This window comes from Grus americana, chromosome 2 (assembly GCF_028858705.1).
Source record: "Grus americana isolate bGruAme1 chromosome 2, bGruAme1.mat, whole genome shotgun sequence".
NCBI classification, from domain to species: domain Eukaryota; kingdom Metazoa; phylum Chordata; class Aves; order Gruiformes; family Gruidae; genus Grus; species Grus americana.
In genome coordinates, this window is record NC_072853.1 from 96,792,214 (window position 1) to 97,067,458 (window position 275,245).

The window sequence follows — 275,245 nt, forward strand, 5'->3', positions numbered from 1 at the left end:
TTGCACTGACTTCAGTGGCAGAAGCTCTCATTTGCATCAATGTACATGACCACAGTCCATGTTTCTCTCCTCATGTCTGCAGATGGGGTCATTCAATAAGCATGAATCCAGATGCCACTGCTCTTTTAATTAACTGCGTAGTCACTGCGGAATAAAATGACCTGGTTCAGTGTACCATGCCTGCAAGGAAAGGTGATGATGTCAGCTAAGTGGGCTTAGGGTTTTGAAACCAGACAGTATTTTGTGTGCTTCATGATGCAACCAGGAGCAAAACAGAGAAGAATCCAGGCTGTCTGTATTAATGAATGAAAAATAAGGAATAACCAAATAGCAAATGTAGTTAGTTAAAGGAAGGGACCTAAAGTTCACAGCAGAATGGGAGGGACGGACAGACTGCCACGTTAAAAGGATGATTGTTCCCAGCTTCACTTATTTTGCTTCCTTATCCTTTGCTCCCTCTCCATTGGGATGTAAATTTCCAAGCTCAAAAGCTAACCTTATTTTGGTACACTTAAGGGGGAAAGAAGTTTTGCTTTGTATGGGACTGGGAAACAGAAAAATATACTCTTACCATATAAAAGGCTGCAAGTTTTGTGATCTGCTAGCTAGCTTGGTGTTAAGAGCTGCAGTGTGCTGATGCTGTGCTAGACAAAAGGCTGTGCTGAGAATCCCAGTGATTGGAGCAAACTACTGTCTGCTGAAAATGTCTAGTTCAATCCCCCGAGCTGTAGCTAGGATGCAGCACGTGACTGCAGCACATGCAGAGGATGCTTTGAACTGTCTTTTTTCTTTTTTTTTTTTAAATTGAGCTGTAAAGCATGCAGTTCAGGGAGGGCAAGTATCATGTGTGAATATTGCTGACTGCACAGCAAAGGTCTGTGCAGAATGAAGCTGGGTCTCTGTGAGTCTTTGCAGATATTTAGTAACAAGCTCGAGCAGAGCATCTTTGCTTTCCACAACAGTTCTTCTAGTTCAGCAAACACGTATTTCTCTCAAAGAGCAATCTCTATACCCTGGCAGCTATTTTCAAGTAAAGCTGTATTTCACTTATTAAAGCATAAACGTTAGGCTGCGTACATTCAAGCCAGAATAGCTACTCTAAAGACGGCGCCATGGGGTAATGACTTCCAGACTGTCCAAAGCTGCATTCCTTCAAGCTTCTCCACCAGTGCAATAATAAAGACTCTGCGAGCCACCTGGGCTGCATCTGTACTGTGTGGGAGGTGGAAAGTGTGTGCGCCCCACAGCCCTGCTCCCCTAGCTATCCAGATGAGGCTTGCTGTTGAGCTTCCCTCCTGCCGCACGCCCGAGTCTCCTTCCAGCGGAGCCGGGAAATGTAGCGTGATGGTGTTTGTGCACACGCATGCAAAACCCACAGAAAACCCGTGGAGGTAGCAAGTGCTGGATCATGCAGGCGATGGTTTCCATGAGCACAGCAAAAGTCAATTAGGAGAGGTCCTGCAAAGGACCAGAAGGGCTCCTGCCCAGGACAGCTTGCAGGTTTAGGACCCAAAACTGGCAGCGGGATTTACTAGCTCAGCCTTGCGTTGCTTTGCTGGAAGCCTGTTGCAGAGGAGATCTTCTTGAGCAGAGTGAAATTAATGTGTAAAATATTGAGCAGATCTGACTTGCACCAAAGATGACTTGCACCTTCATGAGACAGGAGCTTGTTTCTCAACAACAGAAAAGCCAGGGCACGTGAGGGCTTTGCTATAGATTATTGAAAACATTATCTGTAGGGAGTAATCAGTTAATTTAAAACAACAAAAAACCCCACACCAAGCTGCATGGCATTACAATCTCAAATCTGTGTGGGTTTTTTTTCCACAAAACTAGTTTTTGTGGCTCCCAGGTGACTCCACAGAATTCATGGCTATGCTAGACTTGCAGAATACTGACTCCAGCTTACAGGAGAGAGAAGATAACAGATTTTATCAGCAAGCCTCTCAGAGTGGGGAGAAGTAGTCAAGCTCTGAGAACAAAAGCCCTTCTTTAGATCTGCAACAGGAGCCTTGCACTTCAATGTACAGGGACTTTGAATACATACAGTCAACAGTAAATGGGATATCTTGTTTACTCTTTGGTCTTTTGTTCTAGATATACAGTGAAAATATGAAATAATGCCAGAAACACCATGTGGAAACATGTAAGAGAATATAGATTTAAGTGAGCGCTTTGAACTGACTCAGTAGTGCAGTGGTCTGGGCATCTTTAAATGATGGGTTTGAGGATTGCCGTTGCAAATCTGAAACTGGCTACATAATTCTGTGGGACACGTATGGACTCTTAAAAATTTATTTGAAGTGTATTTCTGCACTAGAGAAAAAAGCCCTCTGTTCTGTGCAATTGGTCTCACTGAGTGCACCTTCTCTTTCAACGAGCCTTAATGTTTAGCTTTGCATTTAGGCCATGGAGAGAACTTTGGCAGGCAAAAAAGATGAAGTCAAGGAATGAAAAATATCCTGACAATTACAGGAAGAAAGTAGGAAGGCAAGGGAGAAAACAGTATAAAGGAATGGAAAGAGGAAACAGCAAACAGTCTCCAGGAAGCTAGAGTATAATTTTTTCAAACTGTTTTGCTTTCCCAATGTAGATGATCACCAGTGCAAGTGGGTAGCTATGTTGGGAGCAGCAGTTCGGAGTGGCCTTATTACCTTTTGGGTATTGTTTCCTTAAAGAAGGATGTACTGCTAAGGCTGATTCAGAATCAAAAAATGGTTTGGTGAAGCAGGGAGGGGGATTCTGTCTTCTGGATTCCCTGTATTATATAGATATATGTGTGTGCATGCATATATTTATAAAATGAATGTGACAACATGCTGAACCCTTACATGGGTTGCTTCATTTCTATCGGAACAGCGCTATGATGGAAGGAGGAGCCTCTCTGGATTGGACTTCTGTATGAGACCGTGGTGTTAACACTCTTCAGTCAGAAGTCACATTTAACTTGTAGATTTTTTTATTCTGTGATTAAACCTCTACCTAAAGCAGGGTGAATTGAAAGCTTGAGCAAGTCCAGTATATTTCCAGTGTGCTGCTCAGTATCTGTAGCTGTAACTGGTAACTCTGAGACGTGAACGAGAATAACAAAGCGTACCCCTATTGGCCTCATCCCCAAACCCAAGGCCCTAGGTGACATCAGCAACTGGTTTAAACTAAGGTGGAGGCATGCAGAACGAGCAGAGAAGCAATGCACAAGAACTGGGGTTGCAGTTGCCCATGTTGAGTTTCTGCTGCTCCTGGCACATTCATACAGAAGAAGCTGAAAGTCCCTGCAGAGGCTGTAGACCTCTTGTAGTTGGGGACATGCATTAAATGAACATGTTCTTGTTTGCACAAAGTTCCATCCTTCTCCGAGGGGGATACGCTAGCCTCATGGAAAATCAGTCTTCATCACCCAGCCCTCCCCCCCTCTAGTCCTTTTCTTCCCCTCGCAGCCTGCCGTGGGCTCCGCGCCCAGCCAAGCACGGTCATTTCTGCCCATTTTATCCCTTTCCCTGGGGCTGCACCTCAGCTGTGGCCTGGAGAGGGCCATCGCCAGAAGGTGCCAGGCTGTGGCTGGGCTTGGGCTGAGATCTCCAGTTCGCCTCTAGCACCCTATGGCCCGTTGCTGCCACCTGGTAGAGGAAACTCCTGGGGTTGCCCGGGGGTGGAACAGGCCTGCACAGCCCCGCTGGGTTGGCATTGAGATCACTCAGCAGCCTCAGAGCTACTTAAAAAGGAGATTTCTTGTGTTTTGGTTTTTGTTCCCCACCCCTTAGCCCTTAAATACCTCTTTCTTTACCCACTTCCAATGTTTCAGCGGCCAGAGTTCATATAACCATGTGCACATGTGGTCAGCAAACACAGTTTTATCTGAAGGGGATAACTGTTGGGTTTGACAGCTTTTAACAATTACAGATGCGTTACGCTTGTTCAATGGAAGCAGTGCGGCGTTTTGCCCTTTCTCTGGTAGTTCAGCTTTTTGGCATTACGCAATTCTTGCAGAAATGGCATGCTTCAAGGAAACTAGTGGACGAGACTGATTTCACACAGACCTTCTCCGCTGGCGCACAACGCGTCCTCTGCAGTTGGCTGTCTGACCACTACCGGTGCGGGCCGTGTTGTCAAAAAGTCACTGGGGATCATTAGCAGACCTTCTCCCTCTTCTCATCTTGTTCATTCTCCACACAGTTAGTTTTTTGGGTTAGGAGGAGGAGGAAGTTTCCAATGCTGGTTGTCTCCTGTAAAGGAATAGATGTATAGGCCAGCAACCTGAATTTAAAGTGAAACTCTAGAAGGAAAGGCTCTGGGTTGTGTAGGGATGCCATACGGTATAAAGGTCTGCCATGCAAACCACTAAATTGCCCTGTTACCTCCTGACCTGCCCCCCAAAATCAGGCAATCCTAGTAGCTGCCTGTGTTGACTCTTGCTCTCCGTTAAGGTGTTTATTCCTCCTCTGTTGCTGATGGTGGTTTTGCCCCAGGGTCCTCATGGGAAGCTAGCTCTCCTGGTGCTACTCCCTGGGACCTGCTAAGGTCTGTGTGCCCTTAACAGCAAAACTGACTCATTTCCCTTCTTGTCACTCAGCTGAGGAGGTGAAATAGCAGCTAATGGTAATCAAACTCTTCTTTTCTCTTAATAGAAATAACTTTTTTTTTTCTTCCCCTGAGGAAGGAAGCTTTGTTCTCTCCATGTTATCCTATCTCTCTTCCACTTCTGGTGGAATCTTCCACTGGGGACAAACCAGTTTTATTTCTGTAATGCGGAGCGGGGGAGCAGAAAGTAGGCATGCTTTTTCACATTTGCTTTGTTTCTGTTTTGGTAAGCCTTGTTTGAAAGTCACTTGAAGCTCACTGGCCCAATGTGTTTATTTTGGAAAGAATATGTTCCCTGTTAAGCTGCAGTGGTAATTGTATGTGACATTTATTTTCTGAAGTGGGTAAGTTATCCACAAGTCCCAGATGATGATATGTCTTGCAAAGAAGATGCTGGAGTGGACCAAGATTGCCTTACAAAGTGAGAAAGTGTCATCAGAAAGCGAACAAAATGGAAATGTTTGCTCAGGGGAAAGAAGCAACCATCTGACCTTGCATTCATGTACCTCCTCTTCCTGTAGCTTTAAGCCTTTCTTGAGTGCTTATTACAGGCTTCCTTCTGAGACCTGAATGGATTTATTTGCTCTGTTTGTGGTGGGGAGAGCGAGGGAAGGGTGAAGTGATGTAACCTGCGTGCAGCAGAGCTGGTGCCTCACCTGCAACCTCCGTCCGCCCATGTCCCAACTGCGCAGAGGTGCCGCCCCACCTCTTGGGCTCTTCTGGAATGATTGAGTTTGGGATGCTCAAGTGATGGTGTCAGACTGAAACGCGTGGGGAGAGGAGATGTGCTTGGATATGTTGCTGGCGTAAGGTGCTAAGTGCTTGCTGCACGGGGCTGTGCAGCTCCTGAAGGCAATGACTGCTGCTGCCATGTTGGGAAAGTGGTCTTTAAAATGGAGATGGCTAGGCAGGGCTTTTCCTAGTTTTGCGTTTGGTGGGTTTTTGTTGTTTTTCTTTAAAATAAAGAATTATGAATTTTTGAAAGTCTGCATCTGCCTGGAGTCTCTTCAAGCCATCATTTCTTGGGAGTTACCATTTTTATTCTGGGAATGATTGCTGCTGTTTTAATCCTGTTTCTCATCCCTTCCCAACCTCCTTGGTTTTTTGGGCTCTGTTGCATCCATCCGCACCGTCTCTTTACCCCTTTCAGACAAACTGCAGTACAGCTCGCCTCAGTTCAGAAAAATCTGGCTAGACAGGATTGGGCAAGGCTCCTGACTTGTTGCATCAAGGGTGGTGAGGAGGAAACGTGGCTACAGCTGAGTCTATTTTGGAAACAGCCTGCTGGTGCCCTGCCCTTTGCCCAGGCCCTGCCACAGGCTCCAGCTGTGCTGGGGAGAAGGGCAGTGTCAAGGGGCTGGTCCTCACGGAGGAAGGAAGAGCCTGGAAATCCCCAATGAGAAAGAGCAAACGCATTATTTTATTTCAACCTGGGAAATGCAAGCTCTGTGCTTTTTTTTTTTTTTCTTCCCCCTTTTCCTTCTCTATTTTTTATTTAGAGCAGAAGAAAATCTCCAGACCCAATTAAAAAAAAAAAACAACAACCAAACATTTGCATTCCTTTCATTTTCACACATATGTCATGATTTGGATATTCCTGCCATTCTAAAAGAGTGGTCTTGAATGTGCACAAGCTGAGGAAAGCCACTAACAACTGAGACGGTTCAGTGGGAGGACCGGGTTTCCCAGAGCTGTGCCCTCCTCCAGGCTTTGCTTTTTCCCTTGCCCTTCCCTCGGCGCTGCGAAGGGGCCGAAGCCTCCGAAGGTCGATGGTCTTGCGCGACAGCTGCAAATCATCTCGTATATCCATCCTTGGGGCAGTGAACTCTGGGACGGAGCGGAGGGGAGCGCGTGGCTTGGGTTTGGTTTTTTGTTTTGTTTTGTTTTCCCCAAGCGTTGCACAGGCTGCGGTCTGCTGGCCGAGGCGCAGAGCCCCAGCAGATTGTGACTCAGGGCGAGGGTGATGCTTGAGGGCTGGAGGAGGGCTGGGGAACCACGCTCCTACGTAGGCGCCGGGCTGGGGATGTTCCTCCCACCACAGAGGAGCCGGGAAGCTCCCTGTCACCACTGACAGCGGTTAAGCACAAGGCATACGTATTTACAAGGTCTTTGGGAATACAGCTGAAAAACAAACTGCCTTCCCTTTTTCTCTTTTTTTTTTTTTTCTTCTCCTGCAACACTTAAAAGTCCCCTGGTGCTTCACCCTCCTTCATAACACTCCCACGGCTCTTCTGCCAGCATCTCCCTTAAAACCACAGCCGAGCAATTACTGCCGCTGCTCCCAGAGGACGGTCCCGGCGAGGGGTCCCGGGGAGACCTCCCCGCTTGCCTGCCAGTTTGGTTTAGCGAGGATGCTACGCCGGGGAAGCCCCACGTGGCTCCTCTACAGGGGTAAAGCAGCCAGGCGCTCTGTCAGCCTTTGACTGAAAGGCGCTATATGCTGTGTGTGTGTATATATATATGTCTCTGCATGTATAGAAAAGATATTATTTAGTGGCGTAAGCCCTCATTAATGGCAACAGGATTTGCGTGGCTTACAGCCCCCAGGAAGCTATTTGATAGCTTACTCCTAATTTGCAAATCTTTGAAGCCAATTGCTGTACCTGGTGATTAAGGTTTTTTTAGCAATAATCTGGTGCGGTGAAAACAGAGGCCTCTCGATGGCTTGCATGAAAAGGCTTCTGAGTGAGTCCTGTGATTCACGGGCCAAAAATAACGTGCTGCGTTTAAACAACGTTAGCTCTGTGATACAAACTGACAAAAGCCAGTGAAATTTAAAGGGATCCTGTCAAAGTGGGTCTAAAAATAACTCCAGCCAGCTGTGTTTTGGTGAGTGGGCGCATGTGCTCACGTGGTGCGCTCCCTTTGGTCTGCCAGTTTTGTCTTGGGTTGTTTTTTTTTCTTTTTTTCCCCCCCCCCCCCCCCCCCCCCCCAAACAGGCTAGCACAACATTTGAGCTTTGCCATCTGGTTGCTTAGTGTATGAAGTAGCCCTGTCCTGGGAGAGAGGGTCTGGCTTTGGCGTGGGAAAGAGCCCCTCATCCCCATCCCTGGCTACAGCATAGCTCCCTCCCTTGTCTCCAACGGAGGTGAAAAGTCACCAGTTTGGGATTTAGCATCCTAAACTGCGTTGCAGCAGCGCTGCTGAGCACTGTCCTTTAATGCAGCGCGACGGTGGCCGTGCTGGGTCCCATCCGTGCCCGCTCATGCTGGATGGGTTCTCCTCGTGTTTCTAAGTAAGGGAGGTCTCCGATGGCCGGGGAGTGTTGGGGTGTTTCTGTGGGGCTGGGAGAAGGCAGGAATTGGGGCGGCTCGGTGCACCATACCGTGTCACCAGAGACTCCCAAGTGGCTGTCGTCTGTGGTGGACCACAGCCCGTGTGCCTGCAGGCATGCCGCGTGAGTGCAGCATTTGTTAGGAAGCCTAAAGATGGAGCTGACCACCCCCCTCTTCTCCTCCCACCACCCTGGGTTTTCGAAGTATTTCTCTTTCCCAGGGAGCGGTGTGATTTCCCCCTTCCCTACAAGCGCCAGTGAGATAAGGTTCCTCGTCATAAGACAGCTCCCGTTTATAGGACAAGGCTCACTTTGAAACTGGGATTCCCCCTTGGAGCTGCCAAAAATACCCTGCAGCGTAAACAGGCACAGCTCTGCCAGCTTGCACCTTGTCTGACCTTGCCTTGCTCTTCTCTGGGAAACAAATCCAGGCTTTATGTCTCTGTAAATGGAATCGCTCCCTTCGCCCTCTCCACCTCCTGGACATGTTAAAAGATGCATATAAAGCATGTGTGTGCGTGAGATGCAGCTGCTTTATAGAGCAGAAGCAGGCTTTGCTTAGCTTCCTCATCTGAAGCAGAAATGGGAGATGGAGAGTTGGGTATTTCTTAGTGCCATTTACCCATGTACTGAATTTCCCCAAGTCCTGTTTTTTTCAGTCGGAAATGGTAATAAATAGCTGCTGGGGAATTCCCTCCTGCAGAAACCTCAGTAAAACACCTTTGCCCTATCCCCAGAAGCAGCTGCCCTGTTTGCCCTTCCCTCTCCCACACGGCCGCCAACTTTCCTGCTACCATTTCTGCCCTCTTGAGGTTTCCATCGCGGAAGTCCCTGCCCCGAGGTTGCTCCGTCACTGGCAGTAGGAGGTTGGGCATTTCCCTTCCCCCTTGGGCAGAAGCTGCAAACCCCAAAAGATCCTTAGACCTTCCCTGCCAGGAAAAGGAAAGAGCTTGGACATGTGCAGCATCTAAAAAACTGTCCCCCTTGCTGCCATGCCAGGAGCTGGGGGCAGGATAGAAGTGCTCTTTCACCATCGCTTCTGAATTTTTTTCCAGGTGTGAGTTCATGCTGATTCAAAATAACATCCCTGATTTGCACTATTCTTGACCAAAATAATTGCAATAATAAAAATGACCCCAAATCCTCCTCCCAGCATGCTTCAGCGTAACTGAAGCGTTTCCATCCCGCTCTTTTTCTTGAGAGTATAGGTAGGGATTGTACCTGACTGATTGACTGAAAACTTGAAGCAAAGGTGGTTTTGAAACTAAAAGTTAAACATCTTCATTTTAGTACACTGAAACTGTAAATACTACTATATCAGATGCCTTTTTAGTTATTGACAACATTTACTTTTTTATGTCATTTCCAAAAGAAAATGTCAGTGACACTCGAAGTCTTGGCATGACTTTGTGCTTCTCTGATTTTGCTAGAATGCTGTTTTCTGAGGGAACTCGTGCTCTTCCCATGAGGGTTTTCTTTTACTGGATACTTAACGCTTCAGTTGTCTCTCACGTGTAGGTGATTTGTGTATTTTGCTGCAACTATATAATAGAGTTGATTACAAACCCCGTTAGTAATAGGGTTTTTATACTGATGTTTGCATTCTAGTAGTTGGGTTATTTTGTTCTAGAGCATTCTTTCTTGGCTCTGGGCTTATAAGTGTAGTAAAGGGCAGCAGAGTCCAAGGATGAAGAGAACATATGCCACGAGAGGCTATATCAGATAGCCTCTGATATTTTTCCAGGTGTACACTGAGGGGGTGAAATAAGAAACCATTTTCATCTCATTACTGGCGCTGAAGTGACAATGGAGTTCAAAAGGACTTTTCATCTTAAGAAGGAGAAAGAAAACTTTCAAGATGTTCCTCTGAAAATAGTTAAATGGAAGACCCCCAGTCTATGGTCCTTCACATCTATTGATCTGATCCCAGGCAAGAAAGACAGAGCAGGAGGAAGAAAATAATTCTAAAGCACTCTGACTTTGTGTCAGTAATTGTCCACTGTTCATCAGCATGAATTCATTATTTGCCTGAAAAATCAATGGTCGGAGCAAGTGTTGCAGAAAACTTTTGTAAAAGTAAATTCCAAATTTCTACCAGAACTCCTGGAATACATCCACCTTTTCTATTTACTTTCTGCAGATGGGTTTACTGGTGAGAGTGCTGTGGAATTAAAAAAGAAAAAGGGGGGGGGGGGGCAAAAAACCCAAGCAAATTTCAGACTAGTCGCAAAAAAGCAGATTTGAGTTAATCATAAACGTGTTTTTTTCCCCCCACAAAAAATGGAGTTAATCATTCAAATACAGCAAGACACTGGCTGATTTGTGTGTTCAATCAAGACTAATCACCACGGCTTGAATTTTGAATATTAAATGCTTGTGGAGCCTGCTTACAAATTATCTGCATAATTTTTGTCATGTAGATTAAGTTATTTGATGAATTATGTCAGACAACACATACGTCTAAAAGTTGGGATACTCTGGTGGACAATCTGCAATCAGAGGAAGAGACGGGTGTGAAGGAATGCAGGATGTAATTTCCTATGAATAGTTGATTCGTTTCTGAGTTTGATTCCAAGATCTACAGGTTTCAGTTTTTCAGCAGTATCCGTTGATGTACGACTGAGGTTTTTACTGGGTAACATTTACGGGGGAGCCATCTCCCTTCAAAGTTAAGGCGTCAGAAGCTGGTATCTGCTGCTACGTTGCAGAGCTCCTTCCTAGGAGCTGCGTACCTCCGGCCTATTTGGTCTGCTCGTGCCTTGCGTCTCCTTCTCGTGCTGCTGCCAACTGCAGCCCGGCGAGGTAGGCAGAGCAAGTAAAAATGTCATTGGCATCTTGAACCTACAAGAATGAAACAAACAGCCTTAACTATATAACGCTGATGGGTTAATCAAGTGGAACTAGGAATTAGAAGCCGGCTCGCTGAATCAGAGAGAAGCAATGGCCTGATTAAAGAAATCAAAGTGAGTTGGTAGATGAGAGCCAGTAAAATTCAGGACTTCATCAGCATGTGAAACCAAATCAATTAAGTAGCAAATGAATATGGAAAGCACTGTGTAAGTCCTTGGGGGGGGGGGGGGGGGGGGGGGGGGGGAAGGATGCAAACAGCATGGTGTTGCACCCAGGGCATGGGTGGGTTGGGTTGAGGCACTTTTTTTTTTTTTAAAGCATGGCTGAGATGCTCTGGCTGCGTTGTGCAGAGCGAGCTGTGCTCTAACAGAGCCTGGCTGGCTGCTGCCCTTCCCTGGGGTGTCCTGGCCTCTCCTTGGAGCAAAGCATTTTAGCACCCCTGAGATATGCTTGTAGATAACGGTGCTTGTTGTTCCCAGCAGAGGCAGGCAAATTCCCTGCCCGTCTCCTATTGCGACTCCCTTCTTGTTTAGGGCGCGTGGCTGTCACCTTGCTTGCTCGCGCCCCTTGGCTGGGTGGCATCGCGCAGGAGGGATGTCTTGTAGATGATACCAATGTATCCCAGCCCAAGCCCACCTAGGGCGTGAGCTAATCTGAAACATGTGAATTCAGACTTTCTAATGCGTTTTATAGGGTTAAGGACAAGAGTAATGCTGTGTTTTGGACTTGGATTGCTTACACAATAGACTGCACAGTTAATTGAGAATTTCATATTTTGGCACAGTTTGTGTTTGCGGAAAAAGCCTGAAAACAACCTGACAGAGCAATCAAATGTATATGGTAGGAATGATAACATACACAGTATCTTTGCCAAAATATTAATTTGAAGTAGTTTTTTCAAATTAAATTTCACCCTAGATTTCTGTTAAGGACAAATCCTAAAAGCACTAGAAATCTCTTTGCAGGGGGACCCCACTGCCATTGACTTCCCGTGACCTCCAGAACAATGAGGGTCTTCTAACACTGTCATCATCTGCATCCGTAGGAATGTGTTTGTGATTTGCCACAAATTAGGCAATGATAGGCGAAGAAATGCAGAAAATGTCTCATTTTTTAAAAAAAATATTCCTGTGTCAACAGCTGGTTTTCATACAGGCCTCTGTCCCCTCCCTGTTTCAGCCTTTGCAATTGAATCCACCAGTGAAACTTAACTGTAAATAAAATGAAATTAACTGGATTATCCAATCTGAGATAAAAAAAAGTACAAGCTGACACAAGCCAAATGGATCATGCTTTTTTTTTCTTTTAATAGGATTTTCAATTATCAACCCGAGCAAGTACATTTATTATTAGCCCATTTATTTGGGCTGTTAAAGTCACACCATCCTTCTAATGAAGAATTAAGTATGGTAACAACTGGGATAAACAAACCTGTAATACAAGACAAGATTGTTTAAAAAGGGGAGGCACTGCAGTGCCACAGTACTAGATCTCCCTGCTACTCGAGGTAAGAGCAGGAGGCTTCCATCCTGCAAGAGAAACTTGCAATTTCAGCCTCCTGCTGCCCCAGTCACCTTCTCGAATAAGACTTGCTCGCACCGCAGGGCAGCTCATTGTGGTACGCTTTTACAAAAGCCTCACACAGTAAATTGGAGGCTTCGTTCTCAGCCTGTTGAAGCCCAGGGAGATGGCTTCTAATTATTTCAACTGGTGCTGGAGCAGGGATATTACTGCACCCAACGAGAACGTTCTGGGGAATCTGTGCTAGCTTCCAAAAAGTACATTGTTGTGCATATGGTGAAGAAGGTTTGCTACATGAGGGACAATTGCAAAGCTTGTTAGCACCATGAGTCAGCAAAGTCCCAAAGTTAGTAGGCTTTGATATAAAAAAAAAACACCCACAAAACCCGCCAAACAAACGAATAAACAAAAAACCCCTCAACCAAACACCAAAACCCCCATCACCCCCAAAAAACCAGCCACAGGGTAGTTACCTGGATAACAAGAATATGCATAACTGCACTAGTGTGTGTTAGCAAAATTCAGACATGCATGCATCGGTGGCTGAAGGAATCTCCAAATATTGGAGACTGGCGAGAGATCTGGTCAGATAACCCCATATTTAACCTCTTCTTAATTCATACGTGAGAATTTTATTTCCCCAGGGAAAGAACGGTCAAGCTAGTTGAACTGAAACTTGCTTACTTGCTCCTTTGTCCACAGAACTACCCATCTGGGCTGTGTAAGAGGTTTCCAGGTTTGTCATCCCTACTGCCCCTCGTGATGGGATAAGGTGATCAGAGAGTTGGCTATGCAGTTCTTGGGTGTCTCAGAAAAAGGATCTTTCCATCTCAGTAATCCCCTTTGAAGGCCTAGTGCCACAGGCAAAGTGTGTGGGGGTGAAGTGGCAAAAAGAAAAAGGGCCAGAGGAAGGAGAAAGTGGAATTATCAGTTTCTCACATAAGCAGTAAAAGGATTGGTTGGTTTCATGGGAGAAATTAATGCCCACCTTGACCATGCAGTACCTGCAGGCTTGCTTGATGTTCCCTTACACTGGGACCAATCCATCATCTATGGTATTTATTTCTCGTGGAAGGATGGTTTGGGTAAAATAAGGCACTTAATGCATTTACACGAGGAAAACAAATGCTTTTAAGGGCATAATCTCTGTCTTTAGTGATACTCAAAAGTCTTCTGGACACGGTCCTGGGCAACCACCTCTAAGTGACCCTGCTTGAGCAGAGGGGGTTGACCAGATGATCCCCACAGGTCCCTTCCCACCTCAACCACGCTGACGTGGTCCACCTCCAGTGTTTTCACTGAGAGCTTGCAAAGAGTCCACGTCTTCGTTAGGAAACAGTGGGTGCCGGTTTCCAATGCGGGAGAGAGAATAATAATGAAGCAAAGAATGGCAGAGCCTTTTCAACGCCTCAGGGCAACGAAAAGTGAAGTCCCTTTGTTTCAGACCATGCTGTAGTAATTGTGCATGGGCTTTCCCTATTGATAAATGTCTCCCTAACTCTGGCCGCAACTTCTCATAACAGGAATATCAGGGAAAAAGATTAAATACATGTCTAGCAACACAGCTAAACTAACAAATAAAACCCACCCTCGATGCAGCCTTTTCCAACCCAAAGCTTGGAAAACAAAAGGGGAAAATGTGCCAGAATCCACTTCATTCCTCTAAAAGCTGTCCTTTTTCTACAATTTCACCCGCTCCGGATCAACTACAGGAAAAACAGGATTTTGACTTTTTAAAGCTCTTTTTCAATGTCAGGTACCGTCTGCCTAGGCTTTCTCTGACCCTTGCAACGCACACTGTGCTCATTAAGTTAGAGAAAGATGTGGTCGGCCCCCTTACATCTGACAAGAGCGATGGCTGAGGTGGGTAATTAACGGGTACCTGTTGGTAGCAGCTTCTTCTGTCTTTGCTGCTGAAGGCCCAGGAGATGTTAGAATGGGCTTTGCCAAAGACAATGTGGGGTAGTCATTTCATTTTGGAGAGAAGTGGTACAGTAAGCCAAGGACTAGTTGGGGGAAATATTTGAAGCCAGGCTGAAAAAATTGAAACCCCACTAAAAGCAAAGCGTTCTTGGTTCTCACAGTTTTGGAAAGTGTTTTTGCACAAGTCTAGAACTGCAACATCCCAAACTCTTCTGTAACCCTATACATGGCCCGTTTCCTCCTCCTTCGCGGGGGGGGGAAGAAAAAAATTTTTAATCTATCACTTAAGGGTAGTGGGGAGTTTGGTGGCATCTTTGCTTTTTTGCTGGGGAAGTATGAGATGTGGCAACAGGGAACAATGTTGTGGAGTGACTAATGGAAAGGGAGGTACTGTAATCTGGCATCTTCTGTGGCACATGAGCAGTCGTTTTAGAGATGTTTTTTCCATAGGGATGAATGTCAGCGTTGCTAGCAGTGTTTTCTTCTCTGGTTGTAATCAGCACTGCGAACAAGACCCAAAACTGTATTCACGAGTGACTATACGTATAAGCAAGCATACAATAGATGTGCAGCTTGAAAATGAAATTCAAAGAACAAATCGTCTTTGTGATTGTTCTTGTTATAAAACAATCTTATGATGATTCCAGTATTTTACTGAAAGGATGATGTGTTGTTTCCCAAGCTGAAAAAAACCCAACAAACTCCTCTGTCGCTGTTTTCATTTCCCCTGGAAATGAAATGTAGAGTTTTCCACCTGGCAGATCAATAGCTTTTCAACATCTTCCTTTTTCTTGCGTTTCCCAAATGAATGCCTGTTATTTGGAAGCATAACAGAAATAAGACAGAAAATGACTGCAGGAAAATTTGAAGCAAAGGCTTTCATTTAAGCAACTGTAATACAGGAAGAAGCGATGAAATCTGATTTTTTTTTTTCTTTGCAGTGAACAATGCTGTATTACTGCACAACACTGCACTGATTTGTGGATGTTTGGCTGAGCAGGCCCTTTTCTAATGGCAGGCAAATAGCCGGAGTCAGTGTCTGTGAGGAGCATGCTCCACAGTGGCATTTCCAGCACATTTAACAGAGATGTCCCCAGCTTTTGCTAGGTGCCTGGCACTGAATGCTTCGGGTAGGTTTTGGTAGTGTTTTTATATGGACACTCGAGTGCATGCAAAGAGATCCCAGTAATGCTTAAGCATTGCCAAAAAAATAGGATTTACCCATGGCTGCAGAGAAGTCTCCAGGAAACTCTGAGTTTTGCTCAGAGGGAGGAAAAGAATCTGGCCAAGTTGCTCAAGCAATAATGCAAGAGCATTTGTTATTTTAAAACTGCAAAACCTGTCGGCGAACTTCATCCTTTTGGAGGGAGCAGAGCTATCTGCATGTTTTTTCTTTTTCTTCTTCATACTTACTTACCATGCTGCACCTCTAACCTGATACATTCGTCTCCCGCAGCCTCCATGCTCACACGCAACCCTGCTTTGCCAGAGCTGCTCAGAAACGCACTGCTGCTACCCGAACAGCCTTGCACAAAAGCGGCGTGGTGTTCTCGGTGAGTTAACAAAGCAACGTGGATGTGCGGTTTGAACGGCAGCTGTTAGGGATCACCTAACGGGGCTACAGAGAGCTAGAAACAAATTTAGAGGTGTGGCCAAGCCCAATACTCCTGCCCTACCAGGTCTTAGAGTGGCTTTACCAGGGTGGTTGCTTTGCTGAGCAGATGGGTGGGCGAGAGGGAGGCTGTTGGATGCTCCGAAAGTAGGTTTCTGGAGGGAGGGGGTGACTGCCCAGCCTCACCTGATGGCTAAGGAGGAGACGCCAGCAGAGCACTCACGGTCCCGGTGGTTGCATGCACATCAGGTCACCCTGCCCCACCACCCACTGTGCGTTCGGTAGAGGAGTGTTTGCAAGGAAGAGCGATCTGGTCATCAAAGTGTACGTGGTGCAAGGGTGGCACCTCAGCACTGCTTGTTTCCTGGGGCAAGGACTTTGTTTCTGTGTGCAAGCGGGAACTCACGTCTAAGACAGGGCTGCAGAAAGCTGCCAGCTGCCTGGAAACCCCTGAGATCGTCAGGAAAGCTGGGTCTGTCCCTGATGCCATGGGGCAGAGAATGGCCATCGTATTTTTTGCTCTCAGCCCCTCTCTTTGGGAGAAGGGAGCTGCTACTGCATAGCATCACGGGCTGCCTTAATGTTCATGGTGCGAGTTAAGAGAGAGGACCTGAGGAGAAGACCTGGATAAGTGACCAAGGGCCAGCTGTGGCAGGCAACTGCAGCCCCCCCCGGCCAAATCCGGCAGAGCCACTGCAGAAAGGTGCTGGTCCTGGAGGATGTCCCTGGTGCAGGAGCAAAAGGAGCCATTCCCCAGGAAGCACAGCTCTGCAGCCGGTTGCCTGGATGCAGTTTGCTTAGGGAAGCACGTGCCGCCAGGAATGCCAGGGGTATTTTTACATGGCCTTTCCCCAGCACCTGCTCTCTGCTGGCTCCACTGTCCGGGGGCGGGGGGGAAGGAAAACAAAAGAATCAGGGGCTGGAATGGGGAATGCGCGAGGATGGTGTAGAAATCTGGAAAGGATGAGGAGCTTGGGTGAGCACCGCGAGCACAGATGGGCTGTGGCAGCATCCTCCGGTGGGTAGGGACCTCTCGCAGGGCCAGGTGAGACTGGTCGGGGGGGTGAGCAGGACTGCTCCACACAGACCCCACTGACCCCTCAGGCTCATTCCGTAAGCTCTTCCCCTTAACCTTTCCTCAAGGAATGGTGGTATCTGCTCGACCCTGGGGCAGAGGAGGGCTCAGATCATGCCTCAGTGCACTTATCGTCAGCTTATGGCCACAGTCAGCTACTATATATTTGGTATTTGCACCCCTCTCTGATTTTATCTTATTTATTTTTAAAAACCTCTGAGGAACAACAAGTTTTGCCTGTCTCTGGTGGGTATGCTCCCAAAGGCGGGTGAGGAGACTGTTTGGGGGGGGGCAAAGCAATGAGTCTAGGTTTGAAAAACATCTGGTGGGTGGTTTTGAGGACCCATAGGGAGGTGATTTAAGGAGCAATGGTTTTCAGCAGACTCTAGGCCACTTTGACTATATAAGGCTCATCAGGCAAGACTTGAAGCACTCCAAATCACAAAAGTTTGTATTTCCAGTCTTGGCTATGTTTTATACTAGCCATCACCCTGGATGAATGTCACCTTTTATTCAGGACAAGTTGTCTTTTCAGCAGTGTTTAAATGTATTCTTAATGTGAATTATCATGTTTTATGGTACAGCCTCTGAAAAAGAAAGAAAGGCTTTAAGAAAGCTTTTTGCTGGCAGTAAATTAGATCCAAGTTTCTGTGATAAGCTGTAAAAGCTCTTCAGAGCAGATGTGTTTTATCAATTTAAGAACACAGACTGAGAAAACATGTACTGCGTTCAGGCTTTTAAAAATGTATTTTCATGTATCTATGTACACAGTCAACAATAAATCTATAGAAGCTATTATTGTCTTTCAGTTAAACATGATGCAGCTTGCACTGTGTCTGTTATTTACGTATAGGATGACAGAGGCACTTTTCAAGCCACATGTTGCTTTTTACAGCAAAGCCGGGTACTGGTGGAAAACAACGGGCTATTGGCCCAGGTTTGGTCAAGGGAAAAGGCACCCTCCAAGGCAGATAACCCACCCGCATGCTGTTTTATAGACCCACAGTACATGGGAGAAACCTCTCACGGTTATCTGCAGCCCAGTTTCCTGGCAGGGCAGCCTTCTCAGCTGCTGCGGTTGCTGCTGCACATGGCGTGGGACATGTCACTGACACTGCCTTCCTCCTTCTCCTCCTCCTCCCAAATGTCTGTGCTCCCAGCCCCCAGGGAGGGAGGCGGCATTAGCTGCCAGCTTGGGCTGTGCTGGACCCGCAGCCATGTCCCTCACGCCATCGGTGTACGTATGTGCATCTTGTCTCGCTCAGGGATGGCTCTGAGCGGCGATAAGGCTGTATGTAGGGGGTATGGGAAATGCCAGCTAGGTTGTCCAGCCCTGTAACGCCAGTTCCCTGAAAAGTCAGTGTAGTCCCGGTCTCCCAGGTTCTTCTGTGGCAGCACATGTTTGTCTGAGGTTCTTTGGAAGAAGCATGTTCCCCCTCTTCTCAGTGTTATATGGTATGTATGGAACACGACCCTCTCCCTTGCCTTGTTGTCTTCCTCTCTTTCACAAGTGTCAGTCTGTAAGTGAGGTTTTTGCTCACCCCAGCTATATAGGTTGATGAACACTGCCAACCAATATTTTTCTTGATTTTTTTATTTTTTTTTTCTTGAGAAGAGAGTATTTTGAAGAGAGGGTGCTCAGTTTTGCACAAATTTGTATCTTTTTTTCAACCGGTCTGTGAAAATAGTCAACAGAATATTCATTACTTATTCTCATCAAAAGAAGCAGACAAATGGGGAAAGGTTTTGCTAACAGGAGGATTGATTTCTGCACCCCTGTAGAACAAAGGGCACCTGTAAATTGAGACAGATGTCTTGAATCCTTAGGACCTTGCTAGTACAGCTTGAGTGACTTTTGTGAATGAAATGTTTTCCAGTCCTCTTGGCAACCTAGTTTGTGAGAATTAGAGAATTAAGAGAACAGAAAAGCAGCTACTTCAATGTTATTGTTTTCTAGCATGGTTTTCCTAAGGAAGCAAATCTTATGCAATCGTGTTGGCTGCCTTGCTCGGACCTCTCAATGTTTGAATCCTTTGGTCATTTTTAAGTACATTTTTTTCAGAAGGGAAAAGGTCTAAAACATTACTAAATTCCATCAGTCGTGTGAAAATTAGATCCCCCATAAAATAAAAAGACAAGATGTGTGCCCCCAGTTCAGGCGGCATCTGCAACATGCTCACATATGGTGTTAACTGCTCGAGCACCCACATGAGAGAGAGACTTTATGAATGCCCCAACCACAGGAAAAGCTTCCCTGGGATTTTGAAATCAATCACAAGACACAGATCTGCAAGGAGCCAGATTATGTTAGGTTGGGATGCATGAGGGAGTAGTTTTCAAATGTCTACGTTTCTCCATGCCAGCCCTATATCACTTGCTTTGCTCTGCAGCCCTGAGAAATTTGGCCCGATCTTGAACATCTGAGAGTTTTCCCCAAGTGAGGTAATGGATGCCAATAGATGTGCACATTCAGAGCACGCAAGGAATTTTTCAGAAACTCTGCTGAGCTGAGGTCAAGTGGAGCGAGTAGACAGTTTCTCTTTCTTTGTTGCCTCATTCAGTCTTCTCCCATCCACAGGCTGGCAGACTTGGCTCATGAGGCTTCCAGGCCAGCTCCACTGATGTAAAATTACACTGGCCATGTCGTTTCCTACCTTAATCACATTTGTTTCCGTTTCACTCTGCGGTTGGACGGAGACGGGTTGCCCAGGGTTTGGGCTTTCCCCTTCAGTTCCTTCTTTCAGTGTGGAGGAAATTTGCAACTTCTCCTTATGGCCTGATGTGATATGGATCGCAACTATCTTCACGAAAACACTTTTCTACTCCTACTCCACCTTAAGCTTCATGAGAGCAACCAAACCAGATCTGTTCACACTTAATTATTTGCACAGAGTGGAACAGCTCCAACTGGAAATACCGACTCAAGGCAGAATAGCCAGCAGCCCTGTGGTTCAGGCATCGCTGGGGAAAGCCCACGTTAAAATCCCCCATCTGCCTGATTTGGAGAGGGAGCTTGAAACGTGTCTGTCTGCTGGGGTGCCCTTTGCTGCCAGGGTGAGGGCTGCTGTCCTCTGTGTTGAGGATGGGAAGCTTTAGAGCAGGCTTGGGTCAAGACCAGAGAAGCTGGTACATGCCCATATAATGTGTAGGAGGAGAGGCCATGCCAAAGAAAGCCACAGAAAATATAGCTTCACTCTACCTTGCCCCTGCTCCATCCATGTCTGATCTGGCCACTCTTTGGGTGGTGGGCTGAGTCATCCTGGGCACGTTTCCTCACCAAACTGGGCTTATCATTTTTTTTTTTCTCTCCATTTAGGCTCTGATGCTCCTCAGTCCAAGTGAGGACTCTTATGGGTTTCTTAGGGCCTGCCACCACAAGCACTGCTGTGAGACCTCTTAACTTTATTCTAAAATGCAGAATAACAGCCGTCACGGAGTCTGTTAGTTGCCTGTAGAGGCTCAGCGGGTGTCTCAATAGGCTTGGGAGGAGATATTGTAGGAGTTGCAGAAAAATCTGCTTGCTTCTTCCTGGGCCTTCTGGGTGGCCGGGAGCTTTGTTGGCAGGAAAATGTGACATTTGCCTTTTTTTCTTTACTGGATTTGGCCCCAAGAGGCAAGAGCCAGATGCTGTGGTTTCTGCAGTTGGTGATTAGTTTCTGAAATCACTGTCCCTGGCAGACAGGTGTATCTACATATTTAGTCTGAAATGTGGTGATGGGGTTCTGCTCCGTCAAGGTGCTCTCATGGAATAAAGATTCACAAAATTCAATTTTTCATTTGACTCTAAGTTTAGAGCAGGAATTTAATTTTCCTTTAGATGCAATCCCCATTTAAAACAAAATTTCCATGTACAAAACAAAATCCTGACTTTGGTTTCCGGGGGGGCGGGGGGGGGGGAAGGTATAGTCACATAGTCATAGTAGTACAACACCATTAACTCTATTTTCTGCAACAGCTGAAACTTTCCAAGAGACAGCAGTTGCAGAGCTCAGCCAGATAAAGCTTCTTGTTCTCAAGCGTTAGATATCTTCTACACATGCTAGAAAGAAAATAGAGTTCAGAGGCATAACTCTGTGATTCGAGAGGAAAAGAATTAGAACAGCTAAACGTCATACATCACTACGCATCCCCTCTGCCAGAGAAGGATGTTTGCTTATTAAATACCTTCACCATCGAGGGTGTTACTGTTGCTACTAAACGGTTGAGACTTGCGTCAGAGTTTGCATATAAACCTTGACTAGAGCAAGTGAAATGGTAGATTCAAAATGGCCAAACAAAATTCTTGGCAAAGCCACAGGATATTATTTTGTTTGGGAAAATTCAAGGACACGCGTCCTCAGGGTGAGGGAAGCCAGAATCCTTCTTAGAGAAACGGGCAGACCTCTAAAAGCTCCTGTCACAAACATGGACAGCAGATGACTGAGCATCAAACAGAGCAGACATAGTTTTCTGAACATCTTTCTATTCACAAGCTTTCCCATGATTTATTTATATTTTTTCAACTGAAAATCCCCTGAAAAAACTGGATTACTTTCCAGTGCTCAGCCGAAAACTGCTCTCCACCTCTACATACGACACGTTTGACTTTGCGAAATCGCAGCTTTGCGCAGGCGAGCTCTCTGTCCCACCAGCGCTCTGCACGCAGCCGATGGAGGAGCCCTGGCCGCTGCTGAGTCACCACCGTTGCACAAACAGGTTCTCTGTTCTCACGGGTGGGAAAATACTCGTCCTGGTGGTGTTTGAGCTTTCTGTAGCTCCAAGGACGCTCGCGGCGTTATAAATAGCAGCGGTGGGGCTACTAAAGAGCCTAAGGCTGTGACTAATGCTCTGTTTGAATAGCGCGCTCTCTGCGGCAGATTTATGGTTTTTCTTTCCAGCGTACGTCCAGCATTTATAATCTTCCCTTCCCAGAGTTCACGATGAATTTGCGATGAAGATTTGCTTTCTCGTTTCGTGAACTGGAACGATGCTGGTATGTCGGGCCTGTATGGGTCTCTGCCCGAACGCATGCCACGGTGTACTTCATCCTTCTCCTTTTTTTCTTGGTTGCTTTAAAACGTGCATTCCACCAGGCTAGCCTGAGTGCTAATTCTCTGCTGACTGTCTCTGATTCTCGCCCTCCTATGTGTCATCCCTGACAGCATATGGAGGAGTCTCCCCCTCTGGAGGGCTGGGAAAGAGGGAAGCTGAAGGGGAGAAAACTTCTGCCTGAGGCTGTGGGAACGGCTACGGTTAAAGCGGGAGGCTTCTGAGCGGCAACACGCGGCAGGTCGCGCTCGAGCACGGGAAGGTCTGAACTTGACGTAGGACGTGGTGAAGCTGCTTGGTGTCTCTACATCTGGCAGGGTGCAGGCACAGATAGCATTGCTCGCAACCGGGAGCCCTCCCTGTGGAGGCGTGCGGGGCCGCCGTGGGAGAGGCAGCGGAGGAGAAGGAAGTGAAATCCAGGATTTCCCCGGCACAGCCAGGCACGCCGGGGGAGGCTGCGGCCTGTCAGCGGGCAACATCAGCACCAGGCTGATACTGAAGAGGTGAAGCACCAGGGACATGCCAGCTCTCTCCCTCCGTGCGTGGCTAATGCCCAAGGTATCTCTTTTAACTGTGAGTTCGCTTGTCAAGCAAGATTGGAAAAAAACCCACCAAACCACAAAATCCAGTGCAGAGGAGCTGATGCAGATTAGACCTTAGCATTAGGTAAAATATTCAGCAAGATTACCTCCTGCTGGGTTAGCTGAAAAAAAAAAAACAAAACCACAACCAAAAAAACCCCCCAAAGAACAAAAATAAAGTGCGAAGGAAAAGTGCAGATTTCTAGAGACAGATGCATGGACTTGAAAGGCCTCTTTCTTAAAGTGAGGAGGACTCTAGGGTGACATGTAAGGACTAAAACGTAATGTGGAATATTACTCAAAAAGATATGTAGACGCTAAAGTATCTTTCAGGATTGGACTTCCAGTGTTTTTTGTAAATAAGTGGAGCTGAGAAGCCCTACTGGCACAGACCTCATCTGGCGAGAAACAGTCTAACAATTCCTCAAGATTTAGTGGCTTTTAATGAAGATCTCAAACCTCAGTAATAGGAGTGGAAATATCCATCGGAAAACATATTCTTAATTTTCTCAAACTAATGTAGAAATCCACAATTCTTAGCAGGATCAAAGCTTTGAGGAACAACTGGAAGCAAATAGGCATATTAGAAACATCTTTGGAAAAAGCCAACAACAGCATTTTTGCCCCAGCTTTTCCCATGCGTTTCAGGTAGGGACTGTTTTATTAATGCATATGAATGTTAACAATTGCACCCTAAGAAAGCATGTCCAGTCAAGCAGAAATCTAGTTTACATACCTTGCCTTCACCTCTCTGTGATTATTTTGCTCTCTATTAAATGGTTGGTTGGATTACTAATTAAAAGGCAAAAAAAAAAAAAAAAAAAAGGCTTTCCATTTACAATCATTTCAGAGCCTTAATTTCCTTGGAGGTCTAACAGTGTGTACTGTTGACACAGCTCAAACATTCACATCTCGGTTATCCTGAAAAAACACTGCAAACACGGTAATGAACTTAACACGTGTATCGACGTGAGAAGTCAGAGAGGCCGACTCCAACCTGTCGTGCTCCTCCAGCAGCAAACGGTGGAGGAACATGCCCAGTGCGGGAACATCTGTGCAAAACAAACATCGCCACAGCTATGGAGACATCCTGCCCCGCTCTGTCACAAGGGGCTGTCACCAGGTCGCATCGTGGCCCGTAGCCTTGCAGGATGCTGAGCTCTGGGGACGCGTTGTAAGGTGGCAGCTGTCTTTCCATGGACGTGGCGGGGTTGGGGAGGAAGGGAAAGCTCTGCAGTTACCCTAGTGAAACCAGCAGAAGATACTGGCAGGTGTGAGACCATCTGGTGAACATGGCACAGAGGCTTCCCATTGCATTCATCTTATTTTAAAGCACGATGGCAGATCTGCGTGTGCATGTGAGCTCACACCTGCTCGGCTCTCAGCAACCAGGCTTTGCCCAAAACACACCGTCGCTGCTGTGGGACATTTCATTTCCTTCTGCAGAGATCGTGATCCAGTGGCTGTGCCCACTCTTCAGACAAATACGAGTCAAGGGCTTGTGAAGCCTGAAAGAACTGGGCTTGCTATGGAGGTAAGAAGTGAAATGAAGTTGCAGGGGCAGGAAAGTGGAGTGCCCCAAAGGAAGTTGCTCTCTGGTAAAAAAAATCAGCGTCCTTAACTGTGCCTGTACTGTAGCTCAGTCCTGTGAGTCCTCTGCCGTCATGCAGGAGGCTCCAGGCAAGGTACGCCTGAGCTGGCCGCCCCTGAGCCAGAGGGACACCCCACCGGGGGAGGCTTGGTGGAGAGGAACAGCTGCAATTTAAAGCACTCAGCTTCTCTGCCAGGCTGCAGGTGCAGGTTGCGGGGAAGCAGGGTAGTGACCGGTAACTTTGGGGGCAGACCCTGGCACTGACCGGGATTTCTGACAGGCACCTGGTGGTCTCTGCACCCCTCATGTCTTTAAATGTTGTGAAGGGTCCTGAAGGGGATGAGGAGTCTTTGCCACTTATTGATCGCAGTCCTCCTGCCTCTTCAGTGCGACCCATGTGCGTGACCCTGATGCTGAAGGGAATAGATGTTTGCTCTCATGACACAAGACAGGTGAGATCATTGCTCGGGGATTGCCAGACAGTGCTGTAATAGTTTCACATGTTCATCTTCTGAACGTGCTAGTTTTGCTCAAGCTTCAGAAGACAACCTTGTTGTCACCTCCAAGGCGGTTTCTTTCTGGAGAAGCTGTTGCAAATGGCAATAAAATTTGCCTTTTGCTCTCTGCTTTCCAGATAAGTGATTCTCGGGTCAGGGCAGCACCCTCCGAGCAGCCAAGCGCTGCAGTGCTGGACTGTGATTTCTGGCTTGAGGGCTGCCTGCCACTGCCACCACGTCTGCCCGAGGAGGGCTGGGTAGCCCCTCAGTAACTCAGCTGCTTTCAGAAAACAACCCAAATCCAAGCTGCTCACATGCCTTCCACACTCTCCAGCTTGACAGAAGAAGTTGGAGGTGGATTATAAACAGAAAGGGAACATATTCTGCCTACCAAACTGCCAGAGCAGTGATCATGCTGCTGGCCTAGAGGTAACTGTGCAAGTGTATTCACTTTTCTTGGAGAAAAATGGGCTTGTAGTCAGTATTCCAGTTAATGTCCCAGTATCCAGGCTTCAGGGGGGAAGTGGTCACCCGGTCACTTCTAGGCTGGTGGCTGTGGCTTCTTGGTGATGCTCACTCAGGTCCCCAAGGACAGCGTGGGTGTTCAAATGCTCTAAGCCGCTGTGCAAACAGGGAGGAGCGGTGCTGCTCTGTGCAAGGCTTAAGGGATGGGAAGGAGCAGGAGAGAAGACGGGATCTGCTGAAACAGGATCTGCTGATGGAGAACAAGCCGTGAGGGACTGCAGTGCCGATGTGGCCAAGCTTAGCTCAGAGTCCAGCCCTTTGATTGGGCATCGGGAGTGAGAGATGCTCATTTGTGAGACCAGCCTCTACGGTGTGTGCTTTTATAAATGTATGTGCTGCTCCCAGGTCACGGTATTGTTTTCAACCAAGTTTCTGAGAAAGGAAAAGGTCCTAATCATGCCCGGTTTACCACACATTGCTCTAGTTCTGTTTCATAGTATTATTATAATGAGGTAAGTTCTTTCACTAGAGCACTTCTGCTTTTCCAAAAAATAAGTGTCCTGACCAGATCATACATTATTCAGCAAATATTCTCGGTTTTGTTACGTAATTTATTTAGCGCTTTTTTGTCCTACTGTTCAACTAGCTCCAAAATTTACGTCAAGGAAATTAATTTCAAGAGCTTTTTCCTCCCTACCTTTGAACTATTGAATGCCAATACAGCTGCAGATTTCTGTTTCATAAAAAGAGATTAAAGGTACCATGGAGTGTAATGTCCTTTGTGCCCAACTAGAAGGTAATGGAATTTCATTGTTTCACTCTCCTATGGTTATAAGAGCGCTGCCTTATATCGAAGTCTGCAAAAGCATAAATACGTCTGTGTATTTATACACATAGATCGTCACATAACTGTTTCAGAGGAAAGGATCTTCCAAGATTGCTCTGTCTGGGTACAGGAAAGAAATTAATGAGTAATGCTCTGTGTGATACAAAGTTAAAGAAGCAAAATAGCAATTCTAACTACACTGCTCTAAAATATTAAATGCATGCAGTGACGCAGGCAAGAAAATAGGGTTTAATCGGTATTCACTCCACTGTCTTGCAGTGGATAATGTTACAATATCTCAAAATATAATTGCTTTTGTCTCTGTAGGGATACATTTTATCATGGCACAAGTGCGAGAAAATAGTGCCGTACGAGTGATATCTTTCTTTGAATTGTCAGTAGCCAGCTTTACTGGGTACCTGTACGTATGTGACTTCTGCTGGTCCCTGGTCAGGCGAAGGGTAACCGTAAGGATAACACTGCAGTCCTTCTGTCTGAGCTGATTTACTGCACGAGTAAGTCTATCACTAATAACAGAGCGACTGAAGCCAAGGAGAACTGTAAGGCAAAACAGGGATTTACAGCAACCAGAAAGCCAGGATTGAAAGCAGCCAGGAAGAGAGATAATTGCAAGTTGCAGCATAATTAAACCTTAATGTTAGGTTCAAAGCATTAAGGAGCTAACCTAACGGCATGTGTCCACGCAGACTCGCACAAAACGCTTGCCTGTTTCTTAAGGGTTTTGTTGGCATCCACCTCAACGATCCCCAAATGCAATCTGAGCAGAGATCTATTCCAGCAAGACCCTGGACATCCCCAAGGACATACTTGGAGGTTGAGAGTTCTCAGCATCCTGCAGTGCCAATCTCCCATTTAGGATTGATTTGACTACTCAATCTTCTGCTAAAAAATGCTTTGTTAATAGATCCGTTTGGATAGATGAGGTTTATTTACTAGGCAGAGACTCCTCCTGTCATAGGCGCTTTCTTAGTTTATGCGCATAAGCCATACTGTCACGGGAGAAGACCACGCTTCGTGGAGGATTTTAAAACAGAACAGTTATTAGTAACTTGGGGGAAAAAAAAAAAAGCCATTCCAACAGCCATTTTTCTTTGAGGACTCCGCCATCGCTGCTCCCTGTTACTTAGCATCAGAAAAGGACTCTCTTTGTAACTTTTATTCTTTATTATGAGAGCTGAGTGCCGGTTTCTGATCTCTGGTATGGCACTGCTTGAGGCTGCTGTTTTTTCTGCTTTGGATGATCCACGCTTCAATTTGCTGCTGTGCTTGTAAAGAAATAGCCTTTAAACATGCCCCTTTTTCTCATCTACCTTTGGGTTTTCTCTGTTTATTAACTATACATGTATAAAAGCAATGGCTTTTAGCTTAGTTTTCTATTAAGAAACAAAAGTTGTTGAGGAGTTGTTGCTGTGCAGGAGCAATCCGACTATGACAGATTAAGGCAAATTTTAAAAATATCGATGGGCAGCCTGCCTCTGAGAAGCATTCAGACACAGAGTTTGAGAAAGATTCTGTGCTTTCAAGTCCATGCATTGTTATTCTGCTGGTTGTATTCCTTCTACCTCCTTAAAAACATTTGCTACTTTTAGCCCTAAAAAAGTTGTTAACCTGACCGCTGTGCCATGCCATATGCTGGCCTCGGAGGATGGTATGGAGGGTGATAGATGTCATGGGGAAAGATGGGACACAGGACGAGGGCTTTTGTCCCTGCTTGAATTCACTTTCTGAACTCGAGTGGGTCAGTCAAGCCTACATGTACAAACCTGCCGTGGAGTCAAGCCCCTGCAGCCCCACGAGAGAGGCTGATCTCCAGAGGTGCCGAGTCTTTGCAGCTCCGGTGGAAATCTGCTTTGTTCTGGTGCAAGGCAATCCTGTGTTTGCTCAGTGGAGCTGAAGTTACAGATTTATTTTTGTTGCTGCTTTATGTCAATTCCCTATAAACTATCTAGTAGGACAGAAAAATTTCCTTCTTGGAAAAAATACTCAGTTGCCCATTTAGATGCGTGACAGCCATAACCTAATCTCTGATCCAGCATAGTCCTGTTTTCCTAATACCAGGTCTAGTCATAAAAGCTGCTAAACTGAAACTCTTTCTTGCTTAGATGTATCAGGCCATGCATCAGCTGGTGATGCCCTAACCAAAACATATTTAAACGAGTCTCTCCATGTCTCGGAAATGATTAATTTTTTTAAATTAACCCCTCGGGCAGTACGTCATGTTAGTGTTTCTGGCCACACGGACTTTATCTAAATACATTGGCAAACTAGCACTTAAATCAATGCTTCTGTGCCAAATCGTCACCTGGGTTAAATAGACATGATTTTATCTATTCCAAAGCTATGCTATTTTACACGAGACAAAATAATGGCTCTTTCTTTCCAGCAAGCACTCCTGAAAGCTTTGTTAGATTGGACTTACCTGGGATGTACATCCCAGATGATTTTGCAAAGTCATCCATGCTATCTTAATCCAGAAGGAAGGAGTTTTACTGTTATTGTATTAAGTTCTTTTGTTTTTATCTTCTTAGAGCGATTACTTCACTTGATTATCACACAAGAATTTCATCTGACATTGAGTTTAGTTGTACCTGAATTCATTATACTGTCTAATTTGTATTTGATATAAAATGGCAATAGCTTGAAACTGTATTGACAGATCTTTATTGAAGATAATTACTCAACAGGAATCATTCTGAATGAATTAATCAGACTGAAAATTCGCTTCAATTTTACAGCACTCCAGCGATAAGAAACGTAACTATACACATTTTCTTTGCTAAATTGTAGCTATAATTTTGTTTAAAACTCTTTGAATTCTTTCAGGTAAATTTGAGCTCCCCAGAGAAGCCTGTAACACCTAAGCTCAACTTCTGAGATTTGATTAATTCACAATTCAAGATGATATTGCTACAGGCAGATGTCTCACTCATTTCCCTGGGATGGCAGGTTGTCACTTGTTTCAGGGAGATGGTTTAGTGGGAAGGGTGGGAGAAGCAACCACCTTCCCTGCCATTATCAGGAAGAGGGTTTGTTCCCCATTTGTGGAGCAGGTGGGAAAGTGGCCGCTGCCATGTGGTCCTGGTGGTGTCTCTTCCTCCCCCCAACCTCGGGGAGGAACTATAGGACCCAAGTTGCACCCCCAGCCTCTCTCCTCTGGTGATTTCAGTCACTGACCTCCATGGCACCAGCTGTAGGCTCATGTTTAAGCATCTGCATAACTTGCTTTGGGATTTCAGAGGCCTTATGCTCAAAGCGTTGCAGAATCAATCCACAGAAATAAGAAATATTGCTTGTAATTTCAGTGGCTACACACATTTTACCTCAATAGGTTGCAATAATTTATTCTCTCAATTTTGATCTCTTTCCACTAAAAAGAGTTGTCATAAGCGAAAACCTAAAATATGGCTTCTATTTTCTTAATCGATTAAAATTAATTTGGAAACACAGGTCATATGTGTGATATAATAGTCGTTCTCCATCTTGTATTCCTTGGCTGGAAACTGGTACGTATGGAACTGGCTTTCTGATAATTACCTTCTAGAGAAATTTTCTAGAAATGATGTTCAGCCAGGATATAAAACAGCAGAAAGGAGAAAAAAAAAATTAACAGTAAACCATGGCAGGGGGAGGGAAGAAAGATGAAAAATTGGCAGTGCATCTGAGGTACGGCTGTGGTGCGTTCACATAGAGAAGGCATTCAGCAGCCACAATAGCTTATATATGCTTGACCTAGTAAGTGGTGTAATTGCCACTCAGACATATTGAACTAGTATTTATTTCACATCATTTTTAAAAATGAGTTGAGTCACAAAAGTGAGAAATGAAGAATAGTGAAGACAGGAATACAGAGGTAGAAGACAGACGAAGAGGGAACGATCCTGCTGAAAAATCATATTGAGAGTGAGTGTGCTATGGATAAGTTAATTCTTTCATAGACTATTAATTAAAGGTTTATTTCCTTGTGTTGAAGCCTCATTGTCCTAATGCGTTTAGACAGAGAGGAAGGAAAGGAAAGGATGGGGTGGATGTAATTCACCATCAGGAGAGGAAAGCCACTGCATGTAATGCAGTCTCTCCTTTCACATGTTCTGTCTCTCTCTCTCTCTCTCGTCTCCCAGTAAAATGTTTTTAGATTCTCCTCAGCATCTTGGAAATCACTTATATTATTGTGCTTCAGCTGGTTTATTTGTATTCATTTTCCTCTTAGCCAAATGGGAGTGTTTATTGGGAAGCATTACAGCACGTCACTGTGAGTCTGAGTTATTTTAGTTTGGCTGTGCTTGCTTCCTGCAGGTCTCGAAGGTTGCCAGCTGCTTGTTCTAAGGGTCTGAGCCAGAAAATTACCAGTTCCCCCCTTAACGTTGACTGCTAGGACTTTATATGGCTCTTCACAGAAACGTGCACCAAAGGCTGCTGTAATATTTATATTGTTATTCATATCTACTGCACCAGCCCCGTAAGACTCTTCATGAGGGACTCTACATGCAAGGCACTATCTGTGTGCAGGAGAAAAGAAGGTGGTCATTGCCTTAGAGGCCACGCAAACACCCTTGTCCTGTTCTTCACCCCCAGGATGCTAATGGGACAGCTTCTCTGCTTCTCCTCCCTAGTTTTGGTCTGCTGGCTCAGGAGAGATTCTCCTGATTTGCTCCATTGTGAGAGACAAGAGGAACATTGGTCTTTTAAATACACACTGATACCAATCCTCCTCTTGCTAGCACCACTTGGACGGCTGTGTAATGCTATTCATTTCAGCTGAGTAAGTTGATTGATGCTGATTTAGGTGAGAAGAGAATCAATCTCATCAATCTCACTGCTGCAAAAGCTGCTAACAGATTTGCATTATCTTATGTTGCAGATTTATTTCCCTGTCCTTGTTCCCATTCCTTTCCTGATTTAACATGGCTTTGCATAATTTCCAGTAGACCCTGATAAACCGACTGAATATATTGTGCAAATTTGCTCAGTCTTTCTAGGAAAAGAAATAAAAATATTGTAAAGGATAACACAAACGAATTTTCCATACATTTAGGCTAAGCACAGGTGGAAAAGGTGGAGTCTGATGTGGGAAGCTGGCTCCCTGCTTTTGTTCACTTTCACAGCCCTAATTACAGACTGGTAAATTAGGTGCAGGGGAAGCTAGATTTCTCAATTGCGCTGATGAACTCTGCGTCACATTTTATTGCTAGTCAAGTATTTTCACACATGAGTTATTATATAAAACCACTAAACCACCTGAAGGAGAGAGCAGAAACCTCACTGGAGGAAGGCACGTGTATGCTGGCCAGCTGTTGTCCCACCAGGAACCAATTTGCTTCCAGTACCAATTCCCATTGTAAAAGCTAATTTGGAAGCTGCTGAACTTTTATCCGTGTAGATTTTGCAAATAGAAGGTGAGGGCAAATGGCGCACAGTTTAGCAGATGGACTTACTCTACTCTGTCGAAGACAGGAGCTGGTGGAGAAGTCTTAGATGTCTTAAAGAATAAAAATAGTAGTCATAGTCCATTCAAATATTTGGTATTGCACTGATACAGTGTAAGTCTGGCTTCAGCAGAACTGCTGGCCCATAAACTATTTGTATTCTAAATCTTTGGGCAAGGAAATGTATCCTGGCTTAGCCAGGTTTTTAGAATGATGATTTTTTTTTTTAAAAAAGGAGATAAAAAACAAAGAAATTTTAAAATTTTTTTAGATCCTACAGAGGGGACCGCCCCCTAAAAAACTCCCCACAAAAAAACAACCACCAAACCAACCATCCCACAACAAAACATGCAGAATAGAACCTTAGAAAGCAAGAATATCACTGAATGAAAAAGGGATCATGGACTCCGGGACATCTAGTAGGCCAGAGCCAGGAGGTTATTTCAACCAAACCATTGGAAAATGAAAATTTCACTGTATTAAGCCAATGAAAGAAATTAAACTGCATTGGGAGATACATAAGAAGGAAATAAGAAAAGCTTAAAATGGAAAAGGCAAATCGTACAGATATTTTTTGGCGGAGAAGCAAAAAAACCTGAAAAACAATAGCAAGAAATCCTCGAAGTGTATCAGGAGGACAGAACTTGGAAAAGAGTCGAATTACCAACAGTTAAAAGGATCACTTCAGAAACATGGATGTCACTGAGCCATTGAGAAGGCACCTACTTAAGAGTGATTTATTTTTCTTTTTCCTGATGATGGCTAGAGGTACTATTCAAAACTATGCAGAAGAAAAGGTGTTGAAACAAATGGAAAAACTGGAGAGTAGAAGATCTCTAGAACTCTTAAGCCTGGTGTAACATAAAAATGATGAAAGGGCTGGGTTAGTAGTAAGAGCATTCATCTGTTGTCCAAACAGGCATTATACTAGGATGCTAGAAGGTTTAAAATGTCCCTGATGTTTGAAAGGCTCTTTTGGGGAGTAAGATGACTGCGAACCACAGAGTCTTATTTTTGAACTTGGTAAGTTAAATCACAAAAGGTCAGAGAACAATTGGAAGATATGGTAATCAGATAATTTGACAAGCAAGTAATGAGATGGTATTGTAAGAGGTGTTCAACAGAAAAAAAATATAATTGGAAGTAAAATCTAGATAGGCAAAATGATGAAGAATGAGTGGAGAGAATGGATGGATTTGTTCTTCAAGAAGACCTTTGCAAAACAGTCCTCACTGTTAGGGTCTAGAAGCTAGGCTTTCCAAATTGTCTTTGTTTGTGTGTCTGCATTTAAACCTTTGCTGATCTGCCCTTGCCAACCTCGATTGGTCTGGGGCAGAGAAGGAACACGGAACTGCAGTGAAGGAATATTTGCAGAAAGGCTGCAGAAAGTCAGAACAGAGTTAAGCTGGCATTCATAGATGGTGAAATTGTGTTGGTGGCTTCCCTTGGGTTTGGCATTTGATGAAAAAAAGCTCAAGAGAACCTAGAGTACTTCAAAGGATGGAAGCAAGAGATTTGGGTTTCTTAAACAAATCTGTACTTGGAAGAGAAGATAGAGCCTGCAGTTTTCATTTTCCCTGTGTCTTGCATGTTTGTAATAAAGTGCGCTGTAGTAAGTGAACAATTTTAAAAACGAAAGTGATTTTAGAACAATGTGAGTGATGGATATGTCTTCACCTGGGACATAACATTGAATTTTAGCTATCCCTTGTCTAAAAAGATACAGCACATAAATTTCAGGGAAAGAAGAAGAAAACAGCTGAGTTTTGGCAAGAATATAGGTTTTTCTTCTCCAAGATGAGGGAACATTTGACTGCTGGAGCATTGGAAAGAAATTTCTGTAGCAAGAAGACATCCCTTAATAGTCCACCACAGAATTTCTTGTGTCCTGTGATACTACTCGTATCACGGCAATACAACTTCCAGCTAAGGAATTCTGATGGAAACTTTTAATGCTGCATGTTCCCACCGAACGATAGTTTATGCTGCAAAGCACCATGTGACAAAAAGTAGAGATTCAGATTGTACCCTTTACTTGTATTGCTCAGCCTCTTCTATAGCACTGCCCAAGTCAAATGTGCAAGATTAGGCTCCGAGTTACTCACGCTTTATGATAAATCTGAGACTAGCACCGAGGTTTAGGGCTTTCATCCTTTCACTAACATTCTTATCTTTCAAGGTCTGTGATAAATAGTTGGACTTACCCAGGGTCCCTTGCATCGCTATCTGTGTTTGAGGCAAGTCGTTCTTGGGAGTGTGGATATAGTTCTACTTGATTTCGGTATGAGTTTGCCTCTTGTTTTTATTGGAAGGAGCAATGGAATCAGCTTATGTTCTGAAACGTTTTATCTTGTAGTTGAAAAGTAGACTTTTGAATTGTATACATAGTTTTGCTTAAACTCATATCACACTGTACATGGACTCTGAACTGTTTTTGTGGGGATTCTGTAATTTACCGCTTAACTAAAAAGCTAAACCCATGAGATTCAAAATTATTTCAAGTGTTGTCTCACAGATGAGGAAGCTCATACTGATAGAATTAAAGGTAACTTGTGTGGTTTAATTCTAGAAAACTATAACTGGCAACTAAGTCACTGGCATTGATCTTATAATATGTGAGCACGCAGTATTTCTCCAGATTGGGGTGGAGGTACATTTTCTTACCTTGGCTTGTTTAGAGGTACTCCAGGAACTGGAGGGCTGAAAGTCAGATGCTGAGATCAGATAATATGAAGGACGTGTAACTACTGCACAATAATGGTCTTCATATAAAATAAAGACCTATTAAGAGAGTGAAGAAATGTGCTGGAAATGTCCTGTGATCTCATTTTGGTTCATGGTACAGCACAACTGGTTAACCTGCAGCTTTTTTCAAATGCAATTATGCCAAATTATCAAACTGAAGTATACCGTTCAGTAGCAGAAGTCAGACCATGTACTAAAGGTGTACCAGCACTAAGGAGTATAGTCCATTTGAGAAAAAAAACAACCCAAACTTCTCATGGACCATCCCCCACATTCCTTAAAGAGGTAAAATCCTTTATTTGCCCTAACTGGTGTAAGCGCAAACTGCCTAAGTAAGAAATATGGGGATGGGTCATGTATATGTTGTCAAACTCCCCCACCACCATCCTCCCTGAAATGATCCAGTATCTCAGCCCAGCTTGTCTGGTAGCAGAAACTTATGAGTCATTTTTGCAGTACTTGACCCCAACACCAGCAAATAAATCCCTTGGGCTGGAAGGGACAGTTAGAGTGAGAAGAATAAGAAAACATATGGTCAGATCAAGAGATGTGTCTGGTTTGTAATGTGAAGAAATACACCTTCAGATTTTCCCTCTTGCTCTGAGAATGCAACTCTTAATCTTCCCGCTGCCACGGAAAAGCTTGGTCACCCTTCTCAGATAAAGCAGTCTACTTATCTCATCAATTCCCACTCACCCATTATTTATTTCACAAGTTAGAAAGCTGTCAGCATTGTGTAAGAACCATCAGCATGAATATTTGATGACCACAGCTCCCATAAGCATAACAAATCTGATATACTGCTAGCAGCCATTAAATATTCTGTTTACTCCATAAATGTACGTTTTTAGAAATCTACAGAGACACACTGTCCAAGGAGATTTGAAGCTGGGTATTTATTATGAATCCTAGTTTTGAATATAAATTATGCACTTCCCTGAGAGTCTAGTCAACATTTACATCCTCAATGCATATTTCTACATTAAATGAATGCTTAGAATGCAACATCGTTTTTGCTTCTGACTACTGTGCGATGAAATGCAATGGCTTTTCAGTTTACACTCTACTGGGATGCATTTGAAAGCCACATGAGTGTTGCCTGTGTTTTAACAGGCACCAGTATTTTAAAAAGGTGGAATAATTTTAAGTTGTGTTTTATGCAATACTTGGTTGTAATTACATATTTTTGCAATTTTTAATCCTGTTAAAACTTTAGCAGCTTTGCCTTTGTGCATGAAAATCTCTTTGGATTTGTAAGCGGACTTCTTTGTGTTTCGTTATCTCTCTTTAATGCAGCAGAGATTTCATTTATCTGTGCTGAAATGTACAGCCCCGGTGACTCCAGTGAATAAGACTAGCTCTTTCTCTGAAGTTTGGAGTTACTTTTAGATGTTAAAAAAAAAAAAAAAAAAAAAAAAAAGCAACCTGATTCGGATTATATTTATTTTTATTACAGAACTCAAAAATTTGTTAATGGTTCTAACTAGAAAGCCAGTCAGGAGTGTTTTTTAGCTTGTGGGATATTTAAGTGAAGATGCCAAACTGGGGCAACAGAGAAAAGAAAGTTTGTCACTCAGTAGTTCCCTCATAGAGAAGCTGTTGAGTTTTTTGAAAACCCAACTATTTATTTTAGCACAGATGTGGGGTACTAAGTATTTGTGAAAATATTTTCATTCTGGCCCCAGAGTGAAAATAGTTTGCACAGGAGTCTGGGAAAGCAGGGGATAAAAATGGACAAGGTGCAGACGGGTGGCCAGAGCAGGCAGTGATGGTTTTCCAGGAATTACCAAAATAAGCACCACACACAAATTGGCGATTTAAAGTGATGTCCACGCATGGAAAGGGCAATAGTATTCCCTGATGCTTCTACATTTTTCCCCAAAGGCTACAAGACAGAAAGGAAAATCAATCTGGTGACACTTAGCTTGCAAGTTTTACCATAACAGATGAAAAGCTCCTTCAACCAGTGTTTTCATATTTACAGATTCCCAAAATTGCCAAATTTTCCAGAAACTTCTGTAAACTTTGTAACCACACTCAGTGTTTTGCATACTTTTACAGACTTTTGTGGCAGCATTTATGATAGACATTCTTCAGCCAATATCAGATTTTTTTGCACAGCTTTTATGTGAAGTCTGGTTTAACTAACTTGCAGTTAGATGTATATAGTTTAAAAGGCCAGAGCAATGAGCTCCTGCACCTTATTCTTAGCACTCAGCAGTAGAAATAAAAAATTCCCTGGTTCAACTATGTCTGGCAAAAAGCAGGGCAGTGGTGGCAATCTGGATCCGTTGCGCCATGTCGCCTCTGAGGAACACAAGCCTTTTCTTCTTTGCAGACAAAGACTGTGGATCTCATTTGAGCTGGATATTTCAAATCTGCATCTTAAAAAAAAAAAAAAATAAGTTGACACCAGTTTAGCAGACAGGGGAAAACAGTGCAAAACATTCAGAAATGAAAGTGAAGTATCGGTTGTACCTTTTAAAATGTTTTTTCTCCTCCTCGTCAGTGTTTCTAACATCGCTCTAGGAGTCTGAAATTAAACCATTTCCCTGTTGATTTGGGTTGGCTTTTTCCAGTTGGAAAGAAAGAAAAGAATATGCTTTCCTTTTTTCTTCTTTTCCTAGCATTGCAAAAGCCCCGCAAGGATTCCCTTCAAAGAAATCTGATCAGTGATTTAACACAGTGTAAAATGTTATGTAAAAGCACTAAGAAATATTCTCATAGAAGACATTTGGGAACAAAAAGAGACAAAAACAAATGTTTCAGCCAACATTTACAAAGGAAGATCTATCATTTTTATTATTATTATTTTTAGCTCATTTTTTTTCCTCATTCAAGCACATGAAGAATTGACTTTTTCATACGTGTCTTGTTCCAGAGCCCAAGCTGGGAACAAGGTGTCTGTCTGCTCTTCAGCATTTGATATGGTGGAGTTGAGGATCCTGATGGGAGGTAACAAGGCTAAAAGCAAGATTACAACCCTGGACTTCAGGAGAGCAGGCTTTGGCCTCTTCAGGGATCTGCTTGGAAGAATCCCACAGGAAATGTCCCTGGAGAGGAGAGGGGTCCAGGAGAGCTTGTTGATTTTTCAAGGATCACCTCCTGCCAGCTCCAGAATGGTCCATCCCAATGAGCAGAAAATCAAGCAAAGGTGACAGGAGGCCTGCATGGACTAACAAAGAGCTCTTGAGAAAACTAAAGTGTGAAAAGTGTGCAAGAGGTGGAAGTAGCGGCAGATGACCCAGGAGGAATATAGAGACACTGTCTGAGCATGCAGGGATGGGGTAAGAAAAGTCAAAGCTCAAATGAAGTTTAATCTGGTGAGAGATGTGAAGGGCAACAAGAAGATCTTCTCCATGTTTGTTAGCAGGTAAAGAAAGACTAGGGAAAATATGGGCTTGATGCTGAATGGGGCAGGAGACCTGGTGACAAAGGACATGGTAAAGGTCAAAGTTCTCAATGCGTTCTTCCCCTTGTTTTTTACTGTAAAAAACAAGGCCCCTGAGACGAGAGGGAGAGTCCAGAGCATGGAAGACTTGCCCTCTTTGGAGGAGAACTGGATTAGGAAGCACTTAAGAAAATTGAACACACTGAAGTCCATGGGTCCTGATAAGATGCACTCAGGAGCACTGAGGGGGCTGGCTGATACAATTGTGAAGCCACTTTTGATAATGTTTGAAAGGTCATGGCTTTTGGGAGAGGTTCCTTAGGACTGGAGGAAAACAAATGTCACCCCCTGTCTTCAAGAAGGAGGATCTGGGGAACTACAGGCCAGTCAGCCTCACTTTGACCCCTGGGAAGATGATGGAAAAAATCCTCCTGGAAATAATTTCCAAATGTACGAAGAACAAGAAGATGACTGGGAGTAGTCAACATGGAATTAAGAAAGGGAAACTGTGCTGGACCAACCCGGTAGCCTTCTAGAATGAAATGACTGGCTCACTGCCTTAGGTTATGTAATAAAGCTCATCTGCACACCCACAAAGGAGCTCGGGGAGACAATGGCAGCGGGGGAGCCTGAATAATATCCTGCTGGGCTACACCCAGAGCCATCAACCCACCAAAGGCCCATCTGCACAAGTCCAGAGGAGCACAGGGGCACAATGGCAGGTGGGAACCCAAACTGAGGACTCCTGAGGAACCATCATCTTGCCTGGGCCCCTCCCAGGGCTGTCCCAGAAGAGTCTCAGCCCCAGTGTCTGGGCATGAAACCCATCACCATGAGTCATCGGGAGCATCTCTCTGGGTCACCCTTCAGACTCAGGGGGTTGCTATCTAGGGGTGGGACATCTTACAAGATACAAGGGAAAAGCAGTTTCAGATCACACAGGACTTTTTATGGGATGTTTAGGGGAGGAACCAAAGGCAGGACAAGGGAGTCATTTGCATGATTTTGGGAGGAACAAGAGTGGGAAAATAGAGAGATAAAGGTGTAAAAAGGGCTGGTTGCGTGTAAACAGTTGACTGGTCAGTATGGTTGTCTGGCTGTTTGTCCTGAGAGAGCTGGGACTGTTTCATGTAGAGAAGAGAAGGTTTAAGGGGGCTCTTATTAACGTGTGTATATATATACATACATACATATATATATATATATATATGAAGGAAAGGTATGAAGAGCCAGGCCCTTTTCAGACAAGAGGCAACGGGCACAAATTTAAATACAGGAAATTCTGTTTAAGCCTATGTAAAAGCTTTTTCATTCTGAGGGTAGCTGACCACTGGGACAGGTGCCCAGGGAGGTTGTAGAGTCTCCATCCCTGGAGACATTAAAAACCCAACTGGACGTGGCTCTCAGAAACTGGCCGTAGTCGCCCCTACTTTGAGCAGGGAGGTTGGACTGGATGATCTCCACAACTCCCTACCCACCTCAACAGTTCTGCAATTCGGTGACATTGGTGTAGCTGGGGTGCAGCACAGCACAAGTTGGGAATGCAAAACGTCCTCTCCCGTACCGTCACCTACAGCTGCTCCAATTGCCAAAGGAATCTGTGAGCGCGTCGCTGGCCTCCGAAGGAAGGAGCAGAAGAGGTAAGAAGGAAGAGCTGCAGCCTGCCACCCTGCCCCAGCCCATAAGCAATGGTGGGGATGCTTCGGTTTCGCTCCCGGGGCTAGCGCTGCTCTGCGAGCGCCGGTGGGCACCTTCCTGCTGCTGCACACCTCTGCCCCTCACCCTGCCCCAGCCCTGAAGCACAGCTGCCTCTTGGCTCGCACGTGAGCGTGAACACTCTTGCTTTTGGATGGGTTAAGGCATCCAGGGGTGCTGCGATAGGAATAAGACCCGGGCGCTTTGCAGAAAGCGATGCAGCCAGGAGCGTTTCCCAGCCAGCTGCCCTTCCCTGGCCACGCTGCTTGCTCCGCAGGGGGAGGTCAGTCGTGAGGGTCCGGCTGCCCTTCCCACCCCCCTCCCACCCACAGCCTAGGCTCCTCTCTAGAGGCATCCCACTTTAGCACAGGGTAAATATTATTTAATCTAGTAAAATTCCTCTGGATAGCTCTAGACTGTTATTAAAAAAAAAAAAAACCAAACCTGCCAGCTAATTTTGGGCAGTCGTTACTGAGAGAGTTAAAACCATGGGGAATTTTATTGGCCTGCTGTGACACAAGTTAAATATAGGGGCACCAGGAATTTCCCTCCAGGCCAGATAAGTCCCACATAAAATATTTGAACTTTGCAGGCATGCACACCCCATAAGGCAATGCTGAGCATTTCATCCAAGTAATAACATAATGAGGGCCCGTTCTCCAGTGTGGCAGCAGCCCTGCGTGAGAGAGTGGCTGATTCCTTTTGTCTGTGTTTTATTCTTACACTGCTATGCATGAGGTCTGTACACCATCCTCCTTACTCCTGCCTGTGCACTCCTCTTCTTTGATCCTTCCCAGCACCTGGAACCTAATTCACACTTTCTCCTTTGTATGGAATTACTTCAATAATTTCACCTGGGTTACTCCAGCATTTTCACTGCACACCTGAGAGAGTTATCAGTTTGTTTACCTATTTTTTAAAGTTCCAGAGTTTGCTCTCTCATTCCTTACAGCTCCATGGGAGGTGCTTTTTTTGCTTGGCACTCAGTGTAAAGGTACGCTAAAATAAAATAATAAAAAATAAAAGACAAACTATAGGAGAGTAAAAGAGAAAAGAAAAAAGAATGGCTAGCTAAGTTTCCTGCTCCTAAATGAAGCAGCTAATTGGGCTGTCCTGGAGGTGCTCCTCTTTGGATAAATCACAGACCTTCATTCCCCGTGCAGACGCCTAGAAGTCCCCAGAGTAATGTTACTGCTCCAGTGTAAACCGCTACTCACATGTAAGTACTCATGGACAGCTTGCAGCCTGAAGAGGAAGGGAACAAAAGATGTCTGGTATGAAAGAGCAGGTCAATGGAATTATTCCTAGAAACTTTTCAGATGTTTTTAAAATGAGCTCACTGTGTTAATTACTGTGTGTGGGGTTTTTTGGTTTTTTGGGGTTTTTTTTTGTTTGTTTGTTTGGTTTGGGTTTTTTGGTTGTTTTTTTTTTTTTTTTTTTTAATGGCTGCGGGTGCTGGTAGGGTAGAGGAGTGTGCTACAGCCAGGCACTTGAGTTTCATGTGTCTTACAACCCTGGCCAAAGAGAAATCCTCTACTGATTTTTTTTGTAGGTTATTTTAGGGGTTTAACTGAGATCTCAGATTCCACTGAAAAGCTATGTATTGCTCCAAACAGTACCTGTCTCAGTAGCAAGATACTAAGTGGATTAAATATATAATGTTTCCTAAAGGAAAGAGTATGCATGTAACAAATATGACTCTTAAAGCCTGATATTTCTGGGGGATAAAGGAAGACAAACAGTTCCCATTAGCTTTCCTCCCTCCAACACATACATGTCACTGTGAATGAAAGTTCCCGAGTAATTAGATACCATAAGGACGAGGTGAAGTTCCCAGAGAATATTGACTTTTTTTTTTTTTTTAAGCAGTGAACATATTTTCTTGCTTACATTATTCAACAGAGATTTCCCCTTTTCTGACTGCAGAAAGCCTCACTGGAAGCATATTTTTGTTTGCCTTGGCCATATGGACGTGAGTGGGGTGACGCAGTAGAGAGGTCTATGCCTAATGCAAGTGCTCGGTTTAAGGATGGGCTGCAGGGCTGCGGCTCTCGCTGTAAAACTGCATCCGGAAAAGGAGCGTTTTGGGGGGATAGAAGGGGGGGGGTGCTGCACTACTATACACCTACAGATTAACTGATTTTAAGCAATCTGGAACATTTTGTCATTTGGTGTCTCAGGAAGAATCTTCAAAGAATCTCAGTCGTGGTGGGTTATTTCATTGAAACCTGTGGGAAATCTGTGCTGCCTGTGCTTGAGTAGCTCAGGGGAACGGATTGTGCCCCGGTTCCCTTCGATGGGGAATTTCTTCAAGGGGGACTCATTTCTGCTCTTCTTTTGGGGGAACATTGTCCACTTTGCTGTCATTGCTGGAGGCAAATGAACTAATAACTTGAACAGATAAGGAAAATTATAGCAAGCTAGCAACACCTACCACAAAACCGGTACCACATACATGTAGTTAAACTCTGGATTTCTTCCAGAAGTGAATATATGAAAAAAAACCATACAAGCCTGTTTCTTTGTTTTGGAAGCTGTTATTTTTTGAAACACATTATTTAAAGTTTATGCTTATTCTCTTTTAATCTTTCAGTAAAAAAAAAAAAAAATATTTTTAACATCTCCTTGTGCTTCCAGCTTTTGGTACTTAAAGGGAAGTGAGTTTAAAGTAATCATCTTGTACAACAAGGGAAAAGTTGTATTGTCTCAATCACGTCTGTAGGTTGTTGGGGTTTTTTTGTTTCAGAAATATTACTCTGCAGCATTCTCCTGTGCCTGCAGATATTAATAGCACTGTGTCGTTCAGATCAGACTATCAAATGAATTTATCAAACTAACTGCAAAGCAGAATTAATTGAACCTTCCTCACAGTCGAGTATCTTATCATCCATATGCAGTAGGTAAGTTGGGCAACTGCTGTTGAAACCGAAGCCACGTGCATGTGTTTAATGGTGATAAACAAGTAATTAGTGTGCGAAAACACTTGATGCAACACCCATTCATCTACAGAATTCCTCCATCCTCGGTTTATATTTCCTCTCCACCTTAAATCAGGTACTTTTACTGGTGAAAAGAAGCGAGCAAACTAGAAACGAGCCTGCTAGCCACCTTGCAGTCACCTTGCCTGCCTGCTTGCTGATTAGCGCAAGGGGACGTGTTGCAAACTTCCTGCAAGCAAAGTACGAAGCAATTGCTGCTGCTGAGCTCAGAGCAGTCACATGCTGACCAAAATTATTGTAGTACTACTGGCTGCAGTGTGAAAACCTCAGAGCCAAGAGAACCAGGTAACTGAGTGTGCGTGTTCAAGAGCAGGGGGAAAGAGACTCTCACCACGCTTTAGTTAGACCAGGTGCCCCAAAAAGGGAAGGTGCAGCATGGGAACGTGACCTCTCCAGTGACAGTGTCAGATCACCGGCAGCGCCCACCACATCGTATGATGTTTTGCTGATGCTGTGCCTGATATGTTTTCTTGCTGCCATCCTGCAAAACTGCAGACGTCAGTTGTGCGGTTAATTGCATTCTTGGAAGTGACGGACCAGGAAATTCTGATTGAAACACCCATTTAGGAGGCCCTTCTCAGTTACACACGGTCTGCATCAATCAGTAAAGCTGTGCCGTGAAAAGTCATTTCATTTCGCGGAGGATTTCGATATTGCAAAATCTGGTTTCATTCCAAAGTGGAATGAAACCTAAATTTCAACATTTTCTATGAAAGGGAAAACCCTTGGGGTCACTGCGTTTCTGGCAGGCTGCTGGAGACAGGAGGGTGCTGGAAACCCTGGGTCTCCCATCACGGGCTTTTCCACGTGACTGGCAGGACAGGGACCGGTGAGCCTGAAAACCACAGGGCCTCCCGCTTTCCCAGGGAGCTGCAAGGCTGCGAGCTGGTGATTCAGTTCTTTGTTCCCCAGCAGTCTGCACGGTGAGCGGTGGAGATCTTGGTGCTGTAGCCCTGGCTCTGCTCTCCCTCCTCTGTGTGTGAGTTGGTCCAGTCTGCTGTATCGGTTTGCTTCATAGCTTTGGATTTCTAGATGCATTCCCAAAGTGCAGACCCTCTCTCTGAGCATCCCCTTCTGAGAACTGAGACCTTAGTATCAAGCTCTGTAGGAGTTTTGGAGTGGAGGGCCAAGTTTATGTGCAAAAACATTGCAGCTGATTTGTCTTTGGTGCCAGCTCAAATCTTTGTCAGTGCTGAACTCAACCTCCACGTAAGGGTTTGCTGTCACTGATGCAGATCCTGAGACTGGTGTCAGGTCTCAGAGACTCCCTGATGGCTTAATCAAACCCTTTCCCAGAGCACCAGTTCTGCGGGTACTCTGGCAGATTGCCTCCGCAGGGACACATGATAGCTGAAGTGTATACTGCAGCTTCTGCATGAGGTTTCCAACCACATCCCAGTTCCCCCCCCTTACTGCCCCCTCGACACTATTTATTTTAGGCAGCGCAAGAGAGATACAGATCTAGGCAAAACAATAACATGTCTATGTGCCATATCATGCCTCGATTTTCTCATCATACTGGGACGTTCTTGAGTGCTTTCTGGGGCCGTGCTCTCGGGAACACAGAGCCTCTTCTCTCTGGACCTGACCCGACAGCATGGACCACAGCAGTCTTCCTTTTGTGAGCTCTAACCCCTTCTTTCTTCCAGCATTAACATCAGACAGTCAAAGTGGTGCCAAGTGGCACTATTTTTTTTAGCACGTCTATCACGCTGTCTAAACCTATTGAAAATGTCAGTGACCCATCTAGTCCCTTACCGAAGACAGACCTTCACCTCTCTTTCACATATATACGTGCACACTCCGTCCCTCCGTTGCCTAAGCACTAGCCCCGGGGAAGGTCTCTGAAAGCAAGAGGTCACATAGCAATCAACAACTGGACATTTTCTCTGATCAGAGTCTCTTCAGAGGCTTCAGTGTAGATGAGTCACCATTCTCCAATGGGCAGAAAATACTTTCTTCAGGCAGTTTCTGACCGCAGAGAACTATTAAGTGCTGTACTTGTGATTCGCTCTGAGAATGAGCATGCCAAGCTGAAGTGACTGGAAGAGGGAAAAAGGTTTCTAAGGAAGTGAAATGTTGCCACCATTCTCAATTTTAAATGAGCCTGAGGACATGAGGTGCCCCGTTAGAATATCGTGTGAATGTAGGCACACTCTATGCCTACCTCAAGAGCCAAATCATGCTTTTAAGGGCCTTGTCTGAGCATCTTCAGCTCCACCTGAAGTCAATGGGGGTTGATGGTGCTTAACATTTCTGAAAAATAGGCCTCACATGCACTGGGTTGTGTTGGTGTTTAGCCAGGAGCTTAGGAAGCATAGTCTTTCCCCTCCCTCTGCAGCTTTGGGCCAATCTTGTGTTTTCCTGCAACAACGCAGAACAGTAGTAAGAATTTATATGTTTTTTGAATGGTAGCAGACATTTGATGGAAACCTCCATATGTAGGTCTGGATACAGGTCTGCTTTTTTGGGGTTGGTTTGTTTGTTTGGTTTGTTTTGTTTGACCATCTAGAAACTTTCTATGGGAGGAGACCAGAAGAGTTTAGGTTGTTTACTTTGTCGAAATGCAGGCTGCAAGAGGTTATGGGAGTGGTGAATAAACACTGGGCAAACAGTGGAAAGATCATTGCCTCTAAAGGACAATGTTAGCTAAGAAAAGCTCAAGCTGGAAACAAGGTGTTTCTAAATGGACAGTATCTTTCTAGGGGAAATAATAGAAAGACATTTCTACCCCCTTCTTTTTAAAGTCAGAGCTTTATCATTTATTCAGATTCAGACACAGTATGTCTGCCAGCCACAGCAGGGAACAAAAATCAGACACCCAGAAAAATCTTCCCAGCTTTAAGGTCCTATAATTGTCCTTTCTGCAAAAGCCTGTGCTATTGAACTGATAGAAAGCTGCCAGAAAAGGAATGTTACTTGAGCCTAAGCCTGCTCATGGTGAATTCATTTGAAAATTCAAGCAGATGATTTCAGGGTAATTATTACTATGTTGCTTGCTTAGCTGCAGCTGTGATTTCCTTTTTGCATAGTGTAGACAGAGCTTTACAGAATGTTTCCCAGCACCTTCTGTGATAATTGACAGCTATATGTAAACCCTGCCTATTGTTTCAGATAGCACAACATGTTCTTAATTGCATGTTTCAGATTAGAAATGGATTGAAAAATGAAAAGACAAATAAAGCAATAAAATCTTCAGAATTTGTTTCACTCGTTCACTTTTTATACATATTCTTGGGTATATTCTCCTCCTGTCACATGCATGTGAACCCAACTGGTGTTTAATAGAAACTGTGAAAAAGCTGAGAAAAGACCATACTTCTCCAAAATTCAAGAGGCACTTTGATATTGGGTTGTACATGAGTATATGAGAGACTTTTTCTATCCAAAGGAATATTTTCTGTCTTATTTCCTTTGCCCTGTTATCTTTGGAGATTATTTATGTTTAAAAAGGCAATGGCATCAAAAAAATGCAGGGCTAGATTACGCTGCCTACGCAGAATGGTGTGTAGGAGTCTAATGACTCTTTTTCCTCAAAAAAAAGGTCCCTTGAGCATGCAACCTGCCCCCGGATGACCCTTGATGAAGGCTGAAGACACACGACCTCTGCAGAAGGTTTGCTGTAGGAATGATAAGGGCACGTAGTCGCTTGATACATTACACCATAGGAGATAATGAAATCATGGCCTCTAGTGAAAGAGAGAGAGACCTACATGACATAACAGCATGGGTCAAGGCTCCGCGTCCAACTCGGCTGCCTCAGCAGCAACTGCGTAAGCCTACCTCACTGCCATGGCTATTCATCACCCCAGTTAGCCACAATGAAGGCATTCCTAAGGCAGGCTTGAGGAGAACCATATAGATGCATGAAAGTAACACAGTGAAGAGACATGAGGAGCACGTGGAGATGACAGAAAGATAGATTTGGGTGCAGAGTCCCTTTCTCCATGAAGAGAATTCTTGCAAAACAGGCTTGAATGGAGGATTGAAGTACTTTTTTAAATTGGAAAACGAAACAAAATTTGAAACACCATCACTAACCCAGTAGACCAGCAATAATCAGAAAGCCAGAGAATAGTGTATGACACTGGAAAGGATTTTATGCAGATGATGTCATTCTTTCTTTGAATGAATGCTATTAATCTGCATCTGAAGCATAAAACCATGAGGTAATGGAACACATTAATTGCTGCAAGCTGCCAGTGTCTCTAGGCCAGTGGTTACCAACGTTTTTGGAGCCAGCCTCCTAGCGCTTTTCCTCCCAGCCCTTGTCCCCAGCGGATAACTTCCACCTTTGCCCACAGGTTCCCATTTCAGCTTTCCACCAGCCAGAGCCTTTGCTGCTACCTCCTCTCCTGTGTCCCAGCTCCCCACGCTCCTGCTGCCTTTTTCTTTCCACCAGCTCCAGCAAGACCCCAGACCCCAGCAGAGCTTATTCTCTTGGCCTCTGCGCTCTGCTGAGCCTCACCTTCAACGCGGACATAGCTGGCTGGTTGGGAAGTCCTAAGTTGCCTGAATTGTTCCCCTAGCAAAACTGCAGTGGTGAAAGGGAAGGTGAATGTAGAGTATCTGTGTGGCGTTTCTTCCATCACAAATTAAACAAGTGTGTGGGAGCTCTTTGGTTCAGGTGGGAGCTCATTATTGCATTGTTCCAGGTCCTCGGCTTTTGCTCAGGAGGGAACCTCAGGGAATTTTCAGAGCATTGTGTAAATGACCTTGCAGAGCAAGCTATTAGCACTCACTGAGTATGTCCAATACTAGTAACTTACGCTGAGGCAATAGCACTTCCATTCGTGTTTGTGTTGGTTTGTTGGGTTTGGTTTTTTGTTTTGGTTTGGTTTTTTTCCTAATTAGATTGTACATCCTTTGGAGCAGATTCTCCTATGTCTAATATAAGTACAGGCAGATAACTGATACTCAATACAGGTTTTATGGTAATGTATTAGAAGGATAAAGATAGTCCTGGCTATTTTTATAGTGGTGTAAGTGCCAGGTCTCTGACCCCAAGGTTTGGCCTGCAATTCCCTGGGGACCAGAGCTCAAACTCTGTATTTCAAGTTGTAAGCAAGCAAGAGAATTTTATTTGTGCAGCTGACATGCTAAGGTACTTCAGGTGTCCGAGATCAGGTTAAGATGTCTGTATGGACAGAGCCAATAACAGCTCCCACTCGGGCTGGGGGTGAAAGGGGCAAAACCGGACTGCTTCTGTAGCTCCTGCTGCAGGCTTTTTTTGACAGAGCTAATTACCAGAATCTTCAGAGCCCCCTTGTTTCCATCATTGGTAATCCATCCATGTGCTAGCAGCCAAACAGACTGGAGAGAGGAGAAGTTGTGGAAGAGGAGACTGGGAGCCAGGTTTTAAAGGATGACTGAGATAGATGAAGCTAAGAGGAGGATGACAAGCTTGATAAGGAGATGGAGCCTAGTGGAAAAGGAGGACGAGAATGGGAACTGGGAAAGGGAGGCGGGGGGTCAGAACTGGTTCACCAATGTGAGACTGATTGCAAAACCAGTCTGGCAGTGGAACAGGGGAAAGGAGTTAGGATGAAACAAGGCTGGAAGCTGAAGCTGGATGATGGGTCTACGGAGGGACTCTGGTGGGCTGAGACACTTTTTAGGAGGAGAGCTTTGGGGAAGAGCTGGGACTGTCTGGGCAAGGAGGGAGAAGGCAGAGAATCCATCTGGGGCAGGGAGACTGTACGATAAGGGAATGCTGGTGAAGAAGAAGGACTGAGGGGAGGAAGAGACTCAGTGAGGGGAAAGTGTAGTTGGGGAAGGAGCCTGGGATGGGGATTCGCAGCCCAAAGGAGGGAGGAAGGAAGGGATTCAACTGGCAAGGAGAAACGGATAGGGCTGAGGAGTGCACCGACAGAGAAGAATCAAAACAGGAACATCGTAGTGGGGTGGGACAGAGTCAATCAAGCTTGGGAAGGAAAAGGAGAAGAACACGTGCCTCTAGTAGCATGTATTTCTTTGGTTCATCCTTTCCAGCATCAGCAAATAGCACTGGAACCCAGTGGCAAAGTCTGTCTGTGTATGTGTGTCTCACATACACACACGTACACAAACAGGCACACAGATATCGATCCTGTCAGATATACAGTCAAACACTGGTGGAAGTTGTCCTTTAGCTCATGTGGCAGGTGTCTTCAAGACCATTATGTAGGTTCCTGTGTGCTGGGGTACTGACAGGCAACAGAAGCACATTTCTGGGCTTTCGATGTGCTTTTTATAAACCTAGGAAATAATGGTCATGTAATTTTGGTTTTTTTCTTTATTAACGTTTTAAAAAATTAAGTCCTTAGTCATTGGGCAATGCTAGAATTAAGGTTGCAAACTCCTCTCAGCCAAGAGGCTTATATCTTCAACTGCATCATCATACATACTTTTTCCCTCAGGACTGTTCTTTGCTGAAGGTGCAGGATGGATCTGCTGTGGGACGGATCCAGCGTTTGCAGGGTCCCCTGCTTTGTTTGATATAGAAGTTGGCAAATGTGTATTGCCTGAGAGAAATGACTGAGGAAGGAGACTAGAGATTGTCAGAGCTGTATCTTGCCCTGGGAAATAAAAATCCGTCCTTGGTTCTGCTCTGATTCCTATATGATGTTAGTTAAGCTTTGATAGTTTGACAGCTTACTTAAAAAAGCGTGTTTCTGATATTCTACATTCCATATTTCAGGTGCTGATGCTTATGTTTGCAACAAAAGTCAATGTAAGTTGTTCCCCGATCGAGTGAAGTGCTGTATAATGCTAAAGCTTCTGAAAAAAATCAAACTGGGCATTTAAAATTAATGAACAAATGGGTATTTGTGATACTATAGTGGTGGGTGTTCTAGATATTAGTAATTCTGTCTCCACCACAGGGTTTGAATGGCACCATTACTAAGGCTTTGGTACCATGCCTTGAGCAATATGGTGAAAAAGAAATATTGAACAGGAGCTCATTAACGGCGCAATCAGACACAATGTTCTGGCTGCAGCGGATCCTGTCTCAGGGGTTGCTGACCCCTCAGATCTGCTGGCAGAATAGCACATCTTGCTGTTCCTCAGTTTTGCAAAAATGATCTGGCTTAGCAGGGGCACTGTTATGCCTGCCCTTTAAAAGCATATACACCCTCCCTGCTCCCCCCTCCCTCGGAAAACAGATCATTTGACAGAATTTGAGTTAGGAAATGACTACAGATGGAGCTGTGCTGGCAGATCAGAAAGTGTGATTATATCCCTGGCAGAGAAGGGGTGATGAGTAGCTGGTGGTAGGGCCAGGGCAGTAGACTCTTACTTGGGATGAGCTGTGATCAAAACACGTCTGACCCTGCTCCTCTGGAGTCTCACCCTCAGCAGCACGCAGTGCATGGGGCGGCCTTCACCCAGAGCGAAGGAGCATGATGTTGGTCTCCAATACTCACTATACGGGACTAAAATAATGCTGCACGGGTAACCTTTTTTGTAACGTTTCTTAACTAGTGAGTGGTGAACTTTTCAGCGTTTCTGAACTACTGAGTGGTGAACTTTACAGCCTGAATAGTGTTTTCTGAGCACATTTTTGTGTATAAGTACACGCGGAAATGCGTGTTACATAAAATATATGTGTATCATGCCTATGCATGACTTTCCACAGAAAACTATATTTTGGTTACCTTTTATTTGCCGTGCACGAAGAAATACTCAAAGGGCAGATGAATCAGTCCTACGGCACAGCCAAAATCACGATGAGTCTATCAAGTGGACCTCACAGGGAACATTTAAATCCCATAGGTATTTTAGAGACACTTAGTAACTTCTGGTGCTCCTTAAATATTAACAGCTGCTCTGGACTGTTGGATGAATGATAGTTTGTAAAGCTTTCTGTGCAGATCCATGACATAACTGTGTCTCAGTTGAAGAGGAATGCTTCCTTTAATCAAATCATTGTGTAACATGTCTGATTCACCATGGAGTTGCTAAGTAGTGTGTCCTAAGTCTCTGCAGCAGATACAAGGCATAAACTGAGGTGGAAGTGGAAAAGGGAAATGTGGTTTTTTAAGCCATGCTAACACTCTGAATATTAGGCCAGAGGTGGAGAAAACCAGTTTCCTAACTTAAACTGGAGTCTGAAAGCGTCTTTGATTTGTCCCAACTGTTGGTGGCCCGAAGGACAGTTTGAAAGGAGAAGCAAGTAGGCTGAGCGCAGCAACCAAGCATCAAATGGCAGCTGGGATGTACTCATCTTAATCCTTATGCCATCCTCCGATAAGATATAAGAATGTATAAGGTACTCTGCTAACTTCATGATAGCAAGTTAGGCAAGTCCCCCAGAGTGAAGCTGGATGGCTTTCACAATGTTTTGGGCTGTCTCTGATATTCCAAAAGGCTGCAGTGCAGATATTTGGGCTGAGCTGAGACACCTGTCCCTCTGCTGTGGTGTTCCTTGAGTGATATTCGTATATAAAATGCTTCTGTTTTGATTGAGAAGGCTTTACCAATGGAAAGGAGGTTTAACATTGGCAGAACTATAATTTCCACCAACTGGTATGGCTTTCCTGCACTAAAAGAAGGATTGAGAACTAGTTGCAGCTCACAATCCATTTTATGGATGTTTAAAAGACAACAAAAGGTGCAACACTACAGTGACACAGGTGTTGTGTGCAGGTCTTGAGAGAGCTTACAAGACCAAGGGGGCCTGGGACACATTGCCAGCACCTAAACCTTCCCTGAGGGAAATAATTTTGCCTGTTGGGAGAAAAATAATCTATTCTCCTTTGAAAGAGAAAACTGTGTTTAAAAATGGAAATGGTCTCCTGATAAACAGTACCATAAAGCTGGAGAATGCTTCCTGTGGCATGCTGGATGTGATAACCTGGAATAAATGTCAGTTGGTTGAAGGGACTATCCACATGGTAACCATTCATGCTATGTACAAGTGGTGCAATTGATTTTTGTAGTCCCAGACAAAAGTAGACTCTTCTGAAGCGTTGTCAGCCTGTGAAAAGCTTCCAAAGACCAAAGCTGCTGCTGAAAATCCAACGGGGTGGCCAGCTTCCAGCTTGGCATCCACTGCTAATGTTCCATCTACCTAAAATTGCCATTATAACATAGTTAGAAAAGGCGTTTTTAATTTCCTGCTCTGCACTGATGTGTAGCGTTACTGTGTGCTGTTAGCAACTAAGTGCTGGTTTTCACTTCAGAAACAGATGCCTTTTATTGAAGGCTGGATCCTGGCAGCTCCTCCATAACTATGGAGATGGAAAAGGGTGCAAGAAGCTGCCTGGACACAAACATGCATGCATGGTGCTCTTTCCATCAACCCTGGTTTTCTTTTTCCACTCTCCTCAGCTTTAGTTTCTCAGATGTGAGGTCTCTGCCCTGATATGACCACGCTGACGTGGTGTGAAGACTAGCACTCGCTGCATCTCTCCAGCATGTGAGAGCGCTCCTGGATGCGCTTAGCTGCAGATCCTGCCCAGACCTTCTTCCTACGTGAAATTGTTGGTGTAAGAGCTATGGGCTGCTCTGTAGTATCTAAAATATTTCAGACCTCCTCTATTAAGACATGCGATGCAGCCGCCAGTCTCTACAGATCAGAGCATGATGGCCACTCACAGTGGGGGAGTTCAGTCTGAATACAGTTCATCTTCTCTGAAGCTGTTTCAGAAAATGAAACCGTCCTTGTCCTCTCCCTGGATAATCCCCTCCTGTCAGCGGTGACAAATCACCCTTGAATAACCACCATCCGTATAGATGGGCTTGAAGTTCTGTTGAGTCATCTGTGCCATCTGGGAGGGTTCGCTGTACACTAGCTCCACACCTGCGTTTTCCAGAACAACCCAGAGGAAACTGCCCTGTTCGATTGCTCGCGATATCCCGCAACACTCACATGCAGCACCGTGAGCTGTTCTTCTTTGTCACCTTCATTTCTCTTCTCAAAGCTTAACGCAGCTTCTGCAGCATTCTTGCTCTCCAGGTTTTAGTTGAGTTAGGTCATAAGCACCTGTTTACTTCGTGACTATCTCTGCCACCCCAAAATATCGGTTATTGTTCCTGTGCCAGAGGTCCCCGTTCCCACCCATCTGCCAGCAGCTGGAAATATGTTTACATAGACCATTTGCTTCTTCACAGTATTAACTCAGTTAATTGCTGAAGAAGGCAGTCTGAACTAGTCCACATGCAGCGGAGCAGCTTAGGGAGGGTCCATGCAACCCCTTCTGCTGGCAGAATGGGAGCTGTGAGCTCCGCGTGGGACACTGATGCACTCAATCACAGCTGAAAAAGTAGAGCTAGTAGAAGACATTTTTCCACAACATTAAAATCCAGCTGAATTCAACCTGGACCATTGGAGGTGATGCTAGGGCATAGATGGGATTTTAAGTATTTTAAAATTCCAGCATAAACTAAATTAAAATCTAGTTACACAAATTTGCAACAAAGAGGGAAGAATAAATGTAATATCTGAACTCTATTAAAGGATTTGCATTTGTATGGGAACATTTGCAAAATTAAATGTTTTAAAAATTGTTTCAGATGATTTGACCAGGAATAATTATGGCATAAAAACAGACTCTAAATACAGAGAAAAACAAATTAAGCTGGGACATGAGGTAAAGGAAGTTACTCATAAGAATAATTGTTTTATATTTAATATAGGTTTTTTTCCAGCAGCCCTGAAATGTCTTACTGCAGGATAATTAGAATATAACCTTGTCCCAGGAAACCCAACAGTTGCAAGCCTGATCCTCTGTGTGTGTGCGTGCATGTCTGCCTGTACATCGCCTGTAACAACCCAACCGATGGCAAGGGCAAGTCCTGGGAATGGAAATTTTTCTCAAAATTCAGGCTATTTCAGGATTTGGTGTGGGGTCCAACCTGGTGTCAGATACTCACTAGTGAGAGAGGAGAGAAGGCAAACAGCACATGAATTAATTTTTCAGTTGATTTTTAACTTAGGAAGGACTACAGGTGCCACCGAAGACCACAAATAATAGTCAGTGGTTTGGAAAGGTTACCTTTGTGGACTGGAAAATCAAAGGGAGAATCAATTTGGGGAAAATAGTCCAAAAAGTGAACATAACAGGTAGTAGCGGGAGTAGAAATTAGTAATGCTAATAAAAAGAAAGTATGTAGAAAGACTGTAGCAAAGAGGAATACTTTCTAGATTTATAATGATTTGTAACCACGCAAACTAAAAAGTCCTTGAAGAGATTTTAAAGTACCCTGGATGTAAATTTGAATGCAGGCCATGTTATTTGCAGCTTGGAGCTTTTGTTTAAAAGTACTTGCAATCCCTTTATTGCAGCTGTGGCTTGCTTTAACTTTTTAATCGTTTGCTTGCTGTGTGGCATCAGATACATTGTTAGAGTTAAGGACTATTCCAGGCCTTAGAGGATTCTAAAATCATAAGCCAGATGCTTGGAAATGAAGAGAGCAGACTTAAGAAACAGAATATCAACATGGTGACATGTATATGCCATACATACAGATACATGTATGTGTTTATATATACACAAGCGTGCTTCACAGTTTCTTTTGCTCATTCTCTCCCTCAGGTCCCTGAGAGCACTGACAGTCCTTAATGGCCCTGACCAGCCTTACCTGGGACCTTGACCCACCTTAAAAGTTCAGCTGGAGACCATCAGCTCTTGCCTGAGATGTTTAGAGGAATGCTGATCTCCAGCTCGGCCTATGGCTGGCCACAGAGTCTTTTTCTCTAGAGCTCAACAGGTGGACTGGTTTCCCAGCCTGAGACCTGGCTCTGGCTTGCCACCTAGGCCCTACCTAGACGTCACTGGACCTGACCTGTGAACTGGCTTCTTGGCTTGATCTTGGACCTGTCCTATCAACGTGCTTTTGCCTTGTGGTCTGGACCCTTGGTTGCACCTGGCTGCCATCTCTGGGCCTGTCCTGCTTGCGGCTGTAGGGCAGGCAATGGGATCACCTCAGCTCCTGGCTTGCAATCCCTTGGAGAAAAGACATGCTGTCTGATGCTCTCCTCAAGTATGTGACTGTGCAGATGTGACCTACTGTGGCCATCACTACCAAAATTACAGAGGATGGTGACTCATGTCCACACTGCACATGCATTCTAAATGAAGTCACCTTTTTGCCTGATGAAGAAGGACCTGTCTCTAATGAGCTCCTCTTCCCCTGGAGGCAGGAAAGTAGCAATGGAAGGCTGAGGTAAGGAGCAGAAGTCTGGCAGCATTGCTATAATATCTCCAACACAGGAGAAAATCTAGATAATGCTGTTATTTTCAGATGTGAAGATCTGTGGTTCAGATTTGGCTAGAGAACTTTGCCCACAAATAAAGATAATCCTCTGTTCGATGTTTCACTTCGCTGGCTTGAGCCCGCAAAGCATAGCGTGTCTGGGTAAGAAATGTGGGCTGATGTGGCTCATGTGAGTGTTTCCAGAGCTTGGTGTTTAGGTCGGACTCGCTGTTTCTTATCAGTCGGACCAATGCACTTGCATTTTATAAGTCAAGAAGACTGAGACTGTGTAGTTGACGGTATTTCTGCAGTAGGCTTCCAGAATCAGCTTTTGATCTCTTTATCACTGCATCCAGTCAACTCTGCAATATCAAGGAATGTTTCTGGTCTCAGTAGTAACAGGACTGGGCAGTGGGTCCCAAACTTTAAAGCAAGAAACAGTTGTTTGCAGCTCCATGTCTTCTCTGTGCTCCTGTTCGGAGTTGCTTAAGAGATATATGCCAAATGGTCACACGAGGGGGAGGATGATAACTCTCCTAACCTGCAACTTCTCAAAAGATGTATCCAGATTGAGGAAAATAAGGTGGAACTTACTTAATGTCTCCTCATGCAATCTGGGTAGGGAAAAGGTGCTTTGAAGCTGGGAAGGAAGAACTGGATAAAGAGGTAAAACACCCAACAGCAAGACGGGCCCTGGGAATGGGAGTAGGGAATGAAGGAGTAATTAAAAAGTGTGTGTAAGTGGAAAGGGTATTAGAAAAAAAGCTTATAGGCAGCTTGCAGGAAAAGGGGAGATGCAAAGGTGGGTACCATGAGTTTGGCTTCCATAAACCAGACTGAAATGATCATGCTTACTTCATTCTGCAGTCCGTAGCAGTGAAGTGTTTCTGTATCTCTTGGTTTGTGTGATTAAAATGTTCTTGGCATCAGCTTTCGTTTTAATGTGATTGGGTTTTAAACATAATTAGAAGGGTTTTTACAGCTTTGTGTATTTCTATTTAAGAGACAACAAAAGTAATGCACAGTTGTGTTTTTTACCAGAGAAGGATCTCTCAAGCATTACACCAGAATGGCACTACAGTCTTGATAATAAGATCATGCATGGTGGAGCATTGCAGAACTAGCTCCGAATTTTTGCAGACAATGCCTCTGACTCAACAAAAAGCACAACCTGTGGTTTGTTAGCCCTCTGATCTCGGTGCCTCGTTGTGCAAGCTGTTCACAGGATCAGATGCACAAAATGGAGCCTTAGATGGGGGGAGGAAGGGTGCAGTTATGTTTCAATTCTCTATGAACTTTTTAAATTCGGTAACGTGCACTTTCTTTTTCCATTTGAAGCTTACTGCGGAGGCTAAAGTAAGATCATCAGGGACTCTAGGCATGAGTGGTCCCACTAAGCCAAGGGGATAACTCACGTGCTCAAATGATGCCTGTAAAACTTGATACAAGAAGCCCTTAAGCATATGCTTTCTGAGAGCACGCTAGTGGGACTTAACAGACATGCAAATTCTTTCCTGAAGATAGGCACAGGAAAAATTACTCCACAAGGGAAATACCTCTCTAGAGAGGGATTCACAGCTGTGCTATGTACTCTTCCCCCTCTCTGCACGCTGGTGCCTGAAGCCTTTGGGGAGCTGAGCTGTTCTCTGCAAGCTCCTCTCCTATCTGTGCCCAGCATCTGCCTCGCGTGGCTGGGTCTCTCTATCTCAGCTGGCCTGGTTTTCTTCATGCTGGTTTTCTTCTGGTCAAGTATTGACCTGGGCTTTTGTCACCTCTGACAGACTTGGTATTTTTAAGAATGCACTCACGTGCATGCCATGTTTGGGGATTTACGGGCTGGCCAGCCACTCCTCCTGTAGGATTTCTATGGCAATAAGTATCTCAGAGGAACTATGCTAGTTTAAGCCAGTGGAGGATCTGATGTCTTAACTTTTGTTCTTTGTGTTGCCATGAGCTTATCTGCAAGCTTAATTGTGCATCGGTATCAGATTCTCCTCTCCACAAATGTACGCACATTTAATTCATCAGTATGGCTGTTCCGCAGTTTGATCAAAATAAGATATATGTCATATTTTTGTGACGCAGAAAAGACCTTAACGCTTGCTGTAAAGACAGGGCTGGGGAATGATCACCTCTGAAGGAAATAAAGTGTGCTGCTTCTGTTGTACCACTTCTTCAGCCAACAGACAAACAGCTTTGAGGCCTGCTGTTTCACCCTAGAACACGTTTTGATGTTGCCTTTCAAGACATGACAGTGTTTAAATAGAAGATTTAGCCAGTTGTGAAATATCTTATCCCTTCTTAGTGAAATGGGGCTTCAACTAGGATGTGGCGAGCCCGTGGCACAACTTCTTGGAAGGGGTGCAACGTGCAGCTGGACCTGCAGAAGAAGCCTGAGCAGAGGCTGCCAAGCCACCCTGGAGCAACAGCCCGGCCAGGTGGGAAACAGGGCTGGATGTTGGCTCTCCAGGCTGCCTACCAGCTTTTGGACAATCTGTGAAAAAACAAACCCAAAATATTTCTCTCCTTACTGCAGTGAGAAGCCAGCCTTGAAGCAGGTCTCTTACTCATGTCACTGTTGCTCTCCTCTGTCTAGTTTTCCTCTGTCTTGAACGCTATGCAGGTAATTGTTTATTGATGTGTGAAAATGGATATAGGATGCAGTCATGCTGCTGTGATAGGATTTTGGAAAATGAGATCCATGGCTTTTACAGTGTTGGCCTTGTGAAATTTTGGGACAGCTGCAAGACTGCAAGTGCTGTGTTTTCAACTTGCATTTGTTTGCTAAAGCATGTTTTGAAAATTTTCTACGTTCCTCAGCATTGGAGCCTGACACTTGTTAGCCTTAGTTTAAAAAGATAAATAGATTCAACAAAATCACTGGCCACAGCGAGAGGAAATTATTTTTTGGGAGACCCCACAAACGGGGAAGTTACATAGCAGTATTATTAATAGAAAGGCACCAAGATCACTCAGAGCAAAACCATACACTTATTGTTGTACCTATTTGGATTTAAGGAGGACTGAACATCTTTAAATGATAGAAATAGCACAGCTTACAAAAGGCGCTATATGTCTAGCTTGTGATGCACCACACAGCAAATACTCCATATATTATTTGCATGCCACTTCATAGTCAGGGGAACAAGGCTAAAGGAACTTAAAGCTTTGTTGTTGATCTGTGCCTAATGATCTGCAATATGCCTGGCAAAGTAAACATCTCAGTAATCAAAGAAATTTTATCTTGTTTGAGATTTTTCAGTAGAGTGGGGAATTCTTTCCTCTTTATGGATTTCTTGTATTCACATCTGTACCGGGAAGGAGGCAAGGGAAAACATTTTTGTGTTTCTGATGTTTTGCTTATTTCCTTTTAACTCGGCAACCTTTGAGCTGCTAAGCTAACTTAATGTGATACATACGTGTCTGTGGCAAACATCATACTAAAGTGCCATTGGATGGCAAAAACGCTTGGGGAAGGAGGCACGGGATTAAATGCTTTTTTAATAATTTAGATATGTTAAAATGTTTATGGTCAAATACAAAGAAAAAGTATACCACTGAAAGCATCTTGGCAATGTGCGCTTGTGTTAAGTGCATATGTGTCTTCTGTTTCTTTAACAGATTAAATAAAAGGCTTAGCAAAAAATGCTGGCAAACCACACCATATTTAAATGAACAGTTCAGAACCTAGAGCTACTGAGGGGGAAAAAAAAGATCAGAGTGAACTGGCAAGCTGAGGTGAAGGGGAGATGCAGTGGAAAATATGAGCAACTTCATGAAAAAGTTCAGAGATGCAAGAAACTCATCTAGCTCAGTTAAGAGTAAAAATACATGGGTGCAAGGGAGTGGAAGGGCTGTGAAAGTACAGAGCCTGCTGGCCTACAGAGAAACAGTTCTTTCTGAAAAGACAGAAGCAATTTTCAGTGGAAAGCCAAAAGCTCTGGAAGTTGCTTTTTCACGGCTACATCTATGCTAACTTCAGAGCACCGGCCCAAGCTCAAACTTGCCTCATGTTTGGACACAAGACTGTGCTCAGGGCCTTGGGTGAGCTCCATCTCGGAGAGGAGGAAGGGAGTCTGAGCTGGCTCAGCTCTTTTAATATAACCCCAATGGTATCATCCTGCACTACAGATGAGCCTTTGCCTTCTCCCAAATCCTCCGTCCCAGATCTCATAATTCTGTGTGGCAATTATCTCCCTCCCAGAAGGGCTTAATGTCACATCCCACAAAGCCCTGACAGATGTGTGGTGTGCTGAGTACAAGGCATTCATCACATGGCGGTGGTCCAGCCTGCTCCTCATCCTGCTCAACACAGGTCGGCAGCAGCGTGGGCACAGCATGTGCCTGCCACAGGGGCTGCCTTCTGGACAAAAAAGCAGCACTGGTTCAACCAATCTGGTTTTAATTTCTTTCTTTCTTTTTTTTTTCCCTGCTTAGCCATCATGGAGGGTTTGGCTGGGCAGGGAGTGTAGCTAGCCTGCAAAGTGCTGAGGATGAGTCTCTTGCTCTTGGCCTTATCATGTGTCTTGCAGGGAGGATGCCGCGCACGGTGTGGGCATGGCACTAGTCTTGCCAGAGCTTCCAATACCCAAGGAGACCTCAAAGGGACCCTGCTAGAAGGTGTTCTCCTCCTTCGCTCTGTGGCCCATCTCTTGTCCCATGACCAGGCGCGTGAGGTCTTGTGTGCTGGGAGGAAAGAAGGCCGATGTCAGGTGGTGGTTCAGGTGAGGTGAGGATAGCTTCCCCTGCCTGGAGGAGCTGTTGCTGGGAAAGCTCTCTTGTCATTACCCCTGGGGTAGCACCACAGCACTTGGGACTCTGCCAAGGAGGGTCAAGGACAAATAGCCACCAAAACGGTTTTTAGCATAACATCTTAAACACAGGTATTCTTGTCTGAGATGCTTTGATATCATTAAGATGAACATGGTATAAATAACTATATATGGCATCAGTGATCGTGAAGTTAATTGAAATGTCTGGTTAATAATACCTGGAGAAAAAGGTGAAGCTCTGTCAGTGAATTGCGCCCTATATTGCTTGACTAACCTGAAGCTGGACAGATTTGCACCTTTCCTTGACCACAGGGGGTCCACACCAGTGACCACCACACAGAGCTGCAGCGTACATATGTAAGTAAAAAGTAAGGCTTGGCCGAAATTCTTCAATGGAACATGTTTCCATTATATAATGCCAGTTTCTCCAAATCAGAAGGAACCAATTCAACTTATAGGACAACATAAAAGCAGCCCCCCCTTTAGGATATCCTGCAAGGGGAGGAGATAGAGGACAGGCAAAACGTCCCAACCTGGACCACCTCCTTGCTTGGAGCGGTGCTCAGCCAGGTCCCTGCTCTCGTTTTTTTGCCTGCCTCCAGGAACACGTCTGGCTGTTGCTGACAAGGGAGAGTTGTGAGTATCTGGGGTCACAGCTACTGCTGGAGAAAAGGGGGGAAAAAAATGACCTCCCCTCACAGCAGCGATTGCTGCCCTATCTCTCCGTCCCTGCTGCAGGAGCAACAAGCCCTGGAAATGCTCTGAGCACCCGCTTGTTCCAGGTAAGCCAAGATCCTCTGGCTTTCATCTGCGTAACGCCGAATGAGGAGCCTCAGAGCACAAGCTAATAGACAACAGTTCTTTTAGTGAAATCTTTATGTTAATTCAATACAGACTACTTACGGAATTTCCCTTCTCTGAGAAAATCTCAACTTCTATAGAGAAACAGCGCTCAGTCTTGCGTTTTCTTTTCAGAACTTCAGAAGGTCCCTCAAAAATTCCCTGAAGCCTTAATAATAAAGATTCTCAGTTGTGTGTCTGATGTAATGTACAATATCAAATTTTCACATTTGATACTCAGCATAGTTAAATTTACCACAGTGCTTCACATTCAATATATACCAAGAATTCTAGCAAAATCACATACTGTTCAACTAGAGATTTATCATGGGGTGCTTAACAATGAATTATTTAAAAGTACCTAGTGTATCATGGTTTCTTGAGAGCCTAATGTGTGTATGTGTATATATTTATACATAAAATACCTGTGAGCCATTACAGAATACCAGTTTCTGAGCGTAGGGGTTTCAAGCGTAAACCTAGAGGATGTTTAAAAATAGGTGTCCTCCTGAAAATGCAGTGGAGTTTTAGAAAGAGAAAAAGCTTTAATAATCTCCATTCAGATACACACACAGTCATTTAAAGGGAATCTGTATCCTGCAGGGCTCCTTTTAGGTGAAATTTTAAAAGCATCTAAATTCTGCCATGAAGGATTTTTTTTTTTTCAATGTGCATATTGATGTGGCATTTTAGAGATTGCTGCAAACTTTTAAAGAATTTCCCTCATTTGCGAGTTTGAGAAGATTACTACGTGCCTTCTACTAGCAATCATCCACAGTACTTTTCCCGAAGTACTTTACTGAGTGGGTACGTGCTTCCTTTTTACTGATGGAAAAAGAGAGACAGAAAAAGATGAAGTGGTCTGCCTGGGATAAACAGCCTGGTTTGCTGCTTTCTCAAAACCCTCGGGACTGTATTTTCTACCCGTCCAGGGGGGAACCTGCTGGAGTGACACTGAGCTGGGTTGGAGGCGGCTCTTCGGCCACAAGTTCTGCTCAGTTGAGGTGAGTGGGCCAAGGAGTGTCTCCAGCTCACAGCTGCCTCTTCGGCTGCTTTTCAGATGGCCCTGGGAATAACCTCATGGGGCCAGACTTTCAGTTCTGCATTTTGTCCTCTGACCTGAACTGACTTTGAGATGACTGGTTCAAGGGTGGATCAGCTGGCACCATCTAATGTGCCCCATGCCTCCCTTGGGGACCTGTCTCCTCTTGGACACCTTACTGAGTCATTGCAAAGACACTTGTGTGCGTTTGCAGAGGAAAGGCACCTATTATATTCACCTGTGTGGTGAGAGGGCTGGATTTTCATGCTGCTGGGTGAGATGCAGTTTGACTTCTTTTAGTAAAAGAACAGTCCCTTGCTGGCTCCAGGGGATTTGCTGTTGTCCTTCATTTCAACCTGCATGTTGGAGCACCTACTTTGAACTTATTCAGGTCCTCGCAAAGAGACAGGTGACCTAGGACTTCCTTCAGGAGCAGCTGTGGTGGGTCCTTTTTTTCTGAGGCATCTTGTGAGGAATGGCCAGCATCTGATGCTTCCCCCTGATGACTCTGGTGACAACCACCTGAAGCTTTCAGACAATGAGTAGAAGAGGAAGGAGCCAGATGCCATGTATCACAAAGGCCAGAGGGACAGCCGAACAGAACGTGCAGAGGTCCAGACCTGATTTCAGAGGTCACCTGATCTCAGGTTTGTGACTGGTCAGACTTGGTACACTAACTGAAGCTTACGGCACCTGCAGGATCATATTCATATTGATGGGTTCAGGCTAACGAGAATTAGCCTGAAGTCAGAGCCCTAAGTGTAAAATCCAGAGGGCGAAGACAAGTACTGTCTCTAACCAAAAAAAAAAAATCATCACTTCCTTGTCAAACTGGAGAAGTAGTAGAATGCAACGTTTCTCCTTGAAGATACTCTTTGAGGGTCTGATTTTTCCTGAATCTAATTCTGTGATGAATCCCGTCTCTCTTCCCTCAGTGCCAGGCGCTGTGAAGGCAGGTAGTCTGCTCGCTTTTCCCTTCTGTGCAGTGAATGCTTCTGTTGCTCCCAGGCAGGAGGCAGGGCAGCTTACCCACAGCAGAGAACCTGCCACCACTGTAAGCCATAACTGTTTTCAAGGTGTAATTTAAGTGAACTCAAGAGGAAAAATAGCCCGGAGACTGCCTGTGGCTGAGAGCTCAGACAGAAGTGGTCTCGTGTCTGTACACAGCTCTGCAATGAGCTACTCTGCATCCTCCTGCCTTGGTTTCTCCCCTGTGAAATGGGGATGAGAGCACTCATCTGTCTTACGAAAAGCATGATTAAGTGTGGTTTGAAAGAAGGCCTGATGAAAAACTGAAAGTCTCTGGAAACGGTGGTCATGTTCTCTTAACACAGGCCCTGGTCAGGGTCTGGTCTGGACGCTAGACTCACCAGGGAAGGATGTAGCACGGCCAAAGCGCTTACAGCTGAGCACGAAGGCTGCCAGGGGAGTGCAGGGACAACAGTGAGGTGATGCAAGAAGTATTTAATTGCGTTTATTTGCTATAGACATCACGCACTGGCTCCGAACGCAAAACCTGATGGAAAACCCAAGTGGTAATGAAAAGTTGCCAACACCCCTTTGTCAGGCAGCCGGGATAAAAATAAAACACAAAAGACCACTCCTCAGCGCCAGAAGCCCAGCCCAGGCCCCCTGCTCTCCACCTCGCCTTTTAGGGGGGAGGTACGGCGTTTCCCGGCGGCCGTGCCTCCCTGCCTCGGCTGCGGGGGGGGGGGAAGGAGAGAGCAGCCCTTACGCCGGGCGGGGTGACCCCGCACGGAGCGCACACGCAGGCTGCACACACACACACACGCACGGGCCGCACACGCACAGCTGATGCAGGAAACCCGTCGCCGCGGCACAGCCCCCACCGGCAAAACCAGCGGCCCGGGCCAAAAAAGGGGCGCCACGGCGGAGAGCACGACGCGCCTCCTCCTCGTATTTCCTCCCCCGCCCACTTCCAGCGGCGGAGGGGCTCGCTGCCGCCGGCTGCCGCCCGGGATGAAAAGTTAGCCGCGACAGGATGCGCGGCGCGGCGGTGAGTTTCCCCGGCGGCGCCGGGGCGCGGCGGGGCCGGGCGGGCGGCGGGGAAGCCCGGCAGGGCGGACGGGCGGCGGGGAGGAACCTCCGGGACCTCCGCGTCAGCCCCCGGCTCTCTGCGTCTGTGTGTGTGTGTGCGTGTGCGCGCGTGTCCGTCCGGCCGTGCCGGTGCCCCGGGGGCCGGGCCGCGGCAGGGGGGAGCGCGACGCGCACCGGCTCGGCGCCCCGAGCGGCGGGGGAGCAGCGGTAACTTTCGCCCTCGGGGGGGGAAGGCGCTGCTTCGTGCCGCTCCCGGGCGCGGTCGCCGCGCAGGACCCCCTGAGGAGACACCCCCCACCCTCCCCGGGCCGCGGCGAGGGCCCCCCCAACTCCTCCGGGGCGAGGGGCGGCCCGGGACGCCGGAGGCGGTTTCAGGCCCGGCGGCGGCTGCCGAGGGGCCGCGGGGTCCCGCCCGCGAGGCGGAGGCGGCGGGGAAGCCGGCCCGCGGCGCGTCTGTTGTGCCTCGCGCTGCGCCGCCGTCCCTCCCCCACCGGGCCGCGAGGAAACCCCCTCGGTGACCCCTCCCCCGACCCCTCCCCCACCCCCGCCTCCCCCGCCCGCCCCGGCCGGGGAAGGGGCGGGGCCGGGAGACCCGGTGACGTCACTGCTCCGGCCCCGCTTCCTGCAATAGAAAGTGAGAGAAGGTAAAACACCCCCCGCCCCCCCTCCCTCCCCCCCCCCGCGGCCCGCGCCGCCGCCTCGCGCCCCTCCCCCCGCCAGTGACCGGGGCGCCGGGGGGAGGGGCGGAGCGGGGGAGCGCGTCTCTCCCCGAGGGGAGCCCGGCGGATGCGCCGAGCCCGCCCGTGCCTGCCGGCCCTCCCCCGCCGGGCCCGCCCCGCCCTCCCGCCTGTCAGGGGAGGCTCCCTCCCCCCCCCCCCGTCCCCACGCATTGTGTGTCCCGTCCCCCCCCCATCGCCCCACAGCCGGGGTCAGGGGCCGCAGGGGGGTTCCGGGGTCGGTCGGCTCCCGTGTGGGACATGGGGGGGAAGAGGGAGGGCGCCCGGAGGAGGGGTCTGCCGCGGGGGGCGGGCGCGGCCGGGGGCCGGCCGGCACGGCGGCGGGGGGCTGCGGAGGGGGGCCGTGCCGGGGGGCGGCGCCTTGGCCGGCCCGGGGGGACGGTGCATGGAGGAGGGGTGGGTGTCGGTGCCGGGCTCTGTGTGTGTGTGCGCGGCCGGGCGCGGCGGCGGCGCTGGGTCATGTTTGTGTTTGAGGTTGTCAAGTGAAGGAGGCTCCCGGCACCCCCGCTCTTCCCCCCCTCCCCTCCTCCCACCGCCGCCGCCGCCGCGCAGGGGTCGCCGCGTTCCCCGCCGCCGCCATCAACCGCCGCCGCGCCGGCCCCTCCGCCAGGTTTGCAGCGGGCCCCGCGGGGGAACGGGAGGGGGGGCTCGGGAGGCGCCGTGGGGAAGGGGGGTGCGGGGCGGGACGGGCGCTCCCCGCCGCGGCCGGCGCCCCCCTCTGCGCGGAGCTGCGGCAGCCACAACACAATGTGTCCTCCGCCGGCGGCGGCGGGGGGGCGGGCGGGGACGGGGAGGACCGCAGGCCCCACTCCACCCTCCCCCCCTGCCGGGCCACCGCGGCCCCTCCGGGACGTGCGGGGACTCCGCACCCCGGCTGCGCCCGCCTGCGCCCTGCCCGGGGGTGCCGGCTGCACCCCCAGCCCAGGCGGGCAGCGCTCGGGAGGGCTTGTGTATGTACCCCCCCACCCTCCCCCCCGCGCTTTGCAGCCGGGGATTGGGGCGGGGGGGGTGCCGCGGAGCCCCGGCCCGGCTCCTCCTGCCCCCTGGCCCCGCCGCCGTCCCCGCTGGGTGCCGGGCTGCGGCCGCCCCCCCCGCACCCCCCCCCCGGCATGTGTGCAGCGCTTTGTTCGGTGCGGCGTTGCAGAGGGGTTTTCCCAGGCTCCTCCCTCTTTATTCATTCATGTTTTTTTTTCCTCTCTCCCTTCCCCTTCCCTTTGCAACCCTGCTCGCACATACCGACGGCTCTCCGGGCCCCGGGGCTGGCTGCCGCCCCGCTCCCTAATCTGCTTTTTTTTTTTTTTTGGGGGGGTGGGGGGGAAATGTGACCGCTGCGTTTGCAAAGGCCCGTTTCTCCTTTTTGTTCAAATTAAGGAGGGAATGACTTTTCGCGTGGGTCCTGCACGGTGTTTCAGCCGTGTCTTTCACACGGCCATCTCTTCCCCCGAAAGAATGAGTCCTGCTGGTGAGCGGGGGAAATTGGTGGGTTTAAAACGTAAATAAGATGTCATTTGTACTGCAGGGGAGCGTCGGGAGGTGCTTATGATTTACGGATACCCGGGGGATTTCAAACTCGTGCTCCAAATAACTTGCATAAAGAAGTGACGGTGTTTATAATAATCTTTTAAAAACCTCAGCCCAGCAGCACCCAGAGTACAGGGGGGGACTGGGGTTCAAGGGGTGCTTGTTGCTTCAAGCAATCCAACCGCTTCTTTGCATTTCCAGTTTGTGTCCGAGACCAAGAGAACGGACCTGTTAGCATAAGGTTGTGTTTCATTCTTATAGCTTTCTCTTATCCTTGTGGATAAAGTGTTATGAGTGAACAACTCGACAAGCTGTGTGCTCCTTTTTGGATTTTTCCTTGTTTTTCCTTTAATGTGCAGTAATACCCTAGTGAAGAACCATTAGTCAGAATAACATTTTCCAGCCTTCCTTTGTGTCAGTTGCAGTCAGTTTCTTCTCCTGTTTGGGTCCTTTTATGCAGCAACAGACAAAAGAAACATTAAAAATTAATGATTATATTTCTCAATAGTCTGTAGACTGAAGGGGTGGTTGCAAGTAGTCTGTTTTAAGTGGGTTTGAATTGTATTTTTACAAAAACATGGTTGTCTTATAAAAAACAAACCAAACTCCCTAAATTAATGCTTATAACAAATGCTAAAAATTCTACATACTTCCTCTGTCGAGTAGCTATCCTTAATCAACTTGTCTGTACTAGGGGCCATTCTGAAGTTTATCAAAAATTTTAAAATTTCTTCCTACTAAAAAAAAATATTAACATGAGGTAGTATCACTATTTAAAAAAAAAAAAAGGGAAAAGTGGTTGATTTTTTGTTTTGTTTAGCTGGAAGAGTGGAATTGCACCAGTCATTTTCTTTTTTAAGTTCTTGCGCGTAAGTAGTTTGCCATAGTTCTGTGGTAGATTTCACAGCCTGTAGGATTTCAGAAACTAAACGAAATGCTCCTTAAGCTGGAAGCAAATCATAAGAATATTTGAAAAGTCAGAAAGTTTTGTTAATATTGAAAAAGATGTAGGTTAGGGGATGCAGATTTGTGCCAATTTAGCAGCAAATCTGTTAGGCTATTAAAAGAATTCCCTGGTCTGTGGGGTTTTTCTGTACCGGGGCTTTGCTGGCTGCAGCATCCTGTAAATGCAGGGGCTGCTGCAGCCACGTAGGACCACACCAGGGCAGAAACTTGCTGTGCAACAGCTTGCAGGTGGGTCAAGAGCCAGTGTCATTCTCTGCTCTACACTGACATTTTGGCAGAAATATCCCATGGGGAGTTCTTCCGGACTTGCACGCTCCGTGTAAGGAACCCGGAGGTAGCTGGTGTTACAAATAGCATGGATTATTACTGATGCAGTGGGTGTTTGCCCTCCGCTCTGCTCTCCCTCCCACCCCGAGATGAAGATCTGTATCTTTAAGCCTCATGTCAGATTTTGTTTAGTTTTTCTGGATTTATTTGCATGGGACACGAGTTGTTGGAAGATGTTTTCTGGCTAGAAAACAGCTGACAAATGTGGAAAAGTGTCTTAGTTTTCTCATGCTTCCTGAGTAATCCCAAAAGGAGTTTCACCCTCATGTATTTTCTTAAGATACTGGAACATTTCACTCTGTAAAAGGATAGGTACAGAAATATTTCTTGCTCATCACTAATTTCCATAGCCGTTTGAGGATGAAAGGGAGCAGATAGGTATCTGTTCTCCTTATTAATGCGTATATCTCATAACTTTTCTTTCTCTTTTTTTTTAGCATATGGATTAACTGACCCCTTTGACAAGTTTATGGAGCTGCCATCTCTCTGCTTGCTGTGCTTTCCATTTCTGAGAAGAGAAAGTGGTGTATGAGATTAGAGGAAAATGCCTCGGACAAAGCAGATACATCCCAGAAATCTGAGAGGTATGTAGCTCTCCGCTGAGAAGGAAAAGCTCTTGGGAAACCTGGTTGCAGTTTCAATTACGAGGTTAAAGGAATATGTATTTAAGAAGTCTGTTTTGATCCAAAAATAGTTTGCAAGCAAGTTTTAGGAGTCATCTGCAAGACGGCTCTAATTCTGAGAGAAATAAGTGGAATCTGTTATTATCCCTGCAGTCTGTGTGCTTGACAGCGTTGTTGATATCCTCCAGCTTACAGCAATAACCAGCATGAACTTTGAAAATGCAAAGAAAGACGTAGTTTCCTTACCAGAGAATTTACAGTTGAAATATACAGGGAGGTGGGAAACGTGTAATGTAGAAGCAGCGTGATATCTGACAGCCAGTAGTTGTTTTTCTTAATAGTAGCAGTTTGGCTTGCTTTTGAGGGGATCAAGCTCTCCTCCTGTGCATGCCTCCTCACTACTTATCATCTGTCACCCACACTACCTCGGGCGTTGCTAGGTTTGACCTTGGTCTCCTTGCTCTCCTGCCTTCGCACAGCCAAATGGTAGCTCATTGGCTACAGAAAGAAGTGAGCAGGCAAGCGACCTGCTCCGCTAGCTGGCAAGCTTACATGTCCAGGCATTTCCTTGAACAAAATCCCAGTGCACTGAAGCGAGCCCAGGACTGGCAGATGAACGTGAGGAATCTGATCCTATGGTTATTTGTTACTGTCTTGGTAGAAGTGGCCCTGGAGCAATTAAACGAGGGGAAAAATACAGGTCAGTTGACGAGCAGATGTATATGTCGAGGGAAAACACGTTTCCATCCCCACCCTTGTATGCAGCTTTCAGGAGAACATGCTTCCACCTGCACCCTCACATGTAGCTGTCATCAGCTTTTTTTAATGTGAATTTTACAGTTGCAGTATGGAAGCATCCCTTCAGAGAATAAAAGCGATTACAAAACCACAAACATCAACATCAAGTTTTAGGGGCAGGAACAGCATTGGATTCTGGTTTTAACTTTTTATGCCAAAACCCAACAAACATCCGCATGTGTTTCAGTTAGTTTACAGTTGAGAGGCTCTCAAGTGCTCGTGCATACAGCTGTATCCGAGACCTCGTGCTCGCGGACTGTTATCACTGCTACCAGTAACAATCTCTGCTGGAGAAGACATTTTTGCAGTGTATTCAGGAAGTGCTGAGCGGCATTGTTTAGTGTGATGGATAAACCTCCATCACAGATCAGGAATTTCACATTTAGGTGATGCTGTTTCCCCTTCTTACTGCATGTGAAGCAATAAATTAGAGCCCAATTTTTAACATTGATGCTTACCGAGTTGCTGATGTAGCTGAGCTTATATTTTCTGACCAAATATGAGAGTGATCTAATTTTAGTACTCTGTCTGATATCTACTCTTGTATTGCTTGAAACTTAATAGGAGTTAAGCCTATTGTAAAGCTTTCTATTCACTTAAATAAATGCATTTAAAATAAATAATCTAATTAAACTCTTAATTGTGTAAGAAATTAATTGCTTTTTTTCCCTTGCGTAATTTCCCTAGTCGTTTAGCTTTTATCGCCCCCTGTAATAGCAGTTTTCATCAGTTCCTATTTTTCCACAACTAATGGAGTTCTTGAATGAATTAAGATGAGTTAAATGTTGAGAAGGGAAATAGAGGTATACAGTGAGCCAGTAATTTGAAATGATGTTGGAATGGTTAAGTGATTGTTGAAACTACACAGGTGCTGCAAACCTCAACACCTTGTGAGCATATATTGGTACTATCACGGGTTATTAGAGGTGAAGTGATTTGAAAAATTAGTTTACTTCTCATTAGTTATGCCCTATTTCCATTTTTAGTTTAGATAATGAGGAAAACTGGATTTGAGTTTCTCTAGTCATTTTATCAGTCTCTGAGAATATTGCAGAAAGTATTTGCTTAAACCCTCAGGGTTTTTTGCTGGAACTTGAGGCTGAAAGATTTCATGGTTCTGTTTTCTGACAGCTTATTTTTATGTATGCAAAGTTAGACCCATCTTAAGTTGACACTCTTAACCATTAAAACTTTAAAAACTGCCTTTCTTAACACTGTGGTTTAATCCATAGTAATTAGTACCGATGGTAACTAAATCTGCAGAAAGAGTAAATGTGGTCGAAGGTGAAACTCTGCAAACTTTAATAACTTTTGGAAGACAAAGATGTAAGATTAAGTAACCTGTGTTTTTGTGTTAAAAGGTACTTCTAAGTTGTCTAAACCTGATTGTCACTTTTGGTACTATGTATAAAGAACACCCCATGGCTTTACCTCGCTTTTCCCTCCCTTGTCCCAACTCCTCTCGTTGCCCCACAGCAATCAAATCACCAGCAGCTTTAACTGGACTTCTCCGGAGCCCATCAATGTTTAACTTTTTTGCGAGATCACTGTCGAACAACCCTTGACACTGTCTTATCCTCTTGTGCATCAGGTGAGTTACTTGGGTTGCACTTGCAGTCCAAGTCAGCCTGGAGAATAAACAACCAAGTCCAAGAACATCAAGTATTATCCCCTTAGAAAAAAACACCCCAACACAATCCCTCTCTCCTCCTCCTCCCCCCTGCCCCCCCCCAAAAAAACTCCACACAGAAAAACCCCCACCATAAACACCCCCCCCACCCACACACACACTCACTAGTTAATTTGAGGTTTGCTGCAGCACAGGAGTAAGTTTTGAAGGTTTTAATATTGCCTATGTTTACCGTAAGCAACCTTATTGTCTGGGGAAAATGAAGTAGTGTTGTTTAATAGAGGAGCTAAATTTAAGATTTTGGCAGGAAACCTTAAGGCTCTTCTTTTTGTGGCATGGCTTGATTTTACTCATTTTTGTATACTTCGGAGAGACCTGACAGCCTTTAGCAGATTAACAGTGGCCCTGAAGTATCAAAATCAGTGAAGATCAAATTTATTTTTTGTGGGTTTTTTTTGTGTGTCCTCTCCTCCCTCCCCCTTCTTGACTTTCACTGTCTGTTTATAGATGAGTCAATATAGTGCTATACTAACCTGATTTTACAGCAGGAAAAAAATCTATATCAAAAGGATAGGATATGGGAAGCATTATTTTGCAAATAATAAAAAAAAAAATTAGTTTGCCATTTATTTTCATGACTATATGTTAGTGACATAGTTTTAATGCTTGACTGTGGCAGAATGAGCATGTTTTATATGAAGGGTATCAATAAGGCATCTGCTGTGCTGCGCGTGTTCTATTATGTTGTTTTGTCACATCGCCTTCCCTGCTTCTCACTGCAAATATGTCCTTACGTGAAAAATGTTAACCATCACCAGTGCACTGTTTGGTAAGAGGAGTTGTGCGCGGTGTCAGGCTTAGTCTCCAGACTAACTTAACAGTCGTGGTCGTCCCCAGCAGTAGGGATGAGCAGCTAAAATTTGAGAGAAATTAGTTTTGCAGGTCTCAATGGGATGTGAATTGGATGCATGCAAGTTGTGGAAAATGCGTAGTAGTTTCGAAGGTGAAGGCCAAAGGCATGCGTAGGAAAAGCCTGGCATGGGTTATCTGTCAGCTCTGGGACTGGAACTAGGTTTATAAGCAGGTTCCTGATGTTCTCTTGAAGATGCCTATCATGTTGCTAATCCAAAGCATCATCACTCCCCTTCCCAAAAATGTGTGCTGCCACAGACGAAAATATCTGTCTTATTCAGACATCCAGAGGCTGTCTTTTCTTCATTTGCTTTATTTGTTGTGTGAGGTTTTAGCTCACTAAAACTAACAGAAAGACTGTGTTGCACGCGGTTACGCCCTATGTTTACGTGGCTAACTGATGCACAGGTGTAACAAAACATTTCGTAGAAGCAGTAATGTATTCCCAGAAGTACAGTTACATTAGAGAATCATGCTTTTAGCAGGGCTGAGTGGGCTTGGTTTGTTGTCAGATGGTTGTAAGACTATAGAAGGAAAAACAACTGTTTTTGTTTACTTAGAAGTACTTTGTTGCAGAGTTTAAAATCAAAATTTATTTATTATGTGTACAGTGTTTAACACAGCGTTCTGATTCACCGATACAAAACTGTAACAGAAATATTTCGAACTTTATCTCTTTCTAGATAACCTTTCTGTTATTTTTAAGAAGACAAGTTGGTTTTGTTTCTGTTTTTCCTTCTCAATCAAATATTTCCATTTGAAACAAATGATGGACAGGCCCATAAAGTTCAACAGCCGTCTCTGAATCTTTTAACACTTTGCATTTGATGAGGAAATGCAAGTATGATGTGAATAGCTTTGCTCAATAGCTTGATAGCTTTGCAGTAACCTGAAAAGCATGCTTAAGTTTGCTGGAAAGCTGGATGCATGCCGGGCCTTACGAGGTCTAGAAGAGCTAGGCATCTCCTACATCTTCAGTGTGATTTAGCAAAGGCTCTTTGAGTTGGTTTAGAATTGTTAGATGCTTTCAGTACTGAAATAGGCCTGTCTACGCTGAAAGCTGACAGGTTGGTATTTCTTATTAGTGTTTGGTCGTGTAGTCTATAAAGCTTGAGAATCGATTGGTGTGCTGTGCTTCAGTTCATGATTTGCATCAAATGACTTAAAAAAAAAAAACCACTGAGATTTCTCAAGGCTCACTTCTGTAACTTGTGCTTGCTTGGTTCAAAAGAAACGTGCAAGTGCAACGTTTGACTTTTGAGTCTTAGTATTGTTTCTGAGACAAAAATAATGCTCCACTTCAGGGTATTTCTGAGGGGCTGTTGATGCAGTATTGCAGTATGGGTACATCAGCAGCGCTAGTTGTCTGTGCTCTGTGGCATACCTGTGGACATTGGAAGGATGCTGCATATGTGTCTTGCTTAAATTTCTGGAGCATGTGCGAGACACAGGTGGAAGAAGAGTTTTGACTCAGTGACTTTTTTCTGGAAATCCTTTGATTTGGCAGCAGTTCTTGTTTCTGTATATCAGATGGTTTGGTATAATTTCTTCTACAAACCAAGTTTGAACCCAAAACCTCCCTCATGAAGGTAGAGAGAATGAATGCATGGCTCTGTTGGTGTACCTTCAGCTGGAGTACCAGCAGATCCACCTGTAACGCAATGAATAGACCAGCTCACTTGTAGACCACAGAAGTATTCTCTCTGTGCCTTGTATTTCTCATCTGGGATGTGGAATGATAGTGTTTCTCTTTCTTTGTTTTTGGTTTACTTGTTTAGAATGTAAACCATTTAGGCTGTTTCTTACAGTGTGTATGGTCCAACATCTTGCACATTAGACGTCATCTCAGCCGCAGCGCTTAAATTTTATTGTAATGTGAATAAGGTCTAAATTTACATATGAAAACCTGTCTAAACTACTCTGCAGTATAAGAAAGGCTGGATTTAAAGTGTAACTTGCCACCCTTTCCCATCACCTGTCCTCTTCCTGTCTCATTGTTCCGTGTCCCTAAATTTGATCATGTGTTTTCAACAGGGTCTAGTCCTATTCAGTGCACAAGGATGGTTGATGGCCACAGGTGATGGGCAAAAGCCTGTTGAGGGTGGATTGCGAGAGGGTAGAGAATAGTAGGGTGGATAACACTGTTCAGTGTTGCCTTGAGACAGCTGTGTTTAATTCCTGCCTCTACCACTGAGTTTCTTGCACGAGGCTGAGCGATTCTGCTACACCAAACCTTTGCAGCCAGCCACTAATGGCGTGTGCTGCATTTTGCCGGAGTTGAGATGCCCAGGTACAAATTCAGAAATACCGAGTTTTTGCAACTGCAGTTGGTCTACTATGGCTACAGTTTGGATGCAAAACACTGCGAAAGTGCGAAGTATCTTTAAAAAAAATAAATAATCAAGGTCTGCGTGACTTAAGTTGAAGATCCAAGATTAGCCAACGCTTTTGGCAAATCTTTTAATCTCTCTATGCTTCTGTTTTCTGCCTGTAAATTGGCAATACCAATACCACATTAGCTTCTAAGGGCTCAGAAGATAAAGTTGTTAGTGTTGTGAAGCAGACACTTGGTGGCTAAATAACGGAAAAGATGAGGAGGAAACTGGTAGTCAACAGAGCCGAGAAGTGAACGCAGCCCACTTTGTGCACTGGTTTAGTTTGCGTAGTTTTGCCATTCTCCGACTTCTTACTGCTTTGCTTCACAATCTTAACATTTAAAAAGTATTCTTAAAGGTTACTTCCTAGCTTTTAAAATAGCAAACTAAAAACCCAAGAAATTCCACCGTATTGAACTGCAACGCTTCTCGTATGAGTCATCGACATGTTGGGACCTCAAACCGCAACACGGGCTTTTGCTGACGTACGCCGTCTGGACCAGGCGCTGGAGAGCGGAGAAAGAAATCGCTCCTATCGGCGAGCGTTCATCATCGCGTTGCAGAGTTTCGAGCTGTTGCTGAGAAAGCCCCTGCAGCCAGGAGGGAATACTGACTGCAAGAAAAGTCTCTAGGGAGGAACGTCTTTAATGTCATCGTTTCCCAGTTGGTTTCGAGACTGGTTGAAGCCATTACCGCTGGAGGAAGCGAAGGGATCCTGCCTTCCCCCGCCTCGGATGCTTGTTCCCCGCGTTGTGTTGCCCTCCTTGCTCATGTGTTCGCTGGCCGCGCAGCAGAAGAAGTAGTGGCACATGGAGTGAGTTAACGTTAGCGTCGCGGGTGGGGGGCAATGCTTGTGCTGGGTCGGTTGGTTCCCAGATGCCACCGCCGGAGCGGGTGGTGGTGGCCGGGGAGGGACGGCGCAGAGCCAGGGTTGTCTCAAGCCTCTAGCTTGAACTCATTGGGAAACTATGTTGGAAATCTCTATTTGCCATGTGCAAGCAGCAGGCTTTTTGAGCTTCTTTAATTGTCCAAAGGCAGGTATAGATTTTCATAAGGATAACAAAAGGTGTGTTCCTTATTTCTGGTTTCTTTGCTTTTCCCTCCAGACTCCCCCTCCTTCTACTGACAAATTTAAAAACTGGGAAGCAATGGAGGTTCTTAATGGATGACTTTAAGAATTTTAGTGTACTGGTAAACCAGCAGGAAACTGAATTGGTCTCACTTGACACCTTAATTAAAAATAAAGTAAAACACTCCCTCTAAAATTTGGTGTAGAACTTTCATTCAGAATGAATGAAATTTGGCCAAGACGTAAGCAATTAAAAAGAGGTCCAGAAAGCCGAACTTGTTTCTAGCTGGCACTGTCATCCTTGAATATGTATTTATAGATTTCTGCGCATGCATGCTAAATGTTAGGACAAGAAAATGGGCATAATGCGAGGAGAGTCTACTGGATACAGATAGTGGCAAAAATAGGTGCTTTTAGAGGGAGTTACCACGCAGAATGTCGATGAAAGAAAAAGAATGGAGGAAGGAGCTTAGGTCTGTTCTCTTGATAGTAGAAAACAACAAATCGTATTTTTTATGGAATATAAAATAATTGTGGTTATAATCAGGCTCGAGCTGGAAGAAATTGGTGAAGGGTAAGGTTAAAAAAAATGGAATTAATACAGAAGTGAAAACAGCAGCGATGAACTGGGGCTTGAAAGCTATGTATAAGCCAGTTAGATTTCTTTCAGAATACAGTGAAGTGGAAACAGGGCAGATCTGTAATTCTGCCTTACCTTTACATCCTGTATCTTCTTTATTGCTAATTGAGCATGGAGTAAGAAATGCTACAGAATTTGACATCTGCTGAAGCACGAACTCCAGCGTGTTAGGAACGTCATGAAAAAAAATTGTAGTTGTGAAAAGAGAAAGTCAGATTTCAACAGTTGCTCTTTCAAACGTTTCTATTAGAGCAGGTAGTTGGCTCTGGGAGGAAACTGAATCCAGTCTTTTGAGCCCAGGAACAATTACATTTTGTAAGAGTCAAGCTTCCTTATGAACATTTAGAAGATTTTTTTTTTTTAATTATTTTTATTTTTTTTTAAATTCTGCATCTCAGAAGAGATTTTGTTTTGCTGTGGCTTTGTATGTAAGGTAACTTTCAATGTCGAGTGTGTGAACTTAAGAAACAAACAAACAGTCCCTTCTAATATATAACCATTAGAAATTAACATGTAAATAAGAAAATCCTGGCTAGGCTGGAGAAGCTTGGTTAGGAGAGCCCCCTCACAGGTTTATGGTCTTCTCCATCTTAAATAGCTGTTATGAAAAAGGTGAGGGCTTATGGTCTCACATTTTTCTTAATTGACTTTTTCCTGCTTTAAAACTCTGCAGGTTTCTCTGTTGATACTCATGTCAATATTTTCAAACTTCGAATGCACCAGTCCACCAGACTTCACAGTTGTGGGCTCTGTTACTGCACAAGTCTTATATCTAGCCCAATAAAATTCCCAAGAGCATTGCTACCATTTAAAAATACCTCATTGCAATTAATTCTCTTTAATAAGATAGTACCAAAGGAATTTTAAGGCATAGTAGTTTCCTTCAAACTGTTCACTGTGCCTGTGTTACGATGTTTGAAAGGGATTATGTGATAAATCCCTACCTGCTGCTCCAGGTGAGGATTCTTGGGCTGCTGGAAGAATTCCCAGTCCTTGCCGAGGTGGACGGATGTGCAGGACCTTGCTCAGGGAGCTCAGTAACAACACACAGTTGCCCGTGGGTTAGAGGATCGTGTCTGTTTGACCTAACGCTTTGCACGATTGCTCAAGAACTGTGTTGTTCTAACTACAGTCAGTCATTTTCACAAAAACAGTCACCTGTAGCCCAAGTTGATGTACTTGGGATGCTTGGAAGAAGACTAGTTTTCACGTTTGGAGGTCGTGTTGCTTTGTCTTGTGTTTTAATCCTGAAATTCTTCCTTTCCATGGCACGTTATTTTGAGTTTCTTCTTATGATCAGAAAATTTGATTTCAAATTGCAAACTAGTGTAACTATTTACACTGGAAAATGTAAAGGAGACGTCCTAGAGCTACACATTTTCAAAGAGCTAGTTACACCAGTATGTATTCCTAGACTTGTTCATTCTTTGGTATGTTGGACTTCTGTAGCAAGCATTTTAGTTCAGTAATGGCTTATGAGATGATGAAGAGAGACACTCAGGCTCTTAGTTGGAAAAGTAAGATTTTCCTTGCTATGTTAAAACATGTGAATAAAGTGGACTTTAAATTTACAAAATGAGTTGGGTGAAGTGCACTCTTTCCCTCCACTTGTTTAAATGTATCATAACTCAGAATATTTACATTAAGAAGGAGGCGGGGACGGGGGAACCCCTACAGCAGATGTTTGGAACCTTTGGTGACGCATTTGTGGGGGGAAGTGGGGAAGCTCTAGTTCAGTAAGCGAGACACTGCTGCTTCTTTTTATACAAAAACTTTTTAAATGCCCTTAAAGCTTCTCTCAGAAAGAGGTTGCTTGGAGAATATGCTGACTTGGCAATTCCCATATGACCTTTGGTGGCAGACTGAAGAAGAAATGTCTTTGTAACGATCCACAGGTGGTGAAAAGCAGAAGGGGGATTTTTGCGAAGGCAAAGCTGAAAAAGTGTGTGTACTTGAAAATTTCATTTTAAGATTTTGTTGATACTCGTATAATTGAATCTGGTTAATGCAGTACACAGCATCTTTGATTGCCAGCAAAAAGCAGCGAGTGGAGAACGCATGTTCATATGCTAAATAACCAGTGAACTTCCGCCCCTGCTGAGTTCCCGCGTGTTTAAAAGATAAGTTCCCACCAAGTCCCCTTCATAAGTCCCGGGGCAGACCTCTAGGGCTGAAATCGCGCAAGGTTTGGAATGAGCTGCGGGGAGGAAAAGCAGCAGTTCAGCAGGAGCCTGTGGCATAGCGTCGCTACAAAACAACCGTGTGTGTGTTCCTAGTTACCTACAAAATATGCAGCTTACGCCCTGCCAGCGGTGGTAGTCATGGAATATCCAGAGCATACCGCATGATTTCCTCTGATGTTTTGGCCTGATTTCGGAGGGTGGGAAGTAGGGTAAGCTGATGTTGAATAGCATTGGTTTTAAATACCGAGCTCTGTTGAGTCAGATGGGAGATTGCACGCCTGTTCTTACCCTAAAGGTTGCAATGCAGACACAATACAGAGCCAGGAGAAAGAAGCGTTTAGAAATGGCACTTAAAATACAATTTCCATGGTGGTTTTGCTATTCCATTACCTATAAGGAATCTCTAGGTGCTGTGCTTTTTGAAGAGGAGTGAGCATGTGTCTCTTACTCAGTAGATGTACAGATTTTACCTTTCTCCCTTGCTTCAGGAGTGCTTACAGAAAGAAGTATTTCTGTCCCAGATCCATGAAGGAAACACAATGGTGTATGTATTAATTATGTTTAAAATATTTCACTCTCTAATTTTTATTAGCAAAATGCCTAATATGCCAAAATGTTCTGCAATTCTCAGTTGTCAAGAGGCAGAGCTAAGTATGTACGTTTTAATAGTTTAATGCCTTGAATCTTAAAAAAGAATTGCCACCTTCAGTGTCAGGGTAATGCTTTTGTGGCTAAGAGGCAGACTAGGAACTCTGAAAATGCTAAACTTTATTACAGGGAGGATTTAATAATTTTCAAACAAATCTTTATATAGTGTACACAGTGGACTTGCTGAATTTGTCTGAACTGTTGCATGCATCTGTTAGGGGGGTGGGATAGTACCCTTTTTTGTGATAGCAATTTATGGAATATTTAATTATGTTTTCCCTTGGTGTTTTTTCTTTCTTTTGAACAAGTATTTTTCTGTGCCAATGAAATCTTACATACACAGTGTTCTAAAATAAATGTATGTTATGTCCAGGTATATGTGCTTTTTTCTTTTTTTTTTCTTAGAATTCTAGAATATAACCTGAAAAGGTGATGTGACTTTTGGAGATACCAGAGGAATTGCTTTTCTGGTGCAGGGTGATTTTACTTTTGTCACGCTTGTGAAATGCAGTTTGTCTTCAGCACCTCTTTGGCAAGGTTGGGCGCCAGGACTGCTGTAGAACCTGGCTGCCATCCCTGTTCGTGTATATGAAGTCCATTGCTGCAGTGGTTAAAAAAAAAAAAAAAGTCGGTTTTTGTTGTTTGGCTGCTAAATGCAGATCTGCTTCCCTGTTGAAATGGTCATCTTCCCTCTCTTAGGTTCATTAATTAGGCTTGCTCAGAAGCCCTGCGGTCCTAACAGTATGGTTTTCTGAAGCTTTCAGTTGTGTTGGTGTGTCATCCACATATGTGAGAGTACTGTCAGGGCAAACTCTGAAATTCCCTGATGGAGCAGGTTGGGATCTCCTGCTTGGGGCCTTTGCTGGAGGCATCCCGTGTCCTAAAGTGAGCGGGCACTGCAGGCAGATTGGGGCACGTCCCAGAGCTCCTGGGAAGTTTTCACAGGCATCCAGGCGGGATATGGTCTCGGTATGAAACAGGTTTTAATTATTAATGTTTTTCCAGTATCTTATGGCTGGCATCTATCATGCCTTTTCAAAAATAAATGGATAGCGCATTCCTCTTTAAGACTCTCATTTTAACAATTTTCTTCACAACTTTTTTTTGCAAGTGGTGTTTCGCTATTTTTTTTTCTTCTTGTTCTGTGTTTTTTTTCTTCTTTCATTTTTTTTCTCCAGAGTGACTTCCAATTCTCACTCTCTATGGGTATTGCTTTTCTACCATTCTGCCTGCTAGTGCAAATATAACCAACAGTCTAGTGAGCATCTAGGAAACAGGCAAATTCGTAGTGTTGTCTTATTCCTCCCTGTTTTTTCCTCCTGTTCTCAAGCCTCACAAACCTTTGATATTGCTAACATCTTACATGCTGCTTACTGGTGGAAAATAATGGCCTGAAAAAGATGTAGTGGTCAGTGTTTTCCAGAGCTCAAAGTTTCTGGTTAACCACGCATTTCTGCAAGGGCATTCAGAAATTTGAAATGCTTTAAAATGTACTGATGCGAGGAAAAGGGGCAGAGGAGACAAAGCCTGTTTTTAAGCTAACAAAGGGATAATGTAGATGCACAATTACGTACTGGTTACCTGCAAGTTAGTTTCGATCTCACATTTCTAGTAAACACTCACTTAAAACATGTCTCTTGACATTGTTGTAACGAATGGGCTTTTTCTCCAAGAGTCTTTAAAAACACAATTTTGGCAACAGTAACTAAGATGATATTTTACAAAAGAAGCCCCAGTAAATGGCAAGAAAGCTGGTAATCAGTTTTGATTAATGGATCTGAACTGAGTTATTTACATGTTTACATCTTGATTAGCATGTATGCTGTATTTAAATATGTAATTTAACTTTTGCAAAATTTGAGGTATGGAGAATGGAGCTTAATCTCTCAGATGCTAAAGGCTGGGGATGTGAGGTAAAAAACATGCAGGAGACGCACCCACCTCCCTTAGCCTTGTAAAGTGATACCTACATGACTGATGTTTTCACTTGGTTGTGGGATTATGGGGTTTCTTAATCAGATATGAGTAAAGGAAAAAGTGTGTGTGTGTGTGGGGGGGTTGGTTTTATTTGTTTTATTTTGGTTTGGGTTTTTTGCAAATTCTACTTAGTCTACAACAGACTTAAATTAAGTGAAGTGTTAAGGCTTTTGTTCATGAACTAAATGTTTCCTGCTCTCTATTTTGTTAAAGACAAAGTTGAGCGTGTTCAAAAGTTTGTGAGATTTTTCTGGATTATTTTAAGAATTGCCATTTATGATAGCATCTGCTCATTTAAAGCTGTATTTCCATTGTGATATTTGCTTCATATATGTGTGGAGAATAGTTGCTATTTCTTATGTTGCTCATAATGTGGTGGGTTTTTTATGTAAAAGCACTGATTCTGATAACAGTTGTTAGGTACCAGAATGTAGTGGTTTGCTTTGCCGACTCACTTGTGCTGCAAAGTTGAGACTTCTGGCCAAAAGAGCATGTACAGCTTTCTGGGTTGCAGATCCTGGCTTTGTGAAGAGCTGACTGATTCAACAGAAAGGTTGGCCTGCCACGTAAGCACACCATAAAAAACAAGCATCTGACAGCTCTGTGGCTTAAAGTAGTGGATCTGACACAGGCATATGGAAAATTCATGCAACGGGGATACTGTATCAAAACAGTTTCTGTAGAGAGGCCAGACTGAATCCTTTCCCTCCTTTCCTCCCTCCTTTGCTTTCCTGTGACTCTCTGTTTTTACCTTTTGCCTTTTAAATGATTAGTCTTCAAAAATTGACATCTTACACAAGGATTAAACTGTTTCTCAAAGAATTTTTGGTAGAACGATTGACCTTTGAAGGGGAACACTCACGTGGAGCTAACATCAGAAAGGTGGGATGCTTTTGCAACACCATGATTCCTCTTCCACTTAGTGTGAATGTCCAAAAGGAGAGACGATGTACTGCACTCATCTATTGGAAAGAGGATTCCTGTGAAGAATAATTTGACTCCTTTTCTTCCAAAGGAAATTCAATTTTCTTTCTGTGCCCTCTGATATCCTCTGCAAGGTTTTGTGTTACTCCTCTACCTGGGCTTGTAGAACAGAGACTTCTGTTTGCACAGAAGGGCTTCTGTTGTTGTTGTTGAGCTGGCAGAGGGTTTGAGAACTGTGAAGGGATAGAAAGTAAACACAGGCAAGCAACAAATAAAACAATTGCCTTTCTCTCATAGCAAGCTAGTCTGTAACTGATCTTGCCCATTTACTTTTCTTCACGTTTTCTTTTTTTTTCCCTCCCCTCCTGCTTTATATGTTTTTAAAACTGTTAGACATAAGCAGTACCAAACTCGAGTAATTCACAATACCCGTACTACTCGGTGCTCTGTGTTTTTGCTGTTGCATTGGTGTTGGAGTACCATTTGTGCAGCCTGCTTTCTTTTCTCTCTGGTAGAAGAAAAATGAAGAAAATAGCTGGAACTGACTTAGGCGTTCATCCTGTCGTTTTTCCTCCTTGAAGTGGCCCAAAATCAGAACAATTCAACAGTAGCATTTTTCACCAGCTGTCATTGGGGCTTCTGTATTTTTTGTTGCGCTTCTTTCAGCAGACCTTTCAAAATACAGTATTGCTGTTGCAACTACTGCAGTCAAGAAGCCGAGGCACAGGAGGGTTAAACAGCTTAACCAAGGTGTGTGGACACGTACTCTCTACTAAAGCCTGAGGAACTATTGTGCCTTGCTGGATCAGGCCCTGGAATGGTCATTTGGGGTCACGCTGGGGGATGAAACCAGGTCTTTCCTGGCTGCCGTGGGTAGCAGTGGTCACCACTGACCCGGTGTTTTCCAACAGAACCCTTTCCTAAAATTTTTTGAGCTCTGTGGCTCTCTTCACAAGACCCCCCCACCAGTCATGTATTTGTGCCTAGTGCTATGGGGTCTAGATTAATTAGATCCATCTAGATGTGTCTGTCCAGGGGCCTGTGCCTTGCTGCACCAGCGGGACACGGCTCTGCACAGCATCGCCGGTTCCGGGACCTGCCCAGTCTGCTCTTCTCATCCGAGGGAAGCTCTCTGTGATGAATGAATCATTGAAATAAAGTGCCTGAAGATACAGTTAGACTGTCAGTCATCCTGAGAAGTAATTAAGAGCTGGATGTCTGGCCGCTGAGAACTAATTTCCTTCAGTAGTGGCCAAGTCCTCCTCTGTGTCCCTGCAACTACATTTGCGCGTCTTTGGTTCAGCCGGACTGTTGCAATCAGTATGGCAGACGTACCTCTCTGGTCGGTGCGCGGCGGATTAGGGCTCGTACTCTCAGTTTCCGAAGCCCTAGCCTAGCAGGGAGAGGGGAGCCTGGCCCCACTTACCCACAGGCTGCGGATTGCTGCTCTGGCTGCGACCTCCGTGAAGCAGCGGACTTCGTGCCTGGGGAACCGCGCTTGCCTAGGAACCATGGAACAGGAATCACGGGGATTAGAGCCTCGTGGTAAGATGAAGGAAATAAACTTCTGGAGCTCTAAAGGTCGGAAGAAGCTATTCTCTGTCGCTGTTGCCGTCTTTGTGCCCAGGAGTGCTGAGGAACTTGGCATGAGGCTGCGTGGTGGAATTTGACGTGGGTTTATCCTTTATGCGTGCCCGTGTGAGAAAAGTGTGTTTGGTAAACAAATTTTAAAATGTCTGGTTTGCTCCTTCTGCTTCATATGTAAATCCCACTGTGGGAACTGCATATATGCTTCCTTAGCATCTTAAAGGTGTAGAAGGCTAATGATGCTGCAGCATGGGTGCATGAAGCCATGGTGTAGCTTTTAGTGTCGTATCACTGACCCAGGTGTGTGCACACCATCCAGGAGTCTGCTAATGGGTGGAGGAAGGGGCTGCAGTTACTCCTTTGCCCCTCTGGTAAAACTCTGATACACACATTGCTTTGCTTATTTTGATGCTCTTACAAGCTATACCTAAATAATCATTAGAATAACAACACAGACCTTTAAGTAAAAAGTCCACTGGAGAACAGCTGAATTTTTTCCGGAGACTAATCCAATCGCTCCACCTGTTTTCTGTCTTCAGAAACTGGAGCTCAGGACTTGCTACAGTGATGCTCTTCCAAGTCACGGTGCTTGCTTCATCCCCTTCCCAATAACTGTGCTCCCGTGGCGGTGACAAAGTACAGCAATGCTCCCAAGCTCAGGGTGTACAAAATGCTTCATACAGTCACAAAAAAAGTATTAGTTTGCAGTTAAGTGGATGAATATATTCCCCAAGGAAAACTTTGTCTGTACCTGTCTGTATCTGGCACTAATGTTGGAGCATGCAGCTGAGAGGAAGAAGGGGGTAAATATTCCAGCTGAGTTGTCTTTGCTTCTTCCTGATTATCCCTTTCCATTCATGCTTAATGCCCATGGAAATACTTTTTCCTTAGAGGTTATTTTATTTGCTTTTCTCTTTTTTTTTTAATCCAGAAAACTTATATACAGAATGTCTTACCTTAAAAACTAGATTAAAAGAGCATATTTGTGCAACTAAGACAAGAACTGAAAGTTAGAACAGTGGATTTGTGGCTTTTCATTCAATACTGATTCATTTTACGTGTACTCCTGTCCTGTATTGAGCTGAGGCTTTTACTTTGCAGAAAAAGAGAAGCATGTACTCATGTCAAGAGCATAATTCCTAGTTATTTTCAGCAGGTGCCTAAACACATTTGTAAATTCCAGCTTATAGCTGAGCCATTCACCCTCTACCCCCTGTATGTAAATTTATAGCGGAGGACACAATGAGGGGTTTGAGTGTATAAATGATACCTTTTTTTCAGCGTGGAATTCCCATCGAGAGGCCAGGCCTAAAAATACCAAATGTTTCCACAAACAATTCCTGCGCGCTGCATGTTGAGTAATACAGTTACAACCAAGGAGAGGGCTTCTGCTGACAAGTTCCCAAATGAATGCAGGAGTCCAAGCTGAGCTAGTTTATATATAGTTTTTCTTATTGGTCATACGCTCTTACCAGAAATCCAGATGTGCTTGAATCATGCAGCAGATTAATGACACAAAATGACCGTGGCTGCAGGATGAAGGTTTCTTTTGTGTACCATAGAGGATATGGTAACTTCCAGTTAATGACTTCAAAATATTTTACAGAATGCAAATGAGCAAGTTAAGACATGTAAACAAAAGTTGTCAGACTTCTTTTCACGGCAGGCATTTGAATTACATGCTATTGAAAAGCGTGACTTGATTTAAAGAAATAATTTTTTATCAGTGCTGTCCTTTTCCAATGGGGTGTTTCAATAAATAAATATTTTAAAAAAACAAAAACAAAAAACCAAACTCAAAACATTTTCAGTGGATAAAAGGGAAATTCAAAGTGGAAGCGCCAAAGAGCGAATTTTTGCTCACCTCAACTTCCACAGAAACCCACTTCCAAGAAAAGCGTGGTGTTTGCACCACATTCTCTGCTTCCTTTGGAAACACAGAAAAAGGAAAATGTTTTTCCTGTTAGTGACTGGTCTAATTTGTATTTCTGCCTGCATGAGAATATATCCCAAATTTATAGGGAGGGATTTGTTTTGGGGGCCTGTTAACCTGAGAACTCTTGGGGTTGTTTTATTCTTGGCAGTAGAATTACATTCACTGTTTCTCCTATTCCGAATCTAATTTCTAAACATTATGGGAACTGTAATGTAATTGTCTCCGTGAAATGTCAGGTTGCCGTTCTTAATAGACACTTTTGGGGGTTTTTGGGTTGTTTTTTTAACCGATGGCTCACCTAGGCTGAGGATGAGTGGGGCTTTTGAGCCAGAGGCGCTGGTGGCAATATTGGGGATGGTCAGGTACCCTTTAGCCTTTGATCATTGTGGTAGTTAACTGTTCTACTTAATCCTGATGAAACTTACTGAAAATAGTCAGATGTTTGTGCGTACTAGGATTAATTTTTTTTCTAAAGGTAATAAGGATGCTGATAGGCATTTCTTTGTTCCTAAGGCAAGCGTAGTATTGATAGAAAAGTGTTTTCTTTTGGGACATCAGAATTGAGTCTGGTATATGTTATTTCTTTATGCATACCTGTCCTTCTAGGCTTGTAATATTCTCTGGAACTCCTGCAGTTTTCTGCAAACAGCTTTATTATTAGATGTGTGCTTTCTGCAGTCTCCACTTAGGTTATCTTCAATATCATGAGGATACTGAGGTCAGACCTAGCAGACAGACAGCCCAGGTCATATATATGTGTGGAAAAGGAGAGGCGGACAGGGAACAGGGGAAGAAAAAGGGGTTATGGAGGCATCAGGACTGCTTAATTTACTTACTTGTACGGGTACATCTAGTTAGAAATGAAACTTTCTGAGATCTTTCCCCAAACTTGATTTTTTGTATTTGCCTGAAACAAAAATAGTGGAGAGAGACAAGACATTACCAGGGTCTGTGGAGCAGATTCTCACAGGAGTATAGATTATGCTGTTCTGCAGAAGATTATTTTTTTAAATTATTGATATGCTTGAACAGCAGCTCTGAAAATATGTGGAAGAAAAGGTAAGAACGAGAATAGATGGTTGATGCAAAAAACCACCCAACAAAATTGGATCCAGATGGAGGAAGAGGGATCTACGTTCTTGAGCTATGGAGAGGCTCTCCTGTGTTTATCCCTGTTTCCCATTATTTTCGGCACAATGTGAGGAACTCTATGCAACATTTATGTATTGGAACTGAGAGTAAGAAAGTAGTAATGAGTCTGTTGTCGGAATGTTGTGCTTTCTTTAATTTACAGCATCATCACTGTGCTGTGCTGCCATAAAGGACAGAATATAGCCTTTGTCCCCGCTCAACGTTAGCGGAACTGAGAATGATGCGTGCAGTTGGCAAAGGCTTCAACAACAGAGTCCCCATTCATTGCTGCGGAGTAGTTTGTTTTAGCTGTGTTACATAAGCCATTTGTGGTATAACTCTGGGACATTGCACAGAATAATATTGGGCATGGAATCCATCTGTTGTACTAGATATTGAGAAGGGAGAAAAAAATACCTTATGGCAGTCGGTCGCTGGGGTAGGCCTTCAAAAGCTAGTGGAATTGAAGTAGTGTGACCCTTAGCGACATCATACGGCAAGTGCTAGAAGCAGTAATGAGTGACTGCAGTAGATGTCTGACTTGCACAGAAATATTCAGGTTTACCCTTTATGAACCTAATGCCAGCTTAGGTCTTTTGTGAGTTATATGCCGACTGGACTGGTAAGAGAAAGCTTTTTCTGAAAATACTACATGAGTTACCAACCTCGTGGGGTAACGGTGGTGTTATAGTGGGGCCATAGGAACTCTATAAGGCAGACGAGATTTTTGTCACTGAGCTCTGAAAAGTGACTGCCATTAGGTATTGTGTTTCCTGAAACTAAATCCACCTGTCTTTTGTAATTAACATTCTGCCCAAGAGCGGGCAAAATATTATTAAGTAGAATGTTTTTGCTTACAATGGAAAGAAGGAAAAAGAGCAGCTGAAATACCTCAGAAGTTGGTGATACTGAAAATACTGCCTTGCCATCCTGACTGTGGTCTGACAAAGAGGTAAAATGCTCTATAAAACTCTCTTCAGTTACAGTAATGGGTCTCTGCGTTTTGGTTTGGAGGACTTTAAAAAAAAAAAAAAAGTGAAAGCCGGCGTTTCCCAGCGTCACGGATTGCCTTTGCCTTTGTTTTGTCTGCCCTTTGCCAGGGAGGCGCTGGATGTTGCCTGCTTGGCAAAACATCTTGCTGCTGCCTGGCATTTGATACCTAGTCCTCAGCGTGACCTTGCAAAGCAACTAGAGACGCCAGGGAAACTTCAAGCAAAAACTAGTTTTATTTTAGCCAGGTGATGGGTTAAGTTCTTGCTTACCAAGTTAGCACAAACAAAAAATGTAAAGCGGGACAACGACGTACAGGCTCGGAGGCTGTTGTCGTGTACTCTGTTCAACCTGTTTCTCTGGGATTGTGTCCAGGGTGTTTTATAGCTACAGAAATCTGAGGATCCAGCTCTGCGTAGGTGCTCTTTGCCTTTATAATGCTCCTTTTCTGAGGGGGAGCCTGTTCATAGAATTAAGGGAAGAAAATTTCAGATCATGTTTCTGTTGATTTGGTTTTGAAGCTCCTTTTTCCTGTTTTTTTGTCTTTAGTTATGTGGCAACTAAGATGCTGGTTGTATCATATCCTTTAAGCTTACCTGGGAGCCAATCTTGCCAATGAGGAGGAGCCTTAAAATTCCTGTATTTTACCTCTTAATAATTCAGTTACATCATGTGCTAGAAGAGTTTTATTGAATCATGTAGCACTTTGTCTTCTAGAGCTATAAAACTTTATTGCGATTATGTGTGACATTAACATGCACTGTTAGTTTTAGTTAGAGACCAAACCTGACATATTAAATTGATGACAGACTTGGCCGCCTTGGGGGGTGGTATTTCTAAATTGTCTTCAACTCCTAGCCTGTTCTACAGTTAGTCGCTTTTGGGGCTCTGGCCATCACAGTGGTGGATTCTCAAAAACAATTGGAGAGTCCATTGTAAGTACGGAATTTGGTATTCATAAATATATATGGGTGGGAAGTGCTGATAAAAACGCTAGGTCATTTTTCATGGTTTTGGGGGCTTCTTTCAGTTGGCTGTAAAATCAAAAAGACCCAGTTGAATCAGTTTGTTAGAAGGCAGAATTCATTCCTTGTATGTATGATCCAAGTTTGCTATAGTTAGGGCATGCAAAAAAGAAAACGAGGATTTTTTTTGCATTTGGAAACTAAATTGAATTGAAAGGAGGTACAAATGTAAAATTTAGGGAATGTTCCAGCTCTGTGAACAGACTTTATTCTGGGACAAAAAAAAAAGTGCTCTGTGTCTGTTGAGCTTTACCCATTTTTAAAATGGAATACTTAATCAAGAATAGCTACTAGCTGTGCGTAGCTAGGCTTTGAGTGTACAAAATTTCTGTGTGTCTTATTTGGACTCCTAAGGAGGCATTACCCAAGTAGTATTTAAGTATCGGATTTCAGGCTGAATATTTTCAGTCTGCTTGTTTTGCAAGCACCTAAAATTACTGTAACTGAGGGAAAGGAAAAAAGTGTAGTTTGTGCTTTTGATAACAATATGTATGTAATCAACACCTCCTGGTTAATGAATTAGTTGGCTGTTTCTTTCATGCGGCAATAGGAGGGAAAACTGCTGGGATAATCAGCAAGTATTGGCAGGGGGATTCAGCAACGTATATATCCATTAATATTTCCTTTAAATAGTTTTCAAGTAGACTAGATCAAAATTTTGAATATGTCCCCCTATGCGTCTCATTATTTTCCAGAAGCTGAGGCAAATTAAATATTATAAACTGTACAATATTTAATTACTTTCTTAAACCTCGAGGAAGCACACTGAATGATTTTATTTCCCTTTTACGATGCAATCGCAGTCTGCAGAATAAACTCTTAATTTTGATTTTAAAAAATTGAACATATTTGAAGGCTTTTTTTTTTTCCTCCCCAAAGAGTTCTTCTGTAATGTCAATATAAATATCCTATTAAAGATATGGTGATATGTTCTTTCTACAGATATCCGTTGCGATTGCAACGTAGTTTGGGCCCAACCGTGTGTGGAGAAGCCGTGTTACAATTTAGAGCTCCTTGCTTAGAGGCCATACAGAATCCAGGTATTTAGAGGTAGATGCATCAGCAGAGAATAAATGTATCTTTGGTGATGGCTGCTAAACCTGTGCCCTCAACAGCGTTATGTTCCAGCACCCAGACTTGTCTTTAAACGTTGTCTCTTACCAACTGGACTGAAAAACGAGCCAAAGGGGGCACGGGGCCGTTCCCTGAGCAACAGAGAGAGGACAAGGTGTGGCTGGCCACCAAGTGATGGCCACCAAGCGATGGCCACCCTTCTGCAGAGCAAGAGGCGGAGCAGTTTCAAGAGGAAAAGCAGCATACGAGAAGTTGCGGTAGAGGGGAGGTTGCGCTGCTGGCCTCGGTCCGGTGCTCGGCTCCCCAGCCCCACGATGGTCTTCAGCGTGGGTCTGCTTGTGCCTAATACCGTGTTTTCGCTCGGGGAGCTCGTGCTCCCTGAAGCAGGAGAGGGAAGCACTGGTGAGGAAGGGAAGGGAACCAGACAGCTTCTAAGACGGGCTGGACTTTAGTATTGGTGGGGGGAAGCAGCTGTCTGGAGGGGATGCATGCAGGCAATGTTTGATGTGAGCTTCCTCTTGTTATCCACATTTAGATAGATACTGCTGCTGCTGGCAGGGGTTTGGGGGTTTTCTGGGGTTTTTTGTTTGGTTTGGGTTTTTGGTTTTCTTTGTTTGTTTTGTTGTTTTTTTTTTTTTTACAGAACCAACAGAACATTTTTGTTTTTTATAAAAAAAAAAGAAAAAGCCTTAAGCTTAAGCTGCGATTCTTTCATCTTGGCTATAAAAAAGCCAAAGAGAAAACCAATAAGCCAGTCAGCTACCTTGGAGTGGGTGTGTTTCTTCCCAAATAGGAAGCCTCATCGCGAGCATATTAGCTTTGTAGAGTTTATTATTTGCCGTACATGAATGTGAGATACAGATTCCTCGCTCGGTCGTGGCAGCTGTCACCCGAGGACGCCAGCACCGGGGAGCGGAGGCTCCTCTGCCAACAGCCGGGCTTGTGCCTGAGCTGGGGTGCCCCGTCGGGAATCCGATACCTGGCCGAGCAGGGAGCCAGGGTTCATGAAGCGCAGAAGGCTTTGCCGGCTGTGGCTTTTGGGGGGGATCCAAGACCTCTGTGCCGCTCTGATGTGTGAAGGTAATTAAAATCATGACCTCGGGGATCGCTGCCCCGCTTTCTCTTGGGTGGAGAAGACCAGATCTTGGTGTGTTCTGGTGATTTGGTGTGATGGCTTTTCACAGAATCACAGAATGGTTTGGGTTGGAAGGGATCTCAAAGATCACCCAGTTCCAACCCCCCCTGCCATGGGCAGGGACACCCTCCACTAGACCAGGTTGCCCAAAGCCTCATCCAACCTGGCCTTGAACGCTTCCAGGGAGGGGGCATCCACAACCTCTCTGGGCAACCTGTTCCAGTGCCTCACCACCCTCACAGGGAAGAATTTCTTCCTAATATCTAATCTAAATCTACCCTCTTTTAGTTTAAAACCATTACCCCTCTACTTTATTGGAAAGCTGATGATAACTCATTTATTATTTTCCATTTACCAGCCATACTGTCCTTCTGTAACAAGTTTGGTAGTGATGTAGTGAATTACAACAGTATTTTTATCAAATGTCTAGTAAAAATAAGTTTCTGGAAGCACTCAGAATTGTGGGGATGTGTTTTGCAGACATCATTTCCTAGTACAATAATGCTACAGCTAGAGGAAACAATGCTATGTATTTTGTATTTAAAAAATAAGGATGGTTTAAGCTACAAATAACTGTAGAAGTTGGGGTCGCCTATACAAAAAAAAAAAAGGCCCACACAAACTACTTAAAATTTTGATTCTGATGGTGTTTGTACTCTATTCAAGTCTGAAGGCTGCCAGATTCTAGATACCGTCTTTCCTGGGAACTAACCAATGCTCTCTGGCATGATTTTTACTTCCCCTTATGTATATATTTGAAAAAGCATATGTGTAGTCCCTAAATGAATATAGTGGTTAACAAGCTACGGATTACAACCCACAAAACATATTTGCTAAAGTAAGTTTCATAATGCCTAATGGAAAACAAATACCAGAGCTACTAAAACAGGAATATTGCTATACATGCATATATTTCATATATGAGAAAAGATGAAGGAAAAAATCCCCTTCTGAGTTTTTCTTGAGCCCGCTTTTTCCTGTTGGAGTTAAGTTACGGGAACTCTGGGGACAGAACTTGGTTCTTTGGTACGTATTTATATTTTCCCTGGTAGGGCAGAACACTGCTATACTGCAGGAGCAGCCAGTTACTGTCGTTACACAAGCAGTAGTTTCATCCTTCGTAGTTCCGTCCTGAGGAAGTAAAGCCAGTGGTGTCCCCCTAAAGCAACGCTGTTCAGGAGTCGTTCTGTAGTCAGCAGCATCTCTGTTGTTCCTAAAATAAAAGAGACTGTGCAAAATTTTCAAGCCCTCTACGATGTGTGTTGTGCGCAAGCGACGGGATGTGATGCTCGAGCAGCTCTCGGTTTGGAGAAAAAACACCCCTACCTTACAACTAGTGAATCACCCCCAGGTGATGGAGGGTCTCGGGGACAAGTGGGGAGCAGACCCCGGCTGGGATAGAGCAAATTTTCCCCCCTTCTGCAATGGTGGATTACCACAGGTTCATGCAGCCTTTGCTGCTCAAGTTGGGTAGCACTGAATTTAGGAGCTAATTCAGCTAGTAACTGCTAGCTTGAACACAGCACAAAATTAAGGGTTTGATTGCAAAACGCTTATGCTTAGTAGTGTTCTTAACCTTGGGTCTTCAGTCTTGAGCCAGAGCTCCCTGAAGTTGGCTTAACCTATTAGATTTTTTTAAAAGTAAAAAGGAACTTGAAATGTATTTACTTGCCTTCTTTCATCTAGTTATTCGTGCATTCGCTTCTTCCACGTGATTGCACTGCTGTGAGGGTAAGGAACCTGAAAAGAAAAACAGATTTCTGTAGCCTTTTGCTTCCTCTATCAACCCCCCTAAGAAATTATCAAACACTGTGAAGGTTTATGATGTAATTTAAAGACTTACTAACACCTTTTATAACTGCCTAATACTCCGAGTAGAAGAAACTCGTTTGTAGCATGCTGTGTAACCAAGCACACTGACTCGCATCTTCAAAAACAGAATTTAAAGTCTGTTTTTTCAAATTAACTTTTAGATACCTGGATAAGTATGTTTAGTTCTGGTGAGATCCGTGCAAATTGTTACATGGGCAGCACTACTTCTGATCTGAACTGCACCTTTGTTTTGGCTTTTTCTTTAATTTTGGTCATTAGTTTCTCAATAGTTTGTTGATACTAGTGCACTTTGTATTTAGGAAACAGGAGGTGATTTCCATATCAGCTGCCTGGTTTTGGTAGAGCAGCTGTTGCAGAATGTCCACCCTTCTGCCCATGAAGTTCTCTATTTTGTGTTCAAAAAAACAGCTTTGTACGTCCATGCATATCTAAATATATATTTTGTTTTATTCCCCTAAGAGTAATTGTTAGTTACTGCTGTAGGAACTTTCTGTGGTTTTCTGATAACCTTTATACAAACCAGGAAGAAGTGGCCTTTCTCATTTCAAAATGAATTGAGGCATGGCTGGTAGGTACTTTCCAAGTGAGCGCAGCACGACAGCTCGCACAGCTAGCCCGTACGAACCTCGCTGAGTCCTGCTGTCGTTACCGTGTCATGCATGGCTCATGAAGCCGGAGGCCGTATCTGCCATACACTTGCATAAGGTTTTGGGTACTCCAGGGAAAATAAGGATTGCTGCAACCATTAGAAATAAAAGTATGACCGCAGCTTAACTTTCTGTTTATTTTCCTTGGAGTTTGAAGCATATATGTGTGGGATATAGATACATATAGAAACTTTCCATCAAACAAAGCCCAGTACTACAACAATCCTAATGCACCTGCACAGAACAACAAAAGGAAATAAACTTTTCAGTTAAGCAGCCTTGGTCCTGGGTGTACAACAAAAAAACCTTGAGTGTCTGCCCAGAAATGGTTCTGATAAATTGTTTGTCAAAAGCTGCTGTAGTTAAACTCAACAGTTGCTTTGCATGGGATGTGACTCCAAAAAAGTTGCTGACACTTGGTTATGCATGTGCTGTGGACAAGGCTTTGCTAAGGGAAGCGTGCATTAATAATGTAATTACTGAGGTGTTTTCTCGAAGAGCTTCGGTTCTTAAAACACTGCCACTTTCCATGTTGCTGGTAAAAGGAAAAGCCAAAGGAATGTGTATGTATGGTGGCCGAGATCTTCACCAGGACTGCAGTCCTTTCAATTTTCACAAAAAAATCTAGAATGGTTTTAACGGGATCATTGACATCTCCCAGGCTTGGAGAACGTGCTTCGGCACTGGACTCCTCTTGCAAGCCATGGGGTGGAAGTCAGGAGGAGTGTGTCAGGGAACTCCAGCCTTTAGGACATACCAGTTTGTACACGATGGTCAGCATAAAGCAGGCAGGCTGCAGGCATCCAGGTCACCTCAGGGTCCCTCCAACCCTGACAGCAGTCCAGAGGCAGGAGAACACCAAACATTTTTGAAGCCTCCCATGTTGTTCTTCGGCAAGTTGATTGGGATAAAAATCATGGTAACTTTTTACATCTGTAACGCTTCCATGGGTGCTTTTGTGTTACCCACAAGACTAGCCCCAGTTGTGTGCCTCTTTGCATCTTCAGTCAGTCCTTCAGGCTTTCTTCTTTTTTTTCCACTCCCTGTATGTGAAATATTTCTTGCTTTAGTCAACCTTGATACGAGAGCAAAATCTGATGTTGCCCTCGGTGTTTCAGTATCTGTACTGCTACTGCCGATAGATCAGTGAAGGTTGGAGACCTTCGCTTTTAAATGTCTGGAGGAGGAGGGCACCAGGAGTTGCTCCTGTTTTACTGGAGCTCAATGTGCTTGTCCTGCTGCTTTTCTTCATCTGCCTTCCACCCTGTGCTGTGGAGAAATGAGGAGCATCAGTGGAGAAGAGCAGCTAGTGAAGAACAGAAAGGGTTGGAAGGAGAGAGGAGAAGAAGAAATGGGGAAAGGACAGATAAAAAACCACCCTGGAAACTTAAAGCTGAGGGAGAACAGGGGAAAAAAAAAATCACTTCCTTAGATTGAACCCGAACTTGTAGCTGTAGCTAAATCACAGTGAGGTGGGAGATACAGCTTGTTTGTTTGGACAGCTGATGGGTGGTCAATGCTTGTAATAACTGAGAGAGACCCCTATTTTTTGAGGGACGGTGTAAATAAGTAAAATAGTTTTTACCCCAGACTACTAGTAATCTGTGTAGGCAAAATACACATAGGAGAGGGAAAAACCATGTACTTTACTTAAAAGCAGGATGCAGAGAAGCTGATGTCCGCAAATAATATGCATCGTCTGCTGGTACAGTATATAGAAGTCAAAGGTGGCACTCCAGCAGATTTTTCCCCTTTCCTATTTGTAGACCTCTTAGCATCTAACTGCAAACCCCTGCTTTTATTTTCTCTGTAGCCGACTGCATGGACTTTGGGTGTTTTTGTGCCGTTCAGGTGACTCGCAGTACTCCACACGACTGCGTCATCATTTTTATCGTTCTGCTTTAGATTTGCTGTTGAGGGCAGGCTGTACCTGACCTTTGCCCAGGGTTACCAGGGACAGCAAGACTAAAGCCTCTCTTCTCTCTGTATTTTAAAATAAAGGGACTGCTCCCCTCATGGGCCCCAGTGGGCACTTGGTGCTGGGAAAGGGGTGAGGTGGTTTCCCTGCATGCAGAATCACGGGGCTGAACTGGGTCCCCAAGAAATGGTCTAAACCGCTTGCCCTAAGACAGCATTGGCAAAGTCTTGGTCATATCTGACGGCGACTAGCCTTCTTGTATAGATATACGTTCTCATCCTACTAAAAACATTGAATATATATCATAAATATATGATGTATGTGTATACATACATATCATATGTATTCTATTCTAGCGCTTTTCTTTCTGTCAGAAAGCTTTTCTTGCTGTTATGGTAAAATCTTTCTTCTTGTAATTTGAAAATACGTTCCTTTCCTCTTTGCATCATCGTTCCGAACAATTGAAGACTGTTACCTTGTCTCCCTTCAGTTTCCTTTTGTTTAGATTAGATACTTAATCCATCCTTTCTCTACTCTTCTCTGAATATCTTCCGACTTGTCCACATGTTTCATGGAGCGCAGCAGTGAAACTTGACCAAAATGCTCCTGCTGACATCCCGGTAATGGTGACTACAGCAGAAGGCTTTCGTCATGGACCTCCATTGCTGTCTGTTTGTTCCAGCACAATGTTTGGTTTTTTGCAAGAGTACGATATCGTCGATGCATGCCTAGCTTATTGTACGCTGTAACCTCTAGCTCTGTTTCACAGAACTGCTGCTTAGCTTGGAGGGTGCAAGTTGGCCAGTCGATGAAGGATGGAAAGTTGGTTGTGAGGCTAGCATGGGATAATGAACTAGAAGAAGGGATAACAATTACTTAGAGGAAAACTGCTAAAGAAACTGTGAAAATATTTCTCAGGGAAGAAAAAAAAAAAAGACAAAACTTGGAATGTTTTTTTTTCCACAGTTACTAAATCTGATGCCAAATGGATTTTGGCAATAAATGCGCTGAAGTTTAGTTTGGGTGGTGTCAAGGTTATAACCTGATTGAGGCTAGGAGACAGCCAAATGAATCTGTTTTACTTGTATATACAAGACAGTATTGTTAGTAGTAGTAGTATTAACATGAACATTTGCTTGCGTGCGTTCGTGCATGCAGAAATCTGTCACTTTGCAGCCTGACTTGCTTTTCTGTGTGACCTTTTTATATTCTTTGTGCAAAAAAATTCAGTTCAAGTGATTTTCGTATAAAGCGTTAGATAAATTCACTTGGTTTTGTTTGTATGTATTTTCTTGTAGCAATAATAATTTTGTAAGTTTCAAGAAGTGGTACTTTAAAATTTTCCATAGTCTTTTTATCCCAGATTTTGAATGGCAGGGTTACTTGTGCAGTGTCCGGGGCAGGTACCTATGCAGAACGACTCCTGTGAGGCTTTCAGTTATTTAGGATGTGCCACACATGCACAGCGAGTTTCTTCCTTTCTGAAAAGAAGGGAAATCTGTCTCATTGAAACACTTTGTCTTCCAGATTGGTTTAAAAACTGCAGGTCTTTGTAGTGGGCTAAAATCCTGCAAAATTTCACCACTGTATTTTTTCCAGTAATCCCAAGATTGTTTGTTCAGCTGCTTTTATTCAGCGTAGCACTTAATGTGAGCATTTAAAAAAAAAAAAAAAAAGAGGTGGTTACAGCAGTGATTTTTTTTTTTTTTTAAGTTCTTTGACATATACTTGTTTCAAACTCCTTTCCATGTTCACATTGTTGATTTTGTGTGCATGTAAAGGAGTTTGCTGTGTGCATGAGCACTCCGGGAGGGATGTCAGCAATTTGTGCTCCTGAGTCAGCAGAAGTTGCTGGAAAAAGGACAGAAGTGTCGTAACTGCTGCGGCGAATGCCGCGGTTCACGTCGTGTTGTCTGATCCCGATTATGGGCCTTAAGCCCCTACTGACAGCCGCAATCCCCTTGTTTATGAATCTGTTCCTAAATGCTTTCTTTTGGAGGGTCACACAGCTATGACTGCACCCTGGTTCATTTCAACGTTTCCTCATTAGCCGTAAGGGAACTCTCTGAAAACCTGCTGCCCCACTTGCATCCTCAGCGTGGAAGGGGATGGTTTAACAGAGCTGTGCAGGGATTGGAGGCTGGGATGGATTTGAGATCAGGAGGGAAGGGCGTGCTCTTCCCAGGCATATCCAGCGAGGAAGGAAAGGTAGAAGCTGAGACTGCCTTGTTCGCTAATTGACTCCTGCCTTTATGATGAGGGAAAAATGAATTTTCTGTTGGCTCAAAATATGTATAGTCAAAGACAGGCTGTGTTAGTTTGTAATATCTGACCCAGCTATTACTGAATTGGCCAAGGACTGGGTTGAAATCATACAGGAATCTGGGGAGCTTTATTTCTCCTTTGGTCTTTCACTTCGGGCTATTTCAACACCGCATTTCAAAAACGGAATAGAAATATCTTGCATAATTTAACTTTTTTTTTCCAGTTATGCTATGGTCTGGGTTAGGGATTTGTTTGGTTTTGCCTTTTTTTTTTTTTTTAAAAGAAACAACCAGCTGAATCCACAAAGTAGTATGCTTAGTAACCCTACGATGCTTCTATCCTTGAGCAAGCGTACAGCTACAAAGGGATGGCCAGCTGTAGAATTGACCCGTGCTTCGTCTTTCAAGGCCTGCACATCGGTGGCTACGTTATTTGTTGTTTAGCGTGTTCCACGATTGGTGCTAACATTTGAGTTGCACAGTGTGCAGAAATGCTGAGTAACTGCTGTTTCCCTTTTATTTCGTTTTAAATAATTCAAAAAGATGCTTATACAAAGCTGTGGGCGCCCTACTGCATAATTAATACTACAACAAAACCACAGCAGCATTAAAATAATAAGTTCAAAAGGAGCTCTGCCTGTCTGCTACCGACAGAGAAAATTCTGCCCTACCTTCTTATCACTCTGAAAATGTAGATCCAGGTCTCTCTACAAACGGTTTAAAATAGATAGCTTTTGCTGAAGTCCCTCTGTTGAAATTTGAGGAGGAGTAAAAAGAGCAGGAGCAAAGAGCTGACATGCCCCCGGAGACCTCAAAGGAGACCACTCTGAAAGGACCGGTGGATGTGAGGGGAAATCGAGTCTTTGCTCTCTGGAAGATGGGATCTGTATCCATCGGTTTTGATAAAGGTACAGGAGGATTTGAGCCACGGGTGGAGCGGGGTGCGATAAGGCGGGTGTTGGGGTCACCCCGGCGAGTTAGACAGCCACCATCTTTTCCCGAATTGTTTGCAGAAGAACCCCATGCGAGTTCCTGATTGTGGCTGAATTGTGAACATTTTTGGATTGGTACACTAGATACTTTTGATACAGAAGTTGGAAGTTAACAATGATTCCTTTGTGTAGCAGTCCTTTTTGAAGAGCCCTGTATCTACAAGAAAACATTATGCAGAGGGATAAATTCTGCTTTTAAGTCTGTATTTTATATATGAATCTTCTTAGCACAATATGTGTTAACATGAATATTTACATATGAAAAGGAAGAAAGATTTTAAACTATTTAGTTGAATGTGTAAGTATCCCTCTCCTTGTTTGATTTTTATTTTTCCCCCCTCCACATAATCATTAGAGAACTTCAAGGCTGTGGCATTTCATTCCCTTCTCACAGTAATTTCAGTCCTTCTTGAGTGCTGATACTTGGTTCTGTCTTACCCGTTTGATACTGAAGTTTCTTAGAAAGCTCTTACATGCATATCCAAGGGTCAGAAACTGCTTGGTTGCTTTTTTGAAGTCCCCATCCTAATTTGTCTTACAACATTTCCTAAATCATTTCACATCTTGTTTTTTGGGATAGAAAACCGCTGGTCTTCTCAGCTGTGGCTGAAAACCCTGGTGCCGTAGCCAGCAGCCCCGTGGTGGTGCTGTGACCTGGTGAAAAGCTCTTCCCCAGGCTGGTTCGAGAACATCAGTAATGGTGATGGTCACCTGTCCTGAACTCAGTTTAGCACCGAGCACGAGGTAACCACCTGAGCCGTGCAAACGCAGCCGCCTCCGGCCCTTCGTGGGCTGCTTTGTCTCATGTCATGCAATACGGTTGTTGGTTATCAAAGGCATCCTCTCATGTTGGCAGCCTACCAGCCTATCTTCAAGAGAGACGTGCCTGCCTTAGCTGCATGTTGATGCTGTCAGTCAGACAGGGGTGATGTGGGCTAACAGGCTGCTCTTTATCATGTATTACGTGCCTGACCTAAGGGCCCCGGCAGATCCTAAGTTCAGGAGAGCAATGCATACGGCTGCAGCTCGGCGATGTGGTTGAAACCTCAGCCTGGTGACAGTGAGAAGAGGTACTCTTTGCTGGTGGCCCGCAGTTGGACCCATGACAGTGATACACCAAGAACTTGTAATGAATCCTATCAGTCATGCCATTCCTTTTTGGCATATTGGTTTCCTTTCCCTCTGCGCTGGGAGGGAGCCCGCGCAGAGCCCCACAGATTCCTCCCTTCTTCACCTTCCTGTGGAAAACACCTCTGTCTGGTCTAGTCAGGCAGGACACGGTGGTTGGATGAGGGAACCTTGATTTTTGACCACCAAAGGAGCAAGCAGCACAGAAACCCATCTTGGAGAACCAGCATTAGTGTAGGGTGAGCAGCCATTCCGTTGTCATCTTCCATGAGGTAATGGGAAAGTTATGTCATAAATACTTGTGGCTCTGATCGTCTCTGCAGAATACTGTGTGACAGACAGCCTTGCTTAGGGGTCTGTTATCTTTGGGATTGTGTTGAGTCATAGGGCTGATTATTCAAATGTAAATACTAATTGACACACGTTAAAATTTGCATTTCATTAGGTAGAGGTTTTTAGACTTAGGCAAATGAATTATTTTTTTTTATGTAACACTGTAACATGCTTACTAGCTTTGACAAAGAGTTTTTCTCCCCCCCCCAATACAGAGATAGCAGATAATAATAATAAGCAAGCAGACAAGGTTATGCAACAAGGGGATATTTTAATCATCTTTGTTTTGGAGAAGACAGGCCAGTGTGAGGTACCTCTTAGAAAAATCTACTTCACCGATATCTTGCTTTTACAGATTGACAGCATCTCGGAAAAGAAAATAAGTGTTTGCTATTCCTGTCGTAGACTTCTTTCAATCACTGCGACAGATGTTCCAAGCATGTTGTTCCTCTGTTAGGTTTCTTTAGTAGTAAAAATACTGTGGTCTAAATATAGTTTAAATTGATTGAGATGCTTTGTTTGAATATGATTCAAAATTGCATGACACCTGGTTTAAATCATAGTGTAACAGGACAAAACCATTGGAAAGACTATTTAAGATTGTTTCAAACCCAGGTAGCAATTTTTATTGTCATATTTAAAGCGGTTCCAAAGAAGTGCTCTCTTTTTCTGACATACCTTGCAATCTGACTTAGGATGAACATTAGATAGCATAGTGAACTCTTCTCCCCCCGTTCATTATTTGGAATTACCATCGATAAAAATGGAAAAAAATACTTAGTTTAAATAGTTCTCTCTTCCTGTATGTGCAGTGTTGTCTCTTGTGACAGCTGTATATTACATATCAGGAATATACAGATTTTGTTTTCCTTGTTTTTGAAATGGACATTAGCACTTAGGAACAGTTGAAGCGGCCGAGATTAGAGAGAGGCCCAACAGGCATATGCAATGTACCCGTTTTTCCTTTGGAGAATTTGGGAGGTGGGGAGACGACCGCCCTTAGGACCCCTCTTCCCTCTGCCAGTAAGTTCCAGTTCAAAGCTCTTCTCCGTTGTCTCTCCTGCTCGCTCGCTCCTGGAGGCGACTGGGAGAGCTAATGGGATGATGCAGGCTGAGTTCTGCTGAACGTGTTGGTGGGAAATAGCTCCTCCTTTTTATTCTTTCCCCCACTTTGTATCTAGATGACTGGTTGCTGCTCATGAGACGCACTTTTGGAGATCGGTGGGTTGGGAGCGCAGCTGCCTGCCTGGAGTCAGGTCACGGTGGTAGGACAGTAACTGCACTGGCGGCCGTCAGGATTACCGGCACGATTCCGGTCAGTGACATTGATCGGGGGAACACTCTCATTTGGATACTGGCTGGCTGAAGGGTTTCTGCTCCCTCTTTCTGACATCTGGCATCAGGACACGTATACAGATGAAGTTGCTAAATTGCAGTGTTTGGGACGAGGTGCTCTTTGTTTCCAAAAATGATAAGTAGAGCAATGCTAGGACACAGTTCAAGGTTTGTTTCGTCATTTGGACTTTCACTCCAGTGGAAGAGACTGGGATTTCAACTGTAGAAAATGGACATCGTCTGTTTGTAATCTATTTTCGTTTCATTACTAATTAATTTTTTAACAGACTGTTAAAATACTCTTCCAAGAAGGAAGGTGTAGGGAAATACAGGTGCTGTGATCTCCAGTCACAGATGACTGAAAACAGTTAGCATCCTTCATTTTGTGCCCCTTTTTGGGGGAGGAGAGAGAAGCTTGCATGGCAATCGCGTGCTGCCGGGTCCTTGCTGTGACTCAGGTGGCAATAGAAACAGTCTCTTGAAGGTCCCGCTTCTGTGGAAGAACCCACTGGTAGTTCACTTGAGCATCCAACTTTGAGCCTTCACAGGAGAGAACAGTTCACATCATTTCGTCTTGAAGCCATTTGGGCCCTGCCATGATCTCACGTAAGGAGACCTTTTCTTCCAGATTTACTTTACAAATTTAGAGTTAGGATTGTTCATAGTGATCTTTCTTTTTCTTTGGTTTCAAGCTTCTCCGCACAGAGTGACGATTGTAGTTATCTTGTTTATTTGTTTCTTCATGTTGCTTGTGTTGATTTAGTGCCCGTAGGTCTTTAAGCTGTGGGAATGGTGGGAAATACCTTACTGAAATATGCTGAATGCACTTTGATTTTTTTGCAGCGTGATCGTGACATTCTCTTAATAGTTTTTATGATTTTTTTTTTTTTTAATGAAAGAAGATCATTAATCTACCTCGTGGGTTTGTTTTCCTGTTTGAAATGGGAAACAACAAGGTTTCCAGCAAGATGATGGTCCCATTAGCTCAGGATTTAGCAGGGCAAATTACTGCAAGTGAGGAGAAGAGCTAAGGTTTCTTGGAGGAGAATAAAGATGTTCCTGCCTGCCCGTAGCATTTGGATATGGCTAACAAGAATGAGAAGCACCTGGACCTTAACAAAACCTTCTGCCCTGGTACTTTGCCATCTGTCTCAAGACCTGCAGTAGGAGATTTGACTGCCTCGCAGGCTGTCCTACCAAGGCTGTCTCCCAAAAAGGGAAACAGAAGAGTTACTTGAAAATGTTTTCCTTCAAAACTGTATGTTATAGAATTCAATGAAGACCCTGATTTTAGCTCCAGTTGAAGTCTAAAACTGGTACAAACCATTTTCCAAGGTCCATTTTAATGAGCGTATGAAGAAAGTAAATGAACCAATAGTTTAGTATGTGCAGCAGGATATTCCTAAATGACGGCTCAAGGAGAAAGGTTTTTGGAAAGAGCCACAGCTGCCGACTGACTCATTGGCCAGGCTTCTTCCTCCAACAGGGGATACAAGTTCTTTGTTGGAAATCACCAGCGGAGAGCTCTGAGGGGAGGCGGTACGCTGTGAAACAGAAACTGAAGTGGTTGCGGACGTGATACCTACCTCCCTGGTGAACGTTAATGAACTGTAACATTTAAGGTTTGTGGCTTGTTGTGTACGCTTAGCTCGTCAAAAGTTTCTCGGGGCATTAAGGGCAGGCAGTGTCATTTGTGCAATAGGCAAAGCCTGTGGATGTAACAGTGACCTTACTTGAACTGATAAATAGCTGTCTTATCCACGACCTTTAACAGCTGAAATATGTTCACCATCTACAGTGTTTTATAAGGTTTGCTTCAAAAGAGATCAGTGGATAAAGCATATAGATGTATGCATTGCTCGGTGTGATCCTTTCTGGCTTGTAACAGCACATCAAGGGAATTCCAGAGTCGTAGGAGTAGCAGAACGATCATTTTTCCGCGTGCTCGCTTTCTTCCTCATGAAAGGCGCTCATTCATAGGGATGCATGGTGTTGTGCAGCCTGTTGATCTTCAAGAAAAAATAATAACCCACGACAATGTAAAGTTGGGTTTTATCCTCTTAATGTAAAATAAGGCTTATTGTCTGTTTGCATTCTCTGGTTTAATTTGAAAGAGGACAGAGGTGATATTAAAACATAATGAGGGCAATTCATTTTGTTGGTTCACAGTGGCTCAGATTTAGAAGGAAAAAACCCACCCTTAATCAGTGTAGTACTTAAGGGCTCCCGTGTAAGAACGTTATGCTTAACCTTCAGCAAACGCTTACGGGCTGCCCTGAATAGTAATGGGTTTAAGCACATGCTTAACTGTTTTCCTGAAGGAAGGCCTAAGCATCTTGGCGAGCATTTTATTACGGCTTCATTTACCTTTATCATAAATCCCAGCACCAGGGGCAAACTTTTATTTCATCTCTTGGCAGATACCTGGTTATATAGATTATGGGTTGTTTTTTTTTTCCACCTCCGTTTGGCTTGCTTTCGACGGTTCTCTTGCTGCAATCTGATCGGCCTAGGCTGACCTTCAGCGGTGCTCCGCATGGATCCGATTGCACGATCAAAGTCCGCACCTTGCCTTTCATCTGCCAGTTCTCTGCCTTCCCGGGGTTATTAATTTGAAAAAGCGAAACGTGCAACGATTTTCCGCTGCACCCGCTTACCAGGAAGGAGGAATGGGAATTGCACTTGTGGAAAGGCTTGGCTGTAGTTGGGTTTCCGTGGTGGGAGTGGGATCGGAGCGGGTTAAATCTGTGCCAGCCGGCTGGTGGTTGGCTGTGGGAAATGCAAAACAGGAGGAAAAAAAAATTAGGAAAAAATGAGGGGAAAAAACCCCAAACAAACAAAAACCACAAAAAACCCACCCCAAAACAACCAACCAACCAACCAACCCAAGACCCGACCGCAGGCATCTTCAAACTCATCTCGGGGTAGGGCGGGCCGAGGCCGCGCTGCGGGGACCCCGGGGGCGGGGAGGCGGGGGGGGAAAGGGGGGGGGGTTGGTGGGGTCGGCGGGGGCCGTCGGGCTTTTGGCAGAGCTCGGCGCGCTCCTCTTGCGTAAGAGGCGGACCGTCTTCCCCGTAGCTGCCGTTGCCATGGCGAGATAGCGGGGGAGGATTCCTGGGATCCGTAAGCCGGGGAGAGAGATTACGTCTTAACCCGGCACTCCGCTGCGCCTAACGTGATGTGGCAGGGTCGTTCAGGTGTCCCGGGGGGGGAATGTGTGTGTGGGGAACGGGGGGTGACCCGCCGGCTGCCGGGGAACGGGAGCGAGCCAGCAGCCCCGAACTGTTGCAGGCATCGTCTTAAATAAAATAAATCTGTGCGGGGGGGGGGGAATGCGTGTGTGTGTGTGTGTAGGCTCTCCGGGTAAGAGGATCAGATGCGTTTGCATGGGGGCTACATTGAGAAAAATATCGCAAGACTTTAGGGAAGGTTGGTTTGAGGTATTGGGCTGGTTTCAATGGAAAAGGGGGGGCATACATATTTAGGAATATTTCTAGTGCGTGCCAAGAACTGGCTGTCATGTGCTAGAAGGGGATTCTTTTAATTTTCGTCGGCGTATTTTATTACCACAGTTAGCATTTTAATTGTCAGCTGTGCATATAAGCACATCCTGAAAATCCATAAGCAGTAAGCAAGCAGCAAGTCTAAATATTAGCCCTGTGCTGCTATCTAGCCTAGATCAAGTCATCAACAGATGTCTTTAACATGAATGGAAGGAATGACGGAAGAAGACATCAGTGTCTGCTTTGGTAAGTTTTCTTCTCGTTATCTTTAATAGTGTTTTATTCCATCTCTTGCTTAGTGTTGGAATGGGAGCAGTTGCCACTGGTGGGGTCTTTTTTGGCCTTTTGGGCTTTTTTTTCTACTCCTTGGCTGCTTGAATTCCTAGAAGCAGGTGAGAATTTATTGAGTCCTGTCACTGTGGTCTCTTCTTTTGTTGCTGCAAGGTTATCACTGGGCCTGGCAAAAACTTTATAAATTCTGATGTTTGGTTTTAACTTTGGAAAAGATTATGTGTTGTCTAGAAGAAAGTATGGAAAATACTATGCTGCAAAATACTATATTGTAAACATGCTGCTTAAGAGAACAAACCCTACCTGGCCCAATAATAATATTCATTGCCAGAAAACAAATGTGTGTGGGGAAAAAAAATCTAAGTAAATATAACATTCTTAAACTGTTTTACAGCAGTGGGGTGAGAAATGTGTTAGGATGTAAGAGAGTACACTACTGGGAAATGAGCTTGCATTACACCCACAGAGCATTTACTGTACGTTAGTTATAACCCTGTTGTTTTTGTTGTCTGCAATTAATTGAGTAATTTCTTCCATGACTGAAACTGCAGGTTAAGCATGTTTGCTTTGAAAGACAGTCCTCTGAATCGAGACGGCTTTTGCACTTACCATATTAACAAGCTCTTGCAAAGCACATTTTGTGCACTATGGTTATGAATTCCTGAAAGGTATCGGTGGGGGTTAATTCACTGTTACATAAACAGCCAATAACAGCATTTCATTGTACTGGAATTGCTCTAAAATAGTTATTAGCTTCCAGGCTATTACAGGGGAAAAGGCTCTGTTTGGTGTAGGTGAACAAAGACGTTTTGCTTTTGCAAATATTATTTGTGTGAAAAAGACAGAAATGGACTGCAAGAACTTCAAAGCTTTAAAGTAAGGACGCTGCTGTATAAATAGGCAATGCCTAACCTTGGGCTGTAGTGTAGCTTTAGCGTTGGATTTTACAGCAGCCACAAGCTCTTCATCTCCAAGTTGTAGAAAATCACAACTAAAACAGGTTTCTGGAAGCTGAGTATTTACTGCATGAAGACATTTCAAAAGAGCATCGTTGCTTTAATTAGCAGAGCATACCTGCTACCTGTGTGCGCGCACACAGATATTCTAAAAAAATGCAGATGTCAGAGCTGGCAACGCGTAAAGCTGAATAATACAGCCGTCCCAAAGCGTGCGAGCACAGGGAGCCAGGAGATGGGATTTATGGCAGCAGGGTTATGCAATGGTTGACCACGCTCCAGGCAGTGCAGAAAGGAGCTGAGAAACAATTTCTGAGCGGCTGCCTGCCCCGGTCGGGGAGCAGGGGTGCCTGCCTGTCACTGGAGGGTGGCAGATACGCCTGCAGCCCTTTTTAGTGGCTTCTGGTTTTGAAACATCCCGTCAGGAATTTGCTAGATGCTTTTGTTGTTGGAGTGTTTATTTAGCAAAGCAGGCCTGGTACCTGTTGAAGGAGCCTGCAAAACTGGCGCTGTCGTCTTTGGATATGAGCAACTGTTGTTTGCTCAGAGAAGTTGAAGTGTTTGGATACAAGAACTTTGCTTGCGTTTAGACATCTCGGTTGCCCCGAGACTAGCTTACAGCTATTCTTTACGGGAACTGGAAATATTGCTTCTGCTGCATTTCTAGAAGTAAAGAGTACAGCGAAGGTTTGGCCGGTGTTTGTGTGTAATTCAGCTGTCTTTTGCATATGTCTGATGTTAATATTAACAACTACTTTCCAAGAGGTAAAGTAACATGTTTTGGTTGTTTCAGCTATAGGGATTTGATTCTTGTTTATTTTGAAATGCGGTATTGTTCTGCATCACCAGCGGTTATTTATTTAGGCTTGTAAGGCAAACACATGACTTTGCATTAACCTTTCTTTCCCTCCCGTCTCCCCTGACCCCAAAGTAGTTCAGCCTGAAACTTGATAAGTTAATCGCAGTTACCTTGGCAAAATTAAAAACAAATGGAAGACGGATGAAGCTTGACCTTACAATTATTTTGGATAGGCCGGGCATATGCAGCTGAAAGCATTAATTGCTGCTGTTTTGGCAGCTCCCTTTGACAGTGTAGGGTTTCAGTAAATGCTTCCTCCTTGAAGGAAGTGAGACATGCCCTGTAGTCTGCTTCGCTTCTGGAGCCTCTCTGAAGCTCGCAGAATTTATGAGTAGTCTTAGTCAATGTTGTGTAGATATGCCTTTCAGATATTTTCACTTCCCTGCCACAGAACTAGCGTTGGTTTCTCTCTGCACCTCGGTGTATGTGTGCTTGTCACAGGGAATTAAGTGTTTGTGCTTCGGTTAAAAATGGCAGACCTTTACTACAGTCAATATTATAATGGCATTAATGACATTTTAAATTAAGACGAATTTTTGCTCATTTGTCTCTTACGTACCTTGATTTGATTATAAATCCTAGCAGTGCCGATGGCCCTGGAGATGATAGCTGACAGGAAACAGTACATACTGGAGGATCAGCTATTAATATTGGTTCATCCAGCCCTGGCTTGTATCGGGAAAAGACATTGAGAAGGCGCCTATAACTCAAACCGTGGAATTTATTTAGAGGGATGCTCTGGGAGAAAACCCAAGCACAAACCTTCACATTCATATATTTGGAAATCTTTTAGTGATATTAAATCTGATGGTGTAAGTTTGTGTAGCGTATTCTACCTAAAGTGATCCTAAACATTTGCAAGTTGTCTTTCATCTAGAAAGTGGGTAGTACAGGGAGATTGAGAAGCAGGGATAAGGCTTTTCGACCTTAACAAGGAAGATCATTCTGCTAACCCAGCTGGAGGAGAAATGTCAGGTGGGACACCGAGCTGGTTTTGAAGTAACGAGTGGGTTTCTTTTGGTGTGGTCTAAGTGTCCATTTGAGACACTGTACAGATGTACTGTGCTGTTTGAGTCTTTACTGTTTTGGTTTTGTATGTTACAAACTGCATGGGCACAAACCAGTTCATGCTGAGCACAGTAAGATTTTATTCTGAACATCCATGCATAGGTCTTTATTGTCATCGCAAGATAAATATCAGGTTTTTAATACTTATTATTAAGTTTTATCTTCAAAGATCATTTTCCAAAAGATTGAAATGGGTTGTTACCTCACCTAGGAGTTATGAGTGTGATTGTCAGGAGCACTTGGAAGTTGAGTTAGATGAACGCTGGTTTAATTGGCAGAAGTTTTACCATTGGCTTCTGTGGGAAAATTAGTTAAAATCCATCACCAACATTATAGTGCCTTTGAAAATCCTCAACTATATTATGAAGATTTTTGACTTTGGAATTAATTGCTGCAAGTTGGAAGAAGAGGCTAGTTTCTAACTACCCTAATTTTACATCGTGTGTACCATCATTATTTTATACTGTATTCAGGAGACGCATACAGAAGTCAGGAGTTTGGGCAGAAGGGTTTTAGGCAGCTAGCTTTGTGTGGGACCAGTCTGAGACAATTTAATGAGGTCTGATTTTCAGAAAGTCCCTTGCTGAAAACCCGGCTGGCTTAAGAGAACTGTGGTTGGGCGCTTTAGCTCATTAGCTGCTTTTGAAGTTGTTGGTCTAACTATGTAGTTAACCTGTCAGAATGTGGAAGGGCAGGAGGAGTCCGTGCCCCCACCTTGGATGCAGTAGGAATATGTGATGAAATAGCAACGAATCAAGCGGCCTTTAAATTTTTGTGTGCTGTTGGAAGAGGCACCAGTAAATGAGAAGATGTGCTCAGGAGGGCATCTAAGGGGTTAATTCAAGAGCATGCTCTATGTAAGTAGTTGGCAATAAACTATCTAAATATCTCTGTAAGACTTCATGTGTGCAGCAATGTTCCTTAGGAGTATAAATTATCTTTGCAATAAATCCTTGGAGCATGGAAATTTTTTGCGGACTGGAGCTAAGGCACGCAGGAAGGTTGTGGTATGCGCCCGTACCAAACTTGCATATCCCACGGCAAGTTCCTTAACCCTGAGAGCCGACTTTCCCCACCCCCCCCATAAGTAATTCCCTGAGTCGTTTCATCCTCACCTCTCCACCATTGTCCCACATATTCTCTTCTGCATTCCCATCACTGAGCCGTGTGCTCAAAAACAAGCATCCCCTTCCCTTTTCCTGCTCGCCATAAGAAAAGGGAATTTTGTGCTGCTGGTAGGCATCTTGCTACCTGTTGGGTTTTTTGTTTGGGTTTTTTTTTGTTTTGTTTTGTTTTGTTTTTTATTGCTCTGTGCCTGGACACTTTCCAAGGCAGCCAGTCCTTGCTTTCATCTACGCCCTGGGATTCCAGAGGAGCGACGAAGAAGCAAACCTTTGTGTGAGATCTGGCTGGTTTACAGAGTCGCTTGCCACAGGGGAATGGAAGTCATAACAAGGGAGTTCCCACAGATAGGTGGATGTCGTGGGGTTGTGCCAGGAAGTTCGGGTTTCCTAATAAAATTGTAAGATGAAATTCTGGTTCTCTTAAAACCCTTGGGAGCTTTATAGTCATTACAGTCTGAATTTTGGTGAAGGAGTATGGGGTTTTCTGACTTAACCCTTTTCTGATCTTTAGGCTTTCCCCTGCTCTGGAGATGTTTAAATTCAGAGGTTGGGCTCTTTATCCGATGTCCTCTGTTGGTAGCATCTTGGTGGGGGAGTCAAATGCTCAGCTGAATTTGGAGCGTGGGGTTGGGGAAGGCATTTCAGCTTCATCTAATTTATCCCGTGCAACAGAGATACTCACCTGCGTGTTCCTGCCTACCATGGTTAAAGGGCAGGTGTCTATATAACAAAAAAAAAAAGACCAGCATTTCGAGATCCTTAAGTTTGTAGCTTTACAATGGATATAGTGGTGTTTGTGCAAAAAAGCAAAACGTATCCATATTGAAATTACTTAAAACAGGAGTATTTTTCAGAATGAAATCTGGGAACAGTCATAAATTCATTCATTGTGAACAATAGGTATTAAATCCACACATAATAAGCATGTGCCAAGCCATTCCTTATAGGTATGTCAGATGGTCTTCAGAGTAGATTTGTACTCCATTCAAACATCCATAATTAAAGCTCATTGAAATTAGATTCATAGGTCATTGTTGACGTTATTTTTACAAGCGTACCCTTGTTTTCCTTTATAAACCTGTATTTAACGTGAAAAAGCAATAAAAACTGAAACGTCAGAAAACTCAAAACTTGTCACATTTCTGTAATTTTTCTGACATAAAAATGTGTATTAAATCGATTTCATTGTTATAAATTTTAAATACTTTGTTTTGAATTTGGCTTTTCGAAGTCTGAGCTGCTTTTCTTAATGTTCATTAATAAGACATCTGAAACAAAGCTTCTGGTGAGTTTTTTGGGGGGTTTGGTGGGTTGTTTTTTTTTTTTTCTTTTTTGAGAAAAGATGAAACTGACCGTTCTAGAAAATATTTAATCACGTAAAACTTGCTGAAATGCATCCTTTCCACAAACTGCTTAGATTTTGGTAATGAATTTTCTGACTCAGAAAATTTTTGGCAGATTCCCCCAGCAGCATCCTCTTGTAGGCACAGGAGCCTACAATTTTCCTGGGGAAAGTAGGCATCAGCCCAACATAGATCCTTTAAAGCTATAGAAAATTAATCAACTACTACAGCCGCATAATGCTAGCTATGCCCTTTGGTAATATTAGATTGGGAGAAAGGGGCAGTAGATCATTAAATGAAATTTAATTCAGGGTTTGAAAAGACCAGAATGTCTTAATGAGAGTCCCAGAATTGACTCTGGTGTTAATAAAGCTCTGTCTACCTTAAGCATTTCCCACCCATGATGTGTTTCAATTTATTTTGCTCTGATTTTATGGGTATGTGTTACTTGCTTTGGGGATGACAGTGAGCATAACATGCCATATAATGCATTTTACTCTCCAGTACTAACGTATAATGTCAACTTGATTTCTTAAAACCTAAGTTTTTATATGGGGAATTTCAAAGGACGGTATATGCTTTGATACGCTTCATCCAGTTCTTGTTACACAGGTTTTGCAGTATAATGCTTAAAGCCCCTTTGACAATACAGCACAGAGATTCTTCTTGGGCCTGTAAAGGTATTCCCAAAATGTGTTTACTAGCGCGGTTTACTTCAGCCTTCTGGTTTTTGTTGGCATTATGCCTTAGGGAAGCTTTACTGTTTGCACTGTTTGGTTTCAAGTTTTACTTGTAAAATGTAAATTAGACACGGTATAAAGCAAAAATTTGTAAAATTAATATGGCCGGCCATCTCAAATCTGAACTAGAAATGAAATATTACAACTAAAATTTTGGGTTGTTTTGCCTAAGCTTTGTTGAATGGTATGCGAAGGAAGGTATCGTGTCCCATTGCATATCTTCAGGGATTCCTTCGTGCTTTTAACTACTTAAGTTGCCGGTTAAAAAGGCCCATTTCTACTTATAAGTGATCAAAGATCTGTCACGCTCTGCCTGGCACAGATGCACTGGTGATGGATGTGACTGGTACCTTCACAGCAAGTTCCGCTGTGTGCCCAAAGGGAAATGTGCTTCCAGGGTTTTCGAATGGCCTTTAGCTGAAGACCTGCTCAGGAGGGAGAAGGTGTTTTAAGGAAACTGGCAAGTACAAATCCTCATAATAAGGCTCCTGTGGTCTGTGCATGGCTGCCTGGCAGATCTGTATTTGACTTTGCTGGTGGCTATTCAAATGCAGAGTCGTTTTCTAGATATTAACTGCAGTTGAGTGTGCCTTGATTGCAGGTATCTCCCCACACAATGTCCCATTGCCTTTTCATGGGCAAATACTCCCTTAATTGTTTGTATCCTGCTCTTTGCCACTGTCTTTTGCTTGTAAAATGAGTTAAAGTGGAAGTACTGGAAGTGAGAATTTGGGAAGAATGCAGTCAAATATTATGGGCAGTGAAATGGCAGAAAAGGGCGTTCGTTTCTGGTGGTGGGGCTTGCTGGCGTAGGTGGCTGTCTTGTACGGCTTTGGGAGGAATGTTCAGCAGATACTTGATGACCTGCCGTAGGAGGAAGAAGGTGCACAGGTGAAAATGGAGGAGGTTCTTGCGAATGTTGAGGTCTCTTGCAGGTCTGGAGCTCAGCCCACGTTCCTGTACATAGAGAGAGAGATGTGTGCTGCCAAGAAATGAATGTCTGCTTTTTTTGGGATACTGAGGGTCGCGGTGCACCACAGAGCGCTTCTGTGGCTTTGCTCACAGACCTAAGTTTGGGAAGAAGAAAAAAAAATGTTCCAGCTGGAAAGAAACTAATTTTTCTTTAATTAAAAAAAAAAAAAAGCCTTGGAGTGCGTTGGGTGTGTTGGGTAATTGTGTGCTCAAGACATGAAGTTACATAAGTGAGGACACTCCTGTAACCCCAGCCTGCCAGGAAGGCAGGCGCTGCAGAAAATCCACTCATCGCAGAAGAACTCCAGTAGGTCCAAAAGGGGAGGGAGAAGCTTTATCCTTTGTGCTGTATTTATTCATAAAGAGAAGTTGTCTTTGGCATGTCTGTCTGGCACCAGGGGAGTCCCGGTTTTTATCCCGTGGAGCTGCTTTTTCTTGTCGGTGTTGTTGGGTAGAAGTTTCCTTTTCCGATGTGGAAGGGGAGAGGTTGGTATTTTCCGTAGTTCATCACGAGGCTTCGCCACCGCCGGTCGAAAGAGTCCAGGTAAGCTCCTTCTGGAGACAGGACGGGAGTCAGAAGCAAAGTTCTGGGCAGCAGCTCTGGTGGCTTCCATCCCATCCATCGCTGTTTGCTATCAGAGAGGGATGTGTGTAGGACATCGGTCTGGCTTTCCCAGTACAGGAAGAAAGACCCATGCAAATCCTTAACAGTGGACAATGATGTCCAGATCTACCTTTCATGGTTACTAGTGTGCATTTATGGGAGGTTTTTTTTAAAAAAGGAGGCTTTCTGGGCAAAACTAGGCTATACTGCATTTACCAAGTATGCACTTTTTCAGTTAACATAGCTTATGGAAGGTATGAACAGGACTTAATGTTTGCTTGTGTTGTTTACGGTACAAATGTCAAATTTAAATGCATGCGAAACTTCATTTTATAAATTTATTTCAAATGTAATTTGATTTTGCTGTGAAAACATTTCATGAGTTAAATTTGGGATGTGCAGCAGAGCAGCAAAGATTTTTAATACTTTGCTTAATTTAGAAAAATGACCTTTCAGAGAAAAACACTGTGCTTGTCAAAAATATACTGATGAATTAATTTCTTATGATGCCAATGTGTTAGTTGACTTTGGAGAGCAACCTTATAGATAATGAGTTTTATTTTTATCTTAGATCTGTCTGATTGTAGTGCCTCTCACAAATGAAGTCAATTTACTGGCTTTTATGGTTATAAATACACAGCGAAATTTGGAAGCAAAAAAAAACCCAAAGAAAAAAACCAAACCAAAACGACCCAAAGCTGTCTGCCCAGTGTGGATACCTCGAATTTTAAACAATATTGGCAGTTGTAAGATCAGTACCCCCTTTCACCCCCTCCCCTCCAATCCTCCCCAAACCACCCTTGCAATACTATCTAGAAATACGGTACTTCTATTCTGATTTTAAATGGCCCTAAGAGAAACTGTCTTGCATGTGATAGGAATGTTGTCTTGCATTGGAAAATCCTAACTTTGCTTCCACAGACTAAGTCAATGACTTTCAATTTGTAAAAATCTGCAAAGCAACTTTAGTACTTCTTGTAGGTTTCTGACTGCTTAAATTGATTTATGTTTAGAACCTAATCTTGCTCACTTTGACAAAGCTGGCAACTTCAGTGGGTTTATTTGTGCAGATAGAGTGAGAAAAATTCAGCTTTTGATATAAATACTTCAGCTTTCTGGTTTCCGAGAACTATTTTCTTACAGTTAATTACACATCCTTAAAAATGTGTACATTCATACGCATATGTAGCGGGAGAGATGGCAGTTTAGTTTGCAAACTATTGAGCTTCATTTTGCCTATCAATGTTTTTAATTTTAGTTTGAGTCAGAACAATCTCCAAAATGTTAAGATAGACTCAGATCAAGAGAGTTACAAGTCAGGTCACATATATTGTCACATGTAGCATCGTGTACTGTATATAGGTGGCTATTACGGGAACATCAGCATATTCCAATATGTTGCTTTAAAAGTTATTGCTGGGTTGGTTCAGAGTGGTCCTTTGAGGTTCATTTGGGCAGGGACAGATGTCAAAACAGGAGGTTTGGGTTTTCACAGGCCGGCAGCAGCTGTCGGGATTCGGGACAGGTAGCGGGGAGAGGGCGGGAGACGGCTCAGCGTGGATGGGCTTGGGAAGCTGGAAGAGTGCAAACCAAAACTCCCTTTCCGTGCTTGAATTCTAATAATTAGGGTGGTTTTGGATGGAGCAGCGCCAACTTCAAAGCCAACAGCTCACGAGTTTAAAAGCCCGTGCTGTTTAAAAGAAACACTGAAGGGTCAGTGGTCAGGTACGCTCGTGACTAGGGCAGAAGTGTCTGTGTCAGCAAACAAGAGAGCGTGAGTTCAGTGGTCTAAAAGGTTGCAATTTGAGTGAAATGCAATAGTAAAGGTAAAATGCATGTTAAAACCACATGGTTTTGGCTTTATCATTAGATTTTAGCAGTATTTTAATGTTCTTGTGTTTAGAAGTAGCATCTTGGTGATCTGGGTTGAGTATTGCATTTGCTGAAAGTCTGGTTAGCTTCAAGTTGCTGTTGAAAATAGAAAAGCCCGTATTGCTATTTTGATTGCTGTGGTTTTGCTGGAGTCGGTGGGCAGCGAGTTACTGTCATGTTTTGGTGGTTACAGTCAGGTCACTCTGAACTACTCAGCTGAGCATTTTTGGTAATATCGCGAGCGTACTCCAACTTTGCAACAGCAAACTTACTGTAAATCTGCAGTGATCTCTTTTTGGGTGGTAGTTCCTTAGAACAGCTTTAGTTATTGTTGGAATAGTGGCAAGTTTAAAGGGTATTGCATGCCTGTAATGGTATTTCATCTCAACCAAAACAAAGGATGTCAGTTTCTAAAGCAACCAGAATTATTTTTAACTCTTTCCTCATTTCTTTAAAACAAACTCAGAGTAATTCCTCAGGACGCTGTCTCGACGTGGCCCCTGCGCAGTGTTGCAGAGGGAGAACAGCAAGTGGCTCAGTGGGCAGTTTTGCAGGACCTCATGGTGTTTTGTTGTTCTCTGGGTTTTTTTAACCTTTCATGCGGTGCAATTAGTAGCTGGGTGGTGTTCTGAAAAATCACATTTGATCTCCATCGAGAACGTTATCTGTTTGCCCTTACCAGGGTGTGTTCTTCTTAATAAAGCGAGTGTTGAGATTTCCCGGTACATGGCTTCAGTATTTCATGACAAAAGCCCAAAAGCTAGTATCTCATTGTGTTTAAGAGTTTCTCTTTAGTCTTTTCAAACAGAATTGATCAATGAATTCATTTGCAGTGAGAAAGCTAAATCTCAAACACGTGTATTTTAAGTATCTGCCTGAAAGCAGGGAGGAAATGAGAGCTGAGATAACTTGGTAAAACAAAACCAATGAGGAGTTCAGCTCCTAAGACCTACATCTTGATATTAGAAGTAAGAATTACAAGGTTTCAGTTTGGTCTTTTTTTCCAGTAGTGTTCAGTTTGACCTTCCCTAGAACATTTATTATTTTATATACCCACATTATGTCAAATATTTTCCACCTCTCTGTAAATTAAACTGCTGTAATCTTTTAGACTCTTCTCATACAGAATCATCCACAGGCTCCTAAGTATTTGTATTGCTCTTTGAACTTTTTCTATTTCTGAAATAGTTGTATTATTATTGTCTATATTTTTCCTGAAGCAACCCAACATTTTATCTGCAAATACTGCTCCCTCCCACAAAGAACTGACAAAAAAATAAATCAGCCAAGTGCCCAGCAATGAACCTTGTGCACTATGTGGTTATTTTCAGAGAATCATCGAGACCTGCAGGTCAGCTCCTCAGTGCCGCACGCCAACACGTCGTAAATTGAATGTATAAGTAGTTTAAACAGATAACAGGGATTCGACCTATTTCTTTCTTTCTGTATTTCAGTGCTTTGATCATGGCTTTTTGCCTTAGAGTGCTTGTTGTAACGCAGCCTTCCAGGTAAAAACACTTTTCCATAGGCCACAATTTAGGCTGCTAATGTACTGGTTGGGTTGCGTTGCTTTAGCTGTCCTATGTGGAGGTGACTCCTAAGGTGTCATATGGTAGACTGTAGTTAAACTGTGAGTTAAGTCAGGAACTTAAACTATTTGCATGCTCAGAACTATATCCTGTAATAATTTTAAAATGCTATCTGTTTTTCCATGTTTCAATCCCAATTTTACAAGGGTTTTCTAATGAGCGCCATTGGGTTGGTCTCTGCTTTTGTGCTAAATTTGGAGTAACAATTTCCAAATCTTTTGTTTACTGTAGCATGTGAGGTAATGAAGTTGCAGCCACCAAAATCTTCAAAATTGTCTACTAGGAGTGTGAATGTGTAAATTTTATCCAGTTGATAATTGGTAATTAAGGTCAGATTCTGTTTACTGAATCCTGTCTTGATTTGTTAATGAATAGTTGTTGAGTATTCAGTTTGAATAAAACTTAATTTCTGGAAGTTCTTAAAAATAAACTGTCACAGTTTAATACAGTTGGAAATAATTAATAAGTGGTATAAAACAAATGAGAGCTAAGATATTTAAATACCCAAACTGTAGGCTTAACATGAATGGGGGGTGTTGTTGGCTTTGGGGTGGGGTGGCTTTCGGGTTTTGTTTGTGTTTGATTTTTTTAAAGTATTATATGCTTAAAATTTATTCTGAATTATGAAGCCAGAAGCCAAATACCTGACTACCTAACAAGAAATTTGTTAATCCTGCCTCAGGATTAACCTGAGGTTATTTGGTTTGTAATTATGAGTTGTAACTAGAGAAAATGAGAAGCTGGACAGGAAGACAGCTAAAGATATGGAAGCATCAGGTCATCTGCTATATGAGTATATATTTTAATTAAATTTAGTCACCAATAAAATATTGTCCAGTGTTTATTTACAAGGGAAAAGAAATGGGAAATCATGTGTTTAGTTTTTTTCCTACTTACTGCAATTTTCCTACTCTTTGAGTAGGGTCCTCAAAGTATGAACTGAATCTATCTTCTCCTCAGGAAGGAGGAAGAAAAAGGAGAAGAAAATAGTGTCAGTGTGTCACTTCTACAGCATAGATACTGTTTATTGGCTTTGTATTTTACTTCATGATTTTCTTTTCTCCCCCCCCCACCCCCCCCCCCCCCGCCCCCATACTACCTTTTATGCTGTTTTTGTTCTTCTGTCTCCTTTCCTTCTCCCTCACCCATTTCAACGTGGAGCAAAATATTTGCCTCTCTTTTTGAGATCCAGAGAGAAAGGGAGAGAAATGCTCTCGGAGCTCTGTGCACAACCTGAGGTCTACCCCAAGTTGGAGGCATCAGAAAGAAGGCTTTGACCTACTGCGGTTCACGCGGGCAATACCAGATAGGTGCGTTTGGTTGGTGGATGCCCACCTTGTCCTACCACTCACAGCCTTAAATAATAGAACGGGGTGAATCTGGTGACAGCGGAGGGGAGCAGAAAGGTCTCGCTGACATGATTATTGGCATAGGAGGGGTTGACAAGAGAGGAAACCTGAGAAAGGTTGAGGAGCACCGAGCCCAGCCTTGCTCATGGTTTTTCTACGCTGGAAAAATCTGTTAATTCCAGCAGTTTGGCATGATGGTTTATAACAATGAACAAGGCAAATTTGGAGAAGATATAAACGTTAGGGAGAAGAATAAGTATTTGGAGAAGAACAAGTATTAGGGAAGCAGCACTTGTTCCGTGGCAGGTGATCGCTAATGATTTGTCAAGAAAAGTCCAGGGAAAGAGCACCCAAAGCGCAGAGGCAGAAGGTGCCCTGGTACCTCACTGCCGGCTGCCGCAGCTGTGTGCCTCAGCGTGGAGTCACGCACGCACCTCTGTCTTCCATCGCAGGATGCCATTAGGAGAAGGTATCAGATTGACGGCTGTGGACTGGGTTTTCCTCTTCCCCTAACGCCTTTTCCCATTCCTCATGTAATGCCCTTTTGATATATGTTAGGTTTGGGTGAAACTATCCTGGTATTTTGTAGGGCTCATACTGAGTTTTACTGAGAAGTTGGTGGAGCCTTTTACTTCAACACACCTCTAGGTGCCTAGGTCAGGGAGACTCGGTGGTCTACTAGCTGGTGTGAACCTGCTCAGAGAAGAGAAATTAAAGAGCGAGAGAGGTTGTCCAGTTGGCCTTGTTCTCCCCTCCTTCCCTTCTTTGTGCGTGCAAAGTTTCTGATGTTGTTTTTCTTCCTGTTAACCATGCACAATTTTTGTCTCGGTTACCCTTTCTCTGGCGGGAAGTGTGGAAACTTTGAGCAGAAATTTATTTTAGCTGAGCTGTTGAAAACAAAAAATAAAATTGAGAAAAATACTTCTGTAAATAGGTAAGACATATTTAAAACTGAAAAAAACAGATTAGGGTATATATGGGCAAAATGCCATTTAAAATCTTAATAGTTTTGGAAATTTGAGGCTGATCTTTAATCATTAATTTTAGTGCTACCAAGAAAATGTCCAAACAGGCGTGTTAAAAACAAAACCAAAAAGCAGTTCATAGAACCATAGAATGGTTTGGGTTGGAAGGGACCTTAAAGATCACCTAGTTCCAACCCCCCTGCCGTGGGCAGGGACACCCTCCACTAGACCAGGTTGCCCAAAGCCCCATCCAACCTGGCCTTGAACACTTCGAGGGATGGGGCATCCACAACCTCTCTGGGCAACCTGTGCCAGTGCCTCACCACTCTAACAGGAAAGAATTTCTTTCTAACATCTAATCTAAATCGACCCTCCTTCAGCTTGAACCCATTACCCCTTGTCCTGTCAGTACACTCCCTCATAAACAGTCCCTCATTCTAAGACATTATACTGGATTTGCATTTTCATTGTTTCAGTCAAGTAGCACATACTAATAATTTCTTCTCCCACTCACCATATTTTCCAGAAGTCATTGTTCCAACAAAACAAACAAACAAAATCTCATACTGCAAATGAATTAATGAAGCTGGACACAAGTCTTTCTACTCTGTTGTGCCACGGGGTCAATTTGTGTAAAATCTTTTTGTTAAAGGCCCCCCCCAAAAAAAATAATCTGTTGGAGGGCTGGAAGTCCCTGGATGCTCACTTCGGCACATCGTTATTGAAGCGAGCGAGCTCCAGGCTTAATTGTTCACTTCCAAAAGCAGGATGGATGGTGTGTGCGGCAGCTTGCTGTGGCTTTCTCCCACACGTTCCTCACCGCCCCCTCATCTTCAATCAGACGACGCAAAACGGAGCGTGAATTCTAAATAAAAAAGGAAAAAACACCCGGGTGATGTTCAGATTGCAGAGTGCCATCATTTTGTAGGTGTATAAGAAGCAGCTAGTTAATCATCTTCCTAAGCTTCCAAGTGGAGAAAGAATATTTCACCAGTTAAACTAGAAAAAGGGGGGGGAAGGTTTTGTTTTAGATTTTAATTGTTATTTTTAAAGAAATCTTAATAGTTTGCCATTCTAGGCAAGAGGAACGGTACTACTTGTGGCATGAGGTGAATGTGAGTGCATCTGTATAATTTTTTGCTTCATTTGTCAAAACACTGTTTTGCATATTAATAATGCACTTAACTATCTGTATACTACCATTTTGCTTCCTATTCTTTATTTTCTAAACAAAACCTTCTCAGTTTCTTGTAATAACAATTTTTTTGTATAAAAATTAATGAACTAATTTTGCAGTGTCAACATGCCAGGATATTTTTTTCAGGAGCTTATTTGTTGTCCAAGGATATCTTAGAAATAATTAAAAAAGGAATGTCAGTAAGATACTTCAGCCTACTTTCTTTTATTTTTGGGGGAGAAATTGATTATATTTCTTTGAGGGGGAGAGAGAGAGAGAGGGCATTTCAATTTATTAACTTCAGATTTGATGCTGATTACCACCCAGGACACACAGCAAATGTTTTAACAACACACACACACACAAAGAAAAAAGAAACAAATTTTGGTCAGGACTCTACTTTGGAGGAGTCATTAAAGATTTCACTGTGTTATTCCCTTTCTCTATAAATTCTGTGCCAGCAAAGATTTTCTGGGGCTCTATTGCAACACATTTTTGTTTGTCAACGGTGCTTATAAATCATGCTCAGTTCTTCGTCTCTGCTCCCTTTTACCGGACTTGCATGATCTCAGCAATTTTGACTTTTTGCAGCGGTCAGGGGACAGGGCAGCGGTGTCCTTTTCAGGGGAGCTGGGGTGGGTCGGGGTGCGTGCGGGTGAGACGGGGAGCAGGGATGTAGCAGCAGCCGTGTCCGTGTGTCCCCCCCCACGCCCCAGGGCCAGCCGGAGCAGGCACGGAGGAGGAGAGAGACAAGATGCGAGCTGGCTGAGCTGGAGACAGGTTTTAACAAGTGCCTTGGGACCAGCACAGCCCTGCTCCGAGCGGAAATCTTCGTTTTATGGGACTTGGGGAAGAGGACTGAGGGAGCTTGAACATGGCGTGTGCGGTTTGCAGGGTAACCAGGTGGGTGCTCAAAGCTGAGCACAGCCTTAGCGGGCTGGTGTGTGGTTGTGACCAGAAAAGAATCCCTTCATAATAACGTGGGCATTTGTCACTTGGCCTCCTGTGACAGAAAACTTCAGGTCCCCTGTTTTTCCTGAAGAAACGGATACCTGTCTAGATGGGAGGTAACTAACTGGCAGGACACGGGCTGAATCTGGCCCCCAGGATGTTTTCCTCCCCTCCATCCCTTCTCCCTGAAATTAAAAGCAGTTGTTTTGTATAACCTTGTCTTACAAGGCTTATCTGCCATTCAGCCCCTGAATAAGCAACCCAAATAGTGGGACACCTAGGTTTTTATGGCACCAGAGGGTTATGGTGTAGGACCTGTTGCTGTGTCCTGTGGGGCTCTCTGCAAGGTCAGCTTGCAATCTCTACTTCAATTAATGATTAGCGACTTAGTAACTCGTGTCTAATAGTTCTTTAAAAGTAGTAAAATAACAAAGCTGCAGCATTGCTTGTAATTTCAGCTCATCCCCGTTTGCTGGGAATGTATTGGTGAATATACGGTCCTTTTTTATTTCCTTTCAGTACAGAACATCCCCCTTACGTGCCTGCCAAATGGCCCCCTCCTTCCCAAAGTAATCCCTTGGGAAGTGCCTGGCAAATTTGCATGGTTTAGTTAGGGCAATCGACCCACAACTTCCCTGCTTTGTTTAGGGTCCGCCTAACCGGTGTGGGGTGTGCGAGGTTTCTGGAGAGGTGGTTTATCCTTGCTCCCACCGTCTGTGATGGGAACAGCTGATGGACTGGAGAACACCACGTGCTCAGTGGGATACTCGACACCTAGTTTTCGTCTCGGGTTTTGGGGAGGATGGGAGTAGGTAGAGGAGAAAAGTAAAATAAATCACTGCAGTGAGGTATTGGCTTAATAAGTATATTTTCCACCTCCAGTTTGTGTTTGCCCTGAGAAGAGAACATGAATTGCCTAGAGCTGTTTTGTTTGTAAGCCTCTTTGAATGGCTAAGCCCCAGTTCATGGCTGGAGCACGCTGTTAACAAGAAAATGTAGTATCTTTGTGCCTTTCCTGAAGTGTTGTGTTTCAGTTACACCCAGTCCTACATCAGCTTGTATTGACTAGTTTTTCAAACGCGCTTTTCTTTTTGTCAATCCTATTTCTGTTAATTTTCACTTTAAAGCTGCAGCTAGTAACATTTCACTCAGCATATAAAAAGAAATAGGACAAAAATATAAGGTTACTATGGAAAGATAAACTTGCAAAGTCCACAGGGCAAGGTTTAGCATAGCAAGTTAATTGTGGATTTTTTAGTGTTTTGAGTTTTTAGCACTAAGACCCACTGATGTAATTATGGCCGTTCGTATGTTGGTCTGTATTCACACACTTTGGCTTGTAACATTAAGACCTATTACGTTATTGGAAAAACAAGCAAGCAAAAAACCCAAGATACATTAGTTAAATTAACGAAAAGCTTTAAGTTTGCATTTAACGTGTAGTTGCACTAAAGAAGGATTTTGAATTTGAAGGCGAGTGTGATTTTGCCGCACTGTGTAAAGAGGATTTACCAAATAGCATAGAAATTTTGGAGAAACGGATGTTGGCATCTCGTGCTCAGAAGGCAGTGTAGAGAGGGGGAAGGAAAAGGATGGAGCAGAGGCAGCAGCTGACCGTTGGTCTGGAAGAAGCTCCTAAGCTGTGTTAGAGTCGGTCCAGTTGTAAGGACGACACGTGAAGATGCTCTAGCGCTGACAAGAGCCGGCGAGGAAGGGAGCGGGCAGGGTGGCTGGAGGTGATGACCCGGAGGCATGTTCTTTGAGCTGCGTGGTGAAGGGATGGAGTTCGGAGAGGCTGGGTTTTAAAGACAGGCTGGAATTAAGGACAGGGTTTTAAAGAAGAAAGAGTATCGAGTGAACTCCCCCAACACACCCTAGAAAGAAAATATCTCATGTGTAAATTTATTGAGAGGCTGATATTTACACACTTTGCAGTCGATAGCCGTTCCTTACCAGACAAGCACTGCCTGCCGTTTTACAGTTAATAAAAACGCCCCTCTGTCGATTCCCGTTCTTTTGAGTGATCCGGGAAAGAGCCTGCATAGTAAAGTGGCAGCATTGCTGATTTGATGGAGTTATCCACGGAGGTAAAGATGAAGATGCAAATGAAAATGCAAAGGATTTCAAAATGACATTAGGTTGCTGTGCAACGGTATTATAAAATGACAAATGAAATTCAGTGCGGATAAATGCAAAGTGATGTCCACAGGAAAAACATTCTAACTTTTCATTTAAATTGAGTTGCTTGTTAACACTCGGGCGTGAGATCTGTGGGTTGTATATTCGTGTGGAGAAGTCAACTTTATACTCAATAGCTGTCAAAAAGCAAATAAAACATTAGGAATGTTTATGGCAGAAGTAGAAAAAAACATATCTGTCACAGCGCGCGTCTGTGGCGTGCCTTCATCTTGAACAGTGGGATCGATCCTGGTGTCTTCCTCTTAATTCTCTTTCCCTTCCTCACTTCCACCTCCAAAGAGGATAAAATAGGACTGCAAAAGCTGCAGAGGTCATAAGTCTATCGAGCAGCTTCTGTATGAGGAATGACTAAGTAGATGAGGCCCTGCAGTCTGAAGGAGAAAGATGTTGAAAAGCTCGCACGGATTCAGAGCACACTTGGAGAAACTGCTGTAGGAGTAATTGGTGGGACCCGTGAGGTTCAAATACAGCTTCTGGGGCTTGCTGCAGAGCGGCGCGGGTTTACAGTCCAGGACTTACCGTGTCTCGTCTTCTGCTTGTCCCCCGACTTCTGCTCCTGGCTGCGGCTGGAGGCAAGACGTTGGGCTGGACTTTTTGGCTTGACTTGCAGGCTTTTGGTTTGCTTTGTTTGTTGTTGGTGTCGTCAGAAATTTTTTTTTTTCTTAGTTAGCAGTACTATTTATTGTCCATCTTGATATCAGGTAATTCTAAGAACCTCACTATCTAAAGTTCTACTAAAAATCTAATCGTTTCTATCAAGATTTCAGGATCTCAGTAGAGATATTTTTTAACATATGCTAAGCTTAAGAAAACCGATCTGTTTTTGAACAAGGCTGCTGGTGCTTTAGGTTCCTGGCTGCTGAATTTATCTACTTACATGATTTCTGCCTTGTAAACTCGGCGGCGTTTGAGGAACTCCAGAAATAGAAGAAGAAATTACAGAGCAGTTTGACCCCTGGGGTAACTTGAAGAACGGCTCCGCGCTGTTGGCTCAGGTGATGAAACACCAGCTCTTGGTGTTGCTCTACCTGCTGAACCAGTTTTGTGCCTTTCTGTGCTGGGCAAGCCCTCCCTCAGCAGCCCTGCAGTTGAGGACGGGTGCTTTTCCCAGTACCCAAGGGATGGAAAGTTGGGTTGGGTTTTTGGTGGGGTTTTTTCCCCCCCTGTTTGGCTGGGGAGTGGCTGGCTCAACTGTTTGCTGCTTTGGTAGAGGATCTGTGTTTGAGAAAATACAGAAATTAAAGAAATCTCTCCCCCCCCCCCCCCCCCCCCCCCCCGTGTTGTTATTTTTACACTTTTCTGCTGAGTGGGAAAGTTGTTGTTTGGTGGGGTTTTTTTTGTTGTCGGTGGGGTTTTTGGGGTGGTTTTTTTGTTTATTTTTTTAACAAATGCTTGCAGGGGTTTCACTGGCATTTATTTCATTTCTGTGTCAGGCTTTAAAAAAACTAAACAAACCGAAACCCACACTTCTTTCCAGTTCGGGGTCATAAGCTCAAAGGGCAGTAAACCTACCAGGGGGAGGGAGCCTGTCTCCGTGCGGAAGGTGCGAAGGTGCCCATAGCAGCTTGGAGGAGGTGGTGAAGTAGAGCGACTCGTGGTCGGCTTTAATATTTTGTTTTAACTTTTAACCCTGATACGGGGTTAGCTGTAGGGAAAAAACAAACAAACAAAAATAATCAAAAAAACCCCACCAGAAAGCCGAAATTAAGCCTGGAACAGTGAATGCCCTGGAGACTGTTAAATAATCGTTAAGCAGATTTTAGTGGTAGTAGTCACCCTGTCCTAGGTAAGTAGAATTTGGCAGTGGGGGCAGAACAATGCTGTAGCATCAGCATAGCGATGGTGTAATTAGTGTGCTAGGTGGCTGATGAGGAGCTATGCAAATGGCACTGCAATCAGTACCTGCCTTTGTGCTTTGGTACGGGAGGGAGACAACGCGTCAATTCATTATCCCTGGTGGCAGGGCTCCCGGCTCGCAGGAGCAGAAGTACCCCAAGGATTGCCACGCTTTGTGGGGCAGGTGGAAGGGGACTAGCCGTGGGAAGGGCCACCCTTGCTTACACAGGGTGACAAGGTGCCAGGCAGGAGATGTTTCTGAAGACGCTTCACCTGCACTTCTGAATTTTTGTGCTTGGCAGCTACCGTGCCTGTCCCCGCAGGTGCCTCGCTGTAAGGCGACAGCCAGCCAAAAATCCTCTTTAAAAGCCTGGTAATAAAAATTCAAATCATGTAAACAAAACAACAAAAGAAAAAGTTGAAAGCTCCCCAGTCGTGAATTGATGACACAGGGACGGAGTTTGGGTTCATATGCAAAGTGCTTATGTAATTTATGCGCATCCACCTTGTCAGCCTCATCAGGAGCCCTTAATACACGTGATGGCAAGGATAAAGCTATTACTTATTTAATCATTATACAGCCTCTCCATTGACTGTTTTATTGTATATACAGTATAGCTGTTCCTTGCTGATACTAATTTAATCTGCAGATTACAGATTGTATTTTCAAGTATGCAAGCCTCTTTTTTCCTTAAAATGAAGAAGAATAGTAGGAGGACTTTTATCTTCTATTTTCAACAGGGTTATGTAAAGTATCTGTCATAGGTTTTTCATTTTTAAATGCAAATAATTATATATGGCAGGGAGTATGATGAGCATTCAAAGTTGACATTAAAATGAAAATGCTTAAAATTTTCCTGAAAAACTGATCAAACAGGTCATTAGTCAAGGTTATAATGACTAGTAGAACATTTTAAGATTTTTTAAATCTTGTTTAAGATGTTTTAAAAAGTAGTTGAGAGTTTTTAAAATGACAACTGTTCCTGCATCATCCTGATAATTGCTAAAAATTTTGACTTAACATTTCATACTTTTTAAAAGACCTTTTCCCCCCCTCCCCTTACAGCTGTACAAGCAATGTTCAAACCTGGTAGCATCTGACAAACTGAGATGTAATGTGTTTTACCTGGTGTTTATGTTAGGCTGGGGACATCCATGCTATCAGCATTTGGCGACCCACTAAGCCGTGGTGCTATGATTCTCTAAGCCCCAGACTGGAAAGGAGAAACCACGAAACAAATCGTATGCCAAAAGTTGTCAAGTTTCCACACCGCAGAACTGAAGAGAAAGACGTAGGGACTGTTTTTGCGTCATCTGATCTCTTCCTTCTAATCTTGAGCGTTCCTCATTAAACTGGAAGAGGGAAATGTATGGGGACAGAGGAGTGGTTTCTCATTAAAAGTAGGTTTACATTTGAATGAGAGGAGCATGTTGGCCCGTGGGTTTCGTGAAACGTCTTTTTGCTGCTGTTGGTAGGTTGGAAGGCAGGAAGGCAGCGGTGGGAGCTCTGGGCCATCAAAGACGTCTGCCAGCCCCTGCACCTCCTGCCTGCCCGCTCCCCTCCTCCTGCACCCGGGGCCGGTGCTGCCGTCCCTCCTTCCCACTGCAAGCCCGGGGTGCATTGGCACCCGCTCCCCCAGCTCTGCCGCTTGGGTTTCGGGTTTGGAGCCCGTCCTGCTGCACGGGGAAGCCTGCGTGCAGGGGCCTGCCCAGCCGCCACTCTTCCCCAGGACGGGGAGAGGCAGCATCCCGCCGACTGCCCCGCCAGCTGCGCCGCGCTCGCAATTAACCTAATGGGCTCCTTGTACAGACAAGAGTCTTCAGACTCCTGCTTTTTTACTCCCCGCCCCCCGTTTCCCCCTTCTTTTTTTAATTAGCTGGTTAAGGGAAGTCTTGGGATTCATCTCAGTTAAATGAAAAGTATTAGAACAGCAGCGTTCTTGTTTCAGGAGGCTGTAAAGAGCCTTCCCCCCCTCCTAGTAAAAGGGAGGAGCTGAGCATCGCAGCCTCCTCGCAGTGGGGCGCGGGCACTTCTGCGTCCTCCCCGGCCCCTGGCAGGTACCCCCTGCTGCAGGCGGGGTGCTGAGGGATGAAACGCAGCCTCTGGGAATCTGCCACCTGGGGAAACGCTTCCATCAGCTTCCCGTGGTGCGTCAGCTTCCCGTGGCTGCCCTTCCCGCCCCGCGTGGGCACGGATGCTCAAAGCCATCAGGCTTCCCTCCGGGGCAGGTGTGAAATGGTTCCAGTGGGGTGCGGGGGTGAACTCGGGTCCTTCCATGTCAAATCTCAGTTGTTCTTCATACGCCGTGCTGGTCTGCACCACCCATTTAGTGCTCAGGGCCTTATTTATTTATTTACTTATTTATTTACTTATAGGTGGTGGTCTTCTGATGCTTTCAGAAATGCTTCTCATCCAGTGAAATGCAAAGCACTTTTGTTTCTGGTGCGTCAGCCTGTTGGGTTTCGGTAGTCAGATGATGGAGATTTCCACGCAGGGCCTCAGCCTCCTTTCACTTGCTCTCTGAATTTTAAGTAGTGATGGGAAATGCGGTGTTTTGAACTTTTGTCAATGGTTTCCTCAAGCTGTGCCTCCCCCCTAAAAAAAAAAAAAAAAAAAAGAAAACCCACCTATGATGCTGCTTTCAGTAATACTTCCCAATGCATATAGTGCAACTGCGTTAATGCACTGCAGCTGAAGAATATTTTGTCACTGCAGTTCTCTGCTACTGATCGAGAGGATCAATGCAAGAAAATGTAATTGAAGCGCTGTCTTTCTTTGTGTCCATTAAAAACGTGCAAAGTGATTTTTTAAAATTACTTTTCAGATGTCTTCTGATGGAGTAAGGCAAGAGAGGCTGAGTTTATTGAGAAAGCAACAGGACAAACCGTCGCCATCTGAAGCTGTTTTGCTGGAGGCATTTTTAGGATTTAGGACTCAGGCGTAAGGCCTGAGAGTTGTTCTTGCCTTTAACTGAAGGGAAAGAAAATGCTGACATTTTCCTTCCAGCTGTTTTGGTTAAGTATTTGAATATAAACCCCTAGCCTTTCAGGCAAGATATGAACTCGTGGTTTTTTACAGTTTTGGTAAAGTAGCCTGTTCTTAGCATCCAATATGGTGTAAATCTGCTAATTTTGCGCTTATCCATAGTACATCAGATTAAAAAAAATTAAAGCAAACCCATTTTTATTCTTTTAGAGCAGACGTTTTGCATCTTCATCAAGAAGCCCCCCAAAACGCCTTTTTACAGTGATACAAACGCAAATATGTACAATGAAAAATACTTGTGTTTGGGCATTTTGCATGAAGTTTAATAAACATTTCCCCCACACACACCCTGTGTAAGCTTTCCTGGTGGTTTAAAAGTAGTCAGTCCTCCTCCATGATGGCCGCTCCATTCCTGCATGTGTTCCCACTGCACGGGGTCACTTGGTCAGCAGGACCAAGTCGTCTCGTTGCACTGGCGTGGGGACTCTTTTGTGAGCAAAAAAGAGAGGAGTTTTCTTACGTGCATTTAAAAAAAAACACAACCAAACACAAAACAGGACCCACAAACAAACCCACAAATCAAAGATTTCTTTTACTCCAGCTTAAATCGCTGACAAAAGTTAATGGTTTCATATTTTGCAAACCTCACACTTTTCAGTATTTCCTTGCTGAAATTCCTAAATTCTCATTTGTCTTCCTTAACTGATCATATAAATAAGGCCTTTAAAGGCTTTCTTGAAAATTCCTAATGCATTTCTGATACACGTAAACATGTCCAGATTTGTATACATTGATATACTGATGTCTTTAAAAAAAGGATCTTTTTAACATATGTTTTATTTGTGGTGGAATTAAAATCTGTGAGGTTGTATCTCTTAGTGAAGATCAAAAATAGCGAATGTAAAGCTGGTGAAAAATCTGCTTTATTTTTTCATTTAAAAACTCACCACAGCACCACCATATCTAACTCAGACTGCTGGTATCTGTTTAATGATCTATCGCAGCAGGAGGCGTGTAAAACAAGCAGCATATTTTAAAGCGTGCCAATCTCCTTCCTCATGTTCTTAAAAAGCACAGTTACATTATATATTTAAAACCCCAAGGAACTGGATGATATTTCCACGCAGCAGATACCTGCTGGGAGAGCTGTGTTGGACAATAATGGGAAAAGGTTTAATACTGGAGTAAGAAAAGCCATTGCACCTACGTTTCATTTTATTTTACACATATATGTACACACACACACACATATATATATAACTGTTATATGATGTTACCTGTGCTTTGCTTTTTTTGTGGTATGCACCTGCCTGGGATAGCCAAGATCTGGCTCCGTGGCTTATGATGCTGCTATCACATGGAGTCTCCTCTCTATACAGCGGTCCGTATGAAGATTTCCTTTTTTATTGTTGCTCAGCTTTTCCCCCTCTAGTAAGCACTTAGTGAGAAGTGTCCCGTCTAAAATGACAGTGTGTCTGTCACCATCATCATTTGCTTCTAGATACGTGCTGCTCCAGAAGGCTGTCTGCTGGACGTTGGGGGCGTTTAGGATAGGTCTTACAATATTCTGTCATCTTATGGGAAATAAAGAGGGTGACGTGCCTGCCATGTATTAGAAATTTCCATTAGTTAAATTATTTTCTCTTATCCTAGTGAAAGTAATATTCCAGTGATAAAGAAATGTTTCCTGTGTGGAATTTCAGATGAGACAGTATCTTCAATATCACAGGCTTAAATCTAAAATAATACTAAATCAAGTGAGTATTGGATTGGATAATGTTATTTGCAGTTAATTGTGGATTTCACGGCTTTCAGTTCCTCCTGGGTTTTGCCGATGATTTTTGTGTAATGTATTTTTTGCTTATAAGGAGTTTTCAAAGGTGCGTACTGTTAGAGAATCTATAATATAATTGTGAAAGAATATGTTACATTAGCTGAAATAATTTGCCTTCAAACGTTTCGCATACGGCTAATTTAATGAGACAAAGGAGGAGGAAATGAGTGGGTAATTCAAATTTGACATTATTTAGCAAGTTATTGTTGGCGTAGGTGGGAGACTCCGGAAGAAGGAGGGAGAGGCTGCGTTTTGGTGTCGCTGGGGCGAGGGGTTCACAGCCGGCTCTTCCCGCCTGCTCCGTGGCCGTTCGGAATAACCCGCTTCTTCCTTCCAGCCTGAACCGCGTCCCTCCATAAGGCAGTCGCCAGTACGGGACCCGTGGTTGCAAAATGCAGCAGGCTGGGAAGCAGCTGCCACAAATTTCATTTGACGGTGTAAAACATGCCTGGGTGCAGTAACAGGAGCAGGTAGCTCTGTGATACGGGTCGTTAGGAGGATGTAGTAGTCCTCCTACGTTGAGCAAGCAGACCCGTGTCAGTACCCATGCCTCATTTACCGTCAGAATCGGTGAGCTCGGTTTCCAGAACCAACGCTGAATTTTTTTTCAGTGCTCAGGATGCTCGAAACTGTTCTGCACAGGTACACCTCCGTAGGTATGAAGACATCGATGCAACAAATATAATTCATTGGTGAAAACATATCAGGAGATGCAGGAAGTGTAGGAGACTTTCTGGCTGGGTACCAAGCCCATATTTACCTAGTTATTATTTCTGTTATCTGTGGGACTTTTGGGGGATTACAGTCTGAAAAAGAAGTGGTTGGGAATTTCTGATAGGAACTCTTTTTTTTCTTTCTTTTTTTTTTTTTTTTTTTCTTTTCCAAATAGGAGGGAGGGAATTCAGTTAAGGACATCAAAGCATTTAATCTTTCTGGTGATCTAACGTAGCATGCTTCCAAAATACTTAAATAATATTTCTTGTTAAAATAGGATGATTGGGAATTTAAATGCATACATTTATTGTAGCTTTTATATGAAATATGCAGGTAATTCTTTTAATAATGAAACTGCAGTTGTCTGTGTACGTCAGTGTAAATTTTGGTGATAAATCTTACATCCTCTCGAGATAAACGCTGTATCTGGTGCGTTAGATATCTCTCTAAGCAGAGGGGAAATGAGTTTAGTAGCCAATCTCTGGTTTGATTGCTGCTTACTTTTTGGTAAATCTTACAGCTCTATTTACAGGGTTAATTTATCAGATGCTTATTTTTTTCCTGTGTATTCATGTATTTCATCAGCTGTCATGCAACTTTCTAAGTTGCTTATTCCATCACCTTTTGTAAAGCAATAATAGATGGGAAAACAGCATAAGATTTTTCTCTAGTAGCATCAGTGGCACATTTGTATAAAAGATGCTCTGTTCATGTTTCCTCTTATTTTTGTTAGAAATTGTTATTTACAGCCCTTTCTATACAAAAATGTATAGATACATACGATATTCCAGCTGTAGCCGAAATCCAGGAAGATGTTAAACAGCAAGTCTTCAGCGTTTAAAATAAGCCCGCCTAACTGGGTTGGTAAAGAGCTGGCGTGGGGTTGGTCTCTTTTTGAGTTGCTTGTGTTTGACTTCAGCAGCCAGTAAGTCAGTACAAAAGAAGCTGTGTATAAAACTTCCCTTTAAATATGTGTGTGTGTATGTATGTATGTATGTATGTCTCGCCAGCCACAGAGGATGAAGGAAGAGGTGTGGCTTTTAAAGTTGTGGTGGTGGTCTTTCTCACTAGCAGCTTCATTTGCTTGGAGTCTGCCCGGTTAGCATCCTTGTGAGATGTTTTGGTGCGTTCTCTGGGACAATGCACAGAAAAGAAATTACTGAGATTTAGTGAGGAAGGGTCCCAGTTTTGAAAGGCAGAAATGCAGAACTGGAGCGAGCTGAACAAAACTCAGTCTTAAAACCTGTGAGAAGGGTTTGTTTCAGTTATAATTTTTTTGGTTCCGCTGAGAAAATAATGGGAGAACAATTTAAGACTTCAACTGTGAACAAATAGTTCCAATGTACTTGAGTGGGTTCAGCTCATAAATATTAGAGAAGTCATTTAAACCCACTGATTTAAAAGTCTGTTGAAGAAAGGACCATTTTCTAGAGACCTTGTGTTGTATCGGAAGAGTGAGTACAAGTCAGACTGAGTAACAGCCTCCACGCTCGTGAAGAAAGAGGTGGAGACTTAGAAGACCTGTCCTCCTCCTCTTACGTATGGCAGCCAAGAAGCCTGGTGTTTCTTGAGTTGTACCAGAAGAGTTGGAGAGGTTTAGGTGAATCCAGTTCTATTCTATTATTTCAAGTTAATTTTATAAAAACTGTCCCCCGCAAGGGGAAAAAAAAAGGGGAAGGAAAAGAAAAAAAAAAGGAAGAAAAAAAGAAAAGAAAGAAAGCTTTCACGGGTATTTTGGAAAATGATCAGTTATATCTGAAAGCCATGTTCCAAGCTCAGATCTTGGTCAGTCAAGCCACAACGCGATGTGGAGCTCAGCCTCTCCCAGTGCCGCTGGTCCTTACCAAAACAATGTCTTTTCCTGAAGCCACTCAGAGGACTGTTCGCTACCAAAAATAAATCGGTCTCAGGTTTTTATTCATTCCAGTTGCCCCTTCTCTTGCTTCTTGCTCTACACGTGCAAACACGCGGGCGTGCAGAAGGAGGTCCCCCCTTCCCACGGGGTCTGCTCCGCAACAGCCGCAGAATCGCAGTTCCCTTCCCAACACCGACGTGTTTGGGGGCGGCGGGCGATCTGCGCAGAACAGGGCGAGGGGAAAGACTTGAGGCCTCTTTTTGTTCCTGCTGCGAGTGTGTGAATTTCGGGTAGTTTCAGGGAGGAATAAGCAGGGGGCTACTGCTCACCCCCCCGGCTCCCGTGTGATGGTATTGGCTCTGTTGTTTCACGTAGCAAATCCTGTTTGCTCCTTGTATTGCCGTGTTTAACACCGCATTGTCTTGTTTTAACAGCATTTTTCAAAAACGTCTTAAAATACTCTGTAATGCACCGTAATACCTTTTCCAGAGAGTCCCCTGACTGCATAAATTATTATAGATGGTATGAAACAACGGTGGGATTAGCTGTTGGCTGCAGATCCAATGCCAGTGCTTTTCTTTCTGGAGTTCCGTGTAATTTAACATGTCAATAGCCTTGCTGGTAAAACATGATAAAATTTTATATGGCTGTATTACTCATAATGTACCGCATATTTATGTATGAAGGATATCACTCCCAAATAGAAACGGATAGTTCAAGACAGATTTCAGTAAATGACTTTCTAAAATCTTGCTTTTTTTTAATATGTATGTTTTAATAATGACTTCTCTTTCTTGCAGACAAAATTGAAGAAGCACAAAAACAACTTAATGGAACAGAAGACCAACAGAGAGGTAATAAACAAACTCAAAAATGAAGTGGGAAAAAAACCATTGCGATTCTAGAGACCGATCCAAAGCCTTCCTGCATCAGTGAAAAGACTCGTGGACTGGGCGCTGGCCGAGGCCCCGGGCATGTCTGTCTGCAGATCAGGGGCTGTGATCTGTAACGCCCTAATTTTGCTGAAATACTTGAGTAGCTGCATTGACCTTGATGAGCCTGCTGAAGCTGTAGCATTAGGGATGTGCACGAGTTACTGACTGCAGCCTGTGCTAACTGTTTGGTTCATTATATGATTTACCTAATCATTAATAACCGTATTTGGTTTATGACAAGCAATATGTGATGATTTCTAACAGGTGCTGAAGGGGGATTGATCATCACAGGTTATTTTAAGAAACAGATGACCTGTGACAGATTCAATCTGTGTGTTAGGGCTTAGAAAGCCGGTGGAAAGTCATTGCATTTCAAGGCTGGCTGACTGCAGCGGTACCTGTTTGGTTGTGTGATAAAACCCATCTGCGCGCCTGCAGAGGCGCTGACGTTGGTGGAGGGAGCCCAAACAATACCTTGATGGGCTCCTCCCAGGTCAGCTGTGAAAGATCCATGTCCACAAGCCCAGAGCAGCACAGGGGCAGGTGGAAACCCAAATTAAGGACCCAGAGGAAGGGAGCCTGGGACCCTGTCCAGTCCCCTCCCAGGGCTGTTCCCGCAGAGCCCCACTGTCCAGGCGTGAAACCCATCACCATGAGCCATCGGGAGCAGCAATCTGGGTTGCTTTTTGGACGAAGGGCTTTGCTAGCCGGGGGTGTGGGACATGCTGGGGGATGCAGGGGAAGAGCTTTTGGGGATTGTACAGGACATACTATGGGATGCCTAGGGAAGGAACTAAAGGTGGGAAAAGGGAGCGATTTAGGTGATGTGGGGAGGAACAAATGTGGGAAGTAGAGGAGTAACAGAATAAAAAAGTCTGTTTGCATGTTAGCTGGGGCTGGCCAGGATGCTTGTCTGGCGATGCCCTGCTCCTGACCAGCACAGTCTGCCCTGTCTCCTCATTAAACTCCACCTTCAACCATTTCCCAGTGAGGGGCTCTTTACCCACTGCCTGTACGGGGGGTCTGTGGTGCAGCAGCTGGAATGAGTGCAGGTGTGTGGGTGAGTGCGTCATCGTGAGCGAGGATCAGGCTGGACAAGACAGTGAGTAGATGAAGTGGGCTGGGGGCCAGGATGGGTTTGGAGGTCTCTAAAGGTCAGCTCTGGGTGTGAGGGGGGCTGCATGTCTATAGGGGTGAGAGCAGAGCAGGGTGACTACAGGGACCAGGCAGGGGAGTCCTGGACAGCTTTGTGTGTGGGTGTGCGCGCGCGCGCGCTCACAGGCTGACATGTCCAGGTAGCAGCAACTGGGGAGACTGGGATCCAGGGGGTGTTACTGGGCAGGACTGAGTGTCTGAGCCCACCTACTGGAAGGGTCCACCTTGTACATATAGATACATTCCCATTAATGGACTTCCATCCTGCTCAGCTGTTGGTGTGAGTGCTCCGAGTGTCTGTCTGGGATCTGTATGTCCAGTTATATATATGTGTATATATATGTATGTACATGGTGTATATGTGTGCTCTGTGTGCCTGTGTCTGTTGGAAGAACATGTTCAGCCTTGCTACTGGTGGGACCTGGGGGCATGATGCGACAGCAGCCTCACCTCTCCCGGGATGCTGGATTTGGCTTGAGATTTTTTCCTCTAACAGTACGACGTGTCAGTGGTTTGTCTTGTTCTGGGTAGGCGTTCACCTCCCGTGGTGGTGAACTGTCCCTCTGGCCTGTGACACCTCTGTGAACACCACTGTAAATTGTTGATGCTCTGTCCTGGAATCAAAGTTCATTATCTTTTGAAACAATGAACTTCAAAACTTTTTGAAGATTAGAGAACATAAGACGTACTGTTTAAGGATAGCACACAAGCCTGGCCTCTTTCTGCAGTCCGTTCCTCTCGTGCTCTCTGCAGACATTGGATTAGGGATGCCTGCCTCATCCCTTTAGTATCTAGACATTTTTGGACCTGTTATCCGTGAATCTTTTTGATTTAAGGCTGTCTGCATCCAGCATAGTCTGGCAGCAAAGTGCAGAAGTTCACTACCAATCACATTAAAAAATACATTATTTTACCCTTTTTCTCGATTTCTGGCTAGTTTCCACAAGTGTCCCCTAGTTCAAGCATTGTGTGATTTCTTAAATACCAGTTCTACATTCACCTTATCTGTTGCCTTCGTAATTTTATGAACCTCATCCATGTCCTGCTCAGCTTTCTTTTCTTCAAACTCATGACTGGTTTAGTTTTTCAAGGGAAGGTTTGATACAAACTGTCTCGCATAGGCACCGGGACTGTGATGTTGCTCTACGTATTTGTGAAAGAGAAAAAAAAAAAAGTAGCTAGATAGTAATAGCAGTCCTTCAAACATGTACAAAGACTTTTCAACAAACCAGACCTTCTACTAAATAGTTTGGCTGTATTTTTGTTTAGTGGCTTGTAGATAAGTGGTATTGTCATCCAAACGTAAAAAAACTTGGCATGTAAAGTATTGCTGTCTGCTCTTGTTGCTGTTGGTCTTGCAGAAGTAATATTGATCTGGATTATTTTTTGTGATGGACATGTTTCTCTCAACTGCCCAATTGCTGCTATGAATTTTCCGAAGCTGTGCTTTGATGATATCTCCCACAGCTGTTTTACACCCTGGGTGTACCCCTGCTTTGGGGTTGAATTTAATCTTCTGCCACACATACAGGGTTTCGTTAGTGTGACAGGGAAGGTCTTGCTCCCAGCAAGTGCTCCACATGGTGTTCTTTAAAACGTGGAAGGGATGGTGAGCTTGAACTACAGAAGATTTCTCCTTGAGAAAGCAGTGAAAGCTTTCTCTGATGTGGGACCCCGTGGGTATTATGGGCTGGAAGGCAGCCAGCCGAATCTCACTGCTTTGTCTTTGATCTACCGCTGGCTGTCGTCCTAAGAAAGCCATCCCAAGAAAGTCTCTCTGTCTTCTCCCTTCCAGACTGGTAAAGTCAAGTCCTCTCAGATCCTTGTGATTACCACAGAGGCTTCTGATTTGGTCATCCCCAGAACCAGTTCAGCCACTGAAGGCCAATATGAAACGCTGTAAGCATTTGTTTTCTTCTTTATCTGTTGCAGCAGTTCTCTACCTATCACAGCAGTTTAGGTCCTAGGTACATCAGCTCCACCAACACTGTCATTGCATTCTTTAGGACTAGTGGAACTAACTTGGTTATCTCTGTACTTGGCACCAGCAATGCTAAGACTGCCACCTAAACCTGTATCTGGGCTTCTGAAACTGTTCAGGGAACTAAAGTTGGTGACAAACTCTAGTTTGGGCAGTCTTTTGGGCAGTTCCCCAAAAGAACCGTCTCATGACCTGATGCATACTCTGCATTACCCACCGATCCTGAGGTGTCTCTGGCTGTTAGGAGTACTATTCTGGACTCAACTACATCGTTTCAGATAACTGCTTCTTGCCATGTCACAGCCAAAAGCATCAATGATAAATGACTAGGTCATATGGAAGATGGATTTCCTCATTCTACTTGTGGTGATCGCTGTGTCCTCAGAGTATAAGGTGATCTGAGATGGTCTGGGGACACACGTGTTCCTCAGCCTCATCGCAGTTTAGACTTGCAGACTGTCATAGTTGTTTGTGAGGTATGAATTCATCCCTCTGAATAAGCTGCTGTTCTTGTTTCAGTTTCTACTCAAGCTTTGGATTTTCTGCAGCGTCATGATTTAACCCCAGCTGGTAACTAAGCCCCACACAGCCGCTCACTCACACTCCCACAGTGGGATGGGGGAGAAAATCAGAAGGGTAAAAGTAAGAAAACTGATGAGTTGAGATAAAGACAGTTTAATAGGTAAAGCAAAAGCTGTGTCCACAAGGAAAGCAAAACAAGCAATTAATTCACCACTTCCCATCGGCAGCAGGTGTTCAGCCATCCCCAGGAAAGCAGGGCTCCATCACGCATAACGGTGACTTGGGAAGACAGACAGATAAGGCCTTGGCTCTGTGTAAGCACTGTTCAGCAATAGCTAAAACATCCCTGTATTATCAGTGCTGTTTTCAGCACAAATCCAGAGCCCTACACTAGCTAGTATGAAGAAAATTAACTTTATCCCAGCCAAAACCAGCAGATGCAGGAGAGGGGGAGGTGGGTAGACTGGCTGTACCTATTTCTTCAATAGGTAAAACTTTAAACAGTTTACTGATTGTGACTGCAATATAACAAATCCAGCCTGAACTCAGACTTCCAGTGCCTCTAATGGCACGTAGGCATCTGCCAGTCTCCTCTCCTGATCTCTTCCCAGGACTGGCAGGTATCTCTCTGTCTAGCTTCCAGGAGAAGCCTGTTTTCAACCTATCTTATTAGGCGTCAGCGGCTTGGTGTTGTCCTGCTGCCTCAACAAGTGCAGCTGACTTTACTCAAAGCATGGGAAGATTTACCTCTTGTACACCACCTTTCCTCAAGGTCTACGCGCCATAGCATGGACCGGGTTCCACGTTCTGGTGGCTCTCTTTGTTACAGCACTCCTGGTCTCGCCCCCAGAAAAGGTGATGTCGGAAATAGCAGAAAGGAATAAGCTGTCAGTTAAGTTTCAGATCAGTGTTGGTCCCCTCCAGTTTATCAGTTCCGATAGAGTACTCATTTCGGAGTACCCACTTGAGCTGAAGGGATCAGATCTGTCCTTAAACTGTGTTAAGGTCTATTTAGCACCTATCTGAGTCTGTCATGTGCCTATCAACCAAGTTGCTATAGTTTCTCACTCCACCATTTTCACATTCCTTAAAGAGCATTTTCAGTTTCTTACCTGCTGCTAGAGATGCTGCATGTGGAATTTGAAGACTATGCAATGTATCCTCCGTTTCAGATCCTCAGCATAGCTGTTCACTGCTTGGTCTGTGAAGGTGGATTTGTAGGTTGCTCTTACCTCTTCCAGAAGTCAAGCTGTTGTGACAGGTCTTTCTTGATAATAGAGTTCCCTTCCAGAGGTACCACAAGTTTCTCCCTAAGACAGTATCAGAATTTCACCCAAATCAATTCTCTTGCTAGAGTCTTATGCTTTGCTATTAGTAGCACCCTCTTCATTTGCATCCTTAGATACAGAAGTGTTGCTGGTAGGTCCAAGAGTTTTGTCTGACTTGATTGGAGGTTGTTTAAATGGCAGCAGGCTCTGTCAGTATTTGCTGAGAAACCACCAAGACAGAACCATTCAAAGCCCTGGTTTGGACTCCAGCAAGGTCCAAGCAACCTCTGGGCTGCAGTTGAAAAATACCCATTGCGTGAATGTACATTTGAGCGGTCATGGAAAGAAAGAGTAAAGAAAGGAGAGATTACGTTCCAGCAGCAAATATTCTCCGAGATGCACAATCCACATGCACATATGTTCCCCTCCCACACTTGCAGTCCTCTCAAAGCAGTGTGTTGGCATGGAGGAGAGGCAACTGAAATTAAATGCCCTTTACCTTGTTTGCCCATCTGCTGGTTTTTTAACTAGAATATTGTATTTCTAGTAAATTGAACGGCACTGAGATTTAGGTGAGGAAGTTTGTCATTATAAATGGAAGCATGAGACACTAGTTCAGAAATGTAGCTTCTGCTGCAGATTCATGGTTGATGTACTTTGTATCTTCGGAGTCCTTCCAAACCCTCCCTGCCTTATCATCCCTCTTGTTAAATGAATGCATGTTATTGCACGACGAAATTATAGAGGGAGTTTCAGATACATTATTATAAATATACCATCATTCTCCCTAGATAAACAAGATGTTGCATGTGTCTTACCTTAAAGATTGATACCCTTTTTATGTTGCCACATCCCAGCTTAGAGACGACTCTCATCGGCCCACCATCCGGCCTCAAAGGAGCGGCCAGGTCCTTCCCCTTCCCTCCCCTCCCCACCCCACAGGTATTCCCATCTCTGCACCCTTCCCTGCCAAAAAGCAGGTGGGAGCAACTGCATGCGGGTGAGGTACCCTGCTCCCCAGGTCGTCAGCTGGGGTCAGTACTGTGGTCTTTCGTTCACGGGAAATAGGAAATTGAAGGAGAAGGGGTAGATCAAACAAAAATCTGGAAATGTGGTGCTAAACTATTTTAGCAATTTGATTTACCGGCTTACAGTGACCTCGTCCTCCACAGATGTTTCCTTGAATTTTTTCCTGTAGGTTTGCAAGCATGCAAGCTTTCTGGATTCTTTGCTGCTGCTATCATTAGTCCAAAACATTTTCGTTCCATTTTGTATTTGTAGGAAACTGTGCCTTACTCTGGGGCAAGACGTGTAACCGAGATCCAAAGTTTCATTTGATTCTTTTCATCTTTCCATCCTTATCTTCAGCAACCATATGGGCTAGAAATACAGTCGCTCTAAATGGCAGTATATAATCTTCAAAAGTTGCAAGTTACAGAGCGTCCTGTTTGCTACTTAACGCTGGTGAGAGGATTAGCTTGCCTGTTTATTTTTCTGTTGACATACACCAGAGCTACCTACCTTTTACTTTCCAAATGTTCAAAACTACAAGCTAGCAGTGATATTACATGCGATTCAGTCGTGCATTTTCTTGATGTCTGATTTCATAAAGTGTTTGTATCTACATTAAAATATGTCAATACATGTGTCTGAGAGGTAATTTATTTAAATTGTTCTGTGTACGTCAAACTATAAGGCTTTAAATCAAGGCTGAATTATCTTCCTAAAATATTTACAGCAACTCAGACAGCCGTGATTGGCTTAATGCAGGAACTATTCGTGTCTGTAGCTCGTGTCATGCGAGATCTCACATTTTCATGAAGTCCCATCAATTCTTAAAATCTCTGGTGTTTTCACATTGAGGGAACATTGTGTGCTGCTAATAACAACAATGACGACTTGAAAGGTTCTTTCTGTCTTCAAGCACATCGAATGCAGGGTTTGTGCCCGCGAAGGACAGGGAGAAAACTCTCCTGACTTCTGTGGGAGCAGGAATCATCTCTGGTACCATTTAATGTCATTTTTCATTGCTTTCGTCTTCAACAGTTAAGTACATTTTAATGTCCTCATTTTACCAGTGGGGGCAAACTAATCAAAATTGAGATGTTTACATGTTCTTTGCTCTGAGAAACAACATTAGAATATGGGCTTAACCCAGGGAAGTTTTCTGGCTCCTGTAAACCTCCTGGGTTGTGAGTCAATGTCTGTATCTGCTATTTCTATTTTAATTTTCTTTGGTTAGTACATTTAGTTTAGACTACTAGCAGCTGAAATCTGCTCGGTAAATCCACTGCTGGTGCTAGACACAGCAAGAACTGGTATTGTTTTGACAGGCAGACAAACAGATTTACAGTTTTAAATTGAACATTTCATCCTTCGGAGCTATTATGAGAACTTGGTTAAAGCATTAATGGGATGTTAAAATAATAGTATTTTGACTTTTTCTGAGTGACAGTTCAGGAAAAGACATTCCAACCTACAAGTATAATTTTCAAAGGGACATTATACAGATTAGCTTTGTAAAAACAATCTCCCTGATAGTAAATGGAAAGTGGCTATTCCAAGTCACGGTACAGTGCGTTGTTAAATCACTGGCTATGTTTTCAGACACAGTAACATTTTGTGCTTGACCCTGCTTTAATGAATAGAAGGATTTCTTGCAAGTTTCTAAAATCTGAGGCCCAAACAAGCTTTATTTTTGTGGTGGGAGGATGCTGAGCTAACGAACTAGCTGATTCGAGAGGAGTACTTACGCGCATGTAGTAAATGCAGTAGGTTGCTAATTTTAGCTGATGTGAGCTGGGAGCAAGCCAGTTGTGGAAATGCAAGATTTTTCACTTGTTAGCTTCCTTGGAGTCTGCCTTGCATATGAGTAATGAGTGGGGTTTTTTTCATACTTTCCAGATACTCCTTTAGTTCCTTTTAGTTGTTAATTTCCTTTGGCCTCCTCCGGAAGGGAAAATATAATATATAAATGGATGGTGAGTTAGGTGCAGTGTACCAGAGGTGTTGGCACTGAGGACCTCCCAGTGATGTTGAGGCAAACGTACCCTGGGGGAGATCGTCCTTCCCACCTCTAGCACGCCAGACCGAGCTTCCACGCTTAGGACATTCCTGGTGACTAGATTTCCATCAAGTCAACTTCTCCTGCTTTTGTCATGTTCACAGCGCCATTTAGTCCTCCAAGAAAGACCTGCTGCGTAAGACTTTTCCTACTCACTTTGCCAGAACTCCTGTTTCTTTCTCTATTTTTAAATAGCACGGTTGTTAGGTGTGAGCTGTTTGCTGCTCTTCGTTTCTCTTCAGTTGCTACAGGCAGTATGGAAATTGCTCCATTTGATCCCTGCTTTTCAAATGGAAGATGATATTAAAGCAACGCAGGGAATATGACTAAGGAGCTTGTTCTGTTTGAACATCATGATGTGCAAAGAGAGTTTAGTTAACATCTTGTTCCCTTAATTTCTGTTTTTTTCCCCGCAGACTCATGTTTGGGGATTTTATATTCTGTATCTCATCTGACCAGATAGCAGTTGCTCATTGCTGATAACCCTTAAAGTGGTTGCTGTTTCATGAGCCATTCCATAATTCTGTTTTACTGGCCTTTCTTCTTCTGTGTGTTAGGGGTAGAAGTTGTTCTAATGATTTATTAGCCAAATCCCAAATTCCAGTAATAACTGATAATCCTTAACTTGTAAACAGATAATTTAGTCATGAAGCTGTTCACAACATTGCCTGATGTCCTAAGAAGATTTCCAGATGTCCCTGAGGTATTTTAGTTAATTTCTGGCAACACACTTTCTCTAACTGGTTATATCTAAACAGCTTTATTCTTACACGGATAATGGGGTGGAACTGGTTTCTGATTAGGCTTTGACTGGGAGCTTGGTAACTTGCCTTTGGGGAGGCATCCTGTCTTTTTTTCGATGTCTTTGGAGTCCTCAGCGAGGAAGAACTTCTCGGGCTAGGATTGCTGGTGATGTTAGCTGTCATAATGTTGCCTCTCCACCTGCTCATAATCAGCGTGCTTTATCTTAACAGCACTTAAGCAGTGATTACTTTTCTTAGTTTAGTATTAAGGCTTCTGTGTAGATTAGGAATATAAAGTTGTTAAATGTCTGTAATGCAGAGCCAGTACATAAACTCCCGAGGGCTACTTAACATAGTCAATATTTTTAATTTTTTTTCAGCATGTTTAAAATACTGTAGTACATGCCCTTGCTGAATGTTCATCTATTGACATTTTGTGTGAGTAGTCAGGCGTTAGCCATAGGTTGTGTGGTCAGCGTTTGCTGTTCTCGTGTTGCATTTTCCTCTGCCTTTCCGTGAAGTGCTGAGGTCCTGTGAAACTTCACAGCGGTTCAGCCTCTGCTGGTTTCTTACACACACGATGGTGGGAAATCTCGGTTAGTATCAAATGTCATGTTTCATTTCATGTGTTTCACGCTGAGCAGGAAATTAACTCTTTTGGGGGAAAAAAAAATCCATTTCATTTTGGTCAGAGATTTTCAGACATGCCAAAATGTTGCATTTGATTCCTGTTCACATATGGATGGTGGCGTTTCTCTGCTGAGGCCCTGGTGTTACCTCAGCGGTCAGATGTTTATTGCTGTTTGATCTTCATGGTCTTCCTCATCAAGCACGCTGTTCTTATGGCTAAAAACCTGCTGGTTGGTAGTGCCTTCACTCAAGCCAAGAAGCTAAATGCACAAAATGAGACCAAACTCCTATAAAGAAGATCTTTCTTGGTCTCGTTAGCGTAAGGTAGTTATGTCCTTACATCCCATCAGAAGTCTCGCCGTCAAGGATGTCTTGATGTGAGCAGCCATGACTTGAAAAGGTGCCATCAGAAAGACAGCCCCAGACTGCAACTTGTCATTTACTCTTTACCTGTCCCACGGCCAAACCAGAGTTGGCAGGCTCCCACGTCTGGGATGAAACTGTATCGCAGGGGAGCTGCCTGATAAGCCCGAGCCGTGTGCCTCGGGGCGAAGGTGTCTCGCTTACCTTGTGCTGAAACGTTATTGCGCAATTTATAAAGCTAATCCGCTCTGCTCACGTACTCCTAGTGCAGGAGGAGCAGCCCAGCATACGCCTTTCTCTGTGGCTGCACCTTTAAACCTGCTTTATTTCACTTACTAGCATGTATATTTTCTTGATATATTTTCTCTTCCCCACTCCTGCACCAGCTTGTGTCTCTCTCAGGCTAGTTTGAAATATAGGCAGGCCTTTTGTTTCAGGAAAATGTTATTCAAAGGCAAGAAATACTTCTTCCAGTGTTTCCTTCAAAGTGACGATTCCCTCCTGGTAATATAGAATTAGCGGAAACAGTAGATTGTATAGTTTAAACATTACATTTTGTACTAAATTTGATTAAACAGTGTTTGCCTGTTCTTCGTTGTTGCTTACTTTTGGTAAACAACAATCTGGGTATTTCTTGGAACGTATTTATTTGAAAATCTCTAAATTGCATACAAATAGACTTAGGTATAAAGCAACGCCAGCCACATCTGTAGTTATGCTAAAGCATCTGGTGGAACAAACTGAACATTTTTAGATTGCATTGCTTTTATTGAAGCGCCTGTTAGGTTCACCGTCAGTGAGATGAAGTGTGTGCAGGATTTGTTTGATGGTGGAAGTTGGGAATAGGAAAAGGAATTAAGCAACAAGAAAAATTGAAAAGCAGGATTCCTGGGGGATGCTATTCTCCATGTAGCTGGAAAGTGTATCATTGGTATGTATTCTCATCCAGATGACTTATTAAGATGAAGACCTATAGAAGCATGTAAATAGCATATTGGGTATAAATGTGAGCAAAAGTATTTTGCAGACCTTCAGCTTTCCATATTCCAATCTCATAACAATGGAAATTGATGAAAACTGTGTTAAAATGACTATGATAAAATGAATTCTATTACAGCGACTGGATTTGGGGACAAGGGGAGAGCAGTGGATGTCATTTTTTACCCTGACTTTAACAAGGTTTTTGACACTGTCTCCTGCTATATTCTTCTATCCAAGTTAGGGTGTTAAGGTCTGAATAGGTGGACAACCAGAGGAGTAGCAAGTCTGGTTTCAACAGATGCAGATGCAAAGCCCTGCATGCAGGCAGGAGGAGCCCCTGCAGCGAGACCCGCTGGGGACTGACTGGCCGGGGAGCAAAGGCGCTGGGGGTGCGGTGGGCAGCCAGCTGGGCACGAGCCAGCAACACGTCGGGCACCGGGGGAGGCCACAGCATCCTGGGCTGGAAGAGCAGGAACATGGCCAGCAGATCAAGGGAAGGGATTATCCTCCCCTACTCAGCAATCCTTAGATCACGTTTAGGTAATGTGTCCGGTTTTGGGCCCCACAGTGCAGGACGAACATCAAAAACCTGGAGTGAGTTCAGCATTGGGACACCACAACCGTCAGGGCTGAAGCACTTGTCCTGTGAGGAGAAGCTGAGGGACCGGGGCTCACTCAGCCTTGAGAAGAGGTCATTTTTTGGGGGTTATCATGAAGATGAAGTCAGACTCTTCACAGTGGAGCATGGTGGGAGGATGAGAGGCCATAGGAATAAGTTGAAACAAGAGAGGCGCAGACTGGCTTGTTCCCCACGAGGACAGTCAAGCAGCGGAAGATGTTGCTCACAGAGGCTGTGTAGACTCTCTCCTTGGAGGTTTCCAAGACCCTACTGGACAAAGCCCTAAGGACCACAGTCTGATCTCATAGCTGGCCCTGATTTCAGCAGGAGGTTGGACTAGTGGCTTGCTGAGGTCCCTTCCCACCTGAATTATCTTGTGATGTTATGAAATACTAATTTTTAAATTTGGGAAACTAACTTACTGGTAGTGTTACTGGGTATGATTTCTTGGTGTATATATCAATACACATTTTCTCTACAATTACCTTTAGTACATGAACTTGAGATACGCTGATTTTATGGGCTTGCCAGGGTGTGATGGCAGAGCGCATTAAAATTTAATTTGACTTTACAAAAATGTATGCTGTCATTGAGGTTAATGGCACTGCTCAAATGAGTGCTGGTACCACGTATTAACACAGGTGCACCTTCCCTGGAGCTTATGTTAGTAGGACTTTCGCTATTTTGGTTAATCATGAGAAATTATGCTATTAAAATAGTCATTCCAGTGCAAAAACCTGGTGTGAAATGACCCTTAAAAGAGGGTTGAGGAGCCTCTCTCTTGCTGACAGCCAATACAGTACCTTTGATGGGTCACACATCAAGCCAGAGCTTCGTGTTGTCTGTTAAAAACACCAAGAAAAAGAATCATATGTTTACAGGCAATATGAAACCATGAAACCATACTTACCTTATCCATGCCTTACGGAATGGTCCAGTATTTGCTGATAGGAACAAAAGGACAGACGTTGGCATAGGTGAGCGCTTGATCCAATCCCTGTCAGAATGCTTTAGCCTTTCAATGTCAACACCCCCCCTGCCATTTTTTAATTAGTTAATTAATGTCAGATTGTTCTTTACATACAGATCAAGTGGTTTTCAAGGGCCCACTCTGTATATGTTTAGACTGGTGTTCTCAGCAATTGTGTTGGGTTTGCGTGGCAGGGTTTTGGTAGCAGGGGGGCTACAGGGGTGGCTTCTGTGAGAAGCTGCTAGAAGCTCCCCCTGTGTCTGACAGAGCCAATGCCAGCCGGCTCTAAGACGGGCCCGCCGCTGGCCAAGGCCAAGCCAATCAGCGCCTCTGTGATAACATATTTAAGAAGTAGAAAAACACTTGGAGAGAGAGAGCTTTTGCAGCCGGAGAGAGGAGTGAGAAGATGTAAGAAACTCTGCAGACACCAAGGTCAGTGCAGATGGAGGGGGAGGAGGAGCTCCAGGCGCCGGAGCAGAGATCCCCCTGCAGCCCGTGGTGAAGGCCATGGTGAAGCAGGCTGTCCCCCTGCAGCCCATGGAGGAAGGATGAGGGGGTGTAGAGATTCCACCTGCAGCCCGTGGAGGACCCCACGCCGGAGCAGGTGGAGGCACCTGAAGGAGGCTGTGGCCCGTGGGAAGCCCACGCTGGAGCACGTTCCAGGCCGGACCGGTGGACCCGTGAAGAGGGGAGCCCACACCAGGGCAGGTTTGCTGGCAGGACTTGTGACCCCGTGGGGGACCCCACGCTGGAGCAGTTTGCTCCTGAAGGTCTGCACCCCGTGAGAGGGACTCCATGCTGGAGCAGGGGAACGATGAGAGGAGTCCTCCCCCTGAGGATGAAGAAGCGGCAGAAACACCGTGAGATGAACTGACCGTAACCCCCATTCCCTGTCCCCCTGTGCCGCTGACGGGGGGAAGGTTGAAGCCGGGAGTGAAGTTGAGCCCGGGAAGATGGGAGGGGTGGGGGGAAGTGTTTTAAGAGTTGATTTTATTTTCTCATTCCTCTACTCTGTTTTGCCTAGTAATAAATTAGATGAATTCCCTCTCTAAGTTTGGTCTGTTTTGCTCGTGACGATAATTAGTGAGTGATCTCTCCCTGTCCTTATCTCGACCTACAAGCATTTCGTTATGCCTTTTCTCCCCTGTTTAGTGAATGAGGGGAGTGAGAGAGCGGCTCTGGTGGGCACCTGGCCTCCAGCCAGGGTCAACCCACCACAGCAATGAAAGCTATTAAGCATGGGTTAAGCCTACTGACCGAGGTTTTCAAATATCGCAGCTGACTTGGAGTGCCCCAAGTTCCTTGACTTGCCTCCTGACCTCTGAAACAGGGAGTGACCAGCCTGTGGCCATGTCAGGAAGTCTGAAGTTAGGCACCTGAGATAAGACTGTTAAATAAGTTTGTTGGTGATTGACTTTAAAGTCCTCTCTATTTGTACTTAAAATTAAGTACGGCCCTTGGGTTAATCTTGTTCAAATCCTTCTGTTGACGACTGTGAACATTTTCATAGTTGTATGTGTGTTTTATGTAATCAAGGTGGGATTTTTGTTTGTTTGGGGTTTTTTTTAATGCTTTGGAAAAAATATAATTTTAGGAAAAATACTGATGGCTGTACTTAACATGTAGGAGGCAGTATGAAGCTAAAGAGGTAATTTAATAAAAAATGAAAGTTTAGTTATTCCCTGCTGTGTTTAATGTAAGTTCTAGTGGCCTTACATTTGCCGGCAAGACTTATTTCTTTATCTCATAATCATGCTCTTTACTTATTCATGGAAACAGACCCAGTGGGGTGATTCATGAGTGCTTTCAACAGTTTTGGTGAAATCAAAATGAAATAAGTATCGGATGTCAAGAATAAGAATGTTTTTGAATATCTAAAGACACTGGGAAGCTTAGCTTTAATCAGAATAAGATCCTTAGTAATGGTCTCTCTCCTTTGAAAAGCCTTCCACCTTTGAATCGCTACCGTTGTTAAGTGTCGGAGTAACCTTGTAGCTGTACATTTAAGACATCAATTAGTATTTGAACACTTTCAGAAGAGGCTTGATCTTACTTGCAGTGCCCTGGGAGCAAAGTAGAGATTTAGGAGCTAATGTTTAGGCACTTGATTTGAAAATCTGGTCTATGTATTTAAGCCTACAGTGATTTTTTTTTTTTTTTGTTTAATTCTGCATCATAAAGTGAGGACATGAGACAAAAATTGTGCCATTCATTGGACTGTAAGGGCAGGTAGCAGTTTCTTGCTCTGCATTTCACAGGGTAGCACTGAGAGAGAAGGGAGCTTGGTGCCTTGCTTCAGTTCCTTCTTTTTCTCTTCCTTTTTTTAAAGTACAAGCACGTAGCTCTATTAGAAAGGAGAGAAAGCGAGTGGGTGTTATAATAACATGTAGGCTTTGAGACAGGCAGTTCTGAAAGTTACTTAAACAAAACCATTGAGATCATTTTGTCAAGACACTGTCTAGTTCACCAGCGAATGTTACGGAAGAAAAAATCAGATCGCTTATACCTTTCCTTTATTTGCTGCATGAGTTACTCTGCCAGATTGCTATCTACACCATCACCCTTGTGTTCTTTCGCTCTATTTCCTGTGCAAAGTGCAGCAGAGAAATTATAGGTGAACAAAGTCATGTTTAGAAACATCAGCTTTCTTGTCATGTTTTGAGTGCAGAACTCATACGGAAGCAAAAGAATTAGAGAGAGAGGCCTGATGGCAAAGCAGCACAAAGCCAACCAGGCAAAGCATGAAAGAGATGCTCCCGTGTCCCTGCGATCTGAAAAGTGAGGCGCTGAGCACAATGGCATTGCTACCTCTCCTCTCAGGCTGGGTAACTTAATCCTATTTGATGTAATACAGCTTATGAAAAAGATACTTTTTAGGTATCTGATTGAGGTGACAGCACTTCTCAACACCACCACTTCACCACCTGAGAAAAAGGGAAATTGCCTCCGAACAATGAGAAGGGCTTTGTCATTGGAGAGGGAGGTGAGCAGAGCATGTGGAGTGGGGGGGGAGAAAGAAAAGCAAATCAACTTCTTTTTTTTTCTTTCTTGTTTTCCACATGAGGATGTTTTTACTTTCTTTTTGTTCAGCATCAGCTTGTTGATGTGGGTGCACAGCCCTGGCAAGTTATCACACTCCTGAAAGTTTGTAGCTCTGAAAGGCAGAGGAGTGTTTAACGTTCTGGGACGGATGTTTTCCACCAGTTTTGTTGTTACATCTGGAAATATTGATGCAGTTGATCTTCGTGCAAGCATGTAGCTGTAGGTTAACAAACGTGGAATGGAATATCTTCAGCATAAACTGGGAATGTGAAAAAGAAGACTTAAAAGGAATGAAAAGCTTAAAATAAGTGAAATGAACTTGTCACAGATTCCTTTTTTCTCAAATAGGCTAGAAATTTGGTTATTAGCAAACATGAGGTGAGTATTTCCATTAATAATAAGGATTTCTAAATTATCAAGGAGCAAAGTAGAGCACAGGACATAAACTGTTGTTAAGCCTTGTTAAAGCCATTGTCAAGAAAGTACGTTTTACAAGATTTTACAGGTGAGTGCACCAAAGCAAACAGGTGACTCCATCTCTGGAATCACAAAAGATGTAGAGTCAGAAATACAAATAAGAAACTAGTTCTTATGATTTTCATAGACTGGATTTTTATTGGTATAGAAGCAGCACAATTAGTAGTTGTGAAGACTTAAGAAGATGACTTCTTTATGTAATGCCATGCATAACTTGCCTTTGTTTATTCTTTTTTCTTTCCTTTTCAATTTCTTGAACAATTTTTACAGTTTGGCATGTGTTGAACAACATTTTTTAAAAGTAAAGCAGCAAACAGATTATGGAAAATTCAGATCCTGTGTTCATAACGAGTTCATATTTTTAATTATTTGATTGGTAGATTAGAGATACATTTTTACTTTCTTTCAGGCTTTCTTAAGCCATATTACACCTTTCAGCTGTATTGGTTTCCAGTTCACTGGCACGGTGCAGGTCGAGTATGCTTGTTCTTCTGCACTATATGATTGAAAGCCAGGAATAGTAGTTATTTAATATTCTGAGGCATCAGGAAGAAGCACATCATTTGATTGTTCCGTTACTGCAGTATAAAACACCTTAGTCTTTTTGTGTACATTTGTCTGCTTGGGTGTTCGCAATTCTTGGCACTCTTGTCTTCCCAGCTATGTGTAATCTGCCCAGCTCTTCCCGTAGCGCTCCAGTACAAACACCGGCAGTATGATCGGTGTGGAGGCGTGATTGTGACGGGATAAAAGCTGCAGTGTGTGCATGAAAGGAACCAAATTACTTAGGCTCAATTAGTGTGGCCATGCTTCTGAGAGATCACCAAACCATGGCTAAAAGCACCCTTTTATATAATTACCTTGTTATTTTCTTTCTGATTCGTGTAAAATTGGTTTTTGTTATTGAAGAAAAAACAGTTGCAGTAGACTATGAATTTTAAAGAAATCACCTTAATATTATTGATGATAGTTTATTAGTGTAAGCCACTTGTTCAATTGTGAGGCGACGGGAATTACAAAACATCGTGATGGAAGACAGCTCAGCTTTGAATATGTTATATTCAGTCTAACATGAATAGGTTTCGGTAATAAAGGAATAAATGCAAAATTTGTTTAAAGGTTAAGTGAATGATTAGTGCAGAAATTTCTTTCTAGATGCACAAGAGGAGCACAAAGTCCCCATAACTAGGATTTGGAGCGAGTAGTTTGTGCAAGGGATGTGAATGTGTCCTTCATGGGACTGCAGAATGTCACAAAACAGTCTCTTACTCTTCACAGTTAAACTTCCTCTAGTAGGGCTGAGAAAGGAATAGTTCAGGTTCTGCAGAATTTCCACATTTGCAATACCTTATATGTGATGTGTAGTCTTTAATCTTTCAGTTTGCAAGAAAATCTCCTGAATATACATTCACCCTAAATGAAAATATGCATACATTAAGTTGGCATCAAGTTGGAAACAGGATTTTGAACTTCCAAGTATCTGGCGTTAGCGGACATCCCAGTTGGGTTATGCTGTGGCGTGGAAAAAACATCTTCTTGCCTTTCTTTTCCTACCAGTCACTTTGCATTCTCTTCTGCTAGACAGGCTTTAGGCGTTGCCTGGATTTCCTTTACATGGAGCAGGAATTTCACCCTGGCTTCATCAGCTCCAGTATCTCTTGTCAGATGCAGACTACGTGTTGGCTTTCCTCCCACCGCAGCGTACGACCCAGCTGGTGTTTCTGCAGAAGGATGGTCTTTGTGCCACTCAAAGGGGGCCGTTGGGTTGATGGGTACTGGGAAGTCTGAGCTGTCTCCACGTACCTCTTTGTGAAGTTGACTGTGAGAATGTTGTCCCTTTATACGTGGCCTTAAGGCTTTTTTTTACCTATAAGTGCACATAAACCTCTGTTCCTGAGTAACTCTGTGCAGGTAAACATACTACATGGAGTTACTTGATACTGCTTCCCAAAACGCATATGCAGCTGAACCTTTTCAGAGGCATCAGCCCTCTAGTCGCATCAGATTCTTCCTTTGCTTTGAATATTGGCAATCAGACGAGCATGGTTTTGGCTAACAGCCTAATGAATGAGTTGTAAAAGCTTAAGAAAATGGATTTAGATCCATTTAATAGTTGGTTTCCTCTGCACTACCAGTGATGGTTGCTGAGGCAGTGGCTATGACTGAGTGGATGTTAGGAAGGAAGTTAAAAAAAAAATAAATAATTAACTAACAGATTAAATATCCCACTGTTGAGGTAAACGAAGGTGTGTAACATCAGGTATCTTTAAAAAAAAAAAAAGCTTGTAAGTATCAACACTGAAATTCAGTCTACATGCATTTTTTGTTATAGAGGAAATTGGACTCTCTCTACAAATGTAAGTACTTGCTACAAAATTATTCTGCTGAGTAATATTCCAATTCATTTGCTCTTCACTACACCCCTGAAACTCTGCGTGCATACCTGCTTAAAATCAGCAACAAGTGTAGCTAGTAATGAAATAATTCAAATTTAGTTTATTTTGTTTCATAATGCACAAATAGAAAATCATTTAAGTGTGACTGATTTTATTCATCCACAGGAGTTGCTCATCTGAAATGCTATTGAAGTTCAGTAATTGAAGCTCTGAAATACAGTATTTGACAGATGGTGTGGGTGGCTGTGCCATTTCCATGATAAATCTACTTACAAATATAACCATGAGGAAGTTGTCTTCATTCCTTGACTGCTGTAACATATAGATGGAAAAAGTGACAAACACGACATGAAAACAGATTTGTGTCTTGGTTCTTCATTTTCCTGCTATAATGATTTGAATTTTTAAACAAGTGCAAGAGAGAGGTTTCTTTTTACTTTGTCTGAAAAGGAATTGCTATAAAGGCCAAAATATTCTTTCAGTAGCTTTTCTTTGCTTACATTTCCTTTGAAGCTTTTCCTATAGCAAATGTCTTACAGCATCAGTTAGAAAGCATTGCTCTTTTTAAATGACAGCTAAATAGATCTTTGCTAAGATACATTTACTGTTAAAAAAAATATCGGAGGCTGGAGAAGTGGACAGTCCTGTTGCCCCAGGGCTTACTGTTCAAACTTAGAGGTAATAAAATGGCATAAATAAAAATATACTGCATTATCCAGTTTTAATATTCTTTTTTATTCTCTTTGTGTTTTAACAGAAATCACCGATGCTGGTACTAGAGGAACCCAAGATACAATTAAGGGTGTGAAAAGAAAAAAGATTGTGACTGAAAACCATCTAAAAAAAATACCAAAATCGCCTTTGAGAAGCCCCGCCGAAGCCAAGGTTAAGCAAAATGTGGACCCTTCACCGCTAAAAGCTCTTTCAGATGCCTCCGAACACGCCACAGCACAGGATCACCTACCCGTGCAAAATGGAAATCAATGTACCAAACAAAATGGGGGAGCGCTTAGTAGTGAGATAAGTGTTGAAACAACCAAGTCTGAGACATCGATGCAGACAAAGCTGTCACTGGCGCATCAATCCTTAGATTTGGGTAAACAGGCAGTGGAGGATACCGATGCAAACCAACTGAACTCACCAGAGAAGAAGTCTCTCTCAAACTCCTCAAGTAAAACAAAGACTGACAGTAATGAATGTATTAATTTTGTTGATTGCAGTACGTCATCCCCGTGTACACGTACTGCATTCGATGTCTTACTAAAAGCTATGGAGCCTGAACTGAACACCTTAGCACAAGAGTGCCCCCCTTATGGGATGCAGATAGAGAAACTGAGACCAAATAAAACTGTAAGCACCTCTTCTAGTCTCACATCCAATACAATGAGCGTCCAAAATCAACCTGCTTTGTCACAGCACGAGTTTGCAGCCGGACCTCACTATTACCCCTGTACGTTAAACAATGTGCATGTAGCAGTAACAGCCAAGACTGGACAAGCACAAGGCCAATCAGTTTCTCATTCACAAGACCTTATTGCTAAAACCAGTCAACAGAATCACCAGGTTGTTATGTGTCCAAGTTTCACCAGGTCGCTGGTGCAACAGCAGAGTCAGGAAAACCCCAAACTCCAACAGATATACAGCATAGCAGTAACTTCGTCTGTCGTTCACACTTCCTCTTCCACTGTAACTCAGGTTTTTCCTCAAAACCAGTTAGTAGCAAGTTCATCGTCACCTTTGACAATTAGCACATCGAGTTCAACACACTTGTCTATAGGTCCCATGTATAATTCAGCCCAGATAGCATCAGCTGTAAACCATGGAGTAGAACAAATATGTAACCTCTTGAAAGACCAGAAGCCTAAGAAGCTAGGGAAGTACGTCTGTGAGTATTGCAATCGGGCCTGCGCCAAGCCCAGTGTTCTCCAAAAGCACATCCGATCCCATACTGGAGAACGACCGTATCCTTGTGTGACGTGTGGGTTTTCATTTAAAACCAAAAGCAATCTGTACAAGCACAAAAAATCTCATGCGCATGCTATCAAGCTTGGACTTGTGCTACAACCAGATTCGGGTGGCCTCTTCTTATCTCATGACTCGGATAAAGCACTTAGCATTCATTCGGATGTGGAAGAAAGCGGCGAAAGTGAAGATGAAGGCACCGCTGATGAAAGACAAGATGATCAAGAACTGGAACCCGCACAGATAGTGAAAGTCATTTCAAGTGCAGAAACGTTGCAGAAAGGAAGCCCTATTCCATTAAGCAACCCAGACTGTATACCAGGTGACTCTTCATTACATGATACAGAACCTCAAGTAAGGGCAGCTTTACCAAAAGTAGTAGTTCATCCTGTAAATGTTTCTCCATTAAGGGCCGATAGCCCAAAAGTAACAGAACCAGCACCTGAGCTTGCTGCAGCACAGAGAAAAGGAGATTTTAAAGTGACAACTCTTCAGTCAAATTTGACACATACCGCCTCATTCAAGGAGAATGACATAAAGCAGCATCAGAAAGCAGAAATGGGCCTATTAGAGGAACAGCTGGGATCTGCAGTAGGAGCGATGCACGCTCAGCTCCAGAGACAACAGGCAACCGATGGCTCCCAAGACCAGCAAGGAAAATGTCTTTTGAGCCCTAGAAGTTTAGGTAGTACCGATTCTGGTTATTTCTCTCGTTCTGAAAGTGCCGATCAAACAATGAGCCCACCAGCTCCCTTCGTACGAGGATTGTTGACCTCTGAGAAAGATCCAAATAAAAACCTGCCCTGCATGCCACGAGCAAGTGGCGTGGTAGCATCAGTGGTACAAACTGTTTGTGCTGACAAAACTCTGACTCTCTCTGGCCAAATGCGACCTCCCATGGCAACAAAAACTCTTGAGGAACGTATCTCAAAGTTAATTTCTGATAATGAAGCTGTTGTGGATGACAAACAGTTAGATAGCGTGAAACCAAGAAGAACATCTCTCTCGAGAAGAGGAAGCATAGATTCGCCAAAATCTTACATATTTAAGGATTCTTTCCAGTTTGATTTAAAGCCCATGGGAAGAAGAACTAGCTCAAGCTCTGATATACCAAAGTCTCCTTTCACACCCACTGAGAAATCAAAGCAAGTTTTTCTTCTTTCTGTACCATCTCTTGACTGTTTACCTATAACACGAAGTAATTCCATGCCTACTACCAGTTACTCAGCAGTACCTCCAAATGTAATACCTCCCTCTCATCCCCTTCGAGGAAGTCAGTCATTTGATGATAAAATTGGCTCTTTATATGATGACGTTTTTGTATCAGGACCTGCTACTCCACTGAACCAAGGCGGACATCCTCGGACCCTTGTTAGACAGGCAGCGATAGAAGATTCTTCTACTGGTGAAAGCCAAGTTCTTGGACCAGTGCGACCTGTAGAAGAAAGTTATCTGGGGTGTAATTTATCAAATGAATCTTTATTGCAAAGGAGCAAGTCTCTGGCACAGGGATCAAATTTAGAAAAAACAAAGAAGTCCCCTCAGGTGCGAGGAACAATGTTTGAGTGTGAAACCTGCAGAAACAGATATAGGAAACTGGAAAATTTTGAAAACCACAAGAAATTTTATTGTTCAGAGTTGCATGGACCTAAAACTAAAGCCGCAATCCGAGAGCCTGAACATAAAACTGTTCCAAATAGTACACAGCCTCAAATTCTACACTACAGAGTCACTACTTCAACTGGCGTCTGGGAGCAGACACCCCAGATAAGGAAAAGAAGGAAAATGAAAAGTGTTGGCGAAGATGATGACCCACAGCAAAATGATACGAGCATTCCATCAAAGAACGCCGAAGGCCAAAGCAAGCCAGCAAACTCTTCCAGTCTGTCAAAACACAGTGCGACAACAGTGGTAGGATCACAACAGGCAAGCAACCTTCTCCTTCAAAGTTCCCAAATTCAGCTTGTGGCTCGAGGCACCGATCGGAGTACCGAGCCAAAGATGGCTCCACTCATTGAAAAGCAGGCAAGTTCAGCTGTGCAAGAAAAGGTGGAGTTGAAAAGACAAGGGACTGGCATTTCAGTAATACAGCACACCAATTCACTGAGCAGAAATAGCTCATTTGAGAAATCAGAGTCATTTGAAAGAGTATCACCAGTTTCTTCTCAAGAGCCCAACAAGGTTGCGAAGCACCGCTCTTTGAATACAGTTGTCATCCAAGAGGATAGACACTCTCATCTGAATACTCCCCAGCATCATCAACCCCTGGCGTCAGAAGCACCTAGAGGGGAAGTTCAGGGAAGCCAAATAGTTTCTAATGAGAGAAGCGCACCGCTTCAGCCGTCAAGACTTGTGCGCCAGCATAACATCCAGGTTCCTGAAATACTGGTCACAGAAGAACCAGATAGGGACCAGGAAAACCAATGCAGCGATCAGGAAAAGACAGAAAGGTTTAATTGGCCACAGCGCAGCGAAACACTGTCAAAATTGCCAACAGAAAAGCTTCCACCGAAGAAGAAAAGAATTCGCTTGGCTGAAATGGAGCATTCATCTGCCGAATCGAGTGTTGACTCCACGCTTTCCAGAAGCCTAAGTCGGGAGAGTAGCTTGTCTCATGCCTCCAGTTTCTCAGCTTCGCTCGATAAAGATGAAACTTTGAAGGCTGAGAACTCTTCCAAAGCAGAGCCTGGTAGTAAGTCATCAGAGTTCCTCATGATTCCCCCTGGCTCGCACGCACTGGCTGTGCCTGGCCCTCATTACCGGGAAATGAGACGTGCTGCCTCAGAGCAAATCAGCTGCACGCAGCCGTCAATGGAGGTTGTGGACTACAGGAGTAAGTCTTTTGACTGTGGAAGCATGTCTCCGTCAAAACCCACCCCGCTCGTAGAGAGAGCCACTCCAAAAGTGTCGTCTGCAAATGGAGTGACTGGACACGTGCCTCTGCTAGAAAGGAGGAGGGGGCCATTTGTAAGACAAATATCTTTAAATATTGCTCCAGAAAATCATCAGCCTCAAGTTAAATCCACTTCTTCCTTTCAGACAGCTCATGCTACGGATGTGCCCACGGTGCCATTGCACAGGCTGCAGACCTCTGGCAAGTCTTCAGTGGAGTTTCCTTCAAGTACTCAGCATTCACAGACTCACTCCAGGCCTCACTTGGCAATTCAAAATTGTAATCCTGTCAGCCTGTCTTCGGTTCCGCAACCTCTAGATCACGTGTTGAATAATCAAGGACAGCCATCCTCAACTCATCAGCCTTCCCAGACATCTACTAAAACATCAACCCAAGGGGAACAAGTGAGCACATACGTGCTTTCTTGTCATCCGGAGGAAAAAAAGGATTGTTTTGCTCCAAAGTATCAACTTGAAGTTAAAACATTACATATAGGTCAGCCATACTCTTCTAAATTGCTACAAAATACTTTATCAACTCAGCCTGTTCCAGGTCAAGTTGGGGTGGACCAGAACGCATCCTCCTTTGAACTGCAGGCTAAACTGCCTGACATGTCTAATCCATACTCTGTGCCTCCTCTAAAGCAAATAGTCCCTAGTAACTGCAGCAGTCAAATACATCAGATTCCTCCTTTCGTGGTTCCCGTCCGTATTCACAGCAGTATGCCATCCTATGGCTTTGCAACTGTTACACCCCTTCCTCACATTTTAGTGACCCAGGATCAGGTAAATCAATCTGTTTGCAAAACAAATGTTGCGACAGTGCCAACGCTTGAGGGCAAAACTCAGCTGCCAAAATCTCACAAAGATCATCAGAGGACTTTGCCAAATTCATTTGAATTTGAAAATTCTCAACCAGAAAGTGGAACCAGAAATTCACCTTTGTCAAGCTCTTTGAATATTATTCAGAAAGTGCCAGTTAGCGGACTCTTCCCTCAACCAGAAGCTACAGCTTCAAGTAAACGAATGCTTTCCCCAGCCAACAGTTTAGATATTGCCATGGAAAAACAGCAAAAACGTGTTAAAGATGAGAGTGGAGCTGCCTGCATGACAGATGCTAGACCGTTGCATTCACTGAACGTTAGATCTAATGACCCTGCCAGTAAACAAAAGAAACCAGTTTTGGTAAGACAGGTTTGCACCACAGAGCCTCTTGAAAATCACCTCTTAGATCCTGATGGTGTTGCACAGCATGAAAAAGGCAGCAAAGCTAGTACTTCAGACCTGCTGTTGCCTAACCGTCATTCCTCTGACACTGGGGTTTCAGAAACCCTGAAGGAGCCACCAGAATCTGAAGACCTTAAGTCTTCAGCATCGCCGGTGTTTGTAGTTAGAAAACCATCTGAATTGTCTCCGGTGAATAATCAGAGTTCTCTTCTCAAGGCTGTAAGTAGCAGTCAAGACAGAAGGTCCCCAAGTAACAGCAGTGAGAGCAAGCACATCGATAGCCAGGGCCAAGCGAAGCCTGTAGCCACACTGGCTGCCATGAATTCAGGAGAAATGCAGAGGTTGTCGTTTCCGAGCCTCAAGACCACAACGAGTTTCACTTGGTGTTATCTCCTGAAGAGAAAACCATTGCATCTGCTGCAAAACGATCAGAAAATCTCCGCCTATTCTACGTGGACCATTAATCCCAACAATCCCAATCCGCTTGGTTTGTCGACAAAGGTAGCTCTCTCTCTCCTCAATTCAAAACAAAAAGTTGAAAAACCGCTGTACACTCAAGCAAGAACTACTCATCCCAGATCTGATGTATTGGTCTATTCAAGCAAGTGGAAGAACAACTTAACCAAGGTACTTAAGCTGCGCTTGATGTATACTGATCGTTTACAGAGGATTTGCATCGGAAATCGTGCTTGTTCATATTTTAGAGAATGTAATGTGCCTGACGTATAGTGTATGTGCTTATTTGTTTTAGTTATGCTGGATCAAACTGCTAAAAAGATCTTAAGTAATTCCATTAAGAAACCTGTTCAAAAGGATTTATCACTTTTCATGGAAATTAGTTCCTGGATTTAAATCTGTATATGAAGTGTTTATCGTGGCAGGAATGTGTTTGGCTATTTTTTAAGTGCAAATGGTAGAACAAACATAGTTCTGATATAAATATTTTTTAAAACACTTTTAACTTAAAACAGGTTAATTTAAGATCATAATTGCATATTTTGCCTTAAAAGTCAGCTGGTATTTTCTGTTATAAAAGAGTGCTTGGCCTGAACAGGTGTCCATGGATACGCTGCAAAAATATTTTTCACCGTCGCTGATCATCTAACTGTGAGAGGAGCAGTGTACCCTTTCCCTTTCTCCCACCTAGGTTAATCAGTGGTGTGAAATAATGACAAAAATAGCAAAGTTTAAAACAAAATTATGTCTGCCATAAAACCACTGACAACTTCTTGGATCGGTATGGCTCCAAAGACGACATTAAATCTTGCGCAGTGGAATATACTCTGGGCGATGCTTGTGACCCGTATAAAACACTGTGTCATTCTGGAGGCAGATGTGGCAGAGTAAAGTGGTCAATTATTATTTCCTTAGCTGTCTTGGGGCTGCACATGCGTAATCAGCATTTCATTTACTGGACAGTTTTGTTATGGACAGGACCAAAACCATCTGCTGGTATTCCTTAGTAATTGAATTGCCTCTGTGAATGGGTAAAGGTGGCTCTCGGCCCTATACTATGGCAACAGGTGGCTGTGTGTATTTATTGGACCTAGTACTAGTTCTTATCATCCCATCTAGTGAAGCCATAAAGCTTTTTAAAGAGAGCTGTGGCGTACAGCACAGCTTCATGCTCTTCTTTCCTCTCTGCTCTGTACGTTGTGTGTGTGATGCCGAACTTCTCTGGAGCTGGCAAAAATGGGGCTTTAGCCGTGGACCTCCCTTTCTCTAGAGTCCTTCAGGACATAGAAGTCTTTTTTTGGGAGGTAAAAGCAATCATAACTTGTCCTAATCCTGCAGGCTGCCATCAGCAAAACTTGCTGGGTGGGCATGGGGTGTGGGAATTGGTGTCCGTAGGGCTGGCAGTCACTCTAGAGGAGACGTACCACCACAGCCTTGGGAAAAAACGTGTATTTCTGTGGATGGACGTTGAGTGACAGAGGTTGTTGCTGTCGGAGGTCACCCTGGGTTGTTTCTGTGTTTGCTAAATGTTTTGCTGAGATACAAAGTCGTCAGCAGGGAAAAGAGCAGGGGGACGAGAAACTCTGTGTAAGAGGAAAAAATAGTTTCAGAATTGCAGGGGGAGTCAAGAAGAGCATTAGATTTAAACTTGGTCCTCCTGAAATCAGTGGGAGACTTTGCTAACATTTATATTGGAGTTCAAATCTTTATCCGTAATGTTGCGTGCAGAAAATACACACAGGCTGTTGGCTTTGTGCTAGTGCCGTAATTGAATTGAATCAGTGCTTCCATATTAGTGTGACGCCTTTGTTTACACTCATATTACCTTTTTCAGCCTGCTCCCAACTTTATGAGAAGTTGTACTTAAATAGTGCTAAATTAAAAAAAAAAAAAACCCTGAAAATTTAGCTTTTTTCATTGTACATAGTCGAGCTATTCTTTCTAAGGCAAGTCTCACATCAGTTGTGTCATTGACTCATGTTTGGTTTATTTTTAAAGAAGAGTGTATCAGAAGAAATTCTCTGATAACAAAGCTACTGCGTGCCTCTTGAAGAACAAATTTTGTCTACAAACAAATCCTGTTTAGAAAAGAAATAATGGATAATAATATTTTAAAAATATTTTGACAGCACCCTTTTAAACACTCTAGGAATACTTAAATGCTGTAATAGGCAGCTGTCAGGTACATTTACAGTGCTTCTGCCACAAAAGCACCACAGTTACTAATCTTTCTCCAGTCTTTCTTGCTGATGTTTTGAATGAAGCACACGAGCACGGTGAAAATGAAGAGTTCTTAAGCTCTGCTTGCGGCTGATTTACAGAGCCATTATGAAGGAAGAAAGTGCAGCGAGAGAGCACCAATTAAAGTTTAATTGGCATCTCAGATTGTACAAACAAGGTATAGGATGGCAGAAATTAAAAATTTCAAAGACCTGATAGGTGCTATGACCTAACGCCTCCAGAGTTTGTCTCCTTTCCCTTCTAATGATTCAGGCAGTGGCATTTCAGCTCCTTTACAGGATGATGATGATGCTGTTAGAATATGCCTCTGTATTACCAGTCTCCAGTTAGACCTGGTAATGGAATAGCCAATGCCAACTTGGAAACTTCCTCACAGAAGCCGTATTTAAAGAAAGCGAAAACTGAAATTCCTCATTCGGTTCATGCACAGTAATCCTCCTGCTGTTTTTTTCTGGTTGAGACTGAGGATGGAGAATGTTGGAGGTCCTTTTGGAAATTAATAGTCCATTTTAAAAAAACACCTCAACATAACCCAACAAAGCCAACAAACAGATTAGCAAATAATTCTCAAAAAAATGTGATTGATTTCCTGCTTAAAAGCTTGGTGGGGTCTTGAGTTCCTTAGGGAGCTACAGTTTAGACTGCAAGTCTCTGGGGGTTGCGACTGTCGACTGTCGTTCAGAAGATGTTTGCTCAAGTGGTTTGCACGTTTTAACCCTTACCTGATGGAGAGCTTTAAGTGCTACTATAATCCAATTTATAAATGATAATGCTGTTACGCCTCACCTCCTCTCTCGCAATCATAGCCCTTTCCAAAGTGATTTGGCATATTCTGCTTGTGGGGCTTTAGCTGCTGATCTTCTCACCAAGATAATGCAGCTTCCTGAACTGTTCCTGGGTTTCCCCCAGAACTAAGTCCTGTTTACAGAGGCCTCATGCTGCTGCAGAACCGCTACTAATCACTGTCACAAAAAAGGCGATTCTTTCAACAATAGACGCCAGGGGAAATGAAGAGACATGTGAACGAAACGCAAACAATAAGGAACCAGGGGACTTTGTTTGCTCTTCACAATTCGCTGCTCAGAGGCAATAGGTGAAGTTGCCACGTTCCAGTGATTCAGAGAACAAACCACGAAAATGTTATTGTGAAAGAAGCTCCTGGAATGAGTACAGCACATTAAAATGTAACAAGAGGTTTACCTGCATGGAAAAGGCTTATTTTATCTCCCTGCTCTTTTTGTTTAATTGTTCTATTTGTTTAAATTTTTTTTGGCCGGTTTTCCTCACTTGAATTCATTGGTGGTGTATCAGGAGCCCTTTCTCAAGCCCCTGCATTGATCTTGGCTCCCCTCTCTGAAGCGAATCAGTAATGTGTGCAGTATTCCAGGGTGAAGATTTTCGGGCAAGAATAAGGCTGAAGAATGGAAAGTTTCTCCTAACTGGAAAGCTTTCCTTTCTTGGATGATGTGCCACAACAGTCCAGCCCACCACTGGAAAGTAGTTAAATGCAGAAGATTTTTATGTGTAAACTAGTAAAAGTTTAAAGATATTAAAAACATTTTCCTCAAGTGGCTATGTGCCAATGGGAAAAAATGTTTAATGAATATTATAATCTGAAATTTATAACTTTGATGATTCAGGCTGCAAGCATGTTTTTTTTCCAAGGGATGTTGTAAAGTACCAGAAGTATCTATTGAACCCTGGTCTCTGGGCAGCCCTAAGAGCAGTTTTTTTCCAGTTTTATACCAGTAATTGAAGACAGTGGAGTTAAATTGGAACGAAATGAGTAAAGTAGAAATGAATCATGGTCCTTGTCTCCACGGGAGAAGAGAGAGAAGTCTGTGTTGGAAACGGAAGACATAAGTAATCATGGAGGGGAACATTATACAGCACTGCCGTTTTTCTGCCCTTTCCACCAATACGTGCGGGGTTTTGGGGGGTTTTAGGTGAGGTACGTTAAAAGATTCCCACACAAGAAACCCGTGCTTCTCAAGAGACTGGCTGCTCTTAAAAACTGACAGAGGACCCAGGTCCTCTTCAGCATCAATTTGGAATTTTCTATAAAAACTAAAAAGGATCCTTTTTTTCATAATCAGTGAACGTTTCTGTAGATTTCTGTGACAGAAAGTTGGTCTTTCTATTAGAGCATCTCTGTGATAACAGCATTTTGCATGTTTAAGACACTGAAACAGCTGCTAAAATAGCATATAACCAGTAAATTAAAGTACATCAGTGGGAGGTAGATAGTAGTTTGACCACCTGTGTTAGACTATCTTAACTCTGTACGTAAACATTTGTGTTAAAAAAAGGGAGGTGGGTGGAAGCCAGACGTATTTGGTCTTGTGTTAGTTTATGCTTTTGTGAATATACAATATAACGCTATTTCACTGTAGTTTGGATAACAACATGGGCCAAATATTTCTGGGATCTTTTTCCTTTGTCTTTTCATTCTTGAAAATTAAATCTGGAAAGAATACTTAGTATTTAGGATTGAAAGATCAGGCACTTAAAGATTGCATTATTCTGGGAATATTTATGTGGTATTTGGCTTATTGTATGTATTCTGTATTTTCCACTACTCTTTTCTTCTTAAATTGTAAATGTCACCTTGTTACGCTTTGTTTGCAGTGGAAACAAAAGCAATTCATGTGCCAGGTAGTGTATAGGAATTACAACATGGCTGAGTTGCAATTACTAGAATAGGCTCAACTTCTGATACTTCTCATCCAGAACGTCTTCTCCTTTCACCTTGTGTGAAGGCTGTTAAAACATGCAGGGTGAAATTTCTTTCCTCCTACACACAGGCAGAGCTGTCATGTATGCTTTGGTAGAACTGCTCAGATATTTGAAAATCCAGCCCAAATCAATCAGAGGGTGCACGGAAGCGTATAGGGATTGGTGTAGTACTTGCAGCCTGCGTGGATTCCTAGGGGTTTGAAGCGAATAGGAAGATGCTTTTCCTCTTGTCTATGTTAACTGCTCATCAGCCACATTCCTCATCAGGTGGGAAGTAAAGACGATGTTTGAGACTATAGGCGAGGACTGGATGCCAGAATGATGTCACCCTTCAATGTATGCAATGACCAGTGCAATTCATCAGTCATTTTAAGTCAGCCAGTGAAGTCATTCTTCTTGCCAAGAATTCACAAGCTTGCAGCATTGAATTTTATAATGAGTAGAAAACATAAGGCCAGACTTTTTTTCTCTCATCATTTTATTCACGTATCAATATGAGCAAATGCATTAAGTGTGCCAGCTACGTGGGTAGAACAGTTTATAAATACAGCAGTAATAATTGCTGGCTAATTGGATCATTCCTTCATTGTTGCCCATTTTATAAATGTCCTAGACTTGGAAGGAGTAGATTTTAATTGGCAAATGTTGGAGGAACTTGTCCTCCTTTAAAAAAAAAAAAGTTCCTTAATTAATAATCAAGGGAAATGGAGAAACATATTTTTCTTCTGCTAGACAACTGGTACGCTTTTTCTTGTAATTTGGTCTGGCAGCGGGAATTAACTGTGGAGTCCTACTTTGGAAGGGTTCTGGAGCCCCTGTTAATAACCTAACCAAAGTGGGAGCAGCCAATTTTCACACTGAAACAGGTCTGGTTTTCGAAGAATATTAGCAATCAGAAATGTTACTGGTTAGCATCCTCCCTCCCCCTGCCCTGCCGTGGTAGACACCGGGCAGATAGAGCTGGGGATGCGCTACTGAAACTTGAACATTGGGGGAAAATCACGAATAACTAGTTGTGCACTACAGCTTCCCCCCTTTTTGTCAAATTGTGGGGGGCAGCGTAGCATGCAGCTGCGGAGCCCCATCTGTACAGTCCAGATGTTGTGTTGAGGGCAGAGGAGTGAAGCAAATGAGTTTGATTGCAAGCAACTTCTTCTCTGTCGAAGGCTACCTGTGAGCCAAGACAAGTCACCTTCACTTCCCTGAAGAAGGAAGAGGCATCTCCTACTGTAGATTCAGAGCACTCCTGGTTTCTTACAGTGCCATAATCTACTTAAAGATTTGCCAGTCCGCACATAGTCAATGTGTAGTAGAGAAGTTGTTTAGTAAAAGATATTTCATTTCATGTATCTTAACACTTTTCTTGTAAATCAGTTATAATTGTGGCTTTTATGATGCTTTTATTCATCATAACTTACAGGTTTGAATGGCATATGAAAGATACTAATTTTAATGATATGCGTATCTCATTTTCTTTCAGCGAGCATTAAATAGAAAAAAATTGACTGCAACTGAATTCAGCAATAAGGAAAACTCTGAGTCAAGCACTGAGCACGATAAAGAAAACTCCTTTATCAAAACAGAACCAAGAAGAGTTAAAATATTTGATGGAGGGCAAGTATTGTACTTTCATATACTAGATATCGTTGGGAAGATATTTTTTCCTTGATTCTAGACTTTGCAGAGGTGTTGCTTCCTGTTTGATTTATTTTAAACAACGGTTCCCGTACTGTGGTCTGTGTATGTTGGTTTATGTTTCGAAGAAAAATGGAAAGTCATCAGAAGCATGGAGCCATGAGAGTTACGAGGAGGGGTAATGAAATAAAGAACAGTAGGCAGTGCAAGTCATTTTTTTTTTCCCTAAAGGACGAACATTAATCAGCAGTAAAGGCAGCTAGATACAGCCATAGATGTAAATTCTTTTCCTATACTTCTTTTACGTGATAAATAATACCTATTCTGCAGTAAGGTTGTGTAACTGTAGCTGGAGACGATATAGTCCAGGGGCTAAGCAGCAGACTGCGGTACAGTCTCTGCCTGGCAGTTTGCTGTGGCGTACACAGGCTGGAGAACTCCTGATTTGAAAAATGCCGTGGAAATATTTACTGAGAGTCATCATCCATTCACTGTAATAGTTCACATTGGTTGCCCGATATGAATAACAGTTGCTTTAGCCACAGTGTTGTGCCACGTACAAGATCTTATAATTATAAGACAGATTATTTTTTTTACGTAGAAAAGTGCCAGTGACACTTCTGAAAATGTTGAGCATGAATGGTGCGTATTTTATTATTCTCGTAATTGGTGGCGGGCTCTAGGGCTTTCCATGTGTTGGTTCCCAGGTGGAATCCAGTCTAGGCCAGCAGTTAAGCCATTACCAGCTGCCCAGGTACAGCATTGCTACGTGTCTCTGCTCAGATGCAGACGTTGCAGGGACCAGGTCACAAAAGCTAAGCACAACCTTTGGCATCCTTGAGCAGAGATACAAAGGATTTAATTGACTCTGAGTGACTTTTTCCATCTAGAGATAGTCCCAGTAGGCTGAGTCCAGAGCATGTTGATAGGGAATTTTAGACTTTCCCACTGTCGTAACTAACGTTGTTCCTTTTCTGCATGCAACGCAGGGCCTCAGAGAGGCTCTTTTAAAGCTCTTTTAAAGTCCCCGAACCCAATTCCAAGAACTGACACTTCTAAAAAGTGTTCCTGTGTTGCGAAGAGGAAATTTGAAATCTTGAAATGCTTAGTATCAAATGGTACCTTTGTTAAAAAAGATATGCCGTTATTCCTAAACAAGTCTGTGATTACCTAGTGAAAAATCTAGATCCGAGCTGAATAAATGCCTAAGTTGAGCAGAAAAAGAGCATGACTGGTTTTGTCAGTCATTCCTTTTCATATATAATTTTTAAAATTCTGGCAGATTATGGTTTCTGACTACAATCATTGTTCCATCACAACTAATTGCCTTACTCTTATGGTACTGTTACTAGGTACAAGTCAAATGAAGACTATGTGTATGTTCGGGGGAGAGGGAGAGGGAAGTATATCTGTGAAGAATGTGGAATACGTTGCAAGAAACCCAGCATGCTGAAGAAGCACATTCGCACACATACCGATGTCCGTCCTTACCATTGCAATTACTGCAACTTTTCCTTCAAAACTAAAGGTAGGGGCACTTTTCAGTGTACATTTCTCCCCTTTTTTCTTTCTACTTGAAAATATAATTATTTGCTTCTCACATTTGGCTGTTCATAAGCTAAAGAAGTTGCGTCTCTGTGGAGTTTTATTGTCTAATGCTTCAAATATTTGTAGTTTCCGATTTCCTTCTTTTCTTTTGTCTTCTGTATGTTTATTCAGATAATCACATCTTTACATGAAGGAATTGTGTGGCATGCCACAGTAGGTGAGAAGTTGGAGTGGAAGAGGGTAATCATATGGGAGCGTGATGAAAGTTAGGTGAAGATAAGTGAGCTGGTTAGCTGCTCATCCTAGGTTGGGATGGGAACACAGAATTTTAAGTCCCTAGGAGTGATCTTTTGGAGGTGTGACATTGACATATATTGTAGTCCTACTGGCACTCAACTAATTGCCCTGGGAAAGAAATTGGCCTTTATTAAATTACTATATTAAAATGTTTTTTATACCCTTGAAGGATGAGGTTCACTTTCCACTTGACCTTCTAAGAGCCAAAGATGGACCCCTACTTTTTAAAGCCTGTTTACTCCAGATACTTAAATGCATCCTGTTTGCAGCAGGCGGTATATTAAACAGTGGTAGATCCAGAACTCAAAATAAGTGAAACAGACAGGAGAAGTTCACAGCCAAAATACTTTAAGCGAAAAACCTCTAAGCAGTAACATTTTTCTTGGCTTTAAACATCATTTAGCAATAATCCCCGCCCCAGCTGTAACCTCAGGAACATTTGTGTTTTTAGTGGGTTCAAGACTACTCAGTGGTTGGGTGGAAAACTTCCAAGAAATAACCCAGTGCTGCAGAAAGTGGGATGGATAGTCTTTAGATGTGTCAAAACCTATCGCTGCATCCTGACACACTGGATCATCATGTTGGCTTTAAGATGAAATGCCGGAGTGTGAACCCAATAAATTCTGATTATGGTTTTTGCAGAGTAGGCGTGCTGGCCAAGTTCAAGTTAATTAAGTTCTGCCCCTTTGAAATTCTCCCTGGTTTCAGTCGTAGCAGATACTTGCGTTCGCTTCCTTTTCTGCAGTTGCTACGCCCAGCTGTTGCCATTACTGCTGGCAGAGTCAGTCACCCGGTTGGGTGCTTGATGGTTGGTAAACCACCCTTCACGAAAGGAAGTCCGTGCAGTATGTAAAGCTGGGAAGTTTGCTCTTTGTGAGTCAATATAGTCATAGAGCTTCATAACAGTTATTGCAACATTTGAGGTGAATTCCTAGCTTTGTTTCGAAGCAGGAATAAAGTACTCCATAACCATAAAAGAGTCACCATTTCACCCACTGTAGTTTCTCCCATTGAAATACCTCAAACAGTTTTTGAGAGACACGAGGAAGTGTAAGTATAAAGTAAGCAGTTACTTGTCGTAGTACACATTTCACAGATACCATAATTTACAGATCTCTGATCTACCCATAGTCCTTTCTTGATAATATTTGCCATATTTTCTTTTCAGAGGAAGAAGGGAGAGCACCCTGTGGGGCCTCTCAGCAGTTATGCATTCACTTTTGAGATTCAGATCAACTATGTTCATGCTCTGATTTTGAATAAAATTAATCTGTTTGTTTAGGTTAGCAGTGAAAATGATTACACTAAAAATAGAATCCATCAAATACTGAAAGAGCTGCAAGACACAAACTTTAGTTTCACACGGTAGTTTTCTGTCAACATGACTTTGAAGACTGAATCAGCCTTTTTTATACTTCACCATAAACAAATGAGGCATCTTTTGCACCAATGCAAAATATGTCGTCATCTAGGATTTCCGTCCTATTCTATTTTATCTCAATAAAGAACTTTATGAAAGGTAGCCAGAGAGCTAGTAGCATTCAGGATGGTGAATCAGCTGCAGCCCTTGACAGCTTGCATTGAGGGGCAAGGATCGATCAAGTGTGAAATCAGATTATACAGGTGGTTATAAATGTAGCTGAATAAGATAGAGACATATTGAGTGTATATTTGTATACATTTGTATAGTCACAGAGCAGTTAATTTTTTTCATTTTTTCTTAAGGAAATTTAACAAAACATATGAAGTCAAAGGCACATAGCAAGAAATGCATGGACTTGGGAGTCTCAGTAGGCTTAATAGATGACCAGGATGGAGAAGAAGAATTTGGTAAGAAATTAAAATCTTCTTTCTTTACTGCATTTTTGTATTTATTTTGTCATCCCAATTTCTTCCCCTTTCTTTTCCAAAGCTTTTAAATTCTTATACAGGGAATAGATACAGAGATAAAAATCTTAGAAGCTAGTCCAAGGGAGTAAGAAATACTGGAAAAACCTTCACTAAAAGAAATGACAAGCATATGCTAAAGATAAATTGCTGCTGAATTCTTCACAAAGTGTTATGCAGTTTAACTTTATCAGTTTCACCGATAAATATGATGACTGAAATTAGCAGAAAAACAGCTGTTTGCCTAGAAAAAAAATGTAGTCAAACGTAGTGTTTCTTTGAAAATAGTTCTGCATGAAATTGTCAAAGTTTTGGGATACACATTTCATAAAAATTATATCACTAACATGCCACCCGAATCACAAGTATGCTGCTGAGTGCTTTGCAAGAAAGCTAATCATCTTCCAGTGTAGAGCTCTGTCCTCCTTCACAAATAATTGGGCACAAAACAGCAGATAGAGATCATTTAGAAATTATGAACATTTTTCATCTTGACCTGTTCTACTTCTCCATTAGTGATGAGAGTGTTATCAGAATGAATGTATTTGCCAATAATTGGAATTCTGCACTTCCTGCATCCCGAGACAGCTCCGCTGAAGAGGAGATGAGATCAAGGACAGTCAAAGAGGGCCAGACCAGGTTCACGGGGGTTTGGCTCAGTGTAGTGAGAAAGATGTAGCTGCCCCAGACGCAGTGAGATTTAGACCAAGATTGTACGTTAGGACTCTGTTTGGGATCTTGGCATGTCTCGGTGCAGTGCTGGCATTTTCTCCTTCCTCCCGTTTCTCAGCAGGGCGATGAGTCCTGTTGCCTTGACTTGCTGTATTTTTTTTCCTTCAGTGGAATAGTTTATTAGATTGCGGGTGAGGTTTTGAGAAAAGAAAGCAATGGGGATCTTTATTTAAACAGTAAAGGGCAAGAAAGATGAATGCACTTGCTCCCATATGACAACCGCTAGCAGAATAAGCGAATCGGCTTGAATCTAATTCTAAATAATGCTGGGAATATGACTCAGCTGGTATGATTCAGTAGTGCGCTAGGTACAAAGAAACCTGCATTTTCCCTTTTTTGGCATTCTTCGATATATTCCTTTTTAGTAAGCTAAAAACATGTCCCCCTTTGCAACTTGAGGTACCAAATAAATAATGCAGAAGATAAGCGGCAGTACAAATTACTGTCCTTTTCTCACAGAGGAACAGTTTGCATTAACATTTTCAGCGTTTACGTGACAGGAAAATCATCACTTTTTAAAGCAACGTTCTGTAGCTTTCGACATTTTATTTAGTCTTTTAAACTACAGCTGAACAGGTATTTCCATTTACTAGGAACTGAAAACATTTTATTGATTGATAAATTGATAGTCCCAATTGCGTACATTAAAAATTGCACTTGTGGTTATAATGTAATGGGAAATGTTTCAGATGTTAACAGAATTATCAGTAACACCCGGTAGAAGCCAGCCATTTCAAACATTTGTTGAAAGATTGCTTTCCTTTGGCTTTAAGACTATTTACTTGAGAGTGAGAGAGAAAGAGACTCTCTCTTTTTACGTATCACGTACAGGTGTGTGTAACCATAGTATAAATATATTATATGTTCCCTGAAATATGTTCTTTGCTTCAGCACAGTAATTACTTAACAAATTAAATACTCTATTTTGGAAAAACCAAGCAAGATAAATATTCAACAGGATTTGCTACATAATCGTTGAAATTCTTCCAGAAATTTAATTTTAAGACTGCAATGCCTTTTTTTAATTTTTTTTTTTTTCCTTTTTTTTTCCCCCCCAAAAATGGAGCAGGTACCACTTCTTTCTTTAGCTAGAGAACTCCAAACGAAAAAACAACTTGGTGATAAAATCCCTACCTTCTCTAAACGATCTGGCTCAGGTACCCATAGCAAAACCAGCTGTGCAGCACAAAGCTCAGCACAAAAGCCCACGATAAACACACGTTTGCTGCAGCCAAACCAGTCCAGCCTCTCCGGTTGCTGCAGAACACAGTGCATTTACAATTATCCATGTAAATTCAATGAGTAACTGTACACTTTAAAAATGTGATTTCATCTCCCAGAGCACCTAGCCACACTTGAAGGTATTTCTCATGATTCTTCTGAAACTTGCTTGTTGGCCCATTTTTAAGGCAAGTTTCAAAAGGGGAAGGAAAAAAAAAAAAAAAAGGAAAAAAGTGTGAAGTATTCGCATACGTGCTTTTGCAAATGTAGGTGGTTCTGCTGCCCTCTCTGAAATCCTGTACCTGCTAACTTTTTTGGTACATTTGAATGTGATTGAATGTATTTATTTTTTTGAGGTGTCTAGGCAGTCTCAGTTAACAAAGCGGCTCCGACCACCTCTTTGGGTGCCCCTTACCCAGGGCGGTGGAGCAGAGCTCGCGTTCGGGGCAGCACCCCTCGTGCCAGGTCTGGGCTCTGGGGGCAGCCCTGCCAGCAGCACATCACCTGCCAAGGACAACGTGACGGGCCCTGGGTATTGAGCTGCGCTCGTGGCGTGGCGTCTTTGGCCCTTTCACCCTTCCTCCCTCTGACGTGCGTTGCTGGCGGGTTTGTGTCAGGTATCCTTTTGGGGCTTGAAAAAAATGATGTCTTAAAACACGTACCTTTTTTTTTTTTTAGTTGCCTGGTTGTTAAAAATGATCTTTGCCTTAGAGAGTGGTCTGCCCAGTCCCATCTCTTCCCTCAGTTGGAAGGCAGTGTGAGATGCTGTGGAGGAAGGTGCAGAAAATCTGATAAGAAATAATTATGACCTCAGAAAAGAAGTTTCTTCTTCCCATAGGCCGTGTGAGATTGGCCGGTTTCCAGACCCGTAGAATGTCTGTCTGTCTCTAATTTGTTATCTGAACATTTGGAATACTGATTATTCTTATGGCAATAGCAGTACAGATGAATAGTGCATGCAGATTGAATAAGGAGTGCAAAATTGTGCACAATCCTGAATGCAGGCATGCGCGCGCACGCAGGCACGCACACACAGAGCCTGTTTTTTCCGTAATCTGAGAAGCTGAAATTTTGTTGTGCTGTAGCATCTAGGGAAAAAAGAGAGAGATGCTCTCTAGCTGTCTGAGACTATATGCGATCAGAGCTTTTAACATAGCATTCTTTGTATTTGGACTTGTCATCATTTGGGTATTAGTAAATTTCTGGCCTGGCTTTTTGTATTCAAAACCATTCCCTCATCCATTTATCTTTCATCTTCTGCTCTGTTGAATGTTCTTGTCACCAAAATACAGGGTTACAATGTAAGGAATGTTAATATCTGAATTAAATTGTCAGACGAGGTGAACTGTTTAGTGTGACGGACTGCAACTGGGGATATCCTCTTTGGCCATGTTGACCCAACGTTTTGCTATGCAGTCTTAAAAATAACAATAATTTGTCTTCAAATTAAAACAGTTATGAACTTTAAACCTGTAATATTTCATATGTAAGCTAATGTATGAGTGGTATGGTACGCCTGAGTAAACGCGCAGTTATTTAATATAATTATTTAATAATGAAATCAGTAGATGGGCAGAACTTATTTAAATGGTCTCTGTGGAGAAATTTTATCCCAAAACATTCATTACTTTACCAGTGAAAAGTCCTAATTGTAAGTTTCAGATATGTATTTATACACACACACACACATATATATATAAAACCACTTTTGCTTTCTGCAGTATTAAATAAACCCTCCTAAAGATTCAATGGTTCTAAGTTAATTAGCTATATATTACTTATAGTAGGTCTTAAGTGAGTTTCCATGGCTCTTCATTAGCTTAATCATGACTCAGTCTGTGTTTTCACTGCACCTACATTTAAGGAGTGAAAATAAATGAAAATCCTTGCGATAATATCCTCCTTTTGCAAAGAGAATGGAAGGCCGGTTCTGTATAACTAACAAGAAATATTTTTTATATATATATTTTTTTTAATCAGTGTCTAGTCTTCAACTAGATGTACATTAAGCATGCTGGAGCCCTACACCTACAGCCTGGGATAGACCACCTAGTGCTAGGGTTGATTGACAATATACAGGTTACTCAGGAAGGCTTAGGTGTAAATCATCTCTTTAAACAGAGGTTACTCTTACTTTTTTGGTTCATTTTACTTTGTTACTTACCATACTCTTAGGAATGAAAGTTAAAAGCCTATAGGTTGGGGTATTTTTTCTCATTTCTGAGGAGCAGTGGCTGTTACCAGTGTGAATTTAACCCAGTAGATGTCACTGTGAGTCCTGTTTGATGGTGATGAGCAGTGGACAGTAGCTGCAGCAAGACTGAAGTCAGTCAAGTCAAGGCTATGAACAGGCTTAGAAAGACGGGAAGACGGCAAGTTTGGGTATAGATGCTAGCGTTGTTTCACAGTACTTTGTTTTACCCTTTTTAAAATTTATTGGAATGGTTGTGGAATGCTCTATTACAAGACTAATATAACGAGTGAAAGGCAAGTCTCAGCTTGTAATTGTTCAGAAAAATAGAGTGCATTGATGATACACAGACATTACTTTCAAGTTTATGATAATATAATGATGAACTAAAAATACTTCTGCCTTCATTGCCATAGTATATAAATTTTTTTCTTCAGTTTGGTGGAGAATATATAATGTAGAACAGATGCTTCATTTTTGAATGCTTTTATGTAGATATCAATCCATAACTGAAGATACTTCCACAATTTGAGACGATAAATACTGCTTTGTGTTACTCAGAGGCTAAAAGTCAATAAATTTGGTAAATTTAAATTTAGATGGGGATAGTGACAGACCAACAGAAACTTAGTAGACTATGTCTTTTAATCTGTATAAGTAGAGCTAATAGCAGTTCTATAGTTATCTACATAACTGTCTGTTTGCGTAGGAATGTGTAACATTTTAGCAGTCTGGACTTATATTTTCAGGTCTTTCTTCTCCTCCTGCCAATGAAAGAAGGAAAATGAATATTTTGCTCTTTATGTGAAAATCTATCTAGAAATCTAAGTTATAAGCCATTGAACTTTATCACTGGCTTTGGTGCAGAAATTGCCAAGTCTGTAGCTGGGCCTGATAAGTCAGGTCATGTGATGGACTAATTGGTGATAATATCTCAATTAAAATTAAAAGCTCTAAGTTGAGATTCTGAAGAACCTTTCTTTTATTACTTTGCAGTGTGGTCAGAATTAGGTGGCCATTGTTAAAACTATGTACAGTAAGGATTCCTGTAGGTAAAACTTTTAAAATAAAGAACTTCAAAGTACATAGGGAGACCTATTTCAGTCACCTAATTCATAGCATCACAACTGGAAAAAGCAGTGTGAAGGCTTATCAGCCCCAGGCGCTTCACTAATGGACATATTAGGATGTTGATAATTCCAACTAATGCTATTGTGCTAAAGAACTTGAAGCTTTTTCTTTCCCGCTTTGCTTTTGGGTAAAATGTGAGTATAACAGAGACTTCGCCAACAAGCTCATCAACACCACAAACACAATACAGAGCTGATTAACTGAGGACTGACAACAAAATAAATGAAGGACTAAGATGATTTTTGCCTTTGATTTGTATACACTTACTTCAGTACATAGGATTAAACCCTCAGTTTTGTTAAATATAATTATAGCTGGCATGCGAGCAAAATCCCCAATCAAAAGCTGCATCCGCACTTCTATTATACCTTTATTTCCAGCTCTTCCTAATTTTTGCAGAGTTCAGGTCCGTAGCCAAGAGTTCCGCTTTCTCCTGTGAAGTCCAGGACAAAGAAAGACTCTTTCTAAGGGTTTAAAAGAGAAGATTGCAGCAGTTGACAGAGGATGAGAGACATTCCCTACTCATCCAAAAACACTCTGTATAAAAAATTAAGGCAATCTTGAACAGTCTTTCTGTTAAAATGGTGAGAGCTACAAATTTGGAAGAGAAGTAGCTTTCATAAAGCCTTCACTTAATAGCGTGAAACTTTTTTCCTTTTTTCTTCTTCTTTTCTTTTTTTTTAAAAACTGTGAACTTTCATGGCAAAAGCCGTTTCCCCATATGCTAGTGGCCTTTAAATTTACGACACATCCTTCATTCTAAAATATCCCACACTGCTTTACAACCTCGTACAAAGTTAAACGCAGAAGTAATTTTGTTCCCTTTGGAAATTGAGTCAGTTCTAGTTTTATACATATATATATATATATATATATATATATCAGCTACATAAGCATATGGTTATAATTGTGCATAGTTTAAGATAGGAAGCAAAGAATTAATTTTTCCCCAATTAAAACTGCAAGGGAACTTTAGTAGGCAGCGTACAATTACCAGAAGGGACAGGGGCCAACACTACTTCGTTAACAAGACAGTGCTTAGAAAAGCGTCTTTCACCACAAGGAGTGGTCACAGTCTCAGCTTGATGCCTCATTCAGAGAAGACCCATAACCTGCCTGGGTTTTCTGCCACTTAAAACTCTGGCATCGGATCCTCTTGCAACTTCGCTGATTTACAGCAATGCTTAGCAAGATCACTAATTATGAAAGCTTGGGCACCTCTTGTTTCAGCAAACACGCAGGTATAAAAGCCAGAGCAGGAGCGTTCCTTTATGCATTTGCCAGAGCGAGCGAGTCAGGAATGGGTTTTTTCTCATCTGACGTTTCGAAGTGGTGTGGGAGGAAGGGAACCACATTCATCGCTGTCACCTCGCCTACACGGCAGGCTCTGGCTCCAGGTAACCACACTTAAACAGAAGCTGGCAAATGCACAAAGGGTGGAGGTAAACAGGGAAACAATAGAGGGAAATGATATCCCACGGAGTCCTGCATGTAAGGAATCTGTCCCTCGCACGCGGTTCTCCTTTCCCTTTCCATGGTTTTATTCTAGAAGGTCGAGACGTACGCAGAAAATTTCTACATAAGCAGCATTTGCTAGTAAATCCTGTTGTGATTTTAAATGTTGATTTGAAAGAAAGATAGTTCCTTATTATAAATCACGGCATTGTTTGAGCATATGTTTTCCTTGCTTTACAAATGTGACAAGTCAGTCTAATCACTTCAGGTAGTTTCTCTTGCCAGTGGAGACAGTCATTCATGATTGACATCAACATTTATAGAAAATATGATTCATGTGGAGAGAGGGAGAAAAAAAGAAAAGAAACAGTAGGATTTCCCAGAGAATAGTTACATGATGTTGGTAAATAGACCAAAATTAAGAGGGAGTCCAGACTGAAACCTGAGATTTTGCAATGCCCCATGCATTATTTAAAGAGTTGCAGGAAATGCACGGGTCACCCTTTAGATGTAACACATGGAGAAGTCTTTGAGATCTGTTACAGAGGCACTGAGGGAAGTTATTTCCATTCAGAAATGTAACATATGTAGAGGTTCTAACATTTTAGATTTGTTTGCTTTGCAAATTAATGATGAAGAAACATTGTTTGTGTGAAGAAGAGAAATGACAGCAGTATATAGAAAAAAAAAAATTGACTCCATGTGGTTTTGTTAATAATATTTTTAACAATCCTACTTATCATATTTTTGGAATGGACCTTACTGAATTAATTTTCCTACTAAAATGTATTTTCTTTTTTGAACAGCTTTGTCTGTAGATGAGAATTATAAATGAAGACTATTTAAAATTATAAAAAAATATATTTTTTAGCATTGTTCCAATGACCTGGAGGATTTAGGGTATTTTTAATAACATCTCAGCTTTGTGCCTGCTGTATTAAATGTATAAAATCTATAGTTTCTATATTTAGTTAATGTACAAATTACTGTGTAGGCAAAGAGGGGCAAAGTCATTATAGAGAGATTTTTTCAAAGAAGCTATTAGTCTCCTTCCTAATTGCACTGCTCATTTGAAACCATAAAGGCTTATAATGGTGGGTAACTTATTGAGAGGTAGCTCAATTAAACCCATTTATTTTACCTGGAGTTCAGGACGCTTGTTTTGGTTTTGGTAACGTAGCAGCCTAAAGCATTGGTAGTACACTCAAATTTTTTTAAAGGTCTGATTTTTTTCAGAATCATTTGTTTTGATGATAAGTTGCTGTAGATTTCCTTAGAACAGGATCTCTGAGATTTTAACTAAGCAGCCATCGTTGGTTTTGCAGAGCCAAATGATTTTTACGCTGATATTTTTTTTGGAGAGCTCAACAGACAGACCTTTAATCGAATATAAAATATTAGTGCATCCAGAGCATTTTATCTTTTATAAAATATGATCCCAGACAGTCTGGCTTGGAATCAGATACAGCAGATGGGATTTTCTGTCTCTTTACTAAAGACGATTCTTTCTTTCCAAGTTATGACATAAAAGAAGGTGAAAAGCTGCAGTAGAGCTGTATTTTGTAGAGAAATTTACCACTAGACAGCAGTTTGGATTTAAGACTTGAAGTCAGGAGGGCTTCTTCATGTGAGCAAAGTTTCATGCATAGGTAAGTTTTGATAGGATTGGGGCTTTCTTGCCTCCTAGGACATCTTGGGTGATTTGTTAATAAACCTTTCCAAACATAAGCAAAGTGAAGAAATCTGGTAAGGTCTAATTTTGGTCTCTTCTGCCTGTTAACGAGACAGATTCCTGACTAACAGCCTCCAGTCTTTCTGTTTGCATCCTTCAAAAACCTTTGCAGCAGTGATTCACGTTGGGTACAAGGACACCCACTTCTGCATCAGAACCAGCTAGAGAATATCCCACCGCTAAGGTTGGCAGACCAGCTTCATATGTTGTCACTGGGAACTTAATGAACCGGGAATCTGCTCGCTTCTCCCCAAGTGAAAGAGTGAGGGGTGACTTTGAGCAAGTGGTTATAAATGGCTGAAAACAGCCAAATCTAGAAGGTTAAAAACCACACAGAAGCAGAAGGTGAAAGATTACATATCTGTGTAATTATGTACCCTAGAAAATAAAAATAAAAATTAAAATCTTCCCCGTTCCTTTGATGCAATGGAATGTGACTGAAAAATGTACGTGACGTGGGGTTTTTCGGTGTTTCTAATTACTCCTTCTCACCTCCTTCCCAGTCAGTCCAGGACTTCCATTGGCTTACCTTCTAATCCCCACTTTTGCAGGTGAGAAGCAAAGATTTGGCTATGATCGGTCAGGATATGATGTGGAGGAGTCTGACGGTGCGGATGAAGATGAAAATGACAATGAAGATGATGATGAAGACAGCCAGGCTGAGTCAGTCCTATCCACAACCCCCTCGGTGACAGCCAGCCCCCAGCATCACCCCTCTCGACACGGCCTGCAGGACGCCGCCAGCGCTGATGAAGACATCAGACTTCCAGACTGTTTTGCTGGGGCTCACACGGACTCTATGGATGGTCTGCCAAAAGTGCTGCTGACGAAGATGACCGTCCTTAGTGCGGTGCAGTCGGTTAGCAGGACCTCCAGGTCACCAGCAGAAATCACCCATCAGGAAGCACATGAGGATAAAACCCAGGAGAGAGGACCAGGTCTCCGTAGCGCTAGTGCGGCACTGGCAGACGTCGCTCCTACATCTCCAGGTCGCCAGATGTCTGTGGATTACCCCGATCCAGAAGCAACCTTGGGCCACTCCTTAGTATCAACTGCAGCTCTTACAAAGGTAGGAGTGTTTGAGGAATGTCTGACTCTGGGAGAGAGAGTGGGGTTTTAAGTCCTCCTCTTAAAGATCTTTTTGAAGATTTTTTTCCAAAGATCAAAATGTTTGCCTTTCCCTTAATTCTTCAAGTTGTTGGCTGATGAGTCTTTAAGAAGAGTTGAAAGTAATCAAAGCACAGATGTGTAGGACTGTAGAAACAGTGATGTTGTAGGAGCACTGCTTTTCAGATTCTTAGTTTTGATTGTATTCTCGCTGAAAGGATTAATTATAATATGGTTGTTTCAGCTGAAGTTTGGAGCTGGTACATTGCATTTCAAATAAGGATATAACAGATATGTAGAATGAACATACGGTGGTGGTTATGAAGTTTTCAGAAGAAAGTGATAGGATTCAGAAGTCATTTTACTCTGAAACGCGACAATAGAGTCGTCGGTAATTCTCAAGGGAAATTAATCTAGTCCCAAAGGTTTTGCCTTATCACTATAAAAAAATTGTGCAATTGCTTATCTCTCCTTCAAATATGCTTAGTAGTAGAATTAGAAAGAGCACCAGATGTTCAAGGAAACTAGGAGATTGCCCTTGCACAATAACAAAAGGAGACACGAGCGCAGAACTGAGAACTGAGTTCCCAGTGCTCTCAGTTTTTCTCCAAGCTGAAAGAACATTTTGACCTGAAAAGGATCAATTTTACCCATCCCTATTCTAGACACACGGCTGTTCAGAGCATGCAGAAAGATGAGGTCGGTCTGTGTGCAAGGCTGCAGGAGCATTCAGTAATTTTGGCGACTATTGTCTTTAGAAGGAAATCACAGAGGGGAACTGGCAGGTGTTCAGCTTTTTACAATTCAGCAATATTTTAATGGGCTGTAATGGGGATGGTATAAGTCACATACATGATTGACCCTAAGGATATCTCTTGAAAGTTTTTAGTTCTTACTGCAGACCATGAAGCCATTAGAGCTTTCCAGAATAATGCTCAGAAAAATGTGATGCAAAATGTAGTTTAAATGAAGGAGTAGTTACTGCCTTCTGTGTGATGATTGCAATATTTACAAATAGTATATGCATGCAGTTATAGGAAAATAAGCAGCAGGAAATTTTCAAAAGCATAAACAGTAAGTAAAAATTTAATTCTAGTTTAAGTACTTACTGGCTTCTTTTTTCTTTGAAAAGCTGTATTACTGGATTTATTTTTTACAAAATTTAAGATAATAAACTGTTGACAATGAGAAACAGTAACAATTATTCCTGCATTTCATTGTTTGACACAGGTTCACTCCTACTTGTAAGAACTGAGTGTCAATATGGCAAATGTAAATTGGAGAGATTTTGTAGTATGACAGAGAATAAAATGTAGTGGTCTCTGATCACTGTATATACCTGCCACAAAAGAGGTAGGATCTTAATATTTGGATTTTCGGTTTCAGTTGTTGCCAATAGATACCAGAAAGACATTTGACTGAGTTTACTTCCTCATCGAACAGAACCACTCAAGAAAATATTCACACAATTAAAAATGTTGAAGGTCTTCATTTATATAGCTCTAATAATTGGCTACATTAATATATATATATTAAAAAAAAAAGGCATGTAAGTAATACCCTTTCAGACTACCTCCTCCTTTCCCAGATCAAAAGAAGTGCCAGCCACGTGCCTGATGATCTACAGTCTATTGTGAATAGTTGTGGATCCCACTTCTTGCGTCAAGACAAGGGGTCGAGACAGCTCAGGAAGGCTGTATGTTCCTTCAAAAGCATCCATACCAGTTTATCAGGATTTCTTGTGAGGTGTCAGACAGGACTTAATTCTGAGAAAGATATTGGCTTCCTTCTCACACCCATCTTCCCATTTAGATAGCTCAGCACTGTATAGTCAGTAAATCATATTCTCCTTTAACCAATACATTTCCTACCAGCAATTTTCAAAAGCATTTCTGTTAGCGTTTCAGTTTTGTGCCTGCTCTAGAGATCTCTTGAGAGTTTGGTCAAAGCCGCAGAGTTACAGTTTAGGACTATGTAAACTAAATAAGGTTGCACCACTCCTTATGTGTTATGAATATGCCTAAAACCAAAAGCTGCTGCAAGATTGCAATTGCAGTTTAAGACTTCTTATTTTAGGTGTTTTTAGGAAAGGAGTTGCCAGCCTTGGTCAGTAACACAGTTTATATAAGAAGGGAGCATGTAAATACAATTATTAGTCCAGGTCTGTGCACCAAATGACAGCGAGCTGAGGCGGCAGTGGGATGTGGGTCCCACGTCTCACTCCAGTATCTGCCCATCACCTCTGCCTCTGTGGGCGCTGTAGTTGTCATCCATCTCTTGTCATTGCTTATCACCCGTCTTCCAGGCTAGAAGCCCCTACGGACAAATGTGCCAGAGGCTGTAATGTCACCAGGAGAGGAACCCAGTGCATCAAAAATGCCAGCTTATGTTTATTTAACCTTCTTGCCTGAGGTGATTTCCACAGAAAACTGTTCTCCAAAGCCTTCTCCCTCCTTAAAAAACACATACAAAGGATATTCAGCAATGTTTCTGCGTACTAGTGTTCAAGAGAAATTAGCCAGGGTAATTAGGAGAGGAAAATTCAATTACTGGGCAAGGAAGAAGTTGGAAAAAGAAAGGAAGGAAATTAGTTCATTGTTCTGGCTGGGCAGTATATACTGTGAACCAGTTTCTTGTTGTTTTTTCTTAAAAGGCAGTGTGGGAAGCACTCCTAGCTACCTCGCGTTTTCATTTCACTGGAGGATAGTGGCGGCCGCCGCATTAACATGCCCGTGTTGTTCTCTTCTAGAGCACACCCTCCGTCAGCTCTCCCTCCTCGCCGGTGGACCACAGCATGCAGACAACGGCGCCATCCCCCTATGCCGAAATCCCAGAGAAGCTGTCCGGGTGCCCGCAGCACGCCGCCGAGCTGAGGGCTCCCCAGACTCACCTCTTCAGCCACCTTCCCCTGCACTCGCAGCGGCAAGCCAAGGCACCCTACGGCACGGTACCGGTCGGGGGGATTCAGGTGGTCCCCGCCGGCCTGGCCACCTACTCCACCTTCGTTCCCATCCAGGCGGGACCGGTGCAGCTCACTATCCCTGCCGTTAGCGTGATTCACAGAACTACCAGCGCCCTCGGTGAGACGGGCGGCGCGGCCGCCCCAAATCCTGTGGGACTCGCCGAGGTGAACAGCGTGGTGCCGTGCATTCCCATAGGCCAGGTGAGCGTGCCGGGCATCCAGGGCCTCGGTGCGCCCAGCCTGCAGCCTCTGCCCCCGCTTGGCATGGAGACGGTGAACATCTTGGGCCTGGCAAACACAAACATCGCCCCACAGATGCGCCCTTCGGGAATTACCCTAAATGCCGTGGGCCTCCAGGTTTTGACCGCCGGCACGGCCCCGCAGGGCAGCCCCAACCCGCAGGCCCACATTCCCGGCTTGCAGATACTGAACATCGCCCTGCCGACCCTCATCCCCTCCGTCAGCCCGGTCGGCGCCGACACGCAAGGAGCCTCCGAGGCGCCCGCCTCGAGCGGCAAAGCCTGTGAGGCCCAGCTGGAGGTCGGCCAGGCCAGCAGAGCCACTTCTCCTCAGGCGGCGGCCAGTGGCCAGCGGTTCGGCGGGAAGAGCCATCCCGAGCCTGCCCCGCTGACCGACTACGAGCGGCCCGACGGTGTGGGGAAAGCAGGTCCCGAAAAGACTGAGGTCGCGAACCCCGCCAAGCCAAAGCGCGACATCCCTTCCCTGCAGGTGAAGAGGGCTGCCCCGGCAGAGCTCCGCTCCAAGGCGAATCCCGATGCTTTAACCAAGTCCCCGGTCCACCGAACTGTCTCCCCGGACAGACAGGTACACAGGGCAGCCGCCTTGCCCCGGCGGCAAAACACGGTGCAGTTTAGCGATGGCAGCAGTGACGATGAGGATAGACTTGTAATAGCAACCTAGTTTTTGTTTTTTCATTGTGTTGGGTTTTTTTGGGGGGGAGGGGCGGGTTTTATAACACTTACAGGTTTCTTGCAAACCTTCCTTTCCTTAAAGCACATTTTTCTGACACAAACCCATTACTAATCTTCGTGCAATCATGAACTCTTGACCAATAATTGTTGTTTCTTGTCAGCTCCAGCCATTTTTGTACATGTTGTATAGACGATTGTGCCTTTTTGGAGTTTTATGTTTAGAAACCTGTACAGATTGTTGAATATATATATATAAAATATATATATATAAAATATGTATATTAAAACCAGGTAGTTGCTTGTGTTTAGTAAGTAAGCATCTTATGTCAGATAAATAAAGGATTAAATTATATGTTGCACTGTTAAATGTAAATTTTTATGGCTGTGGGACAAAGTTTCTGTGTACAGATCTAGTATGTAAAACTCCATATTTATTGTATCCATATTAGTCTTGGAAAAGGGTCTGTCCATCTTTCTTGTGTAAGACGGTAGCTTTACACTTCAAAGAGAAATACAGTATCTGTGTTATGAAATATTACAGTAAAATTTTGTTTACTGACTTTACCATTGCTTATGTTGTGCCTTCTTGATGCAGCCCGGTAGTTGGAGAGGCGCTTGACTCCTTCCTCTTAGTACCCTTCCAGCTGCGTTCAGCTTGAAAGGACCCAGTGGTGGTGTATGCCCCCGTGGTTTCACCTGCCATGAGAGAGAGAGAGTATGCTCTTCAGGCTTACTTGGAGCAAAACCTTCCATTTCGTAACATCCGGCGATGGCAAAGTGGGGAGGGAGTCCTTCAGCTTTTTGTAGAGTGAGCGTCCATCCAATCTCGTGTTTTTAAACACTTCCTAATTAAAATTTGAAGACTTCCCTGAGGGAAAATAGAAAAAGGGTCAAGATGAAATATTTTTTTATTTGTAACCTTGAACTATAAAACCACTTTTTATTGACATTAAAATATTGTTACGCAAGAAAGGAATAACTCTTTGTGTGTTCTTAATTGCAAAATCCACCATACAGTTGGTGAAAAGCCGCTGCTGTAATGAGGATTTGGCATTACCAATTACCATCAGCTTCTTAGGAGACTGCATTTCAGGTGATCTTCATTTACAGGTAGACAAAGCAAATTTCTCCCTAAATATGGCTTTGTCTTATTCATGCAGGGGAAAAAAAAGGGACTAGAGGTCTTGCACATACAATTAATGTGCCCTTATATCAACAAACTCATCATTATGGACATTCAAGACATGAATGGATCCCAGAGTAATGAAATTTAATAAAATTCTGTTTGCACATAGTGAAAACAATTTGAAGTTACCAATAAATTTTTAAGGTGTTCAGTACTTCAAGAGACAAGTCTCACATGTTACAGGGCTACGCATTCCTGAAAGTTTCAAATTAACCTGGGATTCATGCTGTAGTTTTTAAATAGAGTTGTTTTTCTGCCGTGTCCTTATATCACATTCATACAGAAGTTTATAAAACCATTTTTAACAACTAAATTCCAGTAGAAAACTGGAAGCTGTAAATTGAAAGCATGATCACCTTTATGGAAATAACAAGGATGAGCACACATATAAAACAACTGGAAGAAAAGGGTGGGAAGCAAGTCTGGGGAAAAAAAAAAAACACCACCAAAAAACAGGAGTGAACCGGAATGTGAGCTGTGTTGCGTTGTTCACAGAGCAACACCTGTTTTCAGCTCAGAGAAGTAATTCATACCTTGTACTCCTCGTATTCAAGAACAGCAATATCCTAGATCCATTTTTAACTTTACATCAGCTTTTGTACTGATTGTACTCGCATTGTACTCATTACATTATTCCATTACGGTGTGTGGTAAAACTGTAGGCGATGTTGAGTGAGCTTTATTAACTTTCAGAAAGAGCACTTCAGTACCAGAAAATCATTTACGTTACTGTGATTATCAGCCAGTTGTACTAATCCAGCAATTAGAAACACCCGTACTAGAAAGGAGAAATTACTCTCGGCTCAAGACATGAATGTTGGTATAATTTCTTACTGTGCAGAGCCCCTCTGAGGGCCTGAACACCTGAACCACGAAGCACTCTCAACTCACATTGAACTTAATGAGAGTTAAGAGTACTCGGCACCCCGCAGCGTCAGACTTCAAATTTGTGTCTTACGTGCAACCACTGTGTACAATGTCACTGTGCATTTGTATGTTCTCTTTATAAACCTGTAGTGATGTCAACGTGTCTTATATCGTTATCATCTATACTGAAGGTGAAAATACCTGCACCAGCCAAAGTTTTTGGAAGAAGAAACATTGCTGCATTACATATATTTTGAGAGCCTGAAACTTTTGCTAGTGGAATCAGGTGAAGGTTTATTGTTAATGAACTCAAGAAACTTTGAATTAGTTTTAGCTTCTTTAAAATGGACACTTTACCGGTACACTAGAACTATGCTAATTAATTTGAGTGTATTTGTACACTCATGACAAAAAAAAAAAAAAAGATGACTGGATCAAATAGGTTTACAGCAAAGTAAAACTATCTCCAAAATTTTAAATGCTATCACAAGTATTACTATTTCTCTGAATTTTATAAGGAAGCAGTGAGTAAGAAATTGCTGTTCCACATGCCCCGAATTCCTGAAATCCATTTAGAAACTCCAGAGATTTACTATATACACATCTTAAATACTTACTCAACTGGCAATTTGTGGTATGCTCATATTCTAAGGATTAATTCCAGGAAGCCACTAACTTAACAGAAAATTCACCCCATGAATCAGATGATCTACATGTGACTCTCTTCTATTCTAGGTGTTTTGAAGACATGAAGGTCAAGAGACAGAAGCAGTTTCTTGAAGAATAAGAATGACAAGATGACAGATATGTCAAAAAAGAGGAATGTTATGACGTGTGTCATTTGGTAAGTTAACAGCAGGACAATAGAGGGAAAGGACCAAGAGAATGGGCAGTGATTGAGAATGAGCAATCACCACACTTAGCCAGGCAAAGCCGGTGAGCCGTATTTGCAGCAGGATCTCTACTAAGTGAAAAGGATAGTGGGTAGTTGAAGATATATCTAACGTTGTATCGAATGGGAGTTGGGAGGAAATGACACTTTTCTAGAAGATAGATGTTTGTGGTCCTGAGCACTGTACTGTTTCCCTTCCCATGTTTCCAAATGGATATTCCTTGAGGTGCCTCTAACAACTTGTGCAACAGAAAAAAAAACCCCAGCAAAACAACAAGGAGTGTGACCAGACCTGAGAGAAGGTTAAAATCCATAACTCTGTTAGTGTCTTATCAGTTTAATTTTAATCATGCATGTAACCCACATCTACACCATACGTCAGCATACATGCCTGTGAGCACTGTGTTAGCAATTATGTTTTCATTCTGAATTAATTATTTTTATTTTAAATTGTGTGGTTGCTTTTTTCTCGTGTCCAATGGGAAAATTGCACTCCCCTTGCCACAAGGTTTGTTCTGTTCAAGTTAGTAGCAAACATCTCATAGGTTTGCCAGTGCAGGATCAGGCTGCTCTTCAGATGGTGTAAATTATCGCAGCTGAATTGGAGTAAATAGCACTGGGGCTGTGTACTCAGGGATCAATTTTTAACGACTCTGTCAGACACCCTCTGGCAAATCCAGCACAGCTGTTTAAACATTAAAAGGCCAGGGCAAGTGTTGTTCCTCAGTGTACCCAGGCACAGTCTGTCATCTTCACACAACCTATTCTCAACAAGAGGGTGCAAGCAGGTGCTAGCTAAAGGCTGGGTACAAATACAGCTACAGTGAGGACATGGCATGGTAAACTTTTGTGAGACCCATGCAGATGCTTCCCTGTTATCTGCCAAAAGCCCTCACTAGGGAAAAAAAAAATAAAATCAACCAGTAGCCTGTAGCTCTCTTCTTTCAACTCAGACCCCGATTGATTTCTCATTGCAATACGTGATGTTTGCTGGTGATGTGGGTATCTGATTTTGAAGGTGGTGTGATTCCCTGCTGTCTATGGAACAATATTGGGTTTGGAATGTGGACTCTATTAAATGTGTCTACGTTCCCAGTCTGGGCTTTAATAACCTACCTGTCGCTTCTGAGGACAAGACCTAAACCAGAGACAGCTGCTTTTGCTGTAACTGGCCTCAGATCTCTTGATCTGTAGCATTACATCCCCAGATGCAATACCCAACTTCTGGGCCATAGCTGAAAGAAACAAACTTATTAGGTTCAGGGATGCCCTGCCCTGCATCGACTGGGGCAGCCGTTCACACTTTTCCTCCTTTCACTTCTCAAGTAACTTGCTGTAGTTTCGGGTTGCTGTAAATGATGCCCTGAGGCTAGAGCAGCCCACAGTTGGTCCGTATCAGCCCATCCCCTGCCAGAAAGTCTGACAGCAGTGTTTTGCATACAAGCAAATTCAAATGCACATCCCATGTGTTTCATCTCAGACAATATACTTAGGCTGAACACAGCCTGGCCCACCCCAAAAACAAAGATATACCATAAAACAAAGACATACCATGCTTTACACTTAGCTAAACATGCTCTATGGGTTCTTTTAGAGATTTATCTCGCCTTGAGTTAACTGACGTGTATGTTAAACAGAGTATAAAATGAATTTGTCACTATACAGCTTATTCCAGAAGCCCTCATTTTTTGCAAGATAATACTCACTAAGGTTTTATAAACACTTTAGTTTAAACCTGTAAACTGCCTTTCAAACATGTGTTTAACATGGGGATGGTTTCATCAAAACAGGATAAAAAATGCTCGCTTTTAGCATGAGTAACTTGCCAAAAGCCAGAAAAACCAAACAATCTACAAGTAAGAGTGCTTGCTCAAGATAGCCTTCAGCTGATTTATCTGACAGGCCACTGCTTCTGCTACTTTTGAAATATCCTCCGAGACCAGTTACATCTCGCAGCAGGGAATCCGTACCTTGCTTTCATGGTTTATAATATGAACAATAGATGTCATCCAGCTTAGATGACTGTTGTGGTCAGTCTCTAGTTGTGAATGTTAACTTATGAATATCTTATAAAAAAAAAACATGTCTAAAATTGTCTTTCCATGTCTTAAGGAATTGCCCTTTGTTTGTAAGGGGTCTCAGCACCTAGAAATGGTCATTTTTAGTGATACATAAAACACGAGAGACTGACACCACATAGAAACCATTTATGGCTTATATTGTTGAGGATGAGACCACTGTCTTAGGTCTAGACACTGGATTGCTAACTCTATTGCTGGCTTAGGATGAAAAACAAGCTACTTTAAAATACTTCAAATTGATTATTAGGTAATTTTATGTGGAATGTCTGTGGGTGGATGAGCGAACAGCAACAAGGATGTAACAACATGTAATTAATTGATTTGATGTTCATGTTCCATTCCAGAAATGCTGAATCAAAGAAAAACCCCTTATGGCAAAGATATTGCTGGTGTTAAGTTTGTCCCTCCACTTCTCCTCTCTATACTGCCCACACTACTCAAAGTGTTAGGAGGTGCCTGGTGATTTTCATATATTCCATGTAAGATCTAAGGAAACCATGCTGGCTGAAAGATGGCAAGGCTTTACATTCCTAAGGTTCAGTCATGGAAAGAAAACTTGTCCTAAGATGAGTCAATTAGCTAGGCATGCTTAGTTTTCTTTGGTAATAGTAGGCTTGTTTTCCCCAATAAGGTCAAATGTTAAGGCCTGTTTGGTTTTGCGGCTGTACTCTTTAGTGTATTTTAAATCCATTACCATGCATGAGGCATTTGTGCTGGAAACAGGCCATCAGAAGGCTGTTTGTGAAGTCAAATACCCCTAGCATTTCCTCTTTCTGTTAACTTAACATCCCTTTGGGCTTCAGAACTTCCATTTGCAGGTCAGTCAGGTCTAAGGTGCTTTGGTGTTGGTACCTAAATACCTTACAGTTGGATTCCTCCTTCTGAGAAACAAAACATTTGACATAGGTGACAGTTGTGTCTCATAAACAGCAGTTCTCTAATAAAATCATTGACCGTTAAGAGTCGTTCCTCACCCCATCAGCTCGCTGCTTCCAGGTGGAAGTGAGTTCGCAGCCAACTTGTTGGCACAGGGCTTGTCCCCATCCCAGCAGCGGCGGCAGCCCCCATTTTTGTGAGGGGCTTTCCCCAGGACGCCTGTGCGAGGCAGGAGTGATCGTTGGATGAGCACATGCAGCCAGGGACCAGCGTGGAGGGAGCATCACCGCGATCCACAGGAGAGCACAGGGCCGTGGCATGCCAGCAGGGATTTTGCTCAGCGCCGGGCCTCGTGCAGGTGCAGATTTTGAAACAGGAGTTAGGCACCATCAACAGGACCTACCCTGACCTGAAGCGGATAAGCGGAAAGCCACCATCCTGAGACTTCCCCCTTCCCATCCCTTATGACCAAGGCATATGAAGTCAAAATGAAGGATTAAAAGGCACTTTTTGACAGAAGCTTTTGAGAAATCAGAAGGAATTTTGACATAAGCCAAAAGTGTCCATTTGAAGAGAAAATTGGTACAGCTCTGTTCCCACTAATACTCAAAAACTCTCCAGCCAGAGCTGCTGCCCTTCTGGCACCCAGCTCTCCTCCACAGGATCTAACAACAAGGTAGTTTGCTTCTGTGAGGCTCTCCGTGCCTCAGGCACACTGTGAGCGGAGACATCACATCCTTTATACAACACAATCACAAGGGCTTCATTCTGAAAACATGAGTGTGAGGAAAAGGAGATGGTGATGTCTGCTTCTTACACACTCGGCCACCGCTACTGCCGCTCAGCCCGAGAGGCGCAAGGAAGGATGCAGGCACCATCCTCTCCTGGGAGGCTGAAGCACACTGGCGCTGCACCAGCGCTCTCCTTGTCAGCCAGGGACCATGTAGCAAGGGAGGTGACTCCCCTCAGTTGCCCCCGCACGCCAGGACCTTCATCAGTTACTCCTCTGTCCGGGAGGCTGCCCCAAGCTCCGGTGCTGTTGCCTAGGCCAGCTGCAGGCACCCGCTGGCAGAAGCGAGGCCAAGATACAAGAAAGAGAGAGAGAGACCAGGCGGCAAGACAGAGCCAGCCGGGGAGGGCACGGCGCTGTAAGCGGGCTGTTAGGGTGTTGGGGCGCAGGAAGGCAGTGTCCTGTATTTCAGCCCTGTTACCCAGCGTTAGGTGTGTCCCTGGTTTGCAAAAACAGCCTAGGAGGCAGAACAGAAGCAAATGTTGAAACAGTGTCTCTTTGCAAAACAGAAGTCATGTTTTCATCTGAACACCAGACAGTTTTGCTCCACCAAGAAATCAAGTGGGTGGTGCAGAAACCATTTTTGACACTTAGAGGTTTAAATTGTGTTTCTCTCTTTCTTTGTTTATTCCCATACCTATAATCATCTGTGACTCTTTCTTATTTACAGTGTTTCAGAGCAAGAGCTCACACACCTAACGCTGATTAATTCTGCTGGACTGGGTAACTGGCTCCCCTGTGGATATCCTGTTTTCCTGTGAATCATCGTTCCTCCTTGAGACATCCTCCAACTCAGATCAAAGATCCAAAATGTATTAGATATGAAGACATCAGACAGATCAAACAGATTAGAAAAGACACACACAAAGAAATGCATCCCAGCTTCTCTCTCCTGCCCTGCTGAAAATTGGCATGGTGAACACAATCCTAAGCACTTGTTATAAAAGAAACAGTAGACAGAAAAAAAAGGAGATTTTAAAAAAAAAGAGAGACTTTGGAAATTTAGTTTATCCAGAGTCTTCTACAAATTACCCTTTCTAAGTATTTGCACTTTTGTACTTACTTAGTTCTCCCTTCCAGTTGGAAACTCTTCAGGCTAGATCCTCATCTGATGGAAAATGACATCCGTAAGCTTCAGCAAGAGCTGCACTACCTGCATCAGCAGAGGACTTGGTACTAGCCATTGAAGTATTGAGCCTTGCCTACAAACATACAAATTAAAGGAACATGAAAACACAAGGTCTGTTTTTTCAAGTTTATGCAGTCTGTTGTGTCCTTGATGGTTTTATTCAATTTTCCATTTAGCTATATGAACAACTGAGAAGATTCTGTACCAGTGAAATGCCAAAACCTAAGGTCATGAGGTCAAACTAGATTGTCTTAATAGTCCCTTCTCCCCTTGCAATCTTTGAACACAGGTTTTATCTGATAAAGCAGTTAAAGTCTTTATTTCAGCGGCGTTTGATCTTGAAGATTGCACAAATAATTAGTCTTTTAAGATTCTGAATTTTTTTTAAATAGAATTTTAAACTCTCCTTTTAATGGATGCCTTTTAATCCTTATGTTTAAGAATAAGAGCTGTGCTTGATCTAAGACAATGGACAATGTGTTTGGATAGTCAGAGAGACTATTTTTATGGGAATGTTTGAACAATGTATTGTGGTTTTTCAATAAGTTGTTCCTCCAGTCAGTGGAAATAGCTGAATGAAGGACCAAAGGACTGTCCTTTTTCTGTTGTTAAGCTCATATAAAAGGAAGATAAAACGTGCTGCTCTTACATCTTAGAGTGGGCTGTATCGAGCTTTTAGTCCTAGACTTCTAACTCTTCTATTAGCCTTGTGCACTTGGAGGGGAAAAGAAACACTTCTAACCTTACGCACTGTGAACACTCACTTGAAGGCAATGGAGGAAAGAATACCCGGCAGGAATATGCTCTGCAAATACTTAGCAAAATCATTAGATCTGCATATTCCTAATCAATGAGATTTTGGCAGATTTAAGGGTGGACTACTTTTGTCGGGACTATAGTTTGTCCAAGTCCCTGGGTGGGGGTTCAGCTGTTTGTTTTCTTTGAGGAAAAATGTAAGCAATGTCTGATGCTGAGTTGTCCTCTGTCTCCAAAACACCCTCGATGTGGGACTATCAGCATGTGGCACGGTTGTGAGAGGCACAGGAACCGAGCCCAGAGTTTGCCCCTCGCTGCAGCTTTCCCGACTGGGGCAGCCATCAGGGCCACCGCAACCATCCAAGGCAGCTGGGACTGGGTTTGAAGGAACAAGGGTCAAATAACATGAAAAAGATTCGCCTTCTGCTTAGAGACAGAAACCTCATTGTCCAGTCCTGAGGAGAAATGGATAATCTTTTCATTTTTCATAATCTATGCTATTTCTGTTGTTTCGTGACCTCCCCCCTTCAAGTGGACCCATGTATGTAATACACATGTAATTAGCAACGCACTGGAAACAAGGACAGGTAACATCTTTTTCCAACATTTGAGAAAAAGAGGAGGGGGCGATTGTTGGGCTCTTCAATCTGGAAAGCAGTTTTTAGGTGCCAGATAGGCATGCCAGAGCGTATGCTCGAAGCTCCGCTGGGCATGTAGGATATCATACCTGATGCTTCGCCTCCCCCAGATGCCTGCAGGGCAGCGGCGAGGGAGCTGAGGACTGCTGCCTGTATAACCAGGTCCTAGCTAGTGCCTCGAAAGAGTTCAAACTCCTACTTCATCCTATTAGGGACCGTTTCTCGAGCACGTTTTGTGGTTCGTGTGTGTACGATAATGCAATTTTGTCAGCCCCGTGCTGGAGTACTGACCAGGCAATAAAGCTGTTTGCATTAATGATGGTGCTAAATGGTGCGGGAGGGGAGGAATTGAGCTCGAGCTAGGTTTGCGCATGTCCGCTAGAAATTATCTTGTGAGTTTCTGGCACCAGCATAAAAAAGGGAGCCGTCTGGGAAGGGGCTGGACTTTGATCCTTTGGAGGGTGAGGGAGAATACTTTTAAAATAAGTGTTTGCGCATTTGGGCCAGAAAATTAAGACAAAGCCTGGCTGCAGTGTTGTCAGGAGCAGTCTCCTACTGCCTCCAGGAGGGTCAGGATTTTACTCATGGATTTTAAAGGCTGGAGCACACAGAATATATAAAAACAGAGCATGGGTATTTCTGGCACAATGGGGATCACTGTTAATGACACTGGAAAGTGATTTTTCTTTTTTTTTTTTAACCTGGCATTGCTCCTTCAAGCAAATTAACGTCTGATACATTTGCATTTCTACGTGTCATTAACCCAGATGCCTACTGCAGGGCCTAAAGCTCGTTTCTGCTGGCAAGACTAAATCCTACTAATGCGCTTTTCCTAACGCACTGAGGGAATCTGGAGTCTCTCCTTTTGAAGCTGACTTGCTATTTTGACTAATTGCTTCTGGTAACAGTTAATAGCATTTTGCAAAGGCACTTCATCTGCTGACAGCAGATTGATGTAAGGAAGGGACACAGTTCACATTTCCAAAGGGAGCATCGGGAAACCCATTACCAGCTTCATTAATCTGTTAATAATAAAATTAAAGTACAAATAAAATGTGACAAATTGGGTTCTGTTGTGAAAGTCACTTTAACAGGAGGCTCTGAATAAAGGTCAAAACAGACTCTGATTTCTGCTGTGTTTTAATAGTAGAATCAGAGGAGAGCATTGTAGAAACACTGTAATTAATCTGGCGATACTGTAATTGTCCCCAAACGATACAGAAATAGTTTGACAAGTTATTTTTTTTTCCCCTTATGTTTCCTTGAGAGCATTTACAAAACCTGGAACATAAAGCTTTGTCACACAATGTTTAAGTGCTAATCCAATTTCACAGGAAGCTTTCAACAACGTAGGTACAGTAGATAGGCTTACTTTCACTGCCTGCATTCTTGCAGCTGCTAACCCTGTTGAAACTCAAGTTTACCCAGCACAGGGGCAAAAGAAAGAAGAAAAGCCCTGCAGGTGCAGATCTTCTAGCAGCAGTCACAGAAATGTGCCTGACATTGGAAACAGGCTTCATCGAAGAGGCAAGAAACCAGATCATCAGACATCCCTTTTCTGGCAAGGACGGGGTCGGCTTGCCAGGAACCCTTGTTTAAAATGAAAACTACATAAAATCAGCTTACTGCCCACCCCTTCTTTTAAGGTTACCCCCCAAGCCTATCTAACATCAGCCTTCCTAGCCACATCCTAGGTTAGCAGAGTATTTTAGTCCAGCCTCCGCACTTAAATAATCTTCCTGCTGGGATCTTAATCTAATACTGCAGAAACAAAACTGCTAAGAATGAGACCGGTTCCAGCCTCTCCGAGGCACGGTGTTAATGGGTTCTGTAGAAAAACATCCGTTTTATCTAAGTTCCTGCTTATGACAGTTGAGCAATTGCCTCAAAAGCAGTCAGTCGTGGAGCATAATTTGGGGATGCAGCTGCAAAGAATGGAAGGCTTCCCGAAGCCTGGCAGAGCGCAGTCTGCTGGGAGCACCTGAACCAAAGGCGCGCTTATTAAAGAACCCATCCAGGCAAACAAATGTATAAACGTGTTAATGTGAAGTATTTGAAGAGAATGGCTCATTAAGTCAGGCAGGATGACTATATGGAAAACTGATAGCTCTATTTTAAAAATCAGCAGGAGGAAAAGGAGCAGGCTGTCCTTTCGGTTTAGGCAAGCCAAAAGGAATCTGTACCGCCTTCCTCTCCTCCAGTCATTTTAGGAATAATCTCAGATCCCAAAGAGACCAGATTTCCAGTTTGAGAAGCCCCATGTGGAGTTAGTTACGTCAGGAAAGAAGCAAGGGGAGGGGGAGGATAAAGAGGAGGGGAAGGAGGACACGCTTGTCACCTGGTCTCTGAGAGGAGTCTGCAGTTACTGGTGGGAGGTGTGGACAGTGTAGCGAGGACTTGCCCCAGCATTGATGGGCTGGAGGCCTGGAAAAGGCAAGAAGCCTGGAGCAGATGCCCGTCAGTGTGAAAACGCTGCTAGGCTGGAAGCCGGATATAAACTGGGCTTAGAGGCCAGGAACCGTGTGGGTTGTGACACGAGTTATTAAGCAGAGAGGCAGAGCCTGGGAGGGAGAGAGGGGAGCAAGAAGGCAGCCTGCTCTGGATGGAGTAACCTTTCGTAAGCACAGCGCGCTCTCAGAGGAAGGGGCAGGACAGAGGCTCACAAAGACGAACAGATTTTTTTCAACAACACGTACTGAGAATCCTTCTCATGCTCAGCCTGACTTTAGCTGCTTGCTTTACGCTCAGTTTCATGTTTAAAATCTATTGGTTATTAACATCAAGTCAGATCTCTAATTCTTATTCTAGTGATTTGAGCTCTGCAAATCCAGCTATCAATCCAGTTCGGTTTGGGTTCATGGAGAGCTAAGTTGTCTGTGACTGGGGGAAGATTTTGGGCAAAGCGCTGGCAGGCAGGTCTAGGATTACAGATGCCTTGGGAGCTGGTGGTTGCCTGATTTGAATTTAGTTATTTGAGGACTCTCCACTGCCTTTTGTCTGCTCGGCCAGAGCTCACGGAGCACTGCTCATGCTAACACAGTGCTATTTCCTGCATCCTTCTTCCCATTTCCTATCACTATCCCTTTTCCTGTCCTTCTGAAATGGGTCTCTCTCATGCAGTGTTTGTACAAGGAGGGCTGAATAAGAAGGGCAGTCTCCACTTGGTTTCTCTCTTTCCTCTTGCTTGTATCTCTTCTGTCTAGCAGCAACTTGTGTGTATTATTTGGCCCAGCGAGAGCCTGAGGAAGATGTTCAGAACAATTGTAAAAGGCCATCCCCAGGGCTGTTTGATACCTACAAGGTCACTGAGTCTTCCTTGAAGTCTTTGCTGGCCGCATCTGCTGCACCCCGAGGAGGGGAGCTCCATGCTACTATTGCCTATGTAGAGACAACAACATACTGCGTGTTGTAAAGGTAAACATGCCCCAGGCTTTTCTTCTGTTCCTTTCTATATAGTGTATCCCTCTCTCATAATTACTTTCTCCTTCCCAAGGAGTTCTGCCTTGTGAAATATTAGAGAGAACAATCCTATGCAGAGAATTAATATCAAATAAGGATGACCTCAGGCCTGACTGCCCAAACACGGCTCCTGTCAGTACAGTATAGCTCCCGAATCAGCATTTGCTCCAAGTAGATCCAGCTCTGTATTTTTCTTCTTCAAAGGCAGCAACTGCAACAGCAAAGTCCTGGCCTTGATTTTTGGGGTACTCTTTTGAACAGGGCTGTCAGAATGTCAAGAACACACAGGATGAGCTACAAGCAACCCAAGAGAAATCTGGCATCTATTGCTTTAACAGTTTTATCGCCAACTTCTTTCTCTTCCTCTTTGGACTGTAAATGATAGCTAAAAGCCATTTTTAATCAAGGTTTATGTATCCTGTAACCCTCTCACATACATTTCTCCATAAAGGTAAAAGAAGATGCCAGGGAAAAACTCTGCCTTTGTGTTCAAATCCTCTTTGCTCATGGCCAACAGCACTGAACTTCATTTTTTGTTGTCTCTTCAGACAGTGAATAACAGTGCACATGTACCAATCTGCATGGAGGACTGGGATTAGTATAAAAAAAGCAAATAAATATTTATTTCGTATTGAAAAATTAGAGATTAGAGTGTCTATTTAGAGAGTTCATTGCTTTTTTCTGGTTTTTCTTTGATTTTTTTTTAGCAGCGGCAGTGTCTCAGCACTGTGCCCACAATGCACTTACAGGTTCTCTCTGTTGCTCCACACATATGCTCTACATAAAACCAGATGCCTCCTGCTCTGCAGATTTTTCTTTCAACTCTGCCATGGAGCAGCAAGGGCCAGCAAGGCGAGCGTGATATCAGGGCCAGTGGGGTTGGGGCTTCACAACAAGAGGTGCAGGCCCATTACCCCGAGCCGGGAGGCAGCCCAGAGTTCAAATCTCTCTGGGCAAGTCCACGGCAGCCAGACAGATCCAAGTTCAAACCAAGACATCAACCCATGGATTGGGGTCAGGGTCGAAATGATCCAATGCCAGGCTGCAGCCGGAGCCTCAGCTGAAGATCAATGTTCAAGCTAGACATCTACACGCATATCTGTTGTGCCAGGCTTATCTATAGGAAGAACCATCACAAAACTTCCCATATAGTCTAAATGCCTGCTTCTCTCTTTTAAGAGGCTCTTTTTAGCTCGCCAGGGCTTCTCACAGTAAAACAAAATAGTAGGAAATTGAAAATAAATAAAAATTTTGCAACAAAATAGTAGCCTGCCTAAGGAAGTGTAGAGAGAAGTATAGCTGTTGGTAGTTTGGAAAACCAAGCTATTATAGGAAGAGCCCAAATGAGGGATTTTTTTTTTTTTGGGAGGGGGGTCGTGGGGGGGAGGAAAGGACTTATTCAGTCTGGCAAAGAACAAAGAGGAAGCAAAAATAAAAGCTGGAAGCTTAAGTGAGAGTGCGCTGTTACAAAGATAGAAGGCAAGTGAGGATACATAGCCAATATGAGAACAGTTTAATATGGGATGTTCCTCATTCCTTTCAGTCTTATGTCAATATTTGGATAACTTTTTCCATGGCTCAATCAGAACTTCTGATCTTGATGCAGAATATGTTGAATGAGACTCTTTGGCCTGTATTAAACAAAAGATAGCGAGTCCTAATGCTCCCTGTGGCTGTAAAATTTACGAGCATATGAATTTATGGGACTGGAGTTTACTTTTAAGATCCCGGCCTCTGGCTGGTTGCCTGGCTGGAGGGGAAGGACGTATCACCTGAAGGCACACGTGTTGAACACCAAGCCATTACTGCTCACAAGGCACTCAATCTGTCACCAGTATCCTCAGCTGAGAGCTGGACTCAGCTGAGTATTTTTAACACATTTTCTAGGGGAGAGTTTCTATGCTAAAGTCCAAGCCTGAAACCTGCCATGATTTATGTGCTTGCCACACTACGAGCAGTCCACTGAGAGACTGGGGAAATGGTCACCAAGTCAATCACTAACTATAAAATCAGGTGTATATCAAGTCAAAGGGACAACTGATTGCTGCTAAGACAAAAACTCAGTAACATGAGTGAGTCTTTGAAGTTTCAGGGCCCAGAAGGATCAAAACAAGTGCAGATGAGAAAATACCGTTGAGCCCTGTTTTGTAGTCATGGGCACTGCGGTCTCTTAACCAGTTTAAAAACATAGATGATACCTTAATGCTGGAGACCTAAGGAAGATCTATTGTGAGAAAAGATACTAATAACTTCTGGATGGTGTTTGCCTTCCACCAGTGGAAGGCAGCCTTTCCCAGGCTTGGCAGGAGCCCTAGTAGATCTCGCCCAGGCGGCCACATGAGGCTGTCGGCTGGAGCACGGGGACAGACCTGCGAGGAGGGGACCACCGGTGGCAGGCAGAAATGCCAAAGTCCTTGTGCCCGGAAGAAGGAAGGTGTCATCAGAGCCAGGAGTGTGGCCAGAGGATGGGAAGAAAGGTGGGACCCCTTGGGTCAAGAGCTCGGGGGTCAGCAAGTGTGGATATTTCCGAGTGAAGGAAATAAAGCCTTCGCACAGTCAGGGAAGCGGGACTTCATAACCTGTCTGTAAGCAAGGTCACACCAGAGATGTGTATTTATGTATATGGGTCTCTGCCTCAACTGTCTCACTCTAAAGGGGAAGAAAGCCAATCAGGCCCCCAGATTAGCAAGTGCTTTGGCATCCCAACATTTGCAAGAAACATACAGCTGGGATCCAACTATTACGTCTTTGTCAGGACCATGAGACCATCCCTAACGGGATTCTCTTCCCCCCTCCCTCCCCTCTCCTCTTACACTTGCCAGTCTTAATTTCATTTTAGCTACAAGAGTCTCTTTGCTCCTGACATTTCCTCATGTCTTCCCTAAGTAAACCTCTGTTTATGACATCAAATACATTCACTGCGTATTAGTATCAAGCAATTGCTTTTAAAAGATAATCTTCCCCTTTCTCTTATTACCCCTTTATTTCCTCTGCTATTTTTCTTGGTGAGTTATATGGGGAAGAAATTACTGCTATTTTGTCTTGAGGTTTCCCTGAGGAACCTTGTCAAAATGAACAGTCCTTTTACTAAGCTTTCCTATACAGATTGAGCAGAAATAAAACAAAATAATTAAATGGCTCCTGAAAGAATTCAGTGCCTAAAACCCTGGGGAAAAATAATGGTTCCATCTCTGCTGATGTGAAAGCCTTTATTGCAGCGCAGCGTTTATGTTCTGCATAGGGTCTTATGGTGTCATCACCATCAGATGTGAGTGCTTTCCAGGCGTGCAGTTAAGTGACGTGACTAACAAGTGTCGTCTGTTTGTTCTCGCAGCTTCTCCCCACTGGGAGAAACCTGTGTGGTTGAGAGCCTTGTTTTGGAAGTATATTGCTTTTGTTTGAGGCATATTTTTATTCTTGTTTTTAATATACTTGTTATCATCTGTTTCTGTTAAAGAAGTTTAGTGGCACTCGGGGAGTAAGCGTGCCTCCTAGCTGCCCGTTCTCCTGAGTGCTTTGTTCTTCAATAGGAAATTGAGAAAAAAATGAGTATTTGGAAAGTTTTTCTCAAGTTGGACATAAGAGGCTGAATTTCACACTAGTGATACACATAATCTGTGTCTACAAGCCGGCATGATGAATAACGTCTTGGCTCACTCTGCTGTGCAAAAATATCCTGCATGCATGCAAAGTTATGGTTACCACAGCCCGAAGCATGGTTGCAGCATGGAAACCCTGAACTCCCTTTGTCTTTTTTTTTTTTTTTTCCCTTACAAAGCACATGAGGGTTCCTCGACTTTGGAATTTGCCCTTCTTATTGGATCAAACATTCCGAAGCTGTTTAGTTTGGTGGCTCGTCTGTTCCTCCCTTACTTCTCAGAGAGCGAGAATTAATGGGCTCAGTCCTGCAAGACACTGATCTTTCTGGCACCAGTTCAGCAAACCACTTATGCAAGTGTTTAAATTTTAACTACGCACAGGAGCCGAGTCGCTGGGGTTAATGGGACTGCAGCGGGGTCTGCGGTGGGATCATCTTCCCTGACCCCGTGGCCTGACCTACCACCATCCCTCCGACTCCTGTGCTGCCATCACTTGAGGGTGACCTCAGCACATGTTTGTTTATCCTGGCGCTAAATAAGTATATGGGGACTTTGCTGGATCTGCCTTAGACTACCCGGCCCTAAAGTTCAGATCTCCACAGAGGAGTCACCAGGGAAAAGCAGATGGGTGGGATTGACTCCATTATTTTGTCCGATGGCAGTTAACTTACCTTGGCCATGAACCCCTTGGGTGGGACGGCACCCTCTTTCTTGCTGACCCACTACATTTTCTGAGGGGTTTTTTGCCTTCCAAAGGGGTTGTGTTGTGCAGGGTGGCACCGTGGTTTGGGTATTCAAGTTTATGGGGACCTGGACCTCAGTGGTTTCCTCCAGTCCCATGTCGTAATGGCAAAAGGAGAGGCCGCTACCCCGAGCAATGCCTGCAGCATGAACAGGGGCTCTCATGAATCCTTTGTTCTGTAGAGAAACAACAACAAAATTCATCTTAGGCATGATCACTCGCAAAACTTATAAACCTTCCGAGGCAGCCAAAATTGACCCATCCTTTTTCTTGAGGGGGGTGGGGGAAAAAAAGCTCCAGTGGTCCCAATTACTGTTTGCTAGAAAAAATATTTTCATGTAATGACCTCAGTAGGGAGTGAGCAGCTCCTTTTGTGTATTAAATTAAAATCTCTAGGGGAGCATTAGATCCTGTAATTCGTATTTCTCAGATGCAATTTAAGTCTTTCATCAAAAAGCCTCATAATAACTGAGCTCTGTGATACCCAGTAGATTCATTTTCATCTGAAGGATGAAAATAGCCAGCAACATGTTAACAAATTCCATGGGGAGACCAATTGTAATGATGAAAATAATGTGACGTGGGCATGAATTTGCAAATACAGTGCTTTATGGATCGCTGAAAAGGAAAAGGCTGTCTTAAACACGTTCTTTATGTTAAGATAGAAGTGGGGAAAAACTCCCTAGCCTGCTCATTAAGAATGGAGTACATGAGCAGTTTCCAAAGAACAGTGGCCCAAAATGATGCATCTCTATATCCTATTTAGAAAAAAATCCCATGTACCGGGAAGACTGCTTGCATAAGTTGTCATCACTTTTGCTGCATTAAATTGACTGAGAAAAGAAGAGATCTGCATGAGTAACAGCTTTCGTGTACTGGTAACTGCGGAGAAGAACATAGTTTCCTGGGGAAGTAACTGATGCCAGATCAGACCTCATGTTTTTGAGGAGCACGTGTATAATTTCCAAGGTTTTGGGGCTTTTCCAAGAATTGCCTGTGAGTGTAGGAGAGCCCCAAGCCTCAAGCTGCTTCCTCCGCCTGCGTCCTGGGAGAGCACTGGTATGTTAGAAAATATCAGCAGAAACGGACCTTAGACATAACTTAGCCCCTGGGGTGGGTAAGCATTTTCTGGTGGGAAAAGCAGCATTCCTCCCCCTCCGGCTGGAAACCTTATCTAACACCATTGCTTATTAAAGCACATTGATGGATGCCTGCCTCTGCAGAGGTTCACCTCCTGAGGAGACGCAGAACCTCTGGTAGGACTCTCAGCAACACCACTCTGAGCGGGGGAGCGTTTCTCTGCAGCCATGGTCTGAATGTAAAGCTACAAGCTGATAGCCCAGGTCAAGGAGAAGCAGGATATGGCCGAACGTAAAGAGGGACATGGGAGAACAGAAGAAAATACAGCAAATTATTTATCAAAATAACAGACACAATCTTCGCACTACGTTGCAATTCAAGTGACATTAAAACATCTGGCAGTCTCAGAGAAGGGTAGTGGCTTTGCCAGTATATTAGAAACTTTGCCTAAAATAATTTTAATTCTGATTTTAAGCATAGAAACTCTTTTAGCAGGATTCATCATCTGTAGTTGAAACATTTTCCGCTGGAACCCTTGGGTTTTGCACTCCCTAGATATTTACTGCTATTAAAGTAATGCATGAAAAGATGCCTGTCTGTCCCATCCAAAATATATTTTGTTGCATACAAATGCTTTAGTCTATTTTTGTATTTAATCATCTATAAATAAGCAAACTAAGACCCAGTCCCATAGTACACATGCAAGCCAGGTGTACATCGGGTACTAATTTTCAGCACACACTAGGTTTGTCAAAACAATTGAGCAGAATAAGCTTCCTAAGCCCTGGTTTGTAGGAAATCAGACTGAGGCAGACTGCAGTTACAGGGGTCTATGAAAAGCAGAACAGGAGATGAGGCCTATGTTATATATTTTTCCTGATGGAATTGTGAAGGACAGAGTTGGTAAGGAGGTATGGCTGGTGAATGATGGAGCTACTCTAGAAAAATTACCTGGAGTAGACACAGTTGGAGAACATGGGCTACAGCCTACAAGCAAAAGTTACTCTGCTGAGATAAGTTATACTGGCAAAAAAAAAACCCAAACCCAAACCTGTGCCTCTGCTAAAAGTCTTTTAAAGACCTTTAAAGACCACCCTTTAAAGAGAGTCAATGGCTCACCATCATTCGCTCCTAAACTCCTTATCTTTCACAAGGTAGTGACTGAAATTATTTGTTTTACCAGCTCCTGTCAAACCATTTTATGCCCAGAAAGCCACCTGGAAAACCACAGAGGAAGCGTAAGAGGCACGTCCACAGGCAGGGGAGAAGCCAGCTCCCCTTTGCTCAGGCCAGGCCAGCTGAAGCCACCAGAGAAAGAAGGGGCAAATTGTTGTCACACTGCTGGAACTGCTACCAAATTCTTATTTTCATCATTGCAAGGGATATTAGCCATTTCCTTCTGCTTTCTTCCCTCTAACCATGGATACCTTAATGTAGAGTTTATACAACTCAGTTTACGCAGAGCTGATCAACAGGCTGTTCCTGCCGTAATTCCCTCCACCAACTTTCAGTGGGACAGCACCAAGGAACAAGCCCAAAGACCAAGGTGGTGGTGAACTGGCAGAGAAAAAGGCCAGCGTGTTTCTAATATAGGAATTTCTTTGTAAGCAAGAATATTAAAAGGATAAAAATCAATTCGTAATGAATTCAGGAGGCTCTCTACATATTTTAACTGCTTGGTATTATCTCATTGAAGAGGCACTCCAAGGCTCAGTAATGTACGTTGTTACACAAGCAAAGCACTCCAGCATTGATTTTTCTCTTGCAGAGGATTATGAATCAACATGATTTAAACAACTCTATGGCTGAGAGTAATGACCAGCCCCTGAAAGTTTAGCCAAGCACAGGAACTTTCTGGACAGAAGCAGTTTTGTATCAGTGTTTTTAATTACCTTTGAAGACATGGATTGTCCATTAATATTTGACCTCTAATTATGTTTTTAAGAGGCAGGTCTATTGAAAAACAGTTATATCATGAAGATGTGTGCAGAAGCTTAAACCAAAGCAATTTGTTTTTTTCCTCTTCAGCCCTTTCAGGAACCTTTACTCGAATGACCAGCTCTGCTTTTACCAGATGGCCAGAGGGGCTAACGCGCACACCGTCACTCAGGTCCCGGGGGCTCGTGAACCTGACGGGGGTGTTGTAATTACATGTGCTACAAGGGTCTAAACTAAAAAAAGCAAGTAGCTGCTGCCCTTGCTTGCGTCTGGAGGCACGGAAAGGATGCAACTGCAAAGTGGTAGCTGCGAGGTGCAACAGCCGCAGCAGGCTCCACTCCGCCGGCACGCCGCATCCCAGGCTTTCCTATCAGCAGGACCGAGCAGAAGTTGCTCCAAGGCATCCGGCACCTGCCTGTTGTGCAATGCTTCTTACTTAGGCAAGAGGGGGAACAAACCCCCCCTCCTTGGATTCCCGAGAGCATAAATACAAACCGTAGCTATGGTGTAAGCATTTAGTGCTGGAATCACGAATGAATTTGCTTGGCCTTGCACTTCCCACTGTGGCAATCAGCAGCTATTTGCTGTCTGCGATGGCTGCAAAATTTGGTGACGCTTTGGACAGCAGAGCGCCAGGCAGGACCCTCCTGGGGCTGGCAGAGCTTGTAGTTCTCTCTCCAGGACCCTCCTACCTGCCCCAAGCTGAGAAAACCCCCAGCTTCTTTTCTGTTTGCCTCCACTTTCCTCAAAACTCCCCAGTCTCCGAGCTGTCCAGATGTGCTGATATCATCCAGCGGGACTTGCATAACTTCCCTCTTGAAAAAAATAAAAAAAAAAGCTGCAGTAGCAGTGCCTATGGAAATTTATTTATTTTAATAAGATCCTCTGAAGCACTCCGAACCAAACTAACAGCTGTTCAGAGACCAGTTGTTTCCCCTGAATTCATTGAATTTCTGGGTGAGCATGGACATTTGGGATATAAATTTGAACACTTCTAAAACTGAAGCTCAGAAAACATCCAAACCAGAAACAATATCTCGATGAAATTGAAAACTGAATTTAGCATTTAGGTCCCTGTTTTATTTTGCCTCTGGACAGGAAAGAAAAGATCCCCGGTTTATTGCTCTGTTACTAATGGCACCAAATAGCTTCAGACGTAACATAAGGAAACCTCTTGTGTTAGATTTAGGGCCAAACAGCCAGAGCTTGCATTAAGAAAGCGCACAGCCATATTCTCTTCTGCGCTGCCTGTACAGCCTCTGTAGACTTCACTGTGTTACTTCTGACTGACTTACAGTGGCACAGAAGAAAGGGAAACCAGTCCTGGTATGGCAGGGATGACTGCAGGGCTATGACAGGAATCTATAAAGCCCCGCGTGTCGGGAAGGAAGTGCATAAGGGTCCTCCACGACAGGAACTAAGAAACATAATGCACCGACTAGGCAGCAGATTTGAAATTAACTAAAGGATGTATTTTCTTCATCCCAAATACAAGTGAGCCATAGAAACTGGCCGTGAGATGTTGTGAACCCTAAAGCCCATCTGTTTTGAGAAAACTAGATAACTCAATGGAATAGGGATCCGTGGAGGGCCGCTATATTCAAAAGCACCACCTCTGGCTCAGGAAGCCTTCGAGTCACAGATTCATGGGGCTGTCTCTCACTACTATTTTCCTTGTTCTTATACTCTTTCCTAGGAATCTGCCTTGGGCTGGTGCTGGAGCCTTTTAGTCTGACCCACACAGCTGTCCCTGTTTGTGGAAAGAGAGCGTAGCAGCATGACACCCTTTCCATGACAAAAAACCCAGGCCAGAACAGGACACACATGGGATTTGAATGGATCCACAAAGGATTTGAAGGGAATGCATTTGGACCCTGGGAGAGGCTGAGCAAGGCGAGACAACCCTTCGGGGCAGGAGTTGGCCCAAAATCTCATCTGCCTTTTCGGTTTCCTGACTGCTGGTTGACACAAACTCTCCAGGGTACCACTGAGGACCTCCATGGCAGCTCAGCCCTTCTTGGGTTTTGATTTCAATGTACAAGATACAAAGACTTGCCGAAATGTCAGGGTTTTTTTAGAAAATACAAACGGTGACCAGGATGATGTTTACCATGCTTAATTTAACTGTATTTGGTGCAGAGACTGTAAAAGATTTTTTTTCATACACAGACATCCTTAAGAATTAATCAGGCCATTTCCCCTACTGCCTGGGAAGAGCAAAAAGCATCCTGTCTTAGGATCTTTTTGTGAAGATTTTTCCATGTTATACTTTGTTTAGTCACTGGACAGCGTGATATATGTGAAAAGGCTGTTTCCTTTACATTGTACATTCAGATGAAATTTATTTCCTTATGTATCACATCTGATTAAGCCTAAAACCTTGGCATAGATCTGTGCCATCTTCCTACACAGGTATGCAAAGGAGTGCGAGCACTGGCTACTGCCTTTGCTCACATAGAAAGCGACTGTGTGAGAGTGTAATCTGTTCAGAAACCGTGATCCTGGCAGACTTTTTTTTCTAGAAGGAAAGCGGACAAATTCTGTGGGCTGTGTAGGGAAATATCCCTGCATTTTCAAGCCTGGCAGTGGTGTCCTTCTGCAGGGGTGTGGGATGAGCTACTGAGATGACTCTGCTCTTCTCTGTCCCCTTGGGTGGATGTCCCTGTTTTGTGATGGATCAAGCATTGCCTTCCTCCTCCTCTCTCACATCATCACGCACTGAATACAAAGCCGTGCAGCTGCCATCCTTGGCTTTCTGACCTCCTTTCCGTGCATTCCCTCTCCAACAAACTTTCCCTAGAGGAGAATGAGAGAAAGCTGATAGTCCCCAAAACACTGCCAGAGTGCCACCTTTTTCTTATCTAGAGACGAGGAAACATCTCTATATTTTGCCATCTAGAAGTCAGTCTACCGTGAAGCCAGTTGGTTTTGTATACAGCAATTATGAGAGATGGGGAAAAGGGACTTTCCCAGTTCCAATACGCTTAAACCATCTTTCTTGAGAGAAAAACTTGAGTATATACTTAACTTTAAAGGCAGCATTAATTCCCAAGGACCTCAGCTAACTCGAAGCCTTACATGGATTTAAGCAAGGCACGGCACAATGTTCTGAGTAGCCCCTGCATTTCCTCTGCACTTGGGTTAGAAGACGAAGTGCAGAAGGCAGCATATCGATCTGTCTGCGTAAAGACCTAAGCCCAGAAAAATAAGTACGGACTAATTATTCCTTTCCTGCACCAGTGCGAAATGCTTTTAAAGAGCAACTTACGATTCTTTTATTTCAGTCACCGATGGCAAAGAAGCCAAGGAGACAGCGGGACCTGGCCGGAGACGGAGCGTGTTACCCATCTGTGGGAAAACACACAGCATGCGCTCGTCCCCTGGCTGAAGCCGACTGAACCTCCGTAGGGATGTGCCATTAGTTGGGTTGCTTCCCTCAGAGCTTCAAAATTATGTGAGCCGAATCAGGGCCTATAAAAGGTATCCTCACGCAGCTTGTAGTGACCATACTTGGTTTTAGGAGGTTCTGCATCTCCCACACACTCCAGGTCCTTAAGATATTTCATCTCAGTTATGTGACCACCTCCGCAGCCATCTCCTCCCCAGGGCCCTCTCCAGCTTTCTCCTTTTCCTCCCTGTCCCATCCACACCACAGCTATATCTGGCCTCAGTTACCAGCTGTAATTTTCTTTTTTTTCAAGTTTCTTTTCTTCTTCTTTTAGAACTGCATAACCCTTTGGGTCTGTCAGCTGCGGTGAGGGATGCAGTTAAAATAAGGGAAAAGAAGTCAAGGATATTCCTTGTTATTTATCAGAAAAGCCCAAGTTTAGATTTAGCTCTGAAAAACTTTCAAATTGCAAATCTAACACCCTGAAATAAGCTTAGCCCCAGGTACAGCCCAGGGGGAGGAAGGAGCCAGAGCTGCCAGCTAATTACCCAGCCCACCAGAAAAGCCGCTGCAAGCTCTCAAAACACGTCCGTGGAGAAAAACAACAAAAGGCGATCGGGTGGGATTGGGAGTTGTGGGGTGGGAGGGGAGGGAAGGAGTAGGTTATTCCAGAAGGATTAAAAGGTCAAAGGACTTGATGTGGAGAAGTCAGCCCAAATCCACCCAAAGCTGTTAGCATGGGATCATCTAAAAAACAAATCCAAGGGCTAATCCTTTAGCCTGTTCAGGAGAGCAGTGCCTGTCAGAGAAGATGTTCCCCCTCCTCCCGCTGGGCATGTCCTGCTTCAGGGATGAACTGACGTGATGACTCTCCTCAGATGTCCCTCCAGCTGTGACACTGCCTCCCCCCCTTGTCCCAGGTTTGCTTCCCCCTCAGATGTAAGTACATGGAAACATGTAGAGGCAAGGAGAAAGCCCAAGGGCAAATTCTTCCTCCCCATACCAAATACAGGGCACTGTCATTTCACTCAAGAGAAGGGTATAGCGGGAAATAGCAAGTCTTCCAAGACTGCTCCCATCTTCCCAAGTAGGGGTCAGGGAGCTGTGTTATTCCAGTGAATATATGAACACAGCATGAGTAGGTGGGAGTTGGGGCTATCTCAGCCCTGTCAGGGTTGATTTTGACTTTGCATGGCTCTGTGTGCCAAATAGTTGGCTTCAAAACAGAGGGTGTGTTCTGCTTCCTAGTCACATAGTGGAAAAGGAGGAGGCATGATGAAGGGAGGTGCTGTGACTATCCCAAGGCTGTGAACTGCCCTGGTTGATGTTCCTCACCTCAAAGACGTAAAGAGAAATGCCAAGAACTGCTTTTTCCACATGTAACAAATGCAGCGTACCCTTCCATTTCCAATCCCTAATATTGCCCTTCCTGACAGTTAAGGAACAGCTCTCTATCATCTACAGGCATCCTTTGCTCCACATGTGTTTCCAGGAGTTGCTCCTGCTGCACACACAGACTTTTAACACAGCCCAGGTTAGCAAAATAGGCTGCAGAGCAGGAAAGAAATAGGCACCCGCTCCCACTGATGACCCACGAGCCTGCCCATTTCATATTTCTCTTCTAACACTTCAGTCTGAAGGGCATAAACGTAGTTTCATCTCCTTACAGACACAAGAACTCTAGGTGACAGGGTTTTTCAGCAGCCTCAAAGCAAAGCAACTGATAGTTTTCTTCAGGATTAGGGGTCTGACCCACAGCGGCTTTAAATGAAGGTGTCTCAGTCAGCTCTGGATGAAGGCTGTATGTGGGGTCTGGATGAACTGCAGACGTGTCTGTTGGTGGTGGGGGGAATCCTTCTAGTTCTGGCTGTAGCTGCTTTGCCTAAAGCAAATACACTTTTCTAGCAAGTGAAAGGGCTGAGCAGGACTGCCTGCTGTGCTCCCTCGGCCACCCCGGGAAGGGCACGGTGGGCGATGCGACCGCTGGCACCGCTTGCTGGGCCAAACCCAGCCTAAGGCTGCTGCTCCCCAAATCCCGGCGTTAAACTTTGGAGCGAGGCACCACCTAGAGGCATTGCGGGCTGTAGTAGGGCTGGAGGAGACGGGCACGGCCAGGCTCCAGCTGAGAATAAATAACAACGTAGTACGGCGCCTATCAGAAACTAAAAGCCTCAGCGTTCCCCTTTTCCTGTTCCTTATTTTATCAAAACAAGTGGATTAGTTTGAATAATAAATGCAAACCTGGAAGCCCTCTGAGAGAGCAAGCCGTGGTCAGAGGGACTGGGAGGGGAAATTCAGCCAACGGCAAAAAAGAGTCCAGTGGGACACTTTAATGGGGGTATCTCCATAATCCAGGCAAGATGTGCTCAGTTTACTGGTAATTTGTTTTAGGCTTTTTTTTTTTTTCCTGGTGAAAGTCCCAGCCTCAATTTTTAGCTATTAAACAAATGCATTTGTTTGCAATTGCTCGTTGTCATCATCCACAATATCACAGCTTTCTAGTTTGAGTACCTGAGCAGCCTCTCCAGGCCAGAACAAACCAGGATTATAGCACTACTGAGGCAAAGAGCTATTTCTCTCCTCTCTTTCTGCAAGTCATTTCCTTTGGGACCTTAATGCTGAGCTGAGGTATCGATTCCCTGCTCTGAACCAGCTGGGCTCCTCTCCTCGCATTCAGATCCACTCTCCAGAACTTGGTGAACAAGTTCCTTCAGAAAACAGATCCATGTGCCTTAACTTTCTGCCTCCTTCTCATTTTCTTCTTTACAGGTTAGCCTTTTCCTTTTTGCAACCTCTTTTTCCACTGTGAACCTGTTGCTGGCCTCTCCCAAGTGGGAACTTAAAAAATAATTGCTAGGTGTATAAAGGCAGAGTTGGTTTTGTTTGTTTTATGCCATAGGATATGCGTCATGAAGCGTATTGCATCACTGAAGTCTGTTACTACACCGAAGTAGCTCTTCATAATCGCAACTATATCACAACCGGAGACCAGCCCTGATCTATCTGTGCCTCCAAGTTGGTATTTTCCTACACTTGGCCTCCCTGCCCAGGGAGAAACTTTTGAAGAAATGTTGATGGCCACTTTTAAGATCCAGAATAGCGGCCTCCGTAATATTTCTAATCTCCTCAGACATGTGGAAAATACCACTAAATCCTTGTGGTGAGAGAACCACTCCTCTGACAGAGCTGAATGAGGGAAAAAAATCACATTCCCTGAAGCCCCTTAGACTAAGATTAAACCTCCTTAAAGAAGAGAAATGCCCTCTGCTGAATGAAGGTCCTGAGCTTCGGATTTTATATGCCAGGGGCACAATCCACAAGAGGTGGGTGACCACAGCAGGGCAACCGTACGTGCTTGTGAACCCAGAAGCACGAGTTTCCTTTCTTATTATTCACAAGCATGTGATACTTCTAGAGATGTTTGAAATACTTCTGTCATCTGCGCTCTGCCATGTACTGTCACCCTACAAAAGGAGACACATCTGACCCTCACTCTGCAAACACTTGAGCATGTGCTTAAAGATATTCTTGAAGTCAGTGGAACTGGTCACGCAGTTAACACCACTGAGCACAAGTTACATGTTCAAATGAGCCCAGCAGCAGGGACCTTGCGAATTCGGCAGCTGTGTGGATCTTCTGTTGGCACAGTCTCTCTTGAATTGCCTCCCAAAAATGCATATTTCTTCCTCATGCCCTGTTTTAGGGTTGAGCCCCTGAGCTTTTAATCTTTCCTGCCTCTTTTATGGTTCGTGCTGCTCCGGGACTAAGTTCAATGTCAATGGTACATTGCATAGAGGATGCAGCACTCTGTAGTTTCTTCATTGCTCAGCTGTATTCCTTGTGCAGTGGGCCAACACGACTGCTTCAAGACTTGGGGCTGTCAAACAACCTTTGAGAAAACCATGCCCTTGGTGATAAGATCAAAGGAAAGGGGGGGGGGGGGCTTTTATTTTAAGGAACAGCAGTTTAGATTGCATGCAACTAATCAGCACCTTCTTTTGCTACAGTGTACTTTGCTACAAGGAAATGTACCGCAGGTTCCCTATCTCAAAGCAGCAGTTTACCGTAATTGTTCTTCAGGAGGAGGACGGGCAGACGGAGCACTGGCTCCAAGGGCTCTGCTAAAGGGCTTGCACCGCTGCCTGCCCTCCTTTGGGAGCCCTCGCACCACGGCCCTTCACGGTCAGGGGTTCTCTGCCCTCCCAGCGGCAGCTGTGGAGATGGGCAATGCTGGCCCCGGTTGCTTGTTTCCCCGAGTTTCTCGTAGCACAGTGCCATTTGCAAGGTCCGAGAAGTCAGAGGATTTACTCCAACCGAGTTTCCACCGTTTTTTTCCTGTACAGCACATGTGCATACAGTGGCACAGGCACAGCAAGTAAGCTCTTAGCTGAAGATGATTGTTTCCAGTAAAAATCCCTCTTTCCTACCAGTGTTGGAAATCCCACCTTCTCATTGTAAGGAATATCTTACACAATCCTAAACAAACTGCGAGGAAAACAGGGTGCTATTTTCATTCAGGTATCACGCACACCAGATATTTATGGGGAGAGAAGTGACAGAACGGAAAAACTGTGATGAGTAAATGCAGCAAAAGGTAGGCACCCCTAGGTGCCCTGCCCCCTCCTTTTCTCTTAACAAGGGCAGTGGAAGAAAATGAAACAGGCATTTGCTAATTAACAGATAGTGTAATTTCTCTAGAAAAAGGAAGTGGGGATTTCTAGTTTGCCTAATCCTGAACCAGTTTCCTGTGAAGATAAGTGGATTTTGAGAGCGTCAGTTTGCCTTGTTGGCTTTTGACTTTCACTTTGCCAGGGAAACAAGCAAGCTGCAAATAAATAGACAAAGCTTTAAGCTGTGTCATATGGCTCTGCTCAAAGAGCAAGTCTCAGCAAAGGAAGGAAGGAAGGTGGCTTGTTTCTTCTTCCTACTATGCAAAATAAAACATTTTCAAATTTAGTGTCAGCTCTTCTGGGAAAAGCTACAGTTCTGGTCAATAGTGGCTGCAGAAAGGTTAAAAAATGTGGTGTTGGGAGAAAAGCTCCTTGAGAAATGAGGCCTTTGAATCACACCTTTGCTGTTCCTTCTGTTTGGCTTGGACTTTCTCTTCATTAAGTTTCATTGTTCTAGAGAAAACTTTGATTTTAAAGCCATTTTAAAAACTAGGAACAAAACTATATGGATAACTCACTGCTGAAATATACTGAAAACACAATGCTAAACTTGGTTTCAGCAGTTTTGGACCCTCCTTACTATCCTGCCCTCCTAAACTAAAATTAAACCAGTTCTGCTCAGTTTCAGCTGGTGTGAAACTAGCTTAGCTTTTCAAGAAAGAGTCTTTTCACTGGAAAAAAATAAATATATCTGCAAGAATTTGAGGAAAGCTGGTTTGCTCTGTCAGCTGATAGCTAGAATTTTACTGTGTGATATATACAGTTCCTATTTTCATAAGACTCATCCCAAACCCAGTGTAAGAAACAGCTGTTCCTCACTGTGTCTGTTGAAATTGAAATCAATGCCACAGTTTTACAGCATAATCCTGTTAGGAAAGGTGGAATATGTTTATCTTTAAATAAGAAAAAGATGTCATTAAAAACTGTGAAGAGATGATAGGTATTGGGAAAATGACATTAGGGAGCAATTCTTAAGGCAATAGCTGCTCACATACAGTTACACCGATGGTAACAGGGCAACTGCAACTCTGAGTCAACTAATCTGAACAGGATTAGTCAAAGGATGACGAGTGGTTTTCTGCATGTACAGTAGTGCTAGTAACAGTGAGAAAAGTCTTTGTCATCCACGAACAATTTTTGTCCCAGCACAGCCCCGCATTTGCTCCGCACCATGCTACACTAGCCCATCAGAGCAAAGGCCCCGCATGGTACCTTTCCTACCAAGGCTCCACCGCTTCGCCTGAATGCCTACAACTATAATGCTGAACGCCTGTAGGAAACCCAGGAATTTGCATTGGCTTTTTTTTTCCTCATAGCAAGTAAATCTGCGTGGAATAGCAACACTGAACGGCCTGGCTGCAGGCAGCAAGCCTGCAGAGGGGTTCCCAGTGGTACCAACTCAGGCTCTGCTGAGTAACCAAAATGGAAATGGCTGGTGAAAAATTCCTAATAGAGACATGCCTCGAAGATGCTTAGTGAAAGCAGGCAGAGAAGCTGGCCTCATTCCTATATGCTATATGTCATATATGGCAAATGTCGACATACAGCCCTGTTAGGCAGCTTGGTTTTTTAGCTGCTCACAGGAACCGGGAGTCATGCATAGCCCCTTCCCTCCCAGTGGTTTCTCACCCCCTCATGTTTCCCAGGCGCACATTTTATTGTGTGCTGGTGGCAATGCCGATGCGACCGTCCACGTGCACGCTTGAGAACAGGCTCGTTCTTGCAACTGAAGGCAGGGGGTGGCGGATGTAAGGTGATCTTAGCTCAGTGCTGAGGCATCGGCCATTCTCAAGCTGCTGTTCCTGTTTTCCTGGCCCTGACAGGTAACGAAATCTCCTTCTTGTCAGTGTCGCCGGTGAGTAATTGCCATCACAGCCCCTGTATCTATGTGGTCTATATTGTACCTCAGACACAGAGTAGATATTTTAATGCGTACATGTCACTTAAAAAATAAGAGGGCGTTCCTCTTATTGTTCCTTTCAAAATAAGGACAGCTTCTGAATTTTATTTTGTTTTTGTTTATTGTAGTTTATCTACAGCTTCTCTCCTCTGACAGCTTTTGGTTTAACTTGCTTAAGCTAAGACTGGGTGCAAAAACAGCTGGAGCGTGTTCAATGCAACGTTTCCTCACAAAGCTGCCTTCTCCTGGGAGAAACAAGGGTAGATAAAGACTAGGAACTACAGCTGGAGAGAGGCCGTTGGAATTTCTTTTACAGGCAAAGTATGCCCTTGTCAAAAAAAAAATACAGACACAAGCATCTGCCCAAATGGACGATGAGTAGATCTTTAATGCGAGGAGTACTGGTTCATGCAAGGCTGCTTTCCTATCCACTTTCCAGGCAATAATGCACAGAAGCATAGGGCTAACGGATTTGGGAACAAAGCAAGAATCTGGAAAAAGTAACCAAAGGCAAACAAACCCATACTTATGGCTCAGGGTGCATCTAAACCTGTGGTGTTTCCTAGCACAGACTCGTTTCTCTCTCAAAGAAAACAATGGAATCAGCAAGCCCGCTCATGTAACTCCTGGCTCAAAACAGAGGTGGCAAAATGGTCACGGGGGGGGGGGGGGGGGGGCGGGGAGCTACATGTGGTAGCAAAAGGGCTGGCTGCAAAGAAAGTTCAACACCATTCTTGGAACAATGCGTTTGCTAATTACCTTCATTTCAGCAAGGCTTTTATGCACTCAGGAAAGGGTAGAGCCAGCTAGCTTTCAGAAATCTACTAACTTGAGTCTTTGGAGACAGTCTCATTCAAAGGTGGAGCAAGCCACATGATAAGTGAAAAACTAGGTGTGAAAAGTCAATTATTCATGAATTCAAAGAAGTGTCCTTGAAGGAGCTGCATGAAATGAAGCTCTTGCAAGTACCTTTTCTGAGCAAAGCAACATAAAATCCAAGAGATGGACAAAGCAAAAGAGCTAAAAAGTCAGTTCTGATAAGCAAACCTCTGTGTAGTGGAGAGGGCTGATAATGTAGCAGGCAGGATACAGGACACAGGTTTGAGGAACTCGGCTTGTTTCTCCACCTCCCCAGTAATTTCTCATGGGACCCTGGGCAAGCCACTGCCTTGGATTCATCCCCAGCTAACTCTAGACTGACTTCAAGAGGAGGATGGTGCCTAAATTTAGGACAGTCAGCACCGTAGGCCCCGTTCCATTGCCTAGAGGGCAATTCGGACACCAGGTGAGCAAGATGTTCATCTAATTTAGAAACTGTAGCACAGTACTTACTTTTGGACAGGATGAGTACCGGCCTCCTTGCTTCAGTTCCCAACTCTGGGCATGGGGATGGCATCACTGATTCTTTGCCAAGACCATAGGAAAGTGCCATTTATTAAAGAACATGAAACTCTGAAACACACTGTCGATAGGAACAAGATGACGGGTCAGAGACCTGTGTGCTGCCCTTAGTGATTTGCTTCAGAAGATTTTCTAATTGGATGCTTTGGTTTTGACTTGCTTGCAAGCCAGACTTGCAAAGAAATATGTAAACAAACCTGATAAAGCACATTTTCCACTAACTGTTATTTGCAAATAAGTATTCTGTCATATGCTGCTGTATTCATAGAAGAGGTTGTATTCAGAACCAGATCTGGTTTTCTACAAGTGACAGTTTCTGTTCTGTATTCTCCTTTTCTTCACTAAATCCTTCTGTTGCAGTCTTTCCACTAATCTCTTGTATTTATTGATGATAATCCTTATTATTGTTAAACTCTTGCTTGCATAACCCGTTCTTAAGAAGCTGATTAATGACACATGTAACCTTTTACTGTCTTTTCACACTTCTAGAAATAATTCATACTGTTTGTATTTTGAACTCGACTGAATGGAGCTGAAGACCATGCAGAAATACTTTTTTTTTTTTTTCCCCCCGAAACAAACTTAGAGTCCAAGCATAGCTGTGAGAATATATCACAGTCCCATGGGATCAGAATATTCAGCCCGGCATTTTGTGTCTGACACGGCCAATGGTGGATGTGTCTGCAAAAGCACAGGGATAAGACATAGAGCTCCTTCTCCAGAATACTTCCCCAGCCTTCAGCAATTTGAGATTTTCTGGGCCAGAAGTGAGGTCTTCACCTTACTACTTCTACTAATATTGTCAGTGACATGAGAGAAACTCAGGTCAATTAAAAAATGAAATCCAGTTAAGCACCACAGTAGAAACTGCTTATAACGCCCAAGGGCTCAGGAGTGAAATCCTTTGGGGCCTCTGTGTGTAAGTGCACCAAAAGCGGTGCAGGATGCTGAGCTACCACAGCAGAAATAGCCACCCGACTGCGGGTCAGGGTGCGGTCCCGGCACCACGCAGGGCACCTCCTCGGCAGTACGGGTCACCCCTGTCACCTACACAAGGCCTGGGAGAGAGGGCTCTGCTCGCCTCTCCCATGTTATGCCCACAGAGCTTAACCTTTTGCCTTGCTCCTGATATTCTGCTTGCGGCTCCTGTGCAAGAGCAAATACAGAATAAAAAATGGCAACAGGAGGAACTGCCACCGCGTGCTGGGACGGGGGGCGGCCAAGCCCCTCCAGCAGCCCTGTGGCTCGCTTCAATGGGAAATGGACACTCTTTCTCCCACGACACCCAGAGATGGGTGGTAAAAGTAAGGGGGAAATTCCTGTTAACTCTCACCTAAAAGTTACGTGGATTCTTTATTCCCGGCTTATTTAAACCTTTTCCCTTTTCCCACCTGATGTTTCCCCTCATCTAAAAATTGGCTTGGCTTCCAGCGAAACATTTCCCTGACGCTTCCAGTTCTTTGTTGTGGAAAGTACAAGCGGGAGGAAGGTTTCACAACGGTGCCTCTGAAACCTGAATCTTTGCAAACCGTCCTTCTGTTTCTGGTAACAACAATTTTAGCCCTGGGAGAAACTATGACCTTTGCTCAGTAAAGTTGGTTTTCTCCTTTATTTGAGCTCTAGGCTGCTTTAGATTTCTGGATTTTCAATGGTATCTAGTCACTGCCACCTTGTGCCAGGACATGCGTGGTCTGGAAGAGCTTTCTTTTCTCATCCGATGACGGCTTTTTGGTGCCAAGCATCATAGAGCTGTCACCTTCCTCCCTAATTTAAACAGGGTTTTGTATGTGGAGTGCATTCCAGAAGGAAAATGACCATTGACGGGACTGAGGTGGGAACAGGACCTGGCCCCGTGCTACGAACAGGTGGGGCTGGGGCTGCTGGATCAGTGGCTGACCCTCCTCCTCTCCTCAGCACTTTCAGAGGTCCACAAGTGCAGCGTGAGATAGGCGCCCGCGTCCTGTCAGAAACCTCATTCACTGGAGATGGGGAGAAATGGAGAAAGTTGCTTTTCCAGAAATTATGCTTCTGCCCGAGGACCCTGACATCTGTAAAGGGAAAATTAGATACATGGTAGGCTGGGTAGTGACAGACAAGAACAAGGTCACTTCCAAGAAGCCTAAATTAGTTAGCTCTTTAATTTGCATGTTATGTAAGGGAGGAAGGGGAATCTCCCCCCCTCCTCTTGCGTCAGAAGGGGCGCAGGGGGACTGGATGGCCCCTAAGAGGGGCAAGAGGGGCAGCGAGGGAGGTAAAGGGACATGTTACACAACTTTCACTTAATTGAGAATTGTGTTTCAAATCTGCAGAAAACAGCATGCTGCTCCCCTTGTTCCCTAGACAGAAAGGCACAGTTTTACAATCTCCTTTTATTGTTTTGCTGATAAGCAGGCATTTCACATTTCTGACACTATACAAAATGTCCTTTAGAAAACTCAGTCAGTGCCGTGGCCTTTTCCAGCTGGAACATTAAAACCAGAACCTGGCTGGCCAGCTAAGTTTTCACCCCATAACACAGCGTCTCAGCTGTGGCTGGCCGAGGTACTCCAGCTAGAAAGGCAAAACGCCTGCTGCAGGAGCTGCCAGCTTCAACTCCTGCTTCCACCCTCACCCAAATGGGTAGCAGAACAAATACAGGTGCAAACTTCCCAGCCCTCGGGGCAAGCTGGCTTGGTGTGCACCAGGATGACTCCTTGAGTACATGACTTTGTAGGATCGCCCACGACTTTGTATTTCCACTCTGCAAACACTGACTGCTAGCCAAACTTTAGTCCTGTTCTGCTTATTTTATAAGACCCCTACAGTGACCCATACCATTACAGACACCTACTATAAACAGCTATAGAGTGAGCGAATCTTCCTTCTTTGGCAACACTCCCAAAGGGTATTTCTGCGTGGCACAGACCTGCCTGGTACCTCCCAGTGTCCAAGGAAGGGTAAGGGGGGTTACCCCTTCCCGGGGAAACCCACCTCCTGGCCTGGCAATTCCTGCGGCCTGAAATGACCCACCCGGGACACTGGTAACTGAACACAAATTTGTTTTTGCATTACTCAAACAAGCAACAGGAATAGCTTGATTCTGGTTAGTCTCAAGATCCGAAAGCAGAGCTATCAGAAATCGCTGAATCAGAGGATATGGATCTCTGACAACAATAATATTTATGAATCCTTACTAAAAATTGCTGAAGATGTTTTTGGTTTGTTTTGGGGTTTTTTTGTTTTGTTTTTTTTTTTAAAAGCACCTTCAGAGATCCCTGCGATATGTTTGTGCTTTGTTACTCAGAGGAAACATGCATGCCATTTTTACCAGCTAACAAAATACTTTCTAACAAGGCATTTTGACAAAGCTGAAAATATCTTACATAGATATGAGTCATTTTGGCTTCAAGTGCACATCTCAGAAAAAAAAATTTTTAAGTAAGTGTTAGCATGAAATATGGCCTTTAAGTGAGAGGCCTGGAAAGGCTATACATATTTGTATTCTATACAGAAACGATAGCTATCTTTCAACCCACACAACTGCTTTGTGTTTTTTCTTTTTTTTAACACCAAGAAGACCAAAAAAAAAAAAAATCACCTCATCTCTTTCCCAACTTTTGGATACTGATAAAGTTAATTACTTCAGTGGGCTACTATTACTTTTTATATGTAGCTAGGTGACCTCTGCTGGTAGATTCTTATCATGACTGCAATAATTCACACACACAGGTACAGATACATTGGTATTCTGGTAAGTGCTGCCCTACATACACAAGACATAATACACAAGAAGATACAATCCCTGCTCTGAAAAATAGACTCCCACGCTGGAAAGGTGTGAAAAAATATTGTATAACCTAGCTTTCTCCTCTCACAGATGTTTTATAGGGCAGTTTTTAGAGAATCTTTGATAAAAAGGTATGAGCCATTTCAGGATGGGGCCGCTGGTGTTTATTCAGCATAATGGTCTAAATGCTCGAAACTACTTGGAAAGCCCCTAAACTTCATCATGTCAGAAGCAGGGAGGTTATGCCAAGGAAAGGATTAGTCTCCGCTTGCATTCCTTTCTTGTACTCTTCCTCATAACATCTGCTAACAGCCATTGTGGGAGAAAGGATACCAGTTAAATGGACCTTTATTCTGACTCAGCATGGTTGTAGACAGTTTGTCTGCTATGATACAGCAGCACAGTATAATTTGATACTTTAAAAAAATGGCCATTCACCTGAAAGATCACAATGCAACTTGCATTAACAGCCTTGGTCTTTGTAATATCCAAGGTCACTTCTATTATTACAGCACAGTGCACGGAAATACCACAAATACCAAGAGAGTCTTATCTATTTATCATAGGTGAAATTGGCACGCTTTGCAGCACGACAGCTCCACATTGCATCCCAGGCATTTGAGTTCATTTCAGTTTATATTCAGAGGATGGTTTTCTCAGTTAGGAGCTTAGTGGATTTCATGCATGTATAGATTTGCGATGGCATTGCCATGGCCATTTGTCAAGTGTCCAGCTTCCACACCGACAGCTACCGTGCCTCAACACAAAGCAGCAAATATAAACATGTCAGAAAAAACCCTCACCCTGACCTTGCCAGAGGTAGCAGTAGGAGCCGAAGGCAAAGGCTAGGCACAACCACACATCCCCAGCTTTACACGCCTGCTGCTGCTCACACAGCCCGGACCCTAAAACATGCTCTTTGGCACGGTGCCCTGCCTTGCCACGGAAGAAAATGGGGATTATACCCTAACGTCTCACCGCTGCTGCCAAACGCAACCGTTTGAGACACCCCACCCCCCCACCCCGAGCCCACCCGGCTGCGCCTGCAGAGAGTCGGGGGGGGTCGGGCGTACCAGGCCGCGCCGAGTCCCGACGCCCCCGGGGAGCCCCTCCGGCCGCCTCCGGCAGCCCCCGGCGTCCCGCTGCCGACTCCCTCGGCGGCTGGGGAAGGACAGGAGGGGACGCTCGCCGGATCCTTCCCCCGAGGCGGCGGCGGGAGCAGCGGGCCAAACCCAGAGCCCCCGCCGGGCGGCGGAGCCGCTCCAACGCTCGCCGCGAGCCTGAGGGGCAGCCACGACACCTCCACCGCGGGCGGTACCGCGCCTGCCGCCGCCGCCGCCCGGCCCGCCCCGCTGTTATAACAACAACAACCACTACCACCACCACCACCACCCACCACGCTGACAATAATCACAATAATTATCGTCCTTACGGCGAGGGCGACGATGCCCCGCGCGCCGCCGCCAGGCGGCTGAGCCGGCCGGCCGCCCTCAGGTGCGAGGCGCCAGGCGGCAGAGCGCCCCCTGGCGGCCCGCCCCCGGCGCGGCCCGCGGCGCACACACCTCCCCCCCCCTCCTCGCCGCCGCCCCGCCTCTCCCCTCCCCGCCCTCGGGTCGCCCCCGGCCCCCCCCCGGTCGCCCGCCGCCGCCCGCCGCTCTGAAGTTCGCAGGCGATTTCCTTTCCAGCCCGGCCTTATCTCGGCCCGCACGTTGCCGCGCGGTGACTAATAGCAGAATAACATTGTCTCGGGATAAAATAGCGCCGGGGCTGTTTACCCGCTCCATGGGGGTTCGCTATAAAAGGGCGCCGGGGACCGCCGCGCCAGCCAGACGCGCCGGGGCGCACCGAGCCGCTGCTTGTGCCCGCGCTGCGCCCCGCAGAGAACGGGACACGGCTCTCCGTCCCGACGCTGGGAGAGACTTTCCCTCATTTTTTCTCTCTTATTAATTTTTGCCTTTTTCCCCCCCTCCCCTTTTTTTTTCGTCCGCTCTCCGCTGCCTGCTATGGATTATTCCCAGATGATCGTCTCGCTGCTCTTCGTGCTCTGCCCGGGGCTGCTGCCGGCAGGTAGGTGACGGCCCCCAGCCGCTCGCCGCCGCCTGGGTCCGTCCCTGCGGGGTGCTGCCGGGTCTCACCGGGGCTCCGTGCCGGACCCCCCCCGGGGGGAAGGCGGCCCGAGGAGGCTGAGGGATGCGGCGGGAGGGACTGCCGGCGGAGATGCGCGGGGTGCGTGGTTGCCGCGGGTGCTGAGCTCTGCCGCTCCCTCCCGCAGCCCCCGGAGCCGAAGCGGACGCCGCGCCGCCCCCCGCCACCGCCGCGCACCGCCGCGCCCGGCGCTGCTCCTGCTCCTCGCTGCTGGACGAGGAGTGCGTCTACTTCTGTCACCTCGACATCATCTGGATCAACACCCCCGAGTGAGTGGACCGGGGGGGGCTTCGGCAGTTGCCGAGCGCTGGGTTCCCCTTTGGTTGGGAAAAGGGGAGGGGGACTTAAAAAGAACAAGCTCCCTGCAGAAATGGGAAGGGGAGGAAGGAATAGTTATTTGCACGGTCTCTCCTATGGCTTTTCTCCCCCCCCCCCCCCTCCTGCTTTTCTGCCGAATTTAGCAGCGAGACTGTTCACCGGGAGAAAGCAAGCAGGGTTTGACCACCGAGATTGAGCAGATAGCTCCTAATAGCCCTAACACACCTGCGTTCCTAAAATCTGGGCAGGAGTATTTCCTTTGGGCACTGCTCAGCAAAGGCTGTGGGATACTTTTCACTATGAATCAGAAGCGGATCAAATGCCAAAAGTATGGTTTTGCCAGCCTGAATTTGCCTGAGCGTTTTTCTTTCCGACAAGTTAGGAGGCTGGAAGGCTTACTTTGGCACAGGGTGGCTCCTCGCTGCCTCTTGCTGCTCCCTGCTGCAAATTAACGCATCCCATGTGTTAACAGGGTACAGTGTCCATTTCTATGCTCTCCTCACCAAAGAGTAGTGGGCCGGAGCCTCACCTAACACAGCAAACACTGACTTAGGTGATTTGTTCTGCTACTGAGTTTCCTCGGAGCGGAGAGGATCTGTTCCTCATTTTTATTGCTTCTTTCAATGTTAGCAGTTACCAAAGTTCAAAGAGATGAGGTTTTATTGCTTTCTGTCGAACAGGGAGGCACAGAAGCCTTATGAAATCACAATTAAAAGGTCATTAGCCTTGTCAGTAGCCATGCTAATGAATATGTTCCAGGATCATCAGAAGCGTTTGCATGAAAATGATGATCGACAAGGCATTCCCAATCCCACAACCCTTACTCATGCAATCAATCCCATTGATAAGATTGCCCCAAATACCCCGATGTTTTGGAGCCACAGGATTATTTGACTGACTTTCATGTTGTCTCTTTGATCATAGGAAGACTGTTCCGTATGGTCTTGGAGGCCCTTCTCGTTCCAGAAGATCGCTGAAGGACGTGGTGCCGGAGACGCTCACTGAACCTAGCAGCAGATGCCAATGTGCCAACCAGAAGGACAAGAAATGTCTGAACTTCTGCCAGACAGGAAAAGATCTCTGGTGCGTCTATTGTTGCTACTCTTTAAAAGGCAGTGCATGTAAAAGGGATGGATTGTGGTAGACTTACTCATTTTGGCACTTGCTGAGTGCATAATCTCCCCAAAGCCTTGCCTCCTACCTGAGTGCTAACACTGCTGTAATACATACTATGGTTTGGCCCAGAAAGATGGCTTATTACACGCCTTGAGAAGTGGTTGATGAGATGTCTCACCTTGTGGACTGCAGACTTGTGTTTTGTTTTGTTTTTTTTTTTTAACAGCAGTGCCTTTTCACTTTTAACAGGGCTCAGTCCACAGTGGAGAAAACCTTGCATCACCGCAACAAAGCTGGCAATTGCATCGGACCCAAGTGCACGAACCGACAGCTTGTTGACAGCAAGAAAATGAAGCGGTGAGTTTCTTCTCATCCTGTTGTAGTTCCCTGGAGCAGCAATAGAGAGCACAGTTCACCTGCCTTCAGGTCAGCGTGGGCTTAGCTGGTGATTTCAGCTTGAGAGTTACAGATGAATCAGTGAGGATGTCTTGAGGGCTTTCCTTCATGCAGTGTGTTTTTATCTTGTGAAGACACAAGTGCTTAGCTCTGCCTTGCATCCTCCATTTGCTTAGAGGAAGCAGGCTTAGTCGTAGGCCTAAGAAATACACCAAACTTCAGAAGAGTATGAAATCATGAAATACTGACAGAAATAAAAAGAGCCTGTCATTTTAGTGTGTTCATGCACTATCTTAACTACTTAAAAATACTATGTCCCAACTATTCGAATGTGAAATTGAATCAGAATGCCTTTTCTTAGATACTTTATTTTACTGGAGGGGAAAAAAAGAAGATTATTGATCTATCCAGATTTTGAATATATTGTTTCTTCTGGCTGGTATGGCTGGCTTTTTAGAATGCAGGAGGCAGATTTCTACCTGCCTTATCTCTTACATTGCCTGATAAATGTGTGTAAAATGAGTACAGGATGTTAGTGATGGAAATGACTGCAAAAAGGTTGAGGAAAGGGAAGATGAAGACTAAATTAATATTTGAGCCCAATTTAATATTTGAGATTAGGAGTAAATTTCAGGATTGCCCTTTGAGGTCTGTGCAGAATAAGTTGAGTGGCAGTAGGCAGCAACGTCACTCCACAGTGCAGTTCAGAGACACGTGCATTGGACTTGGTGCAGCTATGAACCCCACAGAGGTGAAGTCAGCTTTGAAGCTGAGTGTTAGCACAGCTCTGTCAGCTCTGGCGTTCAGCGTTCAGCCATGTGCCCATCCATGTAAAAGTATGGCATACACAAGTTTGCCCATACAGAAGAAGACTCTTTAGCGCTGCTTTGAAAAGCAGAACGGGATTTATGGAAGCAGGCAGCCTGATGATTTTGAGTGCGACTTAGGCCCTGGAAGTCTTAAATAATTTTTGAAAATGAGGCTTGCTTGCTTACTTGAAAAATGCACCCATTCATTGGAAGCAGGGTCAGGTTTACCTAAAAGAAACAAAACAGACAAAGAGAGTAACGCTGAAGACCTCTTGACTGGATACGTGCTATTTAAGGAAGTCTGGGCCATCTATTTTCAATGAATATTTTAACTTATTTTAATGTTTGCATTGAAATTCTGAATCCAATATTTCAAGTAGCTTAAGTTAGTGTAATTCTGACAGAGGTATAGCAGTCAGCAGTTACTGAGGATCCCATGGCAGAAATCTAGACTGAGGCTTATTTAATCAAAAACCGAGTATTTGCCCACTGAAGATGCATCTTCATTATTGTAACAGTGAATGTATATTTCTTATTTTTGCAGGCTGCAAGCCATTGGTAACAGTATCAAAGCTTCCTTCAGTATTGCAAAGCTGAAGGCTGAGCTCCAGAAAGGGTGGAAGCTGAAACATAACAGGGCAAACAAAAGGCAAAGCATCTGGGAAAGCCTGAAAGCATCCTAGTGGGAAGATCACCTCAATCTTTCTCCACCACACTTGCTGACAAAGCGTCACCAAAACTCTCTCTTGACTTCTAACATTCCATGATGGCGAAGGGCCTCCCTGTCCAAGTGTTTGCACAGCAGAGCAAAACACTAAGGAAGTCCCGTATTTGGAGGTATAAAAGCAAAGGATTTCATCATTTTGGAATTCAGATGGATGGGTAGAGGGGGTGAAGGGGAATCCGCAGTAACATACATGAAAAGCTATCTTTCTGAAGAAACATTTAAACATTGCTTCTGGAATGTTACCCATCAATTGAGCAGCTTTCAGGGTCTACATCAAAAGCATCTTGCAAGGAAGACCTCCCAGATGTGCTTAGAAAGGACAGAAAGCAAGATCTGAGTGGACAAACTTCAAAGTGAAAAACTCTGCCTTTTGATTAAGATGCAAAAATGAAAGCCCCAGTGCTACTTTAATCAGGACTTACTGCATATATACATGTCTACCTCGCGTACTGTTTGTTGCACTCCTGCTAGAGTATTTTTACACCTTTTTATTGCCTTTACTAATCAGCTGCAACCCTTTGCCTTTTTCCAGAAGTCTAGTTTACTTGTACAACCAGAGTTATCTGAATGTGGGTTACACACTGTGGTTGTTTGCATAGTCAAAGTCCTTTGGTTTTGGATACCAAAGGACTCTTCAACATAAAATAAAAGTTAGAGGACACTACTAGGTTTCCCATAACAAGGGCATTTGGCTAACTGAACTTCTAATAATAGAGGTTGTTGTGTCTTAAATGCCACCAAAAATGCCCTGAAATATCAGAGGCTGTTGTGAGATTTATTCAGTGCCTTGTTTGGTGGAAATGCGTTGAGACAAAGGGTTGTTTTGAATTATGTCAAAAGGCTAATACTGGGTGAATGTTTATAGCAGTGAATTTATTCACATTGTTGAATTTGCTGACAGGTTGAATCTTATGTGCTTATTTTTTGTGTTTTGTATTTATAGTCACACAAGTTCTTCATTATATTTACCATGTTGAATACACATTGAAGTAGGCCATATTGGTCTATGCATGTTTTATGTATTTCTGTATGAAATTGGAAAATGCTTTATGCCTATCGAGGTAAATATCTTCAGAAATAAATATTTTTAATTACTGTACTGGCTTGTTTTTCATATGCCCCATTTTTCCACAGGCCGTGGCTCCATGATGTTGGAGGTAGATTGCCCCACGTACGAAGCTGACCTAGATGAAGTGTGCATGCGCGACTGCCTTTCTGTCAGACTAGCCAGATCACAACACAGAAAGGTTGTGCCAGATGTGAGACAACACATAATACTTGTTGTAGCTTCAAGCTTGCTCACCAAAACTTTATGGTGGAATTTGAATTGGCCAAATGAACTTATCCCGGAGCAGCACTGTCACCTGGCTGATGTCTTTTTCATCCAATAGTACAAATTCTAGTGTTGGATTTACCATACCATTAAGATATGGCCAGTCAGGGATTGGATATAGATGAACTAGAGGAGAAAATGCACACACTGGATACTTTGTGGGCTCTATTGGGCTATGCAGTGTTATGTTATTTATTACCATGCTATCCTAAAAGTCTCAGCCCAGCCCATGCAAGTTAAAGATGGAGATTTCAATGGAGCCTGGCCCAAGCCCAGGAAAGAGCTAGAGCAATAGTCAGACTTTGCATGTCTCCAAACATTGGCCTAAAGTGGTTAGCTGGAAAGATGCTTAAAGCAAATAAATGGATTTAATTGTCTCTGACCCTATAGGAGGGAAAAAAAAAAAAAAAAGCACAAGAGTTAGTCCATGAATACAACTGTTTGGGTTTTTTTAAAAAAAAAAAAATGTTTACAAACAGATGCAAGACAAGATGTGTGCCACTTACTTACAAACACTGACAGCACATGACTGTTAAAAATTTCTGAAATCGTTCTGGATTTCTTGTCAATATTCATTTGTTTGCAGCATTTCTCACCCCCAAACACCATAAGGCTGAATAAAGCCCACATCATGTTTCCTTCAGGCTGTTCTGCTATGTTTTGGGGCAGTAATTCAGTGAAGAGATGGCAGTGCTGGCAGCCGGGGTCCGACAGGAGAGCCTGGCCCAGGCAGCGGGAAGGAACCAGGAGCCCCTGCATTTCTGCAGGGCGGGATGCAGCCCCCCTGAGCCGCCCTTTGATCTCTGCATTGGGTCGTGCGTGGATCGGTGACCTCTGTCAGGTGTGAAGAGACCTCACTAATACTCCCTGGTTTTGCTGTTTCTCCCCCCACCGGTAGTTGCCTTCGGCAGGGAAAATAAACAAGCAAGTAGTCGAGGTGCTGCCTCTCACCCAGGCGACGTGGCAGGCGAGCGGGTGGCACGGGGTGCCCCTGCCAGGGAAGGGGCTGTGCATCGGCATCGCTGACCCAGTCACTCCTGTTTTCTCTCCCGGGAGAGAACGGGAGGAGAGGAGCGATGCTGGGAGCGGAGGAGCGCTGCAGCAGTGCCTGTGCTGTTATGAGGGCTGGCTATCTGGACTTTCTAGGTGGCCAGGCTAAATGGTGCCATGGGTAGGCTTCAGTGGCCCAAATTCCTGGCTAGCTGCTCAAGGGATTCTTGAGAGATCATGCTAAAAATAAACCTGTTCCTTCTAGGGTTTTCTGTGCTCATGCCTGGCATCCAAATTGAGCTTTCATCCTCCTTTCCTTTCCCCTCCCTGAACTGACCCCGCTGCTCGCTCGTGCTGTGGCTTTGTGTAGTGACGGGCACCCCCTGGCCTTTTGGGGAAGGCACAGTCCCCAGAGCTGAGCGAGGTAAAGTAAGAGTCCCACACGGCACCGAGCCTGAGCGGCAATGCAAACAGCACAAGGAGGGTTAGATGCCCTGATGCCAGGGGCTTGCAGGCTTTGGCAAGAGCGGCCAAAGCCATTTCGTGCTGCCCAGCCTGCTCCAGGGGCCCATTCGCGTGCGGCGGGGGCGGAAGGGGATGCGTCCCTGCCCCTCATCCCGTGCTATTTACCTTCTGGCGTAGGAGCATAAACTGCAGCTTACCCTGGTTTGCATTAATGATCTGGACCGAAAACCAGAATTTAACAGTCTGTTTGTCTCACTGAATAAGCAAAAGGGAACATGAAGCGTTTTATCTTAAGGCTGGCTCGCATACAAGTACCAGGGTCTGTCCCAGAGGTTTGCTCCTTCTCAAAGCGAGCTCCATAGCAGAAAGCGATTCAATAACTCTGGCCAGAGCCCCCGGTGAAAAAAGAGAGGCATGGTATGTGCTGGGATTTATGGCACTGAACACAGAGCAGTGTAAAAGTACATTCTTACTTGTAATAAACGACCTGGGTGAAAAAATATTCTACCTGAAGCCAATGGAAACATTGTGCTGACTGCAGAGGCAAGGCTGCAGAATCAGGGGTGTCCTTCTTCTAACTAGAACTAATCTCACTTCTTCTCTTAAAAAGTAAACCTTTCATGGCCATGATCTATCTCCTTTTTAAGTGAGAGGTTCTTCTGACCCAGGATGAAATTTGAGAAGGACAAAGAGAAACATATAGAGAAGAGGGCCACCGCTTTCCAGCCTGGCCATACTCTAAATGGTCCCAAAATACACCTGACGTATGGCTGAAAATCCAGCGTGGATCAAGAACAAGGAAAGGCCCCGTTCCCAAGCTGTTACCAAATTGTATCTCCCTCCTTTGATTTTTCCTGGGTTTGGCATGGCCATTTCTGAAATTGCAAAAAGTTTCACAGGAAAACACAACTATTTCTCTCCAAAATTAATCTTGCTGCACTTATTTTTATTCAATGCTGTGTGTAATTCTTTCTTACTCAGCTGGTTTATTTTTATTTTCTCTGTTTAAAGGCTGTTTTGACTATATATCAAAACAAGGTATACAATAAAACAAAGCTTTTACTTGTGAGTCAGGCTTCAAGTCAGGAAAATACTACAATGCTGCTGAAATTCTTTCCGTCTTATCTACATAATTCTGACTTAATTTTTCCAGAAATGGCAACTCTAATCTGTACCACGTTATCATGAACTGCCCCAAAATAATTCACGCAGGATGTCCTAATGTTGCCTATAGAAGTTACCAAATACCAGCCTCTTTGTTCACGTTTCCTTACATTAGGATAAATTTAGCCTCCACAACACACTTCTATATTTACAAACACAGAATGAGCTGGATAAACCGCTGTTTGAATGCTATCTGATGTTTACTTTCTTCACACTCAACTGTTTGTCTCTGTGTATATAAAACCATATCAATTTTGACTTCGTCTGCATCATGGCACTATTATTAGGTTCCTTGGGTAGAAATCCAGCTTCTATTTGCAGCCGATATCTTTATTTAATTTACTGTTCTTCCTTTGTGACCTAGGAAACAAAAGGACGGAGTTTTTGATTAATTAGAGGAGAATGCTTGGAAGCTGTGATGGTGAGTGTAAGTATGCGAAGAGACAGAGCACCACAGATAAAGTACAAAGATAGCGGCAGGATCATTTTTCCTGAGGTAAACATCGTGCGAACGACATTTCGGAAACTTAGCCAGAATGGGTGTTCGTGTCTTTCTTTATTTTATATCTCTGATCAAATCTGAGCTAGGTGAAAAATGATAGGGAAGCCTGTTTTGCTATTTCTCAATATGGTTAAACAATCAGCTGGTATGTCTTCGCGGTTTGCCTGGGACAAGTTCCTCTGCTCTGATCAGGTCAAGGAGACCTGAATTCTGCCTGAAGTCCACTGGGTCAGTCGGTCAGCCAACAGCTCCCTCAGCTTTAGAGGCATCGTTTATGCCAGTGAAAACGAGAGCAGAACTTGACCCAGAAAGGCTTCGTTCTTTGGGATATCACCACGATGGGGCAAACGGACTCTGTTTTGCTGACGCTAGCACTGGGCTCCAGTGGCTCTTGTGCTCTTGGTCTAGGTTTGGGGGGTTTCGTTGCTTTTTTTTTTTCCTCTCTGCAAGCATTTTATAGTAACAAATTAGATAAGTATCACTTTGGTAAGCAATGGGACGGTTTGCCTCTGGCTCGAGAAAACTGCGTTCAGAAATGGATGAGCCCCATGGAGTTTGCGGTTTCTTTGACCTCTCCAACTATTTCGGGGGCTGCAGAAATTATTTGAGTTCACCAACTGTAATTCAAGCCCACACTTTTGTTGTTGTGTTTTTCCCCCCAAGGAAATAAAAAAACACAAACCCAATCCTAAAGCTAACTTTTTTCTAGCTAAAGGAAGAATGTATGTTATGTGCCAGTCACTAGAAACAAATCCAACCTCTAGTCTGGCAAGAAGAAAGCAGCACTGTATTTTGGTCATATGTATGGGATTGACATTTTCCTCTGCTTTCTCCATGTCTTTTCACAGACACAATTCAGCCAAGCACTTGGTGAAGTGTCTGATCATGAAAAATTAGTCAATGCCCTAAGGACTTCTTGTGCAAAGGTAGCCACATGCATTGAATGTTTTGACGGGCCAGAGCTTCTGTTGTCATCTTTCTCATCTTCATTTCAGTCCTACTGTTGCAGGAGATCTATTTTCCTTTTGCTTCTTATTTTCATCTTCTCTTATTTTTATCAGGAGTATAAAGCAGTGATATTCACAAACTAGACAGCAAACTAAAGTGGACAGAAAAACTGGGCAAATGATGCCTGTCATATTCTTATCAGAAATGTGCGGGCCTTTAGGTTGTGCATTTGCCTGTGGAAGGATTTCCAAGTAGCTGAGACCTCTTACCAGTGATTTAATCACAGGCTCAACCCTGCAAAGAGTTAAACTCTGTGGCCATCAGCAGCTCGTGAAAATGCGGTCAGCTAAATGTGCACAGACTGTCTGGGAGCTTCAAAGGATCCAAGGTGCTGGATGCTTTGCAGGACCAAACTCCCTCCTCAAGGAAGTAGGGACTTCTCCTGTACTTTCTCATACCCTGAAGTTTCTCACCCGCTTCAGTGAGCATCCCTCGAGTAGCATAAGCGAGCGCGAAACAAGAACCATGATATTATCTGCAGGAGAGGTGCCTTGAGAGTGTCCTCTGGGTTTTTTTCCTCATGACTGTACATCTCATCTGACCTCAAGGGAGACATCTCTTTCCTCACACATGGGCTGTCCAGCACATCCGTCAGGCAGATGACTTCATTACGTGGGAAGGCAAGCAGGGATCAAAGAACCCACGCTGCTGAAAAGAGCGCTCGTCGCTGGGCTGCGCAGAGCCTACCCTGCACAATGCTGCTGACGGCATGCTCCGCGGGGGGACGGGAGAGAGGGTGGCTGCAAGTCACAGGTCGCACCAGCAGCCCTGATCAGTCCCCTGGAAACGTAAACCGCTCTTCCCACGTGGTTGCGGTTTGCCCCTGGTAATGCCATGCAGGTCGCTTTGCGACGGCAGCTGCTCTTTCCATACATCTCGCCTCAAAATGACCCCACGGGTTTTATTAGTATCTTATAGCAGATTTTTCTGAGAAGGCATCTCAGGCGGGAGCGCTGTCCACTCATCCCAGTTTCCCCTATGGAGGGACTAAACCAGCATCATTCAGGCGAGTTTGGAGGAACGCCACTGATTTCATCAACCCAGAGGTTTTTCAGTGTATCAGTCATGCAGCAATAGCATACGACTGTGAAATCCACAGACACCTCTAGAGGTCCACATTTCCTCCGTGTATTCGTAAGAAGAATCTTTTCATCATTTTCCCAAAAACTGTACTCCCCTATCTTTCTGAAATCTTATGGCTTTTCCTGAAAACTTGGCCTGCTGTTTTGCCTCCTGAGTCTCTGCTAACCGTTACGTCATTCTCGGTTACATATCCAGCTGGATGCTTTGCAGCAATGTGCTTTCCAGTGGCTTCCAAACTACGTACATTAAGGCTGTTAATTTAATTTTACTTCACCTTGAGTCTGCTTCATCATAAGGACGTCTTTCACCTGGCTGAAAAGCGAAGTGCCTGTGAGTGCCGTCCTTTGCCTGGAATCGGCAATGGATTACGGATTGCTGGTTCCGGTGTTGATCCTTTAGGCAAGTCAGAGAGTTGGCTGGATATTACTGTATAGTAAAAAATTATTCTTTGAACTAACCACTTTCTGCTGAGTAATTACTTTTCTCCTCAAACATTTCTAGAAATGTCTATACATGCACAAGGGTCAACTTTCTAAGTGAACTACAGCCTTTTCTTCCCCATCCCTTTATTTTTCTTCTCTCAAGCGTTTCTGTGCTGTTCCTGTGACCAAACACAGCTTTTGTGAGCTGCTTCTGTATGAAGCTGTGATCGTAGCTGTTCTTTCAGTCTGTGATCCGTGAACATCTGAAGAACCACGAAACATGATTAAGGGATGCAAGTTCATATGTGCTTTACAACAACCTGCATATGCGAAATTCCTGGAACAGTTTGCACTTCCGCTGTAAATTTTTTGGTAGTCCACATTACAAATTAGTTAAACCTGTGTCTTATACATGGAAAGTAGGTTTGAAAAAAAGTTGCAGAACAAAGTTGTCAGCATAGGAAAGTGCAGAATTGAGTCCAGCCACAGAGCAAATAAGAAAGATACCACTCTGACAAAAAAAATTGCGATTGTATAACTACATTATCAGGTACTGAAAAGTGTGTGTGCAACAGGGTCCATCGGGGAAAGCTTGAAGCATTTATCAACTCTGCATGTGTACTTGTAAGCATGGAAGTGTACACTCATGTCACGTCATGTCATGTCATGTCACGAAGTTCATTCTGATGTTGTACAACACATTTTGCATCCTCTTCCCATTGTCAGAAAACTCCGGGCTCCAGACTCATCTCTGCCTTGTTGCTTTTTTTATCCTTGTTTAATCTAGCAGAGCTCTGGTCAGGATAGCTAAATTCTGTAGATGCCCTTGCAAAGGATGCCCAGGCACTGTTATGCAGAAGGGCTGCTTTTGCCCAAGCTTCTAGTCTGTTCAAACAGGCTCATGCTGTTTACATGGATTTTTTTACCATGAGGTCTACAAGGAGAGAGCCTATTTGCCCTCAGTTTTCCCTCTCTGGACAGCACAGTTGGAGAGCTCTGAATGGTTTATAGGCTAATTAAAAACAGACCACAGGTTTTGGTTGTGGGGTTTTTTTGTTGTTGTTGTGGGGTTTTGGTTTTTTTTTCTTTTCCCCCTTCTTTTTGCTGCATTCCACTTCGTTTAGCAGCTCGGCAGGGATTTGGCAGGGGCATTGTGAAGGAGACAAAGAACCTCTGGCTTGGGTGACATTAGTTTGCTAAGAGATGCCTCCTTTTCACCTGACAGCCTAACCAAATTGGATCAGGTATCAGAAAGACTGACAAAACATCGGAGGACATGAAATATTTAGCAAATGACTGACCTGCACATCCTACCTGTGTCAGGCCACCCTAACAACTTTGCAGGGGAGCTGATGCAGAACTGCCCTTCTCTCTCCGCCTGACAAGCTCAAACAGCTAATAAATTACCAGAACTAATTGTTGCCCTGACAGGCCTTTGATCCCTGGAAGAGTCAATTTATAAATGATGAGCTCCTTTTACACGCCACCACTGATGGAGCTGTTGAAATAGTTATAAAATCAATAATCCCTGCAGTCTGGGGATCCTTTATTTTTCTCCCATTTATTCAGGAGACAGTTCAAAGTGTCTGCAAATGCTCATTTCCGTCTCTTCCCAGCACCCCGGCCAGAAAAATTCAGGCATTGCTGCAGGAGTGAGGCTTGGTACAGAGACAGAGAGAGCATCTGCAAAGCAGCCCAGTCCAGATGAGCATCGAGTAGAAAGCAGGATGGTCTCCAGCTCTCACTCTCAGCCACTTGGGATGATCTCTCCAGGAAGAGAAAATTGTCAAAAACAAGAGCAGAAAGGCAAGGTGGGAAAATTTTGGATTATAAGCAGCATCATGGGGAATGGCAGCACCTTCAGAGTGGCAGTGGAACAGAAACCCCATTTATGGCTCCCGGTGTCCAGCCTCTACAGGGACCCCAGCCAGTCTGTTCCTGGGCCATGCTGCCTCTCCCAGAGGCAGAGCTCCTGGTGGTCTGCTGGCACAGGTCTCCTCCACCTGTGGCCATCTGGTTACGGCACAGCAGAGCACCAGGAGGTGGGGTACAAAATTCTGCTGTGGCCTCACCTGCATATGGCTTTAGGTGGCCAGAGTCCACCCTACTCAGCAATGACTGTACTGTCTGGTTTTGTCGAGTGCGAACCTGGCTTCACCGATGCGAAGGAACAAGCCAATATTTAACCAAATAGAGTCCCTGTGGGTGGGATGTCATGTGCAGTATTTCATCCTAGACCTGTACTGCAAGAGCATATTGTGACCACCACATGATGGAGAACCCAAAGAAACCTTGCCCTTGGGCTGTTTGAGCAGGTTACTAGCTCTTTTACAGCGGACTCCTTTACAGAGCAGTCAGGATGCTCCAGAGAGGTCATGTTTTTCTTACACAGTCATTTGATGGCTTCCTTTTTTCTGTTGTGGAGAAATTATACCTAAGTATAGATGGATACTTAAATTAAGAGGAGATCTAGGAGAGCTGTGTCCTCAGCTCTCACAAGTCAGCATAGCATCAATGATTGGAGCTTGCTGGACCTCTAGCAAGAGGTAGCACCAGAATAGAAACCTTCTCCTCCGAGGCCAGCAGGTGTGAGAGGGATGAGGACTATCACCAGCGGTGGCCATGCAGAGAGAGGGGCAATGTTTCATTTCAATTGGAAGGAAAATTTAGCTGAATTCTGGTGGGCTCCTTCACAGCAACACCTGCCATTTTTAAACAGGAGACAGAAAGGGTGATGCTCATTGCTCAGTACCCAGGATTGCGAGCGCTTGGCTTCCAGCAGCCTAGCCCACAGGGAATGTCAGCACCACCCTGGGGACATCTGCGACTCCATTTTCCTTGAGCCATTAGAAGCAAAGGACGACTTAGAAGAATACTGCAATAATTGTGCTTGGATATAAAGGAAAGTCCTCTGGCTGCTCTTGCTGGTGTTTGCTCATTTTCCACTTGTGATAACAAAATGGGAGCTCCAATGGGGCCTGACTTACTCTTGGGAACAAAGTTTGCAGGCTTGGACCCAGCATCGTTGCCACTCACCAATTTTTGAAAACACAGCCTTCAAGCCATGAGTCTGCCTCATATCTGGAAACCTTATTTGCACGCAATCCTGTCTTTTAGTACAATCACTTTTCCTGTGCCCGATTATTCTGATGAGAGAGTGCTCATTAGAAAAATGGAACACCACAACCCAAGAGCATGCATGAGGCTGGAACAATAGGAGATGCTGACTGATGCTTCACTTTCCCTTCTCCCCTGAAAGCTTGTATATGAATCCGAGGTTTTGTAACGGCAGTTCGATGCCGTTACTCCAAAGCTGTCTGAGGCCTGGCCACCATGGCTTGTCCTCACCACAGAGAGAAGAGATGCTCCCTAAGAGTGAAATTCTTCTCTGGAGTCCTCAACTGAGGAACACTTGGACTGAATCAAAGCATCAGTTACAGAAAGAAATAACAGAGATGTTTTTAACTGTAACTAGCTGTTACTAACTGAGTGAAAGAAATGGCACATGCATATGGCTTATACAGTGAGATCCTGCTCTTGTCCAGCCTAGTTCTTCACTGTCTTACTAACCTTGGAAGTTCTCCAAACCATCAGCCTGGATAGTGTGCAGGTGATCCATACAGAAATCTTTCTTCAGGCCACAGGAAGGCCTTAGGACTGGGAAATAAACATAAAAAAGTTCCTCAATTAATGTTGAATGGAATTAGATGCAATGTGCACTCTTCCACTGGAGGGAGAACTGAAACTTTCTGTAAAGAGAAAAGGGGTTTGGGGATGACTTTGCATCACTGCCTTGTGTAGTAAACTGACAGGAAACTTCTGTAAATTGACAGCCCCAGAGGAAAAGAGGAATCTACCTCAAAAATATGGTTTCTGAAACTAGGTCTGGAGGACAGCCTGAATCACTGTGCACTCAAGGGAACTACATCTTGAAGAGGCAACAAGACAGGTAGGAACAATGCAAGAGCGAAATGAGACTGAAGAGACAGTCTGTACAGCTTCCTATTGCAAGTTACTTTCTGACCCTAAGGGTCCCATGAAACTCCTAGTGAGGAACCGCTTCCCAAAACAGGAAGAACAACAAGAATGCACCAAGGTGAGCAGAGCGGGGTGATCAGCTCATAATCCTCAGGTATTAATTTAGTGGCAATTCAATACTGAGCAATTTATTCTTGGGTTGCTGTTTGCCCTGAAGTACCAGTATGCTTCCCAGCTGAGTAAAGGTTTTAGAAGTAGACATATTTTCAGATTAGTTAGCATCCACTAAGCAAGCAACAAGAGTGGAGCAAAGGAGAGGTACAGCTGGCCTAATTTTAGGAGAAATGATGAAGTGCAAAGAGTCTAGGGGATCTTCTCCGAGGAAATAAGATTGCTCCCAAGACATTATGACATGCGTATATGATAAAAGAGGTGGGTGTGGCCCAGGAGGACAGGTTGATATGGAGAGGCCAGAAATAAGACAGTGGGGTAAATGTGCAGGAAGGATCTATTGGCAATGTGGAGAGACAGTGGGGAAAAAAACCTGCCTAGTTTAATCCTACCTAATTCACATAGCTGACTGATGCACCAGGACTGAGAGGAGTTTTCCTCTGAAGGCATCTGGCTTTCTCCCTTGACCTTGTGAAGGAGCTTACGGAGGGATGGCAGTCACAGAGATGAAGTTAGGGCCACATCCACCTTATCTTCATGAAGTAGCATTTAAGGGATGCAACTGTATTTGACAGATGAAAATGTTTTGGGGCCCACTGTATTCAGTATCTAATTTTCTTATGGGAAATACGAATTTCCCACAGAAGAATAACAGGGAAGCTATTTATCAATTGTTTTCCCACAGATAAATAATAATTTTGCAATATATTACAATAGGTGAGCAAGAACAAGATGCACTGTATAACAGCTATGTAATAAACTGAAGGCGTGGTGAAGAAAATAGCATAAAGGAAGCTCTTGGAAGGAGAAACTCATCTTCTTAAGCTGGGTTTCTACGACAGGCTTAATTACTGCGAATTAACTCTAGGACATTCTGAGGAGGCAACAAGACAGAAGCAAGAAAGAAGTAAAAGAGAAGTTTAGCTGAAGCGAATTTGATTCCCATGAAATGTTGAGTGAGGCTAGCTCCTGCACCCTCACGTAGCTGGGCTGACTCAAGAGGAAGAGATGATTAGTTCTGATTATCATACTGAGAGGAAAAAAAAAAAAGAAAGAAAATTTCTTCATGCTCTTTTCTGACTTAGTCAGCTATTTGGAGAGCCTGTCACACCCAGGAGATCTTATTTATATTGTACACTTCCAGGACAATCTTTCATTGGGAAATCTTCTGCCTTGAAAAAAGGGGAAGGGTAAAATAATTAAATGACACAGTTCAAAAATAAAATACTTCGAAAGTGATAATTTCAGTGTGGTTAGAAAGGATGTAGAAACAGCACTGAAGCTGTTGCTCTCAATAGCATCGGAGCACATGCCAGGATCTCACTGAAGATCAGTTCTCACTCCCAGTTTGAAGAAACCTTGTGAATGCATGCCATGTGTGACTACAATCAGAAAGTCAGATCATTTAGACAGCATTGGCATTCCTTGACAGAACTAGTCTAAGCCCTGTTTCTCAATGTGAGTTTGGCTGGTGAGAAAGTCAAAGTCAGGATGGGTCAGCTGAAGTTTCCAGAGTGGTATCAAACATGAGGACTGAGCAGGTCCTGAACTATCTAGGTGACATCAGTGAACAGTTATGCTAGCTTTGAGCCCGGTGGGTACTCAGTGAAACCTACTGAAGTGACTGTACTTGAAGATAGAGAACAAAGTTGTGAGATGGGGCCACCTTGATTTGAATTGATTTCTCATTAATGTTTGACAGCAAAGGGTACAGCCAGCCACTGCAAAAAACTATTGTAATGGCTAAAAAAGTGTTCTCCTCAGGTGTCTAATATCACAGCCAATTACCTATGAGATGTGTGTCTACTATTATTTTGGATAAACTGAAATATTGTTTTTCTCTTCACTGGATGAGAGGATTAAGATACAGATAACTTCTAAACTGATCTCGACCTTTCACTGCAGATAAAAACAAGGGAGAGGACAATATCTCTTGTGCTCTTATGAACAAGTGCATGTAAACTTTTGTTGACTTGTCTCCTAATCCAGAGACCTATATACAGCTGCAAAGATGGAGTAAGCTTATCTTCTGTTTGTTCAATGAGCAGTTTACCTGGGAGAGATGCTGCCCTCAAGTCCACAGGGACCCATGTTTGCCTTTCACAGCACCGCAATGACACAAAGATCTCTGCTGAGGTACAGGGAACTGTTACTCATTGTTGGTGGCTGTTGTTGAAAAGGTTGAGGCAGTGCCCATAGACTTGGATGAAGAATAACAGTAAGGATGGCACTTGCTAGAAGTGAGTTTTCCAGTCAGGCATCGTTCTTTAGCACCTCCCAGGTTAGTGGTGGCACTAACACTAAAAGCCACAGAAGGTGGTTAGGGGGATAAAAACCATGGACAGTATTCATGTCCAACCAACCCAATTTCCAAAATGGTTATGACTATGGGAAAGAGCAGAAGAGAAATGCAGGCAAGGAGGGCATGGGAGTTATACACTAAGATACCAGAGGTGTTACGGGAAGTCCCAGAGATATACTAGAGATATATGCTGGCTGTAAATAATTGAACTAAAGCATCACATTACACAGAAAATATATCAGTCTGGAAATCTTGCAGGAAGCAGATTTCTTTTGAGGTTCTGAGTAATGCCTTGTCCTAACCCTCTGGCAGACAATAAAAGATTAGTTGAAATCTGGAGGTGCAAAGTCTGCAGCGTCTTAAGCAAGCCCTGCACTTGTTGTACTCTTCAAGTCACATTGACTCCAGTGGGACTTCAGCCTGTGCCAAAAAATATTGCCGATGACTTTTCATAGGTGCTTCAGGAATTCATTGAATTGGGGTGCAAAGTCACGGGGAGAGCTAGACAGACCCAGCCCCACTGTTTATAGCTCTTGGTGAAGTGCACGATTGCTAAGAATTGTTGTCACTTTCTTCCAGCTGCTGCTACCAACCCTTCCATACTTTGAGTAATGCCACTGTTTCTTCAGTGTTGATACATCTCTGTTTCACAGTTTATCAATTTATCTTTCAAGAACTGAATTTTGCTAACACTTTCATAATAGTTTGCCGTTCAGTTCCAGATATTAGCTAGTGACAGTCAGTTAAATTGAAGGAGACTTGTATCTTCAGCCTTGGCCCTTAAATGCTTGCTGTGACACCTTAGATATATATAACCATTTTTCTGGTAATTTTTCAATTTAAAAGTCTGATTCAAACTGATTTGTTTGGGAAATTTGGTTTCAAGCATGCATTCTTCCTCCAGGGTTTCACTGGGTTGCATCACAAAAGATACATTTCGTTATGTAACTTTGCATTCAGACGTATATGAAAACTGACGTGCAAAGCTGAGTGAACTGAAAGGCTTCCGTGTTGCATCTCCAACACACGATGCTGTTATGGGAAAGAGAACTAGGGAGAAAGCGACGCTATCATAAAAGATTTCAGTACCACAGCCCTTAATTTGGAACAAAGTAATGCTGACATAAGATGTAAAAATATTTTCCATTGTGAATCAGGTGCCTTAGCCAAGTCTGGAAAGATCTGAATTCTTTTTCTCTTCATATTTGAAAATGAAAAAATGTACTGTTATCAGGACTTGACATAAAAATAGACGTATTTTATTGAATGTGTCAGCACTCACTGCTTTTACAGCTCTGCAGTATTCTGAATGTGTCTTTTACTAACTTGTTAACTAAGTTTCCAGTGCAAACGAGTTACAACTCAAGAACCTGATATTCAAGGTTGCTAAAATTTTGCAATTTTGTGGTACATGAATGCACCGTTTGTTCTTCCTAATAAGTACCTATTTTAAAATTATATTTTATATGGTTTCTCCTTGATGAAGAGCCTAGGAAACAGCTTAGTAAACGCTGACACACCAGACAGAAATAACTTCAAAAGAATTTTGATGAATGTTTCCCTCCAAATACAGGAGTATTCCATCACACTGAGTTATTCATAATATATGTTGTTTAGCAGATACTTACATATTTACAAGGTACAGAACTTATTTTCAGGGATTTATTTAACAATGCTGGCGCATGATTTTCAAACAAAATTCTTTTTTATTAGGTACTGGATTCTTCGGGAAATAAAAAAGATGTCACAAAGTTTGGTTTTCAAAATATTTCTGGAATTTTTTGATGAAATGGAAGAAACAGGAACTTTGCTTATGTAATTTTTTCCCCTCTATATTCTTTTGCTACTATTTTCCTGCTTTTTCAGTAGTGAAAATGCTAAATGTGGGGAGAGGGAAAGGAAAGAGGAATAACAGCTGAGAACAGAGAAGAGAAAAAAGTTTCAGTCCTGGTTTGCTGTTAAAAATAGGCCAGTCTCTTACAATGATCCTCTCCCTCGTTTCAATTACTGGTGTAGCAACGGCAAGCTTTTAGAGAACTGATAGGAAAAAGTCACTTCATTGCTACTGTGCCTCAAGGACTTTACTCCTATTTTAGGTCATCTTGATAATTTTGCTTAAGTAGACCAGCAAGACCTGGGAGGTTTGATCTGCAATAGCTATGCAAAATTCAGCTTTCTGAAGATCTCGGTTTTCTGAGAAAATGAGACAAACTAAGGGTTCAGTCTGGCCTCCCCCTTTTTCTCAGCTGGCTGCGTCTCTCCCTGGCGCTCTTTGGGTGGGTACCATCTCTCCCCTACTGATGTCTTCATCCTGTGCCTTGCCCATCTGTTCGGGATAGAGGCAGCGAGGGCATGAAAGCTGGATTCCACCTTGAGAAACTCTCTTGCCCACAGACCCTCAGGAATGTCCACAACTGGTAGGAGCTGCAAGCAGCTGACCACACCAGCAGTGGGATCTGCTGAGGTCACTCTTCAGGGACATCAGAGGACTGGGAGGTGTGTGGAGGAATAAATCAACAGAGCTCAGAGAACTGGAGAAGTGAGGCAGGGATGCGACGCATCCATCTGCAGATTGAGTTGCAGTACCGATGGGAACCGGAGATGAGACACTTAGGAAAATTAGGGCATGGAGCATCTATCACTCTTTCTCCAGCTTGCCTGGAATATGTCATTTCTTACTCAGCCTGCCATTTCACAGCTGTGACTTTTTCATCATGTTCTTTTCAAAAGAAAACAGGTCTGGCCCCTACAGAAGACTTACCATCATCCAGCCCCAAGTGCCCCCGCTCTAGCTGGTCTCTCTCTCTTCCAGCTGTCCATCTCTTGGTTTTAATGAACTGAAGCCATAACAAAGTCCAGACAACACAAGGGCAATTCAGTACTGGATTTCTTTCAACAGTGCTAATTCCCCTGGCCTTTGCAGGGGCATTGAACCAGAACACACCTCAAATGGGTAGAGGGTAAAACAACCCAAACAAACAAGTAGGGGAAACAAACTGGAAGGTTAAAGAAAAGATAACCTGTGCCTGTTCCTGGGAAAGTGGTGTTTTCTTCTAGCCCAATTCACCCCATGGCCAGGCAGGTCAGGACTGCTGGTATTGCATAGCTCACCTATGAAAACAAATATTCCCCTGTTGGATAAAGTGCCACACTGTTGATATTTAATGTCTTTTCAGGTTTTAAGGCTCTCCAGACCAAGTAAAAATCAGCCAGGCTAATTAGTGTGTTCAAGTCTTTTGTCCTGATTGTGGTTTTTGTACCAATGTACATGTAAGAAAGCAGGACCTCCAGGAGGGTGCAAGAGAGAGAGAGAGGAGATGAGTGTGTGAATGCACAACAGAAAAATGAGTTTGTATATGTGAGAGACAAGGAGAGACCAAGGACCTTTTTCTTATCATCAAAGATGTATGAGAAGATTTCTTCTTTTTAAAGAATAACCACAATGACACATGATAAAGAAATATAGATAACGGGGCATTTCATTTATATAACTCATTCCACTGAGCTATATAAATCATGTTGCCTGTGCATGACTTAGTCTGGAAATGATGAAGAGATATAACAGATAAGAGCACAAATCAGCAGCTTCTGCAAAGTGATATGCAGGGCTGTAGATTTCCTTCCCAGCTGGAAGTCAGGCACGCCAAGAGACACTGCATGTGCAGCAGGAGCTGCTGTCTTACCTGGAGAAAAAAATGCCACCAAACACAGGACAGGTTGAGATTTAGCAGCAGCAATGCACTGTGTGCCTGTGTGCAGCAGCTCCTGGATCCCCCCAAATTCAAAGCTGAGCAAAAGCGGGGAGCTAAAAGCTGCCATCTCTCGTAGGCACGAGTTGCAAAATACAGTGACTCACAGCTGATTGCTGGCCCTGCTGTGTGTTGCTCAAAACCTGGCCACCCTTCGGCACTCCTTTGGCAGGTTGCCTGCTACTGCAGGGCATTAGCTTTGGGCTACCCACAATTTTTGAACAAAAAGTGACTCAATGTTAATAGATGCCTCTATAATCTGTAGGAAAAAAAGCGTGAGTTGTTGTTCTTGCCCGAGCTCATCAACCTGGTCTATGTAGTTTGACGAAGTTGTTGCCTTGTCTATGCAGTCTGACTTATTGGGTTAACAGTTTAATTTTTTCTCAGTTCAGCTTGGACCTGAAAGGAAAGTATTTTTAATGCCACTGTTGGGTTTCCATTGTACTCCTTCTTACCAAAAGAGGATTCTTCTGGATATACAGGTACAGATTATTGTATGTAGATCAGCAGTTTTTTTGGAAAACACCACAACTCTTAACTGGTGATAAAAATCTACAAGCTCGCCTACGGACTTTTTAGGTGAGTCACTAAATCTAGGGAGCTTGAGAGCAAGTCTATACACAAAACTGGAGAAGAAAAAACCCACCCAAATTAGTTTATTGTAGTCCAAGTCTACAGCTGAACGAGGACTCCAGGTTCACAGGCAGGAGGATTCACACTGCTTACTGCACTTCTGAAAGGCATGCACTAACCAAGAAAAAAAAACCAACAACACACAACTCTAAAAATATGAAAGAAGCTCTTACTCCAGAATGAAATATACTATTTTTGATGCACCTGAAATTGATACAAAGAAGTCAAACTGTGTGCGGAGAATCGCTGAGGCAAACCAGCATCCATATAGTTACTCAGCAAAACAGAGATGTCAGCCAAAATGGCTTTGTTTCTAGCAGTGAGTGTTTTTACATTGCTAAAAACCTTAAGAAGGTGCATATACTGGAACTGTGACCCCCATGACATTCCAGTTTTACGCATTGGGTGCTGACATATGCCTGCTCGAGCAGGGTGAAAAATAAAGCTTTTCATATCCAGCCCCAGGTTTCTACACAGCTGGCTGAGACGTACGATACCACAAAATTATAAGGGCCATAGCAGGGGAGACTCGGACCTGTTTCTCTTCACTGTTTCCCCGGGATGTGTTTGATGGGCATGTCCCAGATGAGTTTGGACTTAAGCACCAGGGATGGTTGCAGGCCCAGCTGTTTCCTTGCCTCCTGCTGTCTGAAGTGAGGCTGACGAAATTCCTTGGCTGTGCCGATCAGTTGAGCTGCGAGCCTGCTTACCATGAGGACAGCCAAACACAGATACGAGATCTGCCTGGAAGACAACTTCTAACAACTTCCTCCTGTCAGAAGCCTCAAACCTGAAAATCTTCTCGTTACGGGAAGTGAGGAGGAGTAGCTTTTGGCTTTATTTCCATTCCTATGCAACAGTGACCTGATTCTCCATAACAAAATAATTATACTTTGTTGAAATGCTGCCCTTAAGTGGAAGCCAGCACTGACGAGATGTGCAGAGCTAACCACAAACACATGCGTAAATACATTTGTATGTATTTATACATACTTATGTGCAAGCATATATATATATATATTTGTGTGTGTAAAAACTGCGTTGGACCTGAGCATCAATTAACTGAAGGAAAAAGTTCTGTGTCTCAGAATGTTACTTGCAGTTATTCTTTAGACTACACCTGCACCGGGATTCAGGCACTTTCCCAACTGTGGTGTGAACTTGGGGTCTGCTGTTTGCCAAGGATCCAACTGTCTCTCTGGCTTGCAGACACTAACAGTGGGGATTCACGCGGCGTCACTGAAATAAACTGGCTTCAGACTTGTTCAGCTTCTGCATCCAAACAATACCGCAGCCATAGGTATTTATTAAGAAAGGATATAGTTGCTCCACGTCTTGAAGGCCCTGTTCCGCAGTCTGTGCGGATCCAGTCTCTAGCAGAAGTCATGGTGAAATCAATGGATGCTTTCCTGGAACAAGAAATGTAGTCACAAAAGAAAGGGGTCTATGCTTAGTTATCCAGTTATTTCTGCTCTGTAGAAAACCTGGCATCATTTGAGCATCAGCTAAGCACATACCTGGCCCACACTGTAAGAGGTCACTTGCGCCCTGTAGCACAGATGTGGTAAGAATCCTTATACCTTCCTGTATCCAAACTGGTTTTATCATAGAGGAAAATAAATACATGAAAAAAAGAGGCAGAGAAGAAATAGAAAAGAGTTGGAATAAGGTGCTAACTGGGAAAATAGAGATTTGCATAGTTTACACCCTGCTGGGGCCTCCTGGCTGCTTTCTTGTTACTTTTTTCCCCTGAATTGTTGCTATTTCAGCATGAAAGCTCAATCTGGGCTCTATTAACAGCAATCAGCAATTTTGGCTCTGCTGAAACTTCGAATTCGTCATCAGAGGAATTCTGTTCATTTGCAGAAGTGACAAAATGTCATTCTTGATCAAGGACACAAGTTTCAACAAATGCTGGTGGGAGCGTTATCCCGGGCAAATGGCGTATACGAGAGCCTTGTACACCTTCGGTGCTCTGTCGTCATTCCGTTCTGTTGTGCTGTTCCTGAGAAGTCTGTTAGCTGTCCATACGGAGCTCAGGTACCTTCTTAGTCTCACCTGCATGGTTGAAATAACTGCTGGCTGTGGTCTTCTGCAAGAAAGCAGCACATCCATTGGGGTTTTTTTTGCTCCTATGCCAGAAATCAAGACTTTTCAACAGCTAACAATCCCTCCCAAGAAATGTTGGGACAATTTCCCTGTGGACAGCTTTTACATACAATCAGCGGACCTAGTCAAAGCTTTCTAGCTCTTTGTTTCATCTCCAGAGTATCCTCTATCCTGTCCTAAATTATACCAGTCAGCAAAATCCTCTGCCGCTATGTTTCTGGGTAGTTTGACCCTTCCTCTAAAACCTCCTCTCTTCCCCATAGTATGTATGTAAGACTCACAACACATAAATTTCTTCCACTTCCTTCAGGGATTCCCTCATTTCAGGAAGGTCCCCAGGAAACTGCTTTCATAGCTGGTGTCGCAAAAAGAGCCTCATGGTACAAAAAGGGAGAAGCAGAGGTGGGATTCTTCCTCTGCGTCTCTGGTTTTTAATGCAGGAAGTCACGGTCAAGTGTCTCAGACGTCACTTTGTATGATCATCTTTTAGCTAACTTCTGCCTTACAGTAATTTAAAAAAAATAATTCTTTGTCCAGCTCTCCACAGCCTTCCACAAGATTTGGTAATCTGGGAAATATTTGTGACTGTCATGCATGACCTCAGTAAAATGCCTTGAGGAAAGCTACCCAAAGTTTTTATGCTGGGGCTTGCACAGGTAAAGAACCAGCTCTTCTCTCCATGGGAGGTCTGAAATGTGTTGACTCAAAGGCCATGATGCAACAGCCTTGAGGAGGAGCAGAAAGCATCCTGCTCGCCTCCACCTCCCCACTCTCACCTGGATCAAGTTCCACTTGGAGAGCTGAATCCAGAAAGGCACATAGGTACCCTCAGAGCAAAAGGGAAAAAAACTTCTTGTCTGGGACAGCCTGAATTTGAGTGTGAGCCTTTTGGCATACACCCGTCATAATAACTGCCTGGTTTTCTGGCTTTTTCTGTGCTGCTTCCAAAATAATACAGATTCCGCATGTTTGGGGCTGATTGCCTATCATGGCAATTGGTGGCTTATTCTGAACAGGATGTGGTGGCTAATTTGCTGCAGTAAGGTCTGCCTAACAGAGTAGTGTGAAGCACTTTTCCCAGTTGAATTTACTTGGTATATATGGGTAAAACATGATTGCTCAACTTGATATTTAGCTTAAGCCCCAACATGACCAGAGGGCATCCCTGCATACCACTGCAGTTCTGTTGGCTTCACGCACAGATTATCCTCAAGGCAAGTAATGAGATACCAGCAATAGCAAGAAGCGGTCAGGTTCCAGTCTGGGTTGTACTTTACGTGGAAGATGGCTACAGAATAAGAACATAAACTTGTCTGGTGCAGTTGGTCCATCCACTCATGTGGTCAGCAGCAAATGTTCAGGGAAAGAGGCAAACATACAGCTCTCTGCCCCCTACGGTGGGATGCTTCATCCTTCAATCAATTTAGTTGATGGTTAAATAGGAGGATGCATCTTCCAAGACTTTCTTTTTTGTGAACTACTTTATACTTTTGGTTGTCACAAATTCTGGAGTGGCAAGGAGCTCTAGAGCTTGGTTATGTCTGTGTGAAAAAAAAAAGTACTTTCTTCTGTTTGTCCTAAAACTTCTGCTTGGTAAATTGATGTAATATCTGATAGCATGTTAGACACAAGCTCATCAAGGAGTCTCTTATGGTGATCTAAACACCATAGACCATTTTTCAGGGTTCTACTCACAGATCTTCAGTGTAGTTCCCAATGGTTTTTTGCAATCCATAAGGTGCATGGAGGATGCTAGAAGACAATTTGTTAGTATGCACACACAACTGTGTGTACTACACTGACTCACAGGTGAAAGAGCAATCAAAACCCATTGTATAGTAAACATGGTGTAAGACAGAGGTGAACACAGCCTGGTCATTGGTCCAGTATCATTCCTTGCATGAATCCCTACTCTGGGCTGTTGTGTCGTTGTGTTTTGGAGTCTGGTTGTGATGGGAAGACTTTCATTTCCTGTAAATGGCAGACGATAAGGTAGAACTCACACCTGGGAGATTGTGGAAAGGGAAGCAAAGACAAGCTTGCTGAGGTTAGTGCTCTGCTCTGAAAAAGTGTTATTCCTTGTCCTTGATATCACTACCCCCAAACACACTAGTAGATAGCTTGACAAATGCAAGATAGATATCCAGCTAATCATAGCTGGTACAAATATTGTCAGCTACTGAGACATCACCATTAATTGTTATGCACTGTCAGTTTAGGAGAGATAGGGTAGGGAGTGTAATGAAAGCCTAGCACAGCAGAAAATATCCACAGCAGACTGAGGACACCCTGGTGCACAGGCACAGAGATAATGTCATTAAAACCAATGCAGTGGTGCCTATGACTTAGATTATGTCTGTCCTCATGTTGCTGTCAGTGCCTCATGCAGCAGGGCTAGGGAAAGAGGGCTGAGAACTGATTTGTATGTTCCTGCCTTGCCAGATATCACTCTGAGGGCCTAGATGTGTATGTCTTTATTTGTGAGGCTCATCTCCCCAGTGAGAGGGAAGGAGTGCCCACCTTCATTAGATGCCGTTTCCAGGGCCCATGAAGACAAGGCATGCCCTCAGTAGTCCTCTCACTGGCATTATCAGGATCTCCTGTAGCAGAGCTCATCAAAGAGTTTTGTGCTGGAGGAGAGAGAGCGCTGCTCGGAGACTGCGTGCTCCCAGGCTAAACTGCTCCTCGCTACAAACGAGGAGTGGTGCCGACAGGGCTGGTTTCCCGGCTGCTGAAATGCAGAGCTTTGCCAGTTTGCATGGGAAGAGAAGACCGGCCAGGTCCCTGTCATCACAAACAAGCCAAGCAGTAAATGTTTAATCTCAACAGGGCCCTAGAGCATCACCTCCACATGCCACTGACTGTTAGAGGCTTCAAAATAGTTTCCTAATATCCTCTGACAAATTAAGACTTACGGTAAAGATGGAGAGCCAGGACAAATAACACAGTATGTAAAGGGAGAGGAAGAGGCCCATGGGAAGCCCATGTCCACAAGCAATGATGCAGTAGGAAAATTGTTACTTAAAAGTCTGAAATAGCCCTAAGAATCAGGTTGTATCTCACACGCTACAGAAGAAAGCAATATTTCTCTCCTCGCAGAGTCTTTCCTGGCCTCAAATCAAGTGATTGGCTTAACCCGGACATCACGAACAAGATGCTCTACAAGATTTGATGCTACTAGGATCTACAATACATACTGCCATATCAGTATTATACCTAGGACCTCAACAGTTTCACGTGTTTTCCCAATACTTATTTTCAGCATTTCTCTAGCACCCTACTGACGGTGTTTATGATCTGACAGTAGTGGAGACGCAGCATGTCTGGAAGGGCTCAAGCTGCCTGGGCAACAGGTGAGTGAACAATTCAGCCCTTGCAAAGCCTCTTCTGTTGGCATTGCATAGTCTTCGGGAGCTAATCCAGAGTTAAACTGAACAATGTGCTAGGTCTCTGTTTCCAGTGCTGGAGAATCACAGCAGGGCAGTATTTAATGTCCAGTAGTGATCCAGTGCATTCACAGGTGGATATTCTTACAGGTGGACATATCTCTTTGAAACCTGTGTTATTTGCAAGGTATTTATAGTTTTCTTCACACTCTTGGAGGTGGCTTACAAGTCATGTCCATCAAAAGCAAAAAACCACACAGATGCATGCCTTAGCTGCATGGCAGCATTACTATTGTTGCCACCCAGAGGGACCTTGACAGACTCGAAAGGTGGGCTCATGCGAACCTCATGAAGTTCAACAAGGCCAAGTGCAAGGTCCTGCGCATGGGTCAGGGCAACCCCAAGCACAAATACAGGCTGTACAGAGAAGGGATTGAGAGCATCCTTGAGGAGAAGGACTTGGGGGTGTTGGTGGACGAGAAGCTCAACATGACCTGGCAATGTGTTGGCAATGCGCTTGCAGCGCAGAAAGCCAACCATATCCTGGGCTGCCTCAAAAGAAGTGCGACCAGCAGGTCGAGGGAGGTGATCCTGCCCCTCTACTCGGCTCTTGTGAGACCCCACCTGGAGTACTGCATCCAGCTCTGGGGCCTCCAGTACAAGAAAGACATGGACCTGTTGGAGTGAGCCCAGAGGAGGGCCATGAAGATGATGAGGGGGCTGGAGCACCTCTCCTGTGAAGACAGGCTGAGAGAGTTGGGGTTGTTCAGCCTGGAGAAGAGAAGGCTCTGGGGAGACCTTATTGCAGCCTTCCAGTACCTGAAAGGGGGCCTGCAGGAAAGCTGGAGAGGGACTGTTTACAAGGGCATGGAGTGATAGGACAAGGGGTAATGGCTTTAAACTGAAAGATGGTAGATTTACATTAGATATTAGGAAGAAATTCTTCCCTGTGAGGGTGGTGAGGCACTGGAACAGGTTGCCCAGAGAAGCTGTGAATGCCCCCTCCGTGATAGCGTTCAAGGCCAGGTTGGATGGGCCTTTGGGGAACCTGATGTACCGGAGGGTGTCCCTGCCCATGGCACGGGGATTGGAACTAGATGATCTTTAAGGTCCCTTCCAACCCAAACCATTCTATGATTCTATGATTACACATCCCCTGTCTATCCCTCTCACTTCCTGATTACAATGCCAATGTACACCTCAGCACTTGGAGCAATGGGGCAAGGGACTTACCCATGGATCTTGCCTTTGGTGGTCATGGCTAAATTTTCTGCAGTGGGTGATCAATACACAGTAACAATAGGGCTGTGAAGGGGAAAACTCAAAGGTGCCCTATGACGGTGTCCCCACCACAGATACTCCTCACTAGTAGCCCAGGATGGTTTTACTCTGTTATTTCCCAGCTACCAAAAGGGCTATTCTGGAAACGAAGCCTTGTGATGTGCTTATCCCAGGAGGACCTTGCAGCAAGACACTGACATCTGCAATGGCCTCCTCTCCACAGTCTTTCCATATTGTGAACTGTAGCTTCCCTGACTTCAGGTGTACCTATCACTGCAGTCCATGTCTTTACACCCAGGAAAAACAAGCATTGATTCAAGAGAATTCAGATGTCTAACTCTACCTCATCTATTTTCTGCACTTTTCCTTTTTATTTTTTATTAAATGAGCCCAAAATGAACACAGTCAAGAAATCGCTGACATCTGGGAAGAGTTTGACTGCAGTATTGGATCTTCATCTCCTACTGGGGTTGCTTCACTGAGCCCAGTGTTTTCATGAAGCTGAAGTCAAGGTAGCTCTGCTAGCTCACACCCACTGTATATCAGATTTACACAACGACAGCTTACAAGCTGGCAGGTGGCTGACTTCATTGTAGATGCAATTATATGTGGAGTTTATTAGTATTCCAAATGATTTTATAGATTTACTTAGGCAATTTCACTCACTTGCCTTTTAAGACAGGTTTTCTTTGCTATCCATGCACATATCCATTTGAAAACATCTTTATTTCTTAATGCAGAAACAAAGTTTAGATTTTAATTTGAAGTAAGCCTTAATGCATTGCTTGGTTGGAGCAAAAAAGGAGCATATTTTCTCACACATCTGTGTTTCTTTTTTTTCCAGTCACAGAATTTACCTTCTAACCCTAAGGTACAATTACTGTGTGGTGGTGTACTGCTTGTTACTGGTAAGATTGTTGGCCACTGAGTTTGCCCAGTATGCATAACTGTTATGCAAAGCTGTGCGACGTGTGGTGAATGCAAGTTAATTGGAAGTGCAGTCCTCAGCAAGACACTTGGTTCCTGTGGCTGTGGACTCTCCTGACTAAATTTCTCAGTTCAGACAGTGATCGAATGGACAAGAACTAAATTACCTCAACCTGGCATCTTCTGCAGTCATTTGCTTCTGGGAAAGTTGACCGCTTCTTCATCACAAGCCATTTCCAGTGCACGTGCCAGGAGTGCAGTGGGAGTCACCTCACTTTACTTTATGGATACTTAGCTCCAGACTTAGGTCTGGACATTTCGAAGGAGGAGACAGAGTATATGGGCAAAATGGACCACTACATCATCTATATGCTATGTTGCTTATGACAGAGAAGAATCGTGGGTACAGTATACCTATATAGAGTATAAAAGTTAGAGAAACAATTCAGCAGCGGCTCTAACTTTCCCCAAAGGCATGCATTGCTACAGGTGCTGCAGAGCGTGGGGCTCACTGTGGTGAAATACGACTATTCTTGCTCTGCCCTGAACTGAGAGAAGGACAGAGTAATCCATACTTGGGGGAGTGAAAGTAAAACAGAGGGAAAATATGGCAGAACCAAAATGCTCCATTCATTTACCTTGAGTGGAACCAATATGTCTTCATTAACAACTGACATTATGTTGCATGGTGGCAAGTTCAATAACATGGACCAAGGCAAGGGAGAATCCACGTACCATGAAATGACATTTCTGTGGACCAGCTGCAGATTCCCTCATGCTAAATACTAAAGCTGCTAAATGTCTCCGCGTGCCAGTGTCGACAAAACACTGTTGTTTCTTTCAAAACAGCATCTAGCAATTGATACTTCCAGCAAAGCACTGCCCAAAGACTCTTTCTGGGTCCTGGTTCAGTACGTCTCCACATGTGCTCTGTATCTTGGCTGCAGAAGAGCAGCTGAGGACCTGCACACTGCACAGCAGGAGGCATTTTTCTGCAAGACCAATTCCACCTTGTAAGGCACCTCTCCCATGTTGCCTAAACCGCATTCCCACAAGGCATTCCTCATCTGCAGGGGCAATTTTGTGTTGGAGCAAGCAAAGAATGGCAACTGTCTTCCCAAGACTCCTGTGCCATCTGCCGTATTTCTCTGCTCCTGATCTTTCTCAGCCAGCCAGGGCCGATGAGTAAGTTCAGCCAGGGAATGGTATGTACGCTATGCCCAACCACAGTCCTCTTCTGCGTCAACACCTTTGACTGATATAATATCTATGAGGAAGAGAGACGCAGTCATAGAGATGATACATGTCTTTGTAAGGATACTCAAAAATGATAGAAATTTTACAGTTTTATATACAAAATATCTGAGCTGGGAGAAAGTCACAAGTAGTACTTTTCTTTTTTGGGTGTGAAGAGAGAGAACAAGTATTCCCTTTTCTGCTGTATTCACAGTCCATCTAGATTATCCTGTAGTTCCTGCCTGTTAACTTCAGCCTTGGCTGCAGCACTCCCAGACCACAGTGATGGGCCAGCAAAAGGCCTGAAGACAGAAGGCAGAGGATGGACATCACCTGCCACAGCTGATGTTAAACCCATGCTGCATTCAGCCCCTGCTGAGTCCTCTCTGCCTGCCCTTTTCAGGATGCTGGGCTCCAGGACCACTCTGCTACTGCTTGAGGGCAAATAGTCAGTCATCCCTAGCCCACCATGTTGAATACTTTCCAGAGGTCTTAAAAACCAAACCAGTTTTAACCATGCAATGTTGCTGTGGAATAAGTATCTTTATTCCAATCGAACACAGAGGGAAACTAAGGCACAGTGGAAACCATCACACAACATTTCTTTTATTGGAAGGCTGTTTGCCATCTGCCTACTGAAGCATGCTTTAATTCGTTCTATGTTTGACCTGGACTTGCATAAAATTCTTACAATGGTGGATTTTCAAAGTATGCTGGAACCTAGAGGCCAGAAGGAAAAGCTGACCAGTGTCAAGGCCTGAGAGGGAGCTGGAAATCTTTTAAAAGATGCTTTTTTAACTTTGAAGTGATCTTTGCAGTGAAAAGGATTTTTTTTTTTTTTTTGACCCAGACAATTTAGAGATCCTTCACAATGCTGCGCATTTTTGAAAATGTGTCTCATACTACTTTACAGAAGTGACATTCCCACCTTAGCTGTAAAACAAGAGGGAGGATCTTCGGAACACTGGATCCTCTGGGACATCTGGTCACAGTGCACGGTCTGAGAGTAGGAATCCCTTTGCTCCATATCCATATGGACACCAGGTTATGTTAAATCACAAGTATGATTTTTTTTTTTTTTTACCTTAGTTGGCTACTCTTTCACATTTTAGAGTGACCTCCTTTAAAAAAAAAAAATCACAAAACCTGGCGTGTGATCAGTTGTAAATAATTCAGAACAAATCTTCACAATTACTTTAGAACCATTGCTTTTAATAGAAAAATAGGACAAAAAGAGTCTAAATGTCCAGTCGTATACTTTCACAGTGACTATCTGTAACATATTTTGTGCTACAAGTTCTCTCAAATGCCATTTCCAGTGTACTTTATCCTGTCATTTTTGACAATTTACTGGTTCATCCCAAGATCTTTCTTTCATCTTTTAATATATCTGTGAATTTCCTGGATAAAGGCAAATCGCTATCAGATCATCATCCGTCTCCACATCATGAAAGTAAATTCCTTGCCAACACTAAGCCAGCATTAGTTGTCCACAAGCCATTAATCCAAAAAGCTTAGAAAAGGTCAATTTTTTTTAAGCTAATAGTATAAAACCCACATAATATAACATTCGGAGAGAAAGTTTAGGAAGTCTCTTTTGCAACTTAATTTAAATCCCCTGAAGACCAAAACGTCTGGATAAAGCCCACAAAAGATTAAAGACACTGGAGGACCTGATTTTCTAACCCATTGCATTTTCTATCCCCGTGCAAATCCACACAAATCTTTACCTCTTTGAAGTCGCTAGCAAATCTCTTGGTCTTTTCAATAGGACTTACAACTTCACTTCTGGTAATTACATCAGCCTGCCACTGTGGAACATCACTCCTGGGAAATGTTAATAATAAAAAGCTGGCCACTGCCAGATCCGCTTTGTACCAAAGCCATTTAATTTAAGTAGTTTTTTCTTTTCCTTGTTGAAGATGCGAGGCTGTTACAGGCTTCACAGATGCACAAATCGTCTCAGAAAGGGACAGGCTGATCCCTTTAATAGGGGTTTGAACCCTGACAATATGTTTCAGAGAGCAGATCACGGCTAGGCAGACAGCTCTCAGTGGATCTTTCTTCTCCAAGGCATGGCTTTCCTCCACCTGATCCTCTCTCTCCCTGCACATGCCCGTCGTAAGACCGTTCTGCAAATTGCTGCTATCAGTCAGCTACGTATCTCTCCCCACTTCCCCCTGTGACCCACGTTTGTGCCTGACGGGGCCATGGGGGCTCATCAAACCTGCCAGCCTGTGCCCTTTCCCTGCCCGGCTCAGATGCTGTCTACATCTGCCACGCTCCCGGGGATGCTTCGCCTTTTTCTGTGCACCCTGATGGCTCAGCAATAAATGGAATACAAATACGGCTGGGTGAGAAAGTAGGTCACCTTTTATCAGCAGCCTGGGCACCCTGATAAATCCTTCCTTTGCGAAGCTCTCCAAGTTAATATGTTGCAGCAGCAGGTGATGCTGGCTGAGGAGCCAACACCTGTCCAGGGGTACTTCCCGTTGCTCAGTGTTCTGTGTCCACATAATGAAAGGCCATCTTCTCATGGCAGCCTGAGGGGCAAGGAAAGGGAAACCAGAGATGAAAAATGAGCTGCACGGAAGGGAAACACACTGTTGAGTCCCCTTGTTTTGCTGATTAAGCTCCCAGCCAAAATACTCCATTAGTGGAAGCATTGTGCTTTGTTTTTTGTTTGTTTGCTTGTTATATTTCTCCATTAATTTAGATACAAATGCACAAAGGAAAATGAAGCAAAATTAAACAAAATGTTTGACAAAAATTCTGGGGTTTCTGGTGGATCTTAAGAAAGTTCGATTGCAAACACGGAACTCTGCGACGTCTCTATCGCCCAACTGTTCTCCAAGGTGGAATTCACTGTAATCCCATTGCTGCAAATTGCCCAAAGGCTCTCTTCTTCAGTAACAATGTGCCTTCCTATTTAAAATGGCACATTTTTATGGCCTGGCAAGTTGTTAAAGCAAAAAGCTTCTTGTGCGCTGCAGGCTGCTGTTACTATTGCTGTTGCCATTTCTTTTCTCTACGGGGGGAACTGTTGACAGAGCAGATGATAAGTCAAAGCCCAGATGATGATCTGGGTGTTGACAGATAAGATCAACAGGTTTGTTGTCTCAACCCAGGCGCTGTTTATCCAGTACAATGGTGGGCTAATTTCACTGGCACCGGCTCTATGCTAATGCCCTGCCATAAAGGAGTTACTACAATTCCACCTGAAAGCCGGTGCTGCTCCTCCCTTTCCCCTCTCCCTCCCACCATTCCTCCTCCTCCCCGCCAGGTAAACGTCAGCTGAAATACCAGATGCAGAGATCGCAGGCTCCGTGGTTTGCTTCGACCTATGTGGATTTGCTCGGAGTATTAAAACGATGCCAGCCTGCCGTTGTATCGGCTGCAGGTACTCCTCACCGAACGAAAAATCACAGTTTGCAAGGTTTAAGGCACATCGCTCCCTAGGTGTCAGGAAAAGCATAGTGATAAACTAGTATAATTTGAGGCTGGAATTACTCTCAATGACATATTAAATCCTGTGTTATTCCAACACCTTTGATGTCTTTACAGTGGATGCAGGCTTGTGCTGCTGAAGGTAAAATTTGTCCTGTTTTCTTCTCTTTAATCACAAACACGATCTTTTGGGAACAGCAAATCATTTGCATGTCTGCCTGACGAAGAATTATTACACAGAAGAGATAATTAAAGGCATCGCTTCGTAGTTCTCATTTGAGTCACTTAATTAGTTTTGTTCCCAGGTGATAAATGAGGGCTTTGCCAGGAAGGAAATAGTGTTTTCTTACTTGTCACCAGAAAGCATTTTCTGAATTATGTCAGATCTCTTACTACTATCTTCTTTGACAAGTGCTTTGTAATTTCTTTACTTCTCCAAAAGATATCTCCCTGAAATCATCAGAGCGAGATAAGGTCTATTCTTCAAGTGCCTCCCTCACACCTCTCCATTCATCACGTCGCTCTGAGATTTATGCCCTTGGCGATAATCCCAGAAAGATGCTCACTTCTTAATCTCAGCATCAGAAATATGTCTGAAGCAACGTCCAATCCCATCAGCGGTGACATCGATTAGGAAGTAGTTGCTGGAAAGTGATGAATACGTAGAGGTACTTTCTATAACGATTGCAAATCATAATTAGAGCTGAATGGAAAATTTAAGTAGCTTGCTGAGAAGATGAATTTGCATTTTCTTAATGAATTCCCTCTGATGGTATCTTTGCTTCTTTCTAATGCTTGTGTTGCACAAACCCCTGAGCGATAAGGATTTTTTTACCCACGCAAGCCTAGGCTTGGTGAACGAGACTCAGCATTGCTCCTGGTGTCCAAAAAGGCTGAAGGGGAGGTGGGAAGAGAATCTGCCCCTCAGTGATTGACCCTGCTGGAGGGTTCTGGGCTTCCAGCCACTGTGGTGGCGAGTGCCAGCTCCGGAAAAGGTACAGCAGTGAGTTACACGCAATATAGCAGTCTTTAGTGCTCCTCTAAAGTACAGGGGACAATCGTCCGGGCGACTGCCCTAACAGGCGAGATGCAGCTCTCCTGCCTTAGCTCCTGTGTCCGTTCTTGTGAACTTCACGCTAAGCAGAGCAGCCTAATTTTATGGTCGTACAGGAATTATGTCATTTAACTTGCGCCACCCTGGTTTAGATTCTGTGTGGCATAATTGTTTTAATCTCCTAGGATAAAGGATAACGAATGCTTGTTACTGCACAATTACCATTAATGTCTGCTATTTTATTTATAGAATTATTTTCCTGTAACTTCTGGTAAGCCATTTCCCCTCCTTTTATGAAAAATATGGAGGTTGAGCCTGCCTACACTAAAAATCGTAATGGTCAGCTGTGTTGGTTTTTGTTAATAAACATTGCTAACTGGAAACTTAAACTTCTTTTATTTATCCGACTGAGTCAGAACTTTAAAGCAGAAACTAGCTTTGAAGTGGGGCCCAAAGTAAGAAAAAAAACCACAACAAAACCTTTAATGTTTTATCTGCAGGTTTGCTGACCAAATCCATCTGCTTTATTTGACAACTGATAAAGACTGGCAGGTGCTCTAATGAGCCGTCTTTGGCTGCACTTGCAGATCATCCTTTTGAAACCCGCAGCAATGTCGTACTCCAAATAGCTGAAGGACATGATTGACCTCAATGTCAAATGTCTCAGTGGATGTGTGCATGACCATTCTTGCGAGTATGTGTAAAACACTCTCCTGCAGCCCCCTTGCTGCAGCTCCCTCACCCCTGCTCCTGTCTGCCCTACGCACATGCGCGCCCTGACACTGTATTTTGGTTTTTTCTCCTCTTCCATTTTGGGTCCAGCCTTTCCCGCAACAGGAATTCATCTTGTAACAGTCCACATCTGAACAAAAACTTGCATAATGGCCCACGTCACCACCAGGCCTGTACTACCAGGGGAGAAAGGAGCTGCCCAGTGCCCTGGTCTCTGGGTGCTGATCTTATTTAGGCAACAGAGCTTTATAATTTAAAAAAAAAAAAAAAAGAAAAGAAAAAAGTCAAGATTTATGGGAAGAGGTAGCATAAAATCACAGATCCCTAAGAATAACTGTGGTTGGAAGGGACCTCTGAAGGTTGTCTGGTCTATCCCCTGCTCAAAGCGGTCCCAGTTTCAAAGTGAGCATCTTCAGTGTCGATATCTTCTGAGACCAACCCATGCATCTTCTCCTCTCTGCTTTGCATCTACCAGCTGGGAACAGCTTTTCTCTCTTATAGTCTAAGTGGAAAGCATAATCAGGTTAAAATTAGAGCAATTGTTCTCAACTTGTATCTAGCTTTTCAGCTTCTTCTATTTTTGACTTGTAGAAGGACTTCTGTACCCAGACGCTTGTTTGCTTTTTCAGCTATATCAGCTAGTCTGATAAAAATATTAGCTCCTCTTGCAAATCCTGCTTGTATTCTTAGACTCTCCCAGCAAGAACATTATCTTCAGTGACAGTTTTAACTCAGCAGTGACCAGAGAAATTTGTCCCTGAGATTGCATACATTTTATCTCAGACAAGCTGCTGAAGCTGTTACTGGAATAAGCAGACTAATCCAAGATTCAATAACACTATCTGAAAGCTTAAATGATACAGAAATTAGAAAAAAACCTGAAGTAAAATGGCCAGTGCAAAATCAGTGATTCTCTGTTTTGAATGTAGCTGAAATTAATTTCTCCCGGTTATCCAGCCCTTTTTTTGATGAGGTAATAAATTTATACACTTTTTTGCTGTTGTTGACATGTTTGGTTTGGCATTGTAAGTGAGAGGGGGAAAATATTAGGACAGCAGGCTAAAAGAAACAGGGTTGTGCAGAGATGTCAGTGGTAAGATGCGCTTTGCCTAAAGTTCACTTATCTTAATTAAGGTAAGTGATTAAAGGACATTACTTCATTATAATCCCTATATTGAGAGTTTCATCTTAAAAGTAAAAGCTGAACAGCTGACACAAGAGCAATGCAGTTATCTTTAAATTAGTCTTCACAACTAAAAATAAAATAGGAAAACCTTGTCAGTTGTTCATTTTTACTGGGAATATTATGGGAAGCCTGGAGTTGACATTTTGCTCTGTCATCCTGCTGTTCCTGACATGACTAGGCACACACCCCAAATTTTTCACTGGAATATAATCTTGCTGTGTTGAATCAAGTCAGAAACTTAAAAAAGCTCCAACCGTGTCACCCTGAGCAATCTTTGACCCTCACAATTACATTTTCAAATGCTTGGGGAAAGAAAAAAAAAATTAGGATGAGCTGTTCAGGCTGCCCTGAAAGGAATGCAGATTCCATCAGTGTCCATTTGCATCAGTCAGTGGAAATGACCCCAGAAAAATGTTCTCAGAATTAATGGTTCGAGCTTCACTTATTGGATTAACCACACTTCTTCCTGGTGCCATGTTACTATTGGTTATGATTTAGACCAGTGGATTTCTTCACTGTGGGTACGGTCGATCCTCCAAGTAGTTCATCCTCTGACCGCAAGCCAAATTAAGGACAGGAGAAAGGACCTGTTACTAGCGTTTACAAATAGGGATGTGAGGCACAGAGGGAGATTAATATCTCAAGAGGCAGCTTGTGAGGGATTGGAAAAAGGACAGAACTAAACAGGCTTGTGTCAAGAAAGGAGAATAGGAGAGGGCAGGAACCCCAAGCTCTAGAGCTCTGTCCTGTGCCTCACACTGGGGAGCAGCCGAAGGAGCATCTCTGCTCCTGGAGAGAATCTGGTGCACTCAGCAAAGTTAGTCCTCAGCCACAAACCTTCCCTCAAGACAATACCTCTTGAAATAGCCCAGAAAAGCATGAACACCAGCAAGGAAAATGTTTTAGGGGCCACAGTAGGCCTGTAGAGCAGGCAACCTGCGAGTTCATGGGAGGATTGTCGAATAGGGCATTACTGCTTGTGCCACCAGATATCCCCCTGCTTCACAGTGACGGTTCCCTGTAGCCTCTCTTCCTTCCCCTCCTTTTTGCCCTACTTCCTCCAAAATAGTGCTGACAGTGAGGCTTAGACTGAAGAAAAAAGACAAGGAATTGTTATTTCCCAGAATAATGCTGGAGAATTTTGTGAGTTGCCTCTTGGACATTAAGGTTCACGATTTGAAATGCTGAAGGACAAGTAAGAACAAGCAGGGGAATGGAATTTGTTCCCCTAGTTTCCCTTCCCAAATATTAAATTTAAATATGCCGAATAAGTGAAAAACTTACAGTGCAAGCACAGTTACAATCCTGAAGGACAAGAGAAAACAAAACACATTGCTGTTCCTGGAAAACTTGTGTCTCAGGGCTGGCCAGATAACCTTAATAACTTCCACTAAGCCTTTTGAGCAGTTGCACTCAATGTCTACAAAGTTAATCAGCTCTAAAGAGAAGAGCAGTTCTATCCAGGAAAAACAATCAATCTCAGGCAAACAAAGCATCTAATGCAGAAATGAGTGGCTGACATCCCACTGCAATGCATTTTGATTATAATGCTATAAGATCTATAACTTTGGTCATAGGCTGTATTTGCCCAAACAACGGTTGTGTTCTTCCCTTCAGGTTTTGACTTAAAATCTGCTGCAGGCCATTACTGTTTTGTGCTTGAAAGACTCCAGCAATAATTGCTTGCTGTGAGCAGGAGGCACAGGCACAAGGCACAGCCACCACCCATTTGCAGCACTTCTTTGAGCAAATGCAGGACGGTCGGTGGGATCTCAGTGCAGATCCCACTGACCGCCCTGACCTCGGAATAAAAGCAAGATGTTATCTATAGTGGGCTGAGCGTTGCTCACAGGGTACCATAAAAAGGGTTACTACTCAGAGTCATATAAGGTTAGTACGTCAGACGTATGTGGAAACAGCAGTATGCTCATGTTCAAAGTATTCCTCTAACCGAGTACTTCCTATAGACTTTCTGCTACAGAGACTTACTCACGCCTCTAGCCAAGAGCATATGGGATGTCCTGCTGAATTCAGAGGGTGGATCATAAGCCTCATGTGTGGATAAGGTCAGAGACCATTGTTTGGTCTCCAAGCAAAACCTTTGGAAAAGGTGAATGAAATAAAAGAGATGGAAGTATATGCAGGAGCAGAGTGAGGAGGTAAATCCTGCCATAGATCACAAAAGATCTGGTAACCATACCTTTTGGAATACACATAGAACCTGAGGTTGCAAGGATGATATACTCCAAACTCAGATCGCAGATGAGGCCTGACATACACCCAGATTTCCCTTATACACCTCATATCCTACCAAATTTGCAACACCCGTAGGTGTGTATCTCAATTCTACAGGCACTTTGGGTTCTTGCCAAGTCTGTCCCAAATAGACTTAACCTCTATAACTATGACACATTTGCTAGAGGTATTGGGATTGTTTTAACCTGAAGTCTTTGGTTTAGGTCTGCATTTCTCCTGTATCCGGTCCTTTGCAATTCAGAGAGAGCAGCAGCTGCAGCCCTAGAACAACCATCTTGTAGCTTCCTGCTTGGTTTTGGAGAATACAGCTTGACATACCAAAGCAATGCTAGAGCATGAACTGCAGTATGGGAGAAGCCCTCACAAAATTACTTTTCTAATATTGATGTGGCTTTGCTGCTAGTTTCTTTTTTAAATATATATATATAAAATGTTTGGTGTTGACAAGCACGGTCCATCAAAGAACAGTGGGCTTATGTAAAATGGACCCATTAAATCTGCCAGTGGGGATTGAAATATGCACTTACTGTGAGTAAGATATATTACTTTTAGGAAGTTCGGTTACTCAGAACTGGTAGCAGAGCTCATCAGATGCTGCACAGAAAGCCATGCCGGTCTGGGTGGCAGAGCCTGCAAGTTTAGCCACAGGGTTTGTGGATTCCTCAGGCAAAGCCATCAGCTCTTGCAGACTTCCCAAACAGAGCAGTTACAAGAGAAAAGGAGTCCACATTTTCTCGGAAACAGACTCACAGCTGCTTGACAGCTCTGGATTTCCTTGTTTTCCAGTTCTCCTTCCTGTTTCCCTTTTCCTTTAAAAATGAAGAAAGCTGAACATCAAGAGAAGTCAATCCTCGTGGTCCATGACTAGGCTTAAAACGTAAGAGCTGCGTATAAGGACAAAGGATTTCTCTTCTGTTCTGGTGTGAATCAGCTGGGGATTCCTTTAACAAGCCTGGTCGCAGCGAGCCACTGCCCTTTGTTCCTGTTATGGCGTTTTATTGCCCTACATCTTCTGGTCCCTACTTTACTCAAGTAAAAGCAGTACTGTACCTTCCCACACATAGACCTCAGATCCTCTTCCCCTCTCTTAGAGCCACTATTTTTGAAAAGAAAGTCTGCAACTACTCAGGCAAATTCAGAACAAGGGGAGAGGGAAAAATGAGGGGTAGAGTGGCTATCATGGGGTAGGAAGCAGACTTGGGGGGTATCCTCAGACAAGAGACAGACAAATTCAATTATGTGACAGACATAAGCCTGCTACCAAGGTCATGCACAGAGGTTAATCAAATAAATGACAGGGGAGGGCTTTGCTGGTAGACGTCTGTGGGCAAAGCATCTATTACCAGCCCTCTCCTGAAGCCGCAGCTCAGGACACTGGTGCTCTGCCATCCCGGGTTCCCGTGTACAAGGCATGGTGGTGACTCTGCCTTGGTTTGTCCCCATGCTGGACCCTGGGGCAGGGAGAGAGCCAGGAACGCCTGACCCTCAGCTCAAGTTGTTCCTCCATCCTCCGAGCCACTCCATTAATGAAAACTGAGAGCAAATACCTACGCTTAGGGCAGTTCGATTTGCTTTGGCACTAGTGGTAGCAGCACACAAGATTTTTGATAGACCCATGTTTGCATGGTCTCTACGACCCATCCTGTCCCAGGTGCATCAGTCCTGAGAAATTAATGTGGTGGTGGGAGGACCAGTGGAAGCAGCCTAACTTTTCAAACCTGAGTCTATCTGCAGGCAAAGTTCATGGAGGTTGGGGCCCCACATCCTAACTGTCCAATAAACCAGCCTAGAAGATTCTATCACAGGCTTTGACTGCGGTTTATTTCATAGCTGAGCACTTTTATCCTGACAGGTAAAATGGTTTTGAAGGAAGAAAACAATGACTAAGCACAGACTTCCACAGGAAGAGATGCCCAGACCTTTACGCAAAAGCTGCAGCTCTATTTTTTTCTTGTTTAAAAGTACCTTCAAGTCAGATCAACACAGTTGTTCCACACACTTGATTCAGATTTTAAATGCTGTCCCGGTGATGACTGCGTTGCCACAACTAACCCTACTAAATAAAGAGACTTCATTTAGTGTGGCCCTCAATAAATACCGTACCGTGTCCCCAAACGACAGAACTGTGTTACCAGCCTCTTGTTAGTTAGCCTCTGTTTTCGTCTAAAGACGGCAGTGTGCTAAATATCTCATCTGTTAAATTGGTGTTCTATTTTATATAAAGCTTGTATTTTAGGAGAATTAGGTCCAGCAACCCAGCAGCACCTCTTGAGTAAGAAAATTATATGTTATGTAAACCTTTATCAGAACAAATAGGCAAACTGAATAAAGCCACTTCTTTTTAATTGAGTAAGCAAACTGGAGAAAGAAGGTAGCACTGATAATAGGGTAAAGGTAGCAGAAGGAAAGGTACCTGCTAAATAATACCTTGTCAACCAAGCAAGGAGACCGGTGAGTGACTGCATTGTAGTTACAAGAATTGGATATGCAAGTTTGCACACATATATGGAGGAGTAATATGAAAGGTGGTGCGGTCCATTTACTTTGATGTCTACTGGAACCCTGAGTAAAAAGCAAAACAAACGAGAGATGCAAATCTGAGTTTTTATACTCCAAAGTAACCTGTTACTATAGGATTTGAGCCTCCTGTGGTGTAATTCTGGCTGTAATTACATAGGAACAGCATTTGTGGTAGCGTCAGGACAAATATTACCTGCATTAGGTCTTGAACAAACATGAACAGAGAAGTGTAGGTGTTCTCCAACTTACCATGTCCACACAACACCAGTTAATTGATTTTATTGGGTGCCACGGGCACCCAACTATTTGGAAAAATTGTGTTTTGAATGCCCTCTAGTGGCTTTTGCCGCTGCAGGTTTCCTGGCTCAGAAACCCTTCGCGGTCCCAGAGGGCTGCGGAGCGGGGCTGCAAAGGTGCGGAGGGTGGGCAAGAGGCAGCGCCAAGCGAGCCGTCTCGCTGAAGGCCTGGAGAGGGTCTTGGGCTCCATTTTGTTTAAAGAAGTTATAGCTCACCTATAATGATTTTTGAATAATTCGTTTAATGCTTGTAGTCATTAACTTTTTTGGAATGTGATTTGTCATAGAGGAGCGTAAGCTCTCCAACTGTCTCCTGGAGGGAGGAGGGGGGAGAGGGGGAAATACTGTGGGCTGCGTTTGAATACGTCCAGCCGCGGTATTTACTCCTACACCCCCTTATGTCATTTGCCTCGCGGCAATTCTCTTTGGATTTTGTACAGCTCCAATTTAAAGCTTATGCCAGCAAATTAGCATTTTTTGGGGCAAGAAACATTCTCAGCGAAAATTGCTTCTCTCCAGGTTGCGCTTGCGTGCAAAGGCAGACCTGACCTGTAGCTTTGCGCTATATGCTGGGCGTCTTTACCGCACAGAGAAACCAAGCTATCTGGGGGAGCTGCGCTCAAAACCATTCGCAGGCACAGCCCTCAAAGCTTTTCAGAGCTGGCCCTATCGACTCCTTCCAGCAGCAGATGCAAAATTAGTCTCTCTCTGTGTTTTAATAATTAACAGCAGTGATAAAAGTTTACAAGGTATCGCTAAGGTAATGTAAGACCTTGTCTGCTTAAGTAAAGTTTGTAAACTAGTCCTCTGTTTTTCCATCTGCTTTTTGATCTGAAGCCTATCAATATAGTAATCAGCAACAAGCAGGAGGGTGTGTTAACATGTTCCATTTGTTAGCATTGCTACAGGCGAGAAAATACTTGGACTTTGAGAAAAGAAGCAAAACCAAAACAATAGAGTAAGATCAAAGTGAAATCTCTGATGAATTTTCTTTTACAGACAGTTTCCTTCTTTTCCTCCTCACATTTTCAGAGATGTTTCTGCTCTTGGAGGTCACCCTTAGCTATTCTTTGGAGAAAGATGACACGGAAACATTGATACAAGCATTAAAGAGATCCCAAAAGGGAGTTAATGTAGGGACCAGATCTGAGGACAAAATTTCTGCTTCGATCAACATCAGCTGTCCCACTGCACTTGTTTTGCGTACGGGAGCTCCGGCTGTGAAGCCAGTGCAGCAGAAGCAGCTGTGCAGGTAAGGCGTGTAAGGCATCGCAATATGCGCTAAAAAGGAGAGTTTCACTGGGCGTTCAGCTTTTCCTTCTTTCAGATACCATGTGGCAACAAAAATGAATCACAGTTCAAAGGACAGATCACTTCCCAGCTGTGCCTGCCCCTTAGCGAAGTGGATTAATCCAGCGAAGCAACGATTTCCACTAAAGCCGGTTGTTTACGTGCATCTGGACTGACTGTGTAATATTTCTGAGACTGAGTCCGCAGGCAGAAGTGGTCACCAAATCGGTGGATGCTAAATGAGTACCACACGCTAGCCATCAATGGTCCATCTTAATTTTGTTGGAAAAATGGAGTCAATAAAGTAAATGTTATAATTATGTACCAAATTTTAAGGTAGAACAAATTGGTGGTGCATTTAGCTGGGATGCTGGCCTGGCGATAGGACGTCAGACTTCTTTCATCTCTGCTATCGGCCTGCCACAAAGGCAAGTCATTCTACTTCTGTGCATCAGACAGGGAGTCCTATTCTAAAAATGCATATATTGAAAAGGTCTCCTTCTGGAATGGGCATGGAAATCTGCTGAGGGGGAGGGCAGTATCTAAATGGTAAATTATATTATGATCATATGGTAATATGACGGTAATATGAGGGCAGGACTTAGGCTGATGTCCTGAGAAACACAAAACCTGCTATTGGTCCCAGGTTTCTGATCAAAATGTTTTGATGGTTAAATATCAAACACCTGAAGTGCACACTAGTACTTTCAAATGAGCTGTGGTCCAAAAAGTTACAAAGCAAATAACTATGGTAAAATTCAAAGAATAAATAGACTGCAGAATCCAGCAATCTGGTCAAACTATTCCAGAAGAAAGCAAGGTAAAAATCAATTCAGTAGGCTGTTAATTACCAGGTGCACGTTTAACTGCCTCTGCAAAATAATGACTGCAGAGTAGCAAATGTAGCTCATGTGTAGGTCTTGAGCAGCACCCAGCTCAGGTGATTCACATCATGCTATACTACCTTAAATCGTCATATAAGTGTGACTGCTGGCAGGTAATCCTGGTTTCAGTCTCTGGTGGGAAACCAACTAGTAGAGTTTGTGGAAAGTGGCTCTGCCTGGAAAATTGGGGTTGGACAGTCTTTGGTGGAACTTGTTAGAAGCAACTCTTGCTCCTCAGCTTTCTGATGGGTTGTGCACTGTGTCTGTCAGGTGTGTGAAAGCTTTGCTGTGGTCTCTGGAGGATCTGAAAGGTTGGTAGTGCAGTTCTGTTGACTAGAGGGTGTTAGTTGACTTAGGCTGTGATGGGGGAGGTGGTGTTACTACTCTTGTGTTATGGATGGAAAACTGATGCTTGATGGGATGTACCCAAGAATGGGAGCTGCAGAGATAGGTGTTATCCTGGTGCTCCACTGATAGAAGTGACTGCTGGAAGCCTTGTACATGGCATGGCTGTCTTTGTAGTTTCACCTGCGTGTCCACAGGCCTCCATCTGTGTGGTGGTGCTGATGACTGCAGTCAACTCTTCTACAGAAGAGAACTGATACAGTTACCTGGCTCCTGCTAAACTGGAAATGCAGGGTTTTCCTGAGCAAAGCTCGAAGTTCTGTGTGCTTTGGGGACTGCAAGAGACCTCTAAAATACAGGGACCGTGTAGCTTAAACCTGTATCCTTTCCTACTTTCTCTAGCTACTTCCTCTAGTTCATTCACATTTAGATTAACACTTGGATTTTTTTCTTTTCTTGCCCTATTACTTATGTGTTTGACTAATGTATATTGCATGGCAAAGCCATTTCACTCAATTATAAATTAAAAAAATAATCTCCCTGATATCCCATCATGCAGTTAATAAAGTTGTTTTCTAGAACCTCACTATCTCCCTGCCTATCATGGTGAGATTTTGATTCCCTTGTTAAAATCTAGTTTGCTAGTAACTGCCATCTGTCTAACTTTTACGACTTCTTGTTCAGATATGCTTTATTTCAGTGTTCATTTTAATTGCAGCCTGAGGTTACCTGACAATTGTTGCTTGACTTGTCTTGACACCTACACAAAGGCCCCACCTAGGGCTGACATATGAGAGAAAATAAAGTATAACTTGATTCCATTGTGATGGGCTCATGTGAAAATGGTACCACTGCTGTTTTGCAAGCTTTGGCAAAACGTGAGCTATGTGAAGGGGAAAGTCAGGTCTCTTGCTCTTTTTTTGGAACACTATAGGGGAAAAGACTTGAGAGATAGAGATAGGGAGAGCATTATACTATATTGCAAGGTCTGTTTCCTCTATCACTCACAAAGAGAAACTTATATTCTCACTTCCGGGTACCTAAAACAACTTCAAAATTAATAATAAACTGGTAAATAGACTTGAATTCACATAACGTTTTGACTAAAAGTATACTCTGACAAACAGGCAAGCTAGAGGCTCTGTTTTGCAGGGTCTTTTCCTTCTAGTGAATACCAGTTTTCCCTTGTCCAGGTTCAATGCTTGTTGGTATTATCTGCTGCCCATAAACTGAGTTAATCTCAGTATAACCCATGCTCCTACAAGGCTGCCCCTGTTTCTTGGAGCCTCAGTAGAGGATTACCCTCATTCTTAGAAAATCCAAAATCTCTCTTCTCTCATTTACCAAATCATGATAAAGAAAAAGTAGGTGTGCTGTACTGAAAACACTAGGTGCTGCAGATAGTATTTTGACTCTTTAATGCAGCTTGAGGTGTCACTTGTTCCTCAGTCTCCCAGCCCTTAAAATGTCCCTTGGTTGCATTTTCAAGCTTTGTGCTTCACCGAGGGTAAGACATCAAATTCTTTGTCTTGAAGTGCAATTAGCACTTTGAAAATAATACCTGACTCCAAGGCTTTTATGACAAATAAGGTCACAAGTGTTGTGTAACTTCCTAGAATAATTATAGCCAGTGAGACTGGGTATTTGTAACAGTCAAAATATCTCCAAGTGCAATATGGGCCCTTCAAATCTACCCACCGCTAACCTGTGGGTAGTTTTCATACTTCTTGCATTGTGTGCTGGGTAGCAGAAAGAGAAAGTTTAGGAAATGTTATTGCTTCATGCAATATCTTAATACACATCTACCACCCACTGTGCATATCTAATGCACTATCTACCACCTAGTAGGGCCTGATATTGCACCATAACAAAATTTAACAGCAGTTTGGAAGAAAAATAACTTATGAGTAGGCCTAAGTCTTACCCCCCCCCCCCCCCCCACCCCGTCAGGCAGATCCACTGAAGTCCTACTTGCCCTGCCAAGTCCAAGGTGTTCACTGATTTGTACTTGTGATTACTGGACTGATCCATTCTGATACGCTTTGCATCATCTTGGGGAAAACAAAGCCTTAGCTTTCCAAAGTCACTTGCATTCCTGTGGTGGGTTGACCCTGGCTGGAGGCCAGGTGCCCACCAGAGCCGCTCTCTCACTCCCCTCATTCACTAGCCAGGGGAGAAAAGGCATAACGAAATGCTTGTGGGTCGAGATAAGGACAGGGAGAGATCACTCACTAATTGTTGTCACAAGCAAAACAGACCAAACTTAGAGAGGGAATTCATCTAATTTATTACTAGGCAAAACAGAGTAGAGGAATGAGAAATGAAATCAACTCTTAAAACACCTCCCCCCACCCCTCCCATCTTCCCAGGCTCAACTTCACTCCCGGCTTCAACCTTCCCCCCGTCAGCGGCACAGGGGGACGGGGAGTGGGGGTTACGGTCAGTTCATCTCATGGTGTTTCTGCCGCTTCTTCATCCTCAGGGGGAGGACTCCTCTCATCGTTCCCCTGCTCCAGCATGGAGTCCCTCTCATGGGGTGCAGACCTTCAGGAGCAAACTGCTCCAGCGTGGGGTCCCCCACGAGGTCACAAGTCCTGCCAGCAAACCTGCCCTGGCGTGGGCTCCCCTCTTCACGGGTCCACCGGTCCAGCCTGGAACTTGCTCCAGTGTGGGCTTCCCATGGGCCACAGCCTCCTTCAGGTGCCTCCACCTGCTCCGGTGTGGGGTCCTCCACGGGCTGCAGGTGGAATCTCTACACCCCCTCATCCTTCCTCCATGGGCTGCAGGGGGACAGCCTGCTTCACCATGGCCTTCACCACGGGCTGCAGGGGGATCTCTGCTCCGGCGCCTGGAGCACCTCCTCCCCCTCCATCTGCACTGACCTTGGTGTCTGCAGAGTTTCTTACATCTTCTCACTCCTCTCTCCAGCTGCAAAAGCTCTCTCTCACTAAGTGTTTTTCTTCTTCTTAAATATGTTATCACAGAGGCGCTGATTGGCTTGGCCTTGGCCAGCGGCAGGCCCGGCTGGCATTGGCTCTATCAGACACAGGGGGAGCTTCTAGCAGCTTCTCACAGAAGCCACCCCTGTAGCCCCCCCGCTACCAAAACCTTGCCATGCAAACCCAACACAATTCCCTAGACCTTGGCTATTTTCAGCAGACTAGCATCTGTATGGCTGAAAAGATGCTGTATACAACCGGCAGAAACAAAATTAGGCTGTGCAGACTAACCTTTGTGCTGTTAGGCTTACTGTTTATGCTTACAGTTGCCCTTATAAACCATAGGTGTCAGTTGTTCCAAAATCAAGCATAATACTTTGCTCCAGGTAGCAACTTAATGTAAAAGGCTTGGCAGGTGATTAGTTAATAGTATCACTTAATCTGTTTCAGTAATTTAAATATTGTCAGCAGCTGAAAAAGTGCCTATTGCGAAGTAGCTGCTCTAAGGATGCTTAATCTCTTTGTAAAGTGCTTTTGAGATCTACTGATGAAAGTTAGGTGGTATTACTATTGTTGTTGTTGTGTCATAAAATCTGGGTGTATACTACAAAATATTTTCTATGAGTACTCATTTGAGTCTGGATTTTAAAGAGACTGTTCTAGCCAACTTGTATTTCTTTCAAGCTTGCTTTCACAAATTTTGCTGGCTGGTAGGCTTACAGAGCGTACATTTTAAGTCTGAATTTTGCAAGCATTTGCTTTGTATGTCTGTTGATAGTTGACTGCTTCACCACCAGAAAATAACAATGCTGTGCAAAGTGTGACAGCAGAGGAAGATCAGTCTTTATACAGTGATGTAGTAGCTAAACAAACAGAGGGTGAATAAACCCATCTGTTGAGCTTTCCAGTCAGAAATAAACCCAAGTATCTCCCCTAGGTTAAAGGTGGGTAAGCTCTGCTTGCCAATGTTTATTAGATTGTACAGCCAAAGGCCCATGGCCGTTGTCCTTTCTGGAGCATCATGCGAGATGCCTCAGGTCCCCATCGCACTCTGTGCTCTGCATGGCTGAGAAAGAAGATCCCTGTCTGTTCAGCAAAGCGTTTCAAGTCCTGCACATGCCAACAGGGTAAAACATCATAATTAGTCACATATTTCAAGTCTTTTGCTCTTCAGGCAACAAAGTCTGTGTGAAGAAACCACAAGGGCTCGGTCAGATCCAAATAGCTGTGTTTACTGAATACACACGAACGTAGGAGGCTAGAAACCTGCACTGATGAGCTGGTTGGTTTCTGGCACCTTCAGCAAGAGCTGCAGGGGGCCCAACTGGCTGTTTAAAGGCAGAGTATATGAGTAAGAATGTTATGTATGGGTTTTTAGTAGTGTTCTTGAAACCCATAGCAGTAGGACACCAACATAATTTAGTTCCATTTTGAAGGTCCCTTGTGTTTCCAGAATGATACAAATCAGCCAACTTGTATACACCCAGAGGGTCTGGCTTCTAGTTCTCAGCAGAAATGGTTGCTCTGCTCTTGTCTGATAATATAGGTCTGACACAAGACCCTTAGTGTGCCCTCTTGAATAAGCTGTATCCCTTCCCCTTGTACTTTTTATTATCCTGACCTGTACATCTCTAAATGGGCAAGGATACTGTGGGGAAGTAGGGGACACTACATTGGGTATGGGTGGCTGTGTGCAGGTATCACTTCACGGCTGGATCCAGGAAAGGGTCTTTCTGAGGTCGCCGAGGCAGAGCCTCACTGATGGGTGAGCCTTCAGCTCTGCTTTTAGTGATATTCTTAAGGTATGAACAACTGATTGATGTCCAATGCGCTACAACAATATATGCAGTAATAACAGCAGAACATATATACTGTAATTGCAGCACTGGAATTGCCCCAGGTGCCCTGTGTTACCCTGCTATCTGGGGAGGCACTGCACGTTAAGGAAGCTGCATGTGAGGTGCTTGGGAGCAAGGACCAAACCTCAGCAGAAGAAACACCTCAGTGGTGCTGCAGGTACAAGGTTGCTTTCAGGTCACTTCATGTTGTCCCATAGCTCCAAGTCAGGCCCTGAAGATGAGTGAGCATTTTCCAGGGGTTTATGATGTGTGTGTGGAGGAGAACATGGAAATGCACAGGGTGTAAAACAATCTGTTTGTGACTTATGTACATCCATGTTGATTGCTAAGTTTTGCTGTGGGGATGCACGCGTCAATAGGACTCGGCCCTTTTGTGCAAAGCAGCCCAGCAAAGTAGCTAACACTTGCCTAAGCAGGGACGAGCTGACCTTGGCCTTACCAGCTGCTCACACAGAGCAGCCCAGATATCCTGTATGATCTGGCTAAAGGGTAGTGTGAGGAAGAGGCTGGGGTTGCACTGAGCAACACTTCCCCCGGGAAGGCTCTGGTTACCCACTGTAACACGTCTGTAATGAGGGCTGGAGGGTGAAAGCATCGGCAGCCCATACCCCACCCTGAGAATTCCCCCTGCCTCCTGGGCTCTTTGCTTGCTTTCCACAGAGGCTTTTGGAGCCTCCTGGTAATAAAAAGTCAAGGTCTATCAAGTCAAAAACAGAACAACAAATCAAAGAGGATGCCTCAGTGCTGACTCTCCTCTCTGTGGCTCTTCTGGTTGACTGTGTGAAGGAGCCTTGCTCTGTTCCAGGTAACTGAGGGCTGTTTATGTGTGGGGGGGGGGAAATGTGCTTGTAAAGGGTTAAATCTTTAAATAGTCATAAAGGAGAAGATGCTCAGTAATAAAGTATCAACACCAATTGACTAGTTTCTGCTGTTTTGACAATCGCCAGGTGTTCTGCAGTAGCACGATCTGCACCTGCCTGTGTTTGTTTCAGCAGTACCGAAGTGCTCTCCTCCCTACCGAGCTGTCTCTTGCCTTGCAAATCTCCCCTGAGAAGGGTGGGAGCAGCTCGTGTTTGGTATGTTGTCATGGAACCAGAAACCCCTTTGGGCAGATAGTTGTCATATTTGCCTGTTTGGACAAATGCGGGAGCGCTCCTTGGCAGCCTTTGTCAGGGAACTGGCGGCTGTCCGGGGGTGCGCAAGGCTGCATGGGGGGACGTGCACGGGGCTCCCCCCCTGCCCACGCTGCACTCCTCAGCACCAGGGGCTCAGCAGACCTGGAGCTGGGCCAGCTCCCCGAAGACCTCTGTGTGTGCCCGCTCTACCTTGGTCTGGTGTGCTCTCTCCTGCAGGAAGCGTGCCTGCCGAGCTCAACGCAGGGAGCGGGTGTGCAGGCTTTGGCTTGCGGGCCTGCGCAGCAGCAAGGGGTTGCGGTGGGTGCAGTGTCTCGCTGCTAGCATGACTGGCTGGGCCTTAGGAGGGACCGTGGCTTGAGTTCAGGAGCGTGTTTGTCTCAATGTCCCTCATGTTCAGAAAACTAACCTTTTAACACAAGTATCCTTTCTGGCACTGATTTTTACCTACTAGACCCAAAGCACTTTTGACACCCTTTTTGTAAGGTTTTCTCCCTTCTACCTCTAATTCTGTTAAATATCCCATCAGCTCTGTTTGCTCCAAGGTGTTGGTCAGTGCTGGGACATGGATAAGAAAGAATGAGGAAAGCAGCTGATGCCGAGTCTGGATTTGGTTGTTTGTATAGCTATAATAGTCCTGTCTTCTGGCAAATTTCATCACCCAATTTGTATTTCTTCATGGCTAATCTTCTCCTGCTCCAAGCCTGATGCTTTCTCCAGCATGCTACACCCCCCTGTATATCAGTACGCTGACACCCATATGTACTGTACTACTGAAGGCTGGAGGAAGAAGCTGTCATTCCTAATATACTTTAAGTCATTGTTCCTAGAAGCCGAGGGTGAGGTCAGACATACGAGCGAGGCCAACATCGCGCCTTGCCGCCGGTGCGGGGGCTGTCTCCCCATCCCTCCCCCTCCCAGTAATGCTGTTTCGCTCCTTCCCTGCCCCAGCTCATGTCTGTTTGCACAGACTTATTCAGCTCACTAGCCTGTCCGTGGGTTTTTCCCCACCCTCCCTGGGTTAGCTTCCTGCTGGATTACTGGCTTGAATTGGTTTATCAGCCCCATCAGCTGCGCACCGGTTCCAACAGGAGGGAGCAGGGAGGGGAGATGGGCTGGGGTGGATCCCCTCTCCCGTGGCGTCTGCGAGCCTCAGTATTAGCCCTACCCTATCATCCACCACACCCTCAGATAGAAAAGTGAAGGACACTTCAGCTATTCCCAAGATAGATGTCTAAATAGATAATAACAATAGACAATAACAATAGACAATAAAAGCCAGAAGACAATAAATGCACACAAGCGTTTTTGGCAGATAACAGCGATTCGGATATTGGTGTCTGAAGAGCAATGCTGGGTCTAGCTGTAACTGCAAACCCACTGACACAAAGGCAGGCATATTTAAGTGCCTTCCCCCCCGCTCCCCTTTGCTTTCTGTTGAACGTCACCTTGATGGATAGAGACTTGTCTGAATTAATTGCATCCTGTTATCATAAAGGTGGCTACCTTGTAACTGCTGGCAATTATACTTCAGAAATATGCTACTGAAAGATTGGCACATCTGTTACAATTACTGCTCCTCCCATTGTTACATTTCAAAAATACATGTATATCTATTCAAATTTCGTTTTGAAATCTGATTAATCTGCCACGTTCTTGAATCTTGGCCCTGAATTCAGAAAGATACATGTGTTCTCAGACATGTATTTTTAAGGAATAAGCTTTCCTATTAAAAATTCAACTTATCCTTTTGCTTTTTTCCTTCCTTGCTGAGCTGGAGCAGATCTAGACTTTCAAAGGTGCGGGTTTAAGCAAGCTTCAACTAAACTTCTGTAAGTGAATGCAGCAGTAAGTGGGATTATGGTTACCAGAGAATTTAAGTCTGCCTAGGTTTTTAGAGATACTAAATTTCCACAGAAGTGGCCAGTTCCTATGAAGATATGTGAACTGCAGTGACTCTTTGGAAGTCCATAAAAGTTGGAGCCTTTCTAATACTTGCAATGGCAAACTGAAGGCTGAATACACTTTCTTGCTCAGTCCTTAGTTCAGGAAGCATTTAAACAAATGGGTGATCCTATTTCTATTCAGCAGGGCATTTAATTTCAGTAGTGCCAAAGGAAAAAAGGCTTTATCTTACGGTGATTCTTAATGTGGCTGAGAACTGAAGGATGTTATGATTTGCAGTTTGAAATCTCTTCTGTAGTGAACTGCTTTCATGCTTGGCTCTAGTGGGCACAAGACCAAATTTGATTCTCATTTAAGATTAATAGTTAATGCTAAGTTCCTAAAACCTAAGTATCCGTAGGATGAACCTTCACAATTTTCAGATGGTCAGGTTTTCACAGGTGCTGAGTGTTTCTGCTCCTGGCAGAACTGAGTGGCACAGGTACTCTGTAGAGGAACCAAAAAGGATTTATAGCTTATTCCTGGCAACCAGCTGCCAGCTCATAGAGGCAGTTGGCCACCTCTTGCAGTGTTTCCAGTGGGTTATGGGACAATAAAATAAAGCTTGTTACTAAAGGGCTAAAGTCATGCTCTGATCTTTTTAAGAGCCTGCCTGAATTGTCCATAATCTTCTGTTTATCAACTATTGCTAAAGTTCATTTATTTATAACCATGACAAATAACCCTCACGTACATTCCTCCAGTGATTTATTGTGCAATTGTTTTGCATTCCTGAAATGTAAAACAAACCATCAAAGACATGATGCAAGATACTAATTTTTGAGAAACAATTGAAGAAGAATAATTCCTTGAAATGGACAAAACATAAACCAGCTGCTCATACACTATGATAAGATTTAAACTAAAAAGTTACAGTTCTGATGAGCTCTCCAAGAGAAGTGCAAGCTGTTTTATTGTAGAATAGATAATGATTATGCCACTTCATCACAATGTCACTTAGCTCTCCAATAATTCATCATCCTGCCTTAAAAACTGGGCTGTTGCTGGGCAGCTGTGCTCTAGAGCCTGTGTCCCTCATTGACTTGTAGTTGCAGAAAGCGGGTCATGCAGCCTGATCCAGTTTCTCTTATGGAAAAAGAGGGCAGGATCAGGCATTTTGTGTGTGATGTCAATGGTCATGTTTATATCTAATCTCCAGTTCTCCATCCTCCACTGTTGTGACAGTGCGTACACCAGGAAGCGTAGCTGCAATTAGAATACCATAGGAGAGACATGGAGGTTGTACTCTTCCCTCCCAAGGTCTTGGGAGACACAGAAGACTGGGCCTGCCCAAAGAGTGTTTGCTGTGCAAGGAGGTGGTGTTTTTCTTTGCTTATTTTGTCTGTCCCAATTAAATTCATGAGGCAAGGAAAAGGTCTCAACTTGCTTAGGGCTTTTGTGTATAAAAAAGCATGTTTTGTTCACCAAGAAAGCAATGGGCACCCAGTGCACTGCACCAAGGGATTCATTTAAGACAAGGTTGAGGACCTTCACAAGTATTAGTTTTGAGGACCCTTGAATTAGCGTGACTACCTCAGCCAGAGCTATGTTATTTGACCAATATGTCGTATGGACATATATCAAATATTATATGAGCTGTACCGTTATGTGGTCTCCTGGGTAATCCAGGTCCTGGCCATCAGGATAAGTAAGCAAGCATGCAGCGCTGATTGCGTTACTGTAGATTGTACCATTCAGCTCCCTCCCAATCCTACCACCAAGCATGGGCACACTGGGAAGCCCGCTGGGGTTGTTGGGATCTGCCTGTGAGCTCCTGGGTTTGTGACCACTCACAGCGGGCCCTGAATGAAGCTTTTCTTGTTCTGTCATGTGCGTTCTTCAGGGAGTTCACCCTGCAGCCTTTTCCTCGAGTGGCCCTTTTCTGAGATATCTCTTATATTTGACTGTTTCGTTTGCAGGACCTTAGTTATTCTTGTAATTTATGCCCCTTCATCAGGCTGGCTGAGATCGATCAGTGGGTTCAGGACCTACTAGAGAAAGACACACCTACATCTCTGCTGGCAAATGCAGGCACACACCCATAGGAAAATACACATGAACAGGCACATTATGATAGCACATGCCTATTTTCCTAGAAGACAGATGAAAACCCTCTTTGCCCAAAGGCTGAGAGCCCACCCTTGCTATTGCAAGCACAGTCAGTCTCTCAATATTCGGGAAGCCTGTAATGAAAGTGCCTCTGAGTTAAACAGATTAAATGCCTGGCTAACATTAACGTAATCAAGCTTCATCTCAGCAAGAGCTGAAACAATGTACAGAGCTCTAACATTACTGGAAATCTGTGAAATGAGCATGCTGTTTCTTGGTTGTTTTGTTCTGTTTAATACCAATTGTTTAAAAAAGAAAACTTTTCTGAAAAAGGAAATCAAGAGTGTTTCTCCATCCCTACTGTTGCTGCAATAACAGGAAGCAAAATTCACATATACAGAGCTTGGCAGATAAGAGCTGAATGGTAGTTTGTTTTTTATAGCTGGTGGCAAGTGATCCAAAAGAAAATCAAATCACTCGCCCTTCTAATTCACAGTGAACTGAGCCCCGAGTCCCCTGGGCACCAGGATGGAGTTCCCCAGGGACAAGGGCTGCAGGAGACCTCTCTTTCAAACTGGCAAAGCGGCTCCAAGCTGAGCAGTTCATGGTCACGGGTTGGCAGCTGTAGCACCGTCTGTGTAAGGTGACCCAGCCACTTACAGAGAGAAGGCAAGGGTGGCTCTGAGCAGCCGGCGGTGCCTCACCCAGAGGTTTCTCTAACTTACGCTCTGTTGATTTTTCTGATAAAATGTCACACGATTAGAGGAGGGAAAATTTCAGCTGACTGCCTGCAAGAAAAGTTGTAATCCAGGTAGCGTGCCTGCTCGTTGCCTTGGCAGGAAGGTCAGCTGGTGGTGGTCTTCCCTCGTGTCAAAACGCAGCAGCATCTCCAACTCTGCAGTTGGCACCGCACGGGTGGCCTTGTAAAGCGCCTCAGCTGCGAGGTGAAGGTTTTTGCAGCAGCAGTGCAGGGAGTAGCTGAGGGCATTGCTATGCTTTGAGGTTTTGGGACGAATGCAGCAGCTGCATGGTTCTACTAATGCTATCAGCAGCAAAGTAATTAACAGACTTGACCACTTAGGTGTCTTTTTGCGGGGGTCAGAGTGGGTTTTCCCTATTAGGAGGCTCACATATCTCAGGTGGTTTCAGGCTATCTGCAGAGTTAGAACAAAGGCATTCTGCTCTTGTATTCCAGTTATATATATATATATATATAACTTTTGGATGAGGGTTTAAGATGCTAGAGCCACATTTCTGTGGCACACGCAGGATCATGCTCCACAACGTGCTCTGTGAGGAGCTATACAATGTTTGGCAGTTTTCCTTTAGGCTCCTGCGTCTTGTCACTTTCCTTACATTCTCCATCCAGTTTCTTAGGTTAGTATGTAATGTTTTGTTCCACATTCATGTTTGCAGAGCCTGGAATAATATCAGTGGATTTCATTTAATCCTTCCTTTTCACCTAGCCTGAGAACTAATCCAGTTTTCTGACAGCACGTTATTGTCGGCTAAAGCGTATGCTTTGAGTTGGGGCTTGCTCGCTAGCTGGTACCATTTGGTGTACGTGTATGATACCATGTCAGTAAAAGAAATGCAAGATTACATCTTTAGCAGTATAAACGAAAGCATTTTAAACAACTGAAATGCACTCTGACCGTTGTGTCTTCTGTCAAATGTGGGACCAAGAGGCGAGCGCTTACTCATTTCTGGGGTTGTAATAGTGGAGGGAGCCTTGAACAAAGCCTCTGCAAATAAGGACCTGTAGGAACTTGGGATTCCTGCCCCAAAGAATTTACTATTTAAGAAATAATGTACTTCTACAATGTATGTCTCACCTAAAAGTCCAATCACGCAAGGTGTTTTAAGGGCTGAAATTAAGCTTGATGGAGTTGCCTTATTAAACCATTCGCCTGTTGTTGCCTTTAGGCTGGGCTGCATTGCAGACGTGTTTGCTGGCTTAAGTACTTTGAACCAGTTTGCCTGTCTTGACATAGCAGAAAAAACCTACTGGGTTTTTTTGGGGGCGGTGGAATACTTTGAATAGCATCAGCCGGGCCAGGATTCCTACCCATATGAATTACACTGTTGCTTAAAATGCAGAGATAGAAAAGTCGTCTGTATGTGGTATGGGCTGGCAGCTCCCTGCCACTGGCCTTGGCACTCTGTCCTGTCCGCTTGCCCCCCGTGCTCCCAGTTTCCTCCACAGTGTCCTCTATCTGACATATTTCCTACCTGGGAATGCATCTTTTATCTACCCTTCATTTACAAGCATGGAATAAATATTTTTTTCCTCACTAACTATAGAAACAAGCTCCGTTTAAATGTAGTGAGAAAGCAATGAGCGGCTTTATTACTGATGCTACTTTGGCCACTCGTGAAATGATGGCTGCTGCTCTGCTTGATACCTGGGTCGTTTGAATTTCAATCAGGTGGGGTGTAGCTTGGAAAGCTGCTTGTTGCCGTGACACATGGCTGAGCAATTTTTGCCACATCTTATCAGGGAAATACCTACAGCCCAGCCATTTAATTGCTGTTACTTTTTTAAGTTAACTGGGAAATGTGTCATCTTTAAATAAACTGTAGGAAGTATCTGAGCTGGCAGTATTGTTTGTGGAAGGCAACCACTGCAAATGTTTGGCATCTCCAGTATTCGTGTTTATTGCTTGTATATGGACGGCGAGATGTAAGCGCAATTGGAGCAAAATTATCTGTATGCTAGATGGCTTCTGAAAGCATATGGGTTTGCAGGGATTTTCACTCTAGACACCCACTGCAAAAAAATAAGAAAAATAAGAAATAAGCCCAAATCCTCACCGCAGGCCTCAGGACACAACTTCAGAGCAATATCTCTCGACTGGTGAATTGTTCTTCTCGAGTAATCAGTTACTACTCGTAACCAGTTACATGCTCCTTACTGACTGGTGGCTAACTGTAAGCTTCAAATGACACCTTCGCTGAGACGAGTGCAATTAAATTGTCATTTATAGATCCGGGCAACTAAAACCTGGATGGAACTGAGTCAGCACTTCTGTGGTTAGGCACAAGCTGGGCAAGATCCATTGCCACTTCTCAGCATGAGAAACCTCAGCCAAAAAAATCCAGGTGTTGACAAGGCTGGAGAACACTCACTTCAAGTGACGAGCAGCTCTGTGAAAACAATTCTTGATTAATAAATCATTGGAAGCTTTCATGATGCCCAGTTTAAGAGAATTTAAAGATGAGAGAGGATTAAGTGAATAACAGGAAGCATCCTGCAAGAATTTCCCCCAGAGCACTGCCGGGCGAGGGAATGAAGAGAGAGGGAACAGACACGTGTTTGCAGCGGAGGAACGTGCGCCTCTCGGGGTGGTGCACGCTCCCACTCGCTGCACCGCACGCAAGCACCGTTGGGAGAACCCGGGGCTCGCAGGGGAGCGGGTGGGCAAATCCCGCCTTGCGTTTGATTCGTGAGTCACCGAGATGCATTTTTGTCCCAAATCATTCTTTTCCTCTCTCCGCCCCCTGCAACAAAACCCTCCTCTAGCTCTGAAAGTAAGGCCCTGTTTGCTGGGTAGCCACTGCAAGGGGCAATTTTTTTCAGAGCAATGCTCAGAAGTAACGTAACTCAGCAACAAATGTCTTCTATAAAATATAACATTTTCCTGACCTACTTGAAACCAGCTTAGTGACAGCATGGCTACCCAGGAAAAAAAGGGACTGTCTTTCTGCATAAGCTAAATTAGCATTTTTATTCGAAGCATAAAACATTGATGAGAAACAACAGCTGTAGATATAAAAGGTAGTTAACCAGAGAAAACAAGCGTATTGCTTGTATAGGGAAGCTTGACAGAGTAAGTTATCAAAAGCACAACGATGCTTGAAAAATGCTGTGAGAATTACAATAATTTTCTGCCACATAAGTGGAAGTATGATTCTCCTGAGCCACAGAATATAATAATCTGAAGTAAATCATTCCCCTTCTTTTCAGAAAAGCACTTTTCA

The 275,245-nt window shown here is 43.9% G+C and overlaps 2 protein-coding genes across 12 annotated transcripts; both read left to right on the forward strand.

Moving 5' to 3' along the window:
- Positions 1-62,474: 62,474 nt before the first annotated feature.
- HIVEP1 (HIVEP zinc finger 1) lies at positions 62,475-187,577 on the forward strand. Of its 11 annotated transcripts, XR_008575800.1 has the most exons (11): positions 62,475-62,946; positions 66,976-67,122; positions 131,233-131,286; positions 150,336-156,286; positions 162,573-162,706; positions 164,080-164,255; positions 166,298-166,402; positions 175,473-175,990; positions 178,778-179,815; positions 182,711-182,819; positions 187,285-187,577. XR_008575800.1 is itself a non-coding variant. In XM_054816084.1 (10 exons), exons 2-10 carry the CDS (start codon positions 67,083-67,085, stop codon positions 182,717-182,719), a joined length of 8,025 nt encoding a protein of 2,674 aa, XP_054672059.1. In that variant the 5' UTR covers positions 64,086-64,334; positions 66,976-67,082; the 3' UTR covers positions 182,720-182,827. The 11 variants fall into 11 exon arrangements, 10 of the variants coding, with proteins under 10 accessions (XP_054672050.1, XP_054672059.1, XP_054672051.1 ...); XM_054816084.1 differs by lacking the exons at positions 62,475-62,946; positions 187,285-187,577 and adding an exon at positions 64,086-64,334 and having other exon boundaries at positions 182,711-182,827; XM_054816076.1 differs by lacking the exons at positions 62,475-62,946; positions 182,711-182,819; positions 187,285-187,577 and adding exons at positions 64,087-64,334; positions 65,096-65,186 and having other exon boundaries at positions 178,778-180,502.
- Positions 187,578-216,852: 29,275 nt separating this feature from the next.
- On the forward strand, positions 216,853-221,690 carry EDN1 (endothelin 1). The gene is made up of 5 exons (XM_054818312.1): positions 216,853-217,147; positions 217,353-217,494; positions 218,468-218,626; positions 218,909-219,016; positions 220,409-221,690. Exons 1-5 carry the CDS (start codon positions 217,084-217,086, stop codon positions 220,545-220,547), a joined length of 612 nt encoding a protein of 203 aa, XP_054674287.1. The 5' UTR covers positions 216,853-217,083; the 3' UTR covers positions 220,548-221,690.
- The last annotated feature ends 53,555 nt before the right edge of the window (positions 221,691-275,245 follow it).

Coding starts and splice junctions, on each gene's coding strand:
- EDN1 (XM_054818312.1), top strand. CDS start 217,084: ATGGATTATTCCCAGATGATCGTCTCGCTGCTCTTCGTGCTCTGCCCG. Junction 217,495..218,467: donor ATCTGGATCAACACCCCCGA/GTGAGTGGACCG, acceptor CTTTGATCATAG/GAAGACTGTTCCGTATGGTC. Junction 219,017..220,408: donor GACAGCAAGAAAATGAAGCG/GTGAGTTTCTTC, acceptor TTATTTTTGCAG/GCTGCAAGCCATTGGTAACA.
- HIVEP1 (XM_054816075.1), top strand. CDS start 67,083: ATGCCTCGGACAAAGCAGATACATCCCAGAAATCTGAGAG. Junction 164,256..166,297: donor CTTTTCCTTCAAAACTAAAG/GTAGGGGCACTT, acceptor TTTTTTCTTAAG/GAAATTTAACAAAACATATG. Junction 166,403..175,472: donor GGATGGAGAAGAAGAATTTG/GTAAGAAATTAA, acceptor CCACTTTTGCAG/GTGAGAAGCAAAGATTTGGC.